The 278,218-nt window shown below is 46.0% G+C and overlaps 23 protein-coding genes, 3 long non-coding RNA genes and 2 pseudogenes across 46 annotated transcripts; 15 read left to right on the top strand and 13 right to left on the bottom strand.

The window, feature by feature from the left end:
* The first annotated feature begins 3,810 nt into the window (after positions 1–3,810).
* On the top strand, positions 3,811–7,471 carry LOC120650886. 4 transcript variants are annotated; one of them, XR_005665840.1, is made up of 5 exons: positions 3,812–4,000; positions 4,102–4,185; positions 5,159–6,732; positions 6,825–6,889; positions 7,058–7,471. It is a non-coding gene; the product is annotated as an uncharacterized LOC120650886 (long non-coding RNA). The 4 variants fall into 4 exon arrangements; XR_005665841.1 differs by lacking the exon at positions 4,102–4,185 and having other exon boundaries at positions 3,813–4,000; positions 5,159–5,442; positions 6,649–6,732; XR_005665839.1 differs by having other exon boundaries at positions 3,811–4,000; positions 4,102–6,732.
* A 906-nt stretch (positions 7,472–8,377) lies between these two features.
* LOC120650884 lies at positions 8,378–12,206 on the top strand. 2 transcript variants are annotated; one of them, XM_039928183.1, is made up of 7 exons: positions 8,378–8,510; positions 8,942–9,033; positions 9,131–10,039; positions 10,127–10,818; positions 10,891–11,097; positions 11,188–11,760; positions 11,840–12,206. In XM_039928183.1, the coding sequence occupies exons 1-4, from the start codon at positions 8,488–8,490 to the stop codon at positions 10,291–10,293; spliced, it is 1,191 nt and encodes a 396-aa protein (XP_039784117.1). In that variant the 5' UTR covers positions 8,378–8,487; the 3' UTR covers positions 10,294–10,818; positions 10,891–11,097; positions 11,188–11,760; positions 11,840–12,206. The 2 variants fall into 2 exon arrangements, with proteins under 2 accessions (XP_039784117.1, XP_039784116.1); XM_039928182.1 differs by having other exon boundaries at positions 11,837–12,206.
* An 839-nt stretch (positions 12,207–13,045) lies between these two features.
* On the top strand, positions 13,046–13,371 carry LOC120647850 (annotated as a pseudogene).
* Positions 13,372–15,740: 2,369 nt separating this feature from the next.
* Positions 15,741–22,761, top strand: LOC120650882 (plant intracellular Ras-group-related LRR protein 8-like). Of its 2 annotated transcripts, none has more exons than XR_005665837.1 (10): positions 15,741–16,010; positions 16,108–16,202; positions 16,618–16,782; positions 17,210–17,320; positions 17,410–17,510; positions 20,449–20,586; positions 21,167–21,215; positions 21,338–21,383; positions 22,057–22,176; positions 22,461–22,761. XR_005665837.1 is itself a non-coding variant. In XM_039928181.1 (10 exons), the coding sequence occupies exons 1-10, from the start codon at positions 15,854–15,856 to the stop codon at positions 22,581–22,583; spliced, it is 1,125 nt and encodes a 374-aa protein (XP_039784115.1). In that variant the 5' UTR covers positions 15,749–15,853; the 3' UTR covers positions 22,584–22,761. The 2 variants fall into 2 exon arrangements, 1 of the variants encoding a protein (XP_039784115.1); XM_039928181.1 differs by having other exon boundaries at positions 15,749–16,010; positions 21,338–21,403.
* An 85-nt stretch (positions 22,762–22,846) lies between these two features.
* On the bottom strand, positions 22,847–25,872 carry LOC120650883 (annotated as a pseudogene).
* Positions 25,873–27,586: 1,714 nt separating this feature from the next.
* Positions 27,587–30,007, top strand: LOC120650881. The gene has a single exon (XM_039928180.1). It carries the CDS (start codon positions 27,787–27,789, stop codon positions 29,695–29,697), a length of 1,911 nt encoding a protein of 636 aa, XP_039784114.1. The 5' UTR covers positions 27,587–27,786; the 3' UTR covers positions 29,698–30,007.
* A 3,865-nt stretch (positions 30,008–33,872) lies between these two features.
* On the top strand, positions 33,873–46,215 carry LOC120650880 (protein fluG-like). Of its 3 annotated transcripts, none has more exons than XM_039928179.1 (18): positions 33,873–34,139; positions 35,208–35,459; positions 35,709–35,776; positions 35,874–35,989; positions 36,077–36,182; positions 36,274–36,430; positions 36,535–36,630; positions 37,594–37,642; positions 37,956–38,221; positions 38,573–38,745; positions 41,250–41,370; positions 41,481–41,533; positions 41,617–41,746; positions 41,885–42,030; positions 44,761–44,949; positions 45,218–45,450; positions 45,681–45,823; positions 45,920–46,215. In XM_039928179.1, the coding sequence occupies exons 1-18, from the start codon at positions 33,972–33,974 to the stop codon at positions 45,980–45,982; spliced, it is 2,529 nt and encodes an 842-aa protein (XP_039784113.1). In that variant the 5' UTR covers positions 33,873–33,971; the 3' UTR covers positions 45,983–46,215. The 3 variants fall into 3 exon arrangements, with proteins under 3 accessions (XP_039784113.1, XP_039784112.1, XP_039784110.1); XM_039928178.1 differs by having other exon boundaries at positions 33,873–34,181; XM_039928176.1 differs by lacking the exon at positions 33,873–34,139 and adding an exon at positions 34,819–34,956.
* A 280-nt stretch (positions 46,216–46,495) lies between these two features.
* On the bottom strand, positions 46,496–51,597 carry LOC120650879 (ras-related protein RABC2a-like). The gene is made up of 6 exons (XM_039928175.1): positions 51,292–51,597; positions 50,075–50,143; positions 49,407–49,472; positions 48,106–48,227; positions 47,739–47,867; positions 46,496–46,888 (listed from the first exon to the last, which is right to left on the bottom strand). Exons 1-6 carry the CDS (start codon positions 51,443–51,445, stop codon positions 46,775–46,777), a joined length of 654 nt encoding a protein of 217 aa, XP_039784109.1. The 5' UTR covers positions 51,446–51,597; the 3' UTR covers positions 46,496–46,774.
* A 3,006-nt stretch (positions 51,598–54,603) lies between these two features.
* On the bottom strand, positions 54,604–59,875 carry LOC120650878 (E3 ubiquitin-protein ligase RZFP34-like). Of its 2 annotated transcripts, XM_039928174.1 has the most exons (11): positions 59,604–59,874; positions 59,380–59,467; positions 59,158–59,217; positions 56,396–56,428; positions 56,221–56,298; positions 56,059–56,102; positions 55,922–55,962; positions 55,735–55,817; positions 55,531–55,622; positions 55,305–55,416; positions 54,604–55,081 (listed from the first exon to the last, which is right to left on the bottom strand). In XM_039928174.1, exons 1-11 carry the CDS (start codon positions 59,630–59,632, stop codon positions 54,968–54,970), a joined length of 774 nt encoding a protein of 257 aa, XP_039784108.1. In that variant the 5' UTR covers positions 59,633–59,874; the 3' UTR covers positions 54,604–54,967. The 2 variants fall into 2 exon arrangements, with proteins under 2 accessions (XP_039784108.1, XP_039784107.1); XM_039928173.1 differs by having other exon boundaries at positions 55,922–56,102; positions 59,604–59,875.
* A 2,318-nt stretch (positions 59,876–62,193) lies between these two features.
* LOC120647848 (probable histidine kinase 2) lies at positions 62,194–65,193 on the bottom strand. Its single transcript, XM_039924674.1, has 3 exons — positions 64,854–65,193; positions 64,050–64,621; positions 62,194–63,932 (listed from the first exon to the last, which is right to left on the bottom strand). Exons 1-3 carry the CDS (start codon positions 65,191–65,193, stop codon positions 63,210–63,212), a joined length of 1,635 nt encoding a protein of 544 aa, XP_039780608.1. The 3' UTR covers positions 62,194–63,209.
* Positions 62,386–63,139, bottom strand: LOC120647849 (probable histidine kinase 2). Its single transcript, XM_039924675.1, has 2 exons — positions 62,873–63,139; positions 62,386–62,694 (listed from the first exon to the last, which is right to left on the bottom strand). The coding sequence occupies exons 1-2, from the start codon at positions 63,137–63,139 to the stop codon at positions 62,386–62,388; spliced, it is 576 nt and encodes a 191-aa protein (XP_039780609.1).
* An 18,650-nt stretch (positions 65,194–83,843) lies between the features above and the next one.
* LOC120650876 (midasin-like) lies at positions 83,844–129,452 on the bottom strand. 2 transcript variants are annotated; one of them, XM_039928171.1, is made up of 65 exons: positions 129,028–129,452; positions 127,036–127,120; positions 125,373–125,644; positions 125,113–125,283; positions 124,867–125,015; positions 124,015–124,124; positions 123,812–123,931; positions 123,612–123,690; positions 123,235–123,357; positions 123,068–123,167; positions 122,899–122,995; positions 121,516–121,647; positions 121,383–121,439; positions 121,125–121,301; positions 120,740–120,865; positions 118,712–120,490; positions 117,929–117,996; positions 117,657–117,852; positions 117,456–117,560; positions 117,058–117,363; positions 107,460–109,694; positions 105,833–107,362; positions 105,575–105,761; positions 105,406–105,471; positions 104,644–104,723; positions 104,333–104,563; positions 103,184–103,319; positions 103,018–103,103; positions 102,856–102,929; positions 102,509–102,650; positions 102,347–102,436; positions 101,816–101,942; positions 101,218–101,372; positions 101,032–101,139; positions 100,359–100,511; positions 100,054–100,233; positions 99,612–99,803; positions 99,401–99,502; positions 99,098–99,322; positions 98,857–98,979; positions 98,504–98,585; positions 98,305–98,432; positions 98,070–98,234; positions 97,907–97,982; positions 97,547–97,659; positions 97,391–97,467; positions 97,204–97,317; positions 96,939–97,007; positions 90,981–91,143; positions 90,629–90,756; positions 90,463–90,554; positions 90,134–90,357; positions 89,731–89,970; positions 89,518–89,644; positions 89,380–89,438; positions 89,134–89,289; positions 88,834–89,052; positions 87,521–87,805; positions 87,299–87,433; positions 87,009–87,212; positions 85,267–86,925; positions 84,891–85,172; positions 84,598–84,777; positions 84,285–84,515; positions 83,844–84,196 (listed from the first exon to the last, which is right to left on the bottom strand). In XM_039928171.1, the coding sequence occupies exons 1-65, from the start codon at positions 129,450–129,452 to the stop codon at positions 84,164–84,166; spliced, it is 16,140 nt and encodes a 5,379-aa protein (XP_039784105.1). In that variant the 3' UTR covers positions 83,844–84,163. The 2 variants fall into 2 exon arrangements, with proteins under 2 accessions (XP_039784105.1, XP_039784106.1); XM_039928172.1 differs by having other exon boundaries at positions 84,285–84,512.
* A 5,987-nt stretch (positions 129,453–135,439) lies between these two features.
* On the top strand, positions 135,440–139,267 carry LOC120650875 (splicing factor 3B subunit 4-like). The gene is made up of 9 exons (XM_039928170.1): positions 135,440–135,664; positions 136,495–136,543; positions 136,811–136,899; positions 137,010–137,066; positions 137,153–137,215; positions 137,304–137,369; positions 137,857–137,943; positions 138,029–138,122; positions 138,578–139,267. The coding sequence occupies exons 1-9, from the start codon at positions 135,560–135,562 to the stop codon at positions 139,042–139,044; spliced, it is 1,077 nt and encodes a 358-aa protein (XP_039784104.1). The 5' UTR covers positions 135,440–135,559; the 3' UTR covers positions 139,045–139,267.
* Positions 139,268–139,938: 671 nt separating this feature from the next.
* On the bottom strand, positions 139,939–144,693 carry LOC120650874 (probable pectate lyase 5). Its single transcript, XM_039928169.1, has 4 exons — positions 144,236–144,693; positions 143,234–144,134; positions 142,378–142,583; positions 139,939–140,468 (listed from the first exon to the last, which is right to left on the bottom strand). Exons 1-4 carry the CDS (start codon positions 144,370–144,372, stop codon positions 140,264–140,266), a joined length of 1,449 nt encoding a protein of 482 aa, XP_039784103.1. The 5' UTR covers positions 144,373–144,693; the 3' UTR covers positions 139,939–140,263.
* Positions 144,694–148,446: 3,753 nt separating this feature from the next.
* On the top strand, positions 148,447–150,486 carry LOC120650872 (shugoshin-1-like). The gene is made up of 8 exons (XM_039928167.1): positions 148,447–148,819; positions 148,930–148,967; positions 149,073–149,160; positions 149,279–149,302; positions 149,400–149,468; positions 149,571–149,754; positions 149,846–149,909; positions 150,029–150,486. The coding sequence occupies exons 1-8, from the start codon at positions 148,571–148,573 to the stop codon at positions 150,261–150,263; spliced, it is 951 nt and encodes a 316-aa protein (XP_039784101.1). The 5' UTR covers positions 148,447–148,570; the 3' UTR covers positions 150,264–150,486.
* On the bottom strand, positions 150,453–153,580 carry LOC120650873 (inosine triphosphate pyrophosphatase). Its single transcript, XM_039928168.1, has 8 exons — positions 153,298–153,580; positions 152,264–152,328; positions 152,103–152,166; positions 152,001–152,010; positions 151,792–151,823; positions 151,592–151,704; positions 150,868–150,944; positions 150,453–150,782 (listed from the first exon to the last, which is right to left on the bottom strand). Exons 1-8 carry the CDS (start codon positions 153,419–153,421, stop codon positions 150,662–150,664), a joined length of 606 nt encoding a protein of 201 aa, XP_039784102.1. The 5' UTR covers positions 153,422–153,580; the 3' UTR covers positions 150,453–150,661.
* Positions 153,581–159,993: 6,413 nt separating this feature from the next.
* Positions 159,994–174,181, top strand: LOC120648602. Its single transcript, XR_005665012.1, has 2 exons — positions 159,994–160,131; positions 173,923–174,181. It is a non-coding gene; the product is annotated as an uncharacterized LOC120648602 (long non-coding RNA).
* Positions 174,182–174,612: 431 nt separating this feature from the next.
* On the top strand, positions 174,613–178,489 carry LOC120650871 (3-ketoacyl-CoA thiolase 2, peroxisomal-like). The gene is made up of 14 exons (XM_039928166.1): positions 174,613–174,861; positions 175,029–175,105; positions 175,661–175,745; positions 175,858–175,984; positions 176,070–176,168; positions 176,249–176,316; positions 176,413–176,520; positions 176,630–176,707; positions 176,831–176,963; positions 177,043–177,139; positions 177,326–177,449; positions 177,533–177,641; positions 177,809–177,892; positions 177,994–178,489. Exons 1-14 carry the CDS (start codon positions 174,772–174,774, stop codon positions 178,101–178,103), a joined length of 1,389 nt encoding a protein of 462 aa, XP_039784100.1. The 5' UTR covers positions 174,613–174,771; the 3' UTR covers positions 178,104–178,489.
* Positions 178,490–181,600: 3,111 nt separating this feature from the next.
* LOC120650870 (protein CHROMATIN REMODELING 20-like) lies at positions 181,601–200,836 on the top strand. 4 transcript variants are annotated; one of them, XM_039928164.1, is made up of 26 exons: positions 181,601–181,807; positions 182,888–183,256; positions 183,660–183,722; positions 183,805–183,900; positions 183,989–184,081; positions 184,533–184,723; positions 184,802–185,030; positions 185,631–185,726; positions 186,441–186,518; positions 186,654–187,124; positions 187,246–187,529; positions 187,603–187,690; positions 187,780–187,977; positions 188,233–188,352; positions 188,623–188,789; positions 190,755–190,896; positions 191,102–191,251; positions 191,364–191,419; positions 191,492–191,789; positions 197,501–197,636; positions 197,773–197,828; positions 198,064–198,296; positions 199,235–199,438; positions 199,509–199,587; positions 199,717–199,949; positions 200,191–200,782. In XM_039928164.1, exons 2-26 carry the CDS (start codon positions 182,957–182,959, stop codon positions 200,564–200,566), a joined length of 4,437 nt encoding a protein of 1,478 aa, XP_039784098.1. In that variant the 5' UTR covers positions 181,601–181,807; positions 182,888–182,956; the 3' UTR covers positions 200,567–200,782. The 4 variants fall into 4 exon arrangements, 3 of the variants coding, with proteins under 3 accessions (XP_039784098.1, XP_039784097.1, XP_039784096.1); XM_039928163.1 differs by having other exon boundaries at positions 181,613–181,827; positions 182,888–183,268; positions 200,191–200,614; XM_039928162.1 differs by having other exon boundaries at positions 181,631–181,807; positions 182,888–183,268; positions 200,191–200,836.
* Positions 200,837–201,262: 426 nt separating this feature from the next.
* LOC120648601 lies at positions 201,263–203,737 on the bottom strand. 2 transcript variants are annotated; one of them, XM_039925330.1, is made up of 7 exons: positions 202,835–203,737; positions 202,662–202,729; positions 202,568–202,573; positions 202,411–202,464; positions 202,218–202,264; positions 201,886–201,957; positions 201,263–201,542 (listed from the first exon to the last, which is right to left on the bottom strand). In XM_039925330.1, exons 1-7 carry the CDS (start codon positions 203,187–203,189, stop codon positions 201,425–201,427), a joined length of 720 nt encoding a protein of 239 aa, XP_039781264.1. In that variant the 5' UTR covers positions 203,190–203,737; the 3' UTR covers positions 201,263–201,424. The 2 variants fall into 2 exon arrangements, with proteins under 2 accessions (XP_039781264.1, XP_039781265.1); XM_039925331.1 differs by lacking the exon at positions 202,411–202,464 and having other exon boundaries at positions 202,835–203,735.
* A 2,391-nt stretch (positions 203,738–206,128) lies between these two features.
* On the top strand, positions 206,129–212,846 carry LOC120650868. Of its 2 annotated transcripts, none has more exons than XR_005665834.1 (4): positions 206,129–206,392; positions 208,954–212,071; positions 212,467–212,580; positions 212,708–212,846. It is a non-coding gene; the product is annotated as an uncharacterized LOC120650868 (long non-coding RNA). The 2 variants fall into 2 exon arrangements; XR_005665835.1 differs by lacking the exon at positions 206,129–206,392 and having other exon boundaries at positions 208,957–209,093; positions 210,125–212,071.
* LOC120650867 (ATP-dependent DNA helicase PIF1-like) lies at positions 206,582–208,951 on the bottom strand. The gene has a single exon (XM_039928161.1). The coding sequence runs from the start codon at positions 208,912–208,914 to the stop codon at positions 206,797–206,799; it is 2,118 nt and encodes a 705-aa protein (XP_039784095.1). The 5' UTR covers positions 208,915–208,951; the 3' UTR covers positions 206,582–206,796.
* Positions 212,847–215,507: 2,661 nt separating the features above from the next.
* LOC120648600 lies at positions 215,508–216,669 on the bottom strand. Its single transcript, XM_039925329.1, has 2 exons — positions 216,293–216,669; positions 215,508–216,121 (listed from the first exon to the last, which is right to left on the bottom strand). Exons 1-2 carry the CDS (start codon positions 216,637–216,639, stop codon positions 216,034–216,036), a joined length of 435 nt encoding a protein of 144 aa, XP_039781263.1. The 5' UTR covers positions 216,640–216,669; the 3' UTR covers positions 215,508–216,033.
* A 23,816-nt stretch (positions 216,670–240,485) lies between these two features.
* LOC120650866 lies at positions 240,486–246,093 on the top strand. 4 transcript variants are annotated; one of them, XM_039928158.1, is made up of 10 exons: positions 240,486–240,654; positions 241,218–241,315; positions 242,403–242,561; positions 242,736–242,837; positions 243,447–243,536; positions 244,458–244,550; positions 244,636–244,779; positions 245,240–245,347; positions 245,509–245,560; positions 245,639–246,093. In XM_039928158.1, the coding sequence occupies exons 2-10, from the start codon at positions 241,220–241,222 to the stop codon at positions 245,671–245,673; spliced, it is 879 nt and encodes a 292-aa protein (XP_039784092.1). In that variant the 5' UTR covers positions 240,486–240,654; positions 241,218–241,219; the 3' UTR covers positions 245,674–246,093. The 4 variants fall into 4 exon arrangements, 3 of the variants coding, with proteins under 3 accessions (XP_039784092.1, XP_039784094.1, XP_039784093.1); XR_005665833.1 differs by lacking the exon at positions 245,639–246,093 and adding an exon at positions 245,040–245,102 and having other exon boundaries at positions 240,497–240,654; positions 245,509–245,529; XM_039928159.1 differs by lacking the exon at positions 240,486–240,654 and adding an exon at positions 240,796–240,816 and having other exon boundaries at positions 245,639–246,075.
* Positions 246,094–246,562: 469 nt separating this feature from the next.
* On the bottom strand, positions 246,563–248,699 carry LOC120650865. Its single transcript, XM_039928157.1, has 2 exons — positions 248,510–248,699; positions 246,563–248,422 (listed from the first exon to the last, which is right to left on the bottom strand). The coding sequence occupies exon 2, from the start codon at positions 248,033–248,035 to the stop codon at positions 246,908–246,910; it is 1,128 nt and encodes a 375-aa protein (XP_039784091.1). The 5' UTR covers positions 248,036–248,422; positions 248,510–248,699; the 3' UTR covers positions 246,563–246,907.
* Positions 248,700–258,354: 9,655 nt separating this feature from the next.
* Positions 258,355–260,232, top strand: LOC120648599 (xyloglucan galactosyltransferase KATAMARI1 homolog). The gene has a single exon (XM_039925328.1). The coding sequence runs from the start codon at positions 258,472–258,474 to the stop codon at positions 260,023–260,025; it is 1,554 nt and encodes a 517-aa protein (XP_039781262.1). The 5' UTR covers positions 258,355–258,471; the 3' UTR covers positions 260,026–260,232.
* A 9,300-nt stretch (positions 260,233–269,532) lies between these two features.
* Positions 269,533–273,963, top strand: LOC120650864. Of its 4 annotated transcripts, XM_039928155.1 has the most exons (5): positions 269,533–269,628; positions 272,344–272,515; positions 272,722–272,854; positions 272,949–273,043; positions 273,571–273,963. In XM_039928155.1, the coding sequence occupies exons 2-5, from the start codon at positions 272,502–272,504 to the stop codon at positions 273,743–273,745; spliced, it is 417 nt and encodes a 138-aa protein (XP_039784089.1). In that variant the 5' UTR covers positions 269,533–269,628; positions 272,344–272,501; the 3' UTR covers positions 273,746–273,963. The 4 variants fall into 4 exon arrangements, 3 of the variants coding, with proteins under 3 accessions (XP_039784089.1, XP_039784090.1, XP_039784087.1); XM_039928156.1 differs by lacking the exon at positions 269,533–269,628 and having other exon boundaries at positions 272,149–272,515; positions 272,722–272,764; XM_039928153.1 differs by lacking the exon at positions 269,533–269,628 and having other exon boundaries at positions 272,149–272,515.
* Positions 273,964–274,214: 251 nt separating this feature from the next.
* On the bottom strand, positions 274,215–276,251 carry LOC120650863 (xyloglucan galactosyltransferase KATAMARI1 homolog). Its single transcript, XM_039928152.1, has one exon. It carries the CDS (start codon positions 276,170–276,172, stop codon positions 274,703–274,705), a length of 1,470 nt encoding a protein of 489 aa, XP_039784086.1. The 5' UTR covers positions 276,173–276,251; the 3' UTR covers positions 274,215–274,702.
* Between the last annotated feature and the right edge of the window lie 1,967 nt (positions 276,252–278,218).

The raw sequence follows: 278,218 nt of genomic DNA, 5'->3' as shown, positions 1-278,218 counted from the left end.
CTCACATGTTTCTATGTTTTTCGCTAGTAACTTGTGGCCCAGTTTTCCCAAGTGAGGTTATTCTTCCTTAGGAGCTCATTAATGAGAAAGGTGTAGCAATTTATAGTCGGGTGTATTATTTTCCAGGGGTAACGATGTGAGTTATGATTTATGTTTTGAGCCCACTTTTCTGAAATTTCAGGTTGCACAACAGCTATTGAGTTTAAGCTTTGACATGTTAAGTTTGGAATCCATTCAAATATCTAATTATGAAGTTGTGGCTGCTGTTAAAAATTTTAAGATTTTGGGTAAAGAAATGGTTAGTCTTTGGATACTGCCGCATCCAAAGGTTAGTTCTACAAGTCACCTATAACTTGACTGTTTCGAAAAATGCAGATAATAAAAGAAGGATCATCAGCATTGGTAGATCTCGTTACCTTCACTGGTAGACTTTTGTTTTATGTTAGCCTACGATTTAGGACAAATAATTAAAATTCTTAAATCAGTGGCTCAGTGGCTCCGTGACTCTTCCATATTTTCCTAGCATAGATATATTCTGCTACTTATCAATATCAATTTTTTTTTGCATTTTAATCATGTGTCTTAAGTTTTGCTTAACTAGACGTGTATTACTAGAAAATCATGGTCATTACGGTGGTGTTAGTGCATGACATAATTTAACAACCTCGCACATTGCATGTTAATGGTATCATCAAGGGGTTATAGGCATCAAATTGACGAATAAGCCGAATTTTAGGGTTGGTTTCCGGTAAACTCTGTTCTCACTATGGATGCTACTCGTCCCCTATCTTTGATTTTATTGTGGTGGAGTTGTCCCACAATCTATGGTGCCGCGTCGGGACCTAGGACCTTGTGTGTTTTGTAACCACACGATTATGTCACTAGGAGCGCGCTGGTATCTAAGCATGTGCGGATGCGACTCGGCTACAATGTCTTTTTGCACAACCTTGTTGTCTCTACTTTTTGCTTTAGGAAATGGGTAATAGCAAAAAGTTAGTTTTAAACAAAGTTATTCCTAGAAGCACGTTTCACATCCATAGTTCCCCTTTTAAATCTCGGGACGAGATTTCTTTAAGGGGGTAGGATTGTAACACCCCGGGTGTTTATCACCATAACTACAAAGTTAATTCCATGGTTAATATGGTTGTTAGCACTAAATCTGCCTGAACAAAACCACTAAAGAAATTCTTGATAGCAATTCAACCTAGGAAATGTGAAAAACTCTTTTGAAAAGATTTCTAAATAAAGGTTCGCGTCATTTTTGAAATGAAATAATACTAAAAGGTAGGAATAGGGAAAGAAGAATGTTTAGCTAAAAATATAGTTGGGGTGCCAAATGACTCAGTTTTGATGTTTGGACAAATTTTCAAAACAAATCAAGTCGACTCAATCGCAATTTATCTCTGGGAATCATTGTGAACCCGGAACTTCCGGGTATGAATCCGGAAATTCCGGATTTACCCGGATACTCCGGGTATTCTTCCGGAAAGTCCGGACCTAAAGTGCTATATCACGTGTTTTAGGTCTGGTGACTGTTCTCAAATGTTATTCACCGTTTTCTCTCCCTTCCTCACTCCCTCACGAGCCTTCCCCGTGCTCTCTCCCTTCCCAAGCCCTAAACACCAAATCCACCATCCCAAATCCATCCCAAGGACTAAGGGAGCTCCAATCGGCGTGGGGGACCCTCTCCTCCAAGTATTCCACCTTGGGGTGGTTTCATTTTCGAGTATTCTTGCAAGGGAAGCTTACTCAAGGTACCAAAAGCTAGGGCTAAATGGATTGATCGTTCTAGGATGTTTTAAGCGATTTTTTTCGGGTCAATCATCTTCTCATGAATCACTCTACTAGGGTCTAGGAGGGTTTCGATTTTTGTGGGGTGGTTTAGTCTTAATCAAAATTTCAGTTTTTGGGGCGAAAATGGTAGGAAACCCGGAGACTCCGGATATAAGTCTGGATACTGCGGATTTGGAACACTCCGGGGAAAACTGTGTGAAACCCGGAAACTCCGGGTATTAATCCGGATACTCCAGAAAATCCGGATATTCCGGATGTAAAATCCGGATATTCCGGGTTTTTGCAGAATTGTGGACGCCGGGTTATCTCAAATTAAACTAGAGGGTTCTGTAAGTCAGTTAAGTGAAATCCTTTAGTACTCTCTTTTGCTTTTGTGTACATGCCCAGCCTTCTAAATAAGTTTAGTAAGTTTTATTTAAAGGACACACTTCAGGCTAAAACAAATTGAATGAACTCTCATAGTGTAGCGTCGAACCGCTCTCCTTTTAAGCTTGCTATGTCTTTTTGATGCATCAACCATGCGTTCATACATCAATATTGTTGCGTTTCATTTAGATACGCCAGATATGCAAAACATGGACGTGAAGCACGCGATGTTGGAGCCGAATCCCAAGACGGTGTTCGGTGGACATCTCCAGAAGAGAGAAGGACCAGTTGGCGCAACTGAAGACCCGGCCCAAGGTCGAAAGGGCTTAAGGCCTTGACAACATTAACACTGACTTAGTGTTACCCTCAGGCAAGCCCCGGAGCACAACCTATTAATTTAAATTATGACATCTATATATATATATATATATATATATATATATATATTACTTGTGCATTACATATAGATATTGGTTGAAACCTTAGTTGCATGATCTCTAGGTTTCCTTGAGTTTATACTAGTATGATAGGACGATAGTAATGCTATGCTTAAGAGTTCGCGGTAGAAGTCGAGTGACTTCTTGTCACTCGCGAGAGATAGAATATATAGAAGTCGAGTAATTTCCAGTTACTCGCGAGACATAGGTTATGTCTACTTATGTTACAGTACTTGAGTATTGAAATGGATATGGAGATGTGAGACCGGGCGAGGATGATGTATAGGTATGGCCGCAGGATAGAGTTCCTGGGTGCCTTAGCCCCGTCTAAGTCGATTAAGGACCGGTCGTTGTCGGCAGTGCTGATCGGGGATTGAATTGTACTAACCGCATGCCGGGAGTAGGAGGTAGTCGAAACCGGTAAGCCTAGTACTGCCTCGCTTCGAAAGTACAGAACTTCATCACCACCCCTTAGGGTGAGTCGAGTAGTCGCGGAGAAACAGAATGCATATGTTTACTTTTGGTGGTCTCTCGTTGAGCTCGGCTGACTATATGTAGGTGGGGCGGTTCTGTAGTTCGAGGCGGGGAGGGGAAGGGTTGGTGCGTGTGGTCCGACGGGGCATACTTGAGCCGTGTTGGTTAGATCCACCTTGCAAGGTTAAATCGGATCGATTGGCCGTGTCTCGCGGTTATGAGAGCCTTGATCTCTTTGCTGCATCGTAGCAAAATGTTAGAATGTAAGTTATTTATGTGTGTGTGTATATATATATATAATCTTGAACATATTGTGATATTTTGATTGCACCACCATGTTTGCTATAGTTGATTCCTGCAAATAATAGATTAGAGTTAATTCCTATATAATCTGAGGCTAAAATAAGGAAAGTAAGGAATTACTTTAGTCGCTCTTTCTGCAAAAATAACCACCAGCCAAATGTCTTGCATGTCTAGGTATGTGGGTTAAGTTATACCCACTGGTCGGTTAAGTCTTGCTGAGTATTAGTTGCTCAGGGTTTGTTGTTTACCCTATTTCAGGTTTAGGAGCTAACTAGGTGTCATATCGGTGGGCTCGATGTGGCGCGTTGTCTTCACGTCTCGGTAGTTCTCAATTTATTTAGTTTGTTTTATTTATTCTCTAATAAAAATGCTCTGTAAGTTAGATTGTATCGTGCTGGTACCTTCTGCGCTCGCCTTCGTGCGAGACTTCTGGTGTGTTTCGGTCGGCCTGTGGGTTGGAAACAGCCTGTCAAGTTATACTTAATTAAGCTAATGCGCCTGATGTGTTCAAAAAATGGCGGTTACGCTTAATTAAGCGTTTTAACTCGGCGGGTCTGTCACAAGCGAGCACATGTGGGATCCGGGGCATCCGCTGTGGTTGGAGGAGGGACTAATGATTCAGACAGGTTTGTTCATACCCCACCCCCCCTCTCCCCCGTGCACCCCCAAATACTCTGCATCGAGCTTGTCGCATTGATTTCTAGGGGATTTTCGCGATTTTGTTCAGGTTTTTGGGAGATCAGGGGAGGGGGATTTCACTCTCACGCACTAAATGCTGTGAATCGTGGCACACACCAGTCCTTTGCATTGGGTGGGTGCAGATGCAGAGGATTTTTTTCAGCATGTAGATGTTCATCAGGGTGTTAGGAACACACCCGTGTTCACACCCGGTTGTTTTTCACATCAATTAGCAGGGTTTTTTTTACCAGTTTTTGTTTCCATTTTATTCACATTATTATTCCACAATCCATGAGCGACTAGGGAGATTTTTTGTTGCTTCACTCAGTTTCAATTCAAGGAACTGTACTATACCTAGTTGCTAGATATTAGAATGTGTTCGTCAAATATGTGCCTCCATGCTAATGAGACGACAGTGCTTGATTTTCAGTAGCAATTCCTCTGACGTTTAAACATGCTAATGAACTACTATATTTTTCGTTCAAAAAAAATGAACAACCATATTTCAGTTCCAGGTAGTTCTGCATTTTAGGTCCATAGGTTGATTCAACAAGTGCAGGCAGTAGGACTTGTTATAAATACAGTAGAGTATAGGTGATTAAGGTCAAGAGCTAGCCCTTATAGTTCTCTATTGTATTCACCTATTCTAACACAAGGGCCAGCTCATTTCTATAACACACTTCACATGTAAACATGCAAACGTGCTAATAAATACTGTAATTCTATTATTTTTTCAGTTCAGTTTAGTCCTGCATTTTTTGGGGGTGGATAGGTTGATCTAGTTGACCAGTACAGGCAGCAAGACTTGTAAATATAACACAGAATAGGTATTTAAGATCAGGAACTGACCCCATAGTTAAGTTTTTTTTCATCACCCCCATATTTTTAATGATGATCACACAGGTCATTAGCATCCGCATTTGGATTTGGGCGAGTATTCGATGTGGGGGAGAGGAACTGGAAGCATAGATTTTTTATGGGTTCATGCCCTACGCACCTAAAATTCTCTGCATCAAATTCGTCGACTAACTTTTGGGGCAAGGATTTGCGTGCAGTTGTTCATCCGGGTGTGGGACACTCACACTCACATCCAGTTGATTTTGCAGAGGTCTTGGCGTTCAGGGTGCGCCTGGTGGCAGCGCTAGTGCAGCAAGAACCCGTGCTCGGGTTCAGCTTCGGTGTATGGCTGCAGTGCAGAGTGTCACTGATCGAGGTGGATAGTAGCGGCTCGTCTTCTGGCTAGAGATGAGCTTAGTTGAAGAAGTAATTGAAGAGAGTACGAGTCTGTGCAATCAGCTGCTGCCTAGTGATCGCAGATTCAGACACTAACACATCTGACTTCTCCAGATTATTAATCTGCTCTTTGATCAACTAAGAACTGAGTAATGTGGTATATCAACCTCTCAAATTTTTTCCACTTCTTGTTTTCTCGGTAGGCAACGATACATTTTAGTATATGGCATTTTACTTCGTTAGGAAATAAAAATGAACAGGAACTTTAGAAATAAATATGATTCTACATTATCCAAAATAATGTACTTCATTAGGCTTTAATATGGTTCTAATTAGGCAATAATATGGTTCTTAACCAGACAAAATAGTTTACTTCATTAGGCAATGTTTAATTTAGAATTTAGAATTCATTTTCATTGGTTGCCTAAAGTACAAGGTAATATACAACTATCAGCACTAGTATTTAACACAGAACCTAGTTCCTTAGCTTGACCATATGGGAGTTAATGTTATGTGTGCAGTCATCTTGAGAGTACATAGTCAAAATTTATTAGGCTATAATATGGGCTAATTTAGGCAGTTATGTGATTCTTAATTAGACAATAATATGGCGCTGAAAAGGTAATATAGTTTACTTCATTCGGCAATGTTATTGGACATGTAATTTTTGGTATGTTGTATAGCGGTAGCTGCATTCCCACTAAATCTAAAAGCATGTTCTTTAGAACTATTGTTCAGTTTTTTGAAGCATGATCTGAATTGAAATAGGAGCATTCCTACTAGATCCCATCTGTTGCTCTTTTCATTAGACATGTACTTCCTTTTTTCTCGGGGGGGTGTTATCAGGCTCTTTGGCAAACATTCATGACAGCATGGATAAATTTAATTCACATTGTCATACTTTTATTTTCAAACGTGCTTCCAAACCTGTATAAAAAAATTTAAATCTGGTTGTTAGCTATGCAGCCTTATTTTCTTGTTCTATGCACATTATGCAGCTAGTCTACTCAGCTATTTTTATCCGTATCACTTCCTTGTAAAACTGCAGCTACTAGTGCGCATTGGCGTTACACCATTTTTGGGTAATGTTAGAGGTCATGGTCACATTCTTATAGAGTAACAAAGTAGTTTAATAATATTGAACTGGTATTTAAGTAGTACTGAGCTAGCAAGTTAATAATATTTGGTAAGCAATTTTAAAATGGTTAGACCAAGTATTTAAGTAGTACTTAGCTATTTCCTGCTCAATTGAATAGTTGTATTTCTTGACTCAAATAAAGCACTTGTATTGTTTATAGATGCTCTAATTCTATACATATGTGCACAAATGTTCTAATACAGGTGCTTCTATTGTTTCATCTAGAGGGAAGGAGGCTGCCCAAACAATTTGTGAACATCTAAAGGACGAACCATGGTTTACAATACTCTGCAAGAAGATGCAGATGCAGTAAGACTTGATTCACTCTAAGATTTTAAAAAGCAGCATTTCTTTGCACGTCCATACTCAAGCTCCGAAAACAATTATTTTTTTGGCTACAGACAAGATATGAATGAGCTCATACAATGTTGTGACAGTCAAAACAAGTGACGCTTCACTTTACACGGTGAGCACCTCGAGAAATTTATCTATTGTGGTTCACTTTACATTTTAATTAGATCGGTTATGTCTTTTTTTGGACTTGTATAGGCATTTTAATATTGGTTCTCAATAAAACTGTTCTACAAAGGCAACAAACTAGCATGCCAATTTTTTTGCCAACTACATTTTGCAGCTTCAACAAAAAGGACCGGTGGGGGTGAGGCTTGACCAACAGCGTGCATGTGAAGAATTTGGCCAAACAACTTTGTAGATCTAGCAATTCTACTAGGGGCAGTTGAATAAGTAAAGGTGGTTCAGATTGTGTCCTTCGGCAGTGAGGCTGGTGGGAGGAGGAAGCCTAAAATCGAGCAATTTTTTTTGGGTTTGTACATTTACAAAATTGCTTCAAAGTTTATTACGATATGCTTTCAACTTTCAACAAAAGTGCTTTTTAGGTCTGCATGAGAAAAAAATATCATCGAAAAATATTGAAGTGAGATTTTGTTTTGATGGTTTTGTTGAGGGTAACTCAATGGTGCAATCAGATTTTAATTTTGAAGCTCAGGGGTGAAGTTATGCCTTTTTTAAATCTGAGATTGCTTTTGCATGTGCTGATGTCATCTTTTTTGTCTATCTTATGAAGTTGCACTCCGGTAGCAATTTTTTACTAAAAAGAAAAACTCGGTACCTCTAGATAGTCAAAAAAGGGTATGACGTATTAGGCCGGCCAAACGTTAGCTGTGTCTTTTTTTTTAATACTACTATGCAACTCTATCTAAGGTGTTTTCCTGTCAAGTCTGAGTGGTTTGCTGCTAGTATCCAAATTTTGTTTATCCAACTCTATCGTCAGCGGCTTTTCATTTTTTTCATTTTTTTTGTTCTTTTCATGGGGAGTGCTGCCGCCAAATTTTCCGACCAGCATAATTTATCAGTGAAAAATGAGGTTTGCACCCTATGGGCAAAGTAACAATAATGAAACCGTATCTTTTTTAATAGCTACTGGGGGCTAAGAAAGCCCAGCGGAGGAATTTCACTCAAAGCAGATTTTACATGATCATGCCACTATCCAGTAGTAGCAGTCGGCACAAAAAATAACTATAGCAACAATCTCGAAGCAAATTTGATGACTTTGGCTAAATTTTGAATGATGCATAATAAATAAATAAATAAATAAATAAATAGAATAGAATAGAATAAATTGCAGAATTTTGTATCCTAAAATTAGAACCAGGGTTCGAAATTTCGCGAAATTCGCTTATTTCGGCCCAGGACGAAATTGGCCCATTCGCATTTAAAAATCTCGGCCCTTTTAAAATGGACCTGGTCCCTATCGATAAAGCAGCCCAAGCCCATTCCATTGCTATTCCTAACTCCCCTAAATATGCAGTCGGCAGCACAGGATTTCATTTTTCCTCTCCTCGTTCACTCGGCGGCGGCGGCGGCTGCTGCTTGCTCCGTGCAACCGCGCCTCTCGAGCAGCGCCTGGGCGTGGCAAGGCGAGGAATCGTGGGCGCAGTATTGCGACATCCTTGCCCCTAATTCAAGGCTGCGACCTGCGTGCCTGCAAGCTTGCGAGGGTATGAGGGAGGACAAGAGCACACAGCTCGGCGCCGGTGCTCAAAGATGTCATCTTCACTTCCTTCTAGGTATGCCATCAGCCATCTCTTCCTCCTACATATTTTACTTGGTATGCTATCCCGGAGATAATGTTGTTTAGAACTTTAGATCCTTAGCACAGTGATTAGAAATCCTGGATCCATGTTAGATCTGGTTATTTTTTATTGTCTATTGACTTTATTCCCATGAAAAAAGGAAGATACTAGTTGCATGTTCACTCGATTGCAAAAACATGTCTTGATTTAGATGTATGCATATTGCATAAGCATGGTAGTAGTCTGATGGCTCTAATACCTGATGCTCTATTCAATATCTGAATAAAATAAGTTTCAGTCTATTAAGGTGGTATTCTGATCCCTAATGCATGCTGAAGCTATGAGGAAAATGTCATCATATTATATGTCAAAATTAGCTAGTGTATAGTTGTGTACTATACAACTGAAAAAATATGTTTTTTTAGTGGACGGGGTACAAGCAATTCTAGCAGAACTGAGGCTGTCTCTCCAGCAGTGCATATTGATGTCGATGCAACACCCGCTCCTGCTGCCCTAGGTATAATACTGTTTGGAAATTTGGATAAGTAGATGCATATTATGTACTAAAGCCAATGTCATTCATGTTTTAAATTTTTGAACGGTCTTTTGTACAGGTCAAGTAAAATATAACAACATATACAATGTGTGGAATTATGGTTTTAGTGTTGGACAAGGATTTAAATGTGGGTTTTGTGGCACTTCCAAGAAATCCGGAGGTGCAACACGACTAATGCAGCATCTAGCTGGAGTGCCAGGTGATGTCGCTTTTTGCCAAATGGTGACAAGTGATGTGAAGCAAGCTATGTGGACAAAGCATAAAGATTCTAAGGAAAGGAAGAAAAATTTAAAGAGGAGCAAAAAGATGTTGGAAAATGCTCTTGTGAGTGAGAATGGTGGAAAAGGAAGTATTTATGTGGCAAGCGATGATGAGGAGCAGCAGATGCGCTTGGTAATGGCATTATCAAGATCAGATAATGATTTGCAACAAGAAATGGATATGAGGCAAGCCTCTCATGAGCATGGATCTGGTAGTGGTAGTTCATTTGCCCCAGCAGCTAGTGGCAGATCAGGTAGCAGACCTCCAACTGTACAACCAAGGATTGACTCATTTGTTACAGCTTCTAGTTCTGTCCAGCCTAGGATTGATACCACCTTGAAGGAAGGAGTGGTGGATAAACTTGCACAAGCTTGGTCCAAATGGTTTCATGCAAATGACATTGCCGGGATAAAAGCTGATTGTCCTTATTATCGAGCAGCAATGAGGTTGACTCAAGAGATAGGAACAACGAGTAGATTGTTCAGTGGGAGTGACATTGATGGCCCATGTTTGGATGCTAACTATAAGAGCATTGAGGAGGCTCTTGAGGTCTTTAAAAGGGATTGGAAGAGATATGGTGTTATAGTCATGTGTGACTCATGGACGGGTACGACAAACATGAGTATTATCAACTTCATGGTGTATTGCCATGGGCGCACATTCTTCCATAAGGCTATCAATGCAAGTGAGCACATGCAGAATGCAGGTAATTTATGTTGTTTTTGTATGATTTGCATATTATCATTCGTGATTCATGTGCACTCTAATTTATTTGTCTTTGCATGCCTTGCAGAATATTTGTATACACATATTAAGCAAGTTTGGATGACATTGGCCCCGAAAATGTTGTGTGGCTTGTCACAGACAATGGGGCAAATTACAAGAAAGCATGTGCCAAGCTTGTTGACTTGTACCCCTAAATTATTTGGCAGCCATGTGCTGCTCATACAATCAACCTAATGTTGAAAGACATTGGTAAATTCTCTGAGATTGATGATATTGTGTCAAGTGCCAAAAAATGTACAAATTTCCTACATAGTCACAATAGGCTTCATAATGAGATGAAAAGAAGGATTGGAGGGGAGATAGTTCGTTGGAATGCAACTAGATTTGGAACTGTCTTCATGTTCCTCCAGAGTTTGTGGGAGAGAAAAGATAAATTCCGACAGTGGATGGTCTCTGATGAGTGGAGGAACAATGCTTGGAACAATGAGCCTGGCTTCAAGTATGTTGATAGTTGTATGACAAGTTCTCAGTGGTGGGATGAAATCAAGATTGTCTTAGATACAATTGGCCCACTCTATTCAGTACTTCGCTATGTGGATGGAGATGAGGGGACAATTGCTGGTTTGATGCCAAGATTGTTGAATGCCATTAAGGAGATCGAGGTCTATTTAGGTGAGGGGACACAAAAATGCAACAGATACATGAGAGTAATTAAGGAGAGAGTTCAATATCTCTATGATGACACATTCATTGTTGCTGGTAAGGAAAAAAATGTTCTTATCTAGTTTTTCATTGGAAAACAACATAGTAATTTGTTCTCGATGCTTGCAGCTGCTGTCCTTGATCCAGAAGGGCACTATGGACTCCGACTTCATGAAAATAACAAGTATCTGAGAGCTCTCGAAGAGGCAATCGAAAGGCTAGCTGAATCGGTTGAGAGTGGGGTTGATGCAATAAGGTAAATCCGCACCTTTATATCCTATGAGGGAAAGTTTGATGGAAAATTAGCAAGGGGTGCAGTAGGCAAAATGGCTGCAGGTATGAATGTCCCAAAATTTTTAATCATGCACGTCTCAAATTTTTTGTATGCCCGTTCATATGAATACATCTTGTACCTTTGATTTTCAGCGGATTGGTGGGTATTATTTGGCGGTGATACACCTGAGCTGCAGAAGTATGCCATTCGTATTGTTTCACAGTGTGTCTCGTCTAGTGGGTGTGAGCGGAATTGGAGCACTTTCGCACTAGTTCATACCAAAGTGAGAAATCGTCTTGGTTATGAGAAGTTGCGGAAGCTTGTGTATGTACGCCACAATTTAAAGCAACGTCTCAAGCATGCTGGTGCAGGGAAAAATCAAACAAAAGAGAAAGAGGCTGATCCGTGTGCTCTGTTGATGGATTGCACACTATTTGACGAATCAAACCCAATCATGGATTGGTTGAATAAGCCAAGAATTGAATATGATTTATCTCTTGAAGAAATGCTTGGTCGGTCAAAGAAGCAAAAAATTCTTGCTTTGCAGAGGGGTGCTAGGAGGAAAGGTAAGAGGCATGTTGAGCATGAAGAAGAAGAAGAAGAAGACTTTGTAGAAACTGATAATGACACAGATGAAAACATTCCACATGGCAGCCCTGCTTATGCTGAGTCTGGTGATAGCAGCTCATCAAAAGACACAGACAATGAATCAGAGCCCGGGAATGGTAATTACTTTTGTGTGCATCTACTTCTTTTCTTGTTTACAAAAGACAAAGAAGCTAATTTGTTTCATTATTTCAGTAGGCAATACTCTGGCCACACAACAATTTGAAGAGCAAGCAGAGGACAACAATGGAAGGGCAAGGCGTGCTAGGAAGAAGAAGAGGGTGGATGGATATGTCTATTAGCTACAGTCTTGTCTCTCTAGAATTTAATTATGGACTGTCTCTGAATTTGAACTATGGACTTTTGATCTCTTTCAGGCCACTTTTTATGAATTATTATGAATTTATCACTTATCTATGTTTCCAGTTATGACTGAATGAAACTATGAACTGGGCTATTATGTGGCTTATTATGCCTATGTTATGTGCCTGTATGCTATATGAACCTGTACTTGTTATGCCCTCATGTGAACTATGAAATGTTGAATGTTATGCTTTTATATGGATAGATAACTGCGATATATATTGTATCTGTGGATCTCTTTTTCTTTGCAGCTAAAAAAAGTGTTTTGTAATTCTGCGCAAACGAAATTTCGTCCGAAATTTTGCCCGAAATTTTCAAAAAACTTCGGTGATTTCAGTCAGTTTTTGGTCAAGTTTGAATCACACGAAATTTCCGAAATTTCGTCCGAAATTCGCTCTTTTCGGCCCTGGGCGAAAAAAATGCAAAACGAAATCCAAAACCCTGATTAGAACACATTGGTGAAAAGAAAATCAATATGTGCTCGTTGCAAAACCTCTTTTGTTCCAACTTTCAGATGGGGAAAACAACCAACCAACCAACCAAAGGGAAACAGAAACGGGGGAAGGAGATGGGGCAGCAGAGTCTGCTTCACGCTTCAATCCTTCATCGACCGAAACAGAGTTGTGGGGGGTCAGACCGACAGAGGCCATGGAGAGCTCGCCGCCCACCATCACCGTCCAGGTCAAGTTCGCCGGGCGGACCATCCCCGTGGAGGTCCCGGCCGCCGCGACCACTACGGAGCTGAAGCGCCTCCTCCAGCCGCTCACCAATGTCCTCCCCCGCGGCCAGAGGCTCGTCTGCAAAGGCACCGATCCCAAACCCTTATTACCTATCCCTACTGAGGGCGCCGATTGTCTCCGCTGGTTGCTAATCCCCACTCCCTTGCGCTCCCAGGCAAAGTGCTCCAGGACGCCGAGAGCCTGAGCTCGATGCAGGTGGTAGACGGATCCAAGGTCATGCTCATCGCCTCGCAGGGTCTCCATCAGAGGGTACGGCGTCAACCTCCTTGGGCACGCTCCTGCCAGGCTACGCGGCGTACACGGCGACCAACGCTGCCGTGGAGGCCATGACGAGGATCCTGGCCAAGGAGGTGGCGGCGAAGGGGGTCAGCGCCAACGTGGTGGTGCCGGGCCCCGTGCGCACCGAGCTGTTCTTGGCCGGGAAGGACGAGGCGTTCCTGCGGCGGGTGGAGCAGCAGTCCATGGGGCGGATCGCCGAGACCACGGACGTGGCGCCGGTGGTGGCGTTCTTGGCGAGCGATGCAGCGGCGGTGGGTGAACGGCGAGGTCATCAGGGTCAATGGGGCTTCGTCTAAAGCGAGGGAGGTGTTCAAATTCCATTCAAAAGGTGACACCCGCCGTGTGTGAAAAATTGAAATTTGAGCAGTGTATGAGTGAAATAAGTTAGTTTTTGTTCAATTTTTTTAATACTACTATGCAACTCTATCTAAGGTGTTTTTCTGAGTGGTTTGCTGCTAGTATCCAAATTCTGTTTCGAAGTGCATTGCCTCATAGTTTGTATATGGAGCGAGATAACCCGCGACGCGCGACCTCGTTCTCCTCTCCCCTTACATCTTTTCTCTTCCAGACTTCCACTAATCATATACAGACAACAGGCAAGTCGTTTTCACAAGTCAGGAGGCCGACACCCTCTCCTATTCTGTCTTTCGCGCCCTCCCCATCCAGGCACGTGGTCTTCTATCTCTCTCCCATGTCGCACTTTTTTAACATTTAGGTTGTTCATAAAAAATATTTTATCTCCTTCATACCACCTCTATTTCATAAACCATACGCAACAAGATGAACAAAACTAGACCATACTTACATAAATTTTGACGATATTTTGCACGAGTAGCAACTTATTTGACAACTAATTTTTTTCTGTAGCAACTTATGTGTATATCGGCTTACTGTGGTGACAACTTATATGTATACAGTATTTGTTTTGTATCAACTTATGTGTAAGAGTGTATGATTAATTTTGTTTGTGGTAACTTATATCTATATGTGTGGTAACTCATGGGTATATAGATTTTTGTTTTGTGGCAACTTTTATTTAGATTTTTGAATATTTTATTTTTTATTATAATTTATATATTAACTTATGCACTAGTAGCAATTTATATGTAGATTAAAATTATTGAAATAGTTGCTACAATATACCTATAAAGTTGTCAGTATGTAAGTATCAATTTACGTGTATAGCATGCAAAGCAAAAGTTGCCACAAAAATAGAATCTATTATACAGGTAGCAACTTCTTTGATAATATCAAAACTTAAATTTACATATGAGTTGCTATCCGTGTAAAAATCTTTAACATATATGTAAGTGGGATTTAGTTTTGTTTGTTTCGTCACGTAAAACACAACGATACAATCGATATTCAAAATAAAACTTATATGAAGAAGATAAAATATTTTTATGAATATGAAGTCTATTCGTCCATTCAGATGCTGCGCCATGCAAATGCACAATAGCAGCAGCACGTGGGAGTTACTGGAGTACTGGACAATGGACGGAAGACAGATCAAAGTATATAAAGGTCTGGCACGTAAGGTTTGATGGGCTGTGGATGAAACACAGGCCAGAGGTGGGCCGGCCTGCGGTCGCGCGCTCGAGCTCGCGCGCGACTGGTCGTAGTTTACACTTTTCCGTACTACTCCTGGTACTATTCATCTACATGTAGGGGTGGTAAAAAGTCTAAGATTTTGAACTAAAAAATCTAAGGGCCGAACCCTAAAAGGATCGGGCGCAAATCTTATACAATTTTAAACTAAATAATTTAAAGACTTTGTTGGACTGTGAAGAGCCCACCCCTACCTGCATGGCTTTTTAGTCCAGGGCCAGCCGTGCTTGTTTAATTAGAGTTTATCCCATGATTGTTTAATATGTTTAAATGGCTGTTCAATTCAAATATATAGCTAAACGGTAGGCGACCAAGTGTTTAGCTATTACCATTTAGGCTAACAATGACTCATGGTACACAGTTTCCAATTATGCCTAGTGAATGCTTAGCTACTATTAAATCTACACTTTGTATAGCGAATAACCAATAATGAGTTTTTTTTTGGAACCACCGAATAAGAGTACACTGGCATACAATCTTACTCCATCCTGTTTAGATATATGGGAATAAAACAGGAACAACTGAGAGATTTAATTAACAATTTAATAATTTTTTGAGGTAAATTGTTCGTGTCTTTTGTTTTCAGGGGATTTCGACCTGCTTTCGATCTACTACAATACTTTCCCTTCCGACACCAGTAGACATGCCTCGTGTACTGACCAGCTCTTCCACCCTTGTAGATTTTCCTTTTTTTTTCTTTTTTTTTCTTTTCATGGGGAGTGCTGCCGCTAAATTTTCCAACCAGCATAATTTATTAGTGAAAAATGAAGTTTGCACTCTATGGGCAAAGTAACAATAATGAAACCATATCTTTTTTAATAGCTACTGGGGCTAAGAAAACCCAGCGGAGGAATTTCATTCAAAGCGGAATTTACATGATCAGGCCACTATCCAGTAGCAGTCGGCACAAAAAATAAGTATAGCAACAATCTCCAAGCAAATTTGATGACATTGGCTAAATTTTAAATGATGCATCATTCAAAATAGAATAAATTGCAGAATTTTGTATCCTAAAATTAGAACACATTGGTGAAAAGAAAATCAATATGTGCTCGTTGCAAAAGCTCTTTTGTTCCAACTTTCGGCAGGGGAAACCAACCAACCAACCAAAGGGAAGCAGAAACGGGGGGAAGGAGACGGGGGCGGCAGTCTGCTTCACGCTTCAATCCTTCATCGACCGAAACAGAGTTGTGGCTTGTGGGGGGTCAGACCGACAGAGGCCATGGAGAGCTCGCCGCCCACCATCACCGTCCAGGTCAAGTTCGCCGGGCGGACCATCCCCGTCGAGGTACCGGCCGCCGCGACCACCGCGGAGCTGAAGCGCCTCCTCCAGCCGCTCACCAACGTCCTCCCCCGCGGCCAGAGGCTTGTCTGCAAAGGCACCGATCCGGCGATCCCCAAACCCATATTACCTACCCCTACTGAGGGCGCCGATTATCTCGGTGGTTGCTAATCCCCACTCACTTGCGCTCGCAGGCAAAGTGCTCCAGGACGCCGCGAGCCTGAGCTCGATGCAGGTGGTAGACGGATCCAAGGTCATGCTCATCGCCTCGCAGGGTCTCCATCAGGGGGTACGACATCAAACTCCTCGATCTGAAATAATCTGATTCCTGATGCTTAGAGTTGAATCCGTCGGAGTAGGGTGCAGTCCTTAAGCATGTGCGGAGGTTCGATTTTGGTCTGTGCTCAGGATTGCTAGCTGGGACTGGGAGCGGATCTGAAGCTTTTAGTTGTCTTTCTCGAGCATGAAGTTATAAAAGATGTTAAACTTGTAGAGTGTGTCACCGACCAAAGATAACTGCCTTTATTTCAACATATTGATGCCTTTGCCGTTAATGTTGGGGATTGATGAAAGTAGTTGTGAAGTCAAATATTCTACCATGAAAGGATTGCATTGCTCATAATGTTACAAGGGAGGAAATGGAAGCAGGGGACAAATGTTATGTATTTGATATGACCTTCTTTTCTGTGCCTACTCTCAAATAGGATGGCCCCATCACCAAGAATAGCAGCAGTTCTGCAACAAGTGTAACAAGAGCCTCGAAAGTTAAGGAACGTCAAACACAAAAACCAGAGGCAGTTGTTGGCAAAAGCCGAGCTGAGCGATGGAAATTGACGGGCGTTGTTGCACTGCATGACTGCGACTTGAAGGTATCTGATTATAAGTTTATAACTTGTTTGATGCACCTTTATGACCCTGTGAACGCATTCTAGCATAGCATTATTGTGATTTTTAATTTTTTGGGAGATGTCATATCTACTGATAGTCAACAAAAGTTTTCCCTGTATATTGGTTGCAATGAAATATGTCTCATGCTTTATTACTGCCTTTTCACCAAAGAGACCCTAGATGAAAATAGTCTAATAGCGTACTTGTTTGAATCCTTTTGTAAATTGCTGCCCATGATTAGCAGTCTGGCTTGTGATTCGATGCTACTATTCCCTGAACCATTCATCATTCACTTCTTCCAGCCTTATGGAACTTGAAGATATTAATTTTTTATTACCTTATTTTCTCATAACAATTTATATAATTTAAACATAAGTAACACCTTTTTGTGGATGTTTTTCCTTATAGGCAGTGCCAGAAGAAGTCTGGGACTGTGGCCCCTCAGTACGGATATTAGATGCCAGCAACAACTGTATAAAGGAAATTCCGCATAAAATTGCTGCTCTTAAATCTCTAAATGTAACTTTTCTTTCACACTGGATGAACTGGGTTGTTTTCCGCAAGGAGCTATAATTGTAGCTTATAAGTGTTATAATTATATGTTGCAGAAAGTGCTCCTAACTGCCAATGATATAGATGATGAGAACATCAGCTGGGAAGGTCTATCATGCCTTCAAAAATTGTTAAACCTGTCTTTAAGCCAGAACCGGTAGGTCAGATTCTGAAATTCTTGTCTTGTTACTCATAGTAATATATGAATTACCCGTGATGTTGCCAGTGGATATAAACAACTTCTATAATTATGTTCTCGAAAATTATTTTTCTCTTGATTCTTACCCATGATCTTGGCTTGTAAGGTGATACCCGGAGAGTGTGTAGTTTCCCAACATAAGCTGCTGGTGGCCGACTTTCGTTTTCAGATGCGTGCCCGTAGGTCTAAACAAGCCAAGATCGCAAGAACGAAGTGGTGGAAGCAAAAAGGGGAGATGGCCAAGGTATTCAAGGGAAGAGTTATTGTGGAGGGCTCTTGGAATGAAGAGGGCGACGCAAGCTACATGTGGGAGAAGATGGCGACCTGCATTCGGAAGGTAGCTTCGGAAGTTTTTGGGATGACCAGAGGGGGTGGGTGCAAAACTAAAGACACGTGGTGGTGGAACGAGGACGTCCAGAGGGCTATTAAGGAGAAGAAAGAGTGTTATAAGCGTTTGTTTCTTGATAGGAGTGCAGATAATATAGAGAAGTACAAGGTGCCAAAGAAGATCGCAAAGCGAGCTGTGAGTGAGGCGAAGGGTCGGGCTTATGAGGATATGTACCAACGACTGAATACAAAGGAAGGAGAGAAGGACATCTATAGAATGGCGAGGGTGCGTGAGAGAAAGACGAGGGACTTCAGCCAGGTCAAGTGCATTAAGGACGATATGGATCAGCTCTTGGTGAAGGAGGATGAAATCAGCTGTGAGTCAGACTTAGATGGCAAGAGTATTTTGACAGACTGTATAACGGGGATAATGAGGATACAACTTTTCAGCTGGACGACTCTTTTGATGACACCAACAGGTGCTTTGTGAGGAGGATTCAAGAATCTGAGGTCAAAGAGGCGTTGAAAAGGATGAAAGGAGGTAAGGCGACAGGCCCTGATGGTATTCCAGTCGAGGTGTGGAGGTCCCTAGGTGATATAGCTATAGTTTGGCTAACAAAACTTTTCAACCGTATTTTTCGGTCGAACAAGATGCCTGAAGAGTGGAGAAGGAGTATATCGGTGCCGATCTACAAGAACAAAGGGGATATTCAAAGCTGCACTAACTACCGGGGAATTAAGTTGATGAGCCATACTATGAAGCTATGGGAGAGAGTTATTGATCATCGTTTGAGAGGGATGACGCAGGTCACTATGAACCAGTTTGGTTTCATGCCTGGAAGGTCAACCATAGAAGCAATTTTCCTAATAAGACATGTCATGGAGCGGTATAGAGAGCAGAAGAAGGACCTACACATGGTTTTCATTGACTTGGAGAAGGCTTATGACAAGATACCATGGAATGTGATGTGGTGGGCTTTGGATAGGCATAAAGTCCCAACAAAGTATGTGGCCTTCATTAAGGACATGTACAATAATGTAATGACTAGGGTCCGAACAAGTGATGGTGACACAGATGACTTTTCGATTAAGATAGGACTACATCAAGGATCAGCTTTGAGCCCATATCTTTTTGCCCTAGTGATGGATGAGGTCACAAGAGGCATACAAGGTGATATTCCTTGATGTATGCTTTTCGCTGATGATGTCGTGTTAGTTGATGAAAGCCGTGCGGGAGTGAATAGGAAGCTGTAGTTGTGGCGGCAAACGCTAGAGTCCAAAGGTTTTAGACTTAGCAGGACTAAAACTGAGTATATGAGGTGTGACTTCGGCGCCACTCATGAGGAGGGAGATGTTAGTTTGGAAGGCCAAGTAGTGCCCAAGAGGGATACCTTTCGATATTTGGGATCGATGCTACAGAGAGATGGAGATATTGATGAGGATGTTAGTCATAGAATCAAAGCGGGATGGATGAAGTGGCGCCAAGCATCTGGCATCATTTGTGACAAGAAGGTACCTCAGCAGTTAAAAGGCAAGTTTTATAGAACGGCGATTAGACCGACAATGTTGTATGGTGCGGAATGTTGGCCTACAAAAAGGCGGCACATCCAACAATTAAGTGTTGCAGAAATGCGCATGTTGCGTTGGATTTGTGGGCATACAAGGATGGATCGAGTTCGAAATGATGATATACGTGATATGCTAGGGATAGCACCAATTGAAGAAAAGCTTATCCAGCACCGGCTGAGATGGTTTGGACATGTCCAACGGAGACCGCCAGAGGCACCAGTGCATAGTGGTATCCTAAAGCACGACGGTAATATGAGGAGAGGCAGGGGCCGGCCGAAGTTGACATGGGAAGAAACAATTAGAAAAGACTTGAAAGACTAGAGTATACCTAGAGATTTGTCCTTGGATAGGAGTGCTTGGAAAGCCGCGATTCACGTGCCAGAATCATGAATAATGGTCTTTGTTGGGTTTCAACTCTAGCCTACCCCAACTTGCTTGGGATTAAAAGGCTTTGTTGATGTTGATGTTGATTCTTAGTGTTGCTTTAACTTGCCCACTGTAAGCTAGATATTGACCTAGAGTCAACCATAACCAGCAGAAAGCTAGCATCAACTACTTTCATATGTTGACAAAGGAGAGATTGCATATTGAATATTAAGGTTTGCATTTTTTTTCCTTGACGTTTGTAATACAATCCTGTGGGTGGGAAATACATCTCAATAGCTAATCTGGTGATGCTTGACTTCATGATTTTTGAGGTTAAATGGGATGATAGCAGCATAAAGGCTAGCTTTTAAATTTGAGTTGTCTATTGAAAAACTGTTAAACTTCATGAGCTCACATTCGTTTTCACCTATGAATTTGCCAACATAATTAATAAATAATTGTCAGTTGACTCTCCTGCCACCAAGGTGCGTACATATGATCACCTATATACACAAAGGGGATATTCCATGGTTTATTTCCTCGATGTTATCTAACATGATCTCCAACATGCATATTTTTGGCACACATGGAAACAAGATAATGTGATTATTCTCCTTCTTTTTTTATCTTGCAGACTGGTTAGCTTACCATCAACTTTGGGCTCACTGACTTCTCTGCGTGAACTTCGTATTGCAAACAACAGGCTTGATAACTTGCCTATCGAAATAGGATCGCTGAAGCATCTCCAGATTCTGATAGCAAATAACAATAGGTTGTCCTAGAACTCACCAGTTGTTGGCTTGCAGCACCTTACTAAGTTATTTCACATTTTGACATGTTGATCTTATACCGTGTTTATTCTATCTACTGCTAAACAAATGCTTTGGGTCGAGAAGCAATACAAGATTGCTGAGATGTGTGATCATCTGAGACTAGCATTGTTTGTTAAACATGATTAGGGTTGTAATAACCACATTTTGATAGAGTTGATCAGCGTCTCGAGTTTGACACTAGTCTGATGACAGTTGTTTTTGCAAGTGCCCATTCTATTTTTAATATAGTTTTAGTTGTATTTGCGCCGAGAACACATTTTTAGGATGAAGTAAAGAATAATAACATGGTCAGATTTTGTTTTTTTGGCACATTTCATAGTTAATGTACACATACCGGTAGGTTGTGACTGGTTCAACCATAGAAAAAAGTTGGTAGAGGGAGAAGAGAACATCTTTTGCATTCCAAAAGTAAACTTTTCTATTATTTCTTACGGGAACTGTATTAGTAATACTGTGACGGAATTAAAACTTAAAACTTATGGTGAATGCGACATTTGACTCATTTTCACTTGTTGGCAGGATAGCCACATTGCCTTCATCTATAGGAGATTGTGAATCTCTCACTGAGGTATGTTCTTTTTGTGATATATTACCCATTCCAGCTTCATATGTATTTCAGAGAACTATTTTGAACACATAACTACTTTGAGTTTGCATTGGCAGTTTATATCACTCAAATCTTGAATTCAGGTTGACTTGTCATCAAATCTCTTAACTGAACTGCCAGAGGCCTTTGGTAAGCTTTACAATCTCAAGGTGTGTGGCACTGTGACTTTAGCTATATGCAAAAAGTATTTACCTTCTAAGAAATATCTCATCGCTAACCTCAAATGAAGAGCTGAAGTAACTTAATGCATCTTAAGTTGATAATATTGTAAATGTCCCATTGTTAGATTGCAACAATGCTTACACTATAGAAGATACCACAACATACACTATCCAACTGCAACAATGTTTATATAGCTGGTGCATAAATGAATATAGAGTTATTATTAGTCTAGTGGATAGCAGCAGCCCCACAAGATGCATGAGATGCTAACTTGTGTGGATAGTTTCTGCATGAAATTTTGTGGTGTATCTAAGCTGAAGGTTGAACATCTATTTTCTTTGTTTCTTAATATTTCATTCAAAGAAATAGGTTTTATGATTTGTCAGACTACCACAAATTTCTTGGATACAAAATTATTTCATTACACCTATTAGCGTGGATTGATTTAGTTTTACTTTACTGAAAAACATCTCTATGATGCTGCTTCTGCCTTTTGTATTATTTTTTTGTTGAAGGAAATGTTTATTTCCTTTGTATGTTTTATGCTTCAGATTTGTTTTTGTTTTGCTTGAATTGTTATTGTTGCACAGAAGCGAACATCGTGTAACATTCTTTATATGAAACATCTTTTTTTCAATAGGTTTTGCATCTAAGGAACAATGGTCTTACATCCCTGCCTTCGACGTTATTTAAAAAGTGTATGCAGCTTATTACACTTGATCTCCATGGAACAGAAATCACAAATGATATTCTTCGGCAGGTACCATTTCCTTAAAGAGTCATGTCTGCCCGTCAGTATGCATGTTTTCGTTCACATTTTACTATGTAGTACAGTAGTAGTGTATATTCTTTGTTTCTATAATTACAGTATTATGTGTCTAATATCATCATTTGTACTAGTGGCCTAGACGCCTAGTAGCTACATGCGGTTTTTCTGAGTTTAACCTATTTTGACAAATACACTAGTTTGGTAGTAGGCTCTGAGCCTCTCATAGGCATTTTCTAGTGGTAACGTCAATTTCACCTGTTCCGATTTCCAAACAGGTGGAGGGGTGGGAGGAGTTCGACGAGCGTCGGCGGCAGAAACATCAGAAGCAGCTAGACTTCCGTGTAGGCTCATCTGGTGTGTTCGATGAAGGCGCCGATGACGATAACAGGCGTAGGTAGTAATTTATTGCCTGTTGCGAGCAAGATCATCTGCTCTGTATCTGGCTTTTGTCCCAGATAAACTGTACAACTCAGAACACAGTTTTAGTGCTCGACATGAAAAGCTTTGTTACTCAGTCACAGGATAGATGTTCTTAAGAAATGCATGACACTGCTGAATATTTTTTTGTAGCACTCAGCCTAGACCCAAAAAAAAAAACTGTGGCACATTACAAATGGCCTCTTTCAGCTCATACAGTTGAAATACGCCAGGATCCTAGGGAACCCTTTGCCATATTCTCGAACACGACACCATCAATGTTGAACGCCTGGCGGCTGGCACTCACGCGACGCCGCCGTTTACCCTGATTACCTGGCCGTTGACCCAGGACGAGGCATCGCTCGCCAGGAACGCCACCACGGGCGCGATGTCCGTCGTCTCGGCGATGCGCCCCATGGAATTCTTGGCCACCCTCTCTATGAAGGCCTCGTCCTTGCCCGCCAGGAACAGCTCTGTGCGCACGGCCCCGGCGCCACCTCCTTGGCGAGGATCCTCGTCATGGCCTCCACGGCGGCGTTGCTCGCCACGTACGCCCCGTACCCCGGCGGGAGCGCGGCGACCGTCGTGGACGAGAACGCCATGATGCGCCCGCCGCTGTGGGGCGGGATGCGCCGGGCGGCCTCCCGGCACACCAGGAACTTGCCGCGCGTGTTCACCGCGAAGGCGGCATCGAAGTCCTCGACGGCGGTGTCGGCTAGTGCCGGGTACTTGGGGTCCAGGATGCCCGCGCAGGTAAGGCTGGACGAAAAACTCGTGGCTCGGTAGCTCGCTCGACTCGGCTCAGTAGTGGCTCGGCTCGGCTCGGCTCGTAGGAAAAAATAAACAAGCCAAGCCAAAGTTTTGGCTCGGTCTTTTATCGAGCTGGCTCGAGCCGCTCACGAGCCGAAACGAGCCCAGACTCAAATCTAAAGCCGGCCCACAGCCCAGCTTCGATTCACTCGATGAAAATGAAACCCTAAACTACTCTGGCTCTCCCACTCCCTTCCCCAGTTCCCCTGCGCGGCGGCTGCTCCTGCTCCAAATCCAATTGCGGATTCGCGATCCCGTCGCCTCCCCCGACCTCGCCCCGGCCCCCGTTGCCTCGCCCATCCGGATCCGGCCGTCCCTGGCCGCCGGCCCGCCCCTCCGAGGCTCCGACGCGACGAGTCGACGACCTGCCTCTAGGCTGCAGCGATTGGATCAGCGCCTACGCGCCTCGTGGAGTCGTGGGTCGCGGCCTCGCGGGCCTCGCGGCCAGCGCCTGCGCGCCTCGCGGCTGCGCGGCCTGTGCCCTCGCGCCTCGTGGGTCGCGGCCAGCGCCTGCGCGCCTTGCGACCGGGGCTGCGCGGCCTGCGGCTGCGCGGCCTGCGCCCTCGCGCCTCGCGCCTCGTGGCAGGTCGCGGCCGGGGGTCGGCGAGCCGGCGACGGCACCTCTAGCTGAGGCTCCCTCTCCCCGCAGACATGGAGGAAGACCCTGGACACGTTCCTGTTGCGTTGCGAAGCTCTGAATCACGATCCAAGCGCATGAGAACTCGGATCCAAGTGCCGAGGGTGATTCCGGGCAACCGTGACCACCCATCCTCTGCTGCAACTCCTTCAGCAACCCCTTTCTGGTGCTGGATCTGTATCTGTAGATAAGGTATTTGTTTTTTCTGTGCATCTAGTGTTCTATTGCTAGTTTTGATTGATATGTTATTGTGCAAGTTTTGCTCGATATAATAGAGGTTAGCATGACTTTTTCTGTATGCAGTGCAGTAGTGCATACGGTTCGATATAATAGAGTTAGCACGACTGAAGAAAAAGGCAACTAAGAAATTAATTAGATACATTGTTTGGCTGGTGGTGACCATGCTTAGTGTCAGCATCGCTAATACAGGAAATGCTTGGTAGATAATATTAGAAGACGTGATTACCATGGGTATTAATGGTAGCATGAGATGGAACCAATGCAAATGGCAACAACTTGATAGCCGACCGCACCAATGTCTACAGGTGGCATGCCACTTCTCTGCGCAAAAGTAGTATAAGGATTAAATTTGTTAGCACAATAAGTAACCTAAAAGAGAAGCGTAAGAAAATGGCATACTCATTTGGTTTTAGCAGGATTACCTTTGCAGCAAAGTTTCATTTGTGCTATTAAGAGGCTTGCAAATTTGTTATCCACCGGTATTACCTCTTATAGTCGATGACGGGCTGTTTGAATTATGAATGTAAATAGAAGGCAAAGGTGTATGACTGAGCTTTGTGTGGTAGCATAACATGTAGATGACTAGTACCAGTTGCCTTTTTCTGTATGCAGTAGTGCATTATTGAGTTTTGTCTTATGGTTAGCAGGTGGCATTAGAGGTTTTGTCTGAGGAGGAGGAGGAGGAGGAGGAGGAGGAGGAGGAAGAGAACAGCTTTGACCATGACTCCTATGTTGGATTGTTGGCTGCCTAGGCACCTGCCTGGACCTGTTTCAGTGGCTCGACCTGAACAATGGGTCATTCAGAACTCCATTTGGATTTGCTGTTAAAGTGTTAAGTGTTAATCTGTTATGCACTTATGCTCATATGTATTGGCTATGTGTTGTATGTGTGCTGCCGTGCTTGGCACTTGATTTTTGGCTGGTTTGTTTAATGTCCATTGGATACTTGTAATTTATATTGTTGCATCTGAATCATACATCAACTCTATTGGATGGCAGTTTTATTGTTGCAAAATTCTCTGCTGGTGGCTCTACGCTTTGGCTCAGCTAGCTGGCAGTTTTTCTTTTCGAGCTGGCTCACAAGCCAAACGAGCTGGCTCGAGCTGCTAAACGAGCCGAGCCGAGCCTGACTTTCAGCTCGGTCTGGTAATGAGCCGAGCCGAGCCAGCTCGTTACCATAACGAGCCAGCTCGAGCTGAGCCGAGCCGAGCCAAGCCGGCTCGATAGCCAGCCTTACGCGCAGGCCACCACGACGTGGGGCGGGGACCCGAACGCCTCCTCGGCGCGGTCGAAGAGCGCGCGCACGGCGTCCGGGTCGGAGACGTCGGCGCGGGCGGCCACGGCTCGGAGGCCCCGCGAGGCGAGCTCCGCGACGAGCTCGTCGGCCTTGGCCGGGTTGGAGGCGTAGTTGACCACGATGCGCGCGCCGAGCGCGGCGAGGTGGGACGACACCTCGCGGCCGATGCCCCGGGAGCCGCCCGTGACGAGCGCGACGCGGCCGTCGAGCGGGAGCGGGAGCGGCGCGGTGGACGACGCTGATGCCATGGCAATAAGCTGCTCACCTACTTCGCTGTCGTCGTGGTCCGGCGGCGAACGCTGTGATTAGCTTTGTGTGCTATGCTTGTGTATTCGTGTTGGGCGCGACGGCGCGAGTCGGCCCGCCGCCGGGGTTTATATACTAGTACAAGGTGTGGCAGGTGCGGACGTCACGGCTCCCGTCAGAGGTAGCATGGAGAATTGGAGAGTGACCCAAGTCTCAGTCCGTGGAGGCTGCGATCGTTTTCTTTTTAATAATAACACATGATCGCATGGGGAGAGATGGCAAGGTGGACTCCGTCGTGTGATGACGAACATGATGAGAGTATAGAAGAGGGGAACTCAGGAAGTCAGGAGCTGGACGGTTGGTGAACACTGAACAGAGCAACGTTCGCGAGGCCTTTTTTCTAGTGGAAGTTGATTGGAGAGAGTTAAACAATAGACTCATAAAAGAAGTTCATGATAATGCGCAAAGAAAGGTGGTACAATGAAGCCTTCGCCTGCATCAAGCGCCTCCTCAGATGGTACAATGAAGTCATGATCGGAGCCCCCTTGCTCTTTCCCAGCATGTCAATCATAGAACCGCAATCAGTTTCAATGATCTTCTTTTGTTGACACCATTCCGCAGCCGGTAGAAGCCCCTCTTTACAAGCTAAGGCTTCTAGCTACTCTGCGGCGTCCCCGTTCCTCTCAAAATGCCAGGCAGTGAAGATGATCGCTCCCATGTCATATCTCTAGCGACCACACCAATTCCTCCCTCTCCCGAGCTGCTGCCAAACGCTCCATCTACGTTGACCTTAACCCATTCTTCATTGGCAAAATTGGCCGGAGGACACCGCTAAAACTTGGATTTTGCCACATGCCACTAAATAAAGATGTCTTTGCTAGAGAACACTATAAATCTGTGGTAATTTGATGTAGAACATTACACCTATTATTATACTCATTTTTTAATAAGAAGCCATGCGAAATGACAATTATACCCCTTATATCTATTCTCCTCATATTCCTGGCTCCAATCGCCCATATCCACTCCACAGCCGCCGCCCCTATCCTCCTCCTGCTGCTCCGGCGAGGGGGCGCCAAGCCGCGTGTCGCGGGGGAGGGCCGCGCAAGCAGGGAGCCCGGCCGCTCGGGGGTGGCGGCCATAGCCGCGCCGCTCCTCCACGGGGCGGGCCATGCTGCAGGGCCCCTCATAAATTGTTAAATTATCCTATTCAAAATGCTAACATGAGATTTACAAACTTGTTGAATTTAAATGAAAAAAATTAAATAAATTTTGTGGTGGGAAAATGATGCACTGTTCTTATTGAACTAGATGGGTCTAATAAGTTGGAACATTAACTTAAATCATCATGTTTCATAGGGGTGCAAAGAGGTGGCCCTTAGGTGCACCTCCAACCCTCTTTAGTTTAAAATTTTATACTACTTTTCCAAAATAGAATATCACTTTGAAGAAGTAGTACAAAATTTTGAACTAAAGAGAATTGGAAGTACACCTAAAGGATATTAATTTGCACCCCTAATGTTTCATGTGGAAGATGAATTACTCCCTTGGCACACATCAGGTCGGACCTATGAGAATGGAAATGACATAGAACTTCCGTCTTCCATCAACACTGCAGGCCCAACGTAGTTTTTTTTTTCGAGTGGTGCAGGCCCAACGCACCTCGTCGGATCCCCGAAGAGCAGGCCGAAATCCCAGGTCCGCAGCCCACAACACAGTGAACAGGCGGCCGGCCGATACGCACCGCCGGCCGCGTGCCCAGTAAAAAAAACGGAGGAATCTCAAAAAAAAAAAGTAAAAAAACCGGAGTAACCTCCACGCCCCCTCCTCGCTCGCGTCCTGTCGCCTTGTCGGCGCTCCGCCTCCGCCCCCCATCTCCAGCCAGATCCCCTCCTCCCTCTCCTCGCTCCCATTCCCGCTCCACTCCCAATCCGAGCCCAGATCCGCGCGGAAAATGCTGGGGCGTCCGGCGGGGCTGTACGTGCGGCGGTGGCGCGGCGGGTCGCTGGACCTGCGCGCCGCGCTGCACTCGGGGGGCAACCTCCTCTTCGCGCTCTTCGTGGCGGCCGTGCTCGCCTTCACGCTCCTCGCCGCGGTCCACAGCCCCGACGACCCGCTCCTCCACCCGTCCTCGCACCAGCTCACCGACTTCCTCACCTCCGCCACCTCCACCTCCACCTTCCTCACCGACGACTCCGTGCTCCGCACCGGGGAGGACTTCAACGCCTCCTCCTCCGGCGCCGCCGCCGAGGCCGGCGTCGAAGCGGAAATCAAGGAGGCCGTCCCGTTCATCAAACTCTCCGACGTCGCGTCCGAGGCCGAGAAGGCGGAGCCCGAGGCTGAGAAGGCTGAGCCCGAGGCCGAGCGGGCCGTCACCGTCGACACCGATGTCGGCACGGCCGAGGAGACCCCTGTCACCGAGGCGGTCTCCTGCGACACGGAGGCGCCGGTGGACTGCACGGGGGACAGGGACCTCTTCAACCTGCTCATGCGCACGGCCATCGAGCAGTTCCCCGACCTCCACTTCTACCGCTTCGGTCGTCCCGTGGCAGTGCCGGATAGCCCCATGGAGTGCGACCTCGCCTGGCGCTTCCGCCCTGCCGCTGACGCCATCGGCACCGGCCGGACCACATATTACAAGGACTACCGCCGCTTCACGCTCACCCGTGACGTGAACACCTGCAACCTCGTCGTCAGCAGCGTGGGCGAATACCACTCGGGTGTAGGCGCCAAGCGCAATGGCAAGCGCAAGGGAAAGAAGGGGAAGAAAGGCAATCGTGAGGCACCCGTCACTGACTTTGTGCCGGCTAAGACGCAGGTTAGGCTGGACGAGAACGCGGCCAACAATGAGGCTGCCGGGGCTGTGGCCGAGCCGGTGTTTGTTGTTGGTGAGGCTGTTAATGACAGCTTGCCTGTGGTCGCCTCTGAGAATGATTTCAGCCGCGGAAGGTACCTCATTTACATGGGTGGCGGCGAGAGGTGTAAGAGCATGAACCACTTCATTTGGGGGTTCTTGTGTGCTCTAGGTGAGGCTCAATTCTTGAACCGGACTCTTGTAATGGACCTCAATGTCTGCCTCAATGCACGGTATACTTCGAGTGGCAAGGATGAAGAGAAAGATTTTAGGCTCTACTTTGATTTCGAGCACCTGAAGGAATCAGCATCAGTGATCGATCAGAGCCAGTTCTGGCAAGATTGGGGGAAGTGGCAGAAGAAGGATAAGCTGAAGAACTTCTATACAGAAGACATCAGGATGACCCCGATGAAACTCAGGGACGTCAAGGACACACTGATCATGAGGAAGTTTGGGAATGTTGAGCCGGATAACTACTGGTCACGTGTGTGTGAGGGTGAGACTGAGGGAGTGATCAAACGCCCATGGCATTTCCTGTGGAAGTCCCGTCGCTTGATGGAGATTGTATCTGCCATTGCCTCACGGATGAGCTGGGACTTCGATTCCGTCCACATTGTGAGAGGGGAGAAAGCACAGAACACACAACTATGGCCAAACGTTGATAGAGATACCTCTCCGGACAGTCTGCTTATGACACTCAATGACAAGGTTGGTGCTGGCCGCTATTTGTACATTGCTACCAATGAGCCCAACAAATCGTTCTTTGACCCACTTAAGGAAAAGTATAAAACACGCTTCCTGGATGATTTCAAGGACCTGTGGGATGAGAATAGTGAGTGGTTTACTGAAACCAAGGTGCTGAGCAATGGTAAGCCAGTGGAATTTGATGGGTACATGAGGGTTGCAGTTGATACTGAGGTGTTTCTGAGGGGGAAGAGGCATTTGGAGACATTCAACGACCTTACGCACGATTGCAAGGATGGCGTGAATACATGCCCAGCTTCCTCCTGAACATCTGATGGACTAAGGTGAGCTGATATTCTGAAATATTATGCTTCACAGAATATTGCCAACATTGTTGTTGGTGTATCTGAAGCACCTGCCTTGTTGTAGTTAGGTGGCCAGTATCAGCTTTTTTAAACCACTATTGCAGATTTTGTGTGTCCAGATTACATTAGTCTGTTGAGTGCATTGGACTTGTGCTGAGACAACTAGTTGATGGTACCTGCAGATGTGCTTTGTATCTCTTCTATGAGGCTCATCAATTTTTGTCACAACGACCATGTTACCCTCCATTGTCTAAATGTTATGTGCTTTGGCATTTGTTGTCTATAACATAAATCCAGTTCAGTGATTCTTTACACAAACATCAATATTCAGCACACCTGTTATCAAAACAATCAGTACGCAAATAGCATGTGAGGATTCATACCAGTTCTTTTAGACAATGTGACTAATATCCATTAAGAGCATCTCCAAGAGTCCACCTAAATATGGTCTACTTTCTCATATAGGATGCCATCCTAAACAAATATCCTTCCTAAATTATCTCCTATACAGAAGTTCTTTTTGGACAAGTGACTAATAGTATCAATTAAGAGCATCACCAGAGTCCACCTAAATTTGCTCTCCTACTTTCTTATATTGGATGTCATCCTAAACAAATGTCCTTTCTAAATCTTTCTCTCCTGCAGCAGTTCCCCCCTATCTCAACCTACTATATTTTGAATGTGCTGGAGGGAGGGGGTGATTTAGGATGTCATCAAATATAGGAGTCAATTTAGAGGGACCATTGGAGGGTGATTTTTCTCCTAGAATCTTAAAATTTGACAATAGGAGGTTTAATAGGGGGACTCTCGATGATGCTCTCACCCATTTTTTTTTAGGTGAGTGAACAATGTATTTCTGTGTGTTTCTTGTGAGTGCTGAAAACCAGGAAACCTTTCTTTCGTGAGCCAAACTAGCTAGAATCTTGTTATGTCCTTTCGGTTGCATTCATAGTGCATTATAGCTGTATACTTCCCTTGTCCGTGTTGGAACCCTGCATTTGCATTGCTCCTTTCTTGGCAGCTTTCTATTAGCTCTAGCCTCTAGCCAGTTCATACATGCCAGTGTCTTCCGGTCGCCGTGTGCGTCGATCGCGTGGGAGCGGGTCGCCGCTGCGGCTGTTGGATCGTGGTGCCGATTGTGGGAGGCCAAACTAACAGACCACGGCCTGAAGATAGTCCTTCAGATTCAGCGCTACCGGTTGATTTTCTATGAGAGAAAAATACCGCTGCCGGTTGATGGTTTGTGTGAGAGAAGAACACTACTAGTAGTTGCCAGCAGAATTTGATTGATGGACGGATCCAACGAGAGCAGCAGCACCAAATTAAAGCTGCGTGGCATGTGCTCCTGGCGCACGCGGCGTGGGAGTATCATGGCAGCAGGCAGCGGCACCATGCGCGTGCGCCCCGCAGCCGACCCCCCAACCCAACCGAAGAATCAATCGCCCACATCCGGACCGGCTTTGGGCGTGATCACGGCGGCGTGGCTTAGAGGGCGAAAAATCGTAGCGTCCGATCGAAAAATCCGCTAGCTTTAATCGACGCAACCCCCACCGCGGCCACACATGCTGCTGACCAGCTGGAAAGAAATCAAACAACCTATCCGGCAGGCGAGCTCGGAGGTCAGCATTTTTTTTTTGACGACGAGGTCAGCTTGCATTGGGAGGCGGTTGTAGTGCGATGCCATGTCTACCCGACCGCGTCCGCTCGTCCTCGCCCACCATTCGCCTAATCTTATTTTCAAAATCGAATCATCTTCTTTCAATCGTGTAGTTGTTGAAGCGGACTGCGTGTGGAGTTGCGGTCCATCCGCCCGAGCAGGTCACGATTACCGGTCGTTGTCGACATCATCATCCCATAATGATAAATAAAAGAGTAAAGTACACCAGCGGTCCTCAAATTTGTAAGAGTGTGTCATATAGGTCCATCAACTCCGAAAGTGCATTTCTGGGTCCCTAAATTTTTTAAGTCGTTCACCGGAGGTCCATACGCATCCATGTGGGCAGCTAGCGCTGATGTGCCACGCTGACTAGGCGTCACTCTTTCTTCTTCCTCCAGACATGGGTGCCAAGGACTCCGCTCGTCCGACGAGCTCCGCGGCCCCGCTCGGCAGGCGAGCTCCGCGGCGAGGGGGCACCTCCGCTCGAGGGAGGGAGGGAGGGCGGCCCCGCGGCTCCGCTCGGTCGACGAGCTCCGCGGCGAGGGGGCGCCTCTGCTCCGCGTCTCCTCCACCGCCGGGGTAGCCCCTGGCCCGCGGAACTCGCTGGAGCCGCCATCCCGCCCCGCGCCGCCCACGTTGGTAGGAGGTGCGCGAGGAGGCTCGCCGCCGCACCGAGAGAACCGGATCTGGAGGGAGCACCGGCGCGGGGAGGCCGCCGCCGTGCCATGGACCCACGCGGGCATACGCCATGGCCGCTGCCGCCATGGACCGGAGGAGCTCGAGGGAGAGGGACGGGCGCGGCGCGGGATTGGGAGGAGGGGCGAGCTCGGCCGGCGCAACCGCATGCGCGCTCGCGGGTGCTCGCCGGTGCCACGGCAAGAACGGTGGCGGGGCGCCACGGCAAGGGTCGTGGAGGGGTGCCGCGGCGAGTGCGGAGGTCGGGCGCGGCGGCGAGGATGGGTGCGGGGTGCCACGGCGAGTGCGGTGGCGGGGCGCGGCGGCGAGTGCGAAGGCGGAGCGCAGCGGCGGCGAGGGCGAAGGCGGAGCACAGCGGCGAGCTGGTGGCGGGGCACGGGACGAGCGGCGAGGGCGAAGGCGGAGCACAGCGCGCGAGCTGGTGGCGGGGCACGGGACGAGCGGCGCCAGCGCAGGGAGAGAGGGAGGGTGGGAGCCGTCGGCGCAAGGAGAGAGGATGGGTGGGAGAGAGAGGAAGGGGTGGAGAGAGGAATGAGAGATGCATGAAAGATAAAGATGCCCAGTCAGCACGCCATGTCATCGATACTTGCTCACGTGGAGGGGTATGGACCTGCGGTGAACGACTTAAAAAGTTTAGGAACCCAAAAATGCACTTTCGAAGTTGATGGACCTATATGACACACTCTTACAAATTTATGGACCTCCCATACATTTTACTCTATAATAAAATCTGGGCATACCCATCGGTCAGCCCGGACGGACACTTCTGCGGGTGCCGACCGCGACGCGCGAACAGGCTACCCGCCGCACGGGTGGACACTTGAATGGGGGGTTGGGTTTGGAGCGCCGTCCGCGCCAAGAAAGAAAGCGCTCGGCAGCTAGCTAGCTAGCGCGCGAGATGCTCCTCGCGGCATTGCGTCGCGTGTGCATGGGTCTGGAGATTAGCTAGACGGAGACAGGCGGTCGGCAGGGAGGATCGACAGGATCGGAGGTGCACGTCGGCGCGGCGGTAGCCACGAATCGAGGGAGGGGTATAGGCTGCGGATGAACACCGATTCACTCGCAATAAACTAGTAGTTCACTTGTTCACAAATGGAGGATCGCTTTGTGGCATTTTGGGTGGCCGATTATGGGGATAAAACTCTAGTAGGTACTACTTCGAGGGTTTTTTTTGCAACTTTGCCCTAACAGATCGTTATGAGATTCAGGTTTTGCATGTCTATAAATAAGTTTTGGGTTTCTTTGTTCTTTTCTCTTCGCTGGAGACAGCGGACCTACCTAGTCTCACGTGTGAACACCATCTCAGTGGGCTGACAGCTGACTGAAGTGATTCCAGCGTTCCAAATTTGTGGCAGTACTGAATAACGTCAAATCCGCATGAGCTGTTAGCTAATCTGTACTACAGTGCTCACTCTGTTCGGACTGGTAAAGTACTGATTTGTTATGAGAGAAAAATACTATTTTTTGATTGATGGCTGGTGTTGATATGGTCTGAAAAAAAACATTAATACTAGTTGCCAGCAAAATAGAGTTACGAGGAGCCAGCCGTAATAACAAATTAACAATCAGATGGGTCGATTCGTTTCTGAGAAAGCAGATCAGTCAAACTTTCCGCTCCCTGCCTGGCACACATTCCTGAACCCTGGCGCGCTGGCCCACATGCCAGCCAGACACCCCCGGCCCCGCTTCCCCACTCTCCACTCTCCGCGGTAGTTGGGGCGTGCTCCTGCTCCTCCTCCTCCGTCTCCGCGCCGCCGCCTATATAAAACTCGTGCGCTCGGCTCGCCTCCACCCCACCAGACACAGCCACAGCTGCAGTCAAACGAGAGGCCGCCCGAGACCGCCCTGCGCTGCCCCCGGAGCTCCTCGAGAGGGGGAGGATCATGGAGGCGAGGTACGAGGCGCTGCGGCGCGCGGCGGAGGAGGTGGCGGCGGTGGACGCGCACGCGCACAACCTGGTGGAGCTCGCCTCCGCGTTCCCCTTCCTGCGCTGCTTCTCCGAGGCCGAGGGCGACGCGCTCGCGCTCGCGCCCCACTCCCTCTCCTTCAAGGTACGCCGCCCGCCGCCCGCGCCCCGCGCCCTCTCCTTTAAGGTACGCCGCCCGCCGCCGCGACTCCCAGCCGCTCCCCCCAACTCCGTCCTCTCGCAGCTCGCGGCTACCTCCGTGTACTGCTGGGTACTCTAGTCTCCGGTACCAGTTTAATCGAAATCGCGGCATTAATGGCAGGCTGGGCTACCCTGCTAGATTTCGTCGGTCACGGTGGTCGTTCGTTGCTAGCAGATTTTTCATAATTTTGGAGCTGTTTATCTGCTATACTGTGTTTTAAATACAAAACCCCGAATCCATTTCCCTGAATTTCACTAGCACTTTGGACCGGCTCTAAAAAAATGATTTAGAAAGGCGTCAAGGCACTGATAAACTGATAAATGGAACTGGTATGTAAATTCATGGCGACCAGCTGCCTGTTTTAGCAGAATATGCCAAGCTCGTCGTTTTCTGCAGTGCGGCATGCCGCATGCAGATGGCAGCAGCTTTATGTTTGTGGCCTGCCTTGCCGTTGTGCAGTGGGACGTTGTGCAGTGGGACACAGGGACGTGGTGGCCGTGTAGTCATGCGCCTTTTACCCGTTCCTTTGCCTTGTCATGGATCATGGGTGCCGGAGTGGGGGCGGCGTTGCCTGGAATCTGGAACGGTGTTGTTGCAGCAGGCCAGCAGCTGCTGCTGCTTGCTGGGCAGTGGGCACATGACGGGCTGCCCGCTATCTTTGGCCAAGCTTCTTGGTGCTGGCCTGGAATGCCCAGCCCCAATTGTTCATGGAGTCATGCGATGTGGGTCTTTTCCCCGCCAGTGGCTACGTACGGAGACGGTAGACCTTTTAGCTTTCTGCCCCAATTGTCGTTGTCCTTGCCATGGGACTACTGTAGCGCTTGTACAGTTGTACCGTGTTTTTGCTGGATTTTCTTTCTATAGCGTATGGGGAGATCTAAATTCTAATTCAGGGCAGGTGGGCAGGTGGCACGTTGTCGTTGTGCTCTGTAGTTGTTGACTTGTTCTTCCAAGGCGCCTAAGAGTGCACTTTCATAGCTCGTTACATCCTTGGATCCTCGTGAAATGCAGAGAAGCCTGAGGGACATCGCTGCATTGTACAACTGTGAAGCCTCACTCGAGAAGGTGGAGGAGTTCAGGACGGCTGAAGGATTGAAATCGATCAGCTCGAAATGCTTCGAAGCTGCCAACATATCTGCCATCCTTATAGATGATGGCATAACATTTGACAAAATGCTGGACTTGGAGTCCCACAAGGCATTATCTCCTTTAATTGGCAGGGTTCTGAGAATAGAAAGGCTAGCAGAAACAATCATCAATGACGTGAGTGTATTTCTTTTGTCTTTCTCTCGTGAATGTATTACTTTTTTATTTCTATTCGCAATTTTTTTTGTTACTAAATGGCAAATGTTGTTTGGAAGGAATTTACTTCTTTAACAAAATAGCGCGACCATTTATTATAGAACTAGTGGACCTATATGACACTTTGATCCTGGAATTATCAGATCCTGACAAAATTCCACTTTTTTTAATGAGCAATGTTTAGTCAACTTGCACAGTTACCATTTTCAGGAGTCATTCAGTGGATCAAGCTGGACACTGGACTCATTCACTGAAAGCTATGTAGCTAAGCTGAAGTCATATCCTCCAGATTTTCCAATACCCTTTTCGGACCAATTGGATTAGTTTTCTTTATTTCCTTTTGATTTAGGAATATCCTTAACTTATCACTCTCACAGTGTCTACCCAAATTGTTGCATTGAAAAGCATAGCTGCATATAGAAGTGGCTTAGAGATCAATCCCAACGTTAGCAAGACTGATGCAGAGGATGGTCTTCGAAAGGAGCTAACAGGTAAAAACCTTTTTCTTGCCATGGAGATAAAACACCTAAAACAAGATCACACAAATTTCGCAATTACATCCCTCCATGTTTTTTCAGGTCCTAGGCCGTTTCGGATTACAAACAAGAACCTGATTGACTATCTATTTACCTGCAGTCTTGAAATTGCTGTTTCAGCCAACTTGCCAGTGCAGATTCACACAGGGTGACGGCATTTCTGCTCCTAGTATAAAAGCAATGTTATATTTTTGGTTGGTTCAATATCTTAAATACATGCACCCCTATTTTTTTTTCAGTTTTGGAGATAAGGATCTGGACTTGCGAAAGTGCAACCCACTACATTTGCGTGCTGTTCTTGAGGACAAAAGATTTTCTAAGTGCCAAATTGTTCTTTTGCATGCTTCTTATCCATTTTCTAAGGAAGCATCTTATCTTGCATCTGTTTATTCCCAGGTATATTATCATTTTATCCTTAAATTTCAAAAAAAAATCATTTAATCCTGCTGTATATATTTTGGTTTCATGGATTTTAACCATCCTAAACAAAAAACAATCAGGTCTATCTTGATTTTGGCTTGGCAATTCCAAAACTTAGTGTTCATGGAATGACATCATCACTGAAAGAGCTTCTGGAGCTAGCTCCCATAAAGAAGGTAAATCATCATCTTGTGAACGGAAGTTTCTAGAAGAGTTGTCCAAGAACTGAAATAAATCCAGATTTTACCTCACGATCCAGTGTTGCTGACAACCAGAACTGAGTCTTATCCTCCCTTCACAGTTTAGCATATTGTTTGTATGTTACTGTGTACGCAGTCGCACCCTACACTAGTAGGACTAAGCGTCTAAGCATAGGAAACACAGAAAATGCTGCAATAACAGGAAAGATTCCAGAATTCAAGTTCTAGATATACTGGGCTAGATTAATTTCCCCAGAAGTTCTTACTCTGAGTTTTAACTACTTATAAACAAGTTATGATCATTCTATCTGAGTAGAAACTCTTGATTGTTGACATATAACTTAAGCAATTAGTTATACTAAAAATTATAGAACTCATCCAAATCTTTCTAGTTGCTGCATAAAGTAATATAAGCCAGACATATTTGGCCATCTTGATTTGATTGTCAGATTTTGAGATACCTAGAAGTATGTATCTTCTAACTGCTAGTGCTAGTGCGCTACTGGTTCCTGCCAGTACTGATTCTTTGATCATAACAGAAAATATATATTCTGGAAGCTGTCTATAGAAATCTGGTGATGCCCGGTGAGACCTTCCATCTTAGGCATTTTAGGTTTGAAAGTATCTTGTTCAACCAATACATCTAGTTTACTGATGTTAGTCCTTTCTCTGATATTCAGAATCATGTCACATTACTCCATTTTGATTCATTCAGTACTTTTAGAGTATATTTGGTAGTATAGGGAATATCCTAGGAAGGTGTCTTGCCCTCCAAGTCTTGTACCCCCTATATATATTCGCCCTCGAGGTTCAATGCAATTGCAACCCACAATTTATGTGCAGTCTATCCTTCCTACAAGTACATATATCCTGATATTCAGTATTCCCAATTTTGAAGGCACACTTTGCTTGGTATCTCTAATTTACAAACATTTTCAGGTCATGTTCAGTACAGATGGATATGCTTTTCCAGAGACATATTATCTAGGTATATTCGTAATTCATCGTCTTAACTAGTTCGTAAGATGATTGAGTAGCATTGCATGTCAGTACAAATGTTAAATATCTACTCTGAAATCAAGGTGCGTGAATGGTAGCTTGCATTAGGATAAACAAAAATACTTGTTGCCTAATAACAAAGGGATTAGAAAAGAAACTTTTGGTTCATGGGGTTTCGATCTATAGATATGTTTGCAATGGTGTGTACTTCAAATCAAGGAATTGCCTACCCAAATATTTGTCTATATTTAACATACTGGTTTTATGTTTCATTTGTTAATTAATACTATGCTGATTTATAGGTGCAAAAAAGGCACGGGATGTTGTTTATAATGTCCTAGCTGCCGCATGTGAAGACGGAGACCTTAGCATTCAGGAAGCCATTGAAGCAGTTGATGATATCTTTAGAAGAAACGCATTGCATCTGTACAAGTTAAATGTTACCAATGGATCAATTAATAATGAAACTACCATAGCTGGTGGCGGTGTGTCATCAACTTCTGTTGAGGAAGACGTTCTCTTCGTTCGGATAATCTGGAGTGATGCTTCTGGCCAAAATAGATGCCGTGTAAGCATACCTTTTCCTGTCACATACCACAATCAACATGATGTGAAGTATTGATAGCTTCTCATGGTTCATGGATCAGAAGTTACCTATTAGTATTTCCTTAGGAAAAAAAAGGGTTATCAGTTGGATTTTTTGCCTTTGTCATCTGCTCCATATATGCAGTCAACTTATAATGAACGTTGTTACTGTTCTTTCTTTGTTTAGTTTTGCTTCTTTCTTCTTTTACAAAATACGCAGCCAACTTAGTAACTATGTAGCAAAAGTATATTCCTAGAGTTGCAAGTGTTCTTCTGAGTCTTGAGAAAATAAGATATCGCATTTTATTCATTTTTCATGGAATTTTTCTTTCAGGTTGTGCCAGCTGGACGGTTTTATGAGGTTACAAGGAATAAAGGTGTTGGTCTGACTTTTGCGGTTATGGGAATGACTTCATTTTGTGATGGACCAGCAGATGGAACTAACCTTACTGGTGTAGGCGAGATCAGACTTGTACCAGATATGCCAACACTTCTGAGGCTCCCATGGTATTTCTGATTGTTTCAAACATTTCCTTCAGTACCTTTTTAAAAGAAACTCAGCTAATCTAGGAGGAACAATGTAGCATTATAATTGTAAACATAAAGGAAAAGGCACCCTAATTTGTGTTGAAGAGGACTTGAACCTGGTTAGGTACACCCACACTATCCACCAACTGAACTAGGCCCAGTTCCTTCTTCAGTACTTTTTTCGTTAATACTTGCTGTGGCACTGTTTTTCATTCTTATTTGTTTTATGAGAAATTTTACAATGATTGAAAAAAATAGGAGCCGTCCATCTGATAATATCCTACGGTGGTGAAGGTAGGAAGTACCCAAAAGTACCTAGGGTAAAGTACGTGATACTTCCAAAATATGGGACCAAGTACCAAAAAGTAGGACCGAATACTAATTTGATTTATTTTTTATAAATATTTTCCATAGATCAACGGCTAAAAGAAATTCAAGGTAAAAGTACCTGAAAGTAGCCATTGGTACTTTATTGTCTTCCCAGTCTTGTCTCCATATCATTAGTATGCTGATTTACGTTCTATTTCTATTCCTCTCTTGCATGTATACATTTGAAGTTCCTATGCCATTTATATTGATAATTGCTACAAGAACAAGGGATAACATTTCTTAAAATATCATGGCAGTCTCATTACTTCACTAGTAGTCACTACAACAACAACAACATAGCATTTTTTCCCAAGCAAGTTGGGGTAGGCTAGAGATGAAACCCGAAAGAAATAAGTTCAAGGTTCAGGCACATTGATAGCTAGTCTCCAAGCGCTCCTATCCAAAGCTATCTCTTTAGAGATATTCCAATCCTTAAGGTCTCTCTTAACCGACTCATCCCACGTCAGTTTAGGTCTACCTCTACCCCTCTTTACATTATCGACCCGCTCAAGAACCCCATTACGCACCGGCGACTCAGGAGGCCTTTGTTGGATATGTCCAAACCATCTCAACCGATGCTGGGTAAGTTTCTCCTCAATTGGTGCCACTCCGACCCTATCCCGAATAACTTCGTTCCGGACTCTATCCCTCCTTGTGTGCCCGCAAAACCACCGCAACATCCGCATCTCTGCTACACTCAGTTGCTGGACATGTCACCTTTTTGTAGGCCAACATTCAGCACCGTATAGCATCGCCGGACGAATTGCTGTCCTATAGAATTTGCTTTTTAGCTTTTGTGGCACCCTCTTGTCACAAAGGATGCCAGAAGCTTGCCGCCATTTCAACCAGCCAGCTGAAATTCTATGCCTAACATCTTCATCAATGTCGCCATCCTTTTGTAGCACCGATCCTAAATACCGAAAAGTATCCTTCTGGACCACCACTTGACCATCTAGACTAACGTCTCCCCCCTCATGCCTAGTCGCGCTGAAATCGCACATCATGTACTCGGTCTTGGTCCTACTAAGTCTGAACCCTTTCGACTCTAGCGTGCGTCTCCACAGCTCTAACTTCCTATTAACCCCTGCCCTACTCTCGTCAACTAGCACCACATCATCAGCAAAGAGCATACACCAAGTACACCAAGGGATCTCACCTTGTATATCCCTTGTGACCTCATCCATCACTAAAGCAAATAAATAAGGGCTCAATGCTGACCCCTGGTGTAGGCCTATGTTAATAGGAAAGTCAGTGGTGTTGCCATCACATGTCCGGACAAACGTCGTCGCATCCTTGTACATATCCTTAATGAGGGTAATGTACTTAGTTGGGACTTTGTGCTTCTCCAAGGCTCACCACATGACATTTCTCGGTACTTTGTCATATGCCTTCTCAAGGTCAATGAAGACCATGTGCAAGTCCTTCTTCTGTTCCCTATATCTCTCCATCAATTGTCGTATTAAGAAAATCGCCTCCATGGTTGACCTTCCAGGCATGAACCCAAATTGGTTTTGGGTCACACTTGTCACTCTTCTTAGGCGATGCTCGATAACCCTCTCCCAAAGCTTCATCGTATGGCTCATCAGCTTAATCCCACGGTAGTTAGTACAATTTTGAACATCACCCTTGTTTTTAAAGATAGGTACTAATATACTTCTCCTCCATTCTTCCGGCATCTTGTTTGACCGAAAAATGAGATTAAAAAGCTTAGTTAACCATACTATTGCTCTATCTCCTAGGTATCTCCACACCTCAATGGGGATACCATCAGGGCCCATCGATTTACCTCCCTTCATCCTCTTCAAAGCTTCCCCGATCTCTACCTCCTGAATTCTCCTCACAAAACGTCTGCTGGTATCGTCAAAAGAGTCATCTAACTCAAGGATAGAGCCCTCACTCTCCCCATTAAACAACTTGTCGAAATTCACTAGTAGTCACTAATCACCTAATATATTCTTATGAAATAAAAATCTAAATTATGTTAATTGCAACATCATGGCTTTTAGTGTTCCACTTGTTTAGGTGGCATCAGTTTGTTTCATGTGTTATGATCTTTAATAATGTATCTATTAAAATTGGCTTCACTATTATAATATAAATTTTCTTGTCGCAAGGTCAAGTCGTGAGGAAATGGTGATGGCTGACATGCAAATAAGGCCTGGAGAAGCCTGGGAATACTGTCCTAGAAATGCCTTGAGGAAAGTCACTAAAGTTCTACTAGATGAATTCAATGTGGTAAGAATAAATCCACACTTTCTCTGTCTACATTTTCAAATGCCATTTTGGTCTCATGGATCTAAAGTGCATTTGTTTTGGTATTTACATTTAGTTATTTATCCTTTCAGACAATGAAGGCGGGTTTTGAAAATGAATTTTTTCTTCGCAGAAAATTAGTAAGGTAGCTTTCCCTGACTCTAGTTCATAATGAAAATATAAAAAAAAACTTTATTCTTCACGGGATCCTAACAGAAAACTCTGCAGTGATGGAGTTGAGCAGTGGGTTCCATATGATAATACCAATTACTGCTCAACTTCCGCATTTGATGGCGCATCATCTATATTACAAGAAGTATATTCTTCTCTCAAAACATCAGACATTGTGGTTGAGCAGGTAAGTGATTTACCTTTTTGCGTGCAAAAAATGATTTTAAAGTAAAATTTTGATATCACATTTATTGGTTCATTCGCAAGATTTATGATTGTTTTTTTTTTATGTTTACCTCTGCGGCCCGCTAAAAAATAATGCCAGTTGCATGCTGAGTCTGGAAAAGGGCAATTTGAGATAGCCTTGAAGTATATCTTGTGCACTCTTGCGGCTGACAAATTGATATATGCCCGTGAGACTATTAAATCAATTGCTCGAAAGCATGGATTGCTAGCAACATTTCTTCCAAAGTAAGTTCATGGATCGACATGGATATGTCTGCCCATTTCAAGTTTTAACATTGTTAGACAGAGGATAGGAGAGAATAATGGCTTGTATTCCTCCAAACCCTAGAAGAGTGGGATATATAGATCCTATACATAGGTATTTAGATGGGCCTCTATACAAGGGCTTACAAATACACCAACACCCCCCCCCCCCCCCCGCAGTCTGAACTACTGGCGCAGCGGTGTTCAAGACTGGACAAGAAGAGAGTACAAATATAGTACAAAGGGCAAATACCCCCCCCCCGGTAGCCACAACTAGCCACCGGCTATGTTGAGGCTGGAGCGAAACTCCGAAAAGGTCGAGGAGGGCAGTCCTTGGTGAAGATGTCAGCAAACTGGGAGGCAGTTGGGACATGGAGTACCCGAACATCGCCGATGGCGACTCTGTCGCGCACGAAGTGTAGGTCGATCTCCACATGCTTCGTCCGCTGATGCTGGACGGGGTTGGTGGAGAGATACACGGCGCTGACGTTGTCGCAGTAGACGAGCGTGCTCTTGGCGAGCGGGCTGTGGAGCTCCGCCAAGAGCTGTCGTAGCCAGGACGCCTCCGCCACGCCGTTAGCGACAGTCCGGTACTCCGCCTCAGCACTGGAGCGGGAGACAACCGGCTGCCGCTTGGACGACCAGGAGACCAAGTTGCCACCTAGGAAGACGGCGTAGCCGGAAGTGGAGCGACGAGTGTCCGGGCAGCCAGCCCAGTCAGCGCCCCCCACCCCTGAAACGGTCACATCGGGATGCGCCCTGGACATGGGGCGCTGAAGGATGTCCAGGGCGTACCTCCAGGAGCAGGAGTGGGAACCGGAGTCGGGTCCGGAGTGCCCCGAGCACCACCACCACGTCCCCTCCGTCGACGATGCCCTCGGCCTCCCCCACCCCCGGGCTGGCCGATGAGAGGAGCACCAAGGAGGGGGCCGTGCTCGGTGAAGGGGATGACGGGCGGGACAGGGAAGTAGGGGGCGTCGGCCGCGGAGCGCTCGCGCTCCCAAGCGAGGGCAGCCGCGCATATGGGTGGTAAAGGGCCCAACATTTTGAACTAGAAAATCTAAGGATCGGGTCCTAAAAGGGCCGGGCTCTAAACATATGTATTTTTGAACTAAAAATTTTAAGGGCTTTATTGGGCTGTGAAGAGGTCATTAGGGCCATGGCCCATTACCACCCCTAGCCGCGCGGGCCCGCTCCTGAGCCGCTTCAGCCTCGGACTTGGCGGCGAGGAGGGCCGTAGCAGCATTGGCGGCCATTGCGGGTAGAGGCACCGCGGGCGCGGCACGGGCGGCGCAGGCGCTGGAAGTGGTGCGGACGCGGCCATGGGGGTCGTGGGCGCAGCGCTGTGGGCGGCAGCGGCCAGGGCGGCCGCGAGGCGGGCGGCGACGGCGGCGGTCGCGGCGCCCGCGGTTGGAGCCGCGCCCGCGCCCACGGCCGCGTCCACGGCCAGCGGCGCGGAGTGCGCGCGCTCCCAAGCGAGGGCAGCAGCGCGGACCCGCAGAAGGCAGCGACAGCGTACGGTGCGTCGCCGGGAGGCATACCGAAGGCCGGCTAGGACGGAAGAGGAGCGGCGGCGACGGCGGCAGCAGCGGCGTCCGCGCCTGAGGAGGAGGAGCGGCGGCGGCCGAGGCGGCGGCGCCCGCGGTGACCGCGGCGCCCGCGACCATGGCGCGCACGGCGTCTGCGGCGCGCGCGGCGGCGGGCAGCTGGGCTGGCGCGGCCGGGGCCGGCGCGGCCGGGGCCGGATGGGCCGGCGCAGGAAGGACCGAAGGCGGCGGCGGCCCAGGGGGTGGTGGCCCGTGGGGAGGCGGGGGGGCGGCACATCCACCCCACCCCCAGCAGCTACCTCGCCCGTAACGAGCAGAGGAGCGCTCGCCGCGGCCTCCACAGGTGTTGGATCCGCGTCGGGCAGGAAGGAGAGGGCGGCTAGGGGCGCGGCATCCAGGGGCGCAGCGGCGACCAGGAGCGCGGCCGGCGCCGGGGATGGGGCCGCGACCCCCGCGGCGCGCTCGCGCTCGGCGGCAAGGGCGACGGCAGCGGCGGCCGGATCCGAAGGAGTAAGGGCTGCGGCGGCCGGATCCGGAGGAAGAAGGGCGGACGCGTGCGGCGCACGGCCCTGGGGCCACGCGCGGCGCAAGGGCGCCGGCAGCAACAGAGGAGAGAGGAGAGGGAAGCAGCAGAGGAGAGCGGCGGCGCCGGAGGCTAGCCGGCCATGCCTGCCGGCGGCGGCGGTGGCTAGAGGCAGGAGGAGGAGGATGGCTAGCTGATACCATGTTAGACAGAGGATAGAAGAGAATAATGGCTTGTATTCCTCTAAACCTTAGAAGGGTGGGATATATAGATCCTATACATGAGCTTCTAGATGGGCCTCTATACAAGGGCTCACATATACACCAACAAACATATTATAGTTAGATGATGGGGACCAACTTCGTCTTTATTCAGTGAACATAGATGAAAGCTGTCAAGTGAAATTAAGTTAATGATTAAGTAGTAAACAGAAACAACTTATATACCATCTCTGAAGAATAGATTTGTCTGTGTACATTGTTTGTGCTAGTAGCAATATATGTGAACAGGGCAGGCAATAGAAGGTTGGAACTCTTTTAGTACCGAAGGGAGCTGAAAATACTTGGTCAACATTGGATCGCCAATCATTTGAAACTTATGTATCTGGTATCTGATCTTTCCTTCCGCTTCAACACTTTCCAGGCCTGATTTGAATGATATTGGATCTGGTTCTCACGTGCATCTGAGTTTGTGGGAGGATGATCAGAATGTTTTTATGGGGTCAAGTAAAGATAACTTTTATGGAATGTCAAAAACTGGAGCACAGTTCCTTGCTGGAGTGTATCATCATCTTTCATCAATATTGGCATTTACCGCTCCTCACCCAAACAGGTAATGTCTTTCTTTTTTTTTTGAACCGACAAACAGGTAATGTCTTCTATTAAAGCTTCTAAGAGCTTCCTGTAATGAAATTAAAATTTGGATAACTCGATACAGTGTTTCTCACATAAGCTGCATGATATTTACAAGATGTCAATCCATGTATTCCTTCCTTATAATCTAGAGGGCTTAATTACCAGGATATTGATGCAATCATTTCATATCAGTGTGTTATGTTCCACTATTTAATAATCATGTTCACTTGATCTTTTGTGTATAGCTACGATCGGATTCAGCCAAATACATGGAGTGGAGCTTATCTATGCTGGGGGAAAGAGAACAGGGAGGCTCCATTGAGAACCGCATGCCCACCTGGCGTGCCTCTTGAATTAGTCAGCAACTTCGAGATCAAATCCTTCGATGCATGCGCAAATCCTCACTTAGGTCTTGCTGCCATCGTTGCTGCCGGCATTGATGGCCTAAGAAGAGGCCTTAAGTTGCCTGAACCAGTTGGTATGAATATCTTTTACTGCCTGACCTTTTTTTGGCCATTGTTTCCAAATTTTGGGCTTCACCCATGACATTTGGAAACAATCCTAACAATCAATTTTGAACCTTAGAAGTATATACCCGATAATACACGTTTTTTTCGCATCATATATATGTCTAGAAAACATCATTACTTAAATGTGCCCACCAGTCACCACCGGATGCATGTCTCATGCTGTTCATGTTGTTTGCAGAATCAAACCCTGCAGATTATGCTTCCAAACTACAAAGACTACCGCAGAACCTGCAGGAATCGGTAGAGTCGCTTTCTGGAGATAAGGTCTTGCATGAATTAATTGGTGATAAACTTGTCAAGGCCGCTATAGCTATACGGAAGGTCAGCATTGTTTCATATCCTCTTGTGCTGCTGCTCTTTTTTGTAGTAAAGATATTTTAGATTTGCTCACCATTCTGCCATTTTTTTGTCCTGCAGGCCGAGATAGATCACTATGCAAAGAATCCAGGGGCATTTAACGATCTCATCTACCGGTACTAGGACAAACGAACGGAATGAGGGACTAAATTTTTTTAGACCTGGCAAGTGTTAACCGCGTGATCGAGAAACTACGTGGAAAAATAAATTTTGTTTGATGTCCAACTCTATTCTCCTATCATGTAACCGAACTTGATTCGTGGCTTTTCACTTATTAAATAAATGTTGTGTTAAAATGTAAAAAATAGGCACATGCAAACTCATTATTTTGAGTGAAGTGACGGAGCCTTGCTAAACTTCTGGTGGGGCCTTGTCGCACACCACCCTTCCCCTTTGGTAGTTTTATGGCACTCGCACCTTATGACGCCAATTTGTTAATTAAACTTAACCCTAAAATAATCCAGGCCACCCAAATCTTGCTGCGTGTCCCGTAGCGGCCGTATGATCAGCAACACAATTAATAAGCTAAAACAAGCAGAGCCTAAGCCAAACTATAGAAGAAACGAGAATAAGAGATATGGAGAGAGCTGATTCTTTAACCCTACAATTAGCACCAAACTGGAAAGTAACGAAAAATGGAGAAAAAAAGATAGCTGATTCCATTTCAAGGGCAACAACAAAAACTGCTACATGCACCAAACTGGTGCACCAAACTGGAGCGAAAAAATTGAATAACACCAAAAAGAGGCAGCATGTCCTTTGTACAAATCAATTATAATCACTACCCAAAAAAAACCCAAGCTGATTCTTTAACCCCCTTTTTACTCACAGACCATGTAGATACAAATCATTTACAGCAGAACATAAGGGCAGCTCACACGAAGACGACCAAACGTGCCGAAGGGATTGGCTCATTTATTGACAGCATCCACCACCGTGCTTTGCATGATTTTCCTGCTTCTGTTTGAGGATGTTCCTCTTGACAACCGAAGAAGACCCTTCCTCCAGGAGACTTGGGACCCCGAGAATCTGGCATCGAAATAGCAGATCACGAGTTGGTTCATGCAATGCGTAAAATAGGTTTTCAGCTGGAAAATAAGCCATCTGCTCTCTTCCATATAAGCTGAAGAACAACAATCCATCATGTTCCCCATATTTTGCACTTGCTTCCTTAGCAGTCTTTACACCTTACCAAGGGTGCAATTGAGTTATGCATCAGCATGCAGAAAGAATCATACACAAGTATGTGACAGTTAACTCTGAGAAATACTCCATCCATTCCAAATTATAGGCCGTTTTGGCTTTTCGAGATACATAATTTTTGCTACGCATCTAGACATAGCGTACATCTAGGATTCTAGGTTCATAGCAAACTACAAACCTAGAAAAGTCAAAATGGCCTATCATTTGGAACAGAACAGAGGGAGTATAGTTTTTGTTTGGTTACTTAAATTACTACTCCCTCCATTCCAGAATGTAGGTGTTTTGACTTTTCTAGGTTCATAGCTTTTGCAATGCAACTAGACGTACGTTATATCTAGGTGCATAGTAAATACTATGAACCTAGAAAAGTCAAAACAACCTATATTTTGGAACGGAGGGAGTAGTTTAATCAGAACACAGCAAATGTCTTGAGCTTCGGTGTAAATGGTGCTATAAAGTGTAAACTAAACATGGAAAGATTGGCAAAAACATGCATTCAATTCAATTTTGCAGGGCCAGGAGGCCACTTTGGGAGCCATATGGCAGGACCAGGATATGAGCCCCCAAACAAGGCCTGAAGTTCATGTTTATGTGTATATTATGTGGTGCTTTAAAATCGAAAGAAGGGCTCTAAGCAGATAACATTATGGTGCACAATATCTATCTCCAAGCATACCTTCAATGCAAGTTCTTCAAAACATTTCTCCACATTCTCTCGTGTTTTTGCACTGCTCTCGAGAAATAGACACCCAGATTCTTCTGCAAAGGCAAGGCCTTCTTCTCTTGTGACCATTCTTTCATCATCCTGCAAGATGATGCCATCAAAATCAAAACTAAGAACTGTAGTTATTCTCCCATATAGAGCCCATTGGTTTTACTTTCTAGAACTATGAATGTTAGGGGGTAAAAAGGAATAAAAAAGAGTAAAGAATGTTTAGATACCACAACCTTTGTAGCAACAACAGGTTTAGAGATTCTTATAGATCAGACCACAATTTTTCCAGAAAAGCAAATAACAATCAATTTTCAAGCAGAGATGGTACCTTGTCAACTTTGTTTCCAACAAGCATTTTTATGCAGTCTTTGTTTGTTGAGTTTGCTTCTATTTCCTTAGTCCACACATCAGCCAAATTTGAGAAACTCTCGCGCTTTGTAACATCATATACTACAATGAAATACAAAGTCAGTAGACTGTAGACCTTGAATAATTTTGAAGCACCAAAAGAACAATATGAAGGACTGGACTGAGAAATTCAATAGGCAAAATTTCCACTATAAGTTAATAATGCATTTCTACATCAGCAATATTGGTGTGACGATTCAGATTCCATGAATGCGACAATTAAAGTAATGAAAATAAGATATGGACCAAACACCAGCAAACTCTCTAGACTGTTCACCATTAAAATATAACACAATGTATTTAATAAATGCAACAGACAAGATATGCTTCATGTGGAGAACGTGTGCGTAGCGCAGTGGTACGGCGGCAGCGGTGCACCCTGCAGGTCAGGAGTTCGACTCCCCGTTCTCATGGAGTAAAAAAAAGGCCACTCGCTGTGCTATTAAACAGTAAATGTGTGGTCCACTAACGGCTGCAGCGTGATACATGTCCGCAGGCGCACCCTCGCCGTTAGTGGCACATCCTGGATAGCCAGGGTTCGTGGCCTTTTCTCGACCCTGCAGAAGATAAAGCTTCTATCTTTCGTGTCAAACCTCGGGGGGAGGTTACCCCCATGGGTCGAGTATTTTTTTAAGATATGCTTCATGTGATATGCAACAGACAAGATATGCTTCATGGCCATGCATAAATGCAACAGTTAAATGGTCCAGGCCACGTAATCATTTGAAATTGTCATCCAAAGTTCAGTGAGAGATCCAATTCATAATATGATAAAAAATTACAAATACGATGTCTTTTAATTGCAACAGACAAGATATGCTTCCCTGCAAAGCTGTGCATGTATACATATGCGAACATTATTTACAAAACATCATGGAGGTGATTATTACTGCCGTGAAAGGGATACATCAAACATCCCGTACCAACAAATTTGGTGAATTCATACACGTTTATATATAACTACTGTACACCATCAAGGCAAGATATATCATTGACATAAAGAAATCATAAGGTACTCATTGGTGCTACATGTAAAACCCTCAACACTTAACATAGGCTAAGATATTGCGACATCAGATGACCGAACTTATGGTGAGCTTATTTTTTAGTCATGACTCTATTGCATATTTCAATGATATGATGTCAGGGTGAAAAATTTGAGACTAGTGTGATAAGATGATATATTTAAGCAGTCAACTTGTAGTAAACATATTATGTTACCTACAATAATTCCCTGAGCTCCTCTGTAGTAAGAACTAGTAATTGTTCTAAACCTCTCTTGGCCAGCTGCAAAGTAATGGAAGTATGGAACATAAGTTTTTTGAATATTGAAATATCAGAAAATAATGTAACATAATTAATGCTGTTAATAGATAGCTCAGAAGCCTTTAAGTTCTAGCAGTAGTACTGTAGTAGACAGAGTTAATATGGCCAGAGCTACTTTAGAACAAAGGAGTGAGTGGGGCTACAACAGAACTTTTAATATTGATGGAACCTAGGGTGGCAATGATTTGGGGATGTAAGGGCTAACATGGCGAAAGTAGCTAGTTTTAGGCGCAAAGCAGGAAGGTGCAGCTAAAATCTGTGAAAAAGAAACCCCAATGGCCATGATGTAAGGGCAGGTACAAAGGAAGAACCTAAATATATTAGCTGAAAAGCAAACTTTGATTCTCAAACCACAAACAGTAATGAGAGCAAAGAAGGGTGGAATTGTAAAAGGTGTAGGAAGATAACTATTTAGCCACAAAGGGTGGAATGTTCAACAAGTTCTGACTCGGATACCAAACTGTACACAAAACAGCTTTCTAGCATTGTGTATTCCCATCAGCAATCAGATATATAATAAGAAATACCGAATGATATGCTGCATAATCAAAGTGCATGCTTACCAGTATCCCATATTGTCAACTTTAGTTTCTTTCCACCAACTGTAAGGAACTTGATTTTAAAATCCACTCCTGGCAACAAGTGTGAAACAGAAGTCAGCCGGCATGCCGTTTGATCAGATAAAAGTATGACACACCACAAGCATGCAATGAAGAAAAAAACCTAAAGTGCCAAATTGGACTTACAGAGGCAGGTGTACCTGTCATGTTAAAGCCACCCTCAGCGGATAACATATAAGCTACAATATTAGTTAAATTTTTCTTAAACAGCAGGCTGCTAGGAAATAAGGATAGCAACTTCTATTTTAATATATGTGCACGATCAGGACTTGTGGATTCTCTTTTTAATAATGACAGCATGCTATACAGTTCAGATTATGAAGGATGGCTTGCCCTATAACTTTTTTTTATTTGCAGGGGAAACACGATTGCTCTTTTATAGCATTAGTGATGTCATATAGCACTGAGAGAATAGAAAATAAGATCAGGGAGCTACTCTAACCAACATAATTTGAAATTAGTTGTTGATCTAAGCTAACTTAACTACCAGTCCACAAGGCGCGCCTGGCGCTGCACGGTACAGCAGTAGCAGCATCGGCGGATTTTTTCCAACTCCCCCCAACGGACAAGAAGAAAGGTGGAACCATTGCAGTAACTCCCCAGTACAAGCAGGAGCCGAAACCAGCTCCGACATTAAAAATGGTGGAAGAGTTTTGCTGACTAAACTGATCCGAGTCGCTCGTGCTCTTATTCCGCCACCTACTTCACGCTCCTGGTCGAACCCACGGTGACACCGAAAGGGAGGAACCGGCACGCAAGGCGGAACGCCCCCACGGACTAATTAATAGAGCTAGAGCAGCGGACTCGGAATGATAGAGAAAAAAAAAAGCAGAGGCAATAATTGAGGCGCGCTCCCAGTTCTCCACCCGGTGCGTGTGATGGCGATGACACAGCGGAGCAGAAGTTCCCTGGCGAGCGATGGACCGACGCGCGGATTTCTGACTCCGCAGCTAGCTGCCTTCGTGCGCCTGGAACTCGTAGCTCTGTACCACTCGCTGCCAGTGCTACGCCTAGGAGCGTACGCTGGGGGGGTCTAGGTCCAGCCCTGAGGCAGCGCGGTCGCGTGCGGGGCAGCGCTAGGCCTGATCGGGGAGTGGACTTGGATCGGCGCGGCGGGGCGCGGGGAGAGGGAGTGGAGGAGCGCAGGCGTGGCGGCGTACCGATGGTGGGCGCGATGTCGTCGTCGAGGTGGGAGGCGGCGACGAAGCTGACGAGGAGGCTGCTCTTGCCGACGCCCGAGTCCCCGATGAGGAGGATCTTGAAGGAGCACTCGTGGCCGCCGCCGCCGCTGCTCCCCGCCCCCGGCGACCCCATGCCCCCCTCCCCCTCGGGTTCCGCCCGATTCGGCGGCGAGGCGGCGCGGGGAGGAGGAATGCGGGGCCGGCACGCGGGAGGCGTGGCGGAGGGATAGAGGCGCGGGCCGGCAGCGGGCGCCGAGGAAGGCAGGGAGAGAAGCGACTGCTGTGTTGTTGGCCCTGTTTGGTTCTTAGTAGTGCTAGTAGTACAAAAATTTTGACCAATAATTAGGGGTACTAAATAAAGGTAATTTACAAAACTAACTCTACAGCGCTGCTCTACTTCGCGAGACGAACTTAATGAGGTCTTTGACCGCACGATTAGAGGATGGGTACTGTAGCATCACTGTAGCCAATCATCGATTAATTACTATCATTAGATTCGTCGTGAAAAGTTACACTCATCCGTAAAAAGGTTTTGCAAATAAACTTCGTTTAGTACTCCATGCATACAGGATTCTTTTTTCGGGAATTGTGTGCTACTAGTACTAAGTAAGAACCAAACAGGGCCGTTGTCGTGCTGGCTTTGACCAGGGGGGAGCGCGAGGGGGGACGGCTGGTCCAGCTACTTAAGGCTATATCCAAACATTCCTCCATCCAACTCCCCCAAACATACTATTTACTATATTTTACTACCTCTTTTCAAAAAATTCCCCCCTATAACTCTTTCTCCCCAACCATTCTCTCATATCTATTCCATCTATATACTATCACTCATTAACTAACTATTTATTTATCGTTTTTGAATTTAAAAAATCATACAGTATTTGTACTATCATAATACGTATTATAGGACTCAAACGAGATTAATATCATGAAAAAATGATGTGATTAAAATATAAGAGGAGTTGAAATTCACCTCATATATATATATAGGAGCTTTGGGGAACCGTTAGAGGTAATCCCCCGCTCTCCCTACGTGTGCGGGGCGGTTTGCAGCGCTCCGTTGGAGCAAGCCTTATGGCAGGCAGAGAGGCGTGTTGCTGCATCAGGGAAGCGGCGCGCGCTCGGGTGGTTTTGGCTGTTGTGCGCTGCGGCCTGCGGGGGCGGGGGCGTGGCGGACGTGTGTTTTTGGCGATTCGGGCGGCCCCCGGTCGGCGCGGCGCGGGGTGGTGGTGGGACTACGTGGACGACGTGTGCTCCGCCGCTGCCGGCCACGAGGGCATGGGGATGGATGGATATTCGGAGTTGGACACGCTACGCTACCCCCGGTTCCGACCGGGTGGACGCATGTGTACGAGTACGAGCATCCAAGCTATTGAGTTGCATGCACCGACCAGTTCAGCCCAAAAGCTTAAGTTGATAGGGAGAGGTAGGCAATTCACTTATATTCCAACACTCCCCCTCACGTGGAGGCTCCCTCAGGCCTCAAACGTGGAATAGGAGCGAGCAGCAATTATTTTATTTAATCGCGCTAACCAGGATTCGAATTCGAGACCTCTGACTCTGATACCATATTGAGTTGCATGCACCGACCAGTTCAGCCCAAAAGCTTAAGCTGATGGGGAGAGGTGGGCAATTCACTTATATTCCAACACAAGCCACGCGGAGAGGGCTACGTTTTGTTTTGGCTGTCCGCTGACAGCGACGGGAAGAGGCGCGCGCCGGAGTTTACTTGTACCGGTACTAGCTAGCACGGGTCTACGGCTGCGTCCCCATCGTGCGACACGCTCACGCAGTCAAGCAAGCACCTGGACTAGCCGTGTGCCCCCGGCACGTGGTCGCCCGCGCGACGGCGACGTCCACCCGGCCGGTCTCCAGGCCCGATCATATCAAACTTGTATTCGATCTCGATCATACCTGTATCTGTCAGTTGAGTTCGTTAATTAATCATCGCCTTATCGGGGGCGCTAGCTAGCTAGATGCGATTTGGCGACGGTGTAGCTTTCGCGACTGTCCACACGCAACGGCGCTGGCTCCATTGGCTGCTTCGGATTTTGTCCGTCTCAACTGTCCGCTTGGTTGAAGATGGGATGTACTTCCAGGCGAAACAGAACAAATGCTGTGGTTTGCCCTCACAATGCTGCAAGAATTTTTATTTTTTTAAAATTAAATGCTGCAAGAAAATAGTAGTAAAACATTACTGGTGTCAGGGTGGGCCATGCCACCACCAATTAAATGCTTTTTCTTTGTTATTGGTGTACAGGGGGGAGGAGCCACGATGGATTGGAATATTGGATTGTATGCGTCACAGGGGGGGTGATTTGGAAAGAGAGAGGCGCCCCGTTTCGGTTCGTTGGGCGATCCTTTTCGCCTGATGATCGAATCGGATGACCCGGCAGCGGTGGTTCTGCCGCCGGGCGTGCGCTGCCGAGGCCCCACCCAGCACCAACGCCACCCCTCCTCCGTTGGGCAGCTTGGTCGTGGCAGTGTACCGCAAAAGGGGTGACAAGAAAACAAAAACAAGTGCCGCCGCCGCAAACTGCACAATAATCAGCTGTGCAAAGTTACCATCTCTAATAGAGCGTCCCCAATAAACACTTCTCAATAAGATGTTATTGGGATGTACCAATACTATTTTTACCGATTATTGGAAGAGATATGTTTACCGTCTCTCGATAATCTTGTCCCGGTACAACTAACATATTGCCCCCCTCTTATTTGAGGGGAGTTAGGGTGAAATATTAGGATAGTCCAATAGTTATTGGAGAACTACTGGATGTGGCGGGGGTGGTAAAGGACCTTAGAGTTGGTTTAGAGAATTTAAGGGCCGAATCTTAAAAAGTCTGAGCTCTAATTTTATATAATTTTATAATATAAAAATAAATTAGGACCAACTTGAACTGTGAAGAGATTATTAGAATCATGACACATTACCACTCCTAGTTGAAGCTTATTCTTTTTCCAATAGCAATTTATTGGAGAATGGGGAACTGCGGGAGATGCTCTTAGTTCAAAATTTTTTTTGCTTATGTATTATTCTTTGAATCCTCGCAAAAGAAAGAAAATAATTCTTCTTTGAAAAAAAAAATAGAGACGAGGGGAAACTGAATCCTCAGAGACGAAGGTGTGAAGTGCATAAAGTTTCGTGTCAACTGCTCGGCCCATTCTTTGGTAGGCCCTTATATTCATGGGACATGGGCTGCCGCGGACAACGCTATAAGGCCCAGACTCTATTTCTGCTTCCTTCTGAAACGAACAAGTTTCTGAACTACTCTAAAAAAAAAGAACAAGAAGTTTCTGAACTGCTTGATATTCATTCATATTCCTGTATAAAATCCCCAATTTGTGTTCGGTACACGGTCATGGCCTGGAAGAGGCTCATGTAATTCAATTCACTTGCTCCAGTACTGCGCCACAGCAGCAAATACAGTGAGGCTATAGCTCAGTACAGTGATTCTCTGAACATTCGACGTCATGTCTCTCCTCTCCTGCCGTGCTGCAGCCAGCGCGCCTTCCCGGCGGGAATCGCGGGAACGGCAGCGCGCTATAAACTGCATCCTCGACCCTGATGTACCTGGTGGACTGACATGAATGCTTCCAACTTCGACTGAACGGACTGAACCTCCTCGACGTCCGTGCCGTCGTCGCGGCCCTCTGCTCAGCGCGCCCTCGTCTCCCGGGTGTTGTAGGAGCTGCACCCGGGGCACTTCTGCCCCAGCACGTGGAACCGCACGCTCGACGTCGCGCTGCAGTCGTTGCACAGGATCCACACCTGCAATATATTCAGTCGTCACAAACAGCGTTCAGCTTCAGCGATCGGCATCGGACATTCCGACCAGGCTCATCAGGTTCGCCGGAGAACCGGTCATGGGTCGCAAACGATGATGTGATGGAGCGATTTCAGAGAGAGAGAGAGAGAGAGAGAGAGAGAGAGAGAGAGAGAGAGAGAGAGAGAGAGAGAGAGAGAGAGAGAGAGCATCCGGTCTGCTTCTTACCATCTTCGTCAGGTAGATCTCCGGCATCGGCGTCGCCGCGACCTCCTCGTCGAGCTTCCGCCACGTGTCGGTCATGTCGCAGGCGGACCTCGAGCACACAGGGCACGAGAAGCTGCAAAGATCAAAGTCAAGAGGGTTTGAGATCATCGCATGCAGGCAGAGGATGAAATGTGCCGGGTGAAGTTGTCTGGTCTGGTCTCTGAAGTGAAGGATGTGAGGAGCTTACTGATGGTGCGCTCTCATCTCGTTCATGCACTCCAGATGAATCGTGTGCCCGCACTGCAGCACGCTGATGTCCTTCGTGGAGTCGAACAGATACTGTAAAGGAAGATAAGAGGAATTTTTCTCAAGATCACTTGCTGCAAAGTTCAGAATGATCCCCCCCCCCCTAGAATGAACAATGAAGTACGATGGGGCTCAGGCCTCTCACCTCAAAGCAGACAGGGCAGTTGTGATGCATTGCTCTTTCCACGCAGCGGTGAGAATCCTTCAAGACGTTGCTGTAGCAACACCCTGTCAGATTGCAACAAGTGCAGCACGAGATCGAGTTGGTGAAATCCTTGTCGGGGAACAGGGTAACAGAATCATTGCAGAAAGAAGTTCACGCAGGAAATTACCGCATTTGTCGCAGTGAAAGAAGTTATCTGCACCACCAGTTCTGAAAGAAAAGGAAGATAAAAGCAAATGTTTTAAGATTTCGAGCATAGCGGTAAGTATTTTTGGAGGAAAACATAGCTGCGAGTTTGGTACTTGCCTGCATATGCCACATCCATCACAGTGGTATTGGCCCTTTGATAACTGGAACAGAGTAGTATGTCGATCAGATTGGGAAGCATATTTTTTATAGCACGACTATTTCCATATCTAAAGCCTATTAATTTGTCAGGAGGAATCAAAAACAAAAAAACGTCCTTACATCATCGTCAAAGAATTTGCATATTTCACAGAAGTATTCCCCCATGCAGGCACCACAGTTAGAACAATTCTGTTGCACCTGTCAATAGAAATGAACATTTTTTATGCAACTAGTACAACCAAAAGATAAGTGTTCCTGGACCACTACTGTAGTAAGTTTGGGTCAGACAACTTACATCCTGTTCTTTGGAGCAGTGTGTGCAGATCACCTGTAGAACAGCTTCAGTAAGTCCACAGTATAAGCCATAAGTTCATGTGATTTTAATGGAAAAAGGAAACAACCACTGAATTAATTGTACAAAGCATGATATGTCTATGTGGAATCATATTTAATTCTTGTTTTAAATAAAATAAAAGGAGTATAATATTCCATCTATCCAAATAATGTATATCCAAAAAAAACTTGACCTGCGGGGGGTAAGACAGCCCCCGGGCATTGCATTAAGAGAAGATCTTCTCACGCAGATCAAGAAAACCCCCGAACCCCCTGCCCCATCCTTACATAGTGGCACCGTAGCCCATGTGAGACGACCACGACCGGGGCCGGGCCTTAGACCTGTGCTTTGGCCATGGGACAGACGAGGGGGTTTTTTTAACCTCAACCTAAAATTCGCTCCCACGGGGAGTCGAATCCAGGACCTGAGGAGTGCCGCTGGGTTCCTCCAACCATCTCCAGAAAACGATTCAAAATGGCCAGTGACAGATCTAGAGGATGTCAATTGGGGTGGGGGTTCATTTTCCTCTTTCTTCTTCCTTCCTCACTTTTTCTTATTCTTCTTCTTCATTCATAGTTAAAAATTGTTTTTTTGTGTGTGTGGGGTTGGGTTGGTGGGGGGGGGGGGGCTGCAGCCCCCCTATCCGCCGTTGGAAAATGGCCACATAGTTCTTACTATATACAAATGGTATAGGACATTTATCACCATTATATACTTGGAGAATTCAATTTCTTCTGCTAATATTTTCTTTTTTATAAAGTCATTGTAACACCCCCGCCTCCCAACACCGCACAGCCCAGCCATTTCGAGGGGCGAGCTCGCTTACACATAGCACCTGACCAATTCGAAACAAAAATAAAAAAGTCAATATGGAAACCCTTGCTCAACACACACACCCCCTGGACAATGTTGAGCCCGCTTACACATAGCACCTCACTTGTGCTTTCGTCCTCGCTTCGCGTAAAAGTGTCAACCCGAAGGTGCTATGGCTGGAGGATAAAGGCTTATAAGTTGGCTTCACCCTCACTCAACTGGTACTAAACATGTGCACGCAGCACTCATGGGCCACATTCAAATTGGGCCAGATGTCGCAGTCATGATGCTCGCGATGGTGGATTCATATATAATGTAGGGTAAAGAAAAAAGAATCAAATATGATTTCTTTATTCCTATGTTTTTTTTAGAAAAGTCGGGAGTCGAAGCCCCTATCTATTTTCACTAAATAAGTCAAAGAAAGAGTGTGAAGAATTGCTCCAACAAATCGACAGCAAAATCATTGCTATTATTAATCCAGGACAACTATTGCGCCACATCATCACTTGACCTAAATAAGGTAATACAGGAGCAATCATAGTCAGGCCCTCAATTATGCAGTACTCAATCAGCTGAGTGCAGTTAACGCCTTTCAATTTGATGGTGAAATATGACAAGTCCTGTCTCCCTTCCTTTGCTCCCCCAGTCCTCCTTTTTCACTTTTAGGCCGTGTTTAGATTCATTTGTCAAAAAATTTTGAAACGGAATCTTATTATTTCGGACTACTAAATAAAGTTTATTTATAAAACTTTTTGTACGGATGGATTGTAAATCACGAGGCGAATTTAAAGAGCCTATTTAATCCATGATTATGGTACTGTAGTATCACCGTCGCAAAATATGGCTTAAGTAGGCTCATTAGATTCGTCTCGCGATTTACAATCTATTCGTTCAAAAAGTTTTATAAATAAACTTCATTTAGTACTCCATACATATATCCAAACATTCGATATGATGTTTTTGAGGGAAAAAATTTTGAATCAAAACACACTTATCTCCCTTTCCCAGCCGCCTTCCTTGTAATGGTACTCATGCATGGGCTTAAAAAAATCTTGTGGACCACAGTGCCCGCCGGCCACTAGCGCAGGTCAGGTTGCAGCAGAAGCGGCCAATATTTTAGAGACAAGTGGAGCGTTCAACGGAAATATAAAGAAGGAGCGGTTCCCTGGCCTTGTTTGGTTAGGGGTGAAATTTTTTTTCCTCTTTTAACTACTAATTAAAGGTATTAAATAAAATCTAATTATAAAATAATCTTCATAATTATGATACTGTAGCATGTGATGTAACTAATAAGATCTTTGACCACATGATTAGAAGATGATTATGTGCGGTTACTGTAGCACCACTGTAGCCAATCATGGTGGAACTTAGCTCATTAGATTCGTCTCGAAAAGTTACATCCATCTGTGAAAAATTTTCACAAATAAATTTCGTTTAGTACTCCATGCATGTATTCATTTTTTTTTGAAAAAATTTTCAGAGTATGAACCAAACATGGCCCCTAGAGCACTATCCTATGTGGCCTTATCTGAGGAATGGGTGAGAAAAATCTTGGGATCCATGGAGATATCACCAAGCTATTGTGCTAACCTTATCTGAAGAAAGGGGAGGAAAAGAATCCGAGGACGACGGGCTTCATCATCATTAGATTGAAAGGGAAACGGTTTGTTATTTGGATATTGGCATTGGACAAGAAGCGTTGGATTTCCCAAAGAGGAAAGAAGCATGACTGTGCATGGTGATGAGGCCTAAATTCAGAACAACAACTTTAAAAGGGCAAAGGTAGAGCAACTGAATACCCCTCGATGCAAGCCTAAATTCAGAAGAACATGAAAGAAAGTGGCAAAAAAAAAAGATGAAGCAAGCAAATGATGAAAACTGGAGCACGAGATTAGCGAAGGAGCACGGACCTTGTTTATTTCGTGACGAGGGATCTCGTGCCGGTCGCGCGGGTCGACCTCGAGCGAGTTCTGCGGCACAGAGGAAGTAATCCCAAATGTTTCAGATTTCTTAATTTTTTTTCTTATCCGAAGCCAAAGAGACAGACAGAAGAAGCACGACGGTTGGATGGATGATGCAGAGAGCGGAGAGGGGGGGACGAACGAGATCGTAAAAATGGGGGCGGACCGGACCTTGGCGTCGTTGTGGCAATGGCGGCAGCCGAAGACCTCGCCGCAGCAGGGCGCCACGACCCGACACCCGCGCCTGTAATGCTCGCAGCTTCGCTCCCCGGAAGAAAACAGAGCAGACGAGACGAGGTTATTATTTTACTACTTCTTCTGCAGCAAAAATGCTTTCTCGATCGCTCCATGGAACCGGATCGAATTGCCTTTGCTTGCTTGCTTGCTTTGCTTACCCGTGCTGCTGCTCCGACCCGGAATCCATCCGGACGCGCGTCGCCGCCGCCGGTCTGGTGGTTCCTTCCTTTCCCCCGTGCCGGTGGGAAGCTGGTCCTCGCGGCGGTGGCGAGGAGCCGAGGACGCCGCTCGCCGGGGCAGCGGAAGGCCGGTGGACTCCCGGGAGACGCTCCCGCCCGCCCGTCCGCGTCCGAGCAGAGCGCGCGGCGAGGCGACCACGGGTGCGCGCGCGGGGCGGGGAGAGAGCCGTGTGTGAGGGCGCCGCGCCCCGCGCGGGCCGGCCCGTTTTATAGGTGGAGGGGTGCCCTGCCGTCGGCCGCACGCGCGCGTCCCCGTGTTGGCGTGGACGGACGGACGGGCACGGCTTGCGTTCGGACCCACCCGTCTCCAAAATATTACAGCTCCGCCTCGTGCATGCACGCAACGCGAGAGGGGGAGGCAAACTGGGACGGTGGTGGCCTCTGGTTCGGGGCACTTGCTTCCGTTGAGGCAGAGTACTCATGTCATGTGCTGGTTTTTTTTTTACCGACCGGTCGGACCAAACCGTCGCCCACTGATTCCGGTAAACCGAACCGGTTTGATCGGAAACCAGTTAAAACCACAACAAATTCAAATTTCAAATTCAAACGCCAGTTCAAACGATTTCAACCGGTAAGCCGACCGGTTTGCTCGGCTAACCAGTCCGGTTTGACCGGTAACCGGTCTGTTGAATAAAAAAACCGACTTTAGTTTAAAATTTGAATATTTATATAACATGTTTTAGTCTAAATGAACCCTCCAACCCTCTTTTGTACTACTTTTACATTAATACAATGTATAACATGGTTTACATTGTATTTGTATACTTTTATATGCACTCTTTTTTTAGTTTAACTTCAAATACCCGTAAAGTATACTAAATAAACGAATATTTGAAAAAAAATGACACCATTAGATTCGTCGCAACTTGAAGTATTTTTAGGATTTTTTTGAGATTTTTTCTTTTTTTTGAATTCAAATTTGAATTTTAAATTTGGGTCGGTTTGTAACCGCCCGGTACCGGAACCGGTCCGTTCCGGTCGGTTAGAAAAACCTTGGTCATGTGCGGGCTGGAAAAAGCTACTGCTCCCTACGTTCCAAATTATAAGATATTCTAATAATTTGGGAGTTAAAATTTTTATGTTTAATCAAATTTATATAATAGAATAATAATATTTATTATATAAACTAAGTACCATTAAATTTTTTATTAGTTATATTTTTATAGTACATAATTTAATATCATAATTTTTTATATTTCTCTCTATAATCTTTGTCAAATTTGAGATTGCTTTGACTCTCTAGATTCTTGGGATGTCTTATACTCCCTTCGTTCTAAAATATAAGTCGTTTTGATTTTTTTAGATTCATAGTGTTTGCTATGTACTTAAATATAACATATGTCTGTAAAATATATAAATTTAAAAAAGTCAAAATAATCTATATTTTGGAACGGAGGGAGGAGTGCTTAGCAAGAACATGAACAGGAGGAGCCTGTGTCACGCGTCGATGGCGTCAGCGGAGAGAGAATGAGTACTCGCAATAATTTACTCCTAATCATGCAAGGTGATGATGGGCGGATTGACGGCGGCGGCGGCAGCCCATGGGATGACACGGGCGCAAGTCGGCTGGGCGGATGGGGGCACGGGCCCGGGGCGGCGGCGTGGGCCGTCAAGCAACTGATCAGGCCGCCAGCTCGGCCACACGGACGGACATGGGTAAGGCTTATCCCATCCCTTCCCCTCCAGGCCCGCTAATTGTTATCTCCGCACGCACTGATGCACATACTGACTCGACAGGTCTGAATAATTCGCCCCCCATCTCAATGATTGCCAAGCAGCAGCAGCAGCATATGCAGACAAGGGTTAAACCTGTTACGTACTTACGTCCCATTCCCCCTCCGTGCGATGCGAACGATATTTTCAGGGATCAGGAAAAGCACGCGATAATGAAACTACGGGTGACCGGACGGTGGGAAACTCGCAGTCGATTTTTTCACCACGTGCGTGGGACCCACACGATTTTATTGAGTTCCGCCTCCCCTCTCCATTCCACTTCACAGTTCACTTTTCTTCTCCATCTGCATCTGGATCTGCTTTCATGGCGCTGCTCCCTTCCCCCTTTCCGCTCCATGCGGCCGGTGGCGGGAAGTGCGGCGGGACCAGCAAGCCAGCGGTAGGAGGCGCGGCGGGGACGAAGGGGCTGGCGGCGCGAGGGGCGGCGCGAGCCGCGGCGGGCGGGCGGCGGGTCCGGCGGCGGCGGGGCGCGGCGGGATCCAGTTTTTTTATTTGCATACAATTTTTTTTAAAAAAATAATAGCCGAGTTTTTTATTTTGGATGTATATTTTTTTGTTTCTTCCATTTGATAAATTTTTCTCTGTCAAAATTTGTTTCTTGAAATTTTTTCTACCCACCAAAATTTCACTCGAAAAAAAATTTGACTCACAAAAAAATATCTGAATTTATTTTTCTCAGAAAACGATAAAAAAATTTCTAAAAACAGGAAAAAAAACTGTCGAAAAATCGACCGTGCGGAGCCTCCCGTACGGTTGACCGTAAACTAGCATGACCCGGGAAAGCATCCCCCGATTAAGTCCATGATTCTTTTTCGAAAGATTAAGTCCATGATTCCGGCCGTGAACCTTAGTTGATCACGCTACCTACCGATCACCAACCCCACACCATCAAGTGTCCCAAAAGCTCTGAACTCTCTCCTCGCAGAGTCCGTAACGAGGAGCCAAAGAAAAGGTCGCTGCAGAGCATTCACCCGTCACGCGTGCTGTGACCACCGGGCGATCTCTGATCGATGCAACGGCACGGCGGGGGCGCAGGCAGCGTCGTCGTCGTCATCCCTGGGCCCTGGCCTCCGCGCACGCGGCGGACGGCTTCTGCTATGCTCCTCCGCTCCATGGGCTTGGTCAGGTGGAGGTCCATCCCGGCGAGGATGGTCCTGCGCGCCTCCTCCTCCACGGCGTGCGCGGTCAGGGCGATGATCGGAGTGCGGCGGATCCCGCAGCGGCTCTCCGCCTCCCGGATGCGCCCTGTCGCCTCGTAGCCGTCCATCACGGGCATCTGGCACCAAGAAGTGAAGAACAAGTCCTAGTAACATCAGTAAACATCTCAACAAAAAACATTGATGATTAACAGGTGTTCACACCGAGAAAGAGAAGAGCTCTAGCTAGTACTGGCAATTCACAGGTAAAGAGAGAATGTGGGAGCTGTAAGATTCTTGGTGATGAACCTAATTAACCTGGAAATCCATGAGGATGACATCGTAGGGAGTGGACGCTGCGACCGTTCCCGAGCCAGCTGCGGCCTGCTCGAGAGCAGCTCCGAACATGCTGGCGGCCTTGGCTCCGTCCTCTGCCGCTTCGACAGTTGCTCCTAGCTGGTGCAGTATCTTCTTCCCGATCGTCTGCAAGGCCAGAGTGTCCTCCACTAGCAGCACGCGCGTTCCGGTCAATGGCTTTTCGTCCTCCGCTCTTGGTTCTGATTCTGAACCCGAATGCGCAGCCATGGCGGCGGATGCGCCAGCTGCTCCTGATGACGATCCTCCTGGGGTGCCAGTGTCAGTGTTGGTGTTGCCGTCAGGAATAGCATGAGATATCTGGAGGTCCCTGAGAGTCTTGAGAACGTAACCGGGAGCCGTGGATTGGCTTTTGCGGGACAAGGTCGCACATTGTACTATGCCTGAACCTCATCAAGTCAGTAGAAGAGGTGTTCGCATCTGCGAGACAGACAACTTTGCATGGAATTTTATTTTTGATTCCAGCAAAATTCATCTCTGGGCACATGTCCACCAGTTTTCCATAGTGTGCGTCAATGACAACTAGCACTCCTCTCTGGATGCTATTGCTGTTATTCAGTGCGATGGGCAGTATTTGGGTAACCGTATCTCTGGGCCTGAAACAGTAGTCCGTGCGGCATTCAAAACTGTCCGATGATGTCCTTGCAGGAGAAGTGTTCGCACGGCACGACTTCTCGACAGCAGAGGCAAGGACCTCGAGCTGTGGGACTAGGCAGACTTGAATCCCAACGCTCTCCATCCAAGATCGCAGGATTCTTCGCGTTTCATCACCATGAACAAGAAGCACACAGTGGATACCGTCAAAGCTGCTAGCTTCTCTGAATGCTGCGGCTCGGATGCGGCTTTCGCCTGTTTCTATCGTTGGGGTCGAACTGCCTTCTTCTATGTCATGTTGTTCGTGCTGTCCACCCATCTTCATGAACACATTGAAGCCAACACAGGTTCCAGCAGACTTACCAGGCTCTTTGTCCTTGATGCTAATCTCACCTCCCATCAGACGAACCTGTTATAAACAGTATATGTCAGGTAAAATACAGTAACTTCACAAGAAAGGAATGGTATATCAAATCATCAAAAACATCTGAAGCATGAAAAATTTGAGCAGGGAAATAGAACTTACGAAAGACTGAACGATTCCAAGCCCCAGACCAGTTCCTCCTTGCCCTTCTTTAACTTGGATGTAGTCCTCAAACACCAACTCTCTCTTTTCCTTTGGGATCCCAATGCCAGTATCATCCACTTCAAAGTAGAACTCAATCGAATTGGGATAATTTTGGACCAAACTGAACGAGTGACAATCAGCGTGACGTTCTCTTGTTTTGAACAAGCATAAGAAATTGGCACCGGGTATTAAACAGCCGAATCTCGAAGGAACACTGACTGGGCTACTTGTAATTGGCCTATTTGCCCAAGCACGGAGAATGACATGCCCTTGTTGAGTGAACTTCACAGAATTGCTGAGTATGTTGTCCAGGATCTGCTTGAGCCTCCTGCAGTCACCTATCACATTCCCACATTTGAGGATGGATAGATCGCAGGGATCAAAGACCACCTCAAGCCCTTTGCTGATGCCTACAATGTTGATCATGTCCATGGATTCTTCCAGAACGTCCGCTAGGTTGAACTCGGCCTCGTCTAGCTGCATCTTTCCTGATTCAACCTTGCTTGTGTCTAGTATCGAGTTAAGTATCCCTGCACACATTACATTGCAGTGTTGAAGATTCCGCTGATTATGAAGTGAGCGCCCAAGTTGTAAAGCGAGGCCCATTTCACTTGACACACGCAGGTATCAAGTAATCAAGACGAAACCCATTAAGTTTAATTTTTTCAAAATATTTTTAGCTGATGAAAAGTGAAGATCCGAAGAGAGGAACATCTATCTATCTACAAATAGCAGTTGAAAGTATGGGAAGTTCCAGCTCACCAAGCAGTTTCTTCGTGCAGGCATCCATCTGGTCAAGGTTGCGCGTGATCTGCGGGTGCGCCTGGGCCTCGGCCCGGGACACGTCCACCAGCCCCGCGATCGCCGCCAGCGCCGACCTGATGTAGTGGCTGGCGCCGGCGAACGCGCCGGTCGTGTTGAGGCTCTTCCGCTCCGCCTGCTGCAGCGCCTCCCTGTGCCTGACGAGGCTCGCCCGCAGCGCCGCCTCCCACGCCGCCGACCGCCGGAGCGCCCTCAGCGTGGCGAGGAGCGCCGCGGCCGCGGCCGCGGCGGCCATCGCGCCGCACGCCACGGCGACGCCCGTGCCCCAGGGCAGGGGCATGGCTGCCGTGCGCTGCGAGGTCGCCGAGAAACCACCTGAAACGACAGACGATGACGACGGGGCAATGGCAGGGTTGTAGAGTTCTGACTTGAGAGAGAGAGAGAGAGAGATTTAGCTGTAGGCTACTGTAAATTGTAATTAGCCGTATCACCGTAATATGGAAAATATCTTGTTGCGTTTGATGAAAGATGGAAAGAGAGGATCATAGAGGCCTTCAATGGAGATCATGCAGGGGTATACAATTTCTCGTAACTTGAAATTAAAACAAAATTAGTAGTTAAAACTTGAGATTTACTAGTACAAAGCTACGAAGGTACTAGTAGATGAACTAAACAATGAACAAACAACATTGGCCGTCATTCACAAAGCAAAATCAAACATCGATTCATCTGTCATTTTGAGCCGGTTGATTAGCGTTAGGGGCCTAGGGGTTAGTGCAAAATTCCTACCTCCTCTCTTCCCTGGCTTCTTCAACTCTTGTGTCCACGGTCACCGTCGCCTCGCCTGGCTTCCTGGGTCAGCGGGACGACGATGCTTGCCTGCTGGACGCACGCACAGGCGCAGCGCCGAGCGCACTCAGGGGAGTCAAAAAGGCTCGCGGCGGTGGCGGCGCGGCACAATGTCCTTGGCGGTCGCGCGGAGCGGCAGAGTATTGGAGGCTGGAGCGTCAAGTTGTAGACGTGGATCGCGTAATCACCGGCACCCGCGTCGCGAGAATTTTCTTCCGTGTTTTGGAGTCGGCCAATCGAGAGGGGGAGTCACACTCGACGCATCGTTTCGTTTGCTCCGTGATCTATCTGTACGCCATACGTTTATACAGTACATTCTCCGCACCTGACCTGTATATCTACGTACATGTACATAGACCTGGGACAGGGCCCCACGACTGCTCGTGTACGCCGCGGCCGGCATTCATGATCCACCTCGACCGCGCCCGCGCGCCGCCGCGACGGCGGCGGCGGCGGCGTTCGCGCAGGAGCTGATGATGCTGTTCAACCTCCACTCGGCGGCCGGGCCACGCGGGCGTGGAGGGCCAGCACCACCTGCTCCTGCAGGGCGTTGCCGCCGGCACGCTGGCCGCGACGGCGCTCGGTGTCGCGGCGCCACGGATGGAGCTTTCGCGGTGAGCCTTGTGCGGTCGGCGAGCCTGGCGGCCTGGCCCTCCAGGGCGCCTCAAAATTTTCCCTGATTCGTGGCCATGGGGGTCGTGCTGTTGACGCCCGCGCTCCGGCCGAGAACACACTTTGGCAATGCAATTTTTGATGCAATTTTGGCATATCCAAATTATCTTTGAAGAACACACTTCTACTTCGCTGAATCCAAAAGGACTGGAAGAATACTACAAGTTTGTCCACGTCATTCCTGTGAACGGTAAATGAAATCGTTCGGTCAGAATTGCTTTTCCCTGGGTGCACAGAATAGAGGTTCAAATTGAAGAGAAACTTGGAACAAAGTAGCGTTAACAGGACAATGAAATGCTTGCACCCAATCTCCTAGACTTTTTTGGGCATATGTCAAGAACAGATCTAATGCAACAGTGCAAGAAGCCAAACCCACGGTTCATCATAGTTGCCCATACAAGCATATGTAGCAAGCCATACCTCTGCTTCTTTTGGTTTTGGCGACCACAAACATGAATGGTATTTAAATACACCTGAATGGTACATGCAAATTGTTCCATGGTCAAAAGACAGTACACTTGGTTAATAATCCTAGGTTTACTTTATATACACAACATTTTTCCTCTACTTGCAGTTACAAGGGAAATGAATGGCCATTGTTCCACATCTAGCATTATACTTTCATGTTTGACAGAAAGACCCAACTCTATCTTCAACGGAGATGCTTCTCTAACGGAAGAGCCTAGGAACAGATCGTCGTGGTGTCTTCCCTTCAAGCTTCAGTCTTTTGTATGCTTCCCTGATGTGGCAAGGCCTAATTGGTCCAGAATCCTTCCTCTCAGTCATCACTACCGGGCTGCAATACACACAATCAAATTGTTAGGAAAAAGCCACGCACCAATCAAAAAAAGACACATAAAACTGGGCTAGTCAATATTACAGGTGGACGCTATGGTTGTCATGTTCAGACACAAGTTGCTAGTCAATATTACAACGCGACTATTACGAACATGCCTGTTTCAATTAGCTCTCCAACAAACATTTTTGCTATCCCTGATGCCACATTGACGTAGGGATAGAAATCTTTTGACTTCCAGTGATGCTTGTCCATAGCTGCAAGTAAACACAATAACAGATTAACTCTACAAACATCGCCGGACTGATTTGACGACCTGGATAGCAAACACACACTACACGTTTGTCTTGGCGGCCAGAAGTTTCCGTGGCAGCCAAAATTGAACTGCAAAGGAATATAGTATTTCCTTGGTAGTTTGAAAATATAGCCAAGAACGTGGCGGACTTTTTACCTGCTAAGATCGCTTGGCATTTCCTTAGCAGTTTTATTGAACTGCCAATGAAATAGTGCTTTTTCTTGGCTGTTTTGGTGACTGCCAAGAAAATAGTGCATTCTCTTGGTTATTTTGCGGAACCACTCTCGATCGGCGACCAGTACTTCCTGGCCTAGGGCTGGCGCTAGGTCAGACTTGGTGGGGGGTTCCTCCTCGATCTTGACAGTGGGGGAGTTGAGGGCCTGCACGAAGACTCCGGCCGGGACGAGTGCCCGCTTGGAGCCCAGCTTGGAGAGTACGTCGGCTGCCACGTTGTAGTCTCGGAGGACGTGATGGAATTTCAGGCCGTAGAAGTGGGCCTCGAGCTTACGTAGTATCTCCTTGCAGTTGGCGTCCATCTTCTCCTGAGTGCAGTTCCAATCCTTGTTGACTTGCTGGATGACGACTTTGGAGTCACCATAGGCGAGTAGCCTCTTGATGCCAAGGGAGGCCGCGATCCTGAGACCGTGGATGAGTGCCTCGTACTCGGTCGCATTGTTTGTGGCCTTGAAGAGTAGCTGCAGGACATACTTTAGCTGCTCACCTCTCGGAGAGATGAAGAGGATGCCTGCACCAGTGCCGTCGAGGTTAAGGGCGCCGTCGAAGTACATGACCCAGTGCTCGGGTCGTTCGTCAGGTGGAGGATCCTGGATCTCTGTCCACTCGGCGATGAAGTCGGCCAGGGCTTGTGACTTGATGGTGGAGCGAGGAAGGAACTCGATGGACAGAGCCCCTAGTTCCACCAACCACTTGATGACCCGGCCGTTGGCATCTCTGTTGTGGAGTATGTGAAAGGATCGATAGACCAAGAGGGGGGTGAATTGGGCCTTTTTCAATTTCTAAAACACAATAAAACAACATTAACCTATGCAATGCTAGTAAGGCACCAATTCACCAACCGGATAACTAAGTTACCTACACAAGCTAAGAGAGATATAAAGAGAAATAAAGCCTAGCAAGGTAGAGCTAAGTTATGATCTCTAAGTCAAGCACATGAATAAATTGCATGAAAGAAAATGCTTGAATAAAGAGAGTGGACAAGAGACGACCGGATTTTTTCCCGTGGTATCGATGTGTTGGCACACACCCCTAATCCATGTTGTGACACTCACAAAGAGTCTTGTCACCTCCCAAGTCACCGAGACGAGGGCGCTCACTAAGAGTCTCTGTTCACCATCCCGGCGTGGTGGAGATCAAGCCACGTACAATCTTCTTCGGGCTCCCACAATCCTTGGCAAGCTCCGAAAGAAACACCTTCAATCACCAAGATCGTCTAGGTGCTGCCAATCACCAAGAGTAACAAGCTCCTAAGCCTTCACTTGACCTACACTCAGTTGGCCCTAGCTCAAGCACACTTGCTACACTTGCAAAGGATGAATTCTTCAAGGTTGAAGCACAAACAAAACACTAGATCTTCTCTCTTTTGCTCAAAGCTCTTTCTCTTTTTCTCAAGGGTGGCCTCAGGTTTTCAAGGTGTCAAAAGGCAACTGAAATGAGCCAGGGGGTACCCTTATATAGAGTGGAGGAGGTCACATAGCCGTTGGAAGTTTTCTGCAGAAAAACCGTGACCACCGGAAGAACCGACGGGATGGAAAGTAGAGGCATCGGTTCAACCGGTCTCTCTGTGTCCAATTAGTAGCCATTGGAGTTCTGACACAGTATCCACGCTTGCGTCATTGCACCGGTGCATGCTCCGTAGGGGCATCGGTTCAACCGGTGCTGAAGAGGTTCACTGATCAACTCAAACAAGCATTCTGGAACAAAGTACATCCAATGCACCGGTGCTTTGATTCTGAATCGTCGGTTCAACCGGTGCTGAAGAGAAGTTGAAGTCCACCAAAACATGCTCTCTAGAACAAAGTACATCTAATGCACCGGTGCTTATCTTTTGACCATCGGTTCAACCGGTGCTATAGAGCTATTTGACTTGATTCCTGCCTGCATCCAGAGAAGATAGACCGACAGGGCATCGGTCCTTCCGCCAAGCATCGGATGCTCCGACGCTAGGGCACCGGTTCAACCGGTGCTGCTATTTTTCTTTGTTTTCAGCTGAATTGACTTGGATTTGAATGTAACTTCGATTGTTTCTTCTTCCAAGTGTTGTGTTAACTTCTATTGACCATCTTGAGCTGATTTTGAGCGAGTGTGCAAGATTTCTAAGGCCAACTCAAATTTGATCAAGCTACTAACTCATGAACCCCTCTTAATAGTACGATCAAGAACTAGAAACTATAAAACCTAGCTAAAACAAGTGTCCTTCATCTCCTTGTGACACTTGAGACTAGAAAGGTCCTTACGCTTTCAAATTGAGTCCTTGGTTCGCAAGATTGTTTCGAATTGAGGGGTCTCCTTTCATATTTCATATGTGACTAATCCAGTCAATGAGTTTTCCTTCAAAACACACATTAGTCACATACGGTTGTCATGAATCACCGAAACTTACCAATAGCATCTATCGGCCTAGATGCGCTACAGTATGTCACCGAGTGGGAAGGAGGAGACCACCTTGACTTTGTGCGCCTGGAAGTAGTGGCACAGCTTCCTTGACGTGATGAGAATCGAGTAGAGAAGTTTCTGCACCTGGGGGTAGCGCAGCTTGGACTCGCCGAGTACTTCACTGATGAAGTAGACAATTCGTTGTACCTTGTAGACATGGCCTGGTTCATCTCGTTCGACAACCAAGGCGGTGCTGACCACGTGCGTGGTTGCCGCGATGTAAAGGAGTAGCATCTCCCCATCTTCTGTGAGGACGGGCGGAGTTGTGAGGAAGTCTTTGAGCTGCTGAAAGGCTGCAGCAGCTTCCTCATTCCACTCGAACTTGTCTGACTTCCTGAGAAGTTTGAAGAAGGGCAGGTGTGACACCTCTGGTGTCAATTTAGCCAACCATGAATCTTAAAAGACATGCTAAGATCTTACATCATTCATTATGACAACCATGAAGACAAATGCCCGTTTTTAGCAGAGTTCTCACCCAGCTATTAAGCAAGTCTAAAAATAGCACTAATCAAGGCCTTGTATGATCAAAGGCATCAACTCCTTTGAGTTGGTCACAAACCAAAGACCATAACATATTGGACCAGACCTGGTAATTAGGTAGGCTAACCAGCAAAGATAATACTAGAAAATCTTAAAGCTACCCACTCTAGCCAAATGAGTTATTTGGATAAAAAGAAGAAAATCATTGCAACTTGAAGTCGGTAATAATGTCTACCTTCTGGTTTCACCAACCAAAGATACACACACTTTCCCCATTTAGCTTATTCACCTGAATCTCGTGACGAGATTCTTTTTAAGGGGGTAGGCTGTGACACCTCTGGTGTCAATTTAGCGAAAGGAAGACAATTAGCATAACCTCATACCTAAATGAGCCAAGAAAGTTTAAATAAAACCTCATCAAATTGCTTTTGCAAACTTGTGTGTAAATATATGAGTGCATGTGTTTGAGTGCAATGTGCTTGAAAAATAATTTTTGGTACACTTTTAAACTTGACTTGACATGAGTGGGAATAAGGCACTAAAATACATCTTTCATAATGAGCTATAAACTTTCTATGCAAATCAAATTCAAACCGGAAAACCATCACATGAAATGGTTAATGGAACCATTCATGATTTGTGAAGATCTGCTAGTTCAAACAAAATAATAATTCAAATAAGGAACCATAAACATTCCTTTAGCACATAATAATAATAAATATTTATAGGAAACAAGAATGCATCCTGGTATAGGAGTATGTGTGGATATAAACTTGTTCCTTTAATAATTGTAGAACTCACATGTTCAATTTGTCACAAAAAATTAGTATAAAGACACACTCATATTTTTTTGGGCACATAGTTTAATTTAAAAAGACTTTTTGCTAATTCAAAATTTAAATATTCAAATAAACATGAGTTCAATTTCTAGTAATAAGGAAGTTAAAAATAACTTCAAACCAATGCAAAGAAGCTTATGAAAATGAATAGGCATATTCACCATGTCATGTTAAACAAAAGTCTAGTTGAAGCCTAGGAGTAAAAGTGCCAAAATTCACATGGAATTCGCAGTTTTTGAAATAATTAAATAACTCTCAAACCGGTGCTCAAATGAAAAATCGCCTGAAGCAAAAGTTGTAGATCTTGAAAAACTGAACAAAAATGGTATTCAACACTTTTTCCTTTGAGGCCAAGATGGAGGAGAAAATTCGAGTTTACATAACTGGATTTTGAACTTCGAGAAAATTACAGAACTGCCACTGCCAGCATCTCCTACCTCTACTCCCCAGCACCGTGCCTAAGGCGGCGCCGTACACCGGCGCGGCCACCTGTCCCGGCCACACGCCGCGCCCCCGGCCAATACCACCTCGCGCCCACGGGTTGAGCCAAAACCGCTCCGCCCTGGCTTCTTCTCCGCACGCCACGCGCCCCCGCCGACGCCCCTGCGGGACACGCCGCCGACGGCGTCGCGCAGGCCAGCCACCTCGCCGTCGCCCTGCCTGGCCGAATCGACCTCCCCCAGACACCACAACATCGCTTGCCAGCTAGTCCTCCTCCCCCTCACGCCTATAAAAGGCGCCACATCCCCTGCGCGCGCCCAGAGCGCCCCAGCCTCCTTGCCATGGCTGCCGAGCTCGGCTCGCCGCGGAGCCCCTCCTCCAGCCACTCTCTCCCCAAACCAACCCCCTGAACGGATCGTCCTAGACCCAGTGAACCTTCCCAGCCCAGCCGCCCCTTCCTTCTGTCGCCGGAGCACCACCGCGCCGGACCAGAGCCACCGCCGGCCGCCCCTCTCCGCGGACCCGCCTCCTCCGACCCTCTCCCGATGAGCCACGACCACCCAAAGGTAGCTCTCGAGCTCCTCATCCTTTTCCCCCACTTTTCCTTCGCCGTCGGCAAGGAAACGCACCAGAATCCGGTCGCCTTTTCCCTGCTCTGTTCTGAGCAGTCCGCCACGGACCTCCCTTGAGAAGAAACAAAAGTTTTAGGGGTCCAAATGAAAAGTTGTAAATGAACTCAAAACAGCAAACTTCAAAAATGCCTAGAAAATCGTATAAAAATCAGAAAAATGCAAACTAAAATGTTTTGGAATCCTTGAAACAAGATATGCACGTTTTGTTACATGCACATGTTCAGAATCTGTCTGAATTTTAATCTAGGAAAAAGGTTAGATTAAATAGACTCTAAATGTTCTAGGAGTTTTGCTTAGTAACCATAGCGGGTTTTTGGCTAGGTGATGTCTTGCAATGTTTTTAGTACCTAGTAAAAATTTGAATGCCTTGTGACACCATTAACTTGGTCAAAGTTCTAAGATTCCTAGATCTACTAGATAATTTCATGTATTAATTTTGGTAGTTGTAGACATGGGTTAGCTATGAAAATTTTTATGTAAGAACAACGTACTGAATCCTTCCTATGGTACAAGTTTGGGAAATTTTAAGTTTATTTTACTGTATATTATGTTTAATGCTTTTTTGATCAACTTAATTCATGGTATATAGTATCTGTATTTAGAAAAAATCTAGTTTTATTTCTGGAACTTTGCTTTAGTCATATAACCATGTCTGAAAAGTTTCAGATCCATTTACTAAATAGTTCTACAGTTATAAATCATACTTGTGATATCATGCCTAGATTTGTTATTTTTGTTTTGGATGCTATATTTCATATCTGATCATGATATTTGGAAATGTTCTTAGTTAGTATGTTTAATCTCTGTTGTAAAATTTTCACATTCAGTACTGGTTATATTAAAGTCCAAATGAATATGCATGTTCATATCTAGTTTAATGCATGAGTAATTCATATTCTAGAAATAATGCCTGAAAATTTTACTGAAGCATGTTTAGTACATTTTTAGGATCTGGTCAAATTTTGAGACACATAACCTGTGCAGAACTCCCTGTGGAATTTATTCTTAATGCTAGCATGTTACTTTTGTTAATTTTATAACTCCGTTTATATGAGTAGATAAAATCTGGAAAAATGTCAGTACTGAGTAGATAATATCTAGATGCTGCTGTAATTTTGAGCACCAGAAACCATGCCTAAAAACTTGTGCAAATTGGTAAAGTTTCTAGCTTAATCTGTTTACATGATTTTCATGATTAGATGCTTTACTGTTAAGGTCTGAAATTTTTACAGTAAATACTAGACTATCTAATCTGCTCAACATAAATTTTTCATCACCAGTTCATGAGTATAGTTTCTGCTATGAAAATGAGAACTTATGCTTATGTTTAAGTCTAGAAAATGAAAAACACACTCACACCCACTCATTCATGAAGTAAGTTTATTATAAATACTACCCTGTAAATGACTGCCCAAGAAAGAAAACCACAAGATCATAACTAAAATAATACTTTGTTGAATTACAACTTTATAGTGAAATGTCTAAAGTAAATGGACTATAAACACAACTCATGAACATGCATTTGCATATAGATGCGGGTATTCTCATCGACTGAACGAATGAATTGCTGCCGGAGCACGAGAAGGATTATTGTGAAGCTCAAGTCAATCTAATTGATTTGCTAACTGAATTTGCTGAAGACCCGAACCAATGTTCGGAAGAGCCCAAGGCTACTTTTGAACAGTGCCAAGAAGGCAAGCCCCGGTGCATAATCCCATTATTTTCCGAGTTATTATTCATCTAACTATTTATAATGTGTTGTAATAATTTTATTTCTGCATTTAAGTTTTCTAGGCGTTGATCGAAAACCTTAGATGCATGATCCCTAGGTACCTATGTTTGATACCCGGATCTTTTTATCGACTAGTTGCCATGCTAATTAGGTACGGTAGAAGTCGAGGGGTTTCCTGCCTCTCGCGAACAAATAGGAATTTTACTGACTTTAATTCCTGCTGAAATATAAGGACAACGGGCGGGGTTGTGTAGTTGTGATACCCCGCTGGTGTAGTCAAAAATGGTTAAGGTCGCGGTGTGTGGCTTATTTCGTTAAGCGTTTGAAAGTACTAGCCACATGCCGAGAAATATGGTAATCGATAAGGTTAAGTACCTGATTGGACCGGCGAGTGGAACGACCTTTGCACCCTCTTGGTAGAAGTAGGGTTTATATTTTTGTCGCGACGTACGGGTGCAGAGTGGTTGAACTCTGTAGTCGGGGAGGGTGCCCCGGATCCACGGACTGGAAAGAAAGGGGAAAAGTTGCGTGGGCGAAAGCGGCGTCGATCCCCATGCGTGTGTGTTAGGTTCCCCTGGCCAGGTCGAAATTCGATTCAGAATCGTCCACCTCTCACGGCATGAGATTGCTTAATGTTTTCGGTCACACAGAGTAACAAGTGGAACAAATGTTGATAATACTGTTGTATGATTAAATGTATGCTCTACCATGTTTGAGTAGAGTTAGTTGCAAACTTAGAATGGTTAACTCCCACAAGAAAATGGCTAAGTAAAACTTGAAAGTAAGGATCGACACTTAGTGGCATTTTTGGCAAACAAACCCCACCAACCAAAAAGCCTTGCATGTCTAGTTATCGGACTATGTTATATCCGGTGACGGGTAAGTCTTCCTGAGTATTAGTATACTCAGCCTTGCTTGTGGCACTGTTTTTCAGGTACTAACTTCGAAGATCTGTTTGCAAGTCTTACTTGGCAGTGTACCTTGCCCGGGCTGGTCTGTTGAGTGGGATGTCCCTTCAGCTGGTGCTGACCACCCTCCCGCTGAGTAACGTGTTTTGTATGGGCTTTATCGATACGTCACTTCCTTTCGTTAGATGTTTTATTGCTTCCGCTGAGACTATAGCACTTGAATAATTTGTGTAGTTTGGAACTCTGTAGTACTTTACTATTCTGAACTCGGTTTGTAATAAATTCATCTTCCGCTGCAATCACTCTGAGATGTATGAAATGATCTGTGTTGTAATCTCTGGGCTCACCTTTGTGTGAGTGTTGTCTGTGCGATCCTGGAATAGCGTGGCTTTTATCGAGGCTTCACTCGAAGAACTACCGGTGAGGTCCAATTTGGGTCAGAGTTGCTTAGCAACAAAGATCAGTGCACCCGGGCCCAGTAGTTTTGAGTGGTTCCGCCACAGCAGGCCCTTATCGCCGAGTCGGCTGATGAACCGGCTCAGGGCCGCCTGTAGCGAAAATGGCCTCTCATGCCATATTTCAATATAATGTTTTGGCGATTGATGACGCACACAACACTTGGACTAATGTGATTGTTAAGATGACTATTCTCAGGCTTTTAGGTTCAAGTGATGACAAAGAGAAGAGAGGCGTAGCATTAGCAGATGAAGACTGAGGAAAATGCCTACACCGGTTGAACCGATGATGCATCGGTCAATTGCATCGGTTCAGTTGTCCAGAGAGGTGGTTTTTGGAGGAACGTGAAGAAGTTACACTCACCGGTTAAACCGACGCTAATATTACATACACCGGTTGATTACATCGGTTAAACCGGCGATACACCGGTTGATTGATAACGGCTAGTTTTTCAAGTAGCAGTTTACATACACCGGTTGAACCGATGATGGCTTTTGGGATACGTCGGATTAACCGGCGTTACGCAGTTTTCTGGCAGCTTTTCTCCAACGGCTATATTTGCTTATGCTGCCTATATATACCCCCAAGGCCGGGTCATTTGAAGGTGCTGGAGTTCAAGGAAGTATACAAGAGCTAAAGATCATCTCCAACCACCATAGAGATTCATTGTACATCATATAGGCTTAAGCACACTTGTGAGAGTGCTTAGTGCTTGTAATAGGGATTAGTTCTTGCGAGAGCTCCCTTGGGAGAAGTCTTGCTGCGGCAAGCAATCCTTGTGTTTCGTCGTGTGACCCTCCGACTTGGTGTGGAGTGGCAACGACACTTTGTGCGGGGGAAGAGGAGGCCCCTTCCTTGGTGGAGAAGCTCCGTAGTGGATTTCGGCCGGGTGACCGAGAGAGACGGTGGCGGTGCACGAGACTCGGTGTCTTGTGGGCACTTGCCTTTGCTTGCCGGCATCGCCATTGGTGGCGTAGTGCAAGACGGTGATCGGAAGAGCCTCGGTGTCCCGTGGACGTAGGCGTTTATGCCGAACCACGTTACATGACCGTGTCTACTCGGGAGTTTGCATCCCTCTTGCACTTACCTCTTTACTTACCGCATTACGTTTCCGCACTTACTCTACCTTGCATACCTTTACTTTCCTAGTTAGTTTGATTAGGATTAGCTAGGTTGCAAGTCTTTTTAGGGGTAAGTAGAGAGTAGCATAGATAAACCTTAGTCATAACTAGCATGCGTAGGACGTGTTAGGTTTATCTTATGCAAGTAGTTTGAGCCCTAGGTTAAAAAGCGATTAGTGACCCTATTCACCCCCTCCCCCTCTAGGGTCGGACACCCCGGTGATCCTTACACCGCCATGCATCCTGTAAGCTTCATCAGATCCTTCTTGCACCTGGGTGGCTTCATGAAACTGATAGCGTTGATCTTTGTTGGGTTGGCTTCGATGCCCCCGACTGCTTATGATGAAGCCGAGTAGCTTCCTGGCCGGGATGCCGAATACGTACTTGGTGGGGTTCAGCTTCAATTTTAATCTCCTGAGATTTTCAAATATTTCCTGGAGGACGGCGATGAACTGATCATTGGACCTAGTTTTGATGACGATGTCATCTACATAGGCCTCGGCATTGCGCCCGATCTGCACCTGGAGGCATTTCTGGATGGCCTTCTGGTAGGTAGCACCTGCGTTCTTGAGGCCGAACGTCATGGTGTTGTAGCAGTACGCCCCAAAGGGCGTGATGAAGGATGTCTTCTCTTGATCTGACTTCTTCAGGGCAATCTGATGGTATCCTGAGTATCAGTCAAGAAAAGAGAGGAGCGCGCACCCAGCTGTTGAGTCAACATCCTGGTCGATGCGCGGGAGAGGGAAGGAGTCTTTAGGACAGTGCTTGTTGAGATCTGTATAGTCAACACACATTCTCCATTCGCCGTTTCTCTTTTTTACAAGGACTGGGTTTGCCAGCCATTCTGGATGTGTGACTTCTCGGATAAAACCAGCAGCTAGGAGCCGGGTTACTTCTACCCTAATAGCCTCCTTCCGATCTTGAGCGAAGCAACGCAGTCATTTCTTGACGGGCCGTGCCTTTTCGTTGAGATCCAAGGAGTGCTCCGCCTCCTCCCTCGGTACACCTGGCATGTCGGAGGGCTTCCATGCGAAGATGTCCCAGTTGGCGCGGAGGAAGGAGGTGAGCACAAGTTCCTATGCGGAGTCGAGGTCGGCCCCGATCAAGGCGGTCTTGTCGAGGTGGTTGTCGCTAACGACGATCGCCTTCGTCTGGCTGTCACGGTGCAGCTGGGACCCCGACTCGTTGGAGGGTTTCTGGAGCTGATCCATCATGAGGGCCTTTGCCGCCTGGGCGACCGAGGCCTGGTTGTTGCTTCACTCCATGGCTTCTGTAGTGTTGATGTTCTCCATCACGCAGGAGTGAGACGTCTGGATGTCGCCGCGGATGGAGAGGACTCCGTTCGGAGCCAACATCTTCAGGAGAAGATACGTGTGGTTCTGGATTGCCATGAACTTGGCAAGAGCTGGTCTCCCAAGTATGGCGTGGTAGGAGGTCTCGAACAGTGCCACCTCGAAGATGACGGACTCTGTGCGGTAGTTGTCCCGGGTGCCGAAGGTGACCGGGAGGGTGACCTTGCCGACCGGAGTCGAGCCGGCACCTGGGATGATGCCGTAGAAGGCCTGGTCTGAAGGGACCAGCTTGGTCATGTCGAAGCCCATGTCCTCCAGGGTCTTGGCGAAGATGATGTTGAGGGCGCTGCCCCCATTGATGAGGACCCTGGCCAGACGGATCTGGCGGATCACTGGGTTCACCACGAGGGGGTAAGCACCCGGCCTGGGTAGGTGTACCCAGTGGTCACGTCGGTCGAACGTGATCGGGATCTCCGACAAGCAAAGGGGCTCAACTGGGTGCCTGAACACCGAGTTGACGTCGCGGTTATGCAGCTTGATGCTGCGCTTGCAGGATGGCACACTAGAGCCGCCAAAGATGATGTTGACCACCCGTTCTTCCTCCTGAAAGGTGTCGGGTGATCCGTTGCCTTGCCCGTTGTCGTCGTCTCGTCTGGGCGAGCGGTTCCTGCGGCCACGGCCGCGGGAGCTTCTAGAGCTACCCAGCCTTTCGCGGTCGTCCAGCCTTGGGCGCTTGGGCTCCTTGGGGGTGACGCTGTTGGAGAGGGCACGGCACTCGCGTGCCGTGTGGTTGGCGTCCTTGTGCTAGGGGCACTTGGCGTCAAGGAGCCTGTCGAGCTCCTCCTGGTCGAGGGAGGTGCGCTGCTAGGGCCGATCAGCGCCGGCAACGGTGACGGTGTTGTCGGGGCCGTGCTTGCACTCGCAAGCCTTGGATGACTCGGCGCGATCACGGTTCTTGCCGTGTCATGGAGGACGATCGCCAGCTGGACGAGCCGAGTCATCGTCCCATTGGCGAGGACGATCGAGGGGATCGCGGCGGTCCTTGTGACGGCGGTGCGCACGCTCGGCGTCCTCCATGTCGGCGTGCTTGTTGACGATGGCCATCATGTCAGAGACGGTCTTGGGATTGCTTTCAAACATCTTCCTCCATAGTTCGATGCTATGGAGGCCTTAGTGGAAGTGGTAGATCACATCCCTGTCGTCAACTTCCGTAATCGTGTTATGGTTAGCAAAGTACCTTTTAATGTAGTCACGCATGGACTCGGAGGGGCGCTGCGTGACGCTGCCCAGATCCCATCTGGTTTTGGGGCCCGGGCAGGCTGCTTGGTAGTATTGGACGAAGGCGGTGCAGAGGACCTGCCAGCAGTTGATCGAGCCGGCAGGAAGGGATTCGAGCCAGTTCTATGCTTGGCGGCTCATCATCACCGGGAAGTACGCCGCCATGATATCGTTGTTGCTGTTCGCAGCTCGAACGGCAATGGCATAGGTGCGTAGCCACGTCTTGGGGTCGGATTCGAAATCGAATTTCTCGATGCCGACCGGCTTGAAGGTCGCGGTCCACTGGATGGCTCGCAAAATGTCAGAGACGGCGGAGAAGCCATCGAGGTCATCCGCCGGGTTGTAGTCGTTGTCGCGGGGTCGACGATCGCGGATGTTGCGTTTGGCGCCAGGTGTGCCATGCTCCTCGTCATAGTGGCGATGTCGTTCCCTCTCGGCGTCGTCCCGCTCGCGATGACGATTGTCAATGCGGGGTCGAAGATCGCGGCGGCCGAGGCGATCGCGGAGATCCGGCTGGTTGACCTCCTCGTCGCGGCGATGGGGGCGTACCGAGCGGTGTAGGAATATGGGGTAGCAAAAACAAAAATTTTCTACCGCATAAACCTGGATTACTGCAGTTATAGATCACGGGATTACCACTAGACGCGCGGTTGTGGAACTTATGTAGTACGTCGGTGTAGTGCAGGTGGAAGCCGGCAGTGCAATTGCGAGAACCTCCTCACGTGCGGCTCGTCCTTGTGCAGCAAATGCGGAACCTCCAAGGTATCCACACGTACGGGAAGAAGCATCACGATCTGGACTGCTAGATCCGCGAAGGCGACCTCGGGCTTGGCGCACAGGAGGGACGGCACTATTCACCCACGGCTACTGTTCACGGTGTTGTAGCAGCGGCAAGGAAGAAAACTAGGGTTCCCCTTGTGCGCCCCCTCCACTATTTATATATCTCCTTAGGTGGGCTGCCTTGGGCCCCACCTTGGGCACCCCTTTTGTGCCTAAAAGGCCCATTAGTGCACTTAAGCCCAGTCTAATTCGGATCTCATCCTTATCATACTTCTTTCCCTTAAGTGTGTGACCCTATGGGCTCACATGCGAATAGACATGACCCGAGTACTCTTACTTGGCCCAATAGTAGACAGTGACCTCTAGCAAGACATGTCAACTCCTATATGCACACAAAGATCATATCAGACGAGCCGCCACAATATCATATACATGTTGTTCCCTTTGTCTCACGATATTTGGTCTAGCTTAAAGTCGACCACTCTTTCTTGATCCTGTGATTCGGAATCCTTGGTTAACTCTTAACCCCAGCATGGCCATGCATTTCCTGATCCGAATCACTCGAGGGGCCCAGAGATATCTCTCTCTTATAGAGAGGGGCAAATCCTATCTTGACCGACTATGTCTCACAGCATGCTTTTTGACAGACCCGAAAGCCACCTTTATAACTACCCTGTTACGGTGTAGCGTTTGATGGCTCCTAAGTAAGTCGGTTCACATCTTGAGTACATACGACGATCTCAGGTCTTAGGACACATCGTACATATTGTGTAATGAGAAGTCATCATCTCGTGTTGGGTCAGTTCTGTCTCATGTCTCACATGAACCCACATTATTAGTTTGACATCCCCATATCCGTGACTTGTGAAACATAGTCAATCAACTAATACATGTGCTAGTCTAATATTTATGTGTGTCCTCACATGAACTCCGACTAGGAACATTTTAGAATATCCATACAAGTAAAGAGTTTCACAAATACTTCACATAAACATTAATCAATACAAGTTGTCATCCATGGATATTCAAGGAACACTTTGTTAATCATAAATACAAGGAAATATGATTGCCTCTAGGGCATATTTCCAACAAGCGGTTGGAGCTCGATTGCGCCCGATAGTTGGAGTACTCCCTCCTTAGGCGGGTTGCTGCAACATGGAGACGAGCACGAGCTTTTTCGATCTCAGGGGTTTATGGCAGACCTTCGAATACCTGAAGAACGACGGCCATGTTGGTAGATGGCGTGGCGAAGACTTGGTGGCCGTCGTAGTCCAGGACGAACTCGTTCTCGAGGTTCCTGGGCCTCGGTGGAGATGGATGCCGCCGTCCAACCCTGGGGTTGCGGCGCTCGGCGTTCTCGAGATCTTCTTTGGCCTGCAGGATGACGTCCACGTTGGCCCGACGATCGGCGCGAAGGGCGTTGCGGTGACGCTGCGCCCGCTGTTGGTCGTCCTCGCCGGTAATGGCCTTAGAGTCCTGCGAGACGACCGAGATCTGACGCCGGCCGTCGGGGTTGCTGCGGTTGGGAGAGAGGGTGAAGACCGCGGCCTGATATCCAGCCTCAGGAGATGAGGGTGGATCAGATTGAATCTGCTCCGAGTCGGACTGATCCAACTCGGTGATGCGCAGGTTGCCTATGCGTACTCGGACCTGATCCGAGAAAACAGCCGAGTTGTTGCGGAGCTCGTACAGCACGACGGCCGAGTCGTCTGGACGACCCAGCATGCTCTCACCGAGTTGGATGCACTCGGCGATGGATCTGGTGATGCGATCTATTCCGGAGATTAGATCGGTATTGGAGATGACAGGACGACGCGTTGCCCTGGGGCGAACGATCGGAGGATCGTTGACGTCGAGTTCAGAAACTCGATGAACGATGGAGCTCTGCGCCGTTAGATTGGATCTGACGCTTGTGGAAGTGCCGCTCTCGGTGATCGAGGGGCTGGTTGGTGGGTTCCGGGGAACCGTAGTTTTTGGGAAACTACCGAAGGTGAAGGCGAATCCGGCGGCGGCCTCCATCTGGATGCTGACGTTGGCGGAGAAGAAGAAACTGGATAAGAGAAGATATCTACTCGGGTTGTTACATGGAATCAGGTCGGTTGAGATCCCTAGATATCCAGAATTTATATCCACGCCTTGATTCTGATCCTCGGAGGAACCTTCCGACGTCCAGCCGAGTGCTTGTCCGCTGGTAGTCGTGCAGAGTGGTCCTGGCCGAGTAGGTACCCAGTCGGGAGATAACTACTCTGCTGGGAGGTACCCGGATGTACCTCCGTCACTCCCTGAGACACGCTCACGGCAGACGGCCCATGGTTCCCGAGGCTGACGCAGTCGACGTGGAAGCCGTGGCCGCACCTCGGCAGCACGCGCGCCGTGTCCAGATGCAGACGGCGCAGTCGTTGAGTACCTTGCCCTTGCCCACCTCCCGAGCGGATTTCATCCAGCCCGCCCTCGTAGCACCATGCCTCGACGCCGCCGTCCGCGACTCCCCTTCCCCCTCCTCCCCTGCCGCCGAGCATGAAGCGCCGCAACGCCGCGCGCGGGAGGTCTCGGGAGGCACAGGCGAAAGGACGGGAGGGCGCAGGTGGGCCCGAAGGCGGATGACGAGACGGGGCGCGTCGGCATCTTTGCCGCGCGAGATTTGCGGGAAGGCGAGATAGCGACCGAACCTATTTACAGAAGCATTTGGATGCCCGTTTTTCAAGTTTTTCCAACTTTTTTGGCTAATCCATCAGGATAGAGAAACTATTGGAGTTGCTCTTACATATGCAAAATGGACTTGTTGTAATTGCCTTACATATGCAAAATGGACTTGTTGTAATGAACAAATGGATGCTGAATGTGGTCTATATATTGTTGTTGTATGGTGGCTGCCCAATGGTTATTTTGATCTACATTTTCTTGGCTGATAACCCTTCTTGAAAATGAATTACCTTGACACTACACCTTGTTGTACACTAATGCCAATGAAATTATAATGGGATTTGTTATGTAAATAGGTATATGTTCCTTTCCATTATGAATCGCGATTGTATGGCCAACCATTGCGGGTAGAATGCTTGATGCCCGGGACCACGTTACTATTATTTCTTTCTCCTCCTTCATATTAACCTTTTCGATTTTTGCCAATAAATGACGAGCTACAAAAGGATTCGTTTTTTTTCGTGTCACAGCTGATTACTCCTTTTTTTCATTTTAAAGAGAGCAATCCTATGTCCACTATCTCGATCGAGGTATGGAGGTCAGAATAAATAGATAATGATGAATGGAAAAAAGAGAAAATCCTTTAACTGGATAATGCAGAGAGAGAGGTGTGTAGGCCAGGGAGTACGGCGACAAGCTCAGCGCTATGGTCCGCGGCGCCAGCTGGCACGACAACGCCAGCTGGCACGCAAGGTACGAAGACGCTTAGACATGTTAACTCGCCATGAGTCATTGCGCCAACACCACGGTCCAAAGATGAATTTGTTCACCCACCAAGAGGTCCAAATGTAAATATTTTCAAAAAAGGAGCTAAAATGTAAAAAATACGGGCTTCAAGATAGGTAGCCAAACATGGCGTTGCACGTTTCAGACTGTCCCGCGAAGTTCTGGTTTCGAAAGAGGCAGAAACCAAACCATGGCAATGGGATAGATTTCAGCACGTAACTGATTGCTGAATCCTGATAGGAAAATTCTACTAGCCATGCAGCTGCTACTCTGAAGGGGTGCACGTTTCAGTTTAGCATGATTCAGAACCAGAAATCTAGGTTGCAACTTGCACATGCATACAGCACGTGCGCAAGAATATTATATTTTTTGATAAAAATAATATTATATGACATTTATCAAACGAATTACAAAAAACTGTGGTAATTCTATTTGACATTTATCAAACGATTTACAAGGAACTGTGGTATACTTTTTACACAATCCAGCCTAAAATCAAAAGAATTACCGAGGCGAAGCAAAAAAAAAAGGGGGGAGGGGTTTCACGCTTGCGAATCCCAACACCTTCAATTCGCATACAGACAGGCAGAGGAGGGCACCCAGATACAAAATTTTGTTAGTTGACGTCCCAAAAGGATCACTCGTTAGCACTCTGCATAAGCTCAAACCACTGCGCAGCAGAAAAAAAGATACATGAGTAGGGCATCGACTTGCTAATAGTAAATCAAAAGAGCTAAAATGCTAGGAGCACTTCTTACCTGTCTAAGCAAGTCAGCCAATGTGCGAGGAAGCGCTTCAATGTTCTGTAGCATAACATAGTAAGGGAACGGAAAGGAATCCATGTATTTTTTTAGTTTTAGTTCCTCCCCTGCTTTAAACCATGCTTCCTGGAGATTCATAATAGAATCCTCAGGGCTATCCAGGAGCACATACGCGACCATCCTCTTTCGGTTTAGCACGTCTCTGACATGGCGCCTCAAGTTTTCCTGCTAGAGAGCTTACTTCAGAACCGTAGGGGAGGTAGGGTGGGTATTGGAGATACAGGCAAAAATGGACAACAAAAATAGTTACCTTTTCATGGAACTTGCCATCAGATATGATTAGTATCAGTTGCTGCAGTGGATTTTGCCCTGACGGTGTCCGTGCCCTTGCCACGGCGGTATCGAGCATTGTGTTCAGATGCGTCAAGAGATCAGAAACTGGTTGGTCCTCAATTTTGTTATCTTGCTCAAAGGACAAACTGGAGATCATCTGTAACCAGAGCAGAAAAGACAGGATCAGTTGTGTAAGTTCCAAAATAAAAAGTTAGGAAACTAGGGATTTATCGAGACAAATGAAACATAATGTTAGGTTTGCCGACTTACGTTGACTCCAGCTTCACTATTGAATATATGATCAAAATCATGTAAAACTCTAACATTCCCCTTCTTTCCAAAACTTGCAACTGCAAACTGTCCAACCTCAAGCTGGGACATAGCACGGCACACTGTGACCAATGCCTCAATAGCAACTTTTCCACATTTGCCCTCAGACATACTTCGTGAATCATCAACGGCAATAACCACTTGGTAATTCCTTTTATTCGGTTTAGTTCGCCGCAACCATATCTTGTCCCTTCGGAAATGACTTGCAATATATGGAATAACCTGAAAAAGTAACAGCAATGTCACAACATATAAGTGAACATCACTTTAGAGGGGAAAGGAAAACATTCATGATATGTCATTGGAAATAAAGTACCTTCTTCATGTTTATTCTCTTTCCAGTTCTATAATCCCCTTGAAGTTTACTTGCAAGAGTTGGTTCCATTACCAGTCGCAATTGCTCAGCTAGTTCCTGGGACAATTTCATAGTTGCCAGTTCGAGATTTTTCCAGTCTACAATAGCCCTTTCCGTCTCTGCATCAGGTATGTCCATATCCATCTGAGTAGACAATTCCATGTCAACAGTTAGGTCATCAGAAGCAATTTTGTCATCTGCCAGGGATCGTTTGAAGGAAACAAGATTTTGGAAAGAGCTATATTTTCCGACTTCAACTAAATCTTGAACAGGTGTGTCAGTTTGAATCTCTGGGTCCTCTAATTTGTTTACATTTTCAGACTTGCTGGTAAGTGCCTGTGAACCTTGAATATGAGGCACCTCAGGGTTATCGGGTGTGCTCTCCTGACTTTGTTCTAATTTCTTGACACGGCTTTCATCGTCCATGAAAGATTGTTTAATTTGAGTATCATCACTGATCTGATCAGCTGTTGCAGCACCCAATGCCTGAGAGGTGCTCTGCTCACCCTCAGGGACATAACGAAACTGAGTGGCGTTCTCATCATCACTATGATGACCAGAGTCTGGTGGATGATCCTGGGTATCAGCCGAGACTCTAGCTCGTTCTTTCCAGTCTTCCATTGCATCTCCAATACTCCTGAAAGGATTTGCCTGCTTGATGTGCGATTGTGGAGCATCATTTTGCACATCAGGCTTGGAGTTGGATAATCTTGAATCATCACCAGAATTTGGCAGAGATATTTCCATATTGGGCACTTCATTTCCTGAAAAATTAACTGAAGGAGCAACTGCACCATTCATATCGCTGCTGTTGGCCAAATTTGCTTCAGATTCTCTGTTGTTATCTACTTGCATATTCTCAGGCTGACCTTGTGAAGGATGCTTAAGTGAGTCAATATTATCCAACTGTTGTTTATCTATGTTACTTGGTTCTGTGTTTGCATCTTCAACATGGTCCCCTTCATTGTCTACTCCCCTATCACCATGCTGTGCCATATCCCCCAACTCCATATCATCTGAATCATCTGACCTCTGGTCTCCTTGCTCCACCTCTTCTGAACCAATGTCTTCATGGTCAGCATCTTCCTCATCAGGTTCTTGTCTCTCCATGTCAATATCCTTGGAATCATTGTCTGGTTCAGGGATTTCGGGTCCTGTACGGTCATCATATGCATCTGCTTTGTCCATGACTTCCTCAGTATTCAGATCAGTTTCCTCATTGGTAATGGGTTCATCTTCGAAATCATTACTCTTGCCTTGCTCATCGTTATCCATTTCCATATGATCTTCCTCTTCAACAGAACCATCGTCCTTAGCTCTCAATTCCCTATCATTCTTCTCTGTCCCTTTGACTGATGAACCAGAATCATATTTCTCGGTTGATGTCTTGGGATCATCATCTTCATCCTTGTCCCAGGATTTCTTGCCAACCACTTCACTTGAATCACCAGTATCACCCATCTGACTATCCAAGTTCATGTCTTCCTCATCATCTTCACTACCTGAGTCCTTGCCCTCAGGATCCTCAGAAACATCAGATAATTCTGCATGAAAGTCCTCTTTCATTTCAACTGCTTCATCATCATTTTTAGGAGTTTGATCTGGCTTTTGCGCAACATCCTGCTCAACATCAGGAAGGTTAGCGGCAATGAGAAGCATACTGAAATAGTTACAGTTAGAAGTATATACTTAAAAACACTAACCGTCGCCATGTCCTCAATTTGCGATGGATCATCTATTTTAGAGCTTACACTCTTTCCACCATCCCCATCACCCAAGCCAGTTCCAGTTTCTATTGCACCTTGTTGTTCATCATCAGCATCTTCTGATGTATCTTCTGTGGAACCAAATCCCTCCCCAAATAGATAAATGAAAAGGTCCCCAAGTGCATCAGTAATTTCAGCAGTCTGAAACACAAAAAGAAAGGAAATTAGAGAAGTAAAAGAAAGATTATTTTACCAGTCCAAAGTTTCTCTAGACATGAAATACTTACTGTTCTGTGTGCTTCTAAAAGTTCAGAAAGTATCCCTTCTGCTGATGACAGTATTACACCCAGCCAAGCATGAAGATGCATTAGGTGGGCCTCTATACTGGAACGTACCTCAGGTTTATGGTCAACCAGTCTCTTCTGTTGGCAAACAACAAAAAGTCAGATGGTATAGCCTAAAGTTATACAGATAAGCAAACATAAGGTGTGAGAGATGAAGGAACAAACCACTCTAATACAAAGCTTTTCACTGGCATCACATATATGGTTTAATTTAAGATTCATGGTATAAGACTGAAAAACATCTTTCCATGATGTGATAGTCTCCCCTGGTGAATCTTCAGCTCCATTATTGCATATTTCAAGATCAGTTAACTTTCCTAAAACACTAACAGCTAGCATGATTGTTTCCTCTAAAATTCCTTCATATGAAGCTTCAAGCCCTGGTAGGACATCAGAGCATATTCCATGATTGTCATCAACTTCTCTGGGGTTCTCCATTGCCATCTTGCCCTACAACAATAATGCATGTTTAAGCAAAAAATTTCCATACCAAAGAAATGCCTAGTCGAATCAACATGTAACATGCAATATCTGGACAGGACACAGGAGTAAATTCTTTAACAAAAAGAAAAAGGAAAATAGTGATCTTGTGTTCCAATCAAAAGTAAAAAAGAGGGGACATGGGCTATATTTCCCACTTCCACCCTACTTTTCAAAAGAATGCCCAGGTGTCTACACCTTCTTCCTCACCTCTACCCTTTATTCTCGTTTCTCTCTCTCTCTCTCTCTCTCTCTCTCTCTCTCTCTCTCTCTCTCTCTCTCTCTCCATCCATCACAAGGACAAGGTTGAGCTCTTCATTTGTTTCAATGCTTGTGACCCCAACGTAGTCCAAAATCTGTTTTCGTGCAGCCTGAGAATATGCTGCCCTAATGCAGAAGCAGTCGCTGCCTAAACATGTGGCACCTTGAGCATCCTTAAACTTAAGCCCGGCTGCTCCCATGCAGGGCTTGCTGTCATAGCGGTGCAAGACAGGAGGCCACAATAGTCCAACTGTCATGACTAAAATTCAAAACAGCCTGATCTACCGCAAGTGCCCCACTTGTGGTGCCATCACTTTACCTTTCACAACTACGGTGTCTGCCTGTACCAACCACTCAACCGAGATACCACTGCCCAAGCGCAGGCTTCACCAAAACACTACTATTCGTCACCACATTTGTGTGAGCACCAGTCATGCTCCAACCCCGTGGTGCTTGCATGCGCCTCACAGCTACAATGAAATGCAAAAGCCGTCCAGATCCAATCCTAGATGGTCTCTACCGTTTGTTTCTCAAATCTTAGACAGGCATACTTGTCATTTCATTATGAGCTGCCTATTTTGACAATGGGTGACAATTACTATGTGGATGAAGTGGAAAAGGACCAAAATGGGATACCCCTAGGTAAATATGCAGTCCACAAATCACACATAAAACAGAAACAAGCCAAAAACGGGAAGACTGTTGGCATTACTGTTAACATATGTAACAGCACAAACCTTATCCAGCAATTCTTCCAGACGAGAGATAAGAACTTCCTTAACGGATCTCATTGAAATTTCCTGCTGGCGCATAACCTGCATATCTTCTCTTAACAAATCTACAAGCTGGCAATTCTGAGAAAAAAGTTCCTCCATCTCTCTTGTAGCAAGAGGCATATTTTTATGTGCACCAGCAAACATATTATTAGATCCAAGCAAGTATTTATCTAATAAATCCTGCAAGGGAAAATAGATTCAATAGACATATCACTGAAAAATGTAAAATGTTTTGCTTAGTTGTATCTGCTTAATATTTACCTTAGACTCAGAAAACCTCGAGACAAATTTTTCAAGAAGAGTTGACAAAACAGCAACTTCTTCAAAGTTGTTACAAGAGGTATGATGGCAATCCTTAAAGCTTCTAAGCAACAGGTTGGTGTCCGTGGTCACGGTCAGTATGCTGTCAAACAATTTCTGCATTAAAATAGCAAATTGTGTCAACAGAGCATGGAAACTTGCAAAGGCCCATCAAAATTGTAAAACTAACTTAAGCAGAAACTCTACCTTTTGCTGACATATGGAACTCAACAGCACATTTTGGCATGATGATAGAGATCCCTCTCCTATAAAGAAATAATATGAAAATAAGTTCTGCTAATTGATTTTTAAGCCCTAAATTGAAAAGGTATAGTCGAGAAATACCTCCAGAACCTAATAAGAAAATAGCATTTTGAAGCTGGATCAGCTGATCAAATAGTTTATAAGCAAAATGCCTTTGTTCAGACAAGATAGTCAACAGATGATTCATAAAGGATGTGGCCCTGTTAACCTGTAAGTTGCTCAAAGCATAAATGCAAAATTGATAGATCTTCATCGATTATATCCAGATACAAAAAACAATAAAGAAGAACTGACCTCCTCTAGACCTAGATCCTTGTTGAACTTCAAGGAAACTTGTCGAAGTTGTTGCATCATTGCCAAACAGTTAAAGTATTTACGGTTTGTGTGCTTCCAGTTATCTGTGGTCAATAGTGTGCAATGAACAACGCTAACATCTTCCAGCTCTTTCTGCAAGCTCACTTGCTGGAGTAAATGTGTTGCATCATACGACTGCTCCAAAAACAATGAATTTGGTGCAGAAAGCTCATCTCTCCACTGAAAATAAGGTAAAAAAATTGTGTTTTGTAACAAGCTCTTCTTTTCAGCATAGAGGTGTAAGAATGTCTATGGACTGGAGGCATGCTTTCAGTTACAGAAATGTATTATAGGGCTATAAAAGCAGGAGGAAAGGGAATTTTGTTTTATGGCGTAAGAGTACCTCATGACCCATTGGTCTGTGCTTTGTTAGTCCGCATTCCTCAAGAGTTTTGAACAGATTGGATAGAGCTGCTTTCTTCTGGTTCTTTTTCCCATGCTTCAGTGTATTAGCAAAACTAGCAGCCCCACATATTCTCTCAAGTGCGGCCCAAAAGAATTTCAATCTGTCATTGAGCTGAATTTCATCTCGTCGGTGGTTCACACTCTGTACAACATCTGCGTATTCTGTAAAGAGAATAATATGGATCAAATCAAAATCACACAAAAGATGGAAGAGCTAAATTCCCCTTTAATTTTGGGTGAGATAGGAGGGGGCAGGGGCAGTGTTACCTTTGGCCGTAGGAACTCCAGCAACATTTGTATGCTGCAGAGTTTGCAGCGATAAGGAAGTCTCACTTGCCCACTTGTCGTACCATGAATATCTGCCAGAAAGACCAAAACAACATAAATATGTGTAATTTAACATTAAAAAATATGATCGACTTCACAGGACCACCTTTTGTTAAATTTTTCTGTGTCAACAGGAAACTGTGATTCAGGCCTCTGAGGATCAAGCCAACATGGAACTTTCCTTGCTGTGACTTGTTCATTCAGTAGATCGATGACAGGCTTCCTCAAAGTATCCTATTGAAACACATAAATAGCTCATCAAAGGTGTTATCCAAAATAGCTAATGAATATAAACATCACTTTTTGAAGCATACAGATGCAAGTATAGTTCTGACTAAAAGTAAGTCAGAAACTAGTTCAATAATAATAAAACTTTTTAGGATAACATAAAAAGGAAGCTGGTAAACTAGTTCAATAATAACTTAAAAAGGACATCAAGTAAACAGTGCAGTACATACATTATTGAACTTCTGCAGAAGCCTAAAAATCTTTTGCCTAGCCTTCTTAAATTTGTCAATCGAAGCTGCCCTATATGTTTCTTGCTCCCAGCTGTAAAGCTTGACCAGATCTTTCAAATCGTCCTCGATAGTCCGTTTACCAGCTTCAATTTTCTCATGAACACTTGAGGAAAATTTTATCAGAACTAACTGTTGGTGTATATTGAGCCCATGTGTATAGAGGCCCATCTAGAGGCTCATGTATAGGATTTATATATACCCACCCTTGTAGGGTTGGAGGAATCCATCAATTATTCCCTCCTACATGGTATCAATAGCCTAGAGTTAGGATTTCCTCTCTTCCTCACCTCCCAGCCGCCGCCGCCGGCAGCCATGGCCAGCCGACGGCTGCCGGCGCCTCCCCCCTCCTCCTCCTCCTTCCCTCCCCTCCCCTCCTCTTCCTCTGCGCCGAGCACCTGGCCGGCCGCCGCCACCTCTGCTTCCTCTGTCTGGGCCGCCGCCGCCGCAGCCTGGCCGTAGATCCGGCCCTACGCCACCGCCATGGTCACTGGGCCGCCGCCGCCGCAGGGGCCGCTGCCGCCCCCGGCGCTGCAGCAGGGGAGGCCGCCGCAGAGGCTGCTGCAGGGGCCGCCGCCGGCGCAGGGGCCGCAGCAGCAGCTCCCTGACGCCGCTGCCGACGCCGAGGCCGCCCCTGCCGCCCTGGGTCCCCTGCAACCCGACGCCGCCGCAGCTGCTGGCGCGGGGCGCGGGGGCTGCGGGGACCCAGCAGCGCGCCGCCGTCGATCCGGCCGCCCTGCGGGCCGCAGCGCAGCTGCTGCAAGCCGCGGGCGCCGATCCAGCCGCCGCCCACCGCGCCGCTGTCGCTAAGGGCAAGCAGCCCGTCGCCGACGCCGCGCCCGATCCCGCATGGTCTGGCCTCGGGATGGCACCCGAGGATGTGCCGCTCACCGCCACCGCTCTCCGCGGGCAGCAGGCCGACGCCGCTCTCGCCGCGGCCCTCCTCGCCACCAAGTTGGAGGCTTCGGCATCCCAGGAACGGGTCCGCGTGGCTGCCCTCGCCTAGGAGCGCGAGCGCGCCGCGGCCGACGCCTCCGCTCTCCGGGTCGCCGAAGCGGAGCACATCCTCCGCGTCTCCTTCGGCCAGCGGCCCGTCGACCCTGAGCCCGGCGCCTCTTCCTCCCGCCAGGCCCCGCCTGCTGGATCTGGAGCCCGATACGACCCGACCGACCTCATGGTCGCCCAGCTCCACCTCCAGGCCGCCGGCGTCCAGAATATCAGGGCTCTGGTCACCGTCCTCCTCGACCCGACGTCCTCCTACGGACGCTGGCGGGACCAGGTCCTGCTCGCCCTCCGCCGCTACGCCCTCGACGACCACGTCCTCCTCGACAAGCCGATCGAGGCGCAGGACGTGACGTGGCTACGCCTCGACAGCGTAGCCATGTCCTGGATCTTCGAGACCATCTCCCTAGATCTTCAGGACCTCGTCAGGACCCACGGCGGCACCGCGCGGCAGACCTGAGTGGCGCTCGAGGGGCAGTTCCTCGGCAACGCCGAGTACCGCGCCCTCCAGCTCGACGCCACCTTCCGCACTTTCGTGTAGGGGGACCTCTCCGTTGGTGAGTACTGCCGACGGATGAAGGGTATGGCCGATGCTCTTCACGACCTCGGGGATCCGGTGTCCGATCGGATCTTGGTGCTCAATGTCCTACGGGGCCTGAGCAGCACCTATTACCACCTGAAGAGCTGGATCGCCCGCCAGAGGCCCTTCCCCTCCTTCCTACAGGTCCGGGACGACCTTGCCCTCGAGGAGATCACCAAGGGTCTCGCGCCCGGATCGCCCTCGTCCATCTCCACCGCGCTCGTCGCTACTCCACCGGCTTACTCCGCCGACCCTGCCACCTCTCCTTGTGCTGCTCCCGCCGGGCAGTCCGGAGGTGGGGGGGGGGGCCGAGGACGTCGTCGGCGGGGGGGGGGGGGGGGGGGACGTCGTGGTGGTGGCACTGGTGGCCCTGCTTCTGGGGGTACCGGCACCGGTCGGGCCGTCAGGGCGCGCCGACTCCGCAGGCTCCGGCTCCCGCTTCTGCCACTGGAGGTACGCCCTGGCCATCCTTCAGCAACCCATGGCAGTGCGCATCTCGATGTGGCCGTTCCAGGGTCCGGGAGGGGGGCCTCGTCCTCTGCTCCAGCCGGCGGCCATGTTCACCGGCGCTGCTCCACTCTTCGCGCCGTTTTGGACCCCGCCCGCTCAGCCCAGCCAGCAACCGACCTGGCCTAGGAGGTGGGACCAGACCGCTCTGGCGCAGTAATTTAGCACCATGGGATTGACGCCGCCGGTCAGCACCGAGTGGATCGCCGACTCGGGTGCCTCGTTCCACACTACTCCTGATGCCGGTATCCTCTCTTCTGTCCGACCCCCACACCCCTGTTGTCCTTCTTCCATCATGGTTGGTGGTGGGTCTTGCCTTCCTGTCACCGTCGTGGGTTCTGCTCCTCGTCTTCCTAATGTTCTAGTTGCTCAAATGGTTCACAACCTTCTTTCCATTCGCAGTTTACTGCTGACAACTCCTGTTCTATCGAATTTGACTCTTCTGGTCTTACTGTGAAGGATTCGACTTCAGGGCGTCCGCTCCTCCGATGTGATAGCCCGGGGCCCCTTTACACTCTTCGGCTTCCTGCTTCCGCTGCTCTGTCCTCGACTTCTTCATCGTCTACTGCCTTTGCCGTGACGACTTCCTCCACCACCTGGCACCGCCGGCTTGGTCACCCCGGCCGCGACGTTTTGGCTCAGCTCAGCCATAGTACCGATGTTCCATGTACTATGGCTCCTGCTGAGCACCTCTGTCTTGCGTGCCAGTTAGGTCATGTTAGACTTCCGTTTTCTTCTTCTTTTTCGCATGTAGCGCATGCTTTTGCTCTTATTCACTGTGACCTGTGGACATCTCATGTACTCAGCATGTCTGGCTACAAATATTATCTGGTCATTGTTGATGATTTTTCTCATTACTCTTGGACTTTACCTTTGCGCGCCAAGTCTGAACCTTCCCCACCCTCCTCCACTTCTTTGCCTGTGTGTCCACTCAGTTCAGCCTCACCGTTAAGGCCGTCGAGTGTGACAACGGGCGTGAGTTCGATAACTCCACCTCTCGTTCCTTCTTTCTGTCTCGGGATGTTCAGCAGCGGATGTCTTGTCCGTATACCTCTCCTCAGAACGGCAAGGCTGAGCGGATGATTCGCACGACGAACGACGTCGTGCGCACCCTTCTGGTCCAGGCCTCTCTGCCCCCGCACTTCTGGGCTAAGAGCCTCCACACCGCCACCTACCTGCTCAACCGCCTTCCGTCCACTGCTTCTCCTGCTCCCACTCCACACCACGCACTCTTCGGTACCCCTCCTCGCTACGACCACCTTCGGGTCTTCGGGTGTGCGTGTTACCCTAACACCTCCGCCACCGCTTCTCACAAGCTGGCGCCCCGCTCGACTCATTGTGTGTTCCTCGGGTACTCCCCTGACCACAAGGGGTACCGATGCTTTGACCTCACCTCTCGCCGCGTTCTGATCTCCCGACACGTCGTCTTTGACGAGTCGATTTCTCCTACTCCACCTCCTCCACACCTTCTCCTGATCCCGAGCTGGAGTCTCTGTTTCCGACTGACCCGGTGGTTCAGCTACCGTTACATATCTGTCCTTTTCCTGCAGGTTTTCCCGGTACACCGGCACCGCTTCCGGTGATCCCTGCTGCGCCGAGCGCGGCCCCGGTGCCCGCGGTTGCGCCACGCGCAGCCTCCGGACCTCCGGTCGTGCCAAGCGCGGACCCAGTGTCTCCCGCTGCGGTACGCTCAGCCGGTGAAGGTGTACCGGCGTCGCTCGGCGCCGACCCAGTGCCGCAGCGGTACGCTGAGCCGGTGCAGGTGTACCGACGTCGTTCGGCGTCGACACTGGCGCCGCCTCCTGCTCCGGAGGCTCCTACGACGTCGACACCGGAGCCGTCGCCGCCGCCGCCTCCTCCGGCTCCCTCTCGAGCCGAACTGGAGGGGTACCACCCACCAGTCATCCATCGGGATCCTCGGCATGCCCATCCCATGGTGACTCGGCGGATGGCGTCTCAGGCCGCGACTCTCTCCGCCACAGAGGGAGAGCCGCGGGTCTCTCCGGTACCCTCCTCTGTCCGCGACGCCTTGGCAGATCCTCACTGGCGTCGCGCGATGGAAGAGGAGTACGAGGCTCTTCTTGCCAACCAGATGTGGGACCTCGTGCCGCGACCGTCTGGTTGCAATGTGGTGACTGGCAAGTGGATCTGGACGCATAAGCGTCGGGCTGATGGCACACTGGAGCGCTTCAAGGCTCGCTGGGTTCTCTGGGGATTCACTCAGCGGCCTGGTGTGGACTATGATGAGACCTTCAGCCCAGTCGTGAAGCCCGCTACGGTGCGCACGGTCCTCTCGCTTGCGCTCTCGCGCTATTGGCCTATGCACCAGCTAGACGTGAAGAATGCGTTTCTTCACGGCACTCTGTCAAAGACTGTCTACTGCTCTCAACCAGCGGGATTTGTGGATTCGAGTCGTCCGGATATGGTCTGCCGGCTCAACAAGTCTCTCTATGGTCTGAAGCAGGCTCCTCGGGCTTGGTACTCTCGGTTCGCCACGTTCTTGCTGACATTGGGATTCACCGAGGCCAAGTCTGACACGTCTCTCTTCATCTACCGCCGTGGGGATGAGGCTGCATATCTGCTGCTATATGTCGATGACATTGTGCTCACAGCCTCCAGTCAGCAGTTGCTTCAGCGTGTCATCTCCTCTCTGCAGCAGGAGTTCGCTTTGAAGGATCTTGGTCAGCTCCACCACTTCTTGGGCATCACTGTTGAGCCTCGTCCGTCTGGTCTTCTCCTTCACCATCGGCAGTACGCACTTGATATCCTGGAGCGGGCTGGGATGGCTGATTGCAAGCCCTGCTCCACTCCTGTCGACACTCAATCGAAGCTGTCTGCTGATCTGGGTGATCCGGTGGCTGATCCTACTGCCTACCGGAGTCTGGCCGGCGCTTTGCAGTACCTCACATTCACCAGGCCGGACCTCACCTACGCTGTCCAGCAGGTCTGTCTCCATCATATGCATGATCCCCGGGAGTCACACCTTACTGCGCTGAAGCATCTCCTCCGCTACGTCCGTGGCATAGTGGACCTCGGCCTGGTGCTTCACCGCTCGTCCTCTGCTGAGCTGGTGGTCTACACCAACGCTGACTGGGCTGGCTGCCCGGACACTCGTCGCTCCACCTCCGGCTACGCCGTCTTCCTGGGCGGCAACCTGGTCTCCTGGTCGTCCAAGCGGCAGCCGGTTGTCTCCCGCTCCAGTGCTGAGGCGGAGTACCGGGCTGTCGCTAACGACGTGGCGGAGGCGTCCTGGCTCCGACAGCTCTCGGCGGAGCTCCACAGCCCGCTCGCCAAGAGCACGCTCGTCTACTGCGACAACGTCAGCGCCGTGTATCTCTCCACCAACCCCGTCCAGCCATCGGCGATGTTCGGGTACTCCATGTCCCGACTACTTCACAGTTTGCTGACATCTTCACCAAGGGGCTGCCCTCCTCGACCTTCTCGGAGTTTCGCTCCAGCCTCAACGTAGTCGGTGGCTAGTTGTGGTTGCGGGGGTATTAGCCCTTTGTATTCTCTTTGTACTCTCTTCTTGTCCAGTCTTGAACACCGCTGCGACAGTTGTTCAGACTGCGGGGGGGTGTTGGCTTTCTTGTTGTCCAGTCTTGAACACCGCTGTGTCGGTAGTTCAGACTGCGGGGGGTGTTGGTGTATATTGAGCCCATGTGTATAGAGGCCCATCTAGAGGCCCATGTATAGGATTTATATATACCCACCCTTCTAGGGTTGGAGGAATCCATCCATTATTCCCTCCTACACTAACCGTAGAAAAATTGAACAGGGAAATACTTAAGATAGAGTACCGGGTGACTTACAGGGACAAGAACTGCATGTAGTAGCCAAACACATTGTACAGAATGTTCCGGATTTTCTTCATTGTAGTACTGTTGAATTGAAAAGGTAAAAAACTGTACATTTATTTTTTAAAACGATGAAAAGGAAAAAGTAAACGTGTGCATGAGGAAGATGCGCTAATGGGAAAAGCAAAATCATATCAGTATGTGTACTCAACCATTAGCTTAAACAAAGCAAACAATACTATTATTGTTGAAGCAATACAAATCAAAGTCTCAATCTTACCTTGAATAAGCTCCCACGCTAGCACCATCAGAAATCTCACCATGGAAAGCAAGAAGAAGATGTAAGCGTCTCTTGAATTCTCCAAGATTTGATGTTTGAACAAATTCTTCAACACTGAATTTGTGAACCAGAATTACATTAGAAAAAAGATACACTGCTAGGAAAGGAGGGCAAAACATATGCATACCTTCTGATGATAGATAGGTCCTCATCACTTGACATACCACTAGTCTGAGTAAGTAATGCTCGCAATGGAAACCATAACTGCACAAGTGAAAGAATATTATGTTAGCAAAAAATTAAGGAATAAAAAATAAGCATGAATAAGAGTTATAAAACTCACTTTTACAGCATCCATATCATACTTTTCCTGGACCTCCTCAAGCAGCAAAGGCCACGAATCTAATTCAAGCCTTTGCCATGAATACACAAGCAAAAATATAGGTGGAAGATGGTCTGCCGCAAAAATGAGATCAAAACAATAGGACATGTGCTTTAACAAACATACATTTTTTAGATGTTGGGATCTCACCACACAGAACCATATAAATCAAAAACAAATTATGATGTCAAACAGATTATTGATGAATTTTTTAAAAAAAATAGTAAATAGACAGTTTAGGGCCTTGTTTAAGATGAAGCGAGGACAACCACATTGTAAGCAGCAACTGCAGGACATAAGTCAGTAAAGATTCAAGCTTACCTTTTAGAAAGAACTTGGTGTCATTTTCCTGCAATGTTTGAGCTTTCCCAGCCAGCAGTTGCAATCCAAGCAAGGCCTTAAGAATAAGAAACATAAGAGAAACATTGAACAAGTAAGTACTTAACAGCACGTTAGTGTTACACACATTTATTGGATAACAGACCTTCGAAATCGGAGTGCTCAGGGGCATCGCTAAAAGGGATGCAATTGTGTCCAGTATTTTCATAAGACCTGGATGATCAGGCCATTCCTCCAAATATTTTCTAACTTTGTCTTGAAGTGTAGTTAAAGGCTCAACCATTTTAAACATCACAGAAGGATTTGGGTCCTGCAATATGCAAAGCTTAATGCATGAAAAGAAACCAATGGACATCAAGGTATAATCAATGATGTCATACCTTGTAGGCGTTATAACTACTGCAGGCAAGAGATGTTGCAGAAGTTCGTCGATATTCCAGACAAACACGAAATAGATGCTCAGGCATGAGTTTCTCATCAAACACAGAACATGTTAATTCCGGCAGGTCTGGAAACATAATAACACAAAGTAAGCAAGCTACATATAGAACTGTTTGAAATAGTAAACCATAGTATTACCTTTCAGAATTCTAGTTCCCAGCTCATATGATTCTATAAAAGATTGAATTTTCTGAGCATCACTAATTGGGCATTTGCTAGGCTGAAAGAAATACAAGAAAATTGATATTAGTTATTAAATTGTACAGAAAAATACAGTTTCCATAGTAGTCCCTTATTTATCCTCGCTATGTCTACTACATTCAAGATAATAAAAATTGGAGAAGGCACTAATATGCATCATTATTCTCAATCTAAATTTTATTATAATTTAAAAAATGCATAAAATAAAATATCACAAATGTGTTTTTTGTTACTTTGCAACCAATGAATGAAGTAAAGGTGGCATTTCTCTGAGTTCATATTTATCATACCTTCTCAAAAAGATCCAGAGAACCAAACAATTGGTTATGTGTCATTACAATACATTTCAGAACAGACTCTGGTATGGCATCCCAACTGTCTTCAACGACACCATTATCCCCGTTGATTCTCTCCTGAAATAAATAAGACTTACATCAATATGCAAAGTGAAATAGGCATCCATAAATAAGAACTAGCATATATATATATATATATATATATATATATATATATATATATATATAGGGATACCGTGATTTTAAAAAACTCCTCTATTTTTTCTTCATTGTCCTGTACAATATTGTCTTCACTATCCATATCTGAAAGTAATGGCACATCTTCTTTAAAAATGTCTTCTATATTGATCGGCCGTGATTTGAACTTATAATACTGAGAATCATTATTTTCTTTAGCCTTCAAATGCGATTTCATGTCGATCCACGTGCTTGTAAAATGATCAAAGGTGTCCTTCAAAGACTGGCAAGAGACACTGGTAAGAGAACCCACCTGCCTTCCCTTAAGGATTATAAATCATGAAGAGATGAATATACATACCAGAAAAGATGATGTATCCATGATAAGGGAACAACTGACACGATATGCTGTTCTTACTAGAAATATATGATGTATTGAAACTAGCATCTCAAAGTGGGACTTCTGCAATTTGTACAAAAAACTTGTCAAAAGTTAGCTCCATAGAAATGAATGTGTGCGACAAAGAAAATGAATGAAATTGAATAATAAAGTAGAAATTTGATGCACTAACCACTTTGTCTCCCACTTTACCAACATTCAACTGACTTGACACAGCAGCAAGCTTTTTCAATACATCAACATCGCCAGAACTGATTTGGGTTCTCAGTTTAACACCAACTGCATAATCCGTAAGATCTGTCATGTCAGTTACGACCCTTTCAGTTATTCCTGAGGGAAACTGCATAAAAGTACAAATTGTGCCCTGCAGCAAAATCAATGAGTGTCATTAGCCAAGGGCCATTGTATTGCTTCTTTACAAGGGACTGAATGCCCTCTAAAGATCCTAAAAAACATCTACATCAATGTGGTAGGTATAGGCAGCATCGATCAATGCATCACAAGCTATTGTTTAACCATAGGTAGTGTAAAGCTAATCATATATTTAGATATATTGTTGATGCAAAACGAAGGACCATATATAATTCAACTATTAGCTGCAAAACTATACATACCAGAACTCTTTCAATATCATGTTCTTTAATCTTCTCCAAAAACTCTCTCTGAAGAGAAGCAGATAGAGCCAATGCTAAGCCAAGCTTCATTTCATACACAGCAACTTGAATTGGTTGAATCAAATCAGTATAGTCCCCATACTCTTCTGTCAACCTCTTGATAAAGTTCATGGATGTTATCTGCAACAAGACAAAGGCAAAGTTAATCAATACATCAGCAGCTACTGAGCATCAAACGAAGAAAATGATCTTAGGTGGCTAGGCTCTAGCTAAAAGACAACAAAATCAGTACAAACATATCAAACCTGCCAATTGCAAACTCTGTCAACCTCTAGTTGCCCGGCTCCATTGCAGTTTAAGTTTGCTAATAAATCCTTGCAATCGGACAGCCGGTTCTCAAACTCAGCGCATGCAGCAACGAGACTCTTGTGCTTAGATTGTTGTGGTCGAAATACAACCTGCAAAATGCCAACATGGTTAGGTACACCTATTTTCAACTCCAGTTCACGCATGAATAAATTGCATCAGGCAGAGCAAGGCAAAATAAAATTTAGAACGTGTATAACTATCAGCACTCACAAAATCGCACCCATACAAACCCCAACGCGACCATGGCCAGAGCAAGGCAAAATAAATTTAGAATGTCTATAACTATCAGCACTCACAAAATGGAACCTAGTATCCAGACACGACAAAATAAATTGCATCAGGCAGAGCAAGGCAGTTGCATTGATGTTAGCACAGAACACAGAAAATTAAACTTGTTCTGCTTGTCTTATGCCTAGATAATAATATTATACATAATTAGAGGAGTATAACCTATTACAAAAGAATTAGTAGCAAAAAAGATTGAAGCTTTTGTAGAATTCTGATGAGTGATGAAGTTGCTTTTTAAGTAATGCAAATGCAAAGTAAAACTAAAACCTAGAAACGAATAGCAATAAAGGGTAAATGGATGATAAACAATTGTAATAAGACCTTTGCTCGAATGCCTTTCTCTTCAGTTTCCAGTTCTTGCAATAACTTATAATCATGATTATCTTCAGGGCAGCTAGAGCCAGCCAATTCCTCACAATCATGACGAACCTGTAACAAAATAGCTTGCATTAATTTGCCAGTCGTCTTCTCTTTCTTGAGAGAAAAAGAAAATCATAGATGTTTTACCTTCCCCTCAAGCTTCACAAGAGAAATTTTTTCAAGGATATGTGAATGAATGTATGAAGATTCAAATGCAGGATCTGGACTGTATGAACTCAACAATAACCGGAAGCGCAACATTCCAATACACATCCAGGCAGCCCCAGTATGCAATAAAGAGCCTACATGAAGCAAGAGTATAAATCAAGTGAGATGCACAAACTATAAGAAACAACAAATAAAGTGAAAGCAAAAAAAATATAATAAGATACGCCCTTCTGCATGGTGAGGAAAAACAAGTACACAGTAAATATAGGTCGCATTAATCATTCAGGATATCCCGCAGCTTATGCTACCACTTTAAACTAAAACCAGTAACCATATCAATAAATGAATGGCATCTACGTCAGCACTAACACAACGCACATCCAACATAACCATATACCACCAAGGCAACAAAGTTACTTTAAATGGTAAATTAATCATTCGTGGAGCGGAAATAAAACGGAATACCATGAGTAGGATGAATAGCAGAATAAGAACATATAATCATACATTATACCAACAACTTTAGGTACTTTAAATGACAATCAATCATGTGAAGTCTAGGGAAAAAAAAGAATACCACGGGAGTATGATGAATACAGATCCATAAGCAATGACTCTACAAGTTCATCAGATCCTGCAAGTGAAGCCAACACTCCATGACTAGAAGATGATAACAGAGCACAAATTGTGCCAAGATCTTCTTTCTGCAACAAAGAAGTGTGTGTCAAGAAAAATGCAAAACACCAGCAAATATAGCTCCCAAGAAGATCATGAAATTACAAAGGAAATAGGTAGCCACAAAGTTCATTAATTAATCTTAGCATATAGATCGCATTCATACACTAAATAAAGTCAACCCAATTACTCCAAAGGATACAACAATACCAAAGCCTACTGTTGTTTCAGCATAGCAGGTCAAAAGCCCAGATAAAGGAGGGACTCCTATCCTGAAACGGGGAGGGCTGCGATAGGCTTGATGACCAGGTTTTAAAGAAAGCACCAGCAATTCATACAGAGATAAAATCCAATACAAAAACTACTCCAAAGCGTGCTTAATATATTACGAGAATAGCTAAAAGTAATCACAGTAGAAGGATGATGCACAAACCTCTATATAATTTTTTGTTTGTTGAAAGAGGATGGCCTGTAAGCGGTGGAAATCCTCCTCCTTGAAATGATTCTTGTGGGCAAATATAATCTGCGAAAGTTTACAAGAATAGACAATTCAAGAGGGTGCTACAACACAAAATAAAGATAAATTGACTATTACCTGCTTGAAGAGAGAATCAGCAACAGAGTGGAGACTAGCAACGAAGGTCCCCACACACGAGACACCTTCCCAGAGGTTTCCAGATGAAATTCTAAGCATTAAACAATTCTTCTGGTAATCCACCACACGTAAATCCTTTTGGCTGTAGAGACAGGGATCAAAGTTTGTGTGATTGCCTTACCCAACATCAGGTTAACATTCGAGGAGATGCTCATAAACGCGAAGCAGAGCAAACGCTCTATTCGAGAGCCATTAAAACGAACTTAAAAAGGATGTTTCCAATCATGTGTATTCAATAAAAAAGAGAAGGGAGGTAGGGGAGGAGCAAAAAGTTTCAACAGACATACATAATAGCATCAATGGCATCTGTTTTTGTCAAGTGTGCCAGGTCACAGGTTTCATCTTGTGTGATGGAGAGAATCTGAAAATGACACAAATCATATAAGAACAGAATCATGGTTGTCATAATACAAATACAAATCTGTAGTTTATGACTTAGCGCAAGAGACCTTTGGGCTTCCTGAGCAATAAGTCCACAAAGACGAGTGATAGTTGTACCACATTTCAAGAATAGAATTGGCAATTTCTATGTGCACTGCATAACATCAAGTGTCAAGTTGTAAGCTGTACAAAATGAGATGAGTTGTCATAAAAATATATAGGTCACTTTTCTACCATTATCAACTGTAGCCCAGGCATCACGAATCCACCAAATCATCTGATGTTGAGTATACTCCAGCGGAGATCTTGAAGATGACTCCAGTGAATAATTCTTAGCATAATTCAGCAGGTACTCCGAATTCACAATGATCTTTACAGTGAGAAAATTTCAATCAATCCAAAAGATAGTAGTGTCTAATTTTTTGTGATTGTTTCAAAATATAATGCGTGCATGCATGCATTTAATATCACCCAAACTAGAAATAATCACTTATCCGATTCTTCCTGAGATACTAACACGATGAATATCCTGCTTATTTAGAATATCAAGTTTAGGCCAATATGGCCATTTACTCTGTTTATATAATCCACAAACCTAATGGTTGTTCATCTTCTAAATTTCCCAGGGTTAATAACACTGGACACATTTCCCACTACCAAGTTTTCATGGCTCCTTAACCAGATTACTAAAAAGAGGACTCCCTCACCCAGACCACCGCCCCCTCTGTGATCAAGAAGATGAAACGGTACAACACATCCTCACTACATGTGTTTTTGCTAGACAATTCTGGTTCGCTGTCTTGCAGCCTTGAATTTGCTCACTTTAGTCCCAAGCCAAAGAACTGTTTCTTTAGCTGATTGGTGGTTTAATTCACTGGTCATGCTGGGAGCTTGGATCATTTGGGAACACTGTAATGCTTGTGTCTTTGATGGATCGGCTCCTTGCCTCCATGTTGCTTTGCGAGCTTATAAGGAGGAACTGCAGCTTCCGATAGCTGCAGGAGCTGAGGGGCTGAGGGCCATTGGTGTAGGACAGGTAGAGTGAAGACACCATTAGGGTGTATTGGTCAGGTCCTACCTCTCTATCTTTTTCTGTAAGAGTCTTGAGTAGTGTTCTACCGTCACCCATTCTGGCCCAAGGTGGGTGATCGGTGATGTAAATTGGCCACTTTCTTCTTAATACAAAGATACACAGCTCTCCTGCGTGTTCGAGAAAAAAGGTGCAAGAAAAGGTAGACCTCATAAAAAACGACCACATTAAACAATGTATGCCGCTTGTATGTTATAGTTTAATACTGAAAATAGTCAGGTGCTGTAGAAAAAATATGGACAACAAATGAATAAAACGAGATTCAGAAACCAAGATAATATTAAGAGACAGACCTTGTGAGCTTCAGAAGGATCTTTTTGTGCACACTTGGATAACCGTTTAAGTAATAGAGCATCCAAGTTTATGCTCTTCAAGTTGAGCAAAGGAAGACTCTCTAACCAGGCGGTGAAACCATAAATATTACATAAAATGTCAGAGGACACAGAGCAACAGGATTTTACTTCAGAGACTGAAGTTTTGGACGATAACTTGCTCCTCTCAAAATCAACCTTCCTACAAAGCCTCTACATGAAGAAAAAACAATACAGCCATTAAGACGATAGGAGAAATTGTGTCACAAAAAATACACAGGTCCAAAAAAAACCTGGTGAACGTCATCCAATCGATCAACAATAGCTGACACATCTTCCTCAGTTTTAGTTGCAACAATAGCCATAGAGAGACCTTGACAGAAAAAAAAAGGATCAGAAAGAAAAGTTGGAGTTAGATTTTCAAATATTTGTGAAAAATAATTACCATCAAACAGATTAGGTCAGAGATACTCCCTCCATCCCGAAAAACCAGTGTTCTAAAAAACGTTTTTAAACGGCATTTAATCTTGATTAAACGCTGAACGGTGACCAAGCGTTGCGTTTAATCACAGTGTCGTTTAATCACAACACACGTTTAATCATGTTCAATCTACGTTTAATCACAAAAAACTCTAAACCATAGGCAAGCGTTCGTCTAGCGTCTAGCGTTTTTTAGAACCTTGCGAAAAACAAGTCATTCTATGGTTCAAAATTTGTCCCCGAAAACAAGTCATTTTACCCTATCTAGAAAGTGCATGTGCATGTAAAAATCAATTGCAGCCAAATATGGGTAATAAATAGGGGCAAACATGGACATTTTTAACCTTCTTATTAATCTGTCCTAGAATTTCTAGAATGACTTGTATTTTGGGACGGAGGGAGTATTTAGAAAGGACATCGAACATGAAAATGTGTTCCGACATAACAAATATGCCCCCCCCCCCGGCCCCCTCCTAAAAGAAAAATTAGGCATCCTTGGAATAGAAATATTAATTGTTATCTTTTACACAATATCTGGTACTGTTGCAAGAAAGAAATTGAATTGATATGACCACCTTCCATTGCAAGGCATCTAAGATCCTGATTGGCTGACAGCATTGCATCAGTCAACTGCTGTTTATCTGCAAGCAACAGATGGCAATACATTCTAGATTATGTATCTCAGGAATAGTAGGTATAGGTATATTTATTAAGGAGCAATCAAAGTGCATGCTAAAAAAATACCATCGAGGTGTATATTCAAAATATTCTTCTTTGGCCACACAGCTGCGGAGAAGGCCACAATTGATTGAATTTTGTCAAATACCATGCTAGATGATGGCACAAGAGGATGGCCACCATTGATCCACAAAGTTGGTTTTCCATATTGAAAGTTGAAATCATGGCGATTGTTTAGATTCATACTTTCCATCTGTACAATGAAGATGTAATTTTGCAATCGCTCGGTAGTATCATAAACGAAAGAAAAGGATGATAACTTACCAAAAAGACGCCGACCTCTACAGGGAACTTTAGTTGCAACTTCATTATTTCTTTCCTTAAAAGATTCCAAACTACTGGTAGCCCCTCAAACTGAGATGAAATCATCATCTTCCATATCGACCTGTGATAATCAAGAATGCGAGAGTATATGTGTAGCACCTCCTGAGATTTCACAATCATCTTAAGTAACTCGCCCTCTAAGCATCTGAGGGACTCCAATGCTGGTAAAAAAGTAGATTTCAGCCCAGCAAGATCATGAAATTTTGTCTCAAATTGCCATTGCTGCAACGTAAGTCGCAGCAACCTCAAACCATTAAAAGAATTGCAAAGCCGGTCCTGGTAAGCTTTAAGGGCTTCACAACCCGCCATATCTAGCAACTTCTTCGAAAGCAATGGAATAGGCTGGGTGACAATATTAGTCTTGTGATAGCCAACTATTACCCTGTAACATTCTAGGATGCTATGCCAAATAGGATGCTCACTTTCTTGCTTGAGAATGTAGGCATAGTGCTCAAAGAAGTTGCAATAAGGCTGGACCAGGCGATGATACCATTCAAACCATTTGGCATACAGTTCATGATCATTTTCAGTTGATTGCTCCATTACCCAGTTTGCAGCAAAGAAAAGCATTTGATCAGCTAAATCTGAATCAAATGCCCCAGTTATATGAGTTTTGACGCTCTGACCAGAAACTGTAGGGAACTGCAATTCCCATAAGCTTGTGGTAGGAATAATGGACGGGTGCATGTTACTAACAGGGATCTCTTTAAAATGGCTAATCTGATATGCAGCATAGTGAGCACTCAAGGACTGTAAATACATACAATTTCTCTTGACACAAGTTTCTTTCGAATACCAGATGAAGTCCCTTAGTTTTTGCTCAATAGGCCAACCACCAGGCAACATCAATGAAAATCCAGAATTCAAACTAGTAGAATAACCATCAAAATCTGTCAAAAACTTAAATTTTCTCTCATCCACAATTTCAGATCCGTCAAATTCAGTCAAAAACATAAGTTTTCCCTCCTCAACAATTTTAGATCCATTAACTTCACCCAAAGATGGCAGATATGTGTGTTCCCAACTCAAATGCAGGCTCCAAAGGAACTGATTTCCTTTAATGATAAGTTGTTGAAACAATTGTACCCATCGTGTGATCTCAAGAAGGGTAATATTTATACCAACACGTAAACCTTCAACTTTTGCATACATGTGTGCTTTACTCATTGACGATATCAGTTCCATTCTTGGTATTCCAGAAGAAATTAAAAACCTTATCACATCCTTCTTTTCGATATTCCCAGGCGCACTGCTGCATCCCTTCAAATCCCAACTTTGGTCCATCAGAAAGATCTCAACTCCTCTGTTTCGCATGGCTCTTGAAACTTCACCATAGTTTGCATTGACTGTCAAAAACATTCGGAACTTAGGGTGTGCCTTGATAACAACAGGATTACCATCAACAAGACCACATTCATTAACTACAATGGACCTTTCTTGTTCAACCAAAGAGTTTATCCTATCAAGTACCTAAAAGAACAAATAATAAGATATAAATAAGATAGTAAAATTAGCAAAAGAAAACAGCAGGCCAGAAGGCAAAATATGTGAGAAGCAGAGAGCATACAGTAGGATTACAGAAATTTGCATTGTCCAAAACAATCCATTCACCAGATTCAATGGCCCTAATCAAATCTCCGGCAACCCATTCAAATTTAACTGGTTGGTGTGCAGTTCCATTCTGCTGCAAGTTGTCGATGGATTTCAGTGTTTTACACAGATCATCCTTAGTCAATGATATAGGCAAGTCAAACATTTCCAGATCACTCTTTATTTGCTCGACAATTTCAGCAACCAAACTTAATGATGGTAAAGATGTGTTCCCCTTCATTTCAATAAATGCTGATGTACGAACTGAAGAGTACCTTTTTTCAGCCACAAATTCAAACCATTTTGCAAACAAATCCTTCCTTTCCACAACAAGATTCTTCCAGTTTAAATCCATACTCAAGCTGAAATACACATCAACATAATGTTCAACCTGTGATACAACTGCTTTGTAGTGCCTAAAGAAGTTATACTGCTCAAAGCATCCGAGCAATTCTGACACATCAGTTGCAGAAGACAGATTCAACTCATTTAACGTATTTCCAGACAACTGAGCCAGCAAGCGGATTAATGATGTTTTCCCAGATGAATTTTGTCCAATAAGAATGCACAACCAGCCTTGATGGATGCAGTGCATTGCAGCTTCAAGGCTATTAAGGATACCAGGAAATATGTTAAGTTGATTATTTTGCATTTTATATGATTGGAAGTTATTTCTTCTAATTGAGGCATTTCCAACAGTCAAGCAATGTGGATTGACATATAGCATTTTTGATTGGTGAATGCTTGGCTTTTTCTCAAAGACCTCTTCAAAAAGCTCAACAACTTTGTGGCGATCATCTACTGTTCGCATTCGTTGCAGATAAACAGTATTTAGAAAGCAGTCATCCTTCAAAGTATCTGGACAACCTGCTACTATCTCACATGACCTGATAATATCACGAAGATTAAATTCCCAAGGAGAACCTTGTTGGCCATACTTCCTATGTACCATGGTATCCATGTGCAGTCTGTTATTAAAGCGAATAAGATTTCGGAGGAAACTTTCAGATATTAATGGATGGTATCGTGATTTACAAATGAACAAATAATCTTCCTCCGATAACTCATCAACATAAACTTTGGTAAACCGGTTGAGAAAGGACTTGGGAAGACCTTTCCTGCCACCACCTTGCGATGAAGGATTCTGGCATGCAAAGATACGAAAGGACGGTGGGCATTTATAGGTTCGACCAAGCTCAGGTATAAAAACCTCAGCACGGTGGTCTAAAATGGCATTGAGACCCTCTAGGACGGATTGCGGGGCGAGATTGAGCTCATCCAACAGAACCCAACTTCCATTCTTTAAAGCCTGAAGAAGAATACCATCAGACCACGAAAATTCCATTCCATTCCCCCCTTCAGCTGGCAGGTCTGAACCTAAAAGATCCATCATGTCTGTTTGCTCAGATAGATTTATCCGCACAACATCATGGCCTGAAAGTCCAGCTAGTGCAACAATTAAGCTTGTCTTTCCAACTCCAGGACTACCTTCCAGAAGAAGAGGTTTAGGTAATTGCATGCCACGTAAAACTCGCAAAACATTCTTACTGGTGGTGGGCGCCATTATTTCAAAGCCTTGTTGCTTACAAGCAAACTGACCTTTAGGAATATAAAATGGTGAAATGCCGAAATGACCTTCCAAATAATCATGATCTGTATCTGCTTTTCTCATATTGTCACCCCAGCCATAATTGTTTAGATCATTTAGGTGCGAGTCTACAGCCTTCCCCTCAATCTTCTGTAGCTCTTCCAGGAGGAAAGACAAGCAAGTACTTCTCAAATCAGTAGCCTCAGATTTAGAAACATTCACACCTAATGAAAGCCCATCAAGTAAAATAAGAAACAGGCCATGTATCAACGCTTGTTGCGGCCCAAGATTTTGCTCGGTCACATTTATAAATGAAATCCAGGACAGCAGGTCCCGTATAGTGAGTGTTCTTCCGATGTCCAATTGGTTGAACCACTTCCAGAAGTTAACAATGCAATCTCCAAAGCAAAATAGCTCGGCTTTGGTGAACTTCGCAAAAGTAATGTTCTTAAGTTCATCAAGATCAGTAACAGCAGGAACCCACAACTCAGTGAATCGATTTCTCAAAGCAGGAGATAGCTCTTTCTTTCCATAGTCACCACCTGGGTTCATTGTTGCAAGGATGAAGAAGTTTGGATGTGCTGAAATCTTCTCTAGCTCTGAACCACCTTTTTCGGCTAGTGACTACAGCAATAGAAGACATGCATTTAATAAATTGAAGTTTAAAAAATAAAATGAAACTATTCAACAAAATCTTCTGAATAAACATGAATTGCACAGTAATTCGGAACGCCGCAACTAAAATCTGACAAGTTAAGGATTTACCATCAACAGGTCATATTTGCAAGCAATATTCCTTTGCATATTTGAAGTTGTAACTATGTAAAACAAGGATGCATTTCCGCATGCTTTTACTTTTCTAAAGCGCATTTATCTAACTAATTATATATACTACTCCCTCCATTCCTAAATAGATATCACTTTCGGATTCCGTGCAATCAAAATATTAAAAACTAAGCACCGATATAGATAAAAGCATTTATAAATTTTCAAAATAGGCCTATCCTATAATGACTACAGCGCATCAAGAGGGACTTAACACTTACAAGGGAATCTCGAATGGAATGAAACATGGATATATTTATCACCAAACCTACCCCCATATATGATAAGATATTTAATAAGGTCAAGCTAGAAAAACTATAAGTCCAAGATACTTTGGAGAGTGTGGCAGTGACCTATCTCCTAATGGCATCTACTTAGGAATGAAAAGAGCAACTAACTGGAAGTATTTTTTTAGAATTATAACAGATAATTTACCAGGATTAATAAGGGTTTCTACTACTAGGTTGCACTGCATATCACCGCAATGCCAAACTGGCCCAGCACCCCTTAAGTCATGCATCTAAGCCCAATTCTATCAGCTGCGCACGCACACAATTTATGTCTAAACTGAAGGATAAAGTATGTTCCCAAAAGTAGGTAAAGTCCCAAATTTCTATATTTGGAATCAACCACATTTGTACCACCACCTGTAGTTGGATCAATCACGCCCCAAATATTACGGTTCTGCTCCTGTTTATGTGACCTTACTATTCTCGTGTTAATAAATAGTAAAGCATTATTTGATCGTTTTTGTTGGTGTATATTGAGCCCATGTGTATAGAGGCTCATCTAGAGGCCCATGTATAAGAATTATATATACCCACCCTTCTAGGGTTGGAGGAATCATCCATCATTCTCTCCATCATGGTATCATTAGCCTAGGGTTACCTCTCTCTCTCCTCTCTCCCAGCCGCCGCCGCCGCCAGCCATGGCCGGCCGCCGGCCGCCGGCGCCTCCCCTTCCCTCCTCCTCCTCCCCTGCGCCGAGCGCCGCCGCTGCCTGGGGCCGGCCGCCCCGATCCGCCGCCGCCCAGGCGCCGCGGATGCCGCCGCCGCTGCAAGGGCCACGGCCCGATCGGCCGCCGCCCTGAGCGCCGCGGACGCCACTGCCGCAGCAGGGGCCGCGGGCGCCACCCTGGGCGCGGGATCCACCGCCTCCTCTGCCTGGGCCGCCGGCACCGCCTGGCCCAGCTCCGGCCGGCGGTTGCCCTTGCTCTGCTCGAGCCCGCGCCCGACGGCTGCTGGCACGGCTGCCGTGGCTGCGAGCGCAGGGGGAGCCGGTCTTCGGCAGCCACTCCAGGCGCCGCCTTCTCCCCTGCGGGTGCCGCCCCTGCCCCTGCTGCAGCCCGATCCGGCAGGGGCCGTGGGTGCCGGGGGTGACGGCGCCGCGGGGAGCCCTGGGGCCGCCGCCGCGCGGGCCGCCGCGCAGGACGCCCACCGCGCCGTCGTCGCCGCCGGCAAGCTGCCCGCCGCCGACGCCACGTGGCCTGGCCTCGGGATGTCGCCCGCGGATGAGCCGCTCTCCGCTGCCGCCCTCCGTGGGCAGCAGGTCGACGCCGTTCTCGCCGCGGCCCTCCTCGCCGCCAAATCGGAGGCTTCGGCGGCCCAGGAGCCGGTTTGCGTGGCTGCCCTCGCCTAGGAGCGCGAGCGCGCCGCGGCCGATGCCTCCGCTCTCAGGGTCGCCGAGGCGGAGCACTTCCTCCGCGTCTCCACCGGCCAGCTGCCCGTCGACCCCGAGCCCGGCGCCTCTTCCTCCCGCCAGGCCCCGCCCGCTGGATCTGGAGCCCGGTACGACCCGACCGACCTCATGGTCGCCCAGCTCCACCTCCAGGCCGCCGGCGTCCAGAACATCAGGGCCCTGGTCACCGTCCTCCTCGACCCGACGTCCTCCTACGGACGCTGGCGGGACCAGGTCCTGCTCGCCCTCCGCCGCTACGCCCTCGACGACCACGTCCTCCTCGACACGCCGATCGCGGCGCAGGACGTGGGGTGGCTGCGCCTCGACAGCGTCGACATGTCCTGGATCTTCGGGACAATCTCCCTAGATCTTCAGGACCTCGTCAGGACCCACGGAGGCACCGCGCGGCAGGCCTGGATGGCGCTCGAGGGGCAGTTCCTCGGCAACGCCGAGTACCGCGCCCTCCAACTCGACGCCACCTTCCGCACCTTCGTGCAGGGGGGCCTCTCCATTGGCGAGTACTGCCGGCGGATGAAGGGCATGGCCGATGCTCTTCACGACCTCGGGGATCCGGTGTCCGATTGGGTCCTGGTGCTCAATGTCCTGTGGGGCCTGAGCAGCACCTACGACCACCTAAAGAGCTGGATCGCCCGACAGAGGCCCTTCCCCCACCTTCCTGCAGGTCCGAGACGACCTTGCCCCCGAGGAGATCACAAGGGGTCTCGCGCCCGGATCGCCCTCGTCCACCTCCACCGCGCTCGTCGCTGCTCCACCGGCTTCCTCCGCCGCCCCTGCCACCTCTCACCTTGGTTCTGCTCCTGCCGAGCAGACCGGAGGTGGGGGGGTGCCGTGGACGTCGTCGGCGGGGGGGGCGTGGTGGTGGTGGTGGCACTGGTGGCCCTGCTTCTGGGGGTACCGGTACCGGTGGGGGCCGTCGGGGTGCGCCGACTCCGCCGGCTCCGGCTCCGGCTTCTGCCCCTGCCCCTGGAGGTACGCCCTGGCCATCCTTCAGCAACCCATGGTCAGGGCGCATCTCAATGTGGCCGTTCCAGGGTCCGGGAGGGGGCTTCGTCCTCAGCTCCAGCCGACGGCCATGTTCACCGGTGCTGCTCCCCTCTCCGCACCGTACTGGACCCCACCCGCTCAGCCCAGCCAGCAGCCGACCTGGCCTGGGGGGTGGGACCAGGCCGCTCTGGCGCAGTCCTTCAGCACCATGGGACTGATGCCGCCGGTCAGCACCAAGTGGATCGCCGACTCGGGTGCCTCGTTCCACACCACTCCTGATGCCGGTATCCTCTCTTCTGTCCGACCCCCACACCCCTCTTGTCTTTATTTCATAGTTGGTGATGGGTCTTGCCTTCCTGTCACCGCCGTGGGTTCTGCTCCTCGTCTTCCTAATGTTCTTGTTGCTCCGCAAATGGTTCACAACCTTCTTTCCATTCGCCAGTTTACTACTGACAACTCTTGTTCTATTGAATTTGACTCTTCTGGTCTTATTGTGAAGGATTCGGCTTCCCGGCGTCCGCTCCTCAGATGTGACAGCCCGGGGCCCCATTACACTCTTCGGCTTCCTGCTTCCGCTGCCCCGCCTTCGACTTCTTCGTCTACTGCTTTTGTCGTGACGCCTTCTTCCACCACCTGGCACCGCCGGTTTGGTCACAACGGCCGCGACGTTTTGGCTCAGCTCAGCCGTAGTACCGATGTTCCATGTACTAGGGCTCCTGCTGAGCACCTCTGTCATGCGTGCCAGTTATGTCGTCATGTTAGACTTCCGTTTTCTTCTTCTTCGCATGCTGCGCATGCTTTCGATCTTATTCACAGTGACATGTGGACATCTCCTGTACTCAGCATGTCTGGCTATAAATATTATCTGGTCATTGTTGATGATTTTTCTCACTACTCTTGGACTTTTCCTTTGCGCGCCAAGTCTGAGACCTTTCCCCACTCTCCTCCACTTCTTTGCCTGGGTGTCCACTCAGTTCGGCCTCACCGTTAAGGCCGTCCAGTGTGACAACGGGCGGGAGTTCGATAACTCCACCTCCCGTTCTTTCTTCCTCTCTCGGGGTGTTCAGCTGCGTATGTCTTGTCCGTATACCTCTCCTCAGAACGGCAAGGCTGAGCGGATGATTCGTACGACGAACGACGTCGTGCACACCCTTCTGATCCAGGCATCTCTGCCCCCGTGCTTTTGGACTGAGAGCCTCCAAACCGCCACCTACCTTCTCAACCGGCTTCCGTCCACTGCTTCTCCTGCTCCCACTCCACACCACGCTCTATTTGGTACCCCTCGTCGCTACGACCACCTTCGGGTCTTCGGATGTGCGTGTTACCCTAACACCTCAGCCACTGCTTCTCACAAGCTGGCGCCCCGCTCGACTCATTGTGTGTTCCTTGGTTACTCCCCTGACCACAAGGGGTACCGATGGTTTGACCTCACCTCTCGCCGCGTCCAGATCTCCCGACACGTCGTCTTTGACGAGTCGGATTTCCCCTACTCCACCTCCTCCACTCCTTCTCCTGACCCCGAGCTGGAGTCTCTGTTTCTGACTGACCGGTGGTTCAGCCACCGTTACCTGTTTGTCCTTTCCCTACAGGTTTTCCCGGCGCACCGGCACCGCTTCCGGTGATCCCTGCTGCGCCGAGCGCGGCCCCGGTACCCGCGGTCGCGCCACGCGCGGCCCCCGGACCTCCGGTCGTGCCGTGCGCGGACCCGGTGTCTCCCGCTGCGCCACGCGGGGCCCCGGTGCCTTCCCCTACACCTGCGCGGTACGCTCAGCCGGTGCAGGTGTACCGGCGTCGTTCGGCGCCGACACCGGCGCCGCAGCGGTACGCTCAGCCAGTGCAGGTGTACCGGCGTCGGTCGGCGCCGACACCGGCGCCGCCTCCTGCACCGGAGGCTACTGCGACGCCTACACTGGAGCCGTCGCCGCCGCCGCCGCCTCCGGCTCCCTCTCAAGCCGAGCCGGAGGTGTACCACCCGCCAGTCATCCATCGGGATCCTCGGCATATCCATCCCATGGTGACTCGGCGGATGGCGTCTCAGACCGAGGGGAAGCCGCAGGTCTCCCCGGTACCCTCCTTTGTCCGCGACGCCTTGGCGGATCCTCACTCACTGGCGTCGCGCGATGGAAGAGGAGTACGAGGCTCTTCTTGCCAACCAGACGTGGGACCTCGTACCGCGTCCGTCTGGTTGCAATGTGGTGACTGGCAAGTGGATCTGGACGCATAAGCGTCGAGCTGATGGCACACTGGAGCGATACAAGGCTCGCTGGGTTCTCCGGGGGTTCACTCAGCAACCTGGTGTGGACTATGATGAGACCTTCAGTCCAGTCATGAAGCCCGCTACGGTGCGCACGGTCCTCTCGCTTGCGCTCTCGCGCTCTTGGCCTGTGCACCAGCTGGACGTGAAGAATGCGTTTCTTCACGGCACTCTGTCAGAGACTGTCTACTGCTCTCAGCCAGCGGGATTTGTGGACTCGAGTCGTCCGGATATGGTCTGCCGGCCCAACAAGTCTCTCTATGGTCTGAAGCAGGCTCCTCGGGCTTGGTACTCTCGATTCGCTACGTTCTTGCTGACATTGGTGTTCACCGAGGCCAAGTCTGACACGTCTCTTCATCTACCGTCGTGGGGATGAGACTGCATATCTGCTGCTCTACGTCGATGACATTGTGCTCACAGCCTCCAGTCAGCGGTTGCTTCAGAATGTCATCTCCTCTCTGCAGCAGGAGTTTGCTATGAAGGATCTTGGTCAGCTCCACCACTTCTTGGGCGTCACTGTTGAGCCTTGCCCGTCTGGTCTTCTCCTTCACCAGCAGCAGTACGCACTCGATATTCTGGAGCGGGCTGGGATGACTGATTGCATGCCCTGCTCCACTCTTGTCGACACTCAGGCGAAGCTGTCTACTGATCTGGGTGATCCGGTGGCTAATCCTACTGCCTACCGGAGTCTGGCCGGCGCTTTGCAGTACCTCACCTTCACCAGGCCGGACCTCACCTACGCTGTCCAGCAGGTCTGTCTCCATATGCATGATCCCCGGAAGTCACACCTTGCTGCGCTGAAGCGTCTCCTCCGCTACGTCCGTGGCACAGTGGATCTTAGCCTGGTGCTTCACCGCTCGTCCTCTGCTGAGCTGGTGGTCTACACCGACGCTGACTGGGCTGGTTGCCCAGACACTCGTCGCTCCACTTCCGGCTACGCCGTCTTCCTGGGCGGCAACCTGGTCCCCTGGTCGTCCAAGCGGCAGCCGGTTGTCTCCCGCTCCAGTGCTGAGGCGGAGTACCGGGCTGTCACTAACGGCGTGGCGGAGGCGTCCTGGCTACGACAGCTCTTGGCGGAGCTCCACAGCCCGCTCGCCAAGAGCACGCGGACGAAGCATGTGGAGATTGACCTGCACTTCGTGCGCGACAGTCGCCATCGGCGATGTTCGGGTACTCCATGTCCCGACTACCTCCCAGTTTGCTGACATCTTCACCAAGGGGCTGCCCTCCTCGACCTTCTCGGAGTTTCGCTCCAGCCTCAACGTAGCCGGTGGCTAGTTGTGGCTGCGGGGGGTATTAGCCCTTTGTACTCTCTTCTTGTCCAGTCTTGAACACTGTTGCGCCGGTTGTTCAGACTGCGGGAGGGTGTTGGCTTTCTTGTTGTCCAGTCTTGAACACCGTTGTGCCGGTAGTTCAGACTGCGGGGGCGGTGTTAGTGTATATTGAGCCCATGTGTATAGAGGTCCATCTAGAGGCCCATGTATAGGAATCATCCATTATTCTCTCCATCAGTTTTCAAACAGAAGGTAGCTTTTCCTGCACGAGGTTCTAGTCCCAACCAAACCATCTAATCTGCAGTAATATAAGCAGAACAGCAGGTTAAGGATCTCGCCCCAAATTCCCTATGGATGTGCCCTCCAACATTTTCACAGAAGTAAATGTACCCTTATCATAATTCACTATGCATTTATTCTGGCTGATGCAGTCCGGGGTATCTTTGTCTTAATAAAATGAAATTGAGGTGTACTTCTATACAGCAACATGCATGACATTAAGAACAAAGATTATCAACGAGACGCTAATCTGCAAGGTGTAGAATTTAATGCTAATATCAAAAGAAGTTTAAAGGCTTAAGCAGGGAGAACACAACTAAACTATGGCAGTTCTGACATCTATGTAATGCGCCCCCATTTGAGGGTAATCGATACGAGCAGGTTTAGAGCAGGAAATCATAAGGAAACAATATAGCAGCACTCGGCAACAAGATCCAAATATAACCAAACAGGGAACCACCACAGTAAGGGTTTACCCTAGAGCGTACCCAGTGCCGTAGGCTTCCCGCACTGTGCGGGGTCTGGGGAGGGTTTACCCTACTGTTTCACCTCAAAAAATAAACAGACAGGTTAGATTAAGTCTAGTCTTTTCTGGACAAGATACAATACTGGTGTTACTGATGTTTCTAAACTCGGCATTCAAAGATAAGTGGCTAACGAAAAAAGAGCATACCAATTTTCTTTCAGGTTCTAGAACACTGTTCAAGCGTTCAAGCACACTGTCATCAGCTAAAGAAATTTCATCAATAAGGAAAAGATCACCATTCTTCATTGCTTGAACAAGAGGCCCATCCTGCCAAATAAAAATTGCCTGCCACCTCTTTCTAAGATGCATCAGATCCAACTTAATTTGCTCCATAGTGTCAAGTTCTTGAGGTGACACCTCAGGGAACAGATCTTTTTCCTTTCTATATCTGTTAAGTATTTCATTCAGATGACTCATGACACTATCAGCTCCAGATATGTCAGTTTCAAGTGGCTGTAAAATCATAGAAAAATTAGTAAGACCACTTTGAGATATCTATACATAAGCTATGTCATAATGCCCCAAGCCAAAACCAGAGAACATACCATATCCCCTGCAACATAAACAAATATTTTCATCTGTTTGATTTTTGCAACAAGATCTTTGAACTCAAGTGCTATTCTTGACCTATCACGTATAGGACAAAATCCCTGCAGGTAACAGCATATTAGCGCCACGTCTTTAAAGAGCAGAAAGGTAACTAGCAAAACAGAATACACAGACAAAAATTAGAGACAGCAACGAACCCCAATGAAGTCTGATGTTTCAGTATACTGATGGCAGTTCAATATGTGTAACCTCGATCCAAGAACTGCACTTAGGACCTGGCAAACAGTTGTTTTCCCACCACCAGTCTCACCAACAAGGAGGACAGGTTCACGCGATCTGTAGCAACGCTCAATAAGGAAGTATAGCCTCCACATACTTTTTGTCCAAGTGATACTGTAAAACATTTTAGAAATATATTTGTATCAGAACCGAACAAGCACATAGTATCCAAAGGTGCCCAGGAACTCACTTTCCAAAGCATTCTTGTACTCTCAGTCTGATAGCATCAAGAGATAAGTTATCTTCGCGGGTGACTTCCTGCAAAGACAAAGAATCCAGCACTTAGGTTACCTTTTCCCTTTCTGAGCAAATTTAGGTTACCTTTTCCCTTTCTGAGCAAATTTTTCACCAATTTCCATTAATTAATATCACAAAAGTAATAGTTCAAATGATGTGGCATTATTATAGTATCAAGATTCCAAACGTGTTGTGACACACAAGAACCTCTACCCCAAGGTCATCATCTCACCATAGATACTCAGTTAGGTGTGTTCATGAAAATAAAATGATACAGTTAAGGCACTGCACAGGAAACCAGTACAAAATTGTCAAACTGCAGAGCTGAATAGAAGCCATAATTTAAAAAACTACGGAAGCAACTAGCTTCCAATATACTACCACCATTCTATTTTACTCATTCAGGACATGCCAATTGCATCTTTGACAACTGCCTTTTCTAAGCTAGATATAATCATCTGGAAGAATTTTCCATGACAAATCTACTGATATCATTTTCATGTGACAAATCTTATGCATATCATTAGTAATAAAAGTTTGTGAAGTTTGACTGCATGCATCACTGAACAACATATATTTGAGAACAGGGGAAGCATATCTTTCCGTTCAATAAAATTATCATCATGAACCGAACAAGCAAATTATCATCATTTTTGGCTGATAAATTTCATCCTTCATAGGCATAAAACATAACCATTAAATTACTAGGAAGATATCACAGAATGGTGAATATTACCGAGTTATATAGATCAGCTATGTTGAGTTTTACACGTAGGTGACGCTCCAAAGCTTCTTGAACAACAGCTTTCTCACTGTCATCCCTTAACCTCTCTGCCAGAAGTAAATAACCATCTTTTGCAAGATCTTCGTATGACTTCCCTTCAAATGTTCTGTACCGATTGGCCCAGCGAAATAGATCTCTAGGCGTAATGAAACCATGTTTGCCAGCAAACACTCTACTGTTTTGTCTATGTGTTTGCAAATCCTTCATAACTTCAACCATTTTTTTGGCGTAACTGGGAGCAATTCTACACCGCTGCTCCAAGATTGTGACTAGCTCATCTTCTGGTATTTCATCAACATGCAATTCGATGAAACGATTGCGGAATGCACGAGACAGCATTTTACGCCCTCCATAGAGCATAGGTGGATTTTGTGTAGCAAAAAGCATAAAATTAGGATGCGCAGGTATTGTCTCTTGGAGCTCTGGCACAAAGAGCTCCCTGTTGTCATCTAACAGCCGATTTAAAGCTTCCAGGACATCAGATGGTGCAAGATTTAGCTCATCCAACACAATCCAGTGCCCCTCACGCACAGCCTTCACCAAAGCACCCTCTTGGAACTGAAGCTTCCCTTGACGGTCAGTGACATAAGTACCCAGATATTCTTGAAGATCCGTATGCTCATGGTTGTTGATTCGGACAAATTCATGGCCAGTTTTTGCAGCAAGATACCTCACAAGGCTAGTTTTGCCACTTGATGTTGGCCCTTGTAGAAGAACAGGATACCTTTTAATATAAACAGCTCGGGCAAGGTTGACTATGTGCTCAGTGACACTGTTGGTTAAAACATAGCTCCGTAAAAATTCCTCCGATTCACAACTATCTATCTGCACTGGCTTTTCAATGAAGTAGTCGGCAAAAGAAATGCTAGGTGGCATTTTCCCATCTAACAATAGTGAAAGTAGTAAGGTCTTAATGATTTTTGCACTAGGGGCATCCAACATTGTAAGAAAGAACATGCAGAAGCCATCATAAAGGGCTTTCCTGAAACCAAATCTTTTCTCGGCACTTTTTATGTAACCTAGCGCACGAGAGAGAGATCTCAGACTGAATTGAGGCTTCTGATTAGCTCCATCCTGCAGTCTCTCCTCAGATTCCTTTTTTGCCGCTTTATAAAACCGAACAATACCATCTGTGATTCCATTCGCAGCATTCAGGCCATCCAGATATTTATTGATAAAAAGACGTAGATCATCATCATCCATAAGATCATCAACAAAGTACTCTGTAAAGCGGCTCCTAAAAGTGTATGGTAGGTCTCTTTTTCCAGCGTCAGTTGCTGGATTCATGCAGGCAAACATCCGGAAGCAAGGATGACGTTCAACATAATCAATATCACCCCTTTCAGCCAGGCAAAGTGTCCCCTTCTCTCCATCCAGCACAGCACCAATTCTTTGAAGTGTCTCTGGAGGTGCAAGGTTGACCTCATCGAGCAAAATCCAATTGCCATTCCTTAAAGCTGAAACAAAAGCACCCTCCACAAACTGAAATGACATGCCAGTTGAAGATCCGATTTGTCGGCAAGCCACATTCAACCTGGAAGAAAAGGTGTCCCAATCAGAAACGACCTGAGCTGGCAAAGCCCTTTTTCTCTTTGAACCACTTGAAGGTTTAGAAATCCCTTCAATTAGCTTCTGGGCCTTCTCAACACATTTTGCCAAAGTGTGCAATAGTTTTTTCCAATTCTTTTCCATTACACACACATCACAATGGCGTAGAATAGCTTCATTATCCTGAATAAGTGAACGATTTGGTCAATAAATATCAAGAGACAAGGGATTTTTTCTGTATTAATTTGTGTAGCTAAGATTAGACTAATCAGATAAATGAGTTCACCTAACACTGAAACCCAATTTTTATTACACTTCATTCTCAAGCCCATGCCAACTTTTTATCAATATTAGAGCAGATAGGCCAACCCAATAAGTTACTTCCAGATAAACGGTAATATAGGCCAAGGAAGATAAAAGCAATAGCAGCACCTTTGCAGGAAAACTTCGACAAAATAGATCCTTGAACTCTATGTAAAGAGGAAAGCATATTGACCGAGCATCTGTCGGCTTGAATCCCCCAAGGAGATCAGAAATATCACTTTGCTGGCTTAAGTTCTGAAATATAAAGAAAAACATCAGCTCAATATAAATATAAATGGTGAAAATTGTGAGGCGAATACAAAAATGATTTGCATATTTGTCGCTGCTTATCCTGGACTTTCAGTGTTTGCCACTCTGATTATGACAAACGTATAAAATTGTGGCACTTGCATCTGAAGAACGATATATTTCTAGTGCCAACGGATAAGAATCAATTTTTCAAGGCAAGTATGTAACTGTTCGAATAGAAGATTATGTTAATGATCAACCATACCACCACAGTCAGGGGTCGTTTAAGCCAGGCAGCAAGATTCTGAACAATAGTAGTCTTCCCGGTACCAGTTTCACCAACAAGAAGGACAGGCTCATTGAACTTTATTGAACATGCAACCCTCTCAAGAACTTCTAATGCACGCCGAATATCAGCGAAAGGCCCCTTCTGGATCAATGCCTACACATTCGAAACCAAGAGTTACCAAACAAATGAAAGCCTAACAAAGATGTATGTATTAAGTAAAGCATGATTATTTACTGGTTTGTCGCTGCACTGCAATATAACTCTACCAACTTGCAGTTCAGTACGTCGAGCCTGTAAATTCGAAGTCATTGACCATATGAAAATTGAATACGACATTTTTTTGAAGAACAAATGAATAAAAACATGCCTGGATAATAGGCTTGTCAGTGCGTTGTAGAGTTTCTCCTTGGTAAGGAACACCTAATATTCTAGCAATTTCTCCTGCTACATGGAACCTTTTCTCCGGAGACGATAAGAAGCCAGCAAAAATATCAACAGCCTGGATTAAAAAGAAAAAGAAAGGAAGGTGCATGAGATGCCAGGAAAACCGTGTGTTATTACATGTTTGTTCGCTAAAATTGTAATAGCATCATGAAGCTACTCACAAACCATTGTTCCACAAAGACAATAGTAAGAGAACTCACGTAAATTCTCCCATGTTTCAGAACACTGTATATTAATATAGGTTTTTTAACATTTACAGGCAGATTTTGAATGGCAGTGACAGCAACGCATACTTCAAATCTGAGTATTCATATACAAAATTATTAAAACAGCTCCTTGGGTGTTGGCAATACTCCCTCTGTTTTTATTTGCATGTCATATTAGGTTTGTCTTCAGGCAAACTTAGCAAACTTTGACCAAACTTATAGAAAGAAATAATAATATTTACACTACCAAATTTGTTCCATTGAATCCACCATGAAGTATATGTTGACAGTGCATATGTTGGATAGTATAGTTGTTGCTATATTTTTCTATAGACTTGGTCAAAGTTAATTAAGTTCGACTTAAGACAAACATAATACGACATGTAAATAAAAACAGAGGGAGTAGTGCCATGAAATTCAAATTTAGTTGCAACAATAACAGTGGTCTTCATGATGTGTACAAAGTACTCCGTAAACCCAGCCTTGAAAATGAAGAGCTATAACAATGGATCACTTCCCTAAATGCTCTATTTTAAAAGCAGAATAACACCATTTTTGTGGAAGCAGGCTTTCAACTATTCGCATCATAAATGTGCTATTTGTATGCACCATTTTAGAGCATGATCATATCATAACATATTATGGCGAGATACTTTGATATGGAGTGGTTTCCAATGTGTAAAGTCCGGAACAGAGCTGGACAGCAATGACTTGTGGTAGAACGGCACTGACGAAGGAGAGTGTTGGAGGTAGAAGGGGAGTAAGAAGAGAGGGGCATCGAGATGGCTTAGTAGATTGGATCCGTAGGGTCAATGGCTGCAGCATACTCTCCCTCTCGTAGAGGCTATGAGCAGCTATTACACAGAAACTACAAAGAGATAAATGGCTACTTCTGAAATAGGGCCCCTAATAAATTAACAATATCTCTAAGAAAATTACAGGATAACCATTCAACTAATTACATCCATGCTAACAAGCCATATGTATGCCTAATAGTAAACAGCAGCTACTAGTGTTTTTTTATTAATGTAATATACTGTAACCGATATAGCGGTTAAGTCCAATAGGTACTCCATTGTAAGGAATAGAAAACAACATACCTCATGATAAATTAATTTGAAACAACTGGATGCAAATCCCAGTCCCTCAAAATTGAGATCTACCCCTAATATTCTCTTGCACCATTTGAGCATATCCCTACAATGTAAGATAATTAAGTATATATTATCATAGATTCTAGGCAATATGATGTGAGAATGATATATGCACCTTAAAGAAAATCTGTGCAGAACACCATCAGATAAACCTCCAGCTATGTTGGGTCCACCAAACTGATGAGATCCCAGAGAGTTAACCTTTTCAAAGGTATCTACATCGCAGACAATGGGTTAATTACACAACTACACAGCAGAAAAACTATACAAGTTTATACCTACCAATGAGCTTGGAGGAAATGGGCTCCAAGCTTGGGTAGCACCCTTTAATTATATTAACCATGTCACTCCGATTAGGTTCTCCCACCATCACTTTTCTCCACAACGCACTAAACGCGAGTCTCCCTGTCAGATATAAGGGACAAATAAAGCATATGAATACATGCCACTATTTTGCACCTTAAAACAAGGGAAATTGCAAGAATAACAAATTATATAGCTGTTTATGTGGGATTAAAACTTGAATGGCCTGCTCTTATCATGATTGTACTTATGCAATTTTTTGGTGCACAGTTACAAGCATATAAATATTGTATTTTTGTAGCACGCAATACAGAAAGACTACAACATCACATACAATTAACACCAAATGAACAGACCTTCCAGGGCATGAGAAACATCACTATTTGAAGTCGTGATTGTAGCAAATAAACGGAAGCTCTCAGCAACTTCCACAGCCTGCATTAAACATTCCATGACTGGTAAGAACCGCAAGTATAGGTGCGCCCATGATAATTTAAATAGGCATTTTCCAAATACAAATAGAAAAGGCACTCTGCAACACCAAAACACATCATACCTCTGCATGACCAACTGAAAAGGCACTCGAACCTTCCAGCAAAGGTAGTAAGATTGATTGCACATCACTGGGTGCCTTGTCTATGTCTTCAAACACAATCCAAAACCCTTTGGCAATGGCCTACTTGTCATAAGATGAAAAGGGCATCAATATGTATAAAAATGCATCCAACATGATTAGAAGAACTCTACTCTGATACAGACCTGTGTAAACGAACCAGGAGACCATTTGAATTCACCAGGTTTCTCTGTGCAAACATAACTTCCTATTAAGGTCCTACCATCCATTTGCTCATCCATGTGGATAAAAAGTACTGCATCAGAGCTTGGGGTCAGCACATAGTGTAAATATGCTTAGATGATTAACAGTGCAATCAAAAATGACTATGAATACGCATCGAAGATTAACATGGATGAGAAAGTGGTTCCAAAAACAGTGACGATAAGCAATAAGCTTACAGTGGATAATGAAAGATGAAACTCAGTAATATGATTTTTTGTGAAAAGCTGCAAACCATGGGCTAACTTATTAAATGGCAGAATTTAGCAGAAACTTCACCCACAGGAAGACAAATATTGTGAGGGGGCTACTTGGAAGTGCACTGATTTAAAAAGGTAACCATACCTAACTCAGAGGACTTCCATGTAGACAATTTAATATGAACTAACAGTGAGGTTAACAATCCAGCCAACCTTTTTTCTTCTGCTATAGGACCTACTGAAGATGATGTCATCATCTAACACTAACAGACCCATAATTTTTTTCCTCTATTGACAAGTGCAACACATGCAAATAAACAGAGTGTCTTCTGTACAAGTACATACTAAAATCTGGCTGGACATGCTCATGTATGAGGCAAATTTAAGTTCAGAAACTAGTAAACAACAGTGTCTTACTGTGCTTCACCGCACAATTAAACAGAACAAAATTATATGCAACAGATCTTATTCTTATGAGGCCATATCCTTTAATACATATAAATATGTGACCCTAAACCCTATCAGTTGGATAATCTTCAGAGTAACTAGCATAAATCTTCATAAACAGACAGATACCTCGATTTCCACCTATCCGGGCCAGCTTATTAATGAGTGCAGTTTTCCCAGCACCAACAGGACCATAGAGAAGTACAGGCCACTTCTGGCTAACTGCCATCAAAGCTACCTCATAACTCTTTCTTAAAGTGGCAGTAAGCACAAATGGGCTAACACAGAAAACAATCACAAGTAAGTGTACAATACGAATAGTCGAATACTGAGAGAAACATGAAAGAATGGGAAAATGAGGGGAATTGCTCACACCATTCATAAATCCCAATGCTACGATCACTGCCTGTTGCAATCTCTGGCCAATCTGACAAACAATCAGCCAAAGTAGTAAGCCCATCCACAGTACTTTTTGAATTCCCATCTCCATTTTGAAGGTACAAAGAGGCTTTCTCTAAGGAAGTATCAATGCAGAACTCTTTCCATCTAAAAGCATAACAAGTTATTATCAAAGTATTGTTGTGCTCTCCATACAAAAGAAACAACAGCAAAAGAAAGAGAAAGTAAGAAGAAACCTCAGGAAACATTTAAATGCTTCATCAGCTCCCAAACCAAAACTTTCAATGGCCATATCACTTGCTTTCAGAACTACCATAAGAATTTGTATTGTGCACCATCTCAAGTCCGATCCAACACTATCGGGTGAGTTGTCAACTAAACTATAATCAGCAGTACTATATACAAGGTCTAAAAAGCAAGACCAGTCCCATTGTTCACAAAATACTCTGGGCTCCAGTTGTAGAAACCGATATGATACTCGTGTGGCGTCAAGAAATAAATGTAGTTCCTGAAATAATCAAGATAAATCACATCATCACAATGTAAAACAACAAATTTAATACATCAACAGAGATTGTTCGATATGGCCACTCAAAAGTGCAAGTCAAGATAACATAGTCAAATGATGAGCAGGTAAAAATAGGGAAATAACGGTTTGCAAAAAAAACGTGGGTTTTCTTTCAACCTGTGGTATTGCTCAGGAGCTATCATCAGATCATTTTCCCATGCTCCAGGATCCATACTAGTAAGAAATTACTTCGTTTCATGCCCCCATTAACTTAATTCAGACCTGTCCCTATCTACTCAAACCTACCAGGGTCTCCCTCACTCTCCATCTATTTCCTCACCTCCACAATTCCCTCTTCCAGCCAATCAATGAATCAAACAATAGCGGCGTGCACAAGAAAAAAAGCAAAACAATCTGAATGCTAACTTAATTGAAGTCAGCATGAAACATGAATAATAAATAAGTGCTCAACCAACTCCAAGGTCAGAAGGAGTAAGTGTGCTTCTAGTACATAAATGTGCAGGAGTCCCTGCCATGGAAGGATTATTCAAGTACTTGCATTTGTTTAACAGCATAATTTACTAGAAAGAAAAGCAGAAAACTGACTGTGCTGAAATAAAAGGGAGTTTTGGAAGAACACATGCATGATTGATGCAACATAAAATAGGAAACATCCCTGCATCACTCATTCCTCAAAATGGCAAATTGACAAGTTTGAATAGTAACGGTAAAAAACACAAACAAAACAAAGTGTAGAAAGAGTCCTCTGACTCGAGATGAAGTCACTGGAAAGAGCAAAAGTGACACTACTTAGCATGTTGCTGGGAGAGCATAGAAGCATCAGTTAGAGCGCCCCACCTAGCCAACTCGACCATAAAACCCAGGTGTTATAGTGGGAGGGGTGGGGGCTTTTATCCTCAGTCCAACATTCCCCCTACGGCGTGCGAGCCCGGCGTAGCCCGCAGCAGGTTCTAGTGCCCGGCGTAGCCCGCAGCAGGTCTCAGCACACGAGAGACGCAGGGGAAATCGCGCAGCGGAAATTGCGTGGCCGGGAGGGATCGAACCCAGGACCTCGGCTCTGGTACCAAGTTAGAGCGCCCCACATAGCCAACCCGACCATAAAACCCAGGTGTTATAGTGGGAGGGGTGGGAGCTTTTATCCTCAGTCCAACAGCATCAATTGACCTTATGCAGGAATCCATATGTTTATGAAGATATACCTTGTTCTTTTTTGCTTTTGTGTGTGCAGATATCTTGGTGGGCAGGTTTAGGATAAGCATTAATAACTATTGAATTCTGAAGTAGTAGTAAGTTACAGAGCAATTAGGTGAATCGTATAGTGGAGAAGAAGTGACACAGCCATGTATTGGGCACATGTGAATAAGTAGTACCTTGGAAGAAATTTGCGACGGGAAACTTGCAGATAGAAGCCTTTGGAATGGTGGTGGAGAAAACTTGAAATAGCTCAACACAGATCTGCCACAAAAGATACTGGTAAGCTAATTGTATGCCATAAAGCTCCAAACCAAACGTGTGTTCCTGTACATTAGCATAGTTGGCAGCGGGCACACGTGAATTTCAAGCATATAGGTCAGATAAAAATAGATTTTAGTTCTGCCAGAAAATTACAGCATCTATGAAAACAGCGACCCTTTAAATCAAAAATCTGTTAGTCATGTTTGGAAAAGATCCTTCTAGGGAAAACATGATTCCACAGATGCCGGATGCACGGACTTAGAGGGGGGTCAATTTAGCCATCCTAGTCCAGCAATATTGCCCTCGTAAAGCAAGCTTGAAAGACAACAACCCAAAGTTTATTCTTCTTATGCCATTTTGTGATGGCTAGTGTTTGATTTTTAGTACTACTCCCTCCATTCCAAATTGTAGTTTGGATTTTCTAGATACATAGTTTTTACATGTATCTAGACATAGCGTATACCTAGGTGCATAGCAAAAGATATGTACCTAGAAAAGCCAAAACGACCTATAATTTGGGAGGAGGGAGTAACTTAGTGTTAGCAGTAATCCTTGTGTCAGTTATTTATCTAACTAGAGTTAGTTTACTCAGGTTAGTGTAGGGTCTTTTTCTGTCTTTCCTTAGGCAGCAAGTCTAGTTTCATTAGGGAGTAAATTTGGTTTAGGCTTGGGCTGCAAGCTTGAGTAAGCAAGCCACTAGGGCTATTGTATAGAGTTCCATTTCAGCTATAAATAAGAAGCAAAGGGGAAGCCAGCTGTAGCTTACAGCAGCTCAAAACAAGTCTCTCCTATCAGCTCTTGTAGTCTCCAAATCAGCAAGCAACACCTCATCGAATAGTTGCTACTCCAACACTTAGAACTCCAAAAGGATACATTAAGTAATAAACACGGTAAGTTGTTCTGTCGGAAACTGCTACCCATAGAACACTGTCTTTGTTGTTATAGCTGAAAGGAATTCCAAAATACACTTTGGGTTCAACAGACTGAAATGGTATGGTTGTTCTTATAGGACACAGAGAAACTTTACAGAATGGATTTTTTGTCCCTAAACCAGGCTTGGGAGGTTTACGCTAGGGTCAGGGTGGTCACCACTCAACACATGCTGACCAGAGTCATTAAAATAGGCAGGTTGCAGTAGCCGCAGCCCAACAGGACAACTATCTCTATAACATCAGCTGTAAGAACTGGCCTAAACAAGTTAAGCCTGAGCAAGTTGAACCACCACGTGCACAACAGTTGTGTCGTAGAGCCTAACATGAGAGTGCATCCTTCAGGCCTCGCAACAACTCCAGCCAAGGGCAGAACAGATAGTTACCAAACATTCTCTGACCTGTCTCAGCAGGATATACTACTTTCACGGGAGATGTAGCATACAGTAACAATGACAAACTGGGGTGTCGTGGAGCTGAATGAAATAGTTAAATTGTCTTTGAGCAATAACCACAAAACTACAATTCCATAGAACCAAATCCGCACAGTGTTTCTATGCAATGTGAAAGACCAAACAATCCAACATGGCAGAGATGAACTTGCAAACAGAACTCAAATTCAAAAAGAATTGCCAGCTTTTCTGCATCATTGAGACTACAGGAAATCAATTCAAATCGAATACGGTTGTGGAGGTGACAACATTTTCATGGTTCAGTCTGCTAAGCCAAATTAAACATTGTACAGCAAGCGGTTTTCAGTATTTTCTGCATGATACCAACAGATTATCAATGCTTTGTGCCTAGAAGAAAGCTAGTTGTTGTGGTCAATTGAGCATACAAAAAAAATGGCGAGTCTGATTTTGCACCGAACTACAAGCTAAGGAACAAGTCAATTGCACTCTCCGAAATTTAGTACTGTCAAATTGTGAGGACGAACAAGCAGAAAAGTGGCAAGGACGGGACCATCAGTCACTTTACCTGAGCAAGTAGGGGGCAATATCGAGAGCGCGCGTTAGCGCGAGGCAAGCGAGCTCGTGAAGCCGCATACCCCTGCCCCTGGAGAGGTAGAACTCGACGACGCGGACGTCCCCCTCCCCGGCCTCCTCCTCCATGCGGGCGGCGTCATCGGCGCGGAGCGCGTGCGGTCCCACGGCGCGGAGCAGCACGACGGCGCGGTCGACGAGAGCCGGCGCGAGAGGGAGGAAGCACCCGAGCACGGGGACGGTGTAGCGCGGGTGGAGCAGCGGCTCGGCGAGCGCGGCGGCGACGTCGTCGCGGGCGGGGGGCGCGGCGGCGGTGGACGAGGCGAGCGCGTCGAGGCGCGGGTCGGAGCGGAGCGCGGGGTAGCGGACCAGCAGCCGCGCGAGGGCCGCGGCCGCGGAGAAGCTGCCGTCGAGGGACATGGCGCGCGGGGCGGCAGCGACGGGGTGGGGGGCGAAAGAGAAGGAAGGTTTTGGGGGGCGCGTGTATATATCGGGTGGCGGTGGGTTTAGGGTTTTAGGCCGGGCGCGGGGTTGCGGCGGTGCACGGGACGGGGAAAGAGGGAAAAGGAGAGAGACGAATTCGGGCCTGTTCGATTCCAGCCTCCCAGGCGGCCCTTTGCCCGGGCAGCGTCCTCAGGCGTCCGATTTTGAACGCCTGGGGCTGTGATTGCTGCCTGGCCGAGGGGGGGGGGGGGCGGGGGCCTGGCCCCCATGCTCCCGTAACACCATTAGCAAAAGGTGGAAATTGCCTCAGCGATGGTTTGAGGCAACACTATTGGCCCCCTCCAACCACTATTTGGCCCCCCAATGATCCTCCGGTGACGCCCTGGCCACTACAGCAAGCAAACAGTCCCGAAGGGTGTGCTGGTTAGCGCAAGATTTTCGCCAAAGCGTGGCGTCGATTTTCGGCGGTTCGGCGGCCGCCGTGGTTGCGGCGTGGCGGACTCAACCAAACACGTCCGAATAGCCGTGGTGCCCTGGCGTGAATCGGTTGGTTCTGATTTTCTGTATGCCTGACTAGATCTTTCATCCTTCGTTTGAACCGACAAATATGGTGAATGCATTTTACTTTTACATTTTTTCTAGGAAATGAATGTGTTAAGTTTTTCTAAAAAAATCAGTGTGGTGAGCTTTTGATTAAGATAACAGTTACATAACTTCAATGATAAAGCTTAAGGTTCTGTTTAAGATACAGAGCATTTTTTGAGTATTGGATAAATACTATGGTTTTACAAAATACTTTGGTTTTTGAAAGCTCATGGGTGTTTGGATGCAATAAACTTTGTGGTTTTAAAAATAGTAGTACTATCAAAATCATAGTCTTTTTGGAGTTTAAAGACTACACTCCAGACCTTTTTTTTCTAAACCATTGTTTTGCACGTCTTTAGCTTATAAAACTATTGTTTCTTGATAATGTAGTTTTCTACAACCACAACATCCAAACAAAGTCTAATGATTCTTCAACGCAACATACCTGCAGCAAAAATTGGTGGTTCTTTAACCTATTAGTGGCTTTGCTCGCTAATGTATAAGCTATAGAATTAACTTCCCTTAGACAATGGACTTATTTTAAAAAGATGTCTTAAATACAAATATCAGATACATTGGAATGTGGTTGTCGTCGAAAATCTTACATCTTTTGTGGTCTCAACAACTTGTATGCAATCATATTGTACTAATATCTCATTGCGTCTCATATGATTTGCAAATAGAGATTATTATAGCGTGTTATGGCTTCAGTTGTTGCTACATCCAAAGCAAAATCACTAGAATGATTAGATTATGTTAACAGGTTACTATGGTCATCCCTAATTAATATTGGCATTAACTAAAAGAAACTTCCATGTGCTTCAACCAGCAGGTCTTTTTTTCCTAATTTTATTATATGTCAAATATAATTAGCAACTGGAACTTGAATTGGCATTACTGTGTTCGATGATGCCACTATTTTTTTCCTTCTTTCACAAGATAGCATTTTACAACAAAGACATGGGCACCATCATTTAAGGACAAACTCACATACGAATTCATTTCAAACAAGCATTCATGTTTTCAAATGAAAGGCAAGCATAAAAGAAATTTGAACTCGTCATTACCAGAATCTGCATTAGATGATATGGCACACAAATCAAATATATAAAGCCCGAATAAAGACCACAAGACTAAACCAAAACCCTAACCATCTAGCCGAAATCCACCATAAAATCATATATTTGCACCTAATACATTCTCTAGGTCTACCCATCCAACAACGAACCATACTACTAGATAGATATTTTGACTTTGGGTGGGAACTAGTAGATGTGAGAAGGGTGGGGTCCACATGAACACAACTTGGTCCAATCTTAACTATAGTTGAAAAAATATATAATCACATCCACATGTATCAAGTCTTGTATTCCAACAAGATGTGAGCTCAGCAAGGTTTCAAAGTCAACTGGATGTTATGAACTATCTAGAAGAAAAGTAATTGAGTGAGAAGCATAAACGATAGGGAGTGAAAATAAGAATGATACGAAGTGAGATAGAGAGGATGAGGAGGGAGGGGTTTATATATGGGGAGGGGTAGAAAGAGGTAGACAAGGAAGGAGATGAAAAGAAAGCAAAAAGGATATGATGAAAAGTATGATTATATGTGTGAGGTAGATAGAAAAGGGGACAAAGGAAAGATGATTAGTATTGTAGGATGTATCTAAGTCTTCCCTAAATGTGGACTATACATACTGTCTAGTAAGATTATAAGATAATTGTTGATTAAATTGGTTGTTATATCAGACTTGTAGTGTGTAGGGAGAGGGAGAGATGGAGATAGAGTGGGACAGGGAAGGATGTTGAGAGAAGATGAGGGAGGGGGGTTGGAGAGAGGAGCAAAGGGAAAAAAATAAGGGATTGAAAGAAAGGTTTAGGGGGGAAAATATAAGGTAATTGAGAGAAGGATACATGAACAGGGAGCGGGAGCGGGAAAAAGATAGTATTGTAAGAATATATATAGGTTTATCTTGAAGGCCAATTTATACACGTGATGCCCATTAAACTCACCTCAATGAATTATTTATGAGTGATGTTGTCGCATTGACATACCACATGTGCTCGATGTGATAGGGAAAAATAATGCATGATGTTCTATTTTGAATGTTAATATTTTGCATGGCAACTATTTCACATGGTGACATGGAAAATTTTCAATTTTCCACGTGAATGATCATGATTGACAAATATCAACACTAGGAGCCAGTTGGACCCATTATACATTTATATGGATATTTTTTTACACCTTTTTCATTCTTGAAGTATCTCACCAATAATGTGAATACGTGTTATCGCCAGAATTTGACCAGGATTGGTAGGCCAAATGTCAGAAGAAGCCCACGGTAAAGGAGTCCACTTAGCCAGGTTTATATCATAAGTTTGGCCAAATACAATGATAATTAGGCACTCAAGGGTCAAGCTGAGATGGGGTCACGGGCCTAATCCATGTTGAAGCCCAGTCTATTCGCGAGGCTGGTTCGGACTGCAGGAAGAGGCCGCACAAAAATGGACGCCCAGGCCACATATGGACTCCGTTTTGGACGTTCTAGATATGCATGGAAAGCTAAGGAGATAAGCTTTCCAATACAACTGGAATCACGTCCAGATTCGCTCGGAGTTGACGGGAACTGTCGAAATAATAGGACGACCAGAATCTGCCACAATTATACGGCATGTTTCGGCTGATATTTGGAAGCTTCATGAAGATCTGGACCGGTGGAGGAAAGAGTCCAGATCATGTTATCTAATCTTCGAGTCTTTATTGAGTTGTAATCTATCTCTAGTCTTCATTTAGGAAAGAGTTTAGAGGTTGCCTTGCACGGCAAGAAGTCTCCGGACTATAAATATGTACCCTATGACATTCGTAAAAGGAAGAACGTCATCACGTCTCGCAATCAAGAACTCTCGGCGCATCGCCACCCCTAATTATAGGGTTTCATCCAAGTAAGCGTCATGCTGCCCTGATCGCTTCTTGCGATCATGGCAGCATTGTTCTTGCTTTTACCTTGGTATTACTCGTACTGAAGCGTTTTTGATGGCGAGTAATGCTAGTTATCCTGATGTTCATAGCATGGCTTTTAGTAGATCTATTGTGCTTTGTTGCTTATCATCTATGAATATCATGTTGCTTTTCGTGCAATTATGTTTCAATCTTATGCTAGTTCTTGTTGTGTAGAATTAGTTGCACGGAGGCAACACCCTATTTCTTTTCTGTCTAGTAGATCCGATCTGTTACGGTTTGCTCTTGTACATAAGAGTTGGCGTGATATCTTCTAGGTTAGGCCTTGCAAACGGGTTGGATGATCCGGTGATGTATTAGATGCTTTGCCTTAGTCTTGACAGGGAATTGATCCGGGAATCAGCTCTTGCTAGTTCTTAGACCTCTATTTTGGGTTATGGTTTAGTTATTTATTACGTTTATTAGGCCCAATCACGTGTAGGATGTTCCGATCTAGCAGTGAAGCTTTGACCGTCGTGGATTAGATTAATTAGATTTAATCGAAGCAGCTTTACACTCATTTGCTCTATTTATCAATATCCGGATAGATGCAGATCCAATCTGACACTGGGACTCGATCGGCTCTTTAAAGCCGATGCAAGAGTCGTCCCAGGGAGCCGACCACGGCTCGGACCTACGTTTCCACGTGTTTGTGTATGCAGGCAAATCGTTGCAAGCACGTTCGCACCTTACTGATCGGGTATAGGTCAGGTGGCACGCCCGACTTTCTTCGGAATCTCCGGGCGCGTGACAGAATTGCGGGCCGTCGACGAGGGAGCAGTGCCTGCCAGCGCCCCGGCGACCTCCCGGCTCTTCGTGTTGCCTATCGCTGCTCGCCGGTGGGTTTCGACCGACAACAATACGAAATAGATGTTTGTATTAACTTTGTATACTTATAATTAAGATGATTGGAAACAAATAAATATGCCACCTGTATCATATTATGTTATTATTTATTTACTAGTTTTTTAGATTAAAGTCCATCATCCGCCCCTAAATTTGTACTGCAGTGTCATCCCGATCCCTAAACTTGCAAATCGACCATTTAGGTCCTCAAACTTATTCATCTGTGTTATCTCGATCTTCGAACTTATTCGGCTGTGTTATCTCGATCCCTGAACTTAGGAATCACCCGTTTAGGTTCTCAAAATTGTTTGGTTGTGTCATCCCGGTCCCTAAACTTGATTTTGAGTCTCATCTAGATCAAAACAATACGATCTAAAAACTATATATATAAAAAAGAACTTTTTCATATAAATTCGAATGAAGACAACATTTATATCAAAATTGTAGCCGATCTATAACTTTATAGTTCAAAAGTTTCTGAACTAAAACTATTTAGAGCCCCAAATATTGTTATTAGTCTATAGATTTTAAAATTTTAATTAAATATTGGGCCATTAAATGACTTCAAATAAAAAACTTTTTAATTACAAAGTTGTAGACTGTGTCGAGGGGTATAATTTTGACATAAAGTTTATCTCCATTAGAGTTCATATGAAAAAGTTATAAATTAGTTTTTATTATAGAGTTAGATCGCCTATTTTTACCAAGATGAAACAAATTTAAGGACCTAAACGGGTGATTTCTAAGTTTAGAGACCGAGATGACACAATCGAACAAGTTTTAGAACCTAAACGGTCGATTTGTGAGTTTAGAGACTGAGATGATACAGTCGAACAAGTTTATGGACCGGTGATAAACTTTATTTACAGCTATACATCTTCATCATAAGTATTTACTAGATTTGTCTGTAAATATAAATTTCTTATTTACTACTAGGTCTGGACAGCACGTGTCTGCAGTATGGCCCTGTTTGGTTTGTGCTATGCTAGTAATTGTATCAACTTTGACCGCTAATTAGAGGTATTAAATTAAGACAGTTTTCAAAACCAACTTCAGAACCCTACGCTAGGAACCGTGAAGATTCTAATAAGATCTTCGATCGCGTGATTAGAGGATGGTTACTGCAGCATCACTGTAGCCAATCATCGATTAATTACCGTCATTAGATTTGTCACGAAAAATTACACTCATCTCTGAAAAGATTTTGCAAATAGACTTCATTTAGTATTCCATACATACGAGATTCTCTTCTCGGGAATCGTGTGCTAAGGATAACCAAACAAGGCCTATATCTCTCACTAGTGCTGCAGTTTTAAGAAAATGAACGGAAACAAAAAAAAATTCTGGACGAGTTCCAAAAAAACAATAAAAATTGATTATCAGATCAGATATATCGATTAGTGTGCCGGCCGGCCCATGGACCATTGTATTAACCGCGGCAACATGTAAACTCCCCTCACAGCCCGGCCCAGTCTCTTACCTCCCCTCCTCTCTGCGCGCAAAACTCCGGAACTGGAAAGCAAGGGAAGGCCTGGCCCGACCCGGGAACCTCAACTAAACCTCACCTCGCCACCGCCGTGTAGCGCCGCGCCCCCGTCAAGAGTTCGCCGCCGCCGCCCCTCGCCGCCCGCCGCGCCGCCGGCGGCACCTAGCCATGACGACACGCATCGCGCCGGGCGTGGGCGCGAACCTGCTCGGGCAGCACTCGGCAGAGCGCAACCAGGACGCCACCACCTACGTCGGCAACCTCGACCCGCAGGTTAGGGTTCCCGGCTTCCCGCCCCACCTCGCCCCCTCTCGCTACTCCCGCTAGTGCGACCATATAGATCCCCTGCCTTCCCTTCCGAGTGGGATTTCCGTTCCATGCTGTGGTCAGTAGGTCTGTCCTCTGTATCCATGCTGCGGTCAGTAGGGTTGTCCTCCTGCCCCTACTGTTGAAACCGGCCTGAGGCTGGTAGTATCCCTGTATCCGTACTGCCTTGTGTAGATGTAAATCTCAGGCGGTTTCGCACAAGTGTTTTGCTTATAACTCATAGTTGCTTGAGCTGGTTGCTGAATTAGTGGGCTCCACCTCCTTAATCGAAGTTGCCCTCGGCACATCCCTGTTCCCAGGATTGGGTCAGTGGGTGTTAGCGCGCGATTCAACTATGATGGGCTGATGATAGGGTAGTTTTGCAAATTGGGCACATTTTCCGTGGTCTAGTTATCTGTCGTGAAAATTTGAAGCATATTTCTAGACTTCTGATTCTGAATTCTAGATGTACAATATACTGCCTATTTGTGATATCTGAAATTCAGAATGCATATGGTTGTTCCAAGTCATTGTTCAGATTTGACTCTTTTTTTCCTGGCAATGTTGCCTGTAGTTCATGGTTCTATCAGGTATATGTTCCCTGTGTTATCAGTCGGAAATAAGAAGCACGTGAAGTTCTTTATGAGCCTACAGATGATTTTAGCTCCTTTTATTGAAAAATTAAATGCTGGAACTTGTGTTGTGTTTGTGCAGTGTACAGCCATATATTTGTTCTTCAGTTATTCACTATTATTATATGCATGCATCAATGCTGATAGTTCTCTATTATCTGATAGGTTTCTGAGGAGCTACTATGGGAATTGTTTGTCCAAGCGGGCCCTGTTGGTAAGTTTGTTCTTTTTCTTGAAGTGAGAATATTTGAGGCATGTCGTGCTTCTCTCATGCCCTATGATATCATGTGTGACTCTTGTTGTAGCAGTTTCTTTCAGTATCCTTTTGTTAATCGATTTTTCTTTTCATTTTGTGTTCTTATGGTCCATTTTTAGCTGCCTCTTCTCATAGGTTATGGAGTTGAAGCTATAACATCTTATGCCGTCCGAATACATTTGTTTCTGGGTTTGGCTAATGAAGTTTCCTTATCTTCATGTCTAGTTAACGTGTATGTCCCAAAAGACAGAGTTACAAATCTGCACCAGGGATATGGATTTGTAGAATTCAGAAGCGAGGAAGATGCAGATTATGTAAGTTTATGATCATGCAAAGGCATTGTTTACCTTTGATATCCTCTAGCAGTCATACCTTGATCAATTAAACAAGTTATGCATTTACCTAAACTGTTTGCTTCTCATAGGCCATTAAGATTTTGAACATGATCAAACTATACGGAAAGCCCATAAGAGTAAACAAGGTATGTTTCGTTCACTCATTTAATCATTTGACTAGGAGCATTTGAGCATCATTTGAATGTAACATGATTACATTTTCTTGTTCCAGGCTTCCCAGGATAAGAAAAGCTTGGATGTTGGAGCAAATCTTTTTATTGGCAATCTTGATCCAGTAAAACCTTGAATCCTACTTTATTTTATCAGTTGCTCATTTTTTCATCAGTTACTGACTAATGGTTTCCTGTTTCCCTTGTCAACAGGATGTTGATGAGAAGCTCCTCTACGATACCTTCAGTGCATTTGGAGTGATTGTCACTAATCCTAAGGTGACTCAGTTTGCATGGGTTTTAGGGTTTATGTTGTGTACTAATTTATAAATTTCTGCTTATATGAACAATAGCATCTGATTTTGAGGAGCGCTCTTATGTAAATCCCAAGCGGTGAGAGTTATGCTTAGAATATACTAAGGTCACTATACCTAGTTCAGCTACTTTCTAGCAGAACATCAGTATCACTGTTTTTAGTCAATTTCAGATCACTTATTGATTAACAGTTCACCCCAGAGGTTGAGTGAGCTAAAATCATGTGTATCATTATACCTTCTTACGTTGCACATAAATATTTTGCCTATTCTTAGTACCATTCCATGCATGTGTGTTCCTACGTTAGCTCACCCTACCAATTATCCTGAGTCTACAAAATAATAACTCTAAGACGGTTTTAGGAATTTTACTGCTCTTCTGTATACACTTCCTGTTATTTTGTGAAGTCTATTACAGCAACTTACTGGATCTCCCTTTTCTTTTCATGAAGATAATGCGAGACCCTGAAACTGGAAATTCTCGAGGTTTTGGCTTCGTGAGCTATGACTCCTTCGAGTCATCTGATCAAGCTATAGAGGTAATGTTACTATCACTGTAATCTTCTGTGTTTCAACTTTTCTATCATTTATTTTAACCGTTACCTTCTCTTCGGTGTTTTCCAGGCCATGAACAACCAACATTTATGCAACCGGCCAATCACTGTCTCTTATGCTTATAAGAAAGACACAAAGGGAGAGCGCCATGGTACACCAGCAGGTAATATGTTCTGAAATCACAGCTTCTGGCGATCAATGTCTGTTGCTATGTATACTCCAAGTCAAATTTCCATTCTGGATCTGGAAGTGATTTATTTTTATTTTTCAGTAATTCACATCTTTAAGCCTTGAAATTTTAGGTTATAACAAGAATTTAATCTTTTTTTTGCTATTATTATGATTATTGCTGAAACTAGATCCATAGTTTTATATATTAGGTTCCCATTCAGTATCTTACAGTTGAGCAGAAAGCAGATAATATGAATGCTGCAGATTTTAGGAGACTATATCTTTATCTATCATCTATATTTTAGAAGTTATGCTTGCTTTATCTCTTTTGGCCTATATATACCATTGTCGGCTGTCTACATCTGAAATTCTTCAGCTAACCTGGTCAAATCTTTTCAAATATTTTTACAATGCATAGTGATCAAATCTGTCTTTTGCTGTTGACAGAGCGATTGCTGGCAGCAAACAACCCAGGATCTCAGAGGAATAGGCCACACACAATGTTTGCAAGTGGTCCACCAACCCAAGGACTGGCAAATGGCGGTCCACCAGTGCCACGGCCCTATGGCAATGGCACAGTTCCAGGACAGATTCAACACATTCGGCCACCGCCACCAGGACCTGTTGGACAATTCCCTCCTCCGATGCAGATGCACGGGCAGCCTGCTTGGCCTGCTCCTCCACACAGTGCGCCACCCCCCATGGCACAACAGCTCCAGTACAGGCTTCCAGTGAGGCCACCTCCACCAAACATGATGCCTCCTCCGGTTGGCATGGTAAGGCCGCCGCCACCTCCCGCTGGTATGTCTGCACCGCCTATGTGGATGCCACCCCCACCCCCACCACAACAAAGTGGTGGAATGCCCCCGCCCCCCATGTCCATGCCACCACCGCCGCCTCCACCTTCTGGCTAAACACAAACAGGGGAAGGTACCATCCAGTTGGTGCATATGCACGCCGTAGCTGTAGACTGAGGATGTTGTGCTTTGGTATATTGCCATGTAACTTGCAAACACTAGGTGAAGATGAGAATTTAGCTGACAGACATACAAACTCTCGAGGTTAACAGTTATTTGTGGTCTGGCGAAGATGGATGAATTTTTGTGATTATATGTACCATCTTTTTTTTTTGGTCTCTGATGCTGTGCTATGTTTAAATTTTAGAACAGTTACTATCCGTGTTATTTTACTATTGCATTATTGAAGATGGAAATTGGAATTGGCAGCCAAGTCCTTGTTGAATAGTATGATTGTAGCCAACTTTTTGCCTAGTCACGGTTGTGACGCACTGATGGGAGCTAGAGAAGTGCGAAAGGTGGTGCCAGATTGATTCCATGTGTTTGAATTTCTAGTCTTAATCTGATTTAGACCATCTGTGTGCAATTCTGATAGATTCAGATACCATAGATTTTATAGTCGACTTATCAGGGAGCGTTGAAAACTTGAACAAGTGTGTTTGGATGAAACATCATGGCACACTGTTGTACTATAACACTTTAGTTTGTTCCTTGTAAGTAGGGATGTAAATGGTACGGATATTTTCCGACCGTATTCGAATTCGATCCAGTTTGGAAGGGTCTTTATCCATCCGTATCCGATTCTGAGTATCCAATATCCGTAATCGATCCGAATCCGAATGCTCAAAAATTATATTTTTATGATGTCAATATCCATTATAATTTTATCCGACAAAAACTAACACTATCCGTATCCGACTTCGTATTCGAACAAAAATATGAAAACAAATACGATATCAATGATATCCGTCCCTATTCGATCCGTTTTCATCCCTACTTGTAAGCGAAACATTTGTTGAACTTGCGTTTCTTTTTCACAACCACTCACAGAATCATAACTCCGCGATAGAGATTCCAGAGAGGTTAGGGTCAGTACGAAGTTTAGAATGAATCATCCATTCCCCTTTGTAAATAACTACAGTGACTACATTCCATTTCCATGCAATATGCCCCAGCCATGTGCAACTTAACATGGCTGTGGTTGCTGTGGTCATCACTGTTGCCTACCTGACAAGTGACTACCTCCCCCCTTCCCTACTACTGCTTCCTTTTTCCCTCCCCCTTTCCTACTAACTTTCCAATTGAATCTTGACAAAGCATCTCAGCCGAGCGTGTGTCACAACAAGCGCAAGCATCCGAGCGCGACGAGGGTGATCACCGGAGAAACCAGCTGCAGCGTCGACAGCGCTCTGCGTCCCCGACCGGCGCCGTTGGCGTAGATCATCCCGAGGTAGCCGTACCCGTCGCCGCCGCCGCCGCCACGCCCGTTCCCAACTCCGGCGTAGTTGACGCCCGCGTAGCCGGTCTCCGCGGCGTCGTTCCTGCGAAGAGAAGAGAAGGCAGCAAATCCACACGTTAGGGACGCCTAAAGATGTGAACCACGAGGGTAACGAATGTTCCGCCGAGATGCGAAGTGGATGTGAGTTGTAAGACTACGCTTAAGTGCCGGTGAAGCTGAGATCTACCACCGCTGTCACGGCCGAATAAGAACTCGATTCCTGAGGAACGTGGGGATGGATCCAACGGCGGAAAAAGCCTACCGTTTTTTTTTCCTTTCATTTCAGTAGATGTACCCACTGCCATTGGGATGCGGTGGGGACACACAAGTGAACGAACCCTCGGTGCTCTTTTCGGTTGGCTCGTTCCCAAAAGGGCCCTTGTGCTCGAATCACGATTATTCAACTAGCAAGTAGCAGATGTTGCAGCAAATAAAGGACACTATTGAGATCTAGAAGGCCAAAAGTGTGTCCGGTCCCAGCATTAGAAGGATGATTGCTATTCTATCGACCATGTGATGCTCGACTTTCTGTCCGCTGCCTGGATCTTGCACGTTCTGATGGCAGGTCTGACTGTCTGAAGAGCTAAAAATGACAGCTGATCTGGCGACTAAATCGCTAATTCACGCGCCTATAGTGACAGTGCTTTCACTGGAAATCATAAGTTCCTGACCAATCATCATACCGCCGAGACCAGCCTCTACCCAAGTGGCAACTACGTTGGCTTTGGCCCTTGAGCACAAGGTCACACCCAGACCCAACAGGGGGACTCAGAAAAGAGCGTCGTCCTCTGTTTATGCGAGAAAGCGCAGGATCCGGCGACAAAACCAGGGTCCAGTGGCGCGCATGTGGAGACGCAGACGGACCACGACCGCCTACCGCACCCATGCCCCGACACACTACCCCGGCGGCTAGCATTTCTTCTCGCTCGCTTCCCGGTAGCATATAGCACGCACGCTCGTGCGACGGCCTTTTTGTCTACGTTCCTTTTGTCCGGCACGGCCCTCCGGTGTGCACTGTGCAGGGAAAAGGGAAAGAGAAAGGAGACGCTACGCTACGCTTGAGCGCTTCTCAACGAAAAGCCACTAATACCGTCCGCAAACCAGGCCCGATGAGATTAGACAAGTTGTTTCAGTACAGACAAGAACGCTTTATTAGTACGGTGCTTAGTTAATCCGACGCTGTCAGAGAAGTACCCCAGAGCAATCTCTTGCACCACTTGCCTACTCTACCCTTTTTATACACTGACTGAACTGGTGCTCTAACGTGGTACGTACATTCTAGTATTCTACTAGTACCGGGTAGTTTAATTAATCCACCGCCAAGGCCTGATCTGCCTCTACTCTCGGCTCCTACCCAACTGGCCATTTCGAACCGCTCTCAGAAAAAAACTGGCCATTTCGAACGTGGACGCTGGAGCTGGACGGCCCGGACCAACGCGCGCATCCAGTGATACAGATTTGCATTGCAGGCTAGGTTTGCAGAGAGGATTCTATTGCACGGAGAACAGGGGAGGAGCGGCGAGGTCCGCCGGAAATCTCTCTCTCGCCGACCGAGGGGCCGCGAACCGCGCCGGCGAGCACGGGGGGCCGACAGTCCGGCGACCGGTGGCGCCGTCGGAGGAAGTTAACAAAAGCGCCCGCGTTATTAAAAGACGCACCACCAAAAGGCCAAAGCGTCCCGCACGGGCCCACGCGCCAGCGATTAGGTACCCTGTGGGCCCCGTCCCCCGAGATATTTCCCAGCCCCAGTAAGAGATTAATGATAAACCTACGCTGACGCGGCACCGAAGCGCGCCCGCACCATCGACGTGGCGCCGGCGGGGACACCATCCATCAACCTTGCGTCCTTGCCTACCCGCGCGTGAACGAAAGCCATAGAGCATGAAGGGAGGAAAAGAGGCCGCGCGACTGGTGAGAGCTCGCGGGGTGAGGGCAGGGCCGGTGCGCCGCACCTGGGGTCGCCGAGGACGCCGGCGTTCTGCGTGAGCGCGTCGACGAGCGCCGAGGACTTGGGGTCGGTGCTGGACGCCTTGTCGTAGATCTCCTCCATGCCCTCGCCGGAGGGCACGAAGAAGGCGCCGTTAACCATCATGTCGCCCTCCGTCCGCCAGTTCCACCCGGACCACTGCCCCTCCGCCGTGTCCACCCGCTTCGTCACCTGCGCCGGCCAAGAAAAAACAAGAGAACCCAATCAATCAATCACGACTTCACGAGCGCCGCCGCATCCAACCCCCCGCACGCCGCCGCGCGTGCACGCTCCTCCGCCCAGCCCAGGACACCACCGCCCGTGGTGTGGTGGGTGCCAGGCCGCCAGCTGCTCCGGATGCGCCTCCTGACCTGGCCGGGCCGGGGCCACCCATCGGGCAATTGGGGAAAACATGGCGCGAGGCGTTTGTTTGGGAAAGCATGAGCAGATGCTCCGAAACATCCCCCCCAGCACAGGCGGCAATGATACCAGTTTTTTTTTTTGTTGAAAGACAACGATACCGGTTTTTCATATGGCCATTACCAGCAACAACACCTTTCCATCCAAATTGCGTAAACATGCCAAAGACTCCGCAGAAAATGTCTAAAACAGGCTAAAATCTAATCTTTTGCAGCTCAAATGCCAGTCGCAGAAAAAGCAAAGGAAGACACAAGCAGGGGCAGGCAAGCCAAGCGAGGCCAGAAAAAGACGGGCTCTGCTCGCCAAGCAACGAACAGAGGAGAGCAGCGCGGGGGCGAAACCCAAGGCCGCCGCAACGGCCAGAGCAGAGCAGCAAGCAAGAGGCCAAGAACACAGACGGCACGGCAAGAAAGCTGACGCACCTCCTTGGCGTTCGGGTCGGCGGGGGCGATGTAGCGGTTGCCCTGGCTGTTGATGGTGGGGCTGGCGCTGCCGCCGATGGCGTACATCTCCCACGACGTGTAGTCGTTGTTGACGATGTGGAAGTAGCCCCTCCGGCAGCGCGGCATCCGCTGCACGAGCCCCGGGCCGAAGCGGTTGAAGGCGATGGTCACCTGCATCGCCGAGTCCGGCAGGTACGCGTCGCTGGCGCCCAGCAGCATCACCTCGTCGTGGTGCGCGAAGTAGCTGTTGGAGACGGTGATGGCGGTGGAGCCCATGATGGCGTCCACCAGCCCGTCGGCGCACCGCCACAGCGCGCAGTGGTCCACCCACACGTCCCGCGCGCCGAACAGCGAGATGCCATCGCCGTCCGACCGCGTCCGCCACCCGTAGTGCGTCGGCGACGACCGCACGTTGGCGTCCCCCGCCGGGACGCAGTCGTGGACGTGCACGTTGTGGATGATCACGTTCGACACGTACTGCAGCGTGATGCACGCACCGCCGGCGCCGATGTGCACCCGCGCGCCACGCCCGTCGATGGTCTTGTAGCTGTTCACCAGGAGCTCCTCGCGCAGGCGGATGGTCATGTCGGCGGCGAACACGATCCAGAGGGGGCCCTCCTGGATGGCGGCGTGGCGGAGCGTGCCTGGGGCGGGGTTCACGGGGTCGCCGTCGGAGGAATCCGTCACCACGTACAGCGGGCCACCCTTGCCGCCCAGCGCGTTGCGGCCGAACCCGATGCCGCAGTCCGCCAGGCGCTGCCGGTCCTGGCGCCAGTCCGTGCCCGCGCACCGCCAGCAGTCGTCGATGGGGTTGCCCGTCATGCACCCGCCGCCGCCGCCGCCGGCCTCCTGCATCCGCCGCCGCGACGAGGCCACCTTGCTGCCCATGCCACCACGTTCCGAATCAGCGAGCGCTTATATAGTAGTAGTAAAAAGATTGCGACTTTGCGGCACCAGGAACGAACTCGAAAGACGCCGTACCTGTGGAAGTCGGCGACGACGGTGGCGGGGTCGGGGACCGAGGAGTTGAGCTCGGGGAGCGCCGAGGCGGCGGCGGCTGCTGCGAGCAGCAGCAGGGGGAAGAGGGCAATGCCGGTGGATTTGGGCGCTCCAGCCATGGCTCCTTGGCGGATTAGATGAGCCGGAGCCAAGATGCAGCGGATTTTATAGCAATGCAGGAGAGTGGCAGCGGAGTGAAGGTAGTGGGGGCATGGATTCGGATCCTCCTGGGGTGATGGCTCCTGAGGTTTGGAGCTCAGAATGGATTGAGGGCGCCAATGGCTATGGGGGAGGTTGCTGTGGGAGCTCCGCAGTGTGAATGGGGAAGGGGGAGAGCAGCCCGCGCGGGGGAGAGGAAGGGGTGAAGAGAGAGAGAGAAAGTGAGGGAGGTGATTTGGAATCACCTGGGGGAGAATGGGAGATTGCTTCCTTGCTTGTTAATTGACGCAAAAGGGAAGGGGTTGAAGATGGAGAGGGTGTGTAGTGTAGGACGGAGATACTGGAAACGTTGTAAAATGCATTATTAACCGTTGGATTTTTTTAGAGCATCGCCAAGAGATTTTCTAAAATTTACTTTCTAAATTATCATTTAGAGAGTCATTTGAGTAAAAAATATTTTCTATATATTTGTTCTTTCCAACAGTTTTTCTATATCTTGTATGTAGTTTAGAGAATCATTCTCGTTCTCCATCTTTGCCTAGCAAGAAATCCAGAATAGAGGATCTCTATATTTAGATATTCAATTGAAGAGGCCGTTGGAGAGCATTTTTTACCAAAATGTCTATTCCTGTAAACTAGAAAAGATATGAAGAGTCTTGGAGATGCTATTAGTCGGAAAAAAAAACTGTTGGATCTTCTTCCTCTAACGCCAAGCACAAAAACAAAGTAGAAGATGCAAGTAGGAGGGACTATTCTTAATTCTCTAAATATCCAGGAAGTGTCACAAACAACTGGAGTAGAAATATAACTTTTTCTACCCCCTTCCTTCTGAATTCAGAGTCCGGTTGTTTTACCAAAAATGGTAGAGATGGAAAGTGTCAGCGGGCGAGCAAGATCGCTGCAACACAATTTCCCTGGATGACGCTATCCATTTCTTGTGCGGTAGAATTATTGATTTCGATTTTCGGATGTCTTGCTGGGTGGAACGAAGAAAAGTATAATCTTCGAGCCGGAGAAATGGCGCCCGGATCTTCCGTAGGTTCTTGAAAAAACAGGCGAAAAAACTAAACATTTAAAATATTAAACGTAGACTAATAATAAAACAAATTACATATTTCACTTGTAAACTGCGAGATGAATTTATTAAGCCTAATTAATTTATCATCAGTAAATATTTACTGTAGTATCATATTGTCAAGTTATGGTGCAAATAGATTCAAAAAATTCGTCTCGCAATACATGCGAACTGTGCAAGATTTTTTTTTCAAATTTAATACTCATGCATGTGTCTAAAAATTCAATATGATGTTTTTAGTTAAAAAAATTGGAAACTAAACAAATCCTTAAATCCTAGCCCCTGCGCTGCTCCGTTTGCCGTTGCCCGTGTGTGCACGCTCGCGCACTGCCCCTGCGTAGGCAGATTGGCACGATGCCGTTCAGCTTCTCGCCAAGAATAGCAGTTACCCCCGCCGTCCACTGCTGTCCACATGACTGGCTCACGGGCCATCGCCAATGGATCGACTGGCATCATCGGCTGACGCTGCTGGCTGCTGTTGTCTTCTCTGTTCAGAGCTCAGACTGACAGTCTGGGAAATACGCTGACTTTCTCGTGCAAACTGCAAAAGGAAAGCACGAGGTTTGCAAGTAGGCAGCGTCGTCCACAGTGTCACGAGTAAGTTAAGTATGCTTGCAGCCGTAATCATCCCAGGATCAGGATTACCACGCCCCGCAAGAGACACCCCCGTTCCGTGCAAGTAGGGATTCATCGGAGGCTTCACATTTCGTCCACTCACGTTTACTTTCCGGAGCCCGAAAGCCGTCGCCGCCTAGCATGCGCCGAGGACCAAGAATCGGCGGCGCGTAAGCTACAAAAAATCCTTTGCTTCCGTAGATTCATTCATTCACCAGATCAACACAAAAAAAAAGGAGATATCCAATTCCATCCACCCGTCCATGGGAACTGGGGCAGGATAGGGTTTTGGGTGCTTTTCTTTGGAGACTGAACAATGCTTATCCATCCACACTTCTGAGTTTTATTTTTTTTATTACTTCTCTTTTCTGGGTTTGTATTCGTCCGAATTCTGTAGGCTTCGCTGCTGGTGTGTTGGAGCTGCGTCCGAATTCACCACGCGTTTCAGTGTGGACTGTGGAGCCCATGGCAATTGGCAAGTGATTGTGATCGGTGTCCATGACAATCACTGCATTCGGCAGGCTCGCTGCATTCGGCAGGCTGGAGCTGGAGGCTGGAGCTGGAGTAGTGTGAGAGAAACCTGGCTGGTGGCTAGAGGCTGGAGCTGGAGTGATGTGAGAGAAAAACTATAGCGCTGGAGAGCTGGAGACCAGCCGAACGCAGTGAATGAGGTCAAATCTGATCTAAGGCCACGTCCAACGGTCCAGCTCGGAGCTAACTTATACTATCAGATACTCGTATCTATCAATCGAGAGAGGATTAAGAGGTTGTCCCTCTGTTCTTTTTTTTTTATCTGTAATGCTTCCCAAATGGTAATAAAAATGGACCGAGAGAGTATTGTGCTTGGGAAAGGAGAAGATAGTCGCGCACACTTTCCAACACTAGTTACAAGATGCACCCTGTCTAGCATACATCTATCAATGTTCTAACTATTGCAGCTCTCTTATACTTTTTTCTCTTTTCTTTTGAAATACAATTGGAGGTGGACCGTTGGAGGTGGCCTAAGAATGGAATAAACAAGGGATGTCGCGAATTAAGGAATGAAATACAATTGGAGCAACCGCTCGTCTGTCATGAGCATTGTTAGTTTTTTTTCCTCCTCCACAAATACCTAATAAAGATCATGTAGTGTCTGTTTGGATATGTTAAAACTAAAGCTTAGCCATGTGAGGATAGGATTAAACGAGGGTATTTGCTATCCGCTACCAGAAATTAGCCCTCATTAGCAGGATTTGGAGGGCTAATGGACTAAACTTTACTTGGGGAGTTGGCTAACTTTTAGCCCATATTTAGCCTCTTATTTGGATTATCTAGAGCTGATTAAAAATTAGACCTAGATCCAAACAGGCTCATAGGAGTTGTGAAATCATATTACTGAACACACACACAGATTTAAAAAAACATGAAGATGAGAAGTCATATACCTCTCATCCTAACCTTATCAGTTCCTACTTCCTAGATAACCTTACACACATGTCTACAACCTATAAATCGTCCTCTCGTTATATGGGGGAGTGGATGGAGACTCCCCTCTTGCATTTTAGAGTACATAATAAAGTTACTTAAAAGTTTTAAAGCTTTTAGTTAATCATTACATTTTACAGCACAAAAGTCACGAGGAATTTTTCCTATACAAAAATATTAACATGAAGATGAAACGCAACATACGTCTTACCATCATTCTTCACATTGCATTAATCATCATTCTTAAAATTCTTATTGCCATTAGAAGTTTGTTGTCATTTGATCCATCGGCATAGCAAATAATGCCAGAACTCGAGAAAAAAAAACAAAATAGCAGCCGTGGAGCTATTCTCTTTGATGTTGAAAAATAACCTCATGGATCCATCGTCTCGCCGGCAATACTCCCATTCGAAACAAATAGTTACTTCAATATATTTGCAAACATAGTTTTGTGTAGCTTTCACAAGTGTTTGTTTGTTTGAGTCGCATATCTTCCTATCTCTTGAGCCTCTTGAGTATTGACCAAATTGCCAGAATAGCACTATTATTTTCAATCCGGTTTGCAAACAGCCAAACGTCACTCGATTTTAGCATTTGGTTCATTCACCGTTTTTAAATGGTCGAGCACTAGCACCGTGTAAAAAAAAACTCAAATTGGTCAACTAGGGCCACATGATCCAGTTAAACCACAGCCGCTGATCTTGCTCGAGTGGATCGTCTCGAGCCGTCCGATCTCGGCACCCACCACTCCTGTTGGAGCGTTGCGCCGTTCCCCTTGCGCGGCTGCGCCCCTGCCAAATAGCCGTTGCCTCCCAAGTCCCAACTAGCCGTTGCGCCACCCCACTTCCGTCTCCAACGGTCCAACCCCGCGGCCACCACCCAAAAGCTCCCAATCTCCCGATCTCCTCCGCCATCTTCTCTCTCCTCCCCGCTTCCTCTCTCCGTCTCCCCCCGACTTGCTCCTCGCTTGGCGTGCCCCCTTCGCGGTGATTGACAGACAGCCGATGGAGGTCGAGGCGCCCGTCCTCGCGCCCCAGCCAGCCGTATCGCCCCCGGCGGCCTCGCCGGCCAAGAAGGCGCTGGCGGCGGCTCCTGCGTCCGCCCTGAAGACCAGGGCCGCGAGGAGGAAGACGCTCTGCGACATCACCAACCTGAGCAGGCACGAGCCGCCCGAGGTGCTGGATGAGTCGGCGTGCCCTGCACCGGCGGCGGCCGGCGCGGGCGGCGTTGAGAAGCTCGCGCAGCTAGTCAAGGCAAGATCGCCCGTCCAGCATCGCGGCCTCCTGATAGCTATATCTCGGCGCGTGCCTTGCCTCGCTCTTCTTTTGTTTCATCTTTTCTGAAAATTTTGGATCTGTTTCAGGAGAACGCGGATCTCGTGAACCTCATCGCCGAGAGGGAGTAAGTGTCTGCACGCTTCTTCGCCAAATTCTTCCACTTGTTGGGGGTTCTTGGTGTGCGACCGTTTGGTCTGATTCAACTCGGTGTTGTTGGGTTTCTGTGCAGCGAGATCATACAGTTGAGCGGGGCTGAGATTCAGAAGCTGCGGCTCGCCAACTGGGAGCTCGCGCGGACCAATTCCCAGATGATGGCGGTATGTTCTTCACCTTCTTTCCCCAATTTTCAGCAAGTGCCCAGTTCTTGGTTGAAGTCTTTACGGCTAAACATCTGTCTTGTGGCTTATGTAGTTGTTTATCGTCTTAATTTTACAGGAGCTTAATCTTGGAAGAAATAGGGTAAGTGCACTTTGATAGTCTGATAAAGTTTCAGATGCAGTGGATTTTTCATAACATGTTCGCCAAGAATCTGAGCCCGGATTTCTTTTCACTGAAGTTGAAAGCGTTGCAACACGAGCTCGCGTGCTCAAGAGCCGCCCTTAAAGCGAAAACATCTGAATTGGAGGTGCGTCGGATCTAGGACACCAATTTATCTTGTCAGTTTCATATCCACCTCCTGCTATTTATTTCTCTTGGATGCAATGCTGATCTCGTGTTCGTGCCACAGGATGTAAAGAAGGCGATGCAGCGGCGTATACACACCCAAAGGACGCAGCATCTGGGGCCTGACAAAGCTGCGCAGACCAAGGATGGAGACGTCGTCGACCCAGAGCCTGCTTCCGAAGCAACGCGTGCCGGAAGCATTCAGAGGCCCGGGAACGCCAGCAGGAAACGGATGCTGAGATCTCGATGTAATAATCCCCAATCCTCCATGCCTCCGTTGCCCGTGACCGAATTATCGGCTTCATCTGAATGCCTGACTGAATGGCCAATGTTTTCCAGCTCTAGGACCTGTGGCTTCGACGAAACTGGCGCTGCCGAAGGATAAGGAGACCTCGCAGAGACGGTAAACACCAAGATCAAACAGAAACTAGCACCAACGTTTTGAGTAAAACATTTTTTTTTGAAAGAAAGAGTAAAACATTTTAGCAACTGAGTTTGCTGAGAACATTCACCTCTCTGCAGGAAGTCCATGAGGATGCCGCAGCCGAGCGCCCGCTCAGAGGACTTGTTCGAGATAGAGGACGTTCAGGTTGCTATTGGCAGTTGCAAGATCGATCCAGATACTGCTTCTGGCAGTGAGAGGGCCGGGCACCAGTTCCTGCGTAGATCGTCTCTAGGAAGGCCGCTCCGGCAGGCACGGGAACGAGTCACCTCCTACAAGGAGATGCCTCTCCATGTTAAGCTCAGGAGGCCCTAGAGAATGGCAGTTTTATGCTGTGTAGTTTGTCGTGTGAAAATCCGGTTGCGTTCGGCTTGTGTTCTATCAAGCGTTGGGGTGGTGGCTGTGTAAGTGTGTATGGGAAAATGGCTAATTCCTTGATTCCCACTTCTTTTTTTTTTGCAATGCGTGATTGAGGAGCTGTACTTCTTCAAATTCTAATGTTGATTTTTAGTGAAGATAAGAACTAGATCTGATTTCCCATACCGACTCTTTTACATGGAAATGAGTGTTGAGTTCATAATTGGCACCCACTATTACCCGATCAAATACGATCTGTGGAATCGATCAAGCACTTTAAGTACAATCTTCACTTGATCTAGTTCAGTTTACATTCCACAATGCGATGTTCGACCCTGTGGGAAGCAAAAACATATTCAAGCTTTGCCATCGCTCTGAACTGTATAGTTGGCCGATGCAAAGTGTTCTTTCACCAGAGCAAGAGCTTTCCCTCTGTGAGATATTTCGTTCTTCACTGACTTGGGCATCTCAGCATAGCTGCGTTACATGCCAGATATTCAGTAAACAGATGAAGTGGCATGCAAAGTAAGTAGAAACTCTCGTATGGAAGTATGAAACTCACGTTTGTTCAAAACCATCTGGCTGGAATACAGGGTCCCATCCAAAATCACTAGGCCCTCTAGCGGGTACTATTTTTCCCTGCAGAATGAGAGCCCGTCTTAAACATGACATGCCAAAAATAAAAATATGCAGAATTCCTCAAAGTGGAAAGTGCTATGATAAATTGTGATACAGACAAAGTACTTCTGCCTACTTTAACCAAATTAGTCATGCAGAAAAAATGTTGGAACAAGGCTAAGGGTGTGTCTAGTTGGTGAAAAAAATTGAGTTTTGGTACTGTAGTCTGTAGCACATTTCGTTGTTACTTGACAAATAATGTCCAATCATGGACTAATTAGGCTTAAAAGATTCATCTCGTGCTAATCAGTTAGATTGCGTAATCAGTTATTTTTTTCAACTCCATTTAATGCTCCATGCATATGTCAAAAGATTCGATGTGACGGGTACTATAGGAATTTTTTTGGAAACTAAACAGGGCCTAAATAACAAATGTTATGTCCACCGAATACTGTGTGATAAAATCAAAGTACTTTTGCCTACTTTAACCAATCTGGTGGTTCTGTACTTTTTCCCTCTTTATGCTATAATAGTTGAAAAATCTTCTATTAAAAAAGTTCATAAACTATACTTCCAAAATGTAGCTGCGCTACACCACATAAGGATTTTACTAATAAATAAGTTAGATTTCAGGAGAGAACTTTATGAGCAAAAAAATGGCATCTTACCGCAGTTTTCCCGACAAACGTGATTGGTTCCTCTCCTGGTCCAAGAGCAAGAGAAAAGATGCACATAGCAAATGCTGATTTATCTTCATAAGCTTTTAAAAGGTTGTTCAAACCTATAATTGCAAAAATTGGACACATGAGGTCATTTGGTAAACATGACAGAACCAGGAATAGAGATGAGAATCAGTTAGCTCTATAACCTTCATGTCCAATCTTCTCAAGAAACCACTTTCTGTTCATTCATGTACGCAAGATATCCAAACCAAGAAAAAGGACATTAGTAATGGCATTGAAGGCTTGAAGATTAAGATACAGTTTGTCATCGAGTTATGTTGGCCAGGGATGATTATTAGTGTAACTTGGAGATAAGATCATAGTGTTGCAATGCTTGCACAAGAAAATTACTTACATGTAGGGTCCTGCAGCAGAAAGGCAGTGCATGTCAAACTATGAGTGATAAGCGTATTTAGAAAATTAAAAGTCTATAGGAAGAACAATGCAAACCAATCACCTGGTAAGCCTTTGAGTGCATTGAAACATAGGCATGTGTCCTCAACCAGTACGGGGCCTTTCACCTATATATGAAGAAAAGGATGCAGATTAAACAAGATAAGAAAGCTATTATACTGGATGTATATGTCGATGTTCGAGTGGTTAGAAAGATGGAAGTACCTGAGATGCAGCCATTCTTGCTTTCTCTTTGGATATGTCCTCTGGCTCCCCTTGCAGTTCAGGCACTGCCAAACTCAAATTTAACAAACAATAAGTACAGAGAGATCTTAAGTTCCCTACAAAGAAAGAAAATAATGGCAATACACACAGTAATTTGAAGTAAGAAAAACCTTTGCTAATGTTCATTTGTAAATAATTTGTATGTAGTTGTGGAGGTGGAGTGTGCATGTCATATGAATTCCATCAGATTTTTTTTTAAAAAAACCTATAATTGTACTTTTTTATTTATGTTTCCCTGTTCTGGACATTTGGCACACACTGGGGATGTGATCTCGATTCTCAGTGTAAGCCTGTATTTCCATTTCCATGCACTGAACTGCATATGACTGTTCTACAGAAATAATCTTAACAGTTGCAGTTCCTAATTCTTAATCAGTAGCATTAATCTCATAACACTTAAGAAAATAATCATGAGGGTGTGTGAAGAATTCAGGTCATCAGTAACTAAACAACACAAGGGTTACGAGTATATTCAAGCTGGAGGGCCTAATGCAGTCCCATTCGACCGTATATCTGTATTTTCTGAAGATGTGCTACCTAAATGGTTGCATGGTTTCCCCAATTCTATCAGACAGCAAGTCATTGTGAAACTCACAAGAACCTTTGCCATTGAATTACTGACATCTTGAAAAGTGATAACACAAAAAGGGCAGTTGGTGCTCCCTATCCCGTATCTCCAGTTACTACAAATCCAAAGCATTCGGCGCCACATCAGCGATATCAGCTGATCTAATCTGACAATACCACGCTACCGCGTTAATGTTAAGTGCATGTCAATTTTTCAATGGGCGGCTACAAAGGCCACGAACACGGTTATTAAGCGACGCTACCCCACTTCCAATCACCCAAATATTGGTGGCGCGCAACCGAAACCCTCGCGCTAAAACCCTCTATGCTACGGATGATAGACGTGTAAGGCTGCAGACGCGGGAGCGCAAAAGATAGAGCGGGAGAGAAAGAGAGGAGTGTCTCACGGTCGAGCTTGAGCGACTGGAAGGGGACGGAGGAGCCGAGGATGGCGCGGACCTCCTCCAGCTTCTTGGCGTTGCCCGTCACGAAGGTCACCGCCTTCGGCAGCACCCGTGCCGCCGCCGACATGGCGTGGTGGTGGGACGTGCCCCGAGTAACCCCTGCTTCAGCGGGAGACGGCGGCCGGGCCAAAGGTGCGGATGCGAGGGATCGGCGGCGGGGAGGGGAGCGGGAGACGGACGGGGAGGGGGAGTGTGGGCAGTTTCGTCAGACTACTCGGCTCGAGCCACATGGGCCTACCAGGCCCATCAGGGTAATTCTGCTAGTTGCCGCCTTTTTTCCCGTGGCGGCGAAGTCTGCTGCCTGCTGGCGAAGCACGTGAGTAAGACATAATATTTTTTTTTATTTCGCATGTGCAGGGAATCTAATCTTAACCTGACCTTGTTTAGCTCTCCATAAAAAAATTTTAGACATCAATCGCATCAATGTTTGGATACATGCTACCTGCAAAAGAAATGTTTGAATACATGCATGATATATTAAATATAAAAAAAAAAATTAGTTTTCGTAGATTGACTTTAAATTACGAGACGAATCATTTGAGTCTAATTAGTCTGTGATTAGATAATAAATTATTAAATATGTGCTAGTAATAAATTAATTAGTTTAACAAATTCATCTCGTAGTTTACGGACGAGCTCTGTAATTAGTTTTGTGATTAGTCTATATTTAATACTTCAAATGTGAAATGATTCCATTTCAAAAAATTTATCCGGAGATCTAAACAAAGCCATAAGCTTTTATAAATTTACCAGTTTTTTCTTTCCTATATATCTACCCCCACCAAAATCTCCCCACTAAGATATCATTCCTCTGTCCATCCCATTTCGTACACCCAACAAAACAACTCCATTAGAATCGAGTATCCAGATCGATTCTCAGATCATCTCTCTCTTCCTCAATCAAATCCACTAGCTGTTGTTATTCGGATAGTCCCACCGCTTCGTTCACTTGCACATCCCTACACCCTTAGTGTCGGTGTTTTTATTACCAGCGTACATGATACCCTAAGATAATAGATTGTTTGATAGGAATCGCCAGATCTAAAACATTAAGGTAAAAACGACACAAGACACGAATTTAAACAGATTCGAGCCATCAAAATAGCGTAATAGCCTACGTCCTATTTAGGATTTTGTATATTACGTCCTGCACTTGGGTGATGAGTTAATATTTTGCAAATCTAGATACCTCTACCCTCAGTTATATAGTCGATTACAAGATATAAATCCTAATAAGATTATTGAGGAATCTTTAATTGAAGTCCAACTTACTTCTTTCTTTATGGGTAGCTTGCTCGTGGATATTCAAAAATCTATCTCTTACACGCCCGCGCACCCAGCGGCCAGCTGAGCGTCCCTGCCCCCGACTCCTCGCTCCTCACCCGTCCATTGCTGCAGGCCCTCCCCTTGTGAAGTAGCGGATGATTGATTAGTTTTGCTATATATATATAAATGGATGTTTTGCATGTTTTGATGCTAGATGGATTGTTGTAGGTTAGTGGTATATGCATAGATTTTTTTCTTTGAGGTACTGGTAGTTGCTAGAATAATTTTTTGGAATAATGTAATATAATAATGTAGTCAAGATAGAAAAGGCATAAGCATTATTGACTTATGCTAGGATTTAAAAAAAAAGAGATATCATCAGCCTCTGAGCATCACTCAACTCAAATAATCGACTCAAAATTATCAGAATTGCGAATAGTAAGCTCATCTAGATAGCAAATTCTTCAAAAAGCTTACTTCTAAAAAAAATCAGATAAGCAGAAATAAACAGGATCTAGTCCCATCACACAACGACCTCCTATTCCATCGGTGGAGTTAGCATGATGGCACCTTAGAATTTCGTCCGATGTACATGAACTATCCTATATTGCCTCTGTTCGGCTGGTCACCAGCTACAGGATTTCTTTCTTACATTCCTCCAGCTCCAGCCTCCAGCTCCAGCCTGCCGAACAGTATTTTTCTCTCACACCACTCCAGCTCCAGCCTCCAGCTCCAGTCTGCCGAACACGGTGATTTTGATCAATTACATCCGGACAGACCATCCTCTCTTTAGATACTACCTACACGCCACTGTCCTTTTCACGCGCCACGAGTCAGCCAGAGCACTCTACTCATCTTCTATACTATAAAGGATGAAAGAATTGAGATCATTTCTCACTAACACTAACCTACCCATCCCTCTCACAAAACACCTCTTTAAGGCCCACGTGGAAGGGCTAGGTGTTTGACGGAATTTGGTAGAAGGCAAAAACATTATCATGAAAAATGATTCCGCCCAAATCTCCCGTTTTTTTTCACCGCCGCGAGACATACCCGCCCTCCTGTACCCGCGCCCCATCCCCCGCGTGATTTGAGCCTCGGGACGCGGCCGCCCGTCGCCCCGTCGCGCATGACTGTATGCCCGTCGCCCCCTCCCCCGCGTCCGCCGGTCGCGCCTAAGCCCCCGCCGCCCCGCCGCCGGTCGTCACGCCTCCCCCGCCGTTGCTCCTCGCCCGCCGCACCACGTGGCGTTGGTGGCCCCTCGACGCATCCGCCCTCGACGTCGCACCTCCTCTCCTCCAGACGTCGCGCCCTCCCCCGCGTCCGCCCGACGCGCCTGACCCGCCGTCCAGCCTGACCCCCCGCCGCACAACGCATTGCCTCATCCGCCGCATTGCACGCCTCCCCCGCCCCGCCGCACCACACGGCGTTGGTGGCCACGCAACGCCGCCGCCCTCGATGTCGCGGCACCGGCACCATGCCACCCATCTCCTCCCCGGCCAGGTGAAGGAGGCGGCGTGGTAGCTGCGAGCCATCCCACGTGGATGTGAGGCCGAGGCCTGCTGGGTAAGAGATCCTCCTCCTGATCCTGCTGCTCCGCCGCCGCTGCCGCCGCAGCTCCAAACCCCACCCTGTCGCCCTCCCTCCCGAACACTAAATCCACGAGCCGTCACCGCCCGTGTCCCGATGGGGTTCGTGGATCTGGCGGCGTCGCTGCTGGCGACGTGCGACGGTGGTGAAGCTCTTCGACATCAGGGTGGAGTCCGGCGACCCCTGCGTCCTCGCCTACACCCCCGCGCACGGCAACCCCGGCAACGCCATCAAGTGGAACCACACCAGTAAGCGCCCCCATCTCCTCCTCTCAGATCTCCTGAATTTGGTAGCTTTGCTTTGATGCGCAAGGATCTGCAGTGGGGATATCCGTACCAGTAAGAACCAGTGGATTCAATCTAGCCCTTAGGTTCCTCTTCAAGAGTCACTTGCTACATTGTGGTTGAATTGCGGCAAGACTCTCCTGTTAAAGAAATTGAATGCAACACTGATTCACCTACCTCTGCAATTTATTTTTGAGCGATGAGAACATACTATGGCTTAAGCATCTTTCCTTTCTGGATGGAGTCACTGCTGCTATCTTTTTTTACTCTGTTCTCTTTACAATAGGATGTTCAGAGAAACTACGCAAAGTATTTATTTTCTATAGGAGATTGACCTAGCGAGCGGTTGTCTATTGCGCTTGTGCTTCACCTCACAGAGCCGAATGCTATAAGTAGCATCTGTTGTGCCTCAGCAAAACTATCCTATATGCTTGGAGTTAGTTGCATTATATCCATGAGCAATTTGGTCTTTGCAATGTTATTTCTTTATTCTTTCCATGTTATATAGCAGGAGACATACATCAACCACAACTAGCTACCTGTTATTGTGAATGAGAGGATATCCATTTCTTTAACACAATAAGTGCTAGAAAAAAACATTATTAATATACTTCTCAATGCTTAGCATATCAAGACTACTAAATAGTTATATTAACCTTCCCCTGGCTTATCTCTGGAACTGATGGATGCACAATTCCAGTTCTTTTATGGTTTAGGTGGAGTAGAAGCAGAACTTCCATGATCAGATATGATTGTGTTCAAATAAAGGCTCCTTCCCTTTTGTTATACTTCATTCTTATTTGATCACATCTGTTAGTGTTTTGTTTTATATCCTAAAATTAGTCAGGTAGAAACATGCATGCTTAAAGTAAAATGTAACAAATTCAGGATCACTTAGAAAGCATACTATGCAGATCTATCTATTTCTGTTTTCCTCATAAACTAATAGTTGAGAAGTAGAGAACTGATTCTGTGCTTCTTGCACCACTGGGAGCTTGCTTCAAGAACTGATTCTATTTCTGCATGCTTATAAGAATACTACACCCTTACCATTAGTCCATTGAATTTAATATAGATGCTATGGACATTTGTTAGAATCATTTGATGTTATTTCTATTACAGCCAGTAGAATCATTTGCGCCTGGAATTGGGCCTCGATGGCCGCGACACCGGCCACCTCGGCAACGATGAAGGCCTCTTGGCCTGGCGGAGATGGCGGCGCAAATCCAGCGGAAGGCGCAGTGAGATCGTCATCTCCTTCCTCTTCCTTCGTGTGGAGGCGATGCGGAGGCCGATGGCCTGCTGCACCACTATCGACGCGCGGCACCACGGAGGCAGGTACAGCCCGCAACAGGGCAAACATGTATGAAATTCTATTTCTTCATAGATAGTACCATTATTGAATCTTGCATTATGTCAATATCACCATTGATACTACCCTGGACTGAACCGGTACTTACTTTCAGTGATCGCATATAGACTGCTCATGTATATACTTGTTTTGTACTGTATCAGTTGAGCTCTTAATTTCACTCAAACTCTGAACCGCTTGGTACAAAGGAGTCTTAATTTCAGGCAAGTATTATTTCTATGTTTTCGTGAGGCTTTAATATAGAAGATTATTTGGTAATTTTTGGTCTTGCTTTGCTTCTTGCATTGATTCTAGGGATCGAACTGGACACTGCAGGAAAGAATGCCTCACGGCCTTTTGCATCAGGTATGGAATGCATGATACCTGCAGTACACTTCATTTGACTTATCCAAATTCTATTTTACAAATTAATGCATCAGTTATAACATTATTATGGTTTGATGAAGATTTCTAACTTAATTATGCCCAAATATTGGTATCTGTTGCAGTAAATGCTATTTTTTTTTTGTAATTGCGGTGCGCTTTAATGGATGCCTGTATTTGCAACACGAATAACAAGTTGATGGTTAATTAAAGCAAAATTAAAAGGATAGTTTGTCTGCGAAGTGCTACATGCATAATATTATTATGGTTACTATTTCATTGAGTATAATACCCTCAGGCCTCAAGTACTTCACTTCTTGTTAGTTACATTTCTCTTCTTCTCTGCTTAATGACTCTCTTATTGATGGACTGATGGTCATTTTATCCAAACATACAGTTGACTTTTTTTTTGAACATTTTCACACTCCTTGCATCTGGAATGTGGTCCATACGATTTTGCAATTGTGTATTGTTAAGAAAATGTTTTGATAATTTGAACCATGTTACTTTTCCTCCATTGTTTTTCTTTCAGCTCCCTCTTTAACCCTTGAGTTGATTGAAATAGAAAAAAATCTTCTTCATTTAAAGGAATTAGGTTGATTATATTTATCTTTGTTTGACATACTGCTAGGAAGCTGGGCTTGCAAGGGAAAAAGCCAATGGGTACAAGCTCGACAAGTCTCATATCTTTCCGGTTAACATGCTTGATGACTTTGAGAAATACATGAAGGTTCCTGACACATGGATGCCTGCAGAAATAAAGCCATACACTCCTGGAGTAAGTCTCTATTGCTTCTTTAAAGAGTATATATATGATACAAGTGCTCTGTCACATCTGTAAAATTGAAAGATGTTCTTTTTTATATATATTAAAGTTCGTTCATTCATATTCGCAAACAAGTCTATTAATTCTCTCACAAAATTGTAGATATTAAGCAATAAAAAAAAGAACCAACTTGAAAACTTTGTATTTTATCTTAGCAGATTACTTTTCATTAGTTGGTTTTTTGTTCCTCTATGCCGTCAGAAAATATCTATTGACCTTTTTTTGGTCACCATTTGAAAGCGAATTATCTAGATTCGGTATCATTGCATCCCTTTGTTTAATTCTGATTGATTTTGGGTTCTCATGTATGTAGTTAATACTTTAGAGAAGGTGGTCTTAACCAAAAGTTCAAATCGACCATTCTTGTTGTATTCTGCTTATATCTGTGACCCCAGATCTCTGCTAGGATATAATTAGGTAAAGTATTTGTCTATTTGATATTTCTCTTAATTCTGTCAAATTTTCTGGTCAGATATGCCAAAAAGTAACATCTCCCTAAACACATTCTCTTTCCATCTGCATGTTCTTCTTACTGTTTTGAGTTTTAAATGTTGAGCAGATGTAGGATTAGCGACTTAGCATTTATTTAGAGTACAGATTAGTTTATATGGTAATTGCAACAATCGAATTGGAATCATGACTTGATGACAAAAAAATGAAAGCTATCGTGTCATCGGGCTCAAATATCTTTTCTTGCTGTCCACCGGCAGAATGTTGCAATTATCATGAACACTGCCCAATGTCAACGAATCAAACCGTTATTAGTGTAATTGTTGCCTTTTATTATAGTCACATGTCCTAAAGATTTATTTTCCCCATTTTGTTTTAAAACACTGCAGGCACTTATTCTGATAAATCCTTATTGTACAGATTGATAAGCTCTTAATCTTTCTTGACCTTTGCAGGTGGTATAGACACTGAGGAATTGGCCATTATGAATAGTACCTTCCATGAGAGGCTACCTGTAATCAAAATCCCAACTACATATTGCAATCGCCAGTAATTTGACGAGGTTTATTGTTGCCAGTCTCATGGACATGTGGGATGGTAAACAATTTCATCAATTGCTGCGTGTGGTTAGTAACACTCTTCGTCAAAGTTAAATGCTCTTGCTATGATGATGCTATGCTATTAGCCATCTAACTAACATTTTTGTTGTGGTGATGCCTTGTATACCTGTAACATCCCGAAAATTTACTAAAATAAATCATGCGCTAAAGTTGTGTTTCGTCGTTGAGCTCGACTTCCCCTTAAAACCCTGAACCCTAAACCTCAAATCCCGAGATCGTTTCTCTGTCCCGAACACCCGTTGTCCCATCCTCCTCTCCGCGCGACGCGCGCGTGGCCGACCAGCCGTAGACCACGCCGCGAATCCCGCCTGCATTCGACGCACGCAACCGTCGCGCGTGGCCGGCCGGGGCCGCATCGCGTCGGCGCGAATCCCGCCCTTCCTCTCTCTCCATTTCCCTCTCCCCTCCTTTTTCTTTTTCTCTCTTTCTTTTCTTTTTCCCATTTTCTTTTTCTCTTTTCTTTTCCCTCTCCTTCCCTCTCCCTCTCTCTCCTTTCTCCTACCCGCGCGCTCGGCCCCTGCTTTGCCCGCTCCCGAGCGCCGCCCGCTCGGCCTGCTCCGCTCTGCCTGGCCTGACCCCCCTCCTCTCTCAGCCCGGCCGTCCGAGCGCCGCTTCCCGGCCTGTCCTGCCCCGCTCTCGCGCGCGCGTGCTCACCCCACTTGCCAGCTCGCGCGCGCCGCCCCGGCCCGCCCGTGCGCGCGCGCACGGGCACGAACGCGTCACTTGGAGCGTCGCGTCGCGCCAAGCCGACCCGGGCCGTGCGCACGCACTCGCCATGCCGCAGAGCCCCGGACCGCGACGCCGCTCGCCGTACAGCCCTGCCAAGCCGCCTGCCCGCGCGCGCCCCGCGCACTGGCCGAGAGCCGTGCCGCGCCACGCCACGCCAGCCCCGGGCCGCGCACACGCGTGCGTGCGCGCACGCTTGCCGCCACGAAGCGCCGACCGCACGATAGTGCCAAGCCGTGCGCGCACACCACCGCCGTTGACGCCGCACAGCGCCGCCTACCGCGCGCACACCGCCGCCGTTGACGCCCGTACGAAGCTCGCCTGCGCCGGTCGACCGACGCCCGACGCGTCCCATCCTACCCCGCGCACGCGCCCCTCCCGCTGTCGCCGTTGACGCCCCACCAGTGCTGCTCAGCGCCGTGCCGTCGCATCGCCTCGCCGCCCCCACGCCATTAAAGCCGCTCAGAGCTGCCTCGCCGGCCGTCGCCCCGCTCTCACCCCCCCACCGCCTTGGCCGCCTATAAAAGGGGCCGCGGAGCTTCCTCGTGCACCACATCCTCCACCACGAGCCACCGCCGCCGTCCTAGCTCCTCCTATGCTTCCTTAGCGCCGCCGCCGCCTGCCTTGTAGCCCCGCCGCCACTGACTGCTGTGGCTAGGCCGCCACACGCCACCACCGCTCGAGGTGAGGCCAGGGATCGATCCCCCGCAGCTCCCTTCCCCTTTCCCCCTCAATCCCGGCCGCCGTCATGACCCGGGGAGCTCGAATCGGTCCGCCGCCGACGCGCCTCCACCCCTCCCCTGTTCTGCGTCGGGGGGGAGGAAGAGAACAGGCAGTTTTGTCTTGAGCCCCCTCCCCTTTTTGCTATTTGCTAAAGAACCCCCTGCCCTTGGCCTTTTTCTAATAAAGCCCTAGCCTTTATTATATTACCAAGCAAACCCTCCACAATTTAACTTAATTATAAATGGGACCCCACTCTTTTCCTGAATAACCCAAAACCTTTTCGGAAATTACAACCAAACCCCTGCCTTCTCAAATATAATCACAAACAAGTCCCTGAACCCCTGTTAGGCCCTAAACACCCTTTTGACCTATCATTTCATGCGCCTAACAACTCGGATCTACCCAAAACTTTACCACGTCTCTCTTAATACATTTTTGACCATGCCATTAGAAGCACACCCAAAAATATCACTCCATGCCCTATATTTCATGTGTCCCCGTTTCGAGCTCGACGACAAATCTTTGTTTTCGGTGATTTGATTGTGTGCTTGTTTGTGTACGCTGTAGACCACGGAGTGAACGAAGGAGAGCCCGTCAACGAGCCGTACTGTGAGCAGGAGAACGAGGACCAGTTCCGCGACCCCGAGCCCGAAGGACAGGACTTCCCCGAAGGCTTTGAAGACGGCAAGTTCGATCCCATCCTTTGATGCATGTTTCTGTCCTAGTTTTTATTAACACAACCCAATGGCCTGTTTTATAAAAATTGCATATGTTTTGCTTGCATGAAAACACGGTTGGATAGCCACCCCTTGATTTGTGTTAACCATTCCTTGACCACCTAGATTAATGTCTGATTTTGCTTGGACGTTAATCGACACTAGAACGCTTAGGACTTTACTCATAATATGATTTATTTGATAAAGAAAATGTGTGTGTGGGAAGGGATAAAATGTGGAGTTTCGAAAGATGAGTATGGACGGGATGGACGGCATTTCTGTGTGAATTGCCGATTGGTGTGCTTATGCCTGTGTGGCAGGGCAAAGAAGGGAGATATCCATCTTGTCGTGTCTAAGGACCGAGTTGGTGTGTCATCTCACCTAACTCCACTATCGTGCAAACCACTCGACCGTTGAATGGGCAACGGCGTAGCATAAATCCCACTAATTGGTGTGATAGCCATCAGGAGAGCTGAGAGCAACGGGTGACTAAGGAGAAGGGATAAGCCCGAGTGACTTATGCCCGGTTATACCTAAGTGAACGGTCAATGACCCCTTGGTGCATCCCGTGATGGCTAGTCAGGCTTAGATATGGTGGGTAACGGCTATGTTGGGATCTACACCGACACGACGGTGTTCGAGTTGTGGTATCCTACTTGTGGGTAAAGTTGCACACCTCTGCAGAGTTAAGAATCTATTCGAATAGTCCGTGCTCACGGTATTATGCGAGTTACGGTGTGGTCACATAACTAGTGTTTCATTGGGATGGGTTGGTGTGAGTTGTTTTGGAATTGTGTCCGGCAGTTGTGCTGTGTGCTACGACGGACGGGGAGTCCGGTAGCAGTTTTAAAACCTGAACTCTGTGTTACTGCCAAAAACCGATTTCTAAAAGGTTTTCTTTAAAATAAACCCCTGCATAAAATATCGTTTTTCTGCAAATTAAACCATAACCTTATCCTTGATTTACCTATGCATATTATTCTGATGTAACCCCCCTCCGTGGGTGTGGTTGGACTTGCTGAGTACGTTTGTACTCACCCCACTCTTACTTTTTACAGAAGAAGACCCAGACTTCGTCCCAGACAACGCCGAGTAGGGTTATCGTTCTACACCCAACTTTGCCTGTGGAACCGGCCCTGTCGAGATGCCTCCGCTGTCGCAGTACTCTGAGCCCGTGATAGACTCCATGTGGTTTGCGGTCTGGTGTTATGTCGTCGCTTGGTTAATTATTATTATCATCTGTATCGAGTGTCCTCCAAGGTTTGTACGGTTTTGAACCATCTGATGTAATAAATGTGGCATCAGCCTCCTGGGACTGGTGCTTTGTATCACATTTAAGTCTTCTCTTATGAGGGGACGCTTCAGGTGGTATCAGAGCCGTAGGTTGGCCGTAGGACGTGACCCTAGGAGCGAAATCCTTTTTCAGGTCCTTTTATCTTAGGACTTTTCTACCCATAATCCTTTCTTGACTCAAACACTTACCTTTGGTTCTTGCCCTGTTCCAGATGGTTGATAATGGGTGGATCGGCGGAATCTGTTTCGCAGAGCCCGGCCTTCCTAAGTTATTGATACTCAGCTTGGAACGTATTGGAGTTGTGGATCCGCCAGAGTTTCTTTACCGGGAGTACGACTCCAAGGGCACTCTTCGGTGTGACCTGATGATCTTCATAGCAAGGAGCACCCGCTACCCTGATGTGGACCCTTGGTTCATCTACACCACTGGATTTCGTTTCCCGGACACCTATCGGAAAGCCGCCGCAAAGCCCTACGACGTCTACGTGTGATCTACAGGCATCACCTCCAGCGGACTCCTATGGGATTTTTCCCGCCGACTGAAGGAAGAGGACGCACATGGATTGCTAGGATGAGAGGACTTGGAAGAGAAGAAGAAGACCTAGAAGACACGGTCTCTCACCTATCCATCTATCTCACCGGCCTGGATGAGCTCTATCGCGAGCAAGCAGCACAACTGAAGCAGCAAGTCCACAGAGCAGAAAAGGCAACCCAGGAGCTGGATGAACAACGGACGAGAACCGTACACGCTGAGTATTCCCTAGCCGCCCTCCAAGTCCAAATGGAAGAAAAAGAGGCAGAACTGGAAGAGCAATAGGCAAGAGTCACACGCGCCGAGAATTCTCTAGCCGCTCTCCAAGCCCGAATGCGGAGGTACGAGGCTCGCTGGGGAATAGGTGGATGGATAGAGGAAGACGAAGAAGAGGAACCCGAAGAGGCTCAATGGGATGTAGGCATTCAGACCGAAGAGAAAGAGCCCATGGAAACCCATTGGGATGTTGGAACTCAAACTGAAGAAGAAGAACCTGAAGAAACACACTGGGATAAAGGAACTCAGACCGAGGATGATATGATGGATCAGTATCTCCCACTGAAGAAGCGCCCCCTTAGGATCGAAGAAAAATCCCCATGATAGGAGTAGCACCCAAGCTAGGACCTTTGCTCTAATAGTCGTGTACCCATGAAGTTGTACCCCCCATGTTGCAATAATAAATGTCATCTACCCCCTTTTGTGTACCTCAAATATTTGTGCAAGTTTTCACCCTATCTTTGTTCTCAGATGGCTGAGGAAGGATGGACCCAGGGCGATTGCCAAGCTGCACCTGGCTTCCCCAGCCTCTTGATCAATGCCCTGGAAAGCCTTGGAGTCACGGAATGCCCAAGGTACTATAGCAAAGAGTACGAGCATCATGGCACTCTCCGCTGCAGGATGATCCTAGTCGTCGCCAGAAGTGACCGCTACCCCGACATCCAGTCATGGCGAGTGACCGCTACAGGGTTTAGGCACCAGGACACCAATCCCCTAGCCGTCAGGAAAGCACTTCGTTACCTGTGGCGGATTTTCGAAAGACACCTCACCCCCACACCAATGAGGTTCTTTCCACCAGCCATCAGAACTCTAGTGTGGGAAGCTCGAATGAGAAGCCTGGAACGGCGCCACCATGAAGAAGTCCTCCTGTACCAAGTAGCTACCTACCTAGCCTCCTTGGATCAGCTCTTTGACGAGCAAGCCAACTTGCTGAGGGAACAGACCCATCGAGCCGAGCAAGCAGAGCTCGCGCTAAGACTGCAACAAATCCGAGCAGTCCAAGCCGAGGCAAGAGCCGCAACAGCGGTCAACAGTGAGGCAGTTGCTCAGGAGAGCCTCAGGCAAGCCCGGGACCAGCGTATGCAAGAATGGGCTAGTAGTGGAACCCCAGTCCCGGCAATAGGAGAAGACCATGTTCTGCTCGGAACGCCCGTCATAGGATGGGGGCCACTCGTTGGAAACCCACTAGCCTCACCCGAGAACCCTGGAAGGTCTACGGCCGCCGCCGCAAGAGAAGCCACGACACAACCCCGGGAAAACGGAGATCTAGAGGACGGTGAGCCAGGACCACTCATTTCCCCGGAGAACGTGGGTTCCTTTCCGAGGGAGGAACCCACTCAAGCCAATGAGTCTGCCTGAAGCGCGAGCAACCGACAAGGAATGAAGCTGTGTGGTCCGAAGAAGTCCTGTGCCCCTTTTCTTTTGAAGTTGTGTACCCGGACGTGTTGTACGCGTTTGGCCTTTCCCCGTGTTGTACCCCCCCCCCCCGTGCAGTAATAAAGTTGTTGTGCTTGTTGTTTGGTTTGTGGTGTGCTTGTGTGCTTTTCGGCAGTAGAAAGATACTGTCTTTTCAAAAATACGAATTAAACAACTTAAATATCACCTAATCTTAGTCCTAATCCACTCGATCTACAGATGGTTTCCCGGAGCATCACGAGGGCCTCCCGCGTTAGGGACCCTGCAGCCGCTGATGCAGGAGTACACCCTGACGGGCAAAACCATCCTCAGGAAGAACAAGAAGTGAGTCAGGGCAGAGGAGAAAATCTTGGTGCACAGTTGCCACCACCACCACCACCACCCTTCACGGATCTGGCACAAATAATCCATAACCAGACTCTCATACTGGAGACACTGGCCAATGCTCTAGTGAACAGGCAGCCACGAGAGCAGACCTTTAATGACAAGCTGACAACTTTTCTGAGGGCCAAGCCACCCACTTTCGCCGGATCCAGCAACCCCTTGGATGCAGATGACTGGCTCCGCGTGATCCAGAGAAAGCTCGAGCCATTTTGGTGCCAGGATCGAGATAAAGTCCTTCTGGCTGCACATCAACTCACCGGAACTGCCTTAGCCTGGTCGGAGAATTACTGCGCTGCTGCCCGAGATGCCTCCACCATCACCTGGAATGAATTCGTGAGGGAATTCCGCCGTTATCACATCCCCTCGGCCACCATGAAGCGCAAGGCGGATGAATTTCGCGCACTTCAGCAGGGGAATATGACGGTGGAAGAGTATACACACCAGTTTATGGAGCTGGCTCGCTATGCACCCGAAGAAGTGAACGACGACGAGAAAAAGCAGGATATGTTCAAAAAGGGACTAAACCCAGAACTCAGGACCCTGCTCACTCCTCAGATCTACCCTGATTACAACACCCTGATGAACAAGGCAATCCTCACAGAGAGGGCCAAGATCGATGAAAGAAAGGATAACAAGCGAAGTTTTTGGAGAGCAAGGCACGCCAGCAGGATCGTTTCCAGAAGCCCAGAAGCTTCAGCTACAACGCACCAAGGTCCCAAGCCCCAATGCAGTACAGAACTCAGTCTCAAGTGACAGGACCACGGGCCCCTAACACCCAGCTCAGAAGCCAGAACACCATGAGGGCCCCTCAGAGTAATGCAAGCCAGGTCACCAACAACAACAGCAATGTGAGGGCCTGCTTCAACTGTCGGGAGACGGGTCATTTCATCGCCGACTGTCCTTATGCCAAGAACAAGCCGGCTACATCAGCTTTCTCCAGCACAGTGAACGGACCTAAGCCAGTTCTGACCGGTGCCAACCGAGTGCCCCTCCGCGGCAACAGCAGCAACAACAACAACCAGCAGAGGCAACCCCAGCAGTCTTTTGGACGAGCCCGCGTCAACCACATCGACGCACAGGAAGCTCAAGGAGCCCAGGGCGTAGTACTTGGTGAGTACCTAGTCAGCTCAACTCTTGCAACAGTACTGTTCGATTCTGGAGCATCACACTCATTCATATCCTCAAGTTTTGTGGAGAAACATAAAATACCTACAGTACTACTAAAAACACCCCTATTAACCCGGACGCCCGGAGGAGACATCAGGTGTCAACTGGGTTGTCTACGGGTAAGGATCAATTTAAGTGGGGTAGAGTTTCTAGCAGACCTAGTAGTACTTAAGTCAGAAGGGATAGATGTGATCCTTGGAATGGACTGGCTAAGCAAACACAATGGCCTCATAGGTTGTACGGACAAGGTAGTACATCTAACAAACCCAGAGGGTGTTCGAGTGACCTGTCACACCCGGGAAAGCGGAGCAAACCCGATGGTATTCAGTATGGAAGCTAAGAACTTGGATGAAGTCCCAGTAGTAAATGAATACCCCGATGTCTTTCCCGAAGAACTTCCCGGTATGCCACCAGACAGGGACGTAGAATTTGTCATTGATCTTGTTCCTGGAACCGCCCCCATAGCCAAGAGACCCTATAGGATGGCAGCCTCCGAGCTGGCGGAGTTAAAGAAACAACTAGAGGAGCTACAACAGATTGGCTTCATCAGGCCAAGTTCGTCGCCTTGGGGAGCCCCGGTTCTGTTTGTCAAAAAGAAGGATGGAAGTATGAGGTTGTGCGTTGATTACCGGGCACTGAACGAAGTCACTATCAAGAACAAGTACCCCCTCCCCAGGATCGATGATCTTGTCGATCAGTTAAAAAGAGCCAAGTACTTTTCCAAGATTGACCTGAGGTCCGTCTATTTTCAGCTCAAGATCAGGGAAAGCGACATCCCGAAAACAGCTTTTGTCACCCGGTATGGGCAGTTTGAGTTTACGGTGATGTCTTTTGGACTGACAAATGCACCTGCCTATTTCATGAACCTCATGAACAAAGTTTTTATGGACGAGTTAGATAAGTTTGTAGTAGTCTTCATTGACGACATACTCATTTACTCGAAGAGTATTCAGGAGCACGAGCAGCACCTGAGGGTAGTTTTGGAGAAGCTGAGAGTGCATAGGCTATACGCCAAGTTCAGCAAGTGTGAGTTCTGGCTGGAGAAAGTAGCCTTCCTTGGTCATATTCTGACCGCGAAAGGAGTAGCAGTGGACCCCGAGAAGGTCGAAGCAGTCTCCAACTGGCAACCACCGACCAACGTCAGTGAGATCAGAAGTTTTCTTGGATTAGCTGGGTATTATCGGAGATTTATTGAAGGATTTTCTAAGATAGCCCGGCCCATGACGGAGCTGCTCAAGAAAGAAAAGAAGTTCACCTGGACGGAGTCGTGTGAAAGGAGCTTCCGGGAGTTGAAGCAAAGATTGACGACAGCCCCAGTGCTAACCCTGCCGGACATTCATCAGGATTTTGTCATCTATTGTGATGCGTCCCGACAAGGATTGAGTTGTGTACTGATGCAAGATGGTAAAGTCGTTGCATATGCATCCCGGCAACTCAGGTCTCATGAGCAGAACTACCCGACCCATTATCTGGAACTTGCAGCCGTAGTGCACGCACTTAAGATTTGGAGACATTATCTGATTGGAAATAAGTGCGAAATCTATACCGACCACAAGAGCCTAAAGTACATTTTCACCCAGCTGGATCTAAACTTAAGGCAAAGGAGATGGTTGGAGTTGGTTAAAGATTATAATCTGGAAATCCATTACCATCCCGGAAAAGCAAATGTAGTAGCCGATGCCCTAAGCCGAAAATCCTATGGGCCCAAGAACGATCATTTACGAGAGGAAATGGCACGATTGAATGTGCACGTTGTCCCTCGAGGGTCCAGCCGAGTGCTGAACGTTCAATCCACTCTAGAAGAAAGAATCAGGGAAGCCCAAAGATCGACAAGGGACTAATGGAAATCCGGAGGCAGACCGGAGAAAATAAGGCACCAGATTTCAGAGTGGATAATAGGGGGACGTTATGGTATAAAGATAGAATTTGTGTACCCCAGAAAGGAGAATTTAGGCAAATAATCATGGATGAAGCCCACAATTCGGCCTACTCCGTTCACCCAGGCTCCACCAAGATGTATATGGACTTAAGACGAAAATATTGGTGGAATGGGATGAAGGCGGATATTGCACGATTTGTCGCCCGATGCGATACTTGCCAAAGAATCAAAGCTGAACACCAAAAGCCAGCAGGATTGTTGCAACCCCTACCTATCCCGGTGTGGAAATGGGATGAAATAGGAATGGACTTTGTGGTGGGGTTGCCCAGAACCCAGAAAGGACATGACTCCATATGGGTAATTGTGGATCGACTTACTAAAACAGCTCACTTCATACCCGTACGGACCAACTATGGCGGGGAGAAGTTAGCCAAGCTCTATATAGAAAACATAGTGAAATTGCATGGTGTGCCCAGCCGAATCGTTTCAGATAGAGGGACCCAGTTTACCTCTAGATTTTGGAAAAGTTTGCATAAAGCCATGGGCACCAAGTTAGACTTTAGCTCCGCCACCCACAGACAGATGGTCAGACGGAAAGGGTGAATCATATTATGGAAGATATGCTAAGAGCGTGTGTCCTCACTTATGGCCAAGATTGGGAACAAAGCTTACCTTATGTCGAGTTCTCATACAACAACGGATACCAAGCAAGCTTGGGCATGTCACCGTTTGAAGCTCTCTACGGAAGGAAATGCAGAACCCCTCTGATGTGGTCGGAAGTTGGAGAACGTGCCCTAGTCGGCCCCGCACTCATAAAGGAAGCAGAGGAAAGAGTCGCCGAGATTAGAGAAAAGCTAAAAGCGGCCCAGTCCCGACAAAAGAGCTATGCGGACAAGAAAAGACAGGAAATAAGTTTCAACCCAGGAGATTTCGCGTATCTCAAGGTATCACCCATTCGAGGAACCTGAAGATTTCGGGTACAAGGAAAATTGGCCCCTTGGTACATTGGACCATACCGAGTTCTGAAGAAAGTTGGAGCAGTAACGTACCGTTTGGAGCTACCAGAAGAAATGTCGGATATACACCCAGTATTCCATGTCTCGCAATTGAGAAGGTGTTTGAGGGTACCCGAGGCAGAGCATGTGCCAGTAGAAACAATAGATCTACAGCCAGACTTGCGATATCAGGAAGTACCAGTCAGGATTCTGGATACTGTAACCAGGAAGACCAGAAACTCTGAAGTACGGATATGCAGAGTCCAGTGGAGCAGGCATGGAGTAGAAGAAGCTACGTGGGAACGCGAAGACGCTCTAAGGAAGGAATTTCCCCACCTATTTAGGAACCAGTCGAATCTCGAGGACGAGATTCATTTTAAGTGGGGTAGGTTTGTAACATCCCGAAAATTTACTAAAATAAATCATGCGCTAAAGTTGTGTTTCGTCGTTGAGTTCGACTTCCCCTTAAAACCCTGAACCCTAAACCTCAAATCCCGAGATCGTTTCTCTGTCCCGAACACCCGTTGTCCCATCCTCCTCTCCGCGCGACGCGCGCGTGGCCGACCAGCCGTAGACCACGCCGCGAATCCCGCCTGCATTCGACGCACGCGACCGTCGCGCGTGGCCGGCCGGGGCCGCATCACGTCGGCGCGAATCCCGCCCTTCCTCTCTCTCCATTTCCCTCTCCCCTCCTTTTTCTTTTTCTCTCTTTCTTTTCTTTTTCCCATTTTCTTTTTCTCTTTTCTTTTCCCTCTCCTTCCCTCTCCCTCTCTCTCCTTTCTCCTACCCGCGCGCTCGGCCCTTGCTTTGCCCGCTCCCGAGCGCCGCCCGCTCGGCCTGCTCCGCTCTGCCTGGCCTGGCCCCCCCTCCTCTCTCAGCCCGGCCGCCCGAGCGCCGCTTCCCGGCCTGCCCTGCCCCGCTCTCGCGCTCACCCCACTTGCCCAGCTCGCACGCGCCTCCCCGGCCCGCCCGTGCGCGCGCACACGCGCACGAACGCGTCACTTGGAGCGTCGCGCCGCGCCACGCCACGCCAGCCCCGGGCCGAGCACACGCGTGCGTGCGCGCACGCTTGCCGCCACGCAGCGCCGACCGCACGACCGTGCCAAGCCGTGCGCGCACACCACCGCTGTTGACGCTGCACAGCGCCGCCTACCGCGCGCACACCGCCATCGTTGACGCCCGTACGAAGCTCGCCTGCGCCGGTCGACCGACGCCCGACGCCCGACGCGTCCCATCCTGCCCCGCGCACGCGCCCCGCCCGCTGTCGCCGTTGACGCCCCACCAGTGCTGCTCAGCGCCGTGCCGTCGCATCGCCTCGCCGCCCCCACGCCATTAAAGCCGCTCAGAGCTGCCTCGCCGGCCGTCGCCCCGCTCTCACCCCCCCACCGCCTTGGCCGCCTATAAAAGGGGCCGCGGAGCTTCCTCGTGCACCACATCCTCCACCACGAGCCACCGCCGCCGTCCTAGCTCCTCCTATGCTTCCTTAGCGCCGCCGCCGCCTGCCTTGTAGCCCCGCCGCCACTGACTGCTGTGGCTAGGCCGCCACACGCCACCACCGCTCGAGGTGAGGCCAGGGATCGATCCCCCGCAGCTCCCTTCCCCTTTCCCCCTCAATCCCGGCCGCCGTCATGACCCGGGGAGCTCGAATCGGTCCGCCGCCGACGCGCCTCCACCCCTCCCCTGTTCTGCGTCGGGGGGGAGGAAGAGAACAGGCAGTTTTGTCTTGAGCCCCCTCCCCTTTTTGCTATTTGCTAAAGAACCCCCTGCCCTTGGCCTTTTTCTAATAAAGCCCTAGCCTTTATTATATTACCAAGCAAACCCTCCACAATTTAACTTAATTATAAATGGGACCCCACTCTTTTCCTGAATAACCCAAAACCTTTTCGGAAATTACAACCAAACCCCTGCCTTCTCAAATATAATCACAAACAAGTCCCTGAACCCCTGTTAGGCCCTAAACACCCTTTTGACCTATCATTTCATGCGCCTAACAACTCGGATCTACCCAAAACTTTACCACGTCTCTCTTAATACATTTTTGACCATGCCATTAGAAGCACACCCAAAAATATCACTCCATGCCCTATATTTCATGTGTCCCCGTTTCGAGCTCGACGACAAATCTTTGTTTTCGGTGATTTGATTGTGTGCTTGTTTGTGTACGCTGTAGACCACGGAGTGAACGAAGGAGAGCCCGTCAACGAGCCGTACTGTGAGCAGGAGAACGAGGACCAGTTCCGCGACCCCGAGCCCGAAGGACAGGACTTCCCCGAAGGCTTTGAAGACGGCAAGTTCGATCCCATCCTTTGATGCATGTTTCTGTCCTAGTTTTTATTAACACAACCCAATGGCCTGTTTTATAAAAATTGCATATGTTTTGCTTGCATGAAAACACGGTTGGATAGCCACCCCTTGATTTGTGTTAACCATTCCTTGACCACCTAGATTAATGTCTGATTTTGCTTGGACGTTAATCGACACTAGAACGCTTAGGACTTTACTCATAATATGATTTATTTGATAAAGAAAATGTGTGTGTGGGAAGGGATAAAATGTGGAGTTTCGAAAGATGAGTATGGACGGGATGGACGGCATTTCTGTGTGAATTGCCGATTGGTGTGCTTATGCCTGTGTGGCAGGGCAAAGAAGGGAGATATCCATCTTGTCGTGTCTAAGGACCGAGTTGGTGTGTCATCTCACCTAACTCCACTATCGTGCAAACCACTCGACCGTTGAATGGGCAACGGCGTAGCATAAATCCCACTAATTGGTGTGATAGCCATCAGGAGAGCTGAGAGCAACGGGTGACTAAGGAGAAGGGATAAGCCCGAGTGACTTATGCCCGGTTATACCTAAGTGAACGGTCAATGACCCCTTGGTGCATCCCGTGATGGCTAGTCAGGCTTAGATATGGTGGGTAACGGCTATGTTGGGATCTACACCGACACGACGGTGTTCGAGTTGTGGTATCCTACTTGTGGGTAAAGTTGCACACCTCTGCAGAGTTAAGAATCTATTCGAATAGTCCGTGCTCACGGTATTATGCGAGTTACGGTGTGGTCACATAACTAGTGTTTCATTGGGATGGGTTGGTGTGAGTTGTTTTGGAATTGTGTCCGGCAGTTGTGCTGTGTGCTACGACGGACGGGGAGTCCGGTAGCAGTTTTAAAACCTGAACTCTGTGTTACTGCCAAAAACCGATTTCTAAAAGGTTTTCTTTAAAATAAACCCCTGCATAAAATATCGTTTTTCTGCAAATTAAACCATAACCTTATCCTTGATTTACCTATGCATATTATTCTGATGTAACCCCCCTCCGTGGGTGTGGTTGGACTTGCTGAGTACGTTTGTACTCACCCCACTCTTACTTTTTACAGAAGAAGACCCAGACTTCGTCCCAGACAACGCCGAGTAGGGTTATCGTTCTACACCCAACTTTGCCTGTGGAACCGGCCCTGTCGAGATGCCTCCGCTGTCGCAGTACTCTGAGCCCGTGATAGACTCCATGTGGTTTGCGGTCTGGTGTTATGTCGTCGCTTGGTTAATTATTATTATCATCTGTATCGAGTGTCCTCCAAGGTTTGTACGGTTTTGAACCATCTGATGTAATAAATGTGGCATCAGCCTCCTGGGACTGGTGCTTTGTATCACATTTAAGTCTTCTCTTATGAGGGGACGCTTCAATACCAGGATGCGAGAGTTCTGAGGAAGTGGTTGGTCATAGATCTACTGAAGTGGTTATGGAACGAGAGCAAAGATAACATTCAAGATATAGCCGGAGCTATAAAGACCATATGTAACACCTGCGTGGAGAAATATATCTAGATAAATTAATCGCATACCATGGCTGATCTGAGAAAGAAATATGGATGGATCTTGCTACATTTTTTAAGTTGGTCATATTTTAAATTCCCATATCAATCAATAAACAACAATAATGGATTGAGACTAGTTCTTATGCTACATTATTATTGTTATTAATTTTATTTTGTTGGATTTTACGATTTATAAATTTTTGATTTGTCTATTTGGTGGAACTCTTATACCATGAAGTAGAGTTAATATAGAATTAGTTTTAAACATATGACTGAAAATGTACAAAACCACTAAATAAACACACGTGCCCATAACCACTAGTTTCAAAAAAAAAAAAAGTCAGTCAGAGTACGAGACCACGACCAGCACCCCCGGCCCGCTCCGTCCTCACGGCAGGTGTTCGAGTTCACACACCGCGCGTCAGAGCGCGGAACGGTCGGCCCCGTCTCCGTCTCCGTTCTCCCCACGCGGCGACCGCGAGACAGGCTCCCAGTCCCGGACCTCTACGCAGCAATTCCAAGTCGTCCCTCCGCACGGGGCGACTCCACGGGCATCTGCACCCCCCCCCCCCCCCCCAAAACTTCGTGGTAAAACCTCCGCGATTTCCCTTCCGTTCCGGCCTCTTCCTTCCCCACCCGACCCGGACCTCCCCTCTCCTACAAATCACCCCGCACCCACCTCCCCATCTTGTGCGCGGGTACCTGCAGCGACTGACGGGGAGCAATGGAGAAGGCCATCGACAGGCAGCGGGTCCTGCTGCGGCACCTCGACCCCGCGGCCGCGGCGTCGGGCCCCTCCCCGCCCGCCATCTCCGTGAGAACCCCCGCCCCTCCCCCCCTCTCCCTGTCTCCCTCGTTCGCTCGGACCGATCCGGGGCGCGCCGCTCCGATCGCTCCGGCGGCGTTTTATCCGGCGCCAGATCTGCGACGCGACTGACCGGCGGCGGCGCTGCGCCCCGTGCGTGTGTGCGTGTGTGGCAGGCGAGCGCGTGCTCGGCGGGGGACAGCGCGGCGTACCACCGGAGGGCGGCCTTCGCCGACGACGTCGTCATTGTCGCGTAAGTGGACTGTGGACTCGAGCTTCCCTGGCTTGCGGCCCCATGTTAATTGGAGCTTTTGATCGCGACTGGACTGGTGTGGGAATTCCTTTGTTCTGGGTTTTCGGTGGCCGTTGTCCTGCGGTGATTCCTAGGAGAATTTTCGTATGGTGCTACCGGCGACGGTAAGCTGTATTACTACCGTGTAGAGTTGTGGTCGTCGAACTGCTGCAACTGCAATGATGAATTGCTGCGAATTTGGGCTCTGGGCGTTGGTCAACCCGAGTCTAAATCTGGGCGTACAAGAACACCTTTTTTCTGGATCTCGTCAGGGAGCCATGCTAGAGTCATCTGTCGAACATGAGACTGCTAGACAGCTAGAGAGTGCTCTAGAGAGTGTTACGGTTCAGTTGGACAAGCCTATTTCCATGAGAAGTGAACCGTTGGGTTCATGAATCATGATAACTGTGATATTATTTTCTGGGTATAATTAAATTGTTTCTTTCCCTTTTGTTACTTGTTTCTTGTACACGTGGAAGAAATTTTGTTCAATTGCATACCCTTTTCTGTCTCCAGTGCATACAGGACGGCGATTTGCAAGGCCAAGAGAGGGGGTTTCAAGGATACGTTCGCTGAGGACCTATTGGTTCCTGTCTTCAAGGTCGGTGCTTCGTTGGGTTATTTCCCTTTCTGCATCTTTATTATTAAATCCGTGAATTGGTCGCTTGTCGGTGTGTTTGGGTCCTCTTATACGCTTTTTTTCTCAATCGTAGGCTTTATTGGATAAAACAAAGCTGAACTCTAGCGAAGTTGGGGACATTGTTGTCGGTACTGTCTTAGCACCTGGGTCCCAGAGGGCAATCGAATGCAGAATGGCAGCACTCTATGCTGGTATTCCTGGTAATGAAACTGTCTCTGGTGCATCTTACTGTGATTTCAGACCATGATTATCCCCACCTTGATCAATTTGTTTGGGTCGATGCAGACACTGTTCCTCTGAAGACTGTAAACAGGCAATGCTCTTCTGGCCTTCAGGCAGTTGCAGATGTTGCTGCTGCTATTAAAGCAGGGCTGTATGATACCGGTAAGATTTCTTGTTGTCTGATTTTGAGTAACTTTATTTTTGATTTGTTGGTGAATTGAGTTTTATTCTCTCCATCCAAGGTATTGCTGCTGGCCTCGAGTCCATGACATTGAACCGAGTTACTCTTGATGGTCAAGTGAATCCCAAAGTAAGTGTACATGTTGGACAATACAGCAAAGGCACATTTTAGATGCATGTGCAGACATCTTTTGTCTGATTAATTTTTTATGTAATTTTGTTTTAGGTTGAGCTATTTTCTCAAGCACGTGATTGCCTTCTCCCAATGGGCCTCACATCAGAGAATGTTGCACACCGGTTCGGCATAACACGACTGGAACAAGATCAAGCTGCTGTAAGTTGCCTTATTCCCCTTTCATGGTGCATTTCTGTGCGTACGAGACTCCGAGTTGCTGTCGTGCGGGATGCTTCTTGCTCTTATTCTTTTTATTGTTAATGCATAGGTTGAGTCTCACAGAAAGGCTGCTGCAGCAGCAGCTGCTGGTAAATTCAAGGAAGAAATTGTGCCTGTTCATACAAAGGTAATGTAGCTGATTTTTTTCTTCTGAAAATAACCATTTTAACTGTTGAGGAATTCTATCAAATTTGGAGTTGAAATATTTTGTTTCTTTGTGGTATGCTGACACAATCACCATCTTATATAGATTGTCGATCCAAAAACTGGTGAGGAAAAGGAGATCGTAGTCTCAGCAGATGATGGAATCAGAGCTGGTACTTCGCTGGCAGTCCTGTCAAAACTCAAACCAGCATTTTCAAAGGATGGCAGTACTACTGCTGGTGAGGAAAAGTGAAATCAAACTGTGAGCGAATGTTCATTGGTTGTATCAACTCTAAATCTAGTGTTGCTTAACTGTAGGGAATGCTAGCCAAGTGAGTGATGGTGCTGGGGCTGTCTTGCTAATGAGACGGGATGTCGCTATGAAAAAAGGTCTTCCGATTATTGGCGTCTTTAGGTATCATTACTGTCCCCCTACAATGTGCACAGTTTGGGACAAAAACATCCAAATACCTTACTTTTACTGAGCACAACCTCGTTATTCAACACTTTGTCAGCCAAAACAGAGGCCTATGACATACCTTTAATAATCTGTAAATTTCTGTTGAGAGGCCCATCATTATAGCGTAATGTGCAAATGTAGGAGCTTTGCGGCAGTTGGAGTTGATCCAGCTGTAATGGGTATTGGGCCGGCTGTTGCAATCCCTGCAGCTGTGAAAGCTGCCGGACTACAAATTGATGATATTGACCTTTTTGAAATTAATGAGGTATAGTTTCATCTGTGTTCTTGAGTTCTTCCTCTCGATAACAATATAATTGCCAGATAATATTTGTTTGCTCTTGTCCATAGGCTTTTGCATCTCAGTATGTGTACTGCTGCAAAAAGTTGGAACTTGATCCTACAAAAGTCAACGTTAATGGAGGTGCAATTGCTCTTGGGCATCCATTGGGTGCTACAGGTATTTGTTTTCTGCATTTTCCATTGATTATATCCCACAAGCCTTATTGGACGAAGTCTGCCATTTTAATGACCATGCAAAACTGTGAAGATGAAGATCTGTGAGGTGGCTGATTTAGGATGTTTTAATTGACAGCAACAACGACATTTATGTCTTTTTCTTGGCAGGTGCTCGATGTGTCAGTACTCTTCTCAATGAGATGAAACGCCGTGGCAAGGATTGCCGTTTCGGAGTGATTTCTATGTGCATAGGTACATAACTAATTACTTATTTCATTTATCTGCATCAAATGGATGCTTTTGAGTGGAGATTGTAACAGAGACCTTCATATGTTATGATGATGGATGTGCAGGTTCTGGGATGGGTGCTGCTGCTGTATTCGAGCGGGGAGATGGTGTGGATGAGCTCACCAATGCTCGGGGGATCCCGTCCCATAACTGGCTTTCCAAGGATGCCATGTAACTATACCATCAAATTTCTGGAAGGGAATGGCAGTATTGTTTCCAAATCGCAACACAAAGCGAATTGGGGAATAAAGTGATTGTGTATTTGTCGCCCCTGCTGACGGCTAACTAGAGTTTATACCCCATCAACATGTGAACTTGGATAGCTGGATAATTCTATTGTTAGCTGGAAAGTTGTTTGAATAACTCCAATAATCAATGTTGTAAGGAGCGAAGTCCGTTCTTGCTATTCAAAGTTGACGCAGGACGGGCATTCGATAGTCTTTGTAGACTAAGATGGTGTTTGGTTCAAAAACTGTTACGCAAATGTAAACGTAATCGAGCATTACTGGTATTGTTTGATTTCCACGTTGTAATGGAAACGGGCAGCGTAAGTAATTGGAAGACAGAGCAGCGCACGGCAGCTGGTGCTGTAGCACCGAGTTTGCACCGTTGCACGGAAAAGTTGGTTTGCAGACATCATAATTTTTTTGAACAAGGTGAACGAGACATGTGAAAATATATGAAAAGCAGCTTCCAAGATAGAGTGAAAGCAATCCGTATTAAGAGGATCTTGCGAAATTACGGCTAAGGTTTTGTTTAGATTCAAAATTCAAAATTTCAAAAGAATATTGTGGCACATGTATAAAGAATTAAATCTAGACGAAATAAAAAACTAATTGCGCAGTTTGCTTGTAAATTGGGAGACGAATCTGATGAACCTAGTTAGGTCGTGATTATACACTAAATTGCTACAGTAAAGTTGCAATAAACATATGCTAATGACGGATTAATTAGGCTCATTAGATTCATCTCGTAGTTTACAAACGAGTTCTGTAATTAGTTTATGATTAGTTTATATTTAATACTTTAAATATAAAAAGATTCTTTTAAAAAATGATTAGTCTCGATGTAACGGCAACTATGAAATAAGTAACGGTCATTGGATTTTTTTATGTTGTGGACTAGATTTGAGGATCTTGATTGTTTTATAAAATGTTCTCTGGATAGATATTGACATAGGTTTTGTTTTTCAGTTTAGTTGGCAATTGTGTGAGCTAGTCCATCAAAGTTAACGGGTAAACGGAATTACTATATCTTTACTATTCTATATCTATACTATAAAAGTTGAAACAAAACAATTGAAAATATTTTTCACAAAGATTAGACCCACTATACTTCTTATGGAGGACCAATTTGTCAGGCTAAAAGGTTTGACGAAAGAGGATGAAGTCTCATTTTTTGATAGATGGAAAATGTTTCTACCCAAATACTAATTCTTTTTACACCAAACATTCATCTACCCACATCTTATACCCGCGTATTACTTTTCTTTGCACATGCATTCACCCATAATGCGTGTCATTATTTATTTTGGAAGGATAATAATTGACATCATTGTTTTATGGAAGAAAAAGAAAGACATGTATTATTTTTGAAAGAAAAATAAATGACTTTTGATGGAAGGAAAATTAAATGCATCACGTACAACTCCACTAGTATATCTAAAGCAATTAACGATTCCTTGGTCATTCAATCAAAATCCTAATAGAAATCGGACAAATTAATCAGAATCCTAACATGAACCCGGATAAATCAATTAGAATTCCACGGAACCTGAACAATCAACAACTCACATGATCATCGCGCAACGTGCACACGGATTTAATTAAAAGAGCACAAAGTTGTTGATCTCATGTAAATCTGAGTAAAATTTATATTACTATAGCAAGAACGGGCACCGTGCTAGTTATATAAGGGCACGTTTAGTTCCCAAAGGCTTAAAATAAGTCTTTGTCACATCGAATTTTTTGATGCCAATTGGAAAGATTAAGCTAATTATAAAACTAACAGCATAATCCTATGATTTATCCGTGAGGTGAATTTATTAAACTTAATTAATTTATAATTAGCACACATTTACTGTAGCATTATATGGACTAATCACGGACTAATTAGACTTAGGTTCGTCTCCCGAATAAGTCTAGGGTCATGAAATTTGTTTTGTCATTAATCTTACGTCTAAATTGCATCCAAACTGGACTTAATTTAAACCCCATGGGAACCAAACCCAGCCTAGATATAAACAAAACATTTTCGTTAACAAACTCATATCTCACTAGAAAATTATGAAAAGTTGTGTAGTTGTGCTAATGGTGCTCCTCCACCCGCAATATGGCGCAAAAAACAAAAATTATTTTCACAAAAACCAACGCCGACCCGGCAACGCACAACCGATTCGAAATTCGAAATGCGTCACGACAATCGAGGCCAAAACCGGCCTCTGGCCCTGTTTGGTTGTGGGTAGCACAAGTAGCACAAAAATTTTGACCAATAATTAGAGGTACTAAATAAAGGCAATTTACAAAACTAATTCTACAACCCTGCGCTATTTCCCGAGACGAACCTAATGAGGCCTTTGACCCCACGATTAGACGATGGTTACTGTAGCATCACTATAGCCAATCATCGATTAATTACTATCATTAGATTCGTCGTGAAAAGTTACACCCATCCGTGAAAAAGTTTTGCAAATAAACTTCGTTTAGTACTCCATGCATGTGAGATTCTTTTCTCGAGAATTGTGTGCTACGATATGATAGAGAACAGGGCCTCTTTCTCCACCGGTCACCGCCCTCTCCCTCCCCCTTTTCACGGAGCGGCATTTTTAGTTGCCTTGTGTTTCTGAAATTTCTCTCTCCAAACTTCATTATTCACCTATCACATTAAATCTCTTAACTCATGCATGGAATATTAAATGTAGATAAATAAAAAATTAATTGTATAGTTTTGATGTACACGACGAGACGAATCTTTTGAGCATAGTTAGGTCATGATAGGACAGCAATTATCACAAATAAACAAAAAATATTACAGTGTCCGATGTGACTCTTTTTACCACTATTTTACGGATCTAAACACAACCTTAGGCCGTGTTTAGTTACAAAAATCAAAATTCCAAATTCTTTTTCCGGCACCTGGAAACTTAAATCTAGACGAAATAAAAAACACATTGCGACTGCTGTCTATAAATGGCGAGACGAATCTAATGAACCTAATTAGGCTGTAATTAGATGCTAAATTGCTACAGTAATGCTACATTAAATAACCTTTAATGACGAATTAATTAGGCTCATTAGATTCGTCTCGCGATTTACAGACGAGTTCTGTAATTATTTTTGTGATTAGTCTATTAGTACTTCAAATATAAAAAAATGTCTTTTCAAAAACTTTAACGCACAACTAAACACGACCTTGTTAAAAAATTCCAAAAGTTTTCCGACTGACTGGATTGCGCAGGAAGGAGCCGAGCCGAGGAGGAGCCGAGGAGGCAGGGAATACAGAGGGACTGTGTCACTGGCAGGTGAACCTGATGGTTGTAGAGCCCACCAGTCAGCCACTGAGTCCATCTGCAGAGGAGACTCCTCCGGCAGGGAGAGGGGGATATCATCATCAGCGGTTGAGTGAAGAAACATTCTTTTATTCCAGCGCTTTTCGCCTCCCCCCACTTTCCCCACAAACAAAACCCCCTTCCCCGCCCTCAGTGAGGATCACCTTTTCCATCACGCACGCCCTAAAAATATTTTCAAAACCTAGGCCATTCCCTTCCGGCGACCGCGACACCGCCGGCCGTTCGCTCCCTCCCCACCCCGGCCCCGCGCCGCCGAATTCTCCGCCCGCCGCTCTCCCGGTCCGGCGGGGCGGAGATCCGCCCGGGCCCTGGTTGGCCTCTTCGCTCGCTGGTGTGGTTATTAATCCGTGGTTCGGTTGGTTCGCTGTTGCTTTTTCTGTTCGTCTTCCTTTTGGGGCGCGCGGGGGATCGTGGTTGGTTGGAGCCGTGGGGCTTCGTCGTTTCTCAACTGGGGGCGCGGGAGTGCGGGTGCGGTTTGCTTTGCGAGGACTTTGGGGCTCAGATTGAACTGAGCAAGTGTGGAACCCCCATCCCCGCGTCGAGTCCTCCGCGCTGGTTTTGGGTTTTTGTGTTGGTTGGGTACGGCGCGACTTTCAGCGGCGGAGTGATTCCATCGTTCCCTTGTCGTGTGGGTTTTGCTTGGTCCTCCGAAATGTTCAGTTCTTCTGGGTGGGCAGGCTAACCTTCGGCAGTGCATTGCCTCTCCTTTTGAGAGAAAAAAAAGGAGAAACGATTTGCATCAGTACAAACATTTCTGTAGTCCAGCAATGTTGTTCTTCCTGACGAAGGAGATGGTAGAATGTTCATTTTATACAACTTCAACCAAATTAGGCGTTTGCTATGTTGGAAAATAGTAAAAAACCGGACCTGTTGAGGGTAATGCTGCACTATCACGAGTATTCAGACATTTACGAGTTTGACTAGCTAGCATACAAAGACTACGGCTGAACTTGCGGGGTAGTATAATTTGTAGTTACCACGTCATGCTATCCGTTTGCTCACTTGGTTTCCTATCATCGTTCTTGAGAATTATGCTAATGTGCTGTGATAAGACAGTACTTCTGGAAGGCATGCCATTTGTTGTAATGCTGTTCTGCAGTTTAGGCCAGTACATGTTCTAGGTTGCTTTTATATTCGGCATCGAAGTTAATCGAATGGGAATATGATTTAATTCATCTAGGTAACAGGTATTTGTGTTTCAGTATGTTAAATTCAGCAGTAAACAGTGTCCTGATTCATTAACACTTCAGTGAAACCTACAATTGTGTTAATTTCTGTTGTCGACATACCATTTTTTTTGCTGTTATTTTTATTATTTGGTACCTGTGCAAATACACATTAATGTTTTGCTTATTCATTTGTTTTACTTTTGTATTATATTTTGTTTGCAGTAAAATAGATCATGTACGCCAAGATGGAATGAGATATGTTTATGTAGAAGTAAATAGTATAATAAAGCTATGAATAAGGATGGGATACTATCAGATGACGAGTTGAAAAAGATGGAATCTGTTCAACCAAATGGACAACATGGAGATGTTGATATAATAATTATTGACTCCCAAAATGATGAAAATAAAGCTGGAGCAAAAACTAACATAAGAGACGATCTATTTAAGGAGCATAAGGAGCCTGTTTGCAGAACAGTGGACAATAATGTGAATGATGAAGAAACATCCATTACTGATGACGATTCAGAGGCTGACTCATATGAATTCTTTCTCCGCGAATCAGATAATGAACAAGCTTCAGCATCTGAGGTAGACACTGAGGTTTGTGAATCTAATAAACCATTTCAATATCTAGGGTGGCCTACTTAAGTTCTGTAAGTTCTGTTTGTATTAATATCAGATACTTTCAATAGAGGTAACAATACTATGTAATTAGTATTTAGTGAGCATTGAGAAATGTTGCAACTTGACATGGAATTTTTGGGGACTCTTATTAGCCATAATTATTTTGTTTTATTGTTTTCTGATATTCTGTTCTATATCATTGATACCTTTTGTATGTTAGTAAGACTTCCTATAAACTACAATGTAGATTCCTTTAACAGTTTAAAAATTTGATGGACTAAAATTTAGCATCTTTATTTTGAAGTTAAATAGTATTCTGTAACTCCCCCTCTCTGTGTTTTATTTTTCAAATTTGATTTTCTAACAGGTACCTCTAACTGAGGAAGAAGTTGAAGAATTGGTTTATGAATTTCTTGAAGTTGAGAGCAAAGTAATCATTTCTGTTTTACACGTACGTTTCTTTTACTTTATTTTTTTTTCATTTCATTGATTGCGTTTGTGGCAACTCTTAGGCGGCGGAAGCGCAAGAATCACTTGAAAAGGAGTCAATGGACAAAATTGAAACTGAAGTAAGATTGGAATTATCCGAGAGGCTTCAAGGAGATGAGGTTTTAAGCATGTTCAGATTTATTTTTTAATTCATAATCCTTAATTGTTAACTTTCTATGCACTGATATATTTCTTTAATACAAGTAGTTAGAATCAGCTGTGTCAACTGAGATGGAGCAATTCCAGATGCAATGGGAAAATGAACTTGATGATCTGGAGACACGTAGTTCTATTCTGCTGGTAATGTTTTTCCCTGAATAGGATAGTGTTCTGGTGTGTCCATGCTACAATATTACTTACTTGAGTTACTTCCATCTGTATGCGCTGTCCAAGATGTACGCATTTCCTAAATTCTTGTACAGTATAAATGCACACTAACATTTAGTGCTGAACCTAAGTGACCTGTCTTTCTATGAAGAATAATGTCACTTGCATTTCTGGTATCTTTGGAGTTGTTTTGTACTTATTCTGTTGGAGGATTCGGTTTACTGCTCACAAAGAAAATGGCAGCCCTTTTTTTCTGTACTGGTTCTGTATTAGACTATAAGGCTGGTTATATCAAATTGATGCATATTATTTTTATTCCCACGTCGATTGGTATGGTTTTTTTTATTTCTGTTGGAAAATTATTTTTAAAAATCCGACATTATGCATTTGACTGAAGATAAATTCACATTTGTTTGCAATGCAGGAACAACTTGATGCTGCTGGAGTTGAACTTCCCAAACTCTATAAGTCAATCGAAAGTCAAGTTCCAGATGTTTGTGAAACTGAAGCATGGAAGAGGAGGGCCCATTGGGCTGGATCTCAAGTGCCTGAAGAAGCTAACCTATCCATTAAAAAGGCTGATGAATACCTCCAGTCTTGCAGACCTGCAAGGAGGTAATCTTGGGGCTAAAATTTGATTTTTTTCTGTGTTTATTTTATGAATCTCAGCTTTACTCTACCTGCTTGAATCAGAAAACACGGGAGGTTACTGGAGGAAGGTGCTAGCGGCTTTCTTGCTGGAAAAGTTCCTGTTGAGGATGGTGATTCTATTGAGAAAAGTTGGAGTTCATTCAATGAACTTATTAAATCTAGGGAGAATGTTGAAAATACTTTTGGTAGGAGTAACTGGGCATCGGTTTATCTTGCAAGTACCCCCAAGGAAGCTGCTGCATTAGGTCTCCAGTTTCCTGGAGTTGACGAGGTGCCACTTCAACTCATTGTTCTCTGATTTTGTGATGTCCCCATTATACTATTTATTATCCTAATCCATGGAATTCTTGAAATTTATCCTAAAAAGAGTTTTCTGGATTGCAAACTTAAGTGCTTTTTTCCCGCAATGTTAGGACCAAGCGGCTGGTCAAGACTAGGACAAAGAGCATACAACTTTTATTTTTGTAGTGAATACTGTCTATTGTATTGGGAATTCTCATACACACAATGCCTACCGATCCTGTTTAACATTGACCAATTTTAGTTTTTCAATCTTTAGTAGAGTGTCACCGTGGTGTCCGTAGAGTCATGTATTTCATCTTTCACAATAACATGTACAGTAAAAATATTATTACTGAAAGATATACTGTGATGAGCTGGAAGTGTTTGCGAATTTTATTAGGCCATTTGAGCTATATTATGTACAGCAACTATTATTAATGTCTTTTTTTTTCTCTTTACATTCTTTGTCAATATAAAAACAAATAAATAGAGAATGATTTTCGGTCAATCTTTATAAACCATTATACTTTTAGATAACTGACATGTCGTGTATAATGGCTCTTCCTTTCTAAATCTTCATTATTATTAGGTGGAGGAGATAGCTGAAGTTGACGGTGTTTTTGATAATATAAAAGGTGTAGATGAAGTAGAGCTTTCTGAGGAACAGAGAAGGAAATACAGAAAGGTCAGCTTAGACTACTAAACTAGCTCTACTAATTAGTTAAAACTGCAAACATGCCACTGGTTTTGCTCTATGTACCTATTGTTAATTTCAGCCTGTGGACCTGCTGCTGCTGCTGCTGCTTTGAGCTTGTGTATGCCTTATTTCCACTCCAGCTTCTCACATTGTTTCTTATTCCAGTATAGGGTTTACTGTTTGTGGATGTAAAGTGTGGTCTAATAGTTTCTTCTTAGTTTCATCCTTGGTTTTCACACCGTTGGGAGGCATGTCAATGTTTTTGGGCAGGTTGCAGTGACATCAGCAGATTATTTATAAACCTGTAATCAGCATCATCTATCAGGTCTCAGCAAATAATGTAGAAAATGATAGGAAAGATTCATTAGCACTCTTACTACACACTCGTCTAGTTTAGCTATCAGCAACAAGCTCTCTTGTTTGGGACTGCTTGACCCACAAAATCAGAGATTCAGAGTGTATAGGCCCTTCTTGAAGTGCAGCCAGTCAGCCACCCATGTTATGTTTTCTTACTGGTTGCACTAGCAAATTTGGGCGAGCTTGCTGGTAGTGGTAACACCACTGTAACCCAACTGCAGAATTTACTATCACTACTTCTAATTTAGCTGCTGTGTTTGTAGTAGCACGGGATAGGTTTTTAATAGGGGTTTCCTTGGTGTATTTCCTTAATTAATGGGAAACTAAGTTATATCATTAATGTAGGTGAAGGAAGAGGATGATGCAAAAATAATGAATTGCCTGCAGCGTCGTTCGAAAGGAAAAAGGGTGAGAGGCACTAAGGTACTTATTTAAAGATAAATAGTTTTGTATTTAAAGTCTACTAATATGTTATAAATACACATAGATGATTGGTCTGTGAATCTGTGATTTGTCAGTAAATTTCTTATATCTAATCCAGCCTTTCCTGTTTTGCAGGAGAACCTCGGTAAAGTCTCATCATGCCATGAGAAGCCTCCTCCATCAGAAAATGTTATTTTGGGTGTGGAAAGTGACCTTCCTTCATCTAAGAAGCTTAAAATTGATGAAAACAAAGTTTCTATTGAGACATTGAAGCGTACATGTGAAGATAATGATGAGCTTTTTCAGAAGAGATCGGAAACTGTGATAATAGAAAGTGATGATGAGATGCAGATAGATAGCAAGCCAGCTTTACAAAATGATAGGGAATGTGGCTCAGCAAGAGTTGAAAAGGTGGTTGATATCATTGATCTTGATCTATTCCCATCACAAAGCCCTAAGCTCAGTGATAAAAGTTTCCCTAAAGCTTTCAAATGTACTATTTGCACTGAAATGTTGAATGCCTCTGACGTGCATCGCCACCCAGTACTGGATGTTACTGTTTGTGGACCATGCAGATTTCTTGTGATAGAGAAGAATCGTCTTGAGGTGAATGCTTACCTTCTTTAATGTAGATAGTTTTGAACTTTTAGACAGAATCAGGTCTGACTTCTGATGTCTTGAACTAGATGTTAATAAATTCTCAGAGGTGCTGTTTGCATTTGCGCAGGATCCTGTATCTGGTGGTTATTGCACTTGGTGTGCACAAAGCGAACTACTTCAAAGTTGTAGTTCTTGTAAGCTGCTTTTCTGTACAAATTGTTTGTTAAAGAATTTAGGTGAAGAATGCTCATCAGAAGCTAAAGCCACTGGTTGGCAGTGTTGCTGCTGTATGCCCAGTCAACTGGAAATTTTAATTTCTGAATGTGACAAGGCCCTCAGTGGTGTTGAATCTTCTGATTCAGAGACCAGCGACCCAGAGCTTTCTGGACCGGAAAACAACGGTCCTGTTAGGTATGATCTTTTCTGCTAATTTATTTAGTGTACCAAAGCTGAGCTTCTGGTCATTCCTTAAACCATTTATCAGCAAGCGAAGAATGAAGAAGAGGATTAGAAGAATTATGGATGATACAGAACTTGGGGAGGAAACTAAGCGCAAAATTGCAATGGAGAAGGTTTGCGGTCTTTCAGTCTTGTATTTTTATTTTATATATATTGTTGTCTGAAGCAGAATCTAGGCTGTAACTTTATCATTGTTTTGAAGGCAAGGCAAGACCATTTGAAGTCCATGCAAGAGCAATCTGCCAGCAAATTAAGGAATGCGAATACTTCCTTCAGAGTCCCATTGGAAGTCTCTTTAGAGGATGCTGGGGATGGGCATATAGTCAACCTTGCCAGGGAGGAAGATGAGGAACCTGTTAGAATTCCAAGCAGCATGTCTTCTAAACTGAAGCCTCATCAGGTCTGCATGGTCAAAAATTCCTCTCTTGCTTATTCTTCTTGGTAATTAAATCAAATTAATAGGACTCTGAGATGAAAATTGCTAAGTTATAATGTGTTTGCATGTTGAATCATTCAAAAAGGAATCCTGAACACATGATGACTTAATGAGGGGGATTCAATTGCTTGTCAAGTGCTATGCTGTTACTCTTGCACCAACAATAACTACCAGTACTGGAGCCCATATCTGAATCTGACTGAATATACGATATTGCAGGTAGAAGGAATAAGGTTTATGTGGGAAAATATTATTCAATCTGTTAAAAAGGTGAAGTCTGGGGATAAAGGTCTTGGCTGCATTTTGGCGCATAATATGGGCCTAGGGAAAACCTTTCAGGTCTGTGTTGTCTTAAACATATATTTTCCTAATAGTTATCCATTTGTTGTATGCTACAACTACATGTTCATATGGCAATCAATTATATGCTGGAGCTAGACCGTGCATGTCAATCAATCACCTTCAATTTTTATACTTGTATACTGGTGGGCTTGTTGGTTCTTATATTTGTAAGGTTACTGTATGGTGACTTTTATTTTGCATGCTTCACTTCCATTACATGACATAATGGGAGTTACATTCTTATCTTTGTTCATTTGCACCTTGCAGGTTATTACATTCCTCTACACTGTTATGAAATGTGCTCAATTGGGATTGCGCACAGCACTTATTGTTACCCCTGTTAATGTTCTTCATAACTGGAGGAAAGAGTTTAGCAGATGGCGTCCAGCAGAACTGAAGCCTCTTCATGTTTTTATGTTGGAAGATGTTGCGAGGTGAGGATAAATTTCTTGTTTTGTTAAATTATGTTATACACGCAGTTAAAGTTTTAACTAGAGCCTTTTTGTGCCATTAATGAGTATGGACGTGCACTTTTTCTTAATGAAAAAGTAGTGTCACGGGCTAGGGATGGATGAGAGTTGGTTGGAGGAACGTTGCGAAGATTGTATTCAAAGGAGGTAGGCGGCCGTGGCCCTAGACCTCGTCGGCGCGCCGGAGCTATGGTTGAAGCTCACGGCGCGGCAAGGAGGCAGGAACCCAGGCCAATGTTCAGATACAATCTTAGATGCCAAAACTAATCCCAGGTCATGACTTATATTATGCCAAGCCGGGTAACAGACTCCAAAACAATCTAACCGAACCAATCTAATCTAAACCAACTAGGACTCTTCTTGTTGCCTTGCGTCACCTCTTGCTAGTTCTCGTCTGTTGCCTTGCGCCGCCTCTTGTACGTGAGTCCGACTATGACAGTAGGGTGGGGCGCGGGAGCTCTTCTGAATGTATGTCACATTTATATTAAAAATGCATGTTTGTACAAATGTATGTTGCATTGGAGATGGCGTGTCTACAAGATGAAACTTTAACCACTAGCCTCTTATTTTTACTTTCACTATATATTTTCCTTCAGCAGCCAAAGTTTGAAGAATCTGTTAGAAGAATGTATTTCGGTTAGGCCCTTTGGGCTTTCTTGGCTGCAGCCGCATAGGCCCATTGGCCTTGTGCTCAGCTAGGGTTTTGTAGATGATTGATTAGCAAGGATCTCCTATTTTGATGCCTTCTATAAACCAACCCTTGGACCTCCTTGCCCATATATATTGTTAGAGCGCCCCACCTAGCCAACCCGACCATAAAACCCAGGTGTTATAGTGGGAGGGGTGGGGGCCTTTATCCTTGGTCCAACATTCCCCCTACGGCGTGCGAGCCCGGCTTAGCCCGCAGCAGGTTATAGTGCCCGGCGTAGCCCGCAGCAGGTCTCAGCACACGAGAGACGCAGGGGAAATCGTGCAGCGGAAATGCGTGGCCGGGAGGGATCGAACCCAGGACCTCAGCTCTGATACCATGTTAGAGCGCCCCACCTAGCCAACCCGACCATAAAACCCAGGTGTTATAGTGGGAGGGGTGGGGGCCTTTATCCTTGGTCCAACATATATGTAACCCATGCTATGCATCTCATAATCAATCTACTATTTCTGAGTCGTATCTCTTTCAGTTTCCTGCACCCTGTCCAAAGCAACGTATGTAATACATATGCTTAGTTAGGAAAGAAGATAAATCATGCAATTCAAACAATAGTACAATACATGACGTCAAAACAGCTATCATGAGTAGTACAACTCAACTGCAAACATTCTATGAAAGCTGCTTAAGTCCTGTAAAAACTTATGCAACCTGCTGCAGCTCTACCTGACAATTTGGTCTATATTCTAATTCTAGCTAGAACCTCAAGGTCCATGTTTGACAATTTTTTGTTATATTGGGAATCTTGGAACTTTGAAGGTTGTTTGATATACTATATACACTTAATGCTTGTATTGGGTTCATTTGATCATGAATTCGATAGGGTCATTCCCAGGATTTCATTCTGATTGCTTTTCTTGAATTTGTGGGCAACACTTATCAAAGAAGAAAGCTCATCTAAGTTTTGCTTAAATGTTCTTTTATTTTATTGGCTTGTAACAATCTTACTGGGTCAAATGGTTCTATGAACATTAGCATGATTATGGATCAAGCCTCAAGTTCAACCAAGGTTTATTGGCCTTCTCTATATTGCATTATTCTGGCATTTTTTTCATTGCATTGCATGATTCCATTATTTATGTATGGCGCCATGCGTTTTCTCCCTCTGGTTACATCAGATTATGGTTTTACTATTATTATGAATTTTGTGATGTGATGGTTCCCATGATAATCTTTATCTACTACGTAGGATGGAAGACTCCCTCTGACCTTTGTTTTTGCAGGGTTAAAAGACCAGATTTACTAACCAAATGGCGAGTAAAAGGCGGAGTGCTTCTCATCGGATATTCATCGTTTAGGAACTTATCCCTTGGAAAGCATGTGAAGGACAAAAATATTGCAAACGAAATTACTTATGCTTTGCAGGTGACATACCATGTTTCTTGCTATTGTTTGTCATTGTTCCAAGCTCTTATGTTGCTGTTAGATGGTTTTTTCTGGCTATGCTCTGAGGTTTCAAATAATGTCATGCTTTTATGGTAATATGGCATGCATTACAATATAGTATGTTTTCTCCCAACTTTATTACAAGTTACCTGTGGGATTTTGACACTGTTCATTGTACTACCAGTGTGGACCAGACATTCTTGTATGTGATGAAGCACATATGATAAAGAATCGGAGGGCTGACATTACACTGGCTCTGAAACAAGTAAGGACGCAGAGAAGAATTGCATTAACTGGATCTCCATTGCAGAATAATTTGATGGAATATTATTGTGTAAGAAGCAGTGCATCCCTACTGTTTTGTTTGCTTATTCATCCAATTACTGACATTATCATGATGTTATACTAGTGGTTTGGCAATGAATTTGGTTTAATCTTGTGAGCAGATGGTTGATTTTGTCAGGGAAGGCTTTCTTGGGAGTAGCCATGAATTTCGAAACAGGTAAATGAATGCTCTACTATACATGCACTGTAATGTTATTGAAATTTGGAATAATAAGTCATGTATTATCAGGTTCCAGAACCCCATTGAAAATGGGCAACACACGAATTCAACATCAGACGATGTAAAGATCATGAACAAACGATCACACATTTTGTTTGAACAACTGAAAGGTTTTGTCCAGCGGATGAGCATGAATGTTGTGAAGAATGATCTACCACCTAAGAAGGTTTTTGTTATTACTGTAAAGCTATCTCAGCTGCAGAGGAAGCTATACAGAAGATTCTTGGATGTTCATGGTTTCTCAAGTAGTGGTTATTCAGAAAAATCTCACAGTTCCTTCTTTGCCAAGTACCAAACATTAGCCCAGGTATGATTACCCTGCATCGTTTGTGTTGGTGTATATTGAGCCCATGTATAGGAAATATAGATCCCACCCTTCTAGGTTTTGGAGGAATAGAATCCATTATTCTCTCCTACATAGTATCATAGGTTTCTTCTCCTCCCATGGCAGCCGCCGCCGCCGCCGCCGCCCCTTCCTTCCCTCTCCTCCTCCTCGCAGCGTGGATCCCGGCTGCCGCTTCCGCCTCTGCCCTTGGCGCCGCCGCGCTGTCCTTCCCTCCCCTCCCCAATCTCCCTGCCCCAGGCGCGCCGGCCGCGCGGGCCCAGGGCGGCGCAGGCGCTGCCGCCGCAGCCGCCCAGTCCCCTGGCGCTGTGCTGGCCACCAGCGCCGCTCAGACCCAGGGTGCAGGCGTACACGCCGCCCCTGCTGGCTGCCCCACGGCGCCCTGCCACCCCTGCTGCTCCCCTGCAGCTTGCTGGGCCCCCGTCACCGCCCGATCCGCTGCCGCCCAGCCCAGGGAGTAGCTGCTGGCTGCCCTACGGTGCCCTGCCGCCCCAGCTACTCCCCTGCAGTTGGCTGGGCCCCCGTCGCCGCCCGATCCGCCGCCCAGGGCGGGCAGGGCGCGGGCGTGGCACCTGCCCCCGACGGCGCCCCCCTGCAGCAGGCGTCGACGCTCCTGGACGCCCCCCAGGGCGCCGCCGCTGCCCCTGCCGCAGCCTGGCGTGCCCTGCGACGCGAGCTCGACGCGCTTGCTGCTATTGAGCAGACCGTTGCGGTTCGTTGCACGAGTCCAGAGTTTACGGATGCCGCGGCTGCCCCGCCCGCGACCTCCCTGCTCTGGGGGTACCGTGGCTGCCCCCGCCCGCGACCTCCCCGCGTCCGGTGGCGGTCGAGCGCCCGCCCGCGACCTCCCCTGCTCTGGGGTGCCGTGGCTGCCCCTGCCCGCGACCTCCCATGCTCTGGGAACCCCCGTCGCGCCCAGGGACCCCGCGCGGGCCGCTGCCTCCCTCGTCGCCGCGCAGGCCGTCGCGCCCAGGGACCCCGCGCAGGCCGCCGCCCTGGGCGCGTGGCTGCCCTTGGGCGCCGCCGCCACCCCGTCCGCCGGATCCACCTTACCCGGAGCCCCTGGCGCCGCCCCTGCTGCCAGACTTCCCGTGCACGCGCCCGCGCCCGACCCCCTCCTTGGTGCTCTTCTCACCGGCCAGACCGGGGGTGGGGGAGGCCGAGGGCGTCGGCGGCGGATGGGACGTGGTGGTGCTCAGGGCACTCCGGACCCGACTCCGGCTCCCACTCCTGCTACTGGTCCTGGAGGTACGCCCTGGCCATCCTTCTGCGCCCCATGGCCAGGGCGCATCCCGATGTGGCCGGTTCAGGGTCAGGGGGCCCTCGTCCTCAGCCCCAGCCGGCGGCCATGTTCGCCGCTTCTGCTCCTCTGTTCGCGCCGTTCTGGACCCCGCCCGCTCCACCCAGCCAGCAGCCGACCTGGCCTGGGGGGTGGGACCAGGCCGCACTGGCGCAGTCCTTCAGCGCCACGGGGCGGACGCCGCCGGTCAGCACTGAGTCGATCGCCGACTCGGGTGCCTCCTTCCACACCACCCCACATGCCGGTATCCTCTTCTTGTCCTTCCATCATGGTTGGTGACGGGTCTTGCCTTCCTGTCACCGCCGTGGGTTCTGCTTCTGGCTCTTTTCTTCCCAATGTCCTTGTGGCTCCTTAGATGGTTCATAACATTATTTTCATTCGTCAGTTTACAGCTGACAATTCTTGTTCCATCGAGTTTGATTCTTCTGGTCTCACTGTAAAGGATTCGGCCTCCCGGCATCCGCTACTTCGGTGTGACAGCACGGGGCCCCTTTACACCTTTCGCCTTCCTTCTTCCGCTGCACCACTCTCGCCTTCTTCTTCGCCCTGGCCGTCTTGGTTTGCCGCTTTTTCCGCGACGCCGTGTTCCTCCACCTGGCATCGCCGTTTTGGTCACCCTGGCCGCGACGTTCTGGCTCAACTCAGTCGTAGTACCGATGTCCCTGGTACTAGAGCTCCTGCTGAGCCCCTCTGCCATGCGTGCCAGCTTGGTCGTCATGTTCGGCTCCCTTTTTCTTCTTCTTCGCATGCGACGCATGCCTTTGATCTTGTTCACTGTGACTTGTGGACCTCTGCTGTACTCAGTCTTTCTGGCTATAAGTACTATCTGGTGGTGGTCGATGATTTCTCGCACTACTCTTGGACTTTTTCTTTGCGAGCCAAGTCTGAGACCTTCCCCACCCTCCTCCACTTCTTCGTCTGGGTGTCCACTTAGTTCGGCCTCACCGTTAAGGCCGTCCAGTGTGACAACGGGCGTGAGTTCGACAATTCCACCTCCCGTTCCTTCTTCCTCTCTTGGGGTGTTCAGCTGCGTATATCTTGTCCGTATACCTCACCCTAGAACGGCAAGGCTGAGCGGATGATTCGCACGACGAACGATGTCGTGCGCACCCTTCTGATCCAAGCCTCTCTGCCCCCGCGCTTCTGGGCTGAGAGCCTCCACACCGCCACCTACTTGCTTAACCGCCTTCCGTCCACTGGTTCTCCTGCTCCCACTCCACACCACGCTCTCTTCGGTACCCCTCCTCGCTACGACCACCTTCGGGTCTTCGGGTGTACGTGTTATCCTAACACCTCCGCCACTGCTCCTCACAAGCTGGCGCCCCGCTCGACTCGTGTGTTCCTTGGTTACTCCCCTGACCACAAAGTGTACCGATGACCACAAAGTGTACCGATGTTTTGACCTCACCTCTCGCCGCGTCCTGATCTCCCGACACGTTGTCTTTGACGAGTTGGATTTCCCCTACTCTACCTCCTCCACTCCTCCTGACCCTGAGCTGGAGTCTCTGTTTCCGACTGACCCGGTGGTTCAACCGAACCACCGTTACCTGTCTGTCCTTTTCCTGCAGGTTTTCCCGGCATACCGTCACCGCTTCCGGTGATCCCTGCTGTGCCGAGCGCGGCCCCGGTGCCCACGGTCGCGCCACGCGCGGCCCCCGGACCTTTGGTCGTGCCGCGCGCGGACCCGGTCTCCTGCTGCGCCACGCGCGGCCCCGGTGCCTCCCCTGCGCCTGCGCGGTACGCTCAGCCGGTGCAGGTGTACCGGCGTCGTTCGGCGCCGACAGCGGTGCCGCCTCCTGCTCCGGAGGCTCCAACGACGCCTATACCGGAGCCGTCGTCGCCGCCGCCTTCGGCTCCCTTTCGAGCCGAGCCGAGCCGGAGGTGTACCACCCGCCAGTCATCTATCGGGATCCTCGGCATATCCATCCTATGGTGACTCGGCGGATGGCGTCTCAGGCCGCGACTCTCTCCGTCACCGAGAGAGAGCCGCGGGTCTCTCTGGGACCCTCCTCTGTCCGCGACGCCTTGGCGGATCCCCACTGGCGTCACGCGATGGAAGAGGAGTACGCGGCTCTTCTTGCCAACCAGACGTGGGACCTCGTGCCGCGTTTGTCTGATTGCAATGTGGTGACTGGCAAGTGGATCTGGACGCATAAGTGTCGGGCTGATTGCATACTGGAGCGCTACAAGGCTCGCTGGGTTCTCCGGGGTTCACTCAGCGGCCTGGTGTGGACTATGATGAGACCTTCAGTCCAGTCGTGAAGCCCGCTACGGTGCGCACGGTCCTCTCGCTTGCGCTCTCGCGCTTTTGGTCTGTGCACCAGCTGGACGTGAAGAATGCGTTTCTTCACGACACTCTGTCAGAGACTGTCTACTGCTCTCAGTCAGCGGGATTTGTGGACTCGAGTCGTCCGGATATAGTCTGCCGGCTCAACAAGTCTCTCTATGGTCTGAAGCAGGCTCCTCGGGCTTGGTACTCTCGGTTCGCGACGTTCTTGCTGACATTGGGGTTCACCGAGGCCAAATCTGACACGTCTCTTTTCATCTACCGCCGTGGAGATGAGACTGCCTATCTGCTGCTCTATGTCGATGACATTGTGCTCACCGCCTCCAGTCAGCGATTGCTTCAGTGTGTCATCTCCTCTCTGCAGTAGGAGTTTGCTATGAAGGATCTGGGTCAGCTCCACTTCTTGGGCGTCACTGTTGAGCCTCGCCTGTCTGGTCTTCTCCTTCACCAGCGGCAGTTCGCACTTGATATTCTGGAGCGGGCTGGGATGACTGATTCCAAGCCCTGCTTCACTCCTGTCGACACTCAGGCGAAGCTGTCTGCTGATCTGGGTGATCCGGTGGCTGATCCTACTGCTTACCGGAGTCTGGCCGGCGCTTTGCACTACCTCACCTTCACCAGGCCGGACCTCACCTACACGGTTCAGCAGGTCTGTCTCCATATGCATGATCCCCGGGAGTCACACCTTGCTGCGTTGAAGCGTCTCCTCCGGTACGTCCGTGGCACTGTGGACCTCGGCTTGGTGCTTCACCGCTCGTCCTCTGCTGAGCTGGTTGTCTACACCGACGCTGACTGGGCTGGCTGTCCGGACACTCGTCGCTCCACTTCCGGCTACGCCGTCTTCCTAGGCGGCAACCTGGTCTCCTAGTCGTCCAAGCGGCAGTCGGTTGTCTCCCGCTCCAGTGCCGAGGCGGAGTACCGTGCTGTCGCTAACGGCGTAGCGGAGGCGTCCTGGCTCTGACAGCTCTTGGCAGAGCTCCACAGTCCGCTCGCCAAGAGCACGCTCGTCTACTGCGACAACATCAGCGCCGTGTATCTCTCCACCAACCCCATCCAGCATCAGCGGACGAAGCACGTGGAGATTAACTTGCACTTCGTGCGCGACAGTGTCGCAATCGGCGATGTTCGGGTACTCCATGTCCCGACCACCTCCTAGTTTGCTGACATCTTCACCAAGGGACTACCCTCCTCGACTTTCTCGGAGTTTCGCTCCAGCCTCAACGTAGCAGGTGGCTAGTTGTGGCTGCGGGGGGTATTTGCCATTTGTACTTTCTTCTTGTCCAGTCTTGAACACCGCTGCATCGGTAGTTCAGACTGCGGGAGGGTGTTGGTGTATATTGAGCCCATGTATAGAGGCCCATCTAGAGGCCCATGTATAGGAATTATATATCCCACCCTTCTAGGGTTTAGAGGAATATAATCTATTATTCTCTCCTACACTTTGTGCTGTTTCTTGGATAAAATCAAGGTGGAATTGCTGTCTACTCCCTCCATTCCAAATTATAGGTCATTTGACTTTTTGACACCAAGTTTGACCACTTGTCTTATTAAATTTTTTTGCAAATATAGTCAAATTTAAGTCATCCTTGAAGAACTTGTATTGATAAAGCAAGCCACAACAAAAGAAGTGATATTTTGCATAAATTTTTGAATAAGAAGAGTGGTCTAACTTGGTGTCAAAAAAGTCAAACTACCTATAATTTGTAACGGAGGGAGTAGTTGTTTTCACTTGAGTGGAGCTGTAGCATCATAGTTGCTTGTGCTTTATGGTTTCCTTAAGGTATCAATCTATAACATAATACCAACTACAGCTGATCTCATAATTGTAGATGAGTACAGGGAGAGATCAATAATTCTTTTTAGAAAGAACATTTTTATGTCGGCACTATTCCCATCCATAGCATATTAATTTTTATTTTTTTTGTCAAATTAACCTCGACCATTATAATTTGGATCCATCGTACCTAACTGTTGGAGGAACTTTCTTTTTCTATAATTGATGTGATAATTTCTAGCCCTTGAGGTTAAAAGTGGAGGCTCCTTTTTCTTTACCAATTACCAAGACAATTCCACTATGTTGAAATGTAGGTATGGAATCATCCAGGGCTCCTCCAGATGGCTAAAGAACAGAGAGGAAATTTGCGTCGCGAGGATGCCGTTGAGAACTTTATGATGGATGAGAGTTCAAGTGATGATAATACTGAAACATACTTGCCTAATGGAGGTAATTTATTATATCCCTGTTTTTATCATACTCACAAGAGTTTGGCCAATCTGCAAAAAGTACTTTGTGTTATCATTTGAACTTTTGAAGCCCCTATGACAGACACCTGCTCTAAACTTTGTTATAATTTTCACAGAGAAGCAGAAGGATAGAGCTGATCAGCAGTCCAAAAAAAGCAACTTTATGAATGAGGTACTTAACTTTATCAAACTCAAAATATTTGAAACTTCCATTCTATAGTACTCCAAGGGACTTAATGCACAGTTTTTCTATTGTAGCTAGCTGTGCACTAGACATCTTTCTGGTTTCTATGTATGTGCCATAATGGGTGATTAATAACTTAATCCCATAAATACTTAGGCGGTGGAATACTTTGTACGACACACTAAGCGTTTGGTCTGATTACGCCTTTTCTTTTTTATTGTAGGAAAGTAACTGGTGGGAGGACCTTCTAGATGAGAATACTTATATGGAGGCAGATTACAGTGGCAAAATGATTTTGCTCCTTGATATCCTGTCAAAAAGTTCTGAATTGGGTGACAAAGTATTGGTGTTTAGCCAGAGCTTGACCACTCTGGATTTAGTGGAGTTTTATCTGTCAAAATTGCAAATCAAAGGAAAAGAAGGCAAACATTGGAAGCGAGGGAAGGATTGGTATAGGTATGATTCCACAGTTGATTTTGTTTTCTACACAAGTACATTGCAGTTGCTGGTGTTGTAGTTTCTCAAGTATCTGTTTTCTTTTGGTTCTTATACTTTGTGTCTACATGCTCATGAGTAGGGGGTGGTAAAGGGCTTACAAATTTAGCCTAGAAACCATAAGGATTTGGCTCAAAAAGGGCTGGGCTCATATTTTATATATTTTTGAGGTAAATATGATTAAGGGATGAGTTGAATTTTGAGGGGGCATTAGGGCCATGATCGATTACCACCCTTACTCTACTGCTTCAACAAGATCCTTGAGCTAAGGCTTTGTATGCAACTACTTCCATGGCCTTCCAACATTATGATGTTTGTTCCTGTAAACTCAAAATATAGGTCTTAGGGAAAAGCCCATTGGGAATTGGACTGTGATTCTGGAAAGTGGTATTTCTTTCCAATTCATGTGGGAATGAAACCATTGTGAAACCTGAAAGATCTGCAATTTGGTTAGCTCTGGGGTGCTTGGAACTATTAATCTATCATTATAAATAATGTAGAAAACATAAATGCAGCAAAAGGACTTCAAGTAGGGACTAAGAAATCTGCAATCGTGTCATACTCCTTAAACCAAAAGCATCTTTATTTTTATCTTAGCTCTTCTAGGTATTCCAGTGTTCTGGTCAGTGAGTATGCCTTTTATATGATTCCAGACATTGTCATGTTCCTTTTTCCTAGGGCAAACTGTCATCTCTTTGGAATATTCAGTAGTTCTAGCATGACAGTATAATCTTTTAGTGCAATCATGGGCATAACAAAAGGCTTGGATACAATCATTGTTGATATGTATTTCTGCAAAGACTTTTTATTCTTGGAATTTATTTTTTTACTAGAGTTGTTTATCATCATTATGACTGGCAGATTTTGCAAATATCATATATCTGTATCATGCTGAACAGGCTTGATGGGAGCACTCCGTCTTCTGATCGACAGAATCTTGTGGAGATGTTTAACGACCCTGAAAATGCAAGAGTAAAATGCACGTTGATATCAACTCGTGCTGGATCCCTAGGCATTAACCTTCATGCTGCAAATCGAGTGGTTCTTCTGGATGGATCCTGGAATCCAACACATGATCTGCAAGCCATTTATCGTGTTTGGAGGCAAGAACTCGTCACCTGAGTTGCACTTACATGCGATTATTTATGTATCCAGTGTGAATATTCTTTCCAGGTATGGCCAGACCAAACCTGTATATGCTTACCGCCTAATGGCACATCGAACAATGGAAGAGAAAATATATAAGCGGCAGGTAATTTTGTATTTTTCTTCTTCTGGTCTGGAGTTCTCATTTTGAATTATCCAAGCTATTCTCTTGTACCTGGTGGATAAAGGTCCATCCTTGTTTGAAAAATTACTCATCTTAATTGAGTATTAATAGGTGACAAAAGAAGGCCTCGCGGCAAGGGTGGTGGATAGACAGCAAGTTTCAAGAACCATCTCCAAAGAAGAGATGTTGCATCTTTTTGAATTTGGTGAAGAGGAATTGATGGAACCGAATGAGAACGGTTCTACAACCGTGATTGAGAAGCCATCCACTTCCAACACTATTGAAACTTCCGAACCTGTACCTGTGGACAGGCTAATGCTGAACCTACTCAGCGAACAAACTCGGTAATGCTCATCCTATGACTTTCCTTCTGAATACTACTGATGGAATACCATGCTATATGTGCATAAATCCTAGAATTTTAGTTTTTTATCTAATCAGAAATGCCTTGTCTGTTTATTTCCTCACTCTATTGCCTTGCAGCTTATATACATATATTTTAACATGAATGTGCGCTCTCTGGTTTTGACTATGTAACTGTACTAAGCTGCTGCTTGTTGGGTAACATCTTTTTGGAATTTACAGGTGGATTGCAGGTTACCATGAACATGAAGCTCTCCTCCAAGAAAATGAAGAAGAAAGGCTTACAAAGGAGGAACAAGACATGGCCTTGTTAGAGTGGGAGGCTTTGAGGAATGCAGTACGTGATCCCGAGAGAAAATCAAACATGACTAAGGTTCTAACAGATCCCAACCTTGTGCGGCCAGTTAAGGCTGCTTCAAGAAGCCGGCAGCTGCAGCAACCTAAACTTAACTCAAACAACCAAAAGAAGTGCAACAACTTAACCCACTTGCTGACTCTAAGAAGCCATGGCACGAAAGCAGGGTGCAGGACTACCTGTGCTGAATGTGGCCAGGAGATTTGTTGGGAGACACTAAATAGAGATGGTAGATCGAGATGATGCTGGAAGGCCCAGGTCAATGTGGCATTTCAGAAACAGATTCATTTTGTTCTTTTGTAAATGCTAACTTCAGGTAGTGTGTATACATTGCGTATGCAGGATTACTAGCGTATAGAAGAAAAGTAAAAAAGAAACTAGCTTTTGTGGTCCACGTGGTAGAGCGCATCACGTGCAATTGAACTTCCACGCTCCTGATGAAATATAGTTTTGGCAACATACCGTTGTTGTGCACTTAATTCTCATTCTTAATTCATTCTCTACTTGTGTTCAGCAGTCTTCAACATTAATTGAGCCGAGCTGGCTGTCTAAATTTGTACATCATATTCCTCTCTGCTTAGCAATCTTCGGTTTCGTCTCAACCTGCTAGTGGGCTGAAGCCCAACTTGTACCCGCACCAATCCGTACTAGTGTTGTAAAAAAAATAAACCCACTCCAAACCAATCCGCTGACTAAAAAACAAATCCACCCCACCACTAGATTATATGATTTACCGATCCACTCCAAAACTATTGTTTGAACCCATTGTGAAACCCATGGCGTCCAGCTAGCGTCAGAACGGCATCCGCGCGTCCTGCAATTGACCCATAAAAATCTTTCCTTCTTTCTGATGTCGGCTAAGTTTTGTTTCTCCCCATTGTGGTCTCACAGAAACGTGAGCCCAAACAGTAGCAAACGGCTAAAGGCAGACAAAACAAATGCCATTCCCCAGATCTTTGATTGGCTTCATTTTGTGCTGACGATTTTACCATGCTCGACGATTTCATTTACATAAGCATGTTGAGCAACCCAGAGCTGTTTCTACATTATTGGCTATTACATAATTTACAAATACGCTGCTACGTTGGCATAAGCCACATATTATACATCACAGGAAATCCCAGACTGGAATGGTGTACTGGCCTTGATCCGTAGTCTGGTGCCCCAGTTGAGGGTTGCTGCTAAGGAACTGGAGTGATTGTATGTCTGGAGGTGGAGCCTGCAGCAAAAAAACATAAACCATGTGACTGTCAATTTAGCTTCTTAAGCAATTCTTACATGACCTGCATGTCAGAATACATGGTGCATCACCTAGTTACAATAGGTATTAATAAGTTCATGTCACGCTTTATGAATCTCAGTTATTGGAGTGACATACAAATAAAAATTACTCCATGGATGCAACTGGTTCTGTAGAGGAGAATGTGTGGACATCCGCTCGATGACCATTTATGGTCTTATACACTATCAATTGCTGATAAAACCAGCTAAATCTCTCAGTAATGACCTGGGGGATTTGAGGACCATTATGAAAGGGTGGTGGTTGCAGATGAGAAGGTTACCTGCCCAAATGGTGACATGCCTGGGAATCCCTGGAGAGAACCAAGACCAAACTGCTGAGCAACATACGGTGCCTACATACCAAACGCATCAACATATCAGCTCTTCAGTGTGTAGTAACTGCAACTGATGTAATCATCTACCTTCACGTCAGTTCATCAATTCATATTGAAAATGCATACAGGGTATAAATTTTACCTGCATTATATGGCTTGGTGCAAGAAATTGACTTGCTATAAAGATTTTGACTAGAAAGCACAAGATGCTAATGGATATTCAGCTCAACATTTATTTGTTAAAAGAAGACATTCAAATGTCAGCATGAAGTAGGTACCTGATTGGGTTTATCCATGCTGAATACCTTCTGAATGACAGCAAACTCTACATAAGGCAACTAAGTTAATTATGAGGGGAATAAAAGAGAATAAACACATTTGTTCTATTAGTCTAGAGCAGTCTTGAGAGCAATTCAAGGTTCAAATCATGTTCGAATAGGTGGGGCACGAAGAAATATACAGCATCCATACCTGCAATGCTCCAGCAAAAGAAGCTGCAATAAGAAGAGGCGCAACATAGCCCGTCTGGTTCATAGTAATGGAAAAAGAATAGTGAAGCTGCAATCAGATATTGCTCTACATGTTGCACACTTCAGTCCAACTGGTTCATAGTACTCTATGCAGTTACCTGAGACTAATGGAAAAAGAAAATTCTCAATTCATATAGAGTATATATTCAGTTGTGTATAGTACAGTATATTCAACAAATGTGCTATACTTATATGTAGCATGCTTACAAAATGTGGCATATTTTGCCCTGCACCGACCCCAACAGCTCCACTTAAGATCCCTACATCCAAAAAAGAGAGGAGCTTGCCTTAAGAACAACTTCTCATCTATGCAGATTTCAAATAAGAATTTGGTGACGATTGAAGGTAAAAGAAACAGTGGGTACCTTCATCGTCCTTATCCTTATCTTTATCTTGGACTATAGTGAGCCAATCTTTTGCACTAACTAAAGCCTCCAACATCTGTGGCGTTAGCGAGCCTCTTGTGTCCCCTAGAATCCTATTGCCACAACTAAAAGCCGATTCAGATGATACGGTGCTGAGTGGGATAGCAAGAAAGTCCCTAGCCATCTTTGATAAGACAGGAAACTGATCAGCACGAGCCTTCCACCAACCCAACACATCAAATCTTTTACTATCCTCGGCAGGATCCTCTTCCAAATATGTGTCAATCTCAGATTTTGGCCTACGAACAACTCGACGACGAGATTTGTAATCAGCAAATTCTTCTTCTAGTACCATTTTCCCAAGCACAGGTGAACCAACAGTCTGATCAGTCTGACAAAATAGACAGCTCCCTTTCAAAATTTGATGATGGTCCTTTCTTCCTAGATCAATTCAGTCTGGTAAATTTGCAGAACTATTTTTGGCCACTCCTTCTAGCTGTTTGAATAAGAAAATCAAAGTACTAATGGTGTTTGAGATTTTGGGACAGGTGGACATTGCATATGTACCATTCATCGACGGATTTCAGATATTTCATTAACTTATTTTAACAGGGTGTCCTGACACCAGAACAATGTACTGCAGAAACTGAACAAGATGGACGCATATATGCAGACAAAGCAGGACCCTGAAGTGCTGCTTGCTCTCACAAAGAAGAAGTTTGGGGTATGAATTAAATGAACAAGATGGACGCATAAGAAGTTTGGACCATAACCCTTCTCACACGAGCACCCAAATCGGAGGAACCACCACCAGCCATGGGCGGCGGCACCGGCCAAAAGTCCAAGATGGCCCGCGAGAGGAACGCCGAGAAGAATAAGGCGTCCAAGGGTACGTACACCCGCCCTACTACCAGATCCCCTCCCTTACGCTTCCTCCCATCCATCGATTCGTCTTGATGCCAGCTCGAGGCCAACAAGAAGGCCATGAACAACTAGAGGGAGGGCAGTACTCACCGGCGGAGGCGTGGCAGCGGCGAGAACCGGCGACCGCGAGGCGTGACGGAGGTGGCGGGAACCGGCGATGCGTGGCGACGGCGGCTCCGCGTCCACGAGCGTGGTGGCGGCCAGCGGGTGCTGGAAGGCGTGGCGGCGGCGACGGCCGATGGAGGCGTGGCTGCGGCAGGCCGGCGAGGCGTGGCGGCAGCGGGTCGGCGAGGCTTGCCGACGGCGACGGTGGCCGGTGGAGGCGTGGCGCCGGCGAGGCACCCGCGACCGCCTGGTGCCGTGGCGGCCGAGGGTGGTGGAGTCGCAGACTCGCAGGATAGGGTCTGGCCGTCCGGGGCAGGTCGCGGGATAGGGTTTACCGTGGATGTCTAACCGTTTCCAATTGATAGGCTCGATCTATTTAGAACCAAATCATTTAGGCCCAATTCAAATCAGGCCGAACTATTTATTTCAGCATCCAACTCAAACCAAATCAATTAATATGATGAGCCCATTTACAACCAACCAAAACAAGTCCAGAGCAAATCCAATCCACTAAAACCACTCTGGCCCAAACCATTTGCAGGTAACTTTTGTCAAAGCCACCTCTAATGCGGAGTCAGGTCCGTCACCGCATCACTTCGTCGAACTTATCAACCTCCTGATATTTCTAATTGTATGTAAAGATTACTTCCTCAGTTCTAAAATTGTAGTAGGTTGTTTTGATTCTTTTAAAGACATAATGTATATCTAGGTGTATATTAAATATTGCAATTGATCTTATATTTAAAATGGAGGGAGTAGAAATCATTGTTGGTAAACTACACATTAAAATCAACTCAGTTTGAAATAGTTACATATGTTTTTTGAAAAGCCAACAGTTACATATGTGATTGCGCCCTAAGGCCAGTCTCAAAAGCTAAAACTAGGTAATTGTGCCGGCTGAGTTTCATGGAATGAGACTTCTCTTATCCTATGAAATTTCTTTGTTCTCTTTACTCGCCATGTTAGTAAAATTGATGATATAGTGTAGAATTTGATATCGTAAATCTTTCCATGAAATTTTTATTGAGATTGGTCTAACCCTTTCATCGGTTCACCACCGCCATGCGCGTACAAGAAACACGTTTGCGGTTTGCCTTACGACTCACGAGCTTGATGCCCAACAGCCCAACCTTTCGTTCTTCAGGATTACTTGTTTGCCAAAAGATCCAATCCTAGCACTCTTTGAACGTCTTCTCTCCGGAATAAACCCACTATAGAACATGAAGAAGAAAAGATGGCAACCAGTACAGAAAGTAACTCGGGCAATGAAATCAAGTGAGAACATTTCAAGGCTGTACCAATCACGCACTAACCATAGAGCAGATAGGAAATAAACGGGAGCAGTAAAAATTTTGTCCCACAATTAGAAAATCAGGTTCATTTCAAGAGAAAACCACACAGCATCATCCACTCTTTGTGATGCCTAAAGGCTCCGGGGGGGGGGGGGGGGGGGGGGGGGTTGAATAGGCGTATCTAAAAAATTTCTAAAAAATCTTTGCAGCAGTTAAATAGGTCGGAACTTCCTTCAATTCCTAAAAAAAAATTCTTTGCAGCGGTTAAATAGGTCAGAACTTCCTATACGTAGGAAGTTCTGATGGACCAGAATTTCCGACAAAAATAGGATCTTAACAAAATTCAAAAATAAAAATGAAACTGCAGAATCTGTTTAAATCAAAAGTTCAACAATGAATCTTGGAGGAATCTGCAGGTGGTCTTGCATAGAGAAAGAACACGAAAAAGATCAGGACAAAACGAGTTCTAGGTCAACAAGAACTAAATAAAAGTAATAATTATAAGAGACAAGAGATTTATTCCTAAAATTCACTCCCACTAAGTAGGCTACGTTAAGGAGCTCACAAAGCGCAGGGTTATGCTCTAACCGTTTTTCCTTCCTCGATCAACCACAAAAGAGGATTGAGTCACTTACTATAAAATCTATAAAAATTGGGTAATACAAACTTTTCACGGCGCGCACACACTGACGATAGATTCTGAACAATATAATGCGGATCACTATTACATTCGTAGTTGTCCTATATTACTTTGAAAGAATTGGAAGATGTACACAACCTCGTGATTGACCATGACATACAAAGAACAATAATAAAGTAACCATGCGATGTCTCTGTTTACATGATATCAAATCAAACCCCGGTAACTATTATAAGAGGAAAATAATTCTTCTCCTCTGTTCCAGTATTATTTTGTATTTTTCTCATATACGTGCCTCTCCACTAGTTGCAGCAAAGATTCGCGTACGAAAATTTGCTTCCAGGACTTCTCCAGAGGCATGCACCGCCCAAATGTGACGCCACCCCAGCTAAAACCTATGAATGGGCGCCGTCTCCCTCGGCCTTGTGGCATCCGTGGCTTCCGGCTGCCACCGCGCGCTCCGGTAAGACACGGCTGGACGACGTTGGTCTCCGCCGCCGAGCAGCGGGTTCGTTGATGGCTTCGCCAGCGCCTTCCACGCCGGCGGATGGATCCACGGGCCGTGGCGGCACCAGCGGATTCTACTCAATGCGGCGGGTACGGAAAATTACCTCCTCTCTCTATGCCGCTTCAATTTGATTCCGCAAGAATTCGGGCCAGTTTGCGTGAATGCCGTGGTCCCGTGGATATGGAAAATCGCAATTTCAGTTGATACTTAACCACAAATCCATGAACATGGACTTGGTTTTGTCAATTTTGCATAGCTACATAGCGTACATAGTTTAGTGAACTAGATAATGGCCGATACAAGCGCACAGCAGCAAGGCCGATACATAGTTTAGTGAACTTATTAATTGTTTTGTTGCTTCATGGAACAGCTAGAGCACCACTTACACTACAACTACTGCTTATCAAAAAAAAAAAACTTTACACTGCTGCAGATAAGCGGTTTTTACATCACTGGGAAACCCAGATTTATTGACTTACTAATTATAGGCATTTTAGAAGATCTCCTTGTAGACGATGTTTTTAACCATTCCTTCGCCTGGGCATTCTTCGTCAGCAATCATGATCTTCAGGCCATCACTGTTTGTGACTCTGGAGACCGCAACATAGAGCTGCCCATGGGTGAAAACCTGCTTAGGCAGATAGAGGCCAACCTTGTCCAGAGACTGTCCTTGGCTCTTGTTGATCGTCATCGCAAAGCACACTGAGAGAAGGAACTGCTTTCTTTTCAGCACAAAAGGCCACCTGGGCTCTAACTGTGACATGATGATCTGAGGGATGCACACTTTGTCTCCTCTACATGGTCCAGACATGATCTGCGCTTCGATGACTTTTTCCCCAAGTCTTGTGATTACCATTCTGGTACCATTGCACAGCCCCGCATTTTGGTTAATGTTACGAAGAAGCATCACCGGGAGGCCAACTTTGAGCTTAAGCTGGTGATTTGGAATTCCTGGGTGTCTTATGGTATCAAGGAATTCCCTAGGGTATTGTAGCTCCATGTCATGGTTGTAAGACATTGATTTGGATACACTGTTACAGCTCAAGTAACTTATCGTATCACCTTGAGTGTTATCCATAATATACTCATTGATCTCATTGACATTCTCATTTGTTGTACACAGTATTGCTCTTTGGTCTAGGAACTGCTGCTTGCAGCAATTGTTTTGCAAGCTTGGGTAGATGCTTTCAATGATTTTTGCTTTTGGATCATCTCCTTTCTGTAGCAACAGGTCATTGGGGATAGTAACCCATTCGTCATCTAATGAAACTGTGCCCCCATTTCCAATTTGTAGTATCCATTCTGCAAACTCTGCAGTCCTCTGCTGCTGTGTTTGATTGGTGGACAAAGAATTTAGCCGCATATTTTTTGTCAAATGGAATACCTCAAAATGTTGCCACAGGTATGAGCGTTTAATTGATGCATTTATAATGTGCTCCCTTCTTCCATTTGGCACGACTGGGAGGATTTGCCGGAAGTCCCCGCCAAGAACAACCGTCATCCCACCAAAGGGCTTTTTATAACTATTCGCATGTTTGAACCTCAGAATGTCCCTTAGGCTCTTGTCCAGTGCCTCAAAGCAGTTTCTGTGTGCCATTGGAGCTTCATCCCAAAGTATTAGTGATGTCTTCACTAACAGATCTGCCACAGGTGAACCTTGTGCAATGTAGCATGTCGATTCATCTGTTAGGTTCAATGGAATCTTGAATGCATAGTGTGCTGTTTTGCCTCCTTGAAGCAGAAGAGCTGCTATGCCACTGGATGCAACTGCAAGTACTATCTTTCCCTCTGATCGTAGCCTTGTTGTGACTGCTTTCCAAATGTATGTCTTACCTGTCCCACCATAGCCATCCACGAATATTAGCTTCCCTAATGATTGGTCCACTGATTTAATTATTTCATCAAAGGCCTTCTGTTCTGTGTTTAGATTGTTTAGTATTTGCAGGTGCTCATCTTTCAACTTGTTTTTGTCACAGTTCATTTCTGCATTTATAAGCCTGTTTTCAGTGTCACTTAACTTTACCATATCTGGTAGGTCTATTTCAGGGTACTCCTTCAATGACTTTCCAGCTTGCCCCATTAGCTTCTCAATCTCCATTAATGCATATTTTCTTCTACTGGAAGGCGTGACACAGAAGTTCCAAGTTTGTGGTTGCTGTATGTCTTCAGAGAGGGCTTCCCAGTTGGTTTCCCACACCCTCTTAGGGTCAGTAATCTCACAGTGGCAAAGAATAGTCGTAAACAATTGCCGTAGTTGCATCCCAGACGCCCAGTTGGATGCTTCCTTAATGCACTCAATCCACTCATTATCATCATTCAGAAATCCCAACGCATGACATGCTGACTTGTATGAAGGGTGCACAACTCCATTCACAGTTCTGATATCATCAAATGATGTGCAACCCTTTGCAGTGTTGAGAAGCATTCTTAGATAATACCTTTCTCCACTTGCAGCGTGGGCATTGTAGATCCTGCCAATTTTATTGCCACTTCTTCGTCTTGCCCAATACTTTTCCTTTTTATGCCATACCCATTTGGTCGGGAACTCGGAGTATGTTAATTCCCTGGCATCTTCATGCTTTTTGTTTGCTTCCATCCACTCTGTAAACATGGTGAGCCCTGAACTCGGTCGTTTTATTATTTCCTCCAGGTTTGTTGAGTCAGGAAAAGTCACCTCTTGCTCATTCTCCTTGTGGAACTGTAGCCTCTGAACGGGTGGTTCTTGGTAGTGTAGATTAACCTGAATATTCTCCAACAAGCTTCAAGTGGTGTTATGTATCTGCCTCCAAGGTACATCTTAATCTCATCGTTGGTCTTTGACAGTCCTGTTTCTGTAACTACTGCTGTTGCTTGGTCTTCTCCATTGTGGATGCCTTTGAATAGGTATTTGATTGATCTAGACCGGGTGAACCACTCCACATTAATATGTGCTTGGAACTTGACCAGGAGATCTTTGTTGTATGGGACAACAAATCCATTGTTCATCATGACTCCCTCCTTTGTTATTTGTCGTCCATCATCTCGTCTTCTGTATATCGGGAAGTCTTTTTCATCAATGGTAGTCTGATCACATAAACTTTTTGGGAAATATTTAGTGCATCTATGGTTCACCATACATGGTGACTTTGGATTTGCCTCTCCACATGGTCCATGCATCATAAATTTCTTGACGGCTTCAAATGTTTCTGGATCCTTGTCCTTTTCGGGGATCTCAGCACATATCATTTCATCAATTTCTGACGGCTTGAGGTAGTTCTCATTTTTAGAAAGGAAGATTAGTATATGGGCATGTGGGAGTCCCCTCTTCTGGAATTCTATTGTATAGATAACTGCATGTCGATTAAATGTGTTAGCAAATGAACAACACTATGAAATTATTATAAACTTCTATTACTAATGAATGAGGTTCCAGCACACTTACTTGCTTTAGTCTTTCCAAAATGTTGTCTTTTTTTAATATCTGTCATTAACTCCCTTAGTTTTATCATGAATACTCGAACTACGATATCAGGACGTTCCCATGGTTGCTGGTTGCCGGCTTCGTCTAGCATACACTGGATCTCTGGCCACTTAGGGTTGCACGTGAACGTTAAAACAAATCTGGGTATCCAGCCCAATGACAAACTGCCATTGCATCTTGGTAGTTTTGCTCTTTGTGTCTGGGACTTCCTGGGAAACTTGCTGGGAGTACTATCCTCCTCCCTACTTTCTCCGTTCTTGTATCTCCTTTTCTGACTGCATCTCTTAATCCACCGAAAAGTTCTGTTCTTAGGGCTCCCTGATTCTTCCTGATCCAATCAAGCCTATGTTGTTCAATGCAGGCATAGACATCAACCAGGAACTGCATCGACAGATTTCCACTCATTAGCATCAGCATAGATTGATTCGAACGCTGTTGGAGTCGATATGCATAGTATTCCAACATGGAGATGTATTTCTTGCTGTTGCTTATGCCTTTCTCTTTGTATTTTATGCCGGGTCTAAAACCATCTTCTCCATATGGGAAGAGCAATGGGTACTGCATGGCCATAAATTTTGGATGGATTTCAGATACCCTTTTGGGTCTCATATCTTTGTACTCAAGAACAATATCGCGTCCATAACTTCCTGTGGCTGGATCTTTGACTATCAAAGCAGCAACTTCTGATGCTGATGGTATGTTGTCTTTCCTCCCATCTTGTTCCCTATTGCCAAGTAATCGAAGAGTTAAATTATGGTAGTCACGATTTTCAAATCTGTCCCGTGCCATGCGGAATGACTGTGCCAGTGTATTGTTCTCATTGAGCATTGTTAACAGGCCCATGATAATACTTTCATCTAACGGGGCACTGGATTCACCAGATCTTGACACTTCAACCCTATTCTGGATCTCATTCTCTGTATCATAGATGTACAGCTGTTGGAAGCGAGGCTTGTTGCCCTCTTCAGGTAGCAAAGTTCCTATGTGGTGGTAGTTCTGGCCTTTCAGTCTAAAAACATAAGGTCCACGCCCTTTGTTGACATTTTTATCTACCATTCCTCCCATTGATGTGAACGCAAACATGGAGTTGTACGACCTGATATTCTGTAGGTAGTTTGCTGCTCTTTCCCCCCATCTCTTGTCAGTAAACTTGTAAGGTAGCTTGGTGGTTCTTTTAATGGTGGCAAGGTAACCTTCCCTTGCATGCAACAGAGGCCGAAGGATGGTCCTGCGCCTCTACTAGTTTTTATGTTCTCAGCGTGCCACATAACTGCATAGCAATGTTTGCAGATGCATGTTGGCCCACCAAAGTTCCATGCCTTGCTAGCACCATTATTGTCGTTGCTTCTTTCACTTCTATTGATCCTAGTACGCTTTCTGCTCCTCTGGAGTTGGAGCTGTTCTTTCCTTTTCAGTCTTGCTGTTTTTGCTAACTGTCTTAACCTTTTCAATTTGACCATCTGGTTGTCCATCGGTGCACTGATAACCACCTGATGATTCCCTTTCATCTCTATCAGTTTGAGTACGCTTTATGCCCCTCTTGAATTGAAGATTTTCGTTTATCCCCGTTCAAGATATTCTTATTAACTCGGTTTTCCACTTTGCTTCAATAATTCCATGTGTATCCTGTACCCTTGAATTCTCCTTTCTTCTGATGGTTACCTGTTTACTGATCCTTTTATTTATTTCTCTGATCTTTTTGGTCTGCTTTCAGTTAAACTTGTGAATCTTTCTTCAAGCGCGCTTCTATTGCTCTCTTTCCAGGTTCCTATTTTTTATGTCATCATTGGGCATCACTTTCCTAAAAAGTGACAATAATGCAATGGATCGTTAAAAGGAAACAAAAATATGCTAAATAAGCAAAAAACATCTAATATATATGCATGTTATATATTTGGGATAAAAAAGTAGTTACCAATAATTTTGAGTAGCATAAATCAAATCAATAATCTGAGTAGAGCAATGAAATGCTCTTTGGAAAATAATCAACATTCAGCAGAAAAACTGCTGATCTATTATTGAAGTCATGAATCTAGCACTGTACTTAAGTTGGAAGTTACCAGAAAACTAAATTAGTGCGGAGGCTAACGTTTTGCCTAGTTGGGCTGAGTTATTTTTGTTAGTCTTTCTGATGCCTTTGACTGGTTTAGCTTCAGCCATGTCCCACTACAGCACAGCGACGATGGGTTTCCTAAGTCTTTGTGATGCTAGCGACTAAGTAGCTTCAACCATTTGTCTGAGTACAGCACAACATTGATGGGAGTCCAGATCCTGTGGTCAGTGGGTACCAGGAGCACGAGATCCCAGTGTAAGTCATTTTGATCCTTTTCCTTTATTGTTTCAAGATTCTACTTTCTAACTAGATGATATTGAAAGTTGAAAAAAAATATGTTGAGAACTTAGAAAGTAAATGCAATGTGACTAGATTTGCCCAGCGTCCCAGCCAACGTACATGAAAATTTTGAAAAAAAAAACGTTTCTGAAACCATGATCAGTAATGCATGTGAGAGATGTGCGGAGAGCCTAGTTATTTGCAAAGGAGTACAGCTTCATGCAGTCTTGCAGTGGATCATGAAGGTTGGGGCAATTAAACCATGGTTTAGATAGCAACGCAAGTTATTTGAAAATTTAAGAATGTTGTCCTTGAACACCTGGGAGAAATTACCTTCAGCCGTTGTGATTCCGTTCCTCCGTATGAAGCAGCATGCACGCCCATAAACACTTGGAAGCGGGATATCTGACGAGCAAAGATAGAGCAAGATGACTTCATGAGGGGAACAATGTTTGTAAATGGCAAAAACTCAAGCATACATACTGGTACCTGCTGATTTCTTCTCCGAGGCTGTGTCAACACTGAGTTATTTGAGCATAGGTTTTCTGTTTGGTTCGATGACGACTGCATGCAACTGCACTGTGAATCTGGTGTTGGATGTTTTCACTGCAGCTACCGCATTGATCCTTCGCCAAGCGCGCACGCCACACTGAAGGGGATGACTGCAGACTTGAGGCAATCTACCAGGATGCAAGAGGAGTGTCTACTGTACTTAGCGGAGCATGTCCATCTCATAGAGATTCTCAGCTAGCTATGCAAGCTCGGTGACCTCTCAACCGTGCTTCGCAGGCTGACAAGCACACAGTTGTTATTGCGGTGTCCTAGTCCTAGAAGCTCCTTGGATTCTTTCTGTACTGTATGTGCGTGAGATTCTCGCTTCTTCATCTTCAGGTCTAGTCTCGTCTTTTGCCATAAAAAAAAGGTCTAGTCTCGTCTTGTCCGATCTTTTGCCTGCGTCTGGTGTAGCGCGAGCCCATACCCTGCTTGTGGGGATTTTTTATTTACCGTCTGTTATTATGAAAATCTATCTTTTTTCTTCCTTAATTTTTGGAATTTATTCAGACTTCAACGAGTCCACTGCTCTTTCTTGATCCTGTTCAGTTAACTTCTGCTTTTCTCTTCAAGCTCGCTTCTCTCACTCAATCATTTTTAGTGTAGCCATTCCGGCGGTGCGAATCGAGCTCCGGCGGCCGCGAATGGACCTCCGGTGGCCGTGCGAGCTCTGGCTGAGCTTCGACAGCCGAGCTCCGGCGGGCAGGCGGGTGTGGACTGTGGAAGAGGGGCAAGGATGGAAGGGATTGGGGGACTAGATTTTTTTTTTCACTCCTCGCTCAATGTGGAAGTGAGCGCACCGCTCCACGTTCGTCACCGTTTGGTAGCGCTCTGCCGATTGTGCGGCGGAGTGGCTGGAGCACTGCCAAACGCAGCTTTGGAATGTGGCTATGCTCAACCTTAAATTTGCTAAACTAATCGGCAGGCTGGAGCTGGAATAGTGTGAGAGAAAAATATTATTGAGATGGCTGGAGCTGGAGCTGGTGATTGGAGTGGTATGAGAGAAAAATACTATTGGACTGGAGCAGAAACTGGCTGCCGAACGGAGTGATTATATCTAACAAGGTGTCTCTTTTTTATAAACAAAAGTTTGCCACAGCCCACAACACGTCCTGAGTCCCGGCTAGTAGTACGTGCACATAGGTTCGGCACGGCACATAGGCTTGTGGCGCCGTGGCATCTGACGCCGTCCTTCACTCCTTCCGGCCCAAGCCACGTGGTATGGTTTATGCGCTCCAGGTCGAGTCTTGTCAGGTGTGCGGCGGTCCACGTGGTATAGCTTCCACGTGTGCGGCGGAGGCGGAGGTCGTGTCACAGCGTCAGGTGGGCGGTGGCGCAGCGCCAGCCCACGGGCAACAGTATTCTCCGCACAAAAGGCTTGACCTATAAATTAATTTTTAGTGTAAACACCGCAATATTTTCATTTGTATTTAGTAATTATTGTCCCGTCATGAGTTAATTAGGTTTAAAAAATTCATCTCGCAAATTATAGACAAATTGTATAATTAGTTATTATATTCAATTATATTTAATATTTCATGTATGTGTTAAAATATTTGATATTATGAATAATCTTGTAAAGTTTTGAAATTTTGAAGAAAGGCCCAAATCACCGCGAATGGTATGGTTTGGAAGAAGCGGAGCGCCACGGACAACCGTACCCAATCACCGTATATGGTTCCACGTGTTAAATTTGGAGCATGTCACAACAAAAAGAATCTTATTATTTTGAAATATTAAATAAACTTAATTATAAAAAATAATTACAGAATACCGGAGCTAAATTATGAGATGAATTTAATTAGATATATTAATTCATAATTAGAGGAGTGTTTCACTATAGCAAATCATGAATTAATTAGGCTCATTAGATTCATCGAGCGAATTAGCACTCATCCGTAAAAAATATTATAAATATATTTTATTTAATACTTTTAAATAGCAAGATTCTCTTTGATGTGACATGGCTAAACTTTAGTCCCAGAAAACAAACAGCCCCTAAGGTTCCAGATGCTAAACTTTAAATCATGTCACATCAAAAATAATCTTAACATTTAAAAGTATCAAATGAAATTTAATTACAAAGCTAATTGCGGAACTCTTGCGCTAAATTGTGAGACTAATCTAATAAGATATATTAATTTATAATTAGTGTATATGGTTAGCATTAATGTAGCAAATTATGGATTAATTAGACTCATTAGATTCGCCTCATGAATTACCACCTATCTGTAAAAAAATATTTATGAATAGATTTATTTGATACTCCTAAATAGTAAGATTATTTTTTATGCGATACTTTAGTCCGGAGAAACAAACAATCTCTAACAATATTTTTCTCTTGTAACAAATAAGTACTGGCCACCAATCACCAGCGAGCCCAATCATTCAAATCGGGCAATGATAATGTGTGGTTATTGCGAAACAAATAAGGGCATGTACAACAGTGTAGACAGCAGCTGTCTTTTTGTCACAAACAGACAACTGAACAGACAGGTTGTACAATGGGTTGTCTGTTTGGCTGTCTGCAGGGTGATTAATTCAGACTTTGACACACAAACTCATGATGATCTAGTACATAATTGATCTTTGTAGCCACTTTGTTGCATACATGAGAGAATGAACAATACAATAAATTAATTCGTATGACTCTTAAAATAAGAGTATATTATATATATATATGAAATGGTCTTAGAAATACATGATATGATATAATAATAAAGTCGCCATTACATTGGACATGTGGCTCTAATTTTGTGTTGGGCCAAAATGTTGCCATATATGCTCAACTAAATCATTTCCGAGTTGTTTATATGTGGAGCTAGCCCGGATAGCTGAGTTTCTATTAAGCACCTCCACAAAGCATGGATTAGGGTTCTCATTTGTACTCACTTCCGGTGGTAGGACAATGGTTGCACTCGGATTCTCATTCAAATCCAATGGAATTCGAACTAACTCTTTCTCATCTTCCACTATCATATTATGCAGGATAACGCAAGCTTGCATTATATTAACAACATCATTCCTTTTCCATAACCGTGCCGGACGGTTGACAATATCAAAACGAGATTGCAACACACCAAATGCGCACTCGACATCCTTCCTTGCCCCTTCTTGTCGCTGCGCAAATAATTTATATTTCTCCGTTTGGGGCTTTTTTATTGTCTTCACAAAGGCTGCCCACTCAGGATATATCCCATCGGCAAGATAGTAACCCATGTCATACTGCGTTCCATTTACAATATAATTCACTCGGGGGGCTTCTCCTTTTATCGCTTGAATGAATAATGGTGACTTGTTTAACACTTGGATATCATTTTGAGACCCAGCAGTACCGAAAAAAGCATGCCATATACGAAGGTCGCGAGATGCTACCGCCTCAAGGATCATGGTAGGTTTTCCTTTGTCACCACGAGTGAACATGCCAGCCCATGCTTTTGGACAATTCTTCCAGGAGGTGTTGCATTTTGACCCCTGCAACCAGGAAGTGTAATGGATTGACTGAAAGAATACTGAATACTGAAAGCAGAGCAAAGTGTGCAGCGTGCAGAGCAAAGAGCAAACTGTACTGAACAAGGTCATTGCCTTACAGAAAGAAATATACTAGATCAAATAAGCCAAAAATTGAGTAACATCGAGTATTACCATGTTGAAGGATCCGAAGACTGAGACATCCATGGCTGAATGGGGTTCTGTCCACCACTGCCAAAGAAACCGTCGGCGCCCCCATTGAAGAAGCTGCCGGAGCCATATGCACCCACAAGCGCCGCTCCGCCCAAAGTCCTCTGCTCCGGCACATGCGCCGCTACGCCCGAAGTCCTCTGCTTCCGCATCGGCGCCGCCCAATCCCGAACTTGCCCCGGGGCCTTCCGCATCGGCGCCGCCACATCCTTCCGCGATTGCGTCGCGGCTGCCTTGCGCACCCGAGCCGCATCCACCTTCAGCAGATTTTGCATTGCCGCCGCCGCCGCCGCCCGTTTCTGCCGCGACATGGTGGCCGGAATAGAAGCTAGGGTTGGATGGGGAGGACACACAGGGAGTATTTGAGGGAGAGCGCAGAAGGGATTTTCGCGGGAGAGAAAGACGCCAACCTTGGGCGCGAAACGAATCCACCACCGCGCACTGGATCCCGGCCTCCGTCGACTCCCCGCAGTGGCGCCGTACAACGGGCGCTATTGTCGCCGTTTCGCCTGGGAGCACGAGACGGGGTCGTAGACAGATGTGGCGACGGGTCGGGAGTAACTGCTGCTCCGTGGGGGGATTTTTGTAAAAAACGGAAGCAAGTCGACAGCTCTCGACGGTGCGTTGTACGTGGCCTAAAGCTTGCACTTTCTTTTGATCACCTGGCCTGTTTGTTTGTCATGGACTGTACAAGCTATCCTCTTCTTTACGAGTAGTCGGGTGGATTTTAGGGAGTAGGGATGGCCACTGGGATCAAGGAGTTGAAAAACCGCATAGGACCTCAGGCTCTAGCGGCCTTGGATTCTTTTTTTTTTTGAAACAATAGCAGCCTTGGATTCTCCTAGTGCTTTGAATGGTTCCCACTTCAGATCACTCCACCACTGCTCTGATGAGCCTGTGACCCGCGTTTGCTTCGTCTGCAGGGCCTCCATCCCATCGATCATCGATGAGTGTTGGCAACTGCGCACTAGGTGGAGGGTGGCTCATAAATGGCAGGAACTTCAATGCATTACTGCCATCGTAATTTCGTAAAGTTCTTTGTTTTTCTTTTGAAAAGCGTACAAAGGTTCTCATTTTGAACGGAAATTTTATCAGGTTGTGTTTAGTTGGTGAAAAAAAAACTAGGTTTTTGGTACTGTTGCATATTTTGTTGTTACTTGACAAATAATATATAATTATAGACTAATTAGGTTTAAAAGATTCATCTCGTGCTAATCAGTTAGACTGTGTAATTAGTTATTTTTTCAACTTTATTTAATACTCTATGCATGTGCTCAAAAATTTGATGTGATAGATACTGTAGAAATTTTTTTGGAAACTAAACGGGACCTCAGGTTTTGTGATCCGGTAGGATTTGAAGTCAGCGAATCGTTGTTTCAGATGCATTTTGGGTCCAAGAAGACGGTCGATCATCCATGTTAGGGAAATATCTATGTATTTGGACATGTAGTAGTTCTTAGACTGTCCACAGCGAGAAGAGCAAATGAAGGAGCAAATGTACTGTTTGGCACTGTAGATGTACTGTTTGGCACTGTAGACAGAGGGGGCGTGGAAATCGAGGAGGAGATGCTCCTGAGTTTGCTCGGCCCGTTGTGGACGGCCTTAGTGGCGGGTTTTGTTAGGCTAATATTGCAAAGTTCAAAATATGCATTGAAAAATAAGATATTGGGCTGATGGGCTTATTTTTGGAGTCAAGGCTTAGTGGTCCTTTGCTTTTCTTTTCTTTTAGAGATATATTATGATGCATATGACAAGATATATGTATGTATACGGCGCTTAGCAAACCGTCTTGAAACGCCTAGGTTCGTATAGGCACGCCTAAGCTCTAGGCAATGAGTAACCGTCTAAAAACTGCCTGACGCCTTTTTAAATATTGACCGTGGGTATACCAGATATTTCCCCCAAACACTGAGTAACGGTCACTTTTGACCCGTGGTTCTATATATACCCCTTACTCGGTTTGTTACTGTTGCTGCTCTTGTCCCAACAAACCCTAAGTTAGAAAATCTCTCTTGAGCTCAGTTCCTCTACTCTAGCTTCACTCGTGAGCATTCTTTGCAAAGCAAATAGTGAAGTGAGTGAGAAACCAAGTGAGAGAGTGCTCGTGATGCAAGTTGAGTTTGAGCACTTCAGGTCTTCGTCGATTCGATTTGTGGTGCTTATTACTCTTGTAATCTTGGATTCCTAGATGGCTAGATGTCGCCGGGAGCACCCAAGCGTGTGGTGTCTCGGAAAGTTTGTACTCCAATAGCATCATAGTAAGTGACCTTTTTTGGGTGCCTCAACGGATACGTAGGTTTCACTTGTGGAACCGAATTTCGGTAAACAAATCGCTATCCTCCGAGTCCTTGGTGTTCAACGTGTCCTCAAGCTTGTTTTGCTTCAATTTACTTGTTTGTGAAGTTTTTGATGCAGGAAACTTATTTTTCACGGTCGTCGCACCACAAGTAACAAATCTACTTACTCTTTTGTCCTCATTTCTTGTTAATTGACTTAGATATGTGTTCGAGCTGAGTCACCAGAAATTTCTGATAGCCACCGGAAATTTTGCTAGCTCTACCGGAAATTTCCGGTGCCTACCGAACATTTCCGGTCAGGACTGATTTCTTTCAAGTTTTTGAAGAATTTTGCAGAAACGGCTATTCACCCCCTCTAGGCGACATCAGGGACCATTCAAGCGGCTCCACTCGGAGGTTAAGAAAGCAATAGAAACAGCTTTACATTCAAGAATGTGGAGTCGACGGAGCTAAAAGAAATACTAGCTCCGCTTACATTAGCTCTGGCTCCCCCATTTAGCCCTGGGCATTTGGTACATACCGAACCGATCGGTTCGGTTCTTCGGTTCCATTGCAAATTCGGTTCCTCAGAAATTGGTACCGATCGGTTCCTAAAAAAACTCGGTACCGAGAAAATTCGATATCGGTAAATTTGGTTCGGTTTCGGTATTTACCGAACAGTACCGAACTTATCACTGAGAGGATGTAATAGCAGGTTCAAAGACTAATTTTAACATCATTTCATAGATAACAATAGTGCAAAATATAAAAACCTATAAAAGCCCACATGACCATAAGTGTGAGTGCCAAAAATATGTAATATAGTAGTCTACAATAGTACAATCAATAATATAACAACACTCAAACTTATCACATTTCATGTAAGTTCGGTAAACTCGGTTCGGTTTCGGTATTTATCTCAGTAATCCAGTTCCTGAAAACTCAGAACCGAAATAGGAACCGAATATTTCAGTTTCGGTAATTTCGGTTCGGTTCTCGGTAATTTCGGTTCGGTATTCGGTTCTCGATATTTTGTGCCCAGGGTTACCCCTGTTCCTTGTGCAAGAAACCTCTCAAAGACACCCTTGCAAGTGGAAAGAGTATTGATCATAAAGAAATCTCTTCTTTTTGAATTCTAGATTCAAATGCCGTGTTTAGATAAAAAAAAATACTCTAAAATCTGTCACATCGAATATTTAAACACATGCATAGAATATTAAATAAAATTTGTCTACAAAGCTTTTTACTTAGATGAGTTGTAAATCGTGCGACAAATCTAATGAGCCTACTTAATTTATAATTTGCAACATTAATGCTACAGTAACATTCGCTAATTATGGATTAATTATGCTCATTAGATTCATCTCGCGATTTACAAACCATTTGTGCAAAAAATTTTATAAATAGATTTTATTTAGTACTCTAAAATAACAAAAATCTTTTTTAAAAAAATTACGCCAAAGAACAAGACCGCGAACGGAGACATTGTTTAGTTCTCTAAAAATTTCCTACAATACCCGTCACATCGAATTTTTGGACACATACACGGAGCATTAAATGTATTTGAAAAAATAGCTAGTTACATAGTATAAACTTGGGGAGACGTGAGAGAGATGCGCAGATCGGATACCGGGGATAACTTGGGGAGGAGCAAGAACCTCTGACTCCTTCACAAGTTCATTTTAGATTCAATTTTTGCTTAGTTCTCTCGTACACGACAACTGCCCTTGGGCCCCACACACTCACGCGCCACACGCAGGTGGACGATGGACGCACGCCGTTAAACACTTCTTGATGTTTCCCGCCTTCATTCTGTTGCCGGCGTGACATCTCCCCCCGCTGTAGATCTTGCTTGTCCCTATGCAAGCAACGACAAAAACCTCTATTGCACCACGTAGAAATCCTCCCAGGTAGCTGAAGTAGAAGGAAGATGTGTCCACTTGATCAGTACCTGGGGAATAGCACGGTTGCCCTTCTTGACGAGGCGGCGAGTGAGAACAGCTTCTGGAACAAGATCTACAGCACTAAGATCTGATAACAGTGGCAATTCAGAGTAAATGGGAGAGTAGTTGGAATTGAAAGGCTTTAGCTGGGATATGTGAAACATCGGATGAACTTGACTGCCAGCAGGCAACCCCAAACGGTATGGTGCAGGACCCACTCGTTCTAGCACTTTGTATGGACCAAAGAACTTGAAAGCCAACTTTGGAAATGGATGGTTAACCACCGAAGATTGTGCATAAGGTTGGAGCTTCAGTAGTACCTGATCTCCCACATAGAACTGCCTGTCAACTCTCTTCTTGTCAGCTTGGGTTTTCATATGGTTCTGGGCATTACAGAGATGAGTTTTAAGGGCCTCCAACTGCAGCTGCCTTTCTGTTGCCATTTCGACCACTAATGATGTGACATTTTCTGGTATCTGAGACAGAGCACCAATCTGTGGCTCATAGCCATACAATGTCTTGAATGGAGAGCAATTCAAGGATGAGTGATAGGAGGAATTGTACCACAATTCTGCTAGAGACAGCCAGGAATGCCTTTTTTTGGGAGAGTCATGAGCTGCACAACGGAGATACATCTCCAAACACTGATTGACACGCTCAGTCTGTCCATCGGTTTGTGGGTGGTATGCAGTACTGAGCTGTAGAGTGACGTTCTAAAGCTTGAACAACTCCTTCCAAAAGGCACTGATAAATATTTTGTCCCGATCAATTACTATAGATGATGGCAATCCATGAAGTTTCACAATATTATCCATAATCTGTCAGACCCGGGGCAGTGGGACTGCTCACAGGCGTGGAATATTCTAGAGTAAGAGATAGCACATGGAATATGCCTTACCTCTTTGTAACTACTCGTACAGTAGTAGGACTAGCTAAGTACATGGAAACTACTCGACCTCATTGGAGTAGGACTCTAACAGTACTCTGCTAGGACTTTCCATGTAACCATATCCCCCCGGATTATATAAGGGAGGGCAGGGACCCCTCCGAGACATCGAACAATACCAGAGGGAGTACAAACAACCACACAGGACGTAGGGTATTATGCTCCGGTGGCCTGAACCTGTCTAAATCCTTATGTTCCTTGCACCATCACATTCTGATCTCGGCGAGTCCCTACTCATAACCACTCTCCTCGGGATCCCCCTCGGAGAACCCGACGGTAAAACACCGACAGCTGGCGCCCACCGTGGGGCCCCTCGCCAAAGATCATCGAAAGAATTCTATGGCATCCTTCAAATTCGGCCTTCCAGCGATCGACGCTGGAACCACCTTCGTGTTCGGCTCATGGGTCTGCATCGCTAACGGATCAGGAGGTTTTTCGATCCATCTGATCGACCCCGTGAGCGCGAAGACACCCCGACAAGAACAACTCGGCGAAATCACTTTCGCCAAAAACCCTTCTTTCCGAAATCGCTAAGGAAGTTGATAACTTGTCCTTGTCGGACCCGACACCGTCTCGTTTTCCCTTCGGTCTGAAGAACTCGGCCATGACGTATTTGGCACCCTTCCGCCAGATGGACCGGACCGGGACTCGGACTCTTCCCCTATTCGACTCCTACCCAGACTCAGACGACAACCTCGACTTCGACTCGGACTCACTCGGTTGCCGAAGCTTAACCATCCTGGCCACACCGCAGAACCGAGCCATCTTCTGGAAGAGCTTGAAACCCACCTATGATGTCAACAATGCTCGGATGGTAGCTTGCCTTCGAGATTTGCCTTATCAACCTGGCAGACCTCTTTCTCCGTTCAGAGGAGAGGAAATTGGCGACAATGCTCTGGTCGATTACAGCTCGACCCACTCAACTCCGGATAGACAAGTGTACATTTCACTTTAGGGAGATGAAAGTGCACTTGGCTCTCAGGTTGATCGGTACGCCAACGAGAGTCTGGATCAAATTTCAGACGACGAGCTGTCAGTCAACGCTTCGTAAGACGAGTCCCAACAAAACAAGGAAAGCCGGTGACAACGCAACCGCCGCCGCGCCATTCACAAAAGGAATGCAACTGCTCGAGCTCAGCGCGCTCCGGCTCCACATGGACCGCAAAACCTGCAGCAAGATCTGGATGAAGCAGCCGATAACGCTTTCAACAGTCCTCTGATCAACTTGGCTGAGGCAGCTATATTGATGCAGGCCTTGCCAGACACCCCTCAGAACCGTGAAATTCAACGCTTTGACCAGAGATGCCTTGCGTCAGGTTGGAAGACAGAATCCAGCTCCGTTTGCTTCTCACAACAGTCGAATTCCTGCTAAACAGAAGGACCACCAGGAAGTTGACAGATACAACAACCCGCGTGGCCAACCCAGGCCCAGATTCCATGACGAGAGTCATCATGCCGGCCCTTCGAGGATTCATGACCGTTTTCAGGAGGACGCGCGCGATTTCATCAATGCTAAGCGCTATGGACGGCATACAGATGAAACCGACCGGTTCCCAGCCTTCAGTCAGAACATAAACTATACCAAGTACCTACTCCACCATCCATATCAGATCACTGGACCATGTACTTCGATGGCTCTCTGAAATTGGGCGGAGGAGGAGCAGGCGTACTTTTCATCTCTCCAAAAGGAGAGCAACTCAAATATGTTTTTCAAATTCTCTTTGAAGTATCCAATCGAAGTCAAGCCAATCAAGAAGATCTCATCAGATCGTGCAGTCGAGTTCATAAGTGAGATACTCCACAGATTCGGTTTCCCCAACACAATCATAACTGACCTTGGATCAAACTTCACTTCACAAGAATTCTGGGATTATTGTGAGAACTCTAGCATTGACATCAAATATGTATCAGTCGCACACCCCAGAGCCAACGGCCAAGTGGCACGCATCAATGGACTGATAATTGACGGCTTAAAGAAAAGGATCTTCGATTCTACAAGCAACAAAGGAGGCAAACGGCTAGCCAAACTTCCATTGGTAATCTGGGGGCTACGCACCCAACCTAGCAGAGCCACAGGTCAAACACCTTTCTTCCTAGTTTACGTCTCTGAAGCAATACTGCCGGCAGACGTCATGTGGAAGTCACCTCGACTAGAGATGTATGACTCAGCAGAAGCCGATGGGAGCCAACAACTAGAACTGGACTCGCTCGATGAGATAAGATGCAACACACTGTTACGATCAACTCGATATCTCCAAAACATGCGAAGATATCACGATCGCAACATCCAGTCAAGATCTTTCAACGTCGGAGACATGGTCCTACGCAGAATACAAGATGAGACAGGCCTACACAAACTCAACTCAAGATAGGAAGGACCTTTCATCATCACCAAAGTCACGGGACCAGAATCCTATCAACTGATCTACGCGGACGGACTAGAAGTCCCCAACTCTTGGAACATCAAGCATCTTCGGAAGTTCTACCCATAAGCTGTCAGAAGGCCTCCTATCGGATTACAAATCTCAATAAAGAAACATGATCCTTCGGAGTTCAATTCAAGCACCCAAGACAGCTTTAGGAGTCGTCAACTCCATCGGCTACCTCGAATACCAACCTTTCTTTGTTCACTCAAATTCAAAGGCACGGCGAATCGAGTAGTCGGGGCTAAGGGACAGGTTCCTTAAGGCCCTAGAGACAAGTTCTCTACCACCTTCAGGAGTAAAATATGAAGACCTGAGCTCCCCCCTCCCAAGGGGTTACTCCTTCAGGAGTCTTCACTCCATCGACGACCTCGAATACCAACCTTTCTTTGTTCACTCAAAGTCAAAGGCACGGCGAATCGAGTAGTCGGGGCTAAGGGACAGGTTCCTTAAGGCCCTAGAGACAAGTTCTCTACCACCTTCAGGAGTAAAATATGAAGACCTGAGCTCCCCCCTCCCAAGGGGTTACTCCTTCAGGAGTCTTCACTCCATCGACGACCTCGAATACCAACCTTTCTTTGTTCACTCAAAGTCAAAGGCACGGCGACTCGAGTAGTCGGGGCTAAGGGACATGCTCCTTGCGGCCCTAGAGACAAGTTCTCTACCACCTTCAGGAGTAAAATCTGGAGACCTGAGATCCCCCCTCCCAAGGGGTTACTCCTTCAGGAGTCTTCACTCCATCGACTACCTCGAATACCAACCTTTCTTTGTTCACTTAAAGTCAAAGGCACGGCGAATCGAGTAGTCGGGGCTAAGGGACATGCTCCTTGCGGCCCTAGAGACAAGTTCTCTATCACCTTCAGGAGTAAAATCTGGAGACCTGAGCTCCCCCCTCCCATGGGGTTACTCCTTCAGGAGTCTTCACTCCATCGACTACCTCGAATACCAATCTTTCTTTGTTCACTCAAAGTCAAAGGCACGGCGAATCGAATAGTCGGGGCTAAGGGGCATGCTCCTTGCGGCCCTAGAGACAAGTTCTCTACCACCTTCAGGAGTAAAATCTGGAGACCTGAGCTCCCCCCTCCCAAGGGGCGTTTACTCCATCAGTTACCTCGAATACCAACCTTTCTTTGTTCACTCAAGGTCAAAGGCACGGCGAATCGAGTAACTGGGGCTAAGGGACATGTGCCTTGCGGCCCGAGAGACGAGTTCTCTACCATATTCAGGAGTTAAACCTAGAGACATGTGCTCCCCTTCCCAAGGGGCGGTTACTCCTTCGACTTCCTCGAATATCAACCTTTATTTGTTCACTCAAAGTCAAAGGCACGGCAAGTCGAGTAGTCAGGGCCGAAGGCCCTAGAGATAAGTTCTCTACTTTTTCGTCCATGGGACGACAATTAATCGACTACTACGGTACTCGATGGGGCAAGTCCCCTATTTCTCAAGAGGAACTCTTCGCCCATGAGGCGATAATTAATCGACTACTGCGGTACTCAATCTCTGGATGGGACATGCTCCCTATTTCTCTCGTCCATGAGACGACAACTTATTCGACTACTGCGGTACTCGATCTCCGGATGGGACATGCTCCCTATTTCTCTCGTCCATGAGACAACAACTTATTCGACTACTGCGGTACTCGAACTCTGGATGGGACATGCTCCCTATTTTTCTCGTCCATGAGACGACGACTTATTCGACTACTGCGGTACTCGATCTCCGGATGGGACATGCTTCCTATTTTTCTCGTCCACGAGACGACGACCTATTCGACTACTTCGGTACTCGATCTTCGGATGGGACCAGTTCCCTATTTCCCTAAAGGAATTCTTCATCCATGAGGTGACAAATTATCAACTACTTCGATACTCGATCTTCGGATGGGACAAGTTCCCTATTTCCCTAGAGGAATTCTTTGTTCATGAGGCGACAAATTATTGACTACTTCGATACTCGATCTTCGGATGGGACAAGTTCCCTATCTCCCAAGAGGATTTACTCATCCATGAGATGACAACTGATCGACTATTTCGGTACTCGACCTCTGGAGGGACAAGTTCCCTATCTCCAAGAAAAGCAACTCACCCATGAGGTGACAATTCATCGACTGCTACGGTACTCGACCAAACTGAGACAAGATCTCCACTCTCAATAGGACTTAGTCATCCACGAGGTGACAATTCGTCGACTGCTACGGTACTCGACTCAACTGAGATAAGGTCTCTATCTCCCAAGAGGATTTATTCATCCATGAGGTGACAATTCGTCGACTGCCACGGTACTCGACTCAATCTGAGACAAGATCTCTATTCCCCAAGAGGATTTATTCACCCATGAGGTGATAATTCGTCGACTACTACAGTACTCGACTCAAAATGAGACAAGATCTCTATTTTCCAAGAAGGAATCATCATTCACCGAGATAAAGACCAGTCGACTACCATGGCTCGCCTTGCTCATAAGGCTCGGGGGCTACTCTGTCACACGGTGGCTCCGGCAAGGTCAAGCTTCTACAATGGCTCGTCAAGCTACTAAGTGCCTCATTGCCACTCCCATACTCGGGGGCTGATGCCGATTCAACGACACCTCCATGCCACAATTTCGGATCCTTAATTCCAAATTTGGGATTTCGATTCAAGGCTCGGGGGCTGTGGGATACGTGTCATCGATGGCTCATTTTTTCTGGAAGATAAGATGGAAAGACTGATTTGACCCTCAGTCTGATTCTGCGATTCAACCTAAGGCTCGGGGGCTACTCCATATGGAGCGCGAGTTCAGCGCGCGCCATATAAAAAAAGATTTGGGGCTTGAGCACCTCGTAGCCTCGATGCAGCCAAGGAAGTACTCGAAAGACTACTCGAAACGCTCGATGGACTCTAACCCTGGGCAATGGATTCCAGGAGCACTCGAAGCACTCGATGAACATCTTCAGAAGCACTCGACGCCTGTAGGACTCGACTACGAAGAGCTCGGGGGTTTGTCAGACCCGGGGCAGCGGGACTGCTCACAGGGATAGTGGCTTCTAGAGTAGGGGATAGCACATGGAATATGCCTTATCTCTTTGTAACTACTCGTATAGTAGTAGGACTAGCTAGAGTACATGGAAACTACTCGACCTCCTTGGAGTAGGACTCTAATGGTACTCGGCTAGGACTTTCCATGTAACCCTGTCCCCCCGAATTATATAAGGGCGGGCAAGGACCCCTCCAACACATCGAACAATACCAGAGAGAATACAAACAACCACACATGACGTAGGGTATTACGCTCCGGCGGCCCGAACCTGTCTAAATCCTTGTGTTCCTTGCACCATCACATTCTGATCTCGGCGTGTCCCTAGTCATAACCACTCTCCTTGGGATACCCCATCAGAGAACCCGACGGTAAAACACCAACATAGTCACTCTTGCAATCAGAGCTGCAGTGAAAGGATGTTTCAAAGGAATGAAGTGAGCAAACTTGGTGAAATGATCTATGACCACCAATATCACATTGTAACTGTTGGATGTGGGTAACCCTTCTATGAAATCCATTGAAATTTGCTGCCAAGCTCCAACAGGGATAGGTAGTGGGGCCAACAAACCAGCAGACAAAGAATTAACATGTTTAGCCTGTTGACAGATGGAACATTGTTTCACAAAGTTATCCACATCTTGTTTCATACCTTTCCAAGAAAACAAATTCTTCAGTCTGTAATAAGTGGCATTAGTGCCTGAATGGCCTCCAATTGCAGAGGAGTGGAGAGCAGTAATGAGTCGAGTTTGAAGTGCTGAATTTTCCCCAATCCAGACTTTGCCTTTGTGTCTGATGATGTTTTGGTGTAAAGAGAACCCATTCTCATCAGGAGTGTGTAGGGCTAGCTTGGTCAAGAGTGCCTGAGCTTTAGGATCAGTGGCATAAGAGTTGACTACCTCTTGAATCCAGATTGGATGCACATATGCTACTGTCTGTAGGTTCATCAACTGTCCCACTCGGGATAAAGAATCAACCACTATATCCTCCTTTCCTTGGCATACACTATCTTGAATTTAAGACCCATTAAGCGTGTCATTGCTTTGCGTTGCATCTCTGAATGCAGATTTTGTTCTGACAAATAAGCTAAACTCTTATGGTTAGTGACAATTACAAATTCCTAAAGTTGCAGGTAGGGTCTCCATCGTTCCATAGCCATTGTTGACACTCCTTAGAGCCCCAATTTATGTACCGCAAGCGCACGGATCGTGGTAGCTTTTCCCTCAGAGTACTCCCCCAAGGTTTATCAATCCGTGGATCGGAAGCGAACCGACTAGAGTTTACCATCTAATCTATCGAACCTATCCTATACATGAAGCGAAGATTGCATATAAACTGAACACTTGATAGATATGAATGAAGTATAAGTGTTCATCACAGCCACAACCGTAGATGAGATAACACAACCAAGGAGCTAGGCCCTATCGTCTCTAGGTATAGTTCTAGTCAAAAAGGTGATCAAAACATAGATTGCATCTCAACTAAAGGTACACGAAATCATCTCTCAGAAAGGCGGCTCGCAAGCGGCCTACTTTCCCAAGGTCACCGGTGCGAGGTGCGTGTCGACGCCTAAGGTTTCCCAAAGCTTTGCCCCAAACGCCCACCAAGTGCTCTTACTCGAAGCTCCTCCTCTTGGTGGCCGCGCAACGACTCCCATGGTACTCGCCATTGATCCTATTCCACATCATGTCGTCGCTAGAATTTTTCCCTCCGCCATGCTGTCACCACACCGGGGTAATCAACCAACTAGCTAAAACACGCTACCTCAACGTATCCGCAAGATATAGACTAATCACCACGAATAGATCTAATCTTACTATGAACATATGGATGCATCACATATGAGAAAGAAAGCATGCATTGAAGTAGACCAAAGTCGAGACAACTAGAATAAAGAGTAGATTGATATCACCATCGTGTGTGTACATACCCCGACGAATGTTGGGGGTGACTCCCGAACTCCACCATGGCACAACCTCGTAGGGAGGCCATGGCGGCTAGGGGTCGCCTAAGCCATCTCCTAGGTAGCTTCGAAGACTTGCGGCAGCCGTCGTCTCCCTCCGGCCTTGGCCCTAGGTTTTCGTCGAGTTCTGGGTGGATTGATTCCCCGAGTTGAATAAGGTGCGAGCTATTTATAAGCCGAGGAAGCCACCAGTCGAAGGAGAGGCCGAACTGCCTCGGAAACGGGCTAGGCCGGCTGGCTCATGAGCCTAGGCCGGCCGGCCTACCCTCTTTCAGGCCCGCCTCGGTCTCATCTTTCGAGTGTAGTCTCCTCGCATCTTCTAGAGTTTATGTACTTCACGATTGCACCCCTTTGGACATCATTATCTTGGAGATATCTTCGAGGAAAGGATAGGATAGAGAATCCATCCTTAAATCTTCATTTTCTTTGTTTAATCCCGAAGTATCTTGATCTCATCTTCGTGGGCTTGGTCCTTTGGGCTCTCTTGGAGGATGAATGTGCATGAATGAGCTTCGAATCAACATGAGCTTTGGTCCTTCCTTTGGGCTTTGGGCTTCATCTTTCTCCGTGTTAGCGCTCGATCATGGGCCTCGTCGTTTCATGCTCCAAAATTGGCCAAAAACCTGCAAAAACGAAGTTCCACCAAAATATATGTGCAAATATGAAAATGACCAATAATTAGGCCGGGGTTAGGACAGTTAGTGATTTTGATATTAAATTCATGTCATTATCAAGGATAAACAAGAGATAAAATGGGTATTTAAGGAGCGCCAACATCCCCCATGCTTAAACCTTGCTCGTCCTCGAGTAAGTCCAGGAGCTTTGCTTATAAAGAAATCAGCGTTGCCCCTCAATGTCCTCTCTGCACTTAGTCATACATAACAAGACGTATTGCTCTCTCAAGTATTTAGCATTTAAGTTCATGTTGTGACCAGCTACTTTTTCATTATGGAAGATAGACTAGCAATTAAAGAACAAGCCACAATAATAAATAAATGCAATGCTCTCAAACTTAAGCGAACTTCAAACCTTTACCTTGTTTCATCGTGAAGAGTTTTCAAAAGAATGCATACCAAACATAAGTGAGATTCTCTTGCAAAAGATCATGGAAATACTCATCTCATCAAGTCGCTCAAGCCTACATTAGATTGTCTTCAACCTATTCTACTCATATATAAAAGTGGAAGGCTTATGTGGAGCTTGGTAGGTAAAAACAATCCTACCAAAACATTATATTTGAAATATTGTCAAACTAAGAGAGAGATCTATTGGATTTACTGAGACTTGTCAAAAAGGCCATTGGAAAATAATGTTGGAGAGGGAGAAAGATGAAACACACACATTTAGATAGGTGGACATGTGCAAGTGGCAAATGGATGATCCCGAGACACAAATGAAGTTCTCGTTATCGGATTGCACATGGTTGGAAGATTTGAGTATGGAATAGTTCTTCAAAGTAACTTGGAAAATTAATGAAGCCAAAAAGAACTAAGGAGCATTTTATTCTTTTCTTTTTTTCTTTCATTTTTCTTTTCTCCTCTTTTTTTTCATTTTTCTATTTTTTCTTTTTCTTTCTTTTTGCTCATTTGAACTTTTGATAACATATAATACTTACCCAGCCATCCCCCATGCTTGAACAAATGCTCGTCCTCGAGTATGAATAGTGGGAGAACCAATTAGCTAGGGTAAGTATCACAAATTCACCTTCTTCTTCGTAGAACCTCTTGAATCTCCAGGGAGCCTTATCTCCCAAAACTTTTCTTTATATGGTGCTCTTGATTCTTTTGATTCCGTCAAAATGATAATCCATACTCAAATTGGGTTGTGGTCAAGGAGGTAATCACAAAAAGATATTTTTGGTTTAGGGTGGATATCCAGCGAGGTTTGCAAAATTCCCAAAGTAGAAACTCACAATGCATGGATAAATAGGCTAGCAAAAAGAAGGTTACACAAAAAAAACGGAATGACCAGCTTCTTAGTCTCATACCAAAGAAATTAATCTCAATCCAACTCATCAAAATATAAGTTTGCAATCTAAAGGTTTCATCATGAAAGAATATGTATGTATAGGCTTTGGTAGGTAGAACTTTACAAGAGATTCACAAATGTAGATAGTACAGGAATTAAGTTTTCAAATTAAACAACACAAGGTGTAAGGTCATCGGTAGACTTAAATCAAAGAGCAACATAGAATATGTGGGTCTAGAATTTAGTCATTTAACCTCCACAAATAAAAGAGCCGGTATTTTAATCATTTTAATTCCATTTAATTGAGAGCAAATGGTCAAGTCATATACAACATAGCGTAGGTAAAACAATGCAGCAACTTTCATCACTTTTCCATAAGCAAGAGCATATAAGAATATCATCGTGGTGAGCTCAAGGTGATGGTGGTTACCATTCATTGAAAAAAAAACAAATCTAGGTTGTACTCCTAGTAGCCATATTATTATAGGGAGAGATAAACAAAGGTTGCATCTATGATTGAAGGCATATATGTACAAGCATTTAGAAAAAGAGAGAGTTGAGGAAGAATTACCGTCCTTCTCGATGCTCGTAATGAAGTGTAGTGCGGCCTCCCCCATACTTAAGCATTGTTCTAAGCATGGAAAAAGAATCATGAGCACCTTGTGGCAACCGTGATTATCTTACTCCATGAGATCTTTCTTTTTTGTCCACGAAATCCTCCCCCATGCTTAGCATGATGCTAGGCGTGGAAGGAGAAGATGGACCATCTTGCAATTATTGAAGTCCTTCCCTCATGTGTATGAATATAATCTTCAATATGTCTTCACCTTTGTTGCCTCAATTTCCTTCAACTTCTTCTTGTACTAAGTCATGGTCCCAATCATGCTTCACATCGTCGTCGCCTCCTTTAATTCCTCGTTGTCCTATTGTTACCTCATCTTCACGAATTTTTTCTTTCAATTTCCAGAACAGAACATGTACTAAAACATTTCTCCATTGCGAAGTGCATGAATTTTCCTTTTCAACGAGTCCTCATTCGCCCAAAATTGATTCCGAACAAGAGAGTTATGTCTATTTCATCCCAGCGTTGCAATCTGTCCCGACGAATTTCAGAACGCGCAACGTCTAATGTTCTTGCCATATCTCCTTGTACGGGTCTTCAAATTCATTGATCTTGGATGCGTTGGAATGGTAATTTCATGGAGCTTCTGAATATCAACTTTTTCTTCCTTGTACGTCTCTGTCCATATGCAAAATTTGATGAAAACAGCGGGGCTTGCTCTCAAACTTTGGAGGTGTTGACGAATTTGATTTCTTCTTTGATCACGAATTCATGGGAACGCTTTGTCATGCCTGCAAAATAATTCAAGTGCACAGTCTACCCCCAAGGTGACAGTTGAGAGTAGAAACAATCGCCAAAAACCAAAAACATCCCCTAAGATACTTAACTTGTGGCATAATTAGTCTAGTGAAAATTAAACCTAATGGGTGTATGTGAATGCAAGTGGGAGGTGTGTGTATGCGAATGAGAGGAAAATGGATTGCTATCTTGGTCAAAAGAGCTTAAAGATGGAGGTCCGCAAACAAGTTTAAACACCACGTTTACACAAGATTGCAAAAGGTAAATGCTATCATGATAAGCATTACATGAATAGGAAAGCATACATCAATAAGATTGAGACCAAGCCAGCAAAATGAGGGCATGAACAATGGAATGCATGCAAAGTGCAAATGCAAAGTTAGCAAAAACAAGTGTTAGCAAGGTTGAAAGGACCTTTCGATGTCGTTCCGCAACTAGCTTATTCAAAAATAATTGCTAAGAGTGACAAAAAGCCTTCGCGACACTTCATAAGAAGTGATGCTTTTGTCGATGAAAATGTTATTTATCGAAAAGGACCAAGCAACCGAGCTAACAAGGTTTTAGAAGTAGGTTTATGAGTTTCCTATATTTTTGGCTTAAAACAAAAATTTTGAAGAGAGAGTGTTGGGTATAGAAATTCTATCTAAGGTGGTTTTTAAAAAAAATTAGAGAGAAACAAAAGTTAGATTTTTTTTGAATGAAAATCATAACCTATGGTTTTAGGATTGCTCTATGAGTAGTTTTCCTAAGGGTTTTAGGATCTCAAAAGCAAGGCTAGTCAATGTTTTTAGAAAAAGTTTTTTTAAATGCAACATGCAATGCAATGCAAGGGTGAGACGAACAACATGGTATGCAATGCAACATGGGTTGGGTGAAAAAATTGATATGACATGATGAGGTGGTCCAAAAAAAACAAAAAGTTAGCCTAAGTTAACTAGCCACAAGTTTAGAATCAAAGGGTGGTGCCATACTTCATAAATCTCTCTAAAAAGACACAAAGAAAAAGACTCAAAACACTAATAGGCACACAAAAAGGTCTACAAGTTTCCCAAGACCAAATAACAAAGTGCTCCCTCAATAACATTTAGAATGAACAACATGAAGTTGTGGTTTTTGTTAGAGCAATGGTACAGTGTTACTTGATATTCCGATTAAAGAGTGCAATGTAGACAGTCATATTAATATATATAAATAGATAAATAAAATGAACGGATTGCATCCCGCAAAGCGCTTCATTGAAAGTCATAGAGCTTGACTTTCTCACATACCTTCTCATTGATGTGAAGCCATGGTCCTTCGTGCGAGAATTCGAATTGTCCATGCAGCTTGTATTGATGACGTCTTTAGTAATCCATCGTGGTTCGCTCTTAACATCTTCATGCGTTGAATGTTATCACTCGTGCCTTCCTTTGCCAACATCCTTGGGGCCCTTATTTTGTCCTGAGCTTCTGAATTCGATCATGTATGCTTGATGAAACCACAGCCCAAGCTCCTCTTCATTGTTGTCATCCTTATCTCCTTCACCTTGTTCTCGTCACGTTGCTCTTCGCCTCTCCGTCGTGGATTTTTCCCTGTGTCTAGAATAGAAAATATACCAAAATATAGCTCTATTGAAAAGTTTATGAAATTACCTTTCCAGCAAGTGGTCATTCGCTTTAAACGTAGTCCAAACGAGAGAGTTATGACTGTTTTACTTTAGCGCTGCGTGCTGTCCAAAAACTTTTAGAGTGCATGACCTTCGATGTTTTGGTCATAACTTCTTGTGGGAAACTTCGATTGACTTCATTCTTGATTCGTTGGAACCAGAACTTCATGGGGCTTTTGAATATCCAAAAATATACAATAATTTTCTTCTGAGGTCGAGCAGAATATTGATGATAACAATGACTTCTTACGAATCGATCCGAAGATGTCGATGATCTTGATCTTGTGGTCTTCGGAGCGTATTGTTGTGCATCCTCAGCTTCAAGGTCATCACCATTGATGCACCAGCGAGTAGCATGGCTCCAATGGTCTGTTTCCATAGTTCTTGCTTTGCCTAAGGCGTCGGGATCGAAGGAGGCTCCCGTGCTTTGTGTCGATGATCAGAGTGGTCTCTTTCTTTGATTGTACTCGACTAGAAGCTTTTTGAGCATCATGGTTCCTCTAATCTTGTTGCCTCTAGCGTTGGTCGACTTCAAATCATCAACTTTTGTGCACAAGGTCCTCCAAACATCTTGCGACATCGTCATCACCTTCTCCATTGTTTGTTGCTGCCTCTTCTTCATTGAATTCCTTGATCATCCTGCACAGAACATGTACCAAAATTCTACTCCATGGAAAGCCTTATGAAATTACCTTTTCAACGAGTGGTCATTGATCCCAAACGGACTCCGGATGAAGAAGTTATGATCGTTTTACTCCGCTGCGCTCTGTCCCGAGACATTTCAGAACTCGCAGTGTTGTAAGATTTTACCATAACTCTTCACACCGATCTCCAAAATTCACGATTCTTGATGCGTTGGAAAGAAGGCTTGATGGAGCTTTACAATATACAATTTTCTCTCATGGTACTTCTCTGATAATGGATGAAAATCTCGTCACAACAGTAGCACTTTGGGGATGATGATGATCCGATCGCACGATTTTCTTTTTGGGCATGCTTCATCACCTATGGCTTGGACAAAGAAATCTCCAAGAGACATTAGCCAAAGTTGACATGGTGACATACCTTTTTCATCTTTACTTGTTTTGAGTGTGGGCTCGATAGCGGATGCTGGGCCACTAACAAATGTTAGCACCTACCACTAAAGAGTGGGTCTTCACGTAGCCATCAACTTGCTTGAGTGAGATTGGACTTGTCAAAGTACGGACATTGAGAACTTCTCAATCACTTTGTGTCTAGGATTTTACCTGTATTCATGGACACAAACAAGAAACACAGGATATATGCAATAATGAAATTAGGGTTAGTCCAAAAAAATAGATAGATCTCCCTAGGGTTCGAGTTGCCGATCCCCGGCAATGGCGCCAGAAAAGCTTGTTGACACTCCTTAGAGGCCCAATTTACGTACCGCAAGCGCACGAATCGTGGTAGCTTTTCCCTTAGAGTACTCCCCCAAGGTTTATCAATCCGTGGATCGGAAGTGAACCGACTAGAGTTTATCATCTAATCTATCGAACCTATCCTAAACATGAAGCGAAGATTACATATAAATTGAACACTTGGTAGATATGAATGAAGCATAAGTGTTCATCACACCCACAACCGTAGATGAGATAACACAACCAAGGAGCTAGGGCCTATCGTCTCTAGGTACAGTTCTAGTAAAAAAGGTGATCAAAACATAGATTGCGTCTCAACTAAAGGTACACGAAATCATCTCTCAGAAAGGCGGCTCGCAAGCGGCCTACTTTCCCAAGGTCACCGGTGCGAGGTGCGTGTCGACGCCTAAGGTTTCCCAAAGCTTTACCCCAAACGCCCTCCAAGTGCTCTTACTCGAAGCTTCTCCTCTTGGTGGTCGCGCAACGACTCCCATGGTACTCGCCATCGATCATATTCCACATCATGTCGTCGCTAGAATTTTTCCCTCCGCCATGTTGTCACCACACCAGGGTAATCAACCAACTAGCTAAAACACGCTACCTCAACGTATCCGCAAGATATAGACTAATCACCACGAATAGATCTAATCTTACTATGAACATATGGATGCATCACATATGAGAAAGAAAGCATGCATTGAAGTAGACCAAAGTCGAGACAACTAGAATAAAGAGTAGATTGATATCACCATCGTGTGTGTACATACCTCGACGAATGTTGGGGGTGACTCCCGAACTCCACCATGGCACAACCTCGCAGGGAGGCCATGGCGGCTAGGGGTGGCCTAAGCCATCTCCTAGGTAGCTTCGAAGACTTGCGGCGGCCGTCGTCTCCCTCCAGCCTTGGCCCTAGGTTTTCGTCGAGTTCTGGGTGGATTGATTCCCCGAGTTGAATAAGGTGCGAGCTATTTATAAGCCGAGGAAGCCACCGGTCGAAGGAGAGGCCGAACCGCCTCGGAAACGGGCTAGGCCGGCTCATGAGCCTAGGCCGGCCGGCCTACCCTCTTTCGGGCCTGCCTCGGTCTCATCTTTCGCGTGTAGACTCCTCGCATCTTCTAGAGTTTATGTCATTCACGATTGCACCCCTTTGGACGTCATTATCTTGGAGATATCTTCGAGGAAAGGATAGGATAGAGAATCCTTCCTTAAATCTTCATTTGCTTTGCTTAATCCCGAAGTATCTTGATCTCATCTTCGTGGGCTTGGTCCTTTGGGCTCTCTTGGAGGATGGATGTGCATGAATGAGCTTCGAATCAACATGGGCTTTGGTCCTTCCTTTGGGCTTTGGGCTTCGTCTTTCTTCGTGTTAGCGCTCGATCACGGGCCTCGTCGTTTCATGCTCCAAAATAGGCCAAAAACATGCAAAAACGAAGTTCCTCCAAAATATATGTGCAAATGTGAAAATGACCAATAATTAGGCCGGGGTTAGGACGGTTAGTGATTTTGATATTAAATTCATGCCATTATTAAGGATAAACAAGGGATAAAATGGGTACTTAAGGAGCACCAACAGCCATGATGAGAGCAAGAAACTCCTTCTCATAGATGGACATAGCTTTTTTGCTTTTGCCCTAATGCCTTGCTCAAGAAAGCAATGGGTTGAAAATTCTGTAATAACACTGCTCCAATGCCATCCTCGCAAGCATCAGTTTCAACAGTGAAAGGTTTTGTGAAATCTAGTAAAGCCAAAACTAGAGTAGTACTCATTGCCTTTTTTAAGAGCTCAAAAGCTTGCTGAGAAGTAGGAGACCACTGAAACATCTTTTTCTTTAATAACTGAGTCAGTGGCTTGGCTATCACCACATAATTTCTGACAAAACGTCTATATTATCCAGTCAGCCTCAGAAAAGCTCTTAATTCAGTGATAGTTGTAGGGACATGCCAGTTGACCATAGCTGTAGTTTTAGCAAGGTCAGTAGACACCCAATCAGCACAGATGATGTGACCCAGATATTCCAATTTAGCCTGTGCAAAGGAACACTTTCTTGCTTTCAAATATAGTTGGTTGTCCTGCTGTTTCTGCAGTACTTGTTGCAGATGATGCAAATGACTCTCCAAACTAGGACTGCATATCAAAATGTCATCAAGGAAGACCAACACAAATTATCTCAGGAAGGGACTCAAGATGTCATTCATCAAAACATTGGAATGTAGCTGGTGCATTTGTGAGACCAAATAGCATCACCTTGAACTGAAAATGGCCATGGTGTGTTTTGAAGGCAGTTTTGTACTCATCCAGTGGGTCCATTCTTATCTGATGGTACCCAGATCTCATGTCTAATTTGGTGAAGAATTTGGAACCAGCTAATTCCTCAAGAATTTCTTCAATGACAGGCATAGGAAATTTGTTTTTTATTGTGACTGCATTCAGTTTCCTATAGTAAAACCTCCAGGATCCACCCTTCTTTTGAACCAGTAACATAGGGGATGCAAAAGGACTGAACTGTGCACAATAAATCCAGACTGCAATAACTCCTTTACTTGCCTCTCAATCTCAATCTTGTGCAGTGGAGAATACCTGTATGGCCTGGAATTTACAAGTGCGGTCTGAGGCAAGAGAGGTATGTGGTGATCATGTGTTCTCGGAGGAGGTAATGTCTTGGGATCTGTGAATACTATTTTGTACTGCTGTAATATTTGTTCCACTTGGGGGGAGTGGGAAGTAGGAGTGTCTTGGGACATGTGGTGTACAACAGCCAAAGACTAGACAACATTCCCTTTTAACCATTTATCAAGTGCGTCCATGAAAATCTATGTAACAGAAGATGTGGTGGGTTGCCAACCAGAAAGTTTGACCAATTGTCCCTGATGTTCAAATGCAATAGTCTTGTTAGCCCAATCACATGTCATAGGACTGTTGGAGCAGAGCCAATCATACCCCAATATAGCATCATATGTGTGCATATTCAACACTTGCATATCATTAACCAAGTTGTTCCCATTAGACCACCATTCCAACTTTGAACCATCTTGTCAGTTATCAGAGTGTCCCCATTGGCCATCTTAACTTGCTTGGGTATAGTTGGAGTTGTAGTTAACCCCAAATTCTGAATGAAATTGGACCTGACAAAACTGTGAGAACTTCCACTATCAACTAGCACCAGCATAACCTTGTTTCTGACCAGAGCAGCAATACGCATGGCTTGACCCACATCAGTTCCAGCCAAAGCATTCAGAGATAACTGATAGAATTCCTCATTCAGAGCATCCTCCACAGCCAGTTGGTTGAGAATATCCTCAGTGAGATTGTTGTCCAAGTCATTGGCAACCAGGGCATGGACCTGAGCTTTTGGTCATTTAGAACACTTCTCAATGTGGCCTGCATCAAACTTCTCACCACAGTAGAAGCAGAGGCCATGAGCCTTTCTGAAATCTCTCTCTTGTCTCTCTTTCCACAGGTTACTTGATACTGATGCTGGTTTGGGATACAATTTCGTATTGGTAGTTGCCCCTTTAGTATATGAGGTGGATTTCTGAAATTTGGTTTTGCCCCTGTCCAAATCTTTTTGCTGAATTTTTGCCAACATCATAGCCTTGGTCATTTTGTCAGGAAACTGAATTTGTATTGCAGAACGGATGTCATGTTTCAAGCCTTTCAGAAACTGTGAAACAAAAAACTCCTCGTCATACCCATGATTGTGCACACAAATTTGGTATTGCAGGGACTCAAATTCAGTGACAAACTCCTCCACTATACTAGACTGCTTGAGCTCTAAGAGCTGGCTCAAAGCCTCTCTATAATCACAATAGCCAAACTACTATTCTACAGCTTTGATGAAAGAATCCCAGGTTCCCCGACCAAACTGTGCCTTATACACTTGAAGCCGTTTTGCTGCATTCTTATCGAAATTCATAGAAGCCATAGCCACCCACATGTGTTCAGAGATATCAAATATGCGAAAGTAATCCAGACATCTATCCTTCCAGATTTTAGGTTGTTCACCGGTGAATTGAGGAAAAGGCATTTTCGGCAGAAAGGATTTATGCATGACATTGGATTCAGAGTGATGGCGACCAGCAGAACGAGAGGACGAAGGCTCACCAAACCCATGTTGAGGATGGACTAGGGACGTCGGTTGCCCGTCTCTGCGCTCGTGTGGGGGCACCCTGATCCGCCAAGATCTGCGTAACCGCCTGTGCAGTAGAATCCACCTTTTGTGTTAGGATCTGCTGCTCCTTCCCCAGACTGTCGACGGCTTGTGTAGTCAACTCCACCTGGGCGCGGAGCTGCTGCTGAGTGCGACCCAGATCTGTCATCCGAGCGAAGATGAGGTCGAGGCTCTCCATGACTTGTTCCCAGCGCTCATTGCCGCGATGCGCGGCCTGAGCCATGGCATCGAGGACGAACTGGGTCTGCGCGGATGGTTTAGGAGGCGCCGTGATGACCGCATCGCAAGTCGATCTGAGAGAGAAAGGAATTATGGGCAGCAATTCCGTTGCAGGTCGCAGACAGAATCACACAATCCCTACCGAATCAATTGCTCAGATCAAGACCGACGGGTTGCCGCGGACAACACGACCCGGAGCAGGGGAAAGCGAAGTTCGTTGGATCCTCGCACAAAACCTATGCGGCGAGAAAAAGTATGTGGACGGCGGCGCTGAAACGGCTAACCGACGTGTGGCGTGGACGCCGAAATCGGAGAAATCTCGGCGGAGCAGGTCGCACAAGCCAGGGTGGCGGCAGACCGGAAACGAGGATCACAGCGGCGAGGGAGGAAGCGGTGGTCAGAGGAACGCTGAATCTGATACCACTTGTTACACCCTTGGCCGTTGGCGAATCGCCGGCGACGTGAGAGAGACACGCGGATCGGAGACATGAGATAACTTGGGGAGGAGGAAGAACCTCTGACCCCTTCACGAGTTCATTTCAGATTCAGTTTTTGCTTAGTTCTCTCGTACACGGCTCTCTAGCTAAATAGCCGATTAGAACTACCCCTTGGGCCCCACACACTCACGTGCCATACGCAGGTGGACGATGGACGCATACCGTTAAACACTTCTTGATGTTTCCGCATACATGGAGCATTAAATGTATTTAAAAAATAGCTAGTTATACAATATAAATATTTAATATGAAATGAATCTTTTAAATATACAATATCAAAATTCAAATTTTTTCACGAAATACATCGTCTCCAATTAATGGTCGACATAAATGCGACTTTTGACCACTCCACCCACTAGCGCGGAACCGCACTAGACCCGAGATTCCCTCACCTTAAACCCACCTCCTTCCTCGGCCCGTCGCTTCCACTCGGCCTTTCCATTCCAACAAGCCGGAGCCTCCCACCGCCGTCGACGCAGCGCCGCTCCAGCCTCTCCATCGTCGGCGCAACGGAGCGAGTAGCCTGGTAAGCGATCCTTCTCCTTGCTCGGATGGATTTCCCTCTCGGCCGCGGATCCGCGTGCGGCGTGCCTGTTGCCCTACGAAGCTAGCCCGTTCACCCATCCTCGATTAGGTTCTCTTTCTTCTTCCGCACGGGGGATCGGTCGGTCCGTCTCACGCTGCACTGGTTGGTACTTGAGGAATTAAAGGGTGTGGGTATTTTCCAATTTTATTTTGGGGGGTTCGCCTCTTCCTGCATTGCCCGTAGGATATGAAACGGATTTTGCAGATAAACTTGTTACCTTAGGCGCTTGTGTAGGTTAGACTGCTTCGCTCCTGACTGGGTTTAAGTTCATAATATTTCGTATCCGACTAGGCGACTACCTAGTTTTTTTTTTTTGGGGTACTGAAGCCTGGTACCTCTCTTTCGAAGTGTGGATTGATCGATGTGATCAATAGTTGCAACTGCAATGCATTTTTTTTTAGAATGCAACTGCAATGCATTTATCTCGTATACGTCTACTGTACTAGACCTCCTTTTGCAACATTTGTTGCTAGTTATTTGATTCTACCTTCATCTTTTCTCAGTGATGAAAGAGGGCAGTGACTACTATGTTGTCAGGAAAGGGGATGTGATGGCTGTTTACAAAACTCTAAGTGAATGCCAAGCTCAGATCTGCTCTTCGGTATGTGTTGTAATGAAACTACAGATGCTATGATGATTCCACTGCTATGTTGCCTGCACAGTTGCACACCACATTTTGTTGCTGCATCAAGGAAGAGTTTTGGTTATGGCTTCTAAAAAAAGGAAAAAAAGTACATTCCAATGGTAGTTGAAGGGAGATCTATCATAAACATTAGTCCTCTTTGTAGCCGTTTGCTTTGCTTGCTTTCTCATGTCTAAGTGAACAAATGCAATAATTCTTGAAATGTGTCTAAGGTTCTCTGAACATTTTCAACGTTTCATTTGTTTCTTCATATTTAATAGGATTTTAGGAATTACATTTCTGCTGATACACTGCTAGTTCCATGAATAGAAATAGATGAGTTCCTTTATTTTAGTTAAAATTAAAATACAGAATGATTTCCATTGTTGTAAATGCTGCGGTAGTTATATATTTGTAAAACGTTTTGAATCCATAACATCATATAAATATTTAACCATATAATTGATAGCTTTGGATAGAAGCGCTTGGAGACTAGCTATCAATGTGCCTGAATTTTGAACTTATTTCTTTCGGGTTTCATCTCTAGCCTACCCCAACTTGCTTGGGAAAAAAAGGCTATGTTGTTGTTGTTGTAATTGTCAATTATGTTTTTTTTCTAAATGTTATTTATATTCTTTTTAACTTTTTAATACAAAGACACACGGCTCTCATGCATGTTTGAGAAAAAGAAAGTCATTGTATTTATGCTGTAGTATCTATGTGGCTAGCACATAAATTCTTTTGTCATGCAATAACTTGTAATCCTGATGAAATGTCCCATCAAGTATGCATGTAATTATATTGTTTATTAAGCTATGGAAATTTTGCTTTGAGCTGGCAAAAAGTTTTAACAGCAGACTGTATTCTATATTTCTTTTGCTCCTAAATTGTTCATTTGTATTTTGACAAATCCTTCTTTCATTCTTTCTTCAAAATTTAAACAAGTATTGCATAATTTGGCTGAAGACTGCATTGACATCCCGAAGGAATTATAGAAATGCAAATACTATAAATTGCATGCATTCAGTGATGGCAATGATCTTAGATCGTTATTTCTCTTCTCAAGGTATTTGGTCCTGCTGCAAGTGCCTACAAGGGTCACTCTTGGAGCAGAGAAAAGGAGGAATACCTCTCTTCACAGGGGCTAAGTAATGCTAGTTATGTTATTAATGCAACCGATCTTCGGGAAGATGTATTTGGCCCCTTTGTGCCCTGTAGTTTCCAGGTAAAGGGCTGAAAATTGCTTCCATTGTGGTTTTCCACAGCGCATTGTAATCTTCCAAAAGCTACCAAGCTCACAGCCTGTCTGCTAGGATATTTTCTTGTTAGCAATTTAGCAAAATTGATTATCTTTTGCGCATTCTTGCTCTCATTTTTCTACCTTTTCTTTTCTTTGTAGGAGATAGTTGGTTCTAGTTCAAATCAACCAGCTGCAAATCATATTGGCATCCATAATGTTAGATTATATCATACAGGGTCTGTATCTGTTGATCTGAACCATGTAAGTATTGCAAGCACTAAAAAATGTCAGCAATGAAATCAATATAATTCTCTGTTATTAAGCATGCCACTTGGTCTGGTCAAGCTTCAGTTGAACAATAGAGGACTCCTTTTAACAGGTCTGTGTGTAATATGACACATTCCTCAGATGCCACCTAAAGACAGTGGACAAGAGAAAAGGAAGATTAAGTTCTATAGCATATATTTCCTCCCTTAATGATATTTCACATGGCTGGTATTATAACTAAGTGTATATTTCAATTTTCAGGGCATGTGTTTCCTACTTTCCTAGCAAGCCTGCATATGCTTGATGTGACATAAATATTTACATATATGAAATAATGCATGAAACTTTTCAGATAAGGTTGTAATCAGGAGTATACATGTGAATCCATGCCTGCACACAACTATACATATATAGATGTACATAAGAAACTTAGAAATCCATGGGAGATGCACACATGAATTTTTTTTTTCTTCTGTTATTGGCATGGGGTCTCATGCATTATTATTATAATCTGCTCACTCTGGTCATAAATATTTGTTATGTCCCTCTTAAGTCACTGCTTGTAAGTATTGGCATTTTTTGTCTGATGAGCTTATGTTGCAGGAAGCCAGATCTAGTTCCTCCAGTCATATCTCACCAGCAAACTTAAACCACAGTGGAGCTGTTGAAGCACAACCTGTATCAAGACAATACGTAAGTTTAATCATGTTTGGGCTAATTATCATCCTCCGTACTTGCACCTATCAGTTTCTTGTTTGAGATGATATACAGAGTAACCTCTGGAATTATATTATTGAAGTTGTTGTCTTGATTATGCTTGTGTCAAGTAACTAAACATGTATTGACTCAACTGCTTAATAGGTGAATGCTCTTAACTTTGTTTGTAACAATGTGAACCATACGGATCCTGAAGCAAAACCTGTTTGGTGCTAAACTTCTATTCGTGAACTTTAAAAAATTGTTTATTAGGACTTGGAATGGCAGCCTTTTATATTCCAAATTCAAGGCATGTTTCATGATTAAGAAAATGTCAACCTTCTGTGCTTTGCAGTACTTTAAGAAAAAGCTAGTTCAAAATATGTGTGTGATGGAGGAGTTGAGGACATAAACTCCTAATGTTCTTTCCAAAACTTCTTATTTCTTTCATGTGTTTGGGTTGTTGGAGTTGGAGTTTCCACTGGCCTTTGGAAACGGCTGGTGTATTTGTAATCTACATGTGGTAAAATAAGTACCACATGATGAAACAGAGCAACAATTAAGTGTAGAATAACAAAGCAATCAACCATTAGTATATATTTTTTTCATGATATTACTTAGTGCAACAAAACTGAGAAAAAGTGTTGCTGTGGACAAATATCAGGTGATCACAGATTTTGTGGCATGTTCTTTTAAATTTGTGTTCGGGCATGCAAAATATCCAGCTAAAAGAACTGTATGGTAGTGATAGAAATCAATAAGTGGTAATTAAGATTCAAATACCAATTTATTCATGGCTGCATGTTTGTTTGCCCCTGCACAATCCAGATGCCCTTCTGCGTTCGAGCATCAAAGTGCTTCCCGTCATACATTATTTCCATGCATGATTCTGAGTCTTGCACCTATCTTATTATTCAGATGGTGGGTATTCTTCATTTTGATGGTGCTTCGAAAGGAAACCCAGGAAAAGCAGGTGCTGGAGCAGTTCTTATGACTGAAGATGGTAGAGTGGTATAATCAATACTTAATGCACTTACAAATTTGTTGTTTACCTTTGCTCTGTCTCACTGATTTTATGTCCTATGCAACCTTGAAGATATCTCGACTTCGTGAGGGTCTTGGTATCGTTACTAATAATGTTGCTGAGTACCGAGGCCTGATCTTAGGACTGAAATATGCAATTAGGCATGGATTCAGGAGAATCAAAGTACATGGGGATTCTCAACTTGTCTGCAATCAGGTATGCCTTACATATCTGTAATCAAAGCTTCCTCCGGGTTGTTGTTGTCTAGTATTTCTGCACTGTCATGCTAAATCACATATCAACCTACTTAAGGAAACAATCAATGGAAATTAGGGGGAAAATAGCAGAAGAGGAAGCTGTACAGATGTCTTTGCTTTGAATATTTGTATACTAGAAAATTTAATTGCAGTGTGCCTCATTTCCCTATATAATATTTACAGTAATTGGTGAAGCTAAGTTTGTCAATGTTGTTGTAGCATTGTTCTCTGTGCAATCTATGCTGAAAGTAAGGAACCTCTATGCCAGTACCCTTGATTCAGGTCGTCAATTATTTGTGCATTTTCTTGAGAACTACATTCATTGAACTGTTCATGTCTGAATCAAATATTGGAGCACAGAATTTTGGTATGAAGAGGATATTTTTGTTGCTTATGACTGCCTTCTATGTCCTAAATAGGTGAACGGTGTTTGGCAAACAAAGCACCAGAACATGATGGAGCTCTGCAATGAAGTGAGAAGGCTGAAAGAGAACTTCCTCTCTTTTGAGATCACCCATGTTCGACGGGTATTGTTCCTATCCTCCCCACCTGTGAATATTTATTACAATTGTAGTTTCATGCGAAGCTTGCATTCTCCTTGGATTTAGCAAAGCTACCACAGCATTAATAGCCTTCACACAGTGAAATACTTTTGCTGATTGAGTCACTTTTCTTGTGCCCAATGAAGGAATGGAATGCTGAGGCGGATCGCCAGGCAAATATCGGCATCACGCTTGGCAGTACGCTACATTTTCACATCTATCAACTCAGATTCCCATTGTTGTTTCCATAAAATTAGCAAGCACTCTGTGTTGCAGGTGGCGTTGTGTCGGAGGAGCGTGGTGACTTCTGATACAAGCCTCATCCAATTAGGCAGTTACCACCTTATGTAATTAACCAACGGCAAGCTTGGATTTTGCCTTGGTCGCTGCTAGCCTGTTCTACAGCAGGTTGGTGGCGCCGCCTTCAAGTAGTCCTATCCAGTTACATATGCAGTAGTCTGGGCCTATGCCATCGGCAAGTTAGTATCGAATTGTGATTTCTGTGTCCATCGGAAGATTATGTGTGTTTAGGGCCTACGCCTTGATGTCGAGTCCTGGGTTAGTGGGCCCCATTTTGACGAACTCCGGTAACTCTACCCCTGGTCAGGTGTAAGCTTTCCCTCCATGGACCCTCTGCTGGGCCGCATTCCGTAGGATATGTAAGAAGCTTCAATTTAATGGACTCTGAATCAGATGCAAGCCATAAGTGTGCTCTGGAGTTTGCTATTCTATTTGGGCCCTGTTTAGTTTCCCATCCCATAAATCCTATAAACGAAAAAAACGTCACATCGAATATTTCGACACATGCATGGAGTACTAAATGAAGTTTATTTATAAATTTTTTTTATGGATGGGCTGTAAATCGCGAGACGAATCTAATGAGCCTATTTAATTCATGATTTGTAACAGTGATGCTACAGTAATCATTCGCTAATTATTAATTACTTATGGATTAATTAGTATTATTAGATTTGTCTCGCGCTTTACAAACCATCTGTGCAAAAAGTTTTATAAATAGATTTCATTTAGTACTTCAAATTAGTAAGATTTCATCGCAAAAAAAATTTCAAAACATCTAAACACGGCCTTGTGCCAAGAGGAGGAATGGGCAGATTTATTTTTATTTGGAGCAAAGGAATGGAAAGATTTTCAGATTGGTGCAAGTTTTAGATTGGATTTGCTGGGGACTTTACTGGTCACTAATAAAGCCATAACATAATCTTCACTAATATTGTTCTTCCATCATCTTGGAACTTTACTGGTCACTTAGCATAAACTCAATTCGTTTTTTTAAAAAAAAGTTGGCATAAACCCAAGAACCACAAAAGACTAGCCAGGTGCCTTCCTACTGGCCCATTTCCTTCTCTAATCCATATTAAATTGTAAAAATCTAAAAACCAATCCGGTCATCGCATTCTCCCTTATGTAATCCTAAACTCTGGTCTCCATTTCAAAGAAAAAAAAATCCTAAACTCTGGTCACTGACTAAACCCCGAAGCCAAAAGCTTAACCCTCCAGATTAGACTAATCGTCAAGCAAAACCCTTCACTTGTCCGGTGCGGCGGCGGCGGCACTGGCGGCCTCGGTCGACTCCTCCCGGCGGCGGCGCAGCTGGACGACCTGCTGGTGGCAGTTGGAGTGCTGACCCTGGGAGAAGTTGGGGCTGCTCGCCGGCCGGTACTCCGGCACCAGGCGGCCGCTCCTGTATCGCACGCCGCACGCGTTGCACAGCGTCCGGCGCCCCTCGGGGCCCTCGCGCCACTGCGGCGTCTTCTCCGTCCCGCAGTGCCGGCACTGCCGCCGGGTCGCCGTCGGCGCCCGGGGCGCGGCTGCCACCTCGCCGCCGCCCGCTGGGGCCGCCGCACGCCCTTCGACCGCGGCCGCGGCACCGTCACCGACGAGTCCATGTTCGACATCCACGGCCCCTCCACGTCGACTCCGTGGCGTGCGCGGCGGGCTCAGTTCCACCACCCGCCGCCGAACGCCCTTCGTCTGCGGCCGCGCCGCCGGCATTGGCTTAGCCTTCACCGCCGGGAACGCGTCGTTGTTCGACGGCCAGCCCAGCTCGTCGTCACCGGCCGTGGCGGGGCAAAACTTCGCCATCCGCACCGCGCGGCGGTGCAGCTTGGTGCGGTTGTGCCAATCGAATCGCAGCTCCCGGGGCACGGGCGGCACCGGAACCATACAGCTGCTTCTGTAGCTCACGAGCCACCACGGCGTCTTCTCCGTCCCGCATTGCTGGCATGGCTGCCCTGCCGTCGCTGCCGCCGCCGTCGCAGCCAGCGACGCGGCGGGATTGAAGCCACCATCCGCCGGGACTGCTGCACGTCCTTGGTCCGCGGCCGCACAACCGCCGACGCCATTGTCGCCACCGTCGGGGGCGCGTCCTTGTTCGACAGCCACTCCAGCTCCTCCTTCCGGGCTCGGCCGCCGTCCTGCCACCGCCGGAGCACGAGGAGGAGGAGGGGGCGGGCTCCACGCGATCGCCAGCCACTCCACCGGCTTCCGGGGCCGTCGCATGCGCTTCGTCCGTGGCCCCGCCGCTGCCGCTGGCATCACCTGCTCCGCCAGGAATTCGCCCTTTTTCGACAGGCACTCCAGCTTTTCAACCCCCTTCTCGTTGCCAGCGGCGGCGACGGAGGCTTGAGCCGTCGCCTCCCTGCGGCGGCGCATCTCGACGACGAGGCGGTGCCGATTGGAGTGCAGCTCCGGAGAGAAGGTGGGGCTGCTTGCCGGCCGGTACTCCGGTACGAGCCGGCCGCTCCGGTACCGCACGCCGCACGCGTTGCACAGGGTGCCGCGCCCATCGGGGCCCTCGCGCCGCTGCGGCGTCCTCTTCGTCCCGCAGTGCCGGCACCGCTACCCAGCCGGCGGAGCGTGCGCCACAACCGGAGCCCGCGGCGCCACCTGCCACGGTGGCCGCCGCGCGCCCTTCGTCCGCGGCCTCGGCGCCGACGGACCCATCGTCTCCACCGTCGGGAACGCGTCCTTGTTCGACAGCCACTCGAGCTCCTCCTCACCTTCATCGCCGCCGCCGCCGCTAGCCTTCACCTCCAGTGCCTGCAAGGACCGACCTTGCGTCCATCATTTTCCAACCAAGAACCGCAAAAACCCTCGAAGAAACGGGGCCGGGGGGACCTCCCATACCGCGTGGTCTAAGAAGGCCTGGAGGTCGGCGCCGTCACCGAAGAGGTAGTCCGCGATCGCCGCAGCCGAGTCGCCGTGGAGGGCGTCCACCACCACCATGGCCGCCGCCGGTTGCCTCTCCACCTTCTAGGACACGCCGCAGCCACAGGGGATAAAGCAAAGGAAAACAGAGACTTTTCGCGTTTTTTCTGTTTAGGGTGCCGTGACCTGCTCAGTAATGCCTTAACCATTTTAACATTACCCAGAGAAATAAATTATTGTGACCGCACGATTATGCTCTCCTCGTTTGTTTCGCCATGGCAATGAGTACATTTGACACATTCCTGTATCGCAACATATTTATAAATTTCATTAGATTTTTCTGTAGACAAATATACCCACACGATTTTTCTATTTCCGGACTAATAAAAAAAATTATTGGTATCTAGAATTTTCACGAGTTTGATAAATTGTGATCGAAACCAACTACTCGATCTGTTTTCAGCAAAGACCCAAGGCGAATGCGGAAAACACCGCGTATCCGCACCCTGGCCCACCACAGGCACTGCGGAGAGAAGACGCCCGTTCCAGCAGCGCATGGATGCGGATGCGTAAAGGGGCATGGATAAGACATTCGCATCCGCAAGCCGTGATCCAACAGTCATGCGCAAAGTACTGTGGATCTCGGCACTGTCAACCTTTTTCACTGTGCAGAGAAGAAATAGGGAGCTGCGGGACAGAGAGAGAAACCGTATGAATCCGCATCCTCTCTCCTCGTCCCCAGCTTTGTGCATCCGCATTGGAGACCTACTGGATTGGTGAACAGTAGCACTCTGCTACCTATTTTATGCATACGCAGTGGGATAGGAGACCTGCTGGAAACAGCCTGATGCGTATTAGACTAATACTTACTCCATTCTCAAATATAATCCGTTCGACTTTTTATTTCAAGTTTAATTACTTTTTTTATTCATAAAAATTATACAAATATTGTCAAATTAAATTATTTTTGAAATTTTTTTATTAATAAATCAAACCACAACAAAAAAAAGTGATATTTTATATTTTTGAATGACACTAGTGGTCAAATTTAGAGTCAAAAAAGTAAAACGAGTTATAATTAAAAATGAAGGGAGCAGACGATGTTCCGACTAGGTTCGTTAGCTTGTTTTTAGTTCAAATATCTTGTTGGAAATGTCATCTATTTTCGCCCGGGTGTACTACTATATGTTATTGGAGGGAGTAATTTCTTTGTCGAATTACAACTTAAGCATTAGATGTAACTCCCTTTGATTTGTTCTTGAGAATTATGAAGTCGTCCTAGAGCACCTTCGATTTATAACATGGGCGGAGGTACGAGGGAGGTACCATATTTGATCATGGGCCGCTCTCTACCCAACAAATCCGATCCTTTGAAAAAACTTTCTACCCAACAAATCCGATCCTTTGAAAAAAGTTACCGGCTCAACCAATATGTGGGCCAGATTTGGGTCAAATCTCTATATACGATTTCCGCAACAAAAGCAGGCACCCGATAAAGCCACGTCACCTGCTAACTCTCTAGCCGTCGGATCAAGCTATCCAGCGACATGAACCAACCGATCGGGATCCTCGCGGGTCTCACGCCCGTTAAGCCGAACCGGGCGCTCGCGAATGCTCTGGAGCCCGGGCCACCTCCGCCTAGCGCGCCTCTCTGCACCCGTTGGCCGCTAGCCTCCGTCGTGCCCACCGGGCTCCGGCGCTCGAGTCGGCCGCACCATCTCTGCTCCGTTCCACCGCCCGTCGTCTGCGTCGCCCTTGCGCCACCACTGCTTGAGCCGGTCGTGCCGTCCCGGTTCCCCTCCGCCAGTCAGCCATGGAAGTAGTTGACGTTCTCACGCACTAGGCAGACCCGACGCGTCATCTTCCTGAGCCACCTCGGCCCGTTCGCATCCTCCTCCCGCGCAATGCTCTGGTGATGGTGAAGCTCGGAGCATCAAGGCGGCCGCCCCTTCGTGATGCTGTTCCAGGTTGGATTGTGGGAATGCAGGGCGGCGACACGAATTCTTCAAGACGAAGGCCGTGCAACAGCTTCCCAGCAACCTCCGCCGCGTGCTTACCTACTCGTTCAGCCTCTCTCAGAGTAAAGTGCCTTCCTCTCACATCCTCCCTAATTTTGTCTCCGATTGAATCAAATGACTAAGATTCTGGGATTACAATCCCTATTTTGGAGGAATCCGTGCCATTCAGTTCAGCAGTGCATATCCCTGTTTGACGTACTTCTCCACCCCCGATGATTTCTAGGCGCACACCTAATTTCCCAAGTTGTACGTTCCTATTCCTTGTATGCTGCTCGCCTTGCGACAATGCTGCTTACCTAATGCGGACAAAATGGTTGGGAGTGAGCTTCCATTGAGTTTGTAATGCTATTTAAGATTGAGTGATATTGATTTTAGTTTCGGCAATGTATTTGAGATTCATGTTCTGCACCAATTCATAGTTTTGATCTTACCTTTTTAGAATTTTTCTGAATATGTTGTTTAATTAGATACTGAACATCTTTTCTGCAAATTTAAGTCCAGCACCGTTGAGGTCATCTAGACACCAATTAACAAATTATGTTTTCAACGAGAAGAATACTAGAAATATGACATTTGACTATCGGTTTATAGTTTTAGAAGAATGGCAAAAAAAATGTAGAAACTGAAAGGACTTTTCCCCACGTTGGCACTAAACCTTATAAAGAACTCATTGATATGTTCATGGAATACCTTTTGAAGAATAGATAAATAAACAACTCAACATCTTAATATAAAATTATAAACACAGGACAAATTGGGCTTGACAACAAGATATATTATTATCAACTCAGTATCTCAACCATAGATCATTTTCCACTTCAATTTCTAATTTCTTCCTTTCTCTTGGTATCTGGAGGGGGCGAGGGCTGCTGAGAAGCTCTGTCCGACTTATGCACATCTCTTTTAGGTTTAATTCCTCCACCTCTCCTGTTCCCGTTATCCTATTTTTTCACAATATTAGTACAATATCAGACTTCTGAATACTGAGTTTAGAAGGAATGCATCTACTACTACATAAGAATATAATAAAATTATCTACAAGACTGTTTGCTTCAGTCCTTTTATTACCATTTTGCATTCATTCACAAACTTGAATAATCTCTATGTCCTTAAGTTATTGCAGTTAAGTAACAAAGAGAACCTATGCGAACTGCACCACTTCCTACATTTATAGATCTTTACAAGGTTAGTTCTTAAGCAAAAGTTGCATTTCATTATTCCTTATTCTTTAAGTAGAAGGTTCGCTCTTAATCAGAAGTTGGCTTCCTTCTTTATTTTAAGGATACAAATTTCTTTGTTTATTTCATCACAGAAGTTCCTCTGCTAGCTAAAGTTGAATTTGGCAGCCTGTTTACTTTATTGACCCTAGAGATGTTCAATTTATTATCTATCTAACTTCAACAAAGAGAAGTCCATCATCCATTTATCTGTGAACCATAACTATCACCTGAACAATATGACTTGCATTTTTAGGGAGCACTGAATATATGTCCTATACAGCCATGGAGCATATGGGGGTTGTATTACAGTTTGTCATTCATCATCAGGTGTCACATTGTCCTATTTGTATCCCCCTTTGCACTATCCCCCTTTCCAGGTTGTGCATGGGGAGTTCACATCATTTACAGGAGTACCAAATTCTGGCAAGAGCGAGTGGATTGTTGTGCTATTGTGCAATATAAGAACACAATGTTGGTGGAAATTTGTCCTGTGCCCAATGGAAAATATTAAAAAATCATGGTCTTCTCCAAAATTGTTTATCAAGAACCGCATATTGCCAAGTACTAATATAATTTACATTTCTCCTTAACTATGACTTGGTGATTAATCCAAAACATGCTAAACCCGATGCACGGCTCAAATAAGAGGGTCTTCTTCACTATGGCTAGAATTTGGATAAAATGTTTTACAACATCATTTCATTAAAAAGGCTATGAATAGCTTCGTTTATAAGGCAGGTTCTAAAGCTTCTCAACGATTATGCCAGCCAAATTGCTACACTAAAACAACTGCATAACTCCATTGGACCAACCCAAGCTGGCGCGGCAACGCCGCGCCTGAGCTTTTCTAGTACAGATTGATTTCTTAACCCGAAATGTGGATCAAATTGTACATATAAAATCATTTTGCTTTTCGTTGGAGGTTCAGGAATCAGCAAAAACAACCCAAAAATTGTACATAAAAAAAATATTTTGCTCTTCAACAAGTTTAGATGGAAGTTCAGAAACACTATCTAAGTCGTTTTATTTTCCTTTATTTTTAGCTGGACCCGTGCAAGGATTTGTTGTTGTATTGCAGTTTTTGTATCCGTCGGCTATAGGTACTGTGAATGCTGAGAACCAAACTTCATCTAAAAAAGCGCATGGATGCAAATATGTTCTGAGTACATAAATTATTTAGAAGAAGCAAGGCTCATAAATACATCAAATAGTTTAATAAAGGAAACACACTCAGTACAACTTGCATTGTGATCAACCATGTGTTTGTTCTCTTTGTCCGCAGCAAGTTTATGCCCCATGTAGTAGACTAGTAGTTGACACCCAACTTTTGGATTTAACATGTTTCCTTTCTAGCAAAACAAGCTAGGATTTCAACAAAATGGTTACCCCTTTTGTCATTGTACGTGCCATGATCTATGCTGCAAAAACACGTTTACCTTGCCGGCAATTCATCAAGATGGATGATGTGTGTGCGCGCGCGCGAGCGTGCCGCCATGACGCTAGTCAATTTTTCCTATAATTTGAATATTGTTTCCTTCCGTGGCCGTATTTGGTTAGTAGTATGTTGCTGTATTTTCTTCGGTGGCGACCGCATCACATTTCTGATCGGTCGCCCACTCAAGAGCCTATTCCCAGTCGCAGGTGCGACCCGGAGCTGGAGCTCTCGCTGAGGAGCTGCTATTGTGGGCCGTAGACGGGCCCGTCGCACTCCCCGCCTCCACCGCCGCCCACCTGCTCTGGCATCTCCTCCGCCACCTTCCGCAGCGGCCAACGCTAACTCGAACTGTCTTCTTCATCTCCAATCGAGCTCCACAACTTCCCACATCTCTCTGACTCCCGCTGCCATCCACCACCGCCGTCGAAGCTCCCTTACCACCAGCCCTGCCCAGCCGCCATCTTCTACCACCTCGGCGAATGGCGCCCCCGCCTCGCCGCCGTCTCGACCAACCCCACCGCTGGTCCGGCGACCTCCCTCTGCCCCCTCTATAATTGGCAGTGGCAGCACAGGAACCCTCGCATCCCCGGGACCCTAACCTGGGTAGCCCAGAACCCTAACCCGGCCACTGGCGGTGGTGGCGGCAAGACATCTGCAATGGGCCACTTCTGGACCTGTGTGATGGGTTGAATCGAGATCGTGCGCACAACCTCGATTATTCCCACACTCCAACTCAACTTGCTAATGGTCTAAGACCCAGACCATAACCACACCAAATTATTTACAACTTTGCTCGCTGATTGAAACCGCACCAACCCAAACTACATGCCTCAAACACCGAGCCATACCAATCCGTTTGACTTTTCAAACCAAACTCAAACCAAACTGAATCAAACTACACCGCCAGCATATATACGAGCTAACAACACGTCCGATGCTCACATGCATGGAGAGAGACATAGGCAAACAACATCCATGGGGGCTACCGCCCATGGCGCCGGTCAAGGAGTGTTGGCGCCTGTCTAGGGCCAACACACGAATTCAGCGGCATATATTTCTTTAGACTCATCGTCCGAAGAATCTGAATGAGACTCAAGAGCATGAGTATTGGGACGACGATGTCTATGACTTTCTTGCAACTCTTTACTTCGGCTTTCAGCAGCCAAAGCTCTTTGATGTACTTAATTAACAACAAAAAAAATCATTGCCCTCTAGTTTTTCTTTAATGTGAGATCTCATGCCATTAAAACCTAAATCCGCTAGATTTTTTTCCAGCAAGATTCACATTAAAGCATCGGTTTTTTATATCGCGGAATCTTCTAATATAATCATTAACAGATTCATCGCGCATTTGCTTAACCGATGTCAAATGGGACAGTTTAAGCTCATAACTTCCGGAAAAGAAGTGATCGTGAAACTTTTGCTCTAATTGTTCCCATGAAGTAATGGAGTTAGGAGCCAAAGAGCTAAACCAAGAGAAAGTTGTTCTAGTTAAAGATAAAGAAAATAAACAAACTTTTAATTCGTTTATAGAACTAGCTTCTTCTAACTATGCAAGATATTGGCTAACATGCTCGAAAGTGCTTTTACTATCATCTCCATTAAACTTCACAAATTCGGGCAATCTAAAACCAGCAGGATATGTAACCGTATCAAAAGACATGGGATACGGCTTTTGGTAAGATAAAGTTTTTCCTTTAACATCTACCCCAAGACTTTCTTTGATCATCTTGGCCAAATCATTCTTACATTCAGCAAGAAATTTCTCAAGATTAATTGATGAATTTGGCTATGTGGAGGTAGGCATGGCCTGCTGGTTTGGTGTTGCATGACCGGGGAAACCGGTCTGACTGGTCGATACGACCGGTCGGACTAATTGAGGTGAACTGGTCTGACCGGTTGATGGGGTCGGTCTGACCGGTTGCTGCCTGTGTTGCCATAGCTGCACGTATCGGTCAAACATCTCATCCGTGATAGGACCGATATATGGCATGGTGTTTTTGGGGGCACCGATGGCATATTATAAGTATGAGTAGAATATGGTGGCGTAGAATTTTCCAACTCATACGTTCGGCGAAAGTTAGCCGAACCAGGAACGCTTGTAAGCGGATCGGAATATGTTTGCTGGGCCACCAACGCATTTGTTGGCGTTACTGTTTGACCGCTAAAATAATTCATCGGCATTCCATACGGCGGTTGACTCGTCGGTAAAGTTACCGATGGTTGAGGGATAGGGATTTCAGTAGATTCAACAGTAGAAACAGACGATGTGTCATCAATTACCGGTTGCTTACCGGTTAATATCAGAAACTTTTCAGTAAACAGATCTACTAATCGCACATCTCGCTTAGCGAATAAATTTTCAACTTGTTCGAGAGTAACACCAGTAGATGTGGCACTTACAGGGGGTGTTACCTCAGATGCATCCGCAGAAGTAGAGGTGAAGTCGATCTCCTTGATCTTGATGACCTTCCCACGTCGATCAACCTTGATGCTTGCAAGCGCCGCTTTCAGATCTTCTTCATTGTGCTTCTTCTTGTTCTCTTCCTGCAATTGGCGAATATCTTCAGGAAGATGCTCTTCAGTGGTAGGGATGATGTTCTTCGTGTCGATGTTGGCAGTTGATCCCATCTTCTTGAGGTAGATTAGATCAGTTTTTATTTACCAAGATCTTTCGTCCCCAGCGGAGTTGCCAAAATATGTTGGCGCCTGTCTAGGGCCAACACACGAACACGCTCGGTCGTGCGGCGCGAGGAGGAGCTCGATGCAGCGCCTCCTGTGTAGGGTGGTTAGACCGATCAGAGGGATTGGTCAGACCGGTCGCCGGGGTGAAGCGGCAAGATCCAACGAACGCTAGCCCGGGAGGGACCCCATCAGGGCAGGCGCACGTAGGGTTGTTCTAGAATCGGCAGGCCACCTAGAACGCCTTCAGACGTCGCAGAGACGAAGGAAGAACAGAGGATAATGGGGTTGAAAAAACTAGGGTTGAGAGATAAAAGTAAAGGCAATGAATAGTAGATTTGTTTTGTATTTTGATCGATTGGATGCCTCAATCCTCAATCGGCCGTGGCCCTTTATATTTATAGGGTGGGTGGACTTGCCCCGCAAGAAATCCTATTACAAGATTTAAATCTATGAAAACCCCTAGTTGTACTCGAATTCTGCTTGGACCGATCAGACCGGTCGGCTCCTGCCGGATCGACTACAGTGTCACAGACCGGTCAGACCGGTTGGTCTAGTCTGCTGCCAATTTTGATCGTCAACAAGGAGCCCCAACCGTGCTTTTAATTTTTCAGTGGCCCACCACAGCGCCGCTGGCTGCTGCCTCGTCAGTTTGGATCCGCACGCAGCCGCAGCAGCCGAGCAGCACCCCTGTCGCCGCCACTGGTCGCCGGCGGCGGCGGCGGCAGCCGCCATGCGCTGATGGGAGAAGGGGAGGACTACCTGCTGGACATCGGCGAGCACCTTGGCCACAAGCGAACGGAAGCTGCTGCTGCGCTGTCGCCACCGCTGCTGATGAGGCGACGGGATACATCAAATACCAAACCACACCAGACCAACCCACCTAAATCGTGAAGCCCAACCAAACCAGCCTATTGGCCACCTCAGCCTGATTACCACCAAACGAAAAACCAAACCACAAAGACTGGTTTTGACTCAGACCAATAGCAGATTGAACTCCAACAGCTACATTGATTGACCCGTTCTCTCCCTATTCGAGATTTCGAGTTCGCGACATCTAGGCCCAGTTCATGGAACCACTAAACAGGGCTTTGGAAATTTATCTCAAACGGGGCCCAAGTGAACATTGTTCATTTCATTATTGGAGGCAGACACGTTCCTCGGATGGAGATGGAACTGAAATTGGAAAAAAAAAACGTCGGCGTAGCTTGCGGGGTTGTCAACCTAGCTCACCAGCCCGGCAGTAATTATGGCGCCCATTAGTTTAGTTTCTTCCATGTCCATGTGTCAGAGAAGTAATTATGGAGTGGCAGTGACACCTTCAGAAAACCAAGCATGTTGAGTATACCATTTACAAAACCAAGCATGTTGACTATGACATTGTCTAGTGGAGTACTATCCTATCGCACGCTCTCCCATGTCCTAAAAGATACATTTTTCGTTTTTACATTAGAGTATGTACAGTATATACCATTTACTCTACGGGCTATCAGACGTTTGGATTGTCATATACCATTTCGTTTTTACTTTATCCAGTTGACTCAGTCATAGTTTCAACATGGTACGTTGGATTGTCATCCCATGGCGCACAAAGATTTCCTCTCCCCAAGATTTTCATTACCTTATTCCTTACTACATCAACTACCTTATTCCTTATCTACATCAACTAGATAAAAACCAACATTTGATCTATCTCTGATATACCCCTTTTTATTCATTTTCTTACTTTCTTTTAGAAAAGGATAAAGTTTCGACTTTTTGTATCATCCAATGCATACGGCCATTGTCGATCCTTACACTAGCTCTCCACCATCACCCTTCTCAGACACATGACTCCCCCCACCACTACGTCCATCAAAATCCTAAACCCTACGAGCAACAGCAGGCTGAATTTACCTCTGATTCATTGACTGAATAAAATGTATTATACGTAGTAACTTTGTATGGATGGATCGCACGTACGGCATGCATATAATTTCGTTGCATTGACGCCTTTGAAGAATCAATGGATCAGAGTAATTTCTACTACATCCGTTCTAAATTCTAAATTATAAGTCATTCCACAAATTTTGGAGAGTCAAACCATCTCAAAGTTTGACCAAAATTATAGAGAGAAATATAAAGATTTATGACATCAAATAGGTGCACTATGAAAATATAGCTAATAAAGAATTTAGTGATACTTAATTGGTATCATATATGTTATTATCTTATCATATAAATTTGGTCAAACTTGAAAAATTTTGACTCTCCAAGATTTTTGGAATGACTTATAATTTGGAACGGATGGGGTATTCTGTAAGGAGGAGAAGAAAATGAAAAGAATTCAAGAGAGTGTGTTAAAAAAACTCAACTTGTAGCCAGGTAATAGAAGTATTGACCAACAGTAGCCAGTTGGTCTCGTCTGTACCCATCTTTTTGTTGACTTGATCTCTCTCGGTATTCCTAGCTTGATCTCTCTCGCACAGCCCCATACTATGGTAGCAAGCATCATGTGCATAGAAGTGGAAGACGTTTAGCGATCTGTGCACCGACTGCACAACAGTGGCTAGCCAGGTACGCTTACAAACCGATGACCAAGAAGCAATGAAGCTCACCAGCTCCGAAGTAAACTTGCAGAAAGATGCCGAGGACGCCGCCGCCGACAAGCACGGCGGCGGCGGAGGCGTGCTCCGGCCGTCCCGGATATGCCACCTCGCCCTTCTCTCCACGGCGTTCTGGGCCTTCGTCTTCTTCCTGCACTCCGGCACCCAAGGCGACGGCGTCGGCGTGGCGTCGGTCCTGTTCAAGCAGGCCGCGTTCTCCCTTCCTCCCCTGCTGTCAGCCAACGCTGCCGGCCGCGGGCGCGCTCCACCCGCGCAGCCACCGCCGCCGTCGACGCACGCCGTGCAGGCGCAGTCGTCGCCGCCGCCACCGGCGGCCGACCGCTGCGCGGGGCGGTACATCTACATGTACGATCTCCCGCCGCGCTTCAACGACGACCTCATCCGCGACTGCAAGAAGCTATGGCGGTTCTACGACATGTGCCCGCACGTGGCCAACTGCGGCATGGGCCGGGCGCTGGGCGACGAGGGCGGCGTCTTCTCCCCGCGCGGCTGGTACGCCACCAACCAGTTCACGCTCGACCTCATCTTCCACGCCCGCATGAAGCGCTACGAGTGCCTCACCGGCGACCCGTCCCTCGCCGCCGCGCTGTACGTGCCCTTCTACGCCAGCCTCGACGGCGGGCGGCACATGTGGAACCGCACCTCGCTGCGCGACATGCTCGGCCTGGACCTCGTCGCGTGGCTGGCGCGCCGGCCGCAGTGGCGCGCCATGGGCGGCCGCGACCACTTCATGGTGGCCGGGCGCACGGCGTGGGACTTCCGGCGCTACGAGGACGTCGACGAGCAGTGGGGTACCAAGCTGCTCCACAACCCGGCCGTCCAGAACATGACGGTGCTCGTCCTGGAGACCAGCCCGTGGCGCCGGGACAACCTCGCGGTGCCCTACCCGACCTACTTCCACCCGGAGGCGGCCGCCGACGTCGCCGCCTGGCAGGAGAAGGTGCGCGCCGCGGAGCGGCCGTGGCTCTTCGCGTTCGCCGGCGCGCCGCACCCCTGGCAGCGCGAGACCGTCCGCCCGGAGATCTTCCGGCAGTGCGGCGCGTCGCGCCGCTGCAGGCTCTTCCGGTGCGGCGGCGCCAAGAGCGGGCCCCGCAGCTGCAAGTCGCCGGGCGCGGTGATGCGCGTGTTCGAGAGCTCCGACTTCTGCCTGCAGCCGCGGGGGGACTCGCTGACGCGGCGGTCGACGTTCGACGCCGTGCTAGCCGGGTGCATCCCGGTGTTCTTCCACCCCGGGTCGGCGTACACGCAGTACACGCTGCACCTCCCCAGGGAGGCGGAGAGGTGGTCGGTGCTCATCATGCACACCGACGTGCGCGAGCGGAACGTGAGCATCGAGGAGACGCTCGCCAGGATCCCGCCGGAGACGGTGACGGCGATGCGGGAGGAGGTGATCCGGCTCATCCCCAGGGTGGTGTACGCGGACCCGAGGTCGGGGCGCGTCGACTTCAAGGACGCGTTCGACGTCGCGGTGGAGGCGGTCATTGACCGGGTGGCCAGGCGGCGGCGGGGAGACGTCGAGGGACGACGGCGCTGAGGCGCCGACGACGGCTGGCCGGCTTGGTGTCTCATCATCGTCTGCCTTGCTTGCAGAGTTGGCAGAGTTTGTTGTATCTGCTCCGCGCGGGCGCCAGAAGAGGCCGGCGAGCCGCATGACGGCATGAGTGCACTCACCAGCTGCCTTGTCCAAGTGTAATCTTCGTTGCCTTGCACATGTTTCATTTCTTTCTCGCATTGGTGCGAGTCTATGCTCTCCAAAACCATTTCATTCGTATGCCGAAGTTTTTTTTTAATTACACAATATAACTCAGACACTCATAATACATGCACACTCACACTCATATGAACACACGTACATAAACTCTATCCCTATGAGCATCTTCGAAGACTGAGCCGATCCTTGAAATTGACGAAGTCACCTGGCCGTTAAATCCCAGAATATTCACTTCCTTGGGGAGTCGAACCCAGGACCTCAAGTACTACCGAGACTCTTATAACCACTAGTCTGCAATCCCTTTCGCTCATATGTTGAAGTTGAATATATTTTTTTCCGGATGGTGCTATAAGAGCATCTCTAAGAGCTTTTGTATCTATGAATAGCAAAAATTTTGATATAGATATTATGTAAAGAGAAATTTTACAATGATTGAAAAAATAGAAATCGTCCATCTAATAAAATCATATGGTGGTAAAGGTAGAAAGTACCTGAAGTACTTAGGATAAAGTACCTGGTACTTTCAAAATGTAGGACCAAATACCAAAAAGTGGGATCAAATACTAATTTATTTTAATTTCTATAAATATTGTTCATTTATCAACAGCTAAAGTACCTGAAAGTACCCATTGGTACTTTACAATTATTGTAAAAGAGCTCGTGTGTAAAATGAAATAGCTAGCGAAAAAGGATGAATCCAGCAGCTTCTCCAATATCCAAAAAGAGATGGCAAGCGCTTAGCGCTAGGCAAAAATGCCCAGCAGCACCTCGTGGATAGAAAACGAGGATAGATGGCGAGGTAAATAGAATTTCTATTGGATGCAATGTAAAAAATAGTGCGCTATAACTCCGAAATAGCGCCGCTAGAGCGGCTAGAAGCAGCTGCCGCAACGATATTGTACATTTTTGCGCTATGGGCGCTATCGCCGGTACAGCGCGCTATAGCGCCGCTAAAGGGAATAGCGTAGCATTTTGTATAGCGGCGTTATTTTCTAGTTCATAGGTTGTGGGTCAAAACTAAAACTTCAGAGTTTTAATACTTTCTTATTACTTTTATGAGTTTATCACGTTATCACTTTATCAAAACTTATGAGTTTATGGTTGATTGACTATAGTAATTGAGTGTATGACAGTACGAAGCTTGTGGGATATGTCGTTATGAATTATGATGTCACCATCTTATCCTGGTGTTTTCTTGTTATGTAAAAAAAATAGTGCGCTATAGTGGCCTGAAGCAGCTGGCGCTACTGCATATGGCTGTTGCTATAGCGGAGGCATAGCAACGCTACAGCGTCCGCTATAGCGCCTATAGCATTTTGGTGAGACTCCCGCTAAATTCTATAGCTCGCGATTTTAAACATTAGTTGGATGAGATTTTTGGTCTTCTTTTTTTAGCTAACTCACCAAAAATATAAGAGCTCTTGGAGATGCTATAAGAAAGCGATGCACGGTTTAACCAGCAAACACTTGGATTCCGGTCCGGAAAGACCTCGCCACGTGCTCTCGTGGTTACATAGTCTATCTTAGATATGATCCATCCAACCGTTGATTTTTTCTCACGTATCCATGATCCATCCAACCGTTGATTCAATTCGAATTGATAAACTCCCTCCATCACAAAAATAGGTCATTCTAAAAATTCTAAGACAAATTAACTAAAAGATAAAAATAATCATAGCTGCTCCTATTTATTATCTATATTTGACATTAATTAATTCTTGCATGCATATGTAATTTTCAAAGGGTAAGATGACTTATTTTTTGAACAAATTTTGAATCTTAGTGTTGGAGATTGCCACCTCCAGGAGTCAGGGGCTGAAGCTTACGGTCTTGCCTGGGGTACCATCGGTCACTTAATGTAATCATTGTGGCCAGGGGCGAAGCCCAGTACAAGGTCCTGGGTGCAGCGACACCCCTCAAAAAAAATAAAATTCAGTTGCTTCACTTAGATTTTTTTTGTCCTATATGCACTCTCCTCAGCATAATAATATTCTGCACCCCCACAAGTTTGGCTGTCCAACAATAGTCTTATCACACCTCTCTCCATTTTACTCTAGCTTTGCCACTGATTGTGGCCACTCATTTGTCTTGATCCTTTTTCAGGTCGAAGCTCAAAAGCGGTCGAAGGTCCGACGTGGCCCCTGAGTGGCAAGTTCAGATCTCTCGGGACCTTTGGCGTCGGCAATTAGAAAGGCTGTGGGTTGACAGATTTCAACTCAATGGGGGCCGAAGGTTCATTGAAGACAAACGCAAGTCTGAGGGCTCGGACGGTAACCTTCGGCGGTGCTTGAAGGCCCCTCGCTTAGAAGACGAGGAAGGTAACACATGAACAAAGCTGGCTCGAAGGTCCGGAGAACCTTCGGGGACATATGAGAAACGTGATTCTGTAATAGTATTCAATTTGTGTACTCCAACCATCGAGAAATGACCATTAACAAGAAATATTCCCCGTTGCACGAGGGCAGGTAGTGGCATTTCCAGGATCTTGTAATGGAGGTTGCGGGTATAAATATACCCTCCCATTTATCTGGTAAACGGCTGATTCTTTGCGGAATATAGTGCATTTACACATTCCTTTCGAGAATTCATTTTCCTTTTGATTGGGTTTTGTAACTTTGATCCCAACACCTAGAGTGACTTATTTTTTGGGACGGAAGGAGTAGATGGTCATGACAAATCATAAGGTCCCAAGTCTATATGAAAAATCAGATAATACTTGTGCACACCCGCTCGCATTGGCCATTGGCTGGATATGACCATATATAGGCAGGGGCGAATCCAGCAAACATACAAAGAAGAGGTTCATCTATTCTTCTTCCTTCCCTTCTTCTTCATTCCTTTTCCAAACAATGGAAGGGGGCTTGGGGTATCCATTGATCATCGGGAGGTGTGGAGGGGGGGATTGAGCCCCCTAGTCCCCCTTGGATCTGCTACTGCTGCCAGTGTTGTATTATTCCAGTTGCATCTCCTCTCTAGCTACTGTTGAACAGCGCTTTGCTTGGCGCTGGTGCTGAGTGGCATGGTGATCACTAGGAGGATCATCGTCAAGCGGCGGGGCGGGCGTGGCGCAGCTGCGTCTCCCGAGGACAAGGCAGCGTTCGCCGTCACCGCCATGCTCCTGGCCCACCTCGCCGGGGTGGTGGCGGATACCTGCCTCCACCTGGCGGGGATGCGGACGAAACCGAAGACCCCGGTGGCAACAGCTCTGATGACCATAGGCTTCTTGGTGCCGGCCGTTTGCGGCGTCACTCTGCATCTCTGGCTGCTGCTAGGTTGATGGCTCTCTGCGCGCGCATTTTCCTTCTGATTGGGTTTTGTAACTTTGATCCCAACACCTAGAGTGACTTATTTTTTGGGACGGAGGGAGTAGATGGTCATGACAAATCATAAGGTCCCGAGTCTATGTGAAAAATCAGATAATACTTGTGCACACCCGCTCGCATTGGTCATTGGCTGGATATGACCATATATAGGCAGGGACGAATCCAGCAAACATACAAAGAAGAGGTTCATCTATTCTTCTTCCTTCCCTTCTTCTTCATTCCTTTTCCAAAAAATGGAAGGGGGCTTGTGGTATCCATTGATCATCGGGAGGTGTGGAGGAGGGGGGGCTTGAGCCCCCTAGTCCCCCTTGGATCTGCTACTGCTGCCAGTGTTGTATTATTCCAGTTGCATCTCCTCTCTAGCTACTGTTGAACAGCGCTTTGCTTGGCGCTGGTGCTGAGTGGCATGGTGATCACTAGGAGGATCATCGTCAAGCGGCGGGGCGGGCGTGGCGCAGCTGCATCTCCCGAGGACAAGGCGGCATTCGCCATCACCGCCATGCTCCTGGCCCACCTCGCCGGGGTGGTGGCGGATACCTGCCTCCACCTGGCGGGGATGCGGATGAAACTAAAGACCCGGTGGCAACAGCTCTGTCGGTACACTCAGACAGGAGTACCCTCTCCTACAAGACAAGGACGAAGGCGCTTAGGAGCGGCAACCATGGACCACGGGTCCGGGCCCCTGCGGATAGGTCCCGAACCTCCGCGGGCCAGACCTGGGCCTCTACAAGTGGAAGCCGGACCTCCAGGAGGCCTGAGTCATCGAGCCAGCCAAGGGACCCGGACCCAGCACCCTATTTGGGTAGGAGTCCGGAGCCCTCGCAAGCCCCTGTGGGCGCGGCCGCCGACCCCAGGGTCCGGTGCCGCCACGTGTCCCACAGGGCCGACCTCCGGACCTCCGCTCCCCGCTTGGGCAGAGGTCCGAAACCGCCACGTGCCCCTGTGGGCGCGGCTGCCGACCCCCGGGTCCGGTGCCGCCACGTGTCCCACAGGCACGAGTCTTCCATTTTTTGGGACGGAGGGAGTAGATGGTCATGACAAATCATAAGATCCCGAGTCTATGTGAAAAATCAGATAATACTTGTGCACACCCGCTCGCATTGGTCATTGGCTGGATATGACCATATATAGGCAGAGACGAATCTAGCAAACATACAAAGAAGAGGTTCATCTCTTCTTTTTCCTTCCCTTCTTCTTCATTCTTTTTCCAAAAAATGGAAGGGGGCTTGTGGTGTCCATTGATCATCGGGAGGTGTGGAGGGGGGGCTTGAGCCTGAAAGAGCATCTAGGCCCCTAGTGGGTTTTGGTGTATTGATTGACAACACGATTAAAGAACTAACTTGTTGGCATGAGATTGTGAGCAGGTATTTCATTTGTGGAATGATATAGCTCATGTATTGCAAGAAAATGTATATGTTTCATTGGCAATCATTATATGTGACAAGCTAGAATGAGAAAGAAAAATGGAAGAGCAAGGTATTCATGTTTGATATGAACGGCTCTAATATATTGTTGAAGTTTTGTTAGTTAATATGGGACTCAAAGTGGCAAGCAAAGTTGTAAAAGAAAATTGAGAGCAAGGTACTCATGATTGACATGAAGGCTCCAATATCAATTAAAGGCTTGTTCGATTTTTGATGGAATTCATATGACAAGTAAAGGTTATGAGAATGAGACATAATATGTTGTTGCATAGTCTCAAATTAGAAAGACTTGTCATATGAGATGAATAATTATTGTCAAGGGAAGCAAGCAAGAGAAAAGTGAATGAGACATGAGTTGATGTGCATATGTTGTCTCAAATTGGAAAGCTTGCATATGAAAGTTAAATAGTGAATTTATTTTGGTAAAGAAGATTTCATGCATGACACAAATCAATATGAAGTTCAATATAAACGGCTAGGATGAAGGTAGAGAGGACCGAAAGGCGTGTTTCAAGAGGCTACGCGAGCGTTGGCTTGGGGGGAGCAAGGAAACCGATACGGGTCAAAAATACCGGAGATCCTAGAGTCATGGAGAGCTCTATGTTGAAGAGTGTCATTATTTGGTAAATGGATGTGACTTGTGAATCAAAGATGGATTTCATTCTTATAAGAAGGATGATTCAAAGTCACTAACTCAAGTAGGCATGCTCACTGAACTTGGAGATGTTGATGCCCTCATGGTCTTGATCAAAGAAAAGTCGGCATGATTATATTATGAAGAAGCTCAAGTAATTGTGGAAATTGTATATTTCTTTTATGTACTTGAGTATAGGTATGCCGTACTATTAAGAGGGATGCAACATCAGTAGGTTAGACAATACCAAAAGTGCTCAAACCAGTCCCTAAAGAGTTTAGCCTAAGGAGTGAGAGCTAACTGCAGAAAACAGTGAAGGACCGGTCTGACCGGTCCAAGGGGGACCGGTCTGAGCAGGGTGAGCCTCCAACGGCTAGTTTTCAAAACCGACCGGTCTGACCGGTCTGGGGGACCGGTCTGACCGGTCTAACACTGATAGGGCAACGGCTAGTTTTGTGAGAAGGGGTATTTATACCACTTGACTTCACCCATTCGTGGGTGCTGATGCCATTACATTCCAGAGCCATCTCTGAGCCGTGAGAGCACTTGAGAAGTCCTCCCCAACCTCTCTTTGTGAGATTTGAGTGATTAGAGTTGAATCCTTTGAGTTGGGTTGAGTGAAACTTTTGCTAAGAGAGCATTTGAGCAGTGAGAGCATAAGCCCTAGCTTGAGCACTTGTGGTTGCATCGCCAACTTGATTAAAGCATTTGTTACTCTTGGAGGAGAAGCCTCCTAGACGGCTAGGCGTCGCCGGCTCGCTCCCAAGCTTGTGGTGAGCAGCGGTAAGTTTGTTGCAGCAGCAAAGGTGTGCCACAAGGGCACATGGTCAAATAGTGAAAAGGAGGAGATAGCTTGACCTTGTGGTCGCGATAAGCTTCCTCAACGGAGACTAGGATTCACACGTGGTGAACGTGGTGAATCCGAACTTCGGTGAAACAAATCTCTGTGTCTCCTTGCATTATCTTTATTTAGTTTGCCTCACACTTTGTACTCTAGCTTTATTTGTGCTTCCGCTTCGATCTACTTGGTTTTGTTGTTTCTGTGAGTGCAGGGTTAAGAAATACATTTGTAAGCACCTAAAGAAGCACCACACCAAGTTGCATTTGTGCTAGAGCTCATAAAAGGGGAGGATTAACACTTTTGTGCAGGTTCTGCGTAGTACCGGTCTGCTCAACCGGTCTGACCGGTCCGAGTGTTTGAATTCTGTTTCTAAGCCTAGTACCGGTTTGACCGGTCTGCCATAGCGGTCTGACCGGTTGGTTGCTGACAATTGTGTTAAGCGCTTTAATCTACAGGATTAACTTTAAATGCCTATTCACCCCCCCTCTAGGTGACATCACGCGATTAAGGTCCTTTCAGAGCCCCCTAGTCCCCCTTGGATATGCCATCTCTAGCTACTGTTGAACAGCGCTTTGCTTGGCGCTGCTGCTAAGTGGCATGGTGATCACCAGGCGGATCATCGTCAAGCAGCAGCGCGGGCGTGGCGCAGCTGCGTCTCCTGAGGACAAGGCGGCGCTCGCCATCACCGCCATTCTTCTCGCCCACCTCGCCGGGGTGGTGGCGGATACCTGCCTCCACCTGGAGGGGATGCGGACGAAACCGAAGACCCCAGCGGAAACAGCTCTGACGACCATAGGCTTCTTGGTGTCAGTCGTTTGCGGCATTGCTCTGCACCTCTGGCTGCTGCCAGGTTGATGGTTCTCTGCGCGCAGCGCTGGTAATATAATGACCTGCATTAGCGTCTCTAGGGAGGACTGGGGTGCCAAAACCCCATTGAGCAGGTGAGCGACGAGGGCAAGTCGGTCCAGTCCTTCATGTTCCCGTGAAATCTATAGGCAGCGGCGCGAAGCGAGACTGGAGTTTGAGGGGAAATTTCGTGGGCCGGGTGCTAGTAGAGCCAGAGTTGTAGCCGCCACTGCCTCAAGATAGGGGAGGGGAGATGGTGAAGGAGCGGAAGCGGGAGAAGCAGGTGGCCATGGTGCGTGCCGGACTAGTATTGTTCCATTTTTCGTGGTGTAACTAATCGTCTGCCTTGAACATGTGTAGAGCTCCCAACTTCCCTGCCACCAGGACGCTGACCCTAGTGGGTGAGGTACCCCTCTTCTCACATTATTGTAGCATGGCCCATCGAGTTATATAAGGTGGAGCTGAATCTTCTCTCGGAGGCCGTCTTGACTCTCTAGACACACACTCACATACTCGAATTAGCTCGCTTGTAAACATCCTGTTGTAAGCATCCAGCTGTCGAACTCAAGAACATAAAGCACACCACTCCCATACTTGATGTAGGAGTATTGTTGTTGACGTTTTCGAGCATCATGTATTTAAGGGTGATAAAATAATTTATGAGGAAAGGGGGAATATGCAAATTACTATCAATATTACTATTTTCAGTGGGCTTGAAATTTCTTGAATGGATTAGGGTCGTACAATCCGTTGCCGACTTTATTGTTAAATAAAAGAACGAGGAGCCCGAGATCCAGTGAGGTTAATGTTGAATATCTAGCCATTTTGCAACATGATTTAATCCATAAAAATGATACGACAGATACTAATATGAACATAAGCATCTCAACATAAGCATAAGCATTCTCTAATGTGCCACTGAACAAAGCAACAAGCACCATAGTAATGATTGAATGCTTAAACAGAGAAGATATTGGTTTATACCCTTGGATGGACCCAGTACCGGTGCCCGCGGTATGAGCTCCACCAGAACCACTTTCAGCGTCGGCGCCAACGCCAGCAGTAGCATTTCTCCTTGTCTACGCCATGGCAGCGACGGTTGGGGGAGTGGCGTTTGTCAGCAGAGAGCGGATGGAGCAGTCGTGGTGTTTGTCGACACAGAGCGGATGGAGCAGTCGCGCCTGAAGGGGCCCTCCGCAAAAACTTGATTGCCACACTGACGGACGGAAGGAGTTCCGAAGGCCTGCTCGCCGGAGTCCTCTGTACTTCTTGTTAGGAGGGGATGAACCTGGACAGGTAGTTGGGAGTTGGCGACTAGGGTTTCCTGTTACTACTGGCAGCTAGAGTTTGGCTATTGGGCTGAGCACCAAAACTTGACCCATCCAGGAAGGCCACGGCCCGGCCGGCCAAGCCAAGCTCACGTCGCGGCTCGCCGCGGCGGCGCGCGTGTGTGGATTCCTATGTCTCCTTTCAACTTTTCTTATGTGACTATTTAAGTTGATTACCTCATTAGTGATAACACCATGCGGTACTAATCTCTTTTCCACTTAGCAACTATTGTGGACCTTTGAAGTTCTTTGATTAAATTGGACTAATAGTGGGCGAAGCCCAATTAGTCCAACAGTTAATGCCGTAACATTTACACCTTGTTTGCTCTAATAACATGTTAGTTTGATCCAGCTCTGACATTTCCTGCACTCTCAAATGTAGGCCTTGTTTAGTTCGGTTGGGTAAAGTTTTTAAAATAAAATCTTTTCACATTTGAAGTATTAAATATAGACTAATCACATAACTAATTACAAAGCTCGTTTATAAACTACGAGACGAATTTAATAAGACCAATTAATTCATTGTTAGCACATATTTACTGTAGCAATTAATCATATAATTACAGACCAATTTAGATTCGTCTCGCAATTTACAGGCAATCTGTGAAATCGATTTTTTTCGTCTACATTTAATATGCTATGCATATGTTCAACAGATTTACTCGGCGTCAGCCGATTGAAATCTGGTTATCCATCAATCGACGGTGCAGCATGTGCTAGTTTCATTTGGGGGGCCGCAACATTAATTATCGGGTCCAGTTTTTGTGTTAAGTGAGACCCGTTTGGTTTAACGGACCCATTAATCCACCAGGGGGGATAACTGTGTCTGTGTGGTCATCTTTTTTCCCCACTCCTCTCGGCTTCTCCCCAGACCCCCCACGCCACTTGAGCATGTGAGAGAAGCTGAGCAGGCGTCCATGGCTTATGGGCGACGCCATCGCTGATTCCAGTGTCCAGATCGACGGTCCACCGGAGCCACCCATCGGCGACACCAACTAGAGCGAGGGAGGAGGCGGCAGAGCTTTTGGCTGTAAGTTTTTTGTGACCTGCGAGGTGCACCCTCTGCGATTTTGTTAGGGTTTCCCCCTAGACCCCCCCCCTTTGCTTGTGTAGCTTTTTTTATTTTGTACACCATTTCATGTCATGTCTGTGGAAGGGATGTGGAGGAGCACGAATCGCTGAGTAACGAACTGGCAGAAGTTGCGGGGTGTCGCTGACCAGGGGGCCGTGATTTGAGTGTGTGTCTGTACTCCATTTCATGGATGGAGGGGAGGGATTTGGAGGAGCACAAGGAACGCTGTGGGATGGATTTGGGATCCCTGAACTTTTTGGAATGTATTTTCATGTTTCTATTTTCGGGATTGGGTGATGGACTCCATGGGAAGGGATTATGGCTGCGCGCACTGGGCAAGTGCCGATCTGAGCCTGCGTGGGCGAGAGCTCAGGGCGAGTAGGCTGCCGCAGGTCACACGAGGTTGGAGGTGATTGGAGCCAGCACTAGCCACGCAGGATGAAGGAGCAGCAAGCTGAGGATGGAGACCGCAGCATGCTACGAAGGGGATGTTGTTTTATGTGCGTGTGTGAGGGATTGGGCTGGGATTTTTTTTGCTTTTTCTGGTTGCGAGACTAGGTTTTGGCTTAGGTTTATGGTCTACTGTGTGTGCTGATCTACTGTCTAGGTGCAAGGTTTTTTAGTTCATTTTTTTGCTCCTCGTTGCAAAAATCAGTTGCTTTCTACTGTGGAAAAAATTACCTTTTTTACCATGTTTTGGTTGTTGAAATGGAATTTTTAGGCCACACACCTGAATTGGATTGGTGGTTTTGTTGGCTTTAGCTGGGGGATGGTAGTCTTTGTTTTTGCAACGTTTAAGCATGTTTTATATCTTGTACTAGATTGATCAGAGAAATAATCATGAACCAATTTTGTTAGTTTAATAGTTTCTTATTAATCTATATTAATTATTAGAAGTACTCCCTTGTTTATTAGCAAGTTTGACTAATTGAAATTTACATGGGAAGTCTGACACCATCCTTTTTGTTAGTGAAAAGTAGTAGTAAGCCAGTAGAAGCGTTGTCTGTTTCTCAATTTTGTTCTTGTCTTGTCTGTTCTTTTTTTTCACAGAATTATAGCTGTGAAATGCTGCAGCATACTAATTGTACACTGAAGACCTATAAGCTAAGGTTCTATTAGAAACAAACTTAAAATAATGGTAGTAATGCTAAGTGCCAATGTAGAGTTAAGCAAAACCTGGTAGCTCGTTGTTGTCTGCTGTCCATTGTAAGTAACCTGTAAATCACATTGGCTTCAACATGCATGGTTAGACTGTTACAACTTACAACACAATATCATTATATGCTAGTGTTATCTAACTTATAATTCAATATACGTTTTTATTCTTTAAGTTTCATTAATGTCCAAAGAGTTTTTTTCATTTCTGTTTTTTCTAGTGTAATCTAGTTCAAACATGCTTAATTGTAAACTGAGTTTAAATTAAAATTCAAAAATAATTTGTATCAAAATTATACCAAGAATCTTGTAATTAAAATTTTAATTTCGTTATAATTTTCTATTTAAATTAAATATATGCTTAATGATTTATCTTTTTACTGTTATACATGCTAACTGTATGACTCTTTCGTTTTGATAGGGGGAAAGTTCTTCTTTTGCTTCTTTTTCAGCTTTGAAAGCAGCATATCCGAGACAGTAGTATTTTGATTTGCTTTACAATGGTGATGTAAGACTTTTTTGTAGAACTGTTTATGTTCCTTTTCTCTTTTTTTTTGTACAGGTAAACCATGATAGAATAAGTTTTTTATTTGTGCACTATGACCCTAGCGTTGCTGGTGTATGAGCATAGCAGGAACTAGCATGATCATCCTAGAGTTAATATGTTTGTTTTAAGGGGTGTTGAACCATTGATTCTTGAAAATAATATCTTTGTATTTGATTTGATTGCTAAGACGCTTTTGTATATGATTTGTTTTCCAGAATTTCAGTTAGTACATTTCCCACCCAAGCATTACCATTTTTCATTGTATATGATTAAAAAATTAAAAATTATAGTCTCACAAAGTTGATATTATATGGCTCCAGATTGCTATAATTTGGTAAACTCTCTCTCTCTGTGTGTGTGTTTGTGAGTAGTGCTATTTTTTTCTAGATCACTGAACTCTCCCTCCCTCCCTAGTTTTGTGTATGTGTCTTTATGGATCACCTAGACCGTAAACATAAATTTCACACAGTTAGGTGCATAGAATTAGTCAGTTAGAAGAACTAAATTTATACTACTCCAGGATGAGTCATATTATGTTCTGACATTCAAGCAAATTATTTTTTCATATAATGTGTGTTGTAGCAAAAAAAATTTATGACTATGCATGCATTTTGCGTCATAATGGTTGAATCATAGTATGTTGATGTATGTGTCCCAAACTGATATAGACCGGTGTATGTTGTACTACCTTATTTTTGCTGCTTGTTTTGCCACATGAGTCAACCTGCACGTGGTAATTTTCATGATGATGTCCAAGATGACCATGAGTATTAGACTCATATGTAGAGATACTGATGATGAAAATTATGAGCAATACACACAGTCATAGTTCTGGTTTTGGCCATTTGAGTTCACTCGAAGATATCTTTTTTTAGATTAAAAAATGCTCTCTCTTTCATGATATCGGATTTTTGGTTCCTTGTTCTATATTGTAATTTCTTTATCTTTTCTCTCTTTCTCTCCTGCATTAGGTGTGCACTTCATTGAGGCACTTCATTTCCAAAGCATCTGGTCCAAGTTTTTGAACTGGCCAGCAACAACTACCACCAACGCTCCCACATATTTCTGTTTAGAAGGGGGGACATGATCAAAGATATGTCCAAGTTTGATTGCGTAAAAGGACACACATATGGAAAATGCAATGTATGTTATTTTTCCATCCTTTTTTCTTAATTTTCCTTGTATTTTTGTTTTAGTTACAATGTTATTTTCTCTTCAGTTTATATATTAGTACAGAGTTGGTGTTATTTTCTCTTCAGTTTATAGATTCGTACAAAGATGATGTTATTTTCTGTTTAGTTTATAGATTCGTACAGAGATGGTGTCTTAGTTTAATATTATTTGTGCAGGTATTACCTTTCAAGTCAACTTGTTGTTACAAACAAACTAGGGGTAGAACACTATCTCCAACTTGTGTTATTGATGGTGCCACTTTTCAAGAAGACACTCGTTGAAACTGTTCATGAGAATATGTCTTCTCAGGTATTTTTTTACATTTTTAGTTCTGCTACAGTTCTTATATTTTTTTCATATCACGGTTAAATTATGCTCACACATGAAGCTTTTTTTTTCACAGACGCTGAATGATGTCACTGAACTGGACACAAAGTATGCAACAGGGAATATTCAGCTCCACAAACTGCTCACAATATTATTATTGATGTCTTGCAGGTACAGATGTCAACCTCTCAACCCCACAGCCCGTGTCTTTCACCAATCCCTGCAACTGCATTTTTCTATGATTTAGTGATGTAGTCATACAAACTTCATGCAAAACAATTTTCAATCAGAGTTGTTTATTTTCTTCTTTTATTGTACCTTCATTACAATCAGATGCATACCTCACACCCAAATGGATAGCCACCCATTATAAGCTTGTTTGAGTTGTCCATAGAATTGCAGGACATCTCTGCTGCCATGCTCTCAGTATTTTTCAATGCCCTATCACTAGCCTGCATGCAAACAAAATTTTTCTTATTCAGCCAGCATCTAAACTTTAAGAATACATGCATAGCAATTCAGTTATTTTCTTTTTTTAATTTACACTGTGTCTTTTCAAAATTACACTGTTTTTTCAAGAGTACTGTCTACAAGTTTTTTTTTCAGATCTACAAGGTTATTACTCTACGATTCTGATTGGATATTTCTATCATTCCTATCTGATTGGATCTCTTTTTTTTGTTCTGTGTGTGATCTAGGAATGGATCTGCACATCAGAAACAAACAAAAAACCAGTGGATCATAGGGGAGAATAAGGTTTTTTACTTCCATCACAGTAGCCTGAGGGTTCATACTATAGTTTTGTGCCCAGATGTGCTCAATCCTTTGCCTTCTTTTGCTTTTGGGAAAGGGAACCTCCATGCCCACACGTGAGATCTGGAAGAGAGGGTTGGGGATGGGAGGAGGACGAACAGATCTGTTCTCTCTTTCTTTTTTTTTCCTCCTATTATGTTTCTTTTTTGGTAGGATAACGATCTGACTTGAGATTTATATATGGACAGTCAGTCATTGGGGAGCAAACATGCAAGCCCTTTTTTTTGGGTGGGCTTTCATGAAAATATTTCCCGCCACAAGTGTCTCCTTGTTTTCCTGTGTTTTATCATGTGTTTTTAGTTGGGCCTCTTCTTTTTTGAAGTTGTTGGGCCTAAAAACTCTTATATTTTTTTCATCTATCCAACAAACATAAGGCTGTAATTTTTATTTGTCTAGTATTAAATAAGTCCCACAGCCAACCGGCACAAAAGACAAGGCCCACAGCCGGCCGGCGCAAAAGACAAGGCCCACAGCCGACACAGAAGATAAGGCCCACAACTAACATGCACAAAAAACAAGGCCCACAGTATATGGACAACAAGTGATTGACAGATATCTAAATATCAATCATTTGACAAAGAGTCAGATCCTATGTTCAAACATTGATGTGATTGATATATAAAAATTTTGACGGGAACTAAACTAGAACACGTAGCTGGAGAATACGATCAGAGCACGTGCAACTTCAAATAGAACAACACCTGCAAATGAAGCCCGCCGCCGTCGCCAAAAACCTCCAGGGCAATGCCATGGACGCCGCCGTTAAAAGAGTGAACCCAACCAAGATAAAATAAAAAGGAATGCTCAGGGCTGCTCCGCAGAGCGCGCCACTATGCGCCCATGCCGCCGCATGGGCGCATGGCAGGAAGAGACACGCGTCCAAGTGGCATCCAAATGCTCCTAGATGCGTGTGCGCACGTCGCCATGGGCCCATGGCCCATCGAGGAAGGTGGAAGGGGTTCCAACGTGACGGTGGCAGAGTCGAGACAGAGATCCCCCAAGCCGGAGACCGGCCCATCAGCATCCCTCGACGTCGACGGCGTCGCCGCGCCGCCGCTTGGCCACTCGGTCGAGGACCGCCTCCACCGCGATGTCGAACGCGTCCTTGAAGTCGACGCGCGCCGACCTCGGGTCCGCGTACACCACCCTCGGGATGAGCCGGATCACCTCCTCGCGCATCGCCCTCACCGTCTCCGGCGGGATCCTGGCGAGCGTCTCCTCGATGCTCACGTTCCGGGCCGTCACGTCGGTGTGCATGATGAGCACCGACCACCTCTCTGGCTCCTCGGGGAGGTGCGCCGTGTACTGCGTGTACGCCGAGTCCGGGTGGAAGAACACGGGGATGCACCCGGCCACGACGGCGTCGAACGTGGAACGGCGCGTCGCCGTGTCCCCGCGCGGCTGCAGGCAGAAGCTGGAGCTCTCGAACAGGCGCATCACGGCGCCCGGCGACGCCTCGCACTCGGACCCCTTGGCGCACCGGAACATCCCGCACCGGCTCGACGCGCCGCACTGCTGGAAGATCTCGGCGCGCACGGTCCCGTTGCTCCCGGGCCGGGCCGCGCCGGCGAACGAGAAGAGCCACCGGCGCTCCGCCGCGCGCGCCTTCGCCTGCCAGGCGCGCACGTCGGCGGCCGTCTCCGGGTGGAAGTTGGTCGGGTAAGGCACCGCGACGGTGGCGGACCGGTGCCACGGGTCGACCTCCAGGACGAGCGCCGTCATGTTCCGGACGGCCGGGAGGCGGAGCAGCTTGGTGCCCCAGTCCCTGTCGTCGTCGGTCTTGCGCAGGAAGTCCCAGGCGGTCCGGCCGGCCGCCAGGAAGTGGTCGCGGCCGCCCGCGGCGCGCCACTCGGGGCGGCACGCGAGCCACGCGACGAGGTCGGCCGCGAGCGCGTCCCGCGTGGCGGTGCCGTTCCAGAGGTGCCGGCCGCCGTCGAGGCTGGCGTAGGCCGGCACGAAGACGGCGGCGGCGCGGGCGGGGTCGGCCGTGAGGCACGCGTAGCGCCGCATCCGGCAGCGGAGGATGACGTCGAGCATGAACTGGTCGGTGGCGAACCAGCCGCGGCCCGGGAAGGCGCCGCCCTCGGCGCCCAGCGGCCGGCCCATGCCGCAGTTGGGCATGTAGGGGCACATGTCCATCCACGGCCGGAGCGCGCGGCAGCCGCGGACGATGTCGTCGTTGAAGCGCGGCGGCAGGTCGTGCACGTAGATGTACCGCCCCGCGCAGGGGTCCGCCGCCGCGGTCTGGTTCGGCTGCGCCGGCGGCGGCTGTTCGTGGGGCGAGTGCCGGCGGACGGTGACGCTGGGCAGCAGGGGAAGGGAGAAGGGAGACGGCTGGAACAGAACGGACGCCACGGCCCAGAAAGTGGTGGCGAGGGCGACGAGGTAGCATGCCCGCGACGGCCAGAGCACGCCGCCGCGGCCGCCATCAGACTTGTCGGCGGCGTCTTTCTGGAAGCTTGACCCGACGGTGGTGGTGGGCTTCATTGGTTTGCAAGTGTGGACTGGATCAGTGGAGAGTGGAGCTAGTACCGTGACCGTTGTCTTGTCTGCATTCTGCAACCGATCTGCCGAGCCCAGCTGTCAAGCCAACTCCTCGCGTCGATCGATCTGCACGCGGATCTCAAGAATCTGGATGTACTAGGGGTGTGCTAGTTATTGCGGAATCTCCTGTACCGGGCTGCGTTGGTCGTGGTGATTCTGATTAATAAACGAGAAATACCAACGGATCGCTGCAAGGCCGTAGTACTCGCAAGTCGATCAGATGGAGATCGAGATCTGTCGGTGTCCCGTTTCGTGCCAGGAAAGAAATCGGAGAAATGATTAATCGAAAAAAAAATGGGGGTCAAAGATCTCCTAAAAAGAGAGAAGAAAAAGGAAACGCGAGCTCGCATCGTTTTCAAGGACCTGCTACCCTGCTATTGCTGGTCCAGAAAAGGAGGAGCCGATCCAGCGGACCGGGACCAGTGCTCACGCGTCAGGGCAGCAGTCGGTGTGACCGGGTTGTGGGGAGGGCCGGCCGGCCGCATGAAAGCCGGCACCGGATGCGTGCATCACTGCCTGTTTCGCGGTGACCGATCTGGACTTCCCGGACGGCACTGGCGCCGTGGCACGCGCGCGAGTTACACGAGAGGCGACGGCAAGCGAAGGGAGAAATTAACAGGGGAGGGCGCTATGGAGATTTTTTATTTTTTGATAGATACCGAGATTAAAAGCGTGTTTGGCTTACTGAAGTGTACTAGTCATCATATGTTTAAATTCCGTACATGCTTCTGCTTGGCCGTTCAGGATCGCCATTCGATGTGTTCACCAAACTTTTCCATAGCAAAGCAGGACAGAACTTACCGAGATAAAAAAGCTGCACGGAATTTCGAGTGGCCAATTTTTGAGGAAGCCTTGTCCTGGCGGCACGCAAGCTTTAGGTCTCTGGAACCTTTTCTTCTTCGTTGTGGCATCATTCCTATCCAGCTGGTAGGTCGCTTAACAATTATTTTGTAATCGCCTACTATTGAACTCTCGGCCTGTCATGAATTACGGTTCATGATCTCGTCGTTGTATTCTCTTTATGCTTCTTTTCTTAATGAAATACGTGCTCAGACACATTTGCTAAAAAAAATCGACTAGCCAAAGTTTTAGTTTGGTCACCCGGCGGGTCTGGCATTCCCTTGGTTTTGCACGAAGCACAGCTAAAATTTGTTGCCATGGCATTGGCATGAGCCGCAGATATATGTCTCGGCACACTGCCAAGGGACAGGCAAACATTTGTTGTGAGGAGACCTTGTATAGTATGCAATAAAATATGGAGTGCTTGTTTTGATTTGCACCTGCCGATGGCCAACGTTACGCATAGAGGTTTAGCCGGGGCAGGTAGAAAGTCTAGCGACCCAACGGCCCGTTAAAGCCCACCAGACATTAGTTTACGGCCCACACAGCGGCACACGCGCACGACTCAGGCAAGCAGCAATCCTGCCGCCTCTAATCAAGTTCCAGAGGTCTCGTTCTTGCTCGAAGCCTCTCGTCCCCCTGCTGCACGCGACTTCGAGGCGATTCTCGCTCCTACCGCCGTCCGCCGGATTCGCCGGCTCTCCTCGCCGTCACTGGCCTCTATGGCGCCGTTCGGCTTGGAGAGTCGCGGATCCGGTGGGAGGTGTATATATCCCCTTCTATTAGAGTACTTCTAGATAGGTTAGGGTTAGTGTCTTCCTTTGCTCCAGCCGCCGGTGGCGCTATCATTGTTCTAGTCGCTGTCGTCTTCTCTGTGCTCGATGCTGGCGACTTAGGAGCTAAGGTGAGTGGAAATAATCTTGTACCCCTGCTTGCTATCATCTCCGGCCACCATCGGTCTGGCGTCTGTGCATCTTCCTGTTGTGCTGTGGGCGGGCCGTGCACTTGTCCGTTTGCTCCCTGTGCGTAGCCTGTGGTGCTTGGCAGGGGTTCTTTTGTCCCTCCTCTATCTTCACCGGCGAAGCTCGTCTTCTTGGCGTCGATCTTGTGAGGTTTGTGTACCAACACGAGGTGAAATCGGGTTGGTTA

This window comes from Panicum virgatum, chromosome 9K (assembly GCF_016808335.1).
Source record: "Panicum virgatum strain AP13 chromosome 9K, P.virgatum_v5, whole genome shotgun sequence".
In the NCBI taxonomy this organism is placed as follows: Eukaryota; Viridiplantae; Streptophyta; class Magnoliopsida; order Poales; family Poaceae; genus Panicum; species Panicum virgatum.
Note: the sequence above shows the minus strand (reverse complement) of the source record. Positions and strands in the feature narration are given on the sequence as shown.

Coding starts and splice junctions, on each gene's coding strand:
- LOC120650863 (XM_039928152.1), bottom strand. CDS start 276,172: ATGAAGCCCACCACCACCGTCGGGTCAAGCTTCCAGAAAGACGCCGCC.
- LOC120650881 (XM_039928180.1), top strand. CDS start 27,787: ATGCTGGGGCGTCCGGCGGGGCTGTACGTGCGGCGGTGGCGCGGCGGG.
- LOC120650878 (XM_039928173.1), bottom strand. CDS start 59,632: ATGGATTCCGGGTCGGAGCAGCAGCACGG. Junction 59,468..59,603: donor GGGTCGGAGCAGCAGCACGG/GTAAGCAAAGCA, acceptor CGGGGAGCGAAG/CTGCGAGCATTACAGGCGCG. Junction 56,429..59,157: donor CTCGTCACGAAATAAACAAG/GTCCGTGCTCCT, acceptor GCTGTTCTACAG/GTGATCTGCACACACTGCTC.
- LOC120650879 (XM_039928175.1), bottom strand. CDS start 51,445: ATGGGGTCGCCGGGGGCGGGGAGCAGCGGCGGCGGCGGCCACGAGTGC. Junction 48,228..49,406: donor AGCTCAGGGAATTATTGTAG/GTAACATAATAT, acceptor ATTTCATTGTAG/TATATGATGTTACAAAGCGC. Junction 47,868..48,105: donor TTGGAAACAAAGTTGACAAG/GTACCATCTCTG, acceptor ATCATCTTGCAG/GATGATGAAAGAATGGTCAC.
- LOC120650866 (XM_039928158.1), top strand. CDS start 241,220: ATGAAAGAGGGCAGTGACTACTATGTTGTCAGGAAAGGGGATGTGATG. Junction 242,562..242,735: donor TTGTGCCCTGTAGTTTCCAG/GTAAAGGGCTGA, acceptor TTTTCTTTGTAG/GAGATAGTTGGTTCTAGTTC. Junction 245,348..245,508: donor AGATCACCCATGTTCGACGG/GTATTGTTCCTA, acceptor TGCCCAATGAAG/GAATGGAATGCTGAGGCGGA.
- LOC120650871 (XM_039928166.1), top strand. CDS start 174,772: ATGGAGAAGGCCATCGACAGGCAGCGGGTCCTGCTGCGGCACCTCGAC. Junction 176,169..176,248: donor AGCAGGGCTGTATGATACCG/GTAAGATTTCTT, acceptor TCTCCATCCAAG/GTATTGCTGCTGGCCTCGAG. Junction 177,642..177,808: donor GCATCCATTGGGTGCTACAG/GTATTTGTTTTC, acceptor TTTTCTTGGCAG/GTGCTCGATGTGTCAGTACT.
- LOC120650880 (XM_039928178.1), top strand. CDS start 33,972: ATGGAGGCGAGGTACGAGGCGCTGCGGCGCGCGGCGGAGGAGGTGGCG. Junction 35,460..35,708: donor CAGAAACAATCATCAATGAC/GTGAGTGTATTT, acceptor TACCATTTTCAG/GAGTCATTCAGTGGATCAAG. Junction 44,950..45,217: donor ACCGCTCCTCACCCAAACAG/GTAATGTCTTTC, acceptor TTTTGTGTATAG/CTACGATCGGATTCAGCCAA.
- LOC120650865 (XM_039928157.1), bottom strand. CDS start 248,035: ATGCGCCGCCGCAGGGAGGCGACGGCTCAAGCCTCCGTCGCCGCCGCT.
- LOC120648599 (XM_039925328.1), top strand. CDS start 258,472: ATGAAGCTCACCAGCTCCGAAGTAAACTTGCAGAAAGATGCCGAGGAC.
- LOC120648600 (XM_039925329.1), bottom strand. CDS start 216,639: ATGTCGCGGCAGAAACGGGCGGCGGCGGCGGCGGCAATGCAAAATCTG. Junction 216,122..216,292: donor TCTTCGGATCCTTCAACATG/GTAATACTCGAT, acceptor TCCTGGTTGCAG/GGGTCAAAATGCAACACCTC.
- LOC120650884 (XM_039928183.1), top strand. CDS start 8,488: ATGTCATCTTCACTTCCTTCTAG. Junction 9,034..9,130: donor ACCCGCTCCTGCTGCCCTAG/GTATAATACTGT, acceptor TCTTTTGTACAG/GTCAAGTAAAATATAACAAC. Junction 10,040..10,126: donor TGAGCACATGCAGAATGCAG/GTAATTTATGTT, acceptor CATGCCTTGCAG/AATATTTGTATACACATATT.
- LOC120648601 (XM_039925330.1), bottom strand. CDS start 203,189: ATGGTACTAGAAGAAGAATTTGCTGATTACAAATCTCGTCGTCGAGTT. Junction 201,958..202,217: donor GCATGGATAAACCCAATCAG/GTACCTACTTCA, acceptor TTTGGTATGTAG/GCACCGTATGTTGCTCAGCA. Junction 201,543..201,885: donor GCATGTCACCATTTGGGCAG/GTAACCTTCTCA, acceptor TTTTTGCTGCAG/GCTCCACCTCCAGACATACA.
- LOC120647849 (XM_039924675.1), bottom strand. CDS start 63,139: ATGGCTGCGCATTCGGGTTCAGAATCAGAACCAAGAGCGGAGGACGAA. Junction 62,695..62,872: donor TCATCCTCATGGATTTCCAG/GTTAATTAGGTT, acceptor TCTTGGTGCCAG/ATGCCCGTGATGGACGGCTA.
- LOC120650867 (XM_039928161.1), bottom strand. CDS start 208,914: ATGTTTACAGAGTGGATGGAAGCAAACAAAAAGCATGAAGATGCCAGG.
- LOC120650873 (XM_039928168.1), bottom strand. CDS start 153,421: ATGTCGGCGGCGGCACGGGTGCTGCCGAAGGCGGTGACCTTCGTGACG. Junction 150,945..151,591: donor CGTTTGTCGGGAAAACTGCG/GTAAGATGCCAT, acceptor CTCATTCTGCAG/GGAAAAATAGTACCCGCTAG. Junction 150,783..150,867: donor CCAGATGGTTTTGAACAAAC/GTGAGTTTCATA, acceptor CATGTAACGCAG/CTATGCTGAGATGCCCAAGT.
- LOC120650864 (XM_039928155.1), top strand. Junction 272,855..272,948: donor ATGAGAATATGTCTTCTCAG/GTATTTTTTTAC, acceptor TTTTTTTCACAG/ACGCTGAATGATGTCACTGA. Junction 273,044..273,570: donor TTATTATTGATGTCTTGCAG/GTACAGATGTCA, acceptor TGTGTGATCTAG/GAATGGATCTGCACATCAGA.
- LOC120650876 (XM_039928171.1), bottom strand. CDS start 129,452: ATGTCCCTCGACGGCAGCTTCTCCGCGGCCGCGGCCCTCGCGCGGCTG. Junction 103,104..103,183: donor CTGGGCTACAGTTGATAATG/GTAGAAAAGTGA, acceptor GATGTTATGCAG/TGCACATAGAAATTGCCAAT. Junction 101,140..101,217: donor TTGTGAAGCTTGAGGGGAAG/GTAAAACATCTA, acceptor ATTTTGTTACAG/GTTCGTCATGATTGTGAGGA.
- LOC120650882 (XM_039928181.1), top strand. CDS start 15,854: ATGGAGAGCTCGCCGCCCACCATCACCGTCCAGGTCAAGTTCGCCGGG. Junction 16,783..17,209: donor TGCATGACTGCGACTTGAAG/GTATCTGATTAT, acceptor TTTTCCTTATAG/GCAGTGCCAGAAGAAGTCTG. Junction 22,177..22,460: donor CAAATGATATTCTTCGGCAG/GTACCATTTCCT, acceptor ATTTCCAAACAG/GTGGAGGGGTGGGAGGAGTT.
- LOC120650874 (XM_039928169.1), bottom strand. CDS start 144,372: ATGGCTGGAGCGCCCAAATCCACCGGCATTGCCCTCTTCCCCCTGCTG. Junction 142,584..143,233: donor CCGACCCGAACGCCAAGGAG/GTGCGTCAGCTT, acceptor TGGCCGGCGCAG/GTGACGAAGCGGGTGGACAC. Junction 140,469..142,377: donor GGCGTCCTCGGCGACCCCAG/GTGCGGCGCACC, acceptor TTCTCTTCGCAG/GAACGACGCCGCGGAGACCG.
- LOC120650870 (XM_039928162.1), top strand. CDS start 182,957: ATGAATAAGGATGGGATACTATCAGATGACGAGTTGAAAAAGATGGAA. Junction 188,790..190,754: donor ATGTTGGAAGATGTTGCGAG/GTGAGGATAAAT, acceptor TTGTTTTTGCAG/GGTTAAAAGACCAGATTTAC. Junction 199,439..199,508: donor GCCATTTATCGTGTTTGGAG/GCAAGAACTCGT, acceptor TATTCTTTCCAG/GTATGGCCAGACCAAACCTG.
- LOC120650875 (XM_039928170.1), top strand. CDS start 135,560: ATGACGACACGCATCGCGCCGGGCGTGGGCGCGAACCTGCTCGGGCAG. Junction 136,544..136,810: donor TGTCCAAGCGGGCCCTGTTG/GTAAGTTTGTTC, acceptor CTTCATGTCTAG/TTAACGTGTATGTCCCAAAA. Junction 137,944..138,028: donor CATCTGATCAAGCTATAGAG/GTAATGTTACTA, acceptor GGTGTTTTCCAG/GCCATGAACAACCAACATTT.
- LOC120647848 (XM_039924674.1), bottom strand. CDS start 65,193: ATGCCCCTGCCCTGGGGCACGGGCGTCGCCGTGGCGTGCGGCGCGATG. Junction 64,622..64,853: donor CTGCACGAAGAAACTGCTTG/GTGAGCTGGAAC, acceptor TAATGTGTGCAG/GGATACTTAACTCGATACTA. Junction 63,933..64,049: donor TTGGAATCGTTCAGTCTTTC/GTAAGTTCTATT, acceptor TGTTTATAACAG/GTTCGTCTGATGGGAGGTGA.
- LOC120650872 (XM_039928167.1), top strand. CDS start 148,571: ATGGAGGTCGAGGCGCCCGTCCTCGCGCCCCAGCCAGCCGTATCGCCC. Junction 148,968..149,072: donor AACCTCATCGCCGAGAGGGA/GTAAGTGTCTGC, acceptor GTTTCTGTGCAG/CGAGATCATACAGTTGAGCG. Junction 149,469..149,570: donor CGAAAACATCTGAATTGGAG/GTGCGTCGGATC, acceptor TTCGTGCCACAG/GATGTAAAGAAGGCGATGCA.